The following is a 222,941-nucleotide window of genomic DNA, read 5'->3' on the forward strand; positions in this document are numbered from 1 at the left end:
ACTCCAAATATACAGGCGTCAGCGTCGGGATCGAACTCGTGACCTCCTGCATACCAGGCGAGGTTATCAAAATCTCCCCACCGTGGTGCCAACTGGCATTGGTCAAACATCCCAATGCTGAAATATCATCTGGAAGTTACTCAATTGGGATCACACTTAGGAACATCACGGCACTGCTGCCAAAATTGGCAAGACCCTCCTGAAAAAAGGAGTCTCAACACCCGGTGACGCTTTCCCGGGTGAACAAGTAGGCCTCAGCAAGGTAAGGTAATTTACCCTTTTTACTGGGTAAAAGGGTAAATGTAAAGGGTAAAGGTGTCGACCTGCCAAGGGGTAAGGTAAAGGGTATGGTAAAGGTAGCGCGAAGTATTACCCGGTAAATACGGTACCTTGGTTACCGATAAAAGCTCCGTGGCGCAGTCCGTGGCCTCCATTTTAAATTGCGATCATTGATGTCGGACCAGATGGAGACGGACCATGTTCTTGAGGTCAAGGATGAGGTCGAGGATGCCAGCAACGGCATTTTCGGGGTCGCTGCGAACAGCAATCGAAAGAGGCAGCGGCATGCGTTCCCGTGGGAGCACACACACGATTGGATGGAGGGTGATCCCATGTACAGCAAGGGAAGCGGCACTGCGTGCACTGCTGATAGTAGTTTTCCTCCCACACGAACGCGTCGGGGTGGAAAGCCCACCTCAAGAAGCACAACGTGCTCGCCCCTGGCAGCGAGATCGTCATCAACCAAGACGACTGAGACGAGGAGATTACGGAGGACGGTGTCGTCGACAGCCTCAACGCCCGATTCGAGAGTATTCTATATGAATGAAGTGTTCTACCTTATAGCATTTACCGTTATTAACCTTTTTTATGTGTAGTACCCCAGTAATTACCCTGTAAGCGGGTAATTTGTATGGGGTAAGGGTAAAAGGTAGGGTAAAGATAGGGTCGTTGCTTTTTACCTTTTACCTTACCTTGCCTAAGGGTAAAAGGTAAGGGTAGAGTGATTGTATTGTGGTAAGGTAAAAGGTAAGGTAAAGGTAGGCTCGTTGTTTTCCCTTTTACATTACCTTGCCGAGACCTATGAACAAGTGTAATACTTTTTCTTGGTTCTTTTGGTAAAGTAACGTAGAAGGGAAATAATAAAATAATAAAACTAAAACATTATAAAATAGAATTCTCACGACGTTTCGGCCACAACGCAAGCAGCCGTCCTCAGGTGAAGAACAGAGCTGTTGGAAAGACAGCGTCTGAATGAGACAGGTCTGTCTTTCCGACATACCTGTTCTTCACCTGAGGACGGCTGCTTGCGTTGTGGCCGAAACGTCGTGAGAATTGTATTGTATTATGTTTTATTTTTATTATTTTATTATTACCCTTCTACGTGACTTTACCGAAAGAACCAAGAAGATGAACCCCTGCAGTCACGAAAGCTTTAAATCGAAATTTAAGTGTAATACTAATAACGAGTATGCTACATTTAGATTCACTTTTCAATGATTTGATCACAGGTGAGAGTAAAGCAATACTTTACAAACAGCACCAGCAGCAGCGTGAAGTGGGTTACAAGAAAGTCCCACACTCAATGTGCTGGCAGTGATCATGATTATATATTTGTTTAGATCCTCTTTTGAGGTTTACAACATCTTTTGACATCTTTGGACGTGAAACTAGGTACTTTTTAAATATTTTTAGGCGGAATTTCCCCCCATACCAATGAAAACACTTAATAAGAAGAATTTATCTTCTTGGTTCTTTCGGTAAAGTCACGTAGAAGGGAAGTAAAAGAAGAATTTACAGCTCTTTGTCAATACACATCTAAATTAAAACTTCCCCTTACAAAACAGACATTCATGCAGAGGTTTTTTTTTACCATACTTCACCACACAGGTCAATACGAATTGGTGAATACGGGATATACCCAGTAGCTGGTCAGATATCACTCACACTGATGTTACGTTGTGGCCAGGAATAGAACTCAGGTCGCCAGATGCACTTGTGCCTCCACTCTATCCTCCACATGAAACACAAAGATTGACATTCGGATTCATGTATCCCGAGCTTATGAATACATTTTAAGTGATACATCGACCCATCACTACATGCTTGTAGTGGACAGTGGCTCGCCAATGGATATACTGGTCCCGGACAAATACTGTGGAATTCCTCTCCGATATTCCTCTCTGCTTTTTCGTGTGTTTAGTTTGTTGTCCTTCCCCCACATCTCGGATTAGCGCGGTTGGCTACGTACGGCGCGAAAGAAGTTCAACATACACACGTCTGTTTTTTTTTCAGGTTGTTGCTCGGCACTGTGTCGAATGTTTCGCTCCACTGTGTTGGGAGCGAATCGGGAGAATTCAGCTTCGAGCACGTGGACATCAACAACATTCGGTGCAGCTCGGACACACAACGGAGGGGACCCACAGCACAACCGCAAACGCCCACGCAGCGATGTGGAATTTCCACCAGTGGCTGAGGACCGCCAATGGAGATGAGGACAGTCCAACGCTCGCTGAAGCAAGGGGGCACACACACAGCAAGCGGTTCGTGTTCATCAAAAAACAAAACTACTTTTTTCGTAAATGAAAACCACAACATGGGAGTATATCGTTTAACACGTCGGCTTTCGCGACCGATAGCATCCATAATAAAGGTTTTTGTGGTTAGATTGCGTAAATTTATTAATGTGTCGTTAAACCTGTCACCACCCGACACAGCCAACTAGTAAGGGTTGTCACGTAAACAGAACGTGGCCAATTCGTCACTAGTACAGTATCACCGGTGTGTTGGAAAGCCAAGCCACAACATTTGGTGAAGCTAGTTGTAATTACTGGCGAAACGTCGTTCTCAGATTGTAAATGTTGTGGCTTGGCTCTCCAACACGCCGGTGTGCTGTACTAGTGACGAATTGGAATGTTGTTTACGTGACAACCCTTACTAGTTGGCTGTGTCGGGTGATGGCAGGTTTAACGACATATTTACGCGATATAACCCCGACAAAACCTCTATAGGAATAAATAACTCACCATCATTGGCATAATGGAAATGCAGCTTGCACGCTTGCCACTGTCGAATGGTAATTCGTCAATGGTTTCGGTTCGCCTGTTCCAGTCCTGCACGTGTTTCAACGAAAGAGGATCCTCAGCCAACGGATTGCATCACCGGGCTTGCAACCACTCGGTGCTCAGAATAAAAATGTCATCGTTGACCACGTGGCGGCACGTGGGCAACGTTTCTCGTGATTTGGAAGGAATTTGGCCGCACAATGCCACGCGTGCCCCTGCGGCCCCCTGCCAGCAGCTCGTATATACCCGCGTGCACGCCACTGTTACAGAGCACGCACTTTCCATTGCACCGTGGACAACGAGTGTTATCTAAATATGGGGTCAAAGTGGTGAGCAAACTGGGTGAAACCTGAACCCGGTCCTGGGCCCACCTACACTTCAACGACCTGCATGGGTGAAGTATGGTCAAACAACCCCCATGACTGATATAGTGTGGGAAGGCCTCCATCTAGCATTGAATCGGTAAAGGGCCGTACATTAGTATTATTGTATAGATTTGAAAAAAATGTCTTTAAGCTTGAAACATTCGTGAATATTTCTGTTTCAATTTAGTTTAATATGAAACAAAATGGCTGTTGAAAGGCATAATGTTTTTTGCTACGTGTCATTACGTTATATGTGCCAAGTGACACCCTGGACAGCCTTGCAAATGAGATGTTACATCTCAAGGGATTGTCCAGGTAAAAAAAAATCAACAAATAAATAGGAAGTGGGTACAATGAAATCAATTGCTTTATTCGCTCCCACCGTCGTGGAGTAAACGCAATATTCCACGGCTCTTGAACCAGCAAATATGACTCCACCGGCACATCTTCCACATTCGCCACTTCCGCGCCCCATCCATTGCTTGGACCCTCATCCATATCTTCATCGCATCGCGGCTGAAAGACCGCAACTCTCTCCTTCTGCCGCCCCCCCAAAATCCCTCGTCTCCAAACTGCAGGTGATGCAGAACACTGCTGCAAGACTCATCACCATTCACCCATAAAGGAGACCCGAATTCTGTACGGCGTACTCCAATCCCTCCACTGGCTCCCAGTTCAGCTGTGGAGCAACTACAACAGATCCTCCATGGATTCGCTCCCAACTCCCTATCCCCTCGCGTTCCGCTCTACTTCCCTCCGAATGCGCTCCGACTCTAGTAACCAAGTCCTCCTTGAAGAATCCTCCAGGCAACCTTCACTCGACAGATTCCTCATTTTCTCTAGCTGCCCCCTTGTTGTCTGATATTGTGTCATCCTACGTCACGTGTTGAAGCCTAGGCTCAAGGCCACCCTCGTCCCCACTGCCAATGACTTTCTCTTCTCGCTAATGCAACGTCTGCTTTACCTCCACCATCCCTTGTCTCCTTTCTCTCTCTGCCCTGTAGCTCCTCTTGCTACTGAGAGCCTCAAAATAAAAGCTAAAATGTATCATCGATCCCCTCAAACCAACATAATCCTCCACCTCCGATCAGCACCGGTTGGCTACCTATGGTGCGAAATAAGTTCAACATACGTATGTTGAATTTACGTGCGCAGAGATCTTGTGTTGTACATCAAATTTAGGCAGAAGCAGTGCAGCAAGTAGGTCGCTGTAGTGTTTCATGTGCTCCCTATGGCACATAGATTTCCTCCCATATACATAAATTGGGCAAAACATCCCGATAAAGGGGTTTTCAGGTAACGTGGTGACTTTATAGCTGATTTCATTAAATGCTGCTGTTGTCCATCGTATTGTCAGAGTGGTGGATCAAAATAGCTGTTTTATTGATATTTACCACAGAAAACACGGTGATTTTTAATATTGATCTCGGGCCCTATTTAAAAAGCTGGAAAATTATGGACTGTCCCCAGGCGTCCCCCGCCCCCTCCCCCCCATCCCTTGAAAAGTGCATAAGCTCTGGCCCTTGTTACTTTCAATGTTGCTGTTGCAGCTGATATTATTCCTGAAGATTATTTTATATTTTATATTAAGACCGTAACTGCTATGCTGTTGTCATTACTCGCATTCGTCTGTTTTAACGCGTGTATTATTGGTTATAATACCTGCAAATATTACCGATGTTAATACGGTGTGAGTAAAAATCACCAAGAAAAGCAGTGAATTGCATGAAACGTGTATTTAAAATGTGGGTGTTTCTGTGGAGCAGTTAGCGCGCTGCGCTAGGACCTGGTGACCCGGGTTCGATTCCCACTCACAGTCAACACTAGTAGCGGTTATCTGAACTGATCCTGGGCCTCCCCTAGATCGACTCAGCCTCAAATGAGTACCTCATGCGATTTGTAAACATCGCCACAAAGGAGACAAAGGCGGCCATGCGTGATGTTGGCTCCCCACCCGCTCGTGTGCCGTGCCAGCCTTCATAGGTGCTCGCTAACAGCACTTGCCTCAACAGTCTGTTAACGCTATACGGGCGATCTTTGTCTTTGCGATCACCTCCATGTTGAGTGTTTCTTTGGGAAACGTGTTTCTCTTTTCCAGAAACAACTTTTTTTTATTTACCAGGTCAAGCCCACTGAGCTATGAGCTCTTTTTCAGAGGCGACCTGGCCACACGTGATGACTCATCACAGTGGCTTATCATGTGAGGGAATTATAGGAGCCAAATAATCGAGACGCTTCCTTATAATCGTGGAGGGCAAAACCGGAGGACCCGGAGAGAAAAAAAAAAATCCATGCGACCACCACGGAGAGAGAATTCGTGGACTCCAAATATTTCTAGCCGTCAGAATTGGGATCGAACCCATGTCCACCTGCGTACCAGGTGAGAGAGATGTTTCCTCGCCACCCTCTACAAGCCGTGCACCCTCTGCTTACGCTCAGCCTAACAACCCATTGACCCTATCATTCCGTGCACTCACTTCATACCGTACCATCCACCTTCAACACTACTCCATTCTATCAGCATCGTCTACTATCATCCTCCACCCATTCCTCCTTCAACCCCCCCTTGCACCATCGCCTCATTCACCTGCTACCACGTGTCATTCATTGTACAAACCCGATTGATAACGGCCGTACTACGCCGAAGTCGGCAAGCATTGTCAAGCGCCTTGGCGAAAGGCGCGTTGTACATCCGAAATAGAATAAAATGTAATGACTCAACACTTTTGGATTGAAAGTTTTCGTGACTGCAGGGATTCATCTTCTTAGTTCTTTCGGTAAAGTCACGTAGTAGGAAAATAATAAAAATAAAACATAATAAAATACAATTCTCACGACGTTTCGGCTGTCTTTCCGACAGACCTGTTCTTCACCTGAGGACGGCTGCTTGCGTTGTGGCCGAAACGTCGTGAGAATTGTATTTTATTATGTGATATTTTTATTATTTTATTATTTCCCTTCTACGTGATTTTACCGAAAGAGCCAAGAAGATGAACACTTTTGGTTTAACACGTAGGCTTTCGCGACCAATCTAATCCGTAATCCAGTTTTTTGGGGGGGAGGGTTAAATGTGCGTAAATAAATAAGTGCTCACAAGTGACGCCATCACATCGACCCCTCTATTTAAGGAACGAAAGAGGAGGATTTCTCCGCAAATCTGGCTGTCGCCTGATGAAGCTAGTTGTAATTACTGGCGAAACGTCGTACTCAGATTGTAAATGTTGTGGCTTTGCTCTCCAACACACCGGTGTGCTGTACTAGTATCGAATTGGCATGTTCTGTTTACGTGACAAACCTTACTTATTGGTGGTGGCGGGTTTCACGACACATTTATAGGTTTACACGATCTAACCCAAAATAAACCCACCTGTATTATGAACACTTTTGTTCAGATTTGGCTGTGAAGGCCCAAAACATTGGACACTTTGAGGTGCACGCTTGAGTTTCCATGCACAAGCACACGCAGTGGGGGAAGCGTCTACGAGCGAAAGTGCCCTTCGAGAGCGCCCACTGGCGCAATCTGCGTCGTTTTTTGCTTTGCCGATCGCAGGGGGGAAGTTCGTAGTTTTGTTTTTCTTACGAAAGCATTTTACTTTCGCCTAACATCTTCGTCCAGATGGGAACGATAACCTTCTAAGTCCGAAATTCGAAGAAGTATCTACAACATCACCACAATATTATTATTCTACTCAGTTGAAGGAATGCTTTTATTTATTCAACAATATATCCTACAGGTTTAATAGATTCCATAATTAAGGTTTATTTTGGTCAAAGCCTCCGTGTTAAACTTCATGGAATCCCTAATGCTTCTTTTAATTTGCAAAAAATATTTTTCTCAAAATGTTTTTTAAATGTATCAAATTGTTCACAAGCGTCATCCACCAATCATGACGTGGATGTTGCCCCTATTGTTTTACCCAGTGATTGGTAATTGCTTAAAAGGGCATAAACGTCGTGTTTAATTTTATAAAGCACCTAAAATATACATTCGCTCTTTGAACATTTACAAAGAGTGCGAGCTTTAATTGTCTTTAAAACAAATTCTCAAACAAAACAACAATATCGCAGAGGCGTATTTTGCGGACAAATTCGTTTATTTTTCTACAGTACGTGGGACAAAAACACATGCGGTTGGAAATCTCCCTCCCAGTGTTTGGTAAATCCCACATAGAACCACGCGGATTCCGATGACACATTTCCTGCTACTGCGGAAGCCGGTCTATATAAAGGGGCCGGTCACATCCAACACGTTGCCAGTCGGTGAGTTACAGAGGGCAGTCGGCAAGCGACCCACGGAGGGCCACGCGCAAGCCAGCTTCACCAGCATGTTCATCAAGATGTTGAAACGCAGGACGTACTCGCTCATCAAAGGTATTGTGCCTCTCTAAATAACAATCACATTCACGGGTTTCAATGCCTGGCCACTAGCACGCAAGACGATTGGGGCAAGCTAGCAGGGAAGCCCACAACGCAGGACGAGAGAATGTTTGGCATTTTAATCGGAGACCGCGTGTGACAAGGCACGCAGTCGGTAAACAGTACGTGATTAATAGTTTAGTTAAACTAAAATTGTGATGTTAGGAGGCGTAAAGAGACCTTGTTGTAATTTGTGAAGTAGATTAATGCTATGCAGAAACTGTTGAACATTTGCATGCTGAAAGAGCGTAGAGTGTTATGCAAAACTACAGCTGTCTTTTAAAGTATTCAAGCGTGTCTTTGAATATACAGTAATCGTGCATTATGAAACTTGATTTTAAAAAATATATACATATTTTCCGGAATATAAAAAGTATATGTGCGGGCCTTTATTTTTTGTAAAATTATTTTAATGACCTTTTACAAATCACATTCTTATATTTATACAATGAATTGTGTTATATTTACCCCTCCCTCTTGTGCTGGTGTATGAGTATTATTTGGCTGTTTTACATTTTGTGAAATAATTGAAGTCTCTCTGAGCGGCGCGATAATAACCAGTTAATAAATAGCGTGCAGATTAAATGATTCATGATACGGTTGCTTGGCAGAGATGAGAAACAAACATTGTGCTTAGACGGCGTAATTTAAAGACCACAAAAACCAGATATGATTGTCTTCAAAATCTTATAAACACTTTCCCACTGATAAAACTAAAACCACTCACCACATTCACCATTAACACTACTTACAAACAGAAACGTAGATTAAAATACGGACACATTTATGCCTTGGTCAAATTTCAAACCATAACTTAGAAGATTAGCCTTTCTGTTTTTCGACGGCATTAATGATGAATGCGTTGAGTTTATTTTACGTGTGCTTGTGCACCACGGCTCACACAGTCCCTCAATTGTTTGTTTTTAAATTACAAAGACAAAGATCCCCCGTATAGCCTTAACAGACAGTTGGGGAAAGTTTTTGTTGCGTTTGCACCCGATTCAAGAGCCGAATGGCTCACAGGGCTATACCTAATAAATGAACTGAAACTGAACGGAAACTGAAAAGCGAGCACCAATGAAGGCCGGCACGGCACACGAGGGGGTGGGTGGACAACACTACGCCCGGCCGCCTTTGTCTCCCTCGTCGAAATGTTTACACATCGCACCAGTTACTCACTTGAGGCTGAGTCGACCTAGGGGACGCCCAGGACCGGTTCAGATAATCGTCACTGGTGTTAGCCGTGAGCGGGAATCGAACTCGGGTCGCCGGGTTCGTAGCGCAAGCGAGCAAACCGCTCCACTGCATTAACACATCTTCTTGGTTCTTTCGGTAAAGTCACGTAGAAGGGAAATAATAAAATAATAAAAATAAAACATAATAAAATAATTCTCACGTTTCGGCCACAACGCAAGCAGCCGTGCATTACCACAGTTATCACGTACATGTAAAACACCATTCTCAATCCACTGCTGCATCACAGCCTCCCCCTTTGCTGTACACTTTTCGCAAGGGTTTTAGTTATTTAACCTCATCCCACACTGGTCCATACGGGTGCAGAGACGCAGGGAGCATCGCAGTTGAGTTCAACGGATTTTCTTGCACTAATCTCCGTTGCCCACCATGTATCAATTTAGCCTATAACACCTGTTATACACGAGGGTTGTCCATCCATTTAAACACTATGCAGGCTTAAAACTGCTTAGCTTCCAAGATCGAATGAGATTGGGCACATTCCGAGTGATCTGGTTATACCCCCCCACCCACTTCCGCAGTTGTCATTTAAGCTCGACGTTAATTTATTTTCACGTTTCACCTGACATATGTACAACTCCTCGAGCCACGTGTGCAATGTCGTACTGCTGCCCGTAGCGGTGGTTTCAGCGATATACACCGTGTCCATCTGTATGGCTCCGAAGATCGGCACGTCGGTACTAACGCTCTCCTGTCCCGTGCGCAGACGAATCGGCGGACAAATTCAACAACGGCGTGAAGTTGACCAAATACAAGGCGATGAGCTACGTCCATTCGGCGTCGGGCGGCGCGAAGAACGCTCCTGCGCACCTCGGAAGGCCCGCCATGCCACGACACGAAGGAGCGGTGTGCGGTCGCGTGGCTCCGGCAGAAGACGCTGGGGACCGGTTGGAGGCCACGGCGTTGTCAACTCGACACCCAGAGGCCAGCAGCAGCAGCGTCGGCAACATCAGCGGCAATGGAGAGGCAGAAGCTTTTTCTGCCCAATCCATTGAAAACGCTGCGCTCGCCCAAGCTATCGAGCTCCTCTTAGACCACTGTGGGCCCCTCACCCAGGAGATAGAGGTCCCAGAAGGTCCGCACCAGGTGTTCGATAACCATCGTCGTGATCCATCTCAAGAGGAAGTTGAGCAAAAATGTAATGGCATGGATCACCGGATGAAAACTGTGTGCTCAGATGATGTGGAAGTGAGTGTACCAGTGGTTACATTGCAGTCCACGGACAGTTTAGAAGCACTGGTAGAAGATGTCGGGGATTTCACCGCTGCAGGAAAACCTGAATCTGCAGGTTGTAAGAACACACAACTGACGTTGAGTTGCCTGTCTGGCCAAACGCTGTGCTGTGTCAAAGACTGCGCTCATAACGTCGACGCATCTTCCTGCGCGGACACCGCCAGTCTCGATGCCTTGCACGACTCGGACAGCGAGCACTCCACCCTGGAGATGGTCCTGAGTCAAGAGAGGGAGCTGCCCGCCGCCATACCCCAGGACGGCGTTCCAACAGCATCTGGCAAGAAGGCGGTGGCCAGGCGACGCTTCTTCAGTGACACTCTCGTCGCAAGCGACGGGCACAGAGTCGGGAAGACGAAGTCAACGGTGGACGCCGAGCGCGCGCGGCGCGGCGGCACCGCACGCCCCGGCAGCGGCGACAGCCTTGGCCAGTTTCACCCAGGCCTCCTGCCGGAAGACGACGAGGAAGAGGTGTTTTTGAAGCATGAGCCCCTGGAGGTCGCCTGCCCGCCAAACTCGTGCCAGGGGAATTCGTCACCGGTGGAAGGAGGAGGACGGTCTTGGTTCGACGAGCATCGGGTCCTTGACGAGACGGTGGAAAGCCAAGAGGACCGCCCAGTCAAGGTACTGAATGTAAAGGTTTTTTTGGTAGCTTGTCATACTCCATGCATTGTCACACGTGAAGGATTTGTGCTTATCAGCCAGTCCTTGATAAACACAAATGCATAATTAATCAGTTATTGGCTGGATGTAGCTAAGGCAGGATAGAGGCTACGTTCTGCTTTGGCAGTTGAGTGGTTTACCAAAGATGGACAATTTAGGTACAACAACCACACAATCTCATTTTAATCTCTCGTGACAGTATTAGGCAATGTTCTAATTCTGTATTGTGGACAAGGCAACGGAGTCTTTAATAACCATTTAACAATTCATCAATAAATCTATTAAAATGTATGCATAACTTTTTCACTTAAATGTTATGCTAACGCCATCTTTAGTATAACTGAATTAAAAAAAGGACAGGAAAAACGAGATTGAACATCAACAAGAGGCAATACAAATCGGATAAGATGATTGAGATGAAAACAAATTATAGATCGTTAAATCATATCATGCAAAATCGTAACAATTCATTACATGTCGGTACAAGATAAATGAATGGTTACACGCACGGTCTTAACGTATACTTTATATAAAATGGATTGTACGAGTTAATAATGTCTACGCGAGTATTATGGGGCAGTGGTGAATAGGGCGTCACGGTGGCGAGATGTTAACTCCCTCGCCTGGTATACAGGAGGTCGTGGATTCGATCTTGACCCTGACGCCTGCTGTATATTTGGAGTTTGCGTGTCTCTCTCCCCGTGGTCGCCGAAGGATTTTTCTCCGGGTCCTCCGGTTTTTCCCTCCACATTTAGAAACACGCATTTAGAGTATTTGGCTCTTATAAATTTCCACAGGATAAGCCACTTTGTTGAGCTATCATTTGTGGCCACTTCTGAAAAAGAGCTATATAGCTCAGTGGGCTTTACCTGGTAAAATAAAAAATAGTTTAGTTCATAGTTTAATATCACTCTGTAAGCCACGTGCCAACTGACTCAGTTGCTAGTGCTGTGCCCACTGAGGCACCCATTCTCTTTGAAACAAAGACGGTATCGTGCAGCGCCAGTTCGAGGTCTCTGCTGGAACCGAGGGTGAGTAATAGGGCACTGCCAGTTTTTAGCTGGAGGTGGGATTAAGAGGAAAAGTTCAGATTTCCACGCTGATAGGAGCAAATTGTATTTACGGAAAAACCACATGAGCCTACACAAATAAACCATAGCTTAAAAAATTTAATCGGGCCAGAGAAATAAAAAAAAATTGCTCGGTCTACAAAAAAAAGTTTAAATACTTATTTAATGGATTAATCTCAATTCTCCTCTGTGGAAAAAAAACATAGTAATTAAACCGACTCCTTCGCCAAAACAATATAATCTCTACTGATTACCAACCCTATTATTGTTTTTTTCAATGTGGGTGAACGTGTATTATCTTTACCTGTATTGAATAACAATCGGAAGTGGTGTCTTGACACAGTGGTTAGCACGCACTGCACTAAAAAACACGGACGCCTGAATACGATTCCCGGCCACGGCTACCATCAGTGGCAAGTGATCTCTGAACTGACCCTGGCACCCACTAACCTCCCCCTCCACATTTACCAATCTACACTGACAAGCATGGTGGAGTATGGTCAAACAACCCCTCAACCCGCATAGATGGGTATACCTTGATCCAGCAGTGGATTGACAAAAGCCTATGGTTTTTTTCCTTCATAATATTTATTCATTTAGCATGGACATTTTAAGTTGGAAAGTTCAAGGGAAAACACAACCGAAAACAAATATCACGTGTAGTTTCAAAAATGTGTACACATTTTTTCTTCTAAAATAAACGTGAAATTAATAAATAAAAGTCCCAGTGAAGATGGTGCTTCGTATCTAATCTCCTGTGTTTGCAAAGCCCTCTTGTTTAACCTTTGCAATCAAACGGACTCGGACAACATCCAAATAAAATAAACATTTGCAATCTCGCCTAAAATTCCATCCGCTCGGAGGTGGATAACAGTGAGTACAACATTATAAATATACGTATTAAAAACGCTATATTTTTTGACTCTCAACACTAATCAGAAAGTGCCTGTTAAAGAAAGTGGTCGTTAAGTCAAAATGTCTCCCTGTTCAAATGAGCAATGGGGCAGCCAATCACCTCCGTGATTTTTCTGTCAGCAATATTTTTATACTTATTTTACCACCTCTACATTATCCCTGTTATATTATTATCAGTGCCACGCCTTGAGACGAATCATTCATCGCGGAGCAGTGCAACCACCCATTCCTCGTGTTGGAGAAAACGGGCCGCAGAAGCAAACATTACAGCGCTACCTCTAAAAAAATCCCTTCGGATGACCCTCCAGTCCACACAGTAGAATGGAGCACTTTGCAACTTGCATACGAGTCAAGCCGATCCATTCAATGTTCAGCGCCAGAATTTAAACAAATTAAGTGCGAAACCAAATTTTACGTCACGGTTGTTTGTGCAGTCATTGGTGACCAGCCAGAGACCATCAAATCAATTCACCTGAGAACCCAGTTTAAGCACTCTGACCTCTGAGACCTCCTGCCACCTTGCGACAACCACAGTTGAAACGGAGACGATGCAGAGTTTGCAAGATGAATAATAGCTCCACTGCTTTGTTTCTCGCCAGCCGTCCAGGCAGGCATCGACTCGCCGAGTTACGGGTTTGGATCACCTGGACCAGCTGTGCTGTCTCATGGAGAAGATGGGCCATCAAAAGGAGGCCAACAAGAGGCTTCAGCAGGAGAACCAGCAGCTTCAGACCGAGCTGCAGGCTCAGAAGCTCCAGCAGGTGAGGGCTCACATCCGGTTTTACAAAATGACTTAATTCAATTAATTAATTGAACACCGATATGATAATAGGGTTTTTCCCCTTTTTTCTGGCAACAAAACAGGTGTTAAGATATTATACACCAAACTGAAACCTTTTACAAGGAATCATGTCTGCATTAACCACAATGCTTGTGGTCAGAATGCAAAAAAAACATACTCTGATAAGATAGGCATTGTCCTTGAAACTGATTGGTCCACACCAGAGACAGCTTTCTTTTGAGCCTCGTCTCAAACGGTGTTAGACCAGAGGACGCCAAAAGGCGTACAGCCCAAAGACAATGAACTATCAGAGTAATGAGAGCTTGGGGTGAGCAGCTACATCATTGGACCTACTTTGCCAGTACCATCTTAACACCCGTTTTGTTGCCAGAAAAAAGGGGAAAACCCTATTATCATATTTTGGTACTGGCAAAGGAGGTCCCATGATGATGATTGAACACCGGGTTGTTACTGCACAGAATGCATCGTTGGGTTGATGTTTGACTTCGTATTAATGCAGAGATGGTGGATAATATCTCATGCCTGTAAATGCATGTGTATTGTGAAAGCTACTCAAGATTACACTTATGTTGATGATGATAAAAATGTACTGTTCTTCACAATAGCAAATATTCTATCAGCATCACTGCCCTAATTTAGATAAAGGACATCAAAGACTCAAATTACAAGTCCTGCAGTAAAACTGTACATGTCTCAGCAATCGTTATGCTCAGACTTATGAACAACCTTAAACCAATTGTCTCATTGTCCTCCCGTTGTCTTTCATGATATGGACACAATTTTGACTCCACGACCTACGGGTGAACAGGGGCTCGGTGCATCGTACCCACAGTGCCTTAATGTCCCTGGACATGCACGGCATGGTGTGAGGACTGAGCCATTGGACACGATGGCACTTTTTGCTGTTTGTAAATCAATATTTGCGTGACTCGTTAAATACTACGACTGTTCTAAGTGTACTTTTCCCAACTCGTTGGCAGGAGGCCATGAGGTCCCGCTGCACATGTGGAGCGGCCGTGTGGCAGAGGAAGGCATGGGGCTCTGCAATTCCAGGGCTTTCCTCGCCGGCCCGTCACTCCGTCCACCAGTCCACCACGACTGTCGCTCGCGTGAGGGTCAACTCCGAGGCGGCCGGGTGGCCGACACGGGAGGCACTCGGAGGTGAGCCGACGGAGAGAGCGCTCTTACCCGTTTTTATTTCATTTTGTTTTGGTTTTGGCATCTTCCTGAAGCGTAGTTCGGTTAAGGATTCACGTCTGGATGTGAGACAGGTTTTGCGCCTGCACATTAAAAGGAAACCCATCGTATTAGTATCGTTTTGGAGTGAGCCCAACGTCCAAATATAGGACCACAGAGGTTGGGCAATTGTGGTCTCTGGTTCTGGATGCCTTTCCACTTGTCTGTGGCTTCTCGTGCCTTTCATAGTTCTCTCTCTCGTTCTGAGATTGAACTAAATCTGTGCGCGTTACAAATTCTACATTACCGTTGTGTACAGGAAAATGTCCTTGCGCTTAATAACTATCTTATAACTGGGGACCAAGCAGGACCAACTGCTGGAACAAATTTAGCGGGCTTATTCAAGAAACGATTATGCACGACATTTTTTACTCCATCATTCTTAAAAGGGCGCTAGAGCTGAAATGAAACATTACCCTCTCATCTTTGTTGTAAAAATAAATATTAACTGCCAGTATATACTTTACATATACATTACATACATCCACACATCATGCTGGACATGTGCGGATGTTTCAATCAACATTCTGATACCTAACTGGATTGAAATGACTTCACTGATGAGTAGCAATGAAAAATGAACGATTGCCTCGCGTCCCGATGTTAGAGCATGTGCCGCGTGTGTTTTGCAGGGCTGCACCGGCGAATGGGCTCGCTGAGGGAGGAGCGTACGAGGCTGACACGCGCGCTCACTCTGAGATCCGACAAGCACGGCTAAGATAGAGCCCCCCCCACCCCATGCCTCCTACCAGTCTCCTGCCTGCACACAGGTCAGTCGCAAACGCATTGACTGACTCGCCCCCCCCCCCCCCCCCCGGGGCCTCACACACCCAGGGCCGGGATCAACCGATGGGCCAAATCAGGCCCTTGTGATTTTTTGGAGGCCCTCCTTTAGTGACGTCTCGAGCGAACGGTAGCCATGGGGAATGAAACAAAAAATGTTGTCTTTGAATTACGGTGATCCCGTCGCCACCTCTGTCGCGGCGCTGCGATGCAACAAACCGCACGGCACGGGCGCACGAGCTGCTCAGTCGATGTCCTCTTCACTTGCGTTCCATTCCTTGGCTGCCACTCACTGTATTTGACCACCGGCCATCAATCCTCTACGGGATGCATCCTGCCCGATCCCACTTCCTTTTTTTTACAGTTTGAATCATGTCTTTCACCTGCATTAGTTCTCGAATCCATGTTGTTCCTCTTTCCGTCTCTCGGTGTAATTCCAAGAATGCATCTCGCCACGCTTCTCTGTGCACTTTTCGGTTTCTGATCCATTTTCTTGTTAATGACCCCATGTCGTCTGAACCACCGCTGGGTCATTAGCAGGTACAGTAGTACTCCTCCGACTATAACAACGCAATTCTTTTACAGTGTGACATGGGGTGGAAATATTTGGTGACATATTGACAAATTTCCATCGTGGCCAGTTGTGGTTTCAGTGCTGGCCTCAGGGCACATGCCTTCGCAAGATAACAGTGACCTTGAAATCTGAAAAGACGTCAGACGAAAGAGGCATCGGTCAATAGTGTCAATGTCCCACCGGCTACCCGCCCACCCTCTCGGCCACTGGGTTGCGTTGACGACTGACCATCAGATAGCCAATAGCAGTCACTGTTATCTGTTTAGATTGTTGGATGTGGACTTCCAGGGACTGTGTTGGAACTGGTTTACAAGTACAAATAAAAACAAACCACATTCATTATATTACACTTGGTTATATAGTACTGCAGGTATGTTTGTGAGTTGTTAATCAGCGATGACTTAACTTTGGAACAATTTTGCCAAGTATTTGACAGTACATTAAAATTCAAGATATTTTAATGTGATCGTTTTTTTGTTTTCTGACTTGGCGGCATAATCATTGCAAATACACAAAAAACATCCTATTTGTAGATCGACTCAGCTCTGCATCTCTTCGAGGCATAGTAGCTATCGAGTGTGCTGTACTACACTGTACAATGCTACATACGGTGTCATTGACCCGGGACCCATGGACCGATGGGGCCCAGGCGCTAGGCTCTTTAAAATATTCCCTCGTTCTTGACGAACTTGCTATCTGTGATTTTGGCTATCCGCGAATCGCATCTGAAACTCTACATGACTGCTGCATCGAGAGAGAGAAAGTGATGAGATAATGTGATGGGAAATAAAGTGATTTATGATTTATCTACATTTATTTAAGGTAATTCATCGTATGCTATTATCATTATCCGCGAAATTTGCTATTCATGAGCATTTCCAGAATGTCCCGCTCGCGAATAATGAGGCAATACTGTAGAGGGGAGAAATGCAATTCCTTGAATCAAAGCCCATACGTTTCAAACAACACACAAAGACACGTTTCTGCATATCGTTTGAAACTGAAGGTTTTCTGGCCTGCACTGTTCTTCTCTTAAGGGTTTTTATCGTCATTTACAAAATGTGACCGGGCCCCACGATGCCAAACACGGTTTTGCCACCCCCACTTTGTCGTTAGTCACGGCAGCTGCCCGCTCTAAAAAGTGCTCGTCACTGCCGTAAAAATGTGGCTCTTTTCACGGCGGGCTCGAGAGCTTGTAAACAGGAGACGAGCGTGGACCCACACAGGAAACCAACTCCTGTCTGGAGCAGTTAAGATCGATCTGGCAGACATTGGATTTTGTCCTCGTATGGTGAACCCCCATCGCGGGCCAATCCAGTGCCGGAATAAGCTGGTAGCATATGTTATAAAGGGGCCCTAAATAAAATAAAAACACACACAAATATTAAACACACATTTTTTGCTTGCATAGTAAAGTATTTGTATTTTTTCGTTTGCTATATAGCCAGATAATACGACAAATCGCTAACCTTGAACACCCAGTCGTTCATAAAAGTTGAAGGCAGTATAGTACTATAGTAATTGAGCAAGTGCAGAATCACTGAATCCGAATTGACAGCTTGAATGCGTTTCGCCCTTGAAAGTGCGGGGCCCGTAGCATACGTGACTACATTTGCTACTGGGATAATCCGGCACTGGGCCAATCGGCGCACGTTACCCGCTCTCTACGCAAAACAAGAAAAGGGGGCGGCTGAGCAGAACCTGCGGTTAGCGCGAGTGGAAAAGACGGTGCGGGGCGGGGCGGGGGGGCTTTCCACGGTGGTCGGCTGAGCACATGACTGCACTTTCTGAATTACATCGGTGACGGTCACACGCCACACGCTCGTCATGTGCCGTTACAAACGGGTGGGCGGCCATTTACACGATGAGGCCATTTGTTCCATATTTATATTAGAGAGAGAGAAAAAAACCATCAGAATGCTGTGTTGGTAATTATGGAAAGCTAGTTGGTTAACGAGGAAACGATATTTATATTTACACATACTTGGACACGTTTCAAAATCCACCCGCCGCCCATCCCCCATGTATGTGCAGTTTAAAATTCAAATTGTCATTATAGATACAAGTTAGTTATTTAGCAATTGATGTCGTCTGATTGTTGAAGGTCTTTGTAACGCGACAGCTACTAAGAGATAACTATCACACGTGCCAATTTTAAACTGTTCATCAGGATATATTTGTAATAATGTAATTGAAATTCGGTCACATGGTGTAAGGTGCAGTCGCCAACCCTTACCATCTCCCTGGCCTTTGTATTTACGTGCTATAAAGAAGGACCATTGCCCGAAACGTTGTCTATTATATATTTACAGTGTTATTGACCGATATATGTTGCGGTTATTTTATTTGGAGACATACCGTACATCCAAGTATATTGTACAGTAACAACACTCTGATACTATGATAGAAATTCTTGCAATAACTTAATAATATGCATGAGGCTCTGTGTGAAAGGCTTGTTTGTTGAATATAATAACCAAAATATTGCATGTATTGTCCATATTTTACCAATATATTTTAAAGAAGTAATAGAAATATCATTACAGCACATTTTTTATCCACTGTAAAGTGAATACCCTCCCCATGTCAAATAATAAATAATCGTATTCAATCAAATAAACCTACTTATGTAAATAACCCAGCACATTAAATAATGGATCCCATTCGCATCAGTACACGAGGATACAAATGAAGAATCTCACTCTTTTTAAAGAAGAGCCATTACTTGAAACATTCGTCAATTACATATTTAGTTTGCTCTTATAAGGGGCAGTGTTAACGATGCACGTGTTGACTTTTAAATAAAATGCTGATTCTCACGCGGCACCTTGAACGAGGCACACTAGAGACGGCTCAGCGCAAAGGGCGCATGGCCTCGTCATGCAATTTACGCTTGCACCACTCTCGCTGTTGCCCAGCACAACTTTGTTCAGCTTCCGAAATCGGACCAACAGGATGCCGGGTGTGCAACTGCACATCATTTATGCGTTTTACTTTGTATCATTCCTAACCCTGAGATATGAAATGTCACGTATTTCCTACAGGGGTGACGAGCACCTGCCGAGGATCTCAACCGTGGAGTTGGTTTCTCTTTTGGGGGACTGAAGACGTCTACACGCAGCGGCGGTGCCACAGCGTCCCTCGACTCCAAGCGACATTTGACGCGTCGCTCGCAACCGCCCGCCCGCCCCCCTAAAAACAACCTCCGACGTGAAGTCGATATTAGAGGAAGGGGAGTGGAAAAGCCTGACTCGGCAGCAGCGGCGATTGTCTCGCGTATAGGTCCGCCTCCGTCGCGTAACTGGGACGACTTTGTCATGTTCAAGCTGGGCCGGTCATGGTGAAGTCTCATCTCTGTGTGCGGCAGATTGGGACGGGGGTGAAGGTTTTCTCCTTTGTGCGACGCGGCGCGGCCACGTGAGGTTTCGCGCGATTGTACAACCGACAGGCGTGCGATTTTTTTCCACGTGCACGTTCACAGAATGCGTGTTTGTGCTATCAAAACGAATGCTGCCTTTGAAACAATTGCAATTGCGCGCATTTGCGTGTTTGTTAAAACTGTGACTTTTCGCAACGACGTTGATGATGAAATATCCATCATAAGCTAACCTTAATAAGCTTAGTCGCAAAGTTGAGGTGAACGATTGGATGGTGGTGGCAGCCATCAGTGGTGGTCGTTCAGGGCCATTGATGTTAATGATATCGTCCGATGGCAAGAACCAGTCTCAATCATAAAGGACGACCGATGTTGATGGTGCAGCCTTGTCGGAAGGTGCACATTTTATCCAGCACGGAGGGATAAAAAGGAAATTTAACTCGGGCTTGTAACTTGAAGAAATACCCTCAACTGAGTGAGCTCGAACGTAGCTCAACGTAGCTAAGATGTTTCTTTGTTCATGTTTTTTGTTTGTTGCGGTTGTACCTGATTCAAGAGCCGAATGGCTCACAGGGCTATACCTAATAAATGAACTTGAACTTGAGCTCATTTCAAAGTGCTGTCCAAACGAGAATTTGGCATTGCTCAACTTCCTGCTAACAGCCTTGAAAGCTGGGTTGGGCATTTCACATTACCATGCCATTTCTAGGCCAACGACTGCCTGCTATAGGCCAACAACTGCCTTCACAGTGGTTCTCGTTTTTTTATCAACTCCAAACGGGACCACAGGATGTGCTGGGCTTCCCCCCACAGGGACTTGAATTTGCAATCGTCCGGTTGTGGGTTAAGCACTCTTAACTACCGTGTTAGTCGTAATAACCTCTCGTATCGCAGACCACGTACGATTTTACTACCATTTGCTGTATTCAAGAATCAGCCACTGGTTGATCTTTTTTTTACGTTCCAATTTGCACTAGGGATTAACTTGGACATTGTAACTTAACAATTTATGGGCAGCAAATGCCCATCATTTTATGTTGACGGCACTTGAAAATGTCCATTTATGACCATGGGGTATTGCAGTATTGTTATATTTTAAATGCACGGTACTGTTTTTTTGTTGTAAATAAAGAACTCGGTCAAACGTCACACTGTTCCGTCTGCATCACAAAACTCACGAAAAAAATATAAATCTTGTAATTGCTGTGACTGTGGTAAAGTATGCGTAACCTCCTACCAAACAACCCTACCTGGTCCGTGTTCAAGTCCAGCCAAGTTCATTGTGTTGAACCAGGCTAGGACTCAAGAGAATGGTGATCGCCTCATTTGCAAAAGTAACTAGGGAAAGAAAGGGTCTATGGTATTATTTGTCTAGACGGGAATATGCAATGATTTACTGTTTTGACATTGCATGATAAAGTCTTATTGAACACAATGGTAATGTCGTGGCTTTTGGTGTTTAAATTTACTGCCCGGTGAAGGGTTGTTATTCGTGGATAATGGGACCATAACAAAAACGTCTGCAGTGAGTTTAAGGCCTTACGATATACGGTAATGCCCTGGTATTATCGTATAATTTAAAAGTAAAACTCTGTAACACTGCGCACTTTTTGACATTCCTAAATCGTTCATGCGATATAAGGTAACGTTATACTGGTAGGAATCTCCTGGTTACACCAGCCCATAGGGGATTATTGTGTCCGTCCGTCCGTCGTGCATCCAAAAATGGGAGGGGTGGGGCTGGGTTGGGAGGGGAGGGTGGGGAGGGGCTGGGTGGGGAGGGTGGGGAGGGGCTGGGTGGGGAAGGTGGCACTAGGTGGGAGGGGTGGGGCTGGTCACTCCGTGGTGCCCTTATAAAACTCAACGTTTAACCTACTCACGCCGGCTTGTGCCCGCCCTCACAGTCTGCCATATTTGCGGAATACACCACGCCGCCGTTGACACTGGCCATTGACCGAGCAACCCAACGTTCCTACCAGCTCCCTCCGCAGGAATGTGTTAATAATACAGTCGTTGAAACTTGAGTATTCGCTCACCGTGAAAAAGAGGAAACGAATCGGGAAGTGCAGGGAGGAACGGCAGACGAGCGGGAAGGCAGTCACTCGATTCCCCCAAGCTCTGCAGTCCTCGACATACACACACATTAACGAGTGAGTGTTTACACGTGCGACGGAAAACCCGAGCACCCGAAGAAATAAAAAAACTCGCGCGCGCGAGGTGGCAACAGCTCTTCGGGGCTGTCCATAAATGACGTCACGCACCTAGGGGGGGGGGGGGTGTCAGACATTTGTGACGATGTGTGACGAGGGGGGGGGTCAAAAATAGTCCTAAATCGCGTGACGTCATTTATGGACGGCCCCTAGCACTGATTTCGGATTGATTGGTACCCCAGTCGCGGAGTTAGGCACACCCCTGGAAACAAATAGTGAAATAAAGTATTTAATTGCCTCGGCCATTATGTATTATTTGGTGTTCCTTGGGGTACCGCTTATTTTTTGTATTCTCATATATATAGTAGTTGTATTCACATTATTCACTTAATTGTATCATTCCCATACCATTTGCATCCATCGAAAATCCACTCGTCCTTGCTTCGAGTCAATGCACGTTATAGCCAGCCACTGGAGTCCACACGAGGCGATGCTGAGTTGCTTACTCCATACTCATGGGCTCCTGCTGCCACCTAGCGGGCTGTTAGTAACATTGCCTAAGACATTCATAATAGTCGAGAGAAAGGTCTCTTCAGTTGTTCAACATTATTGTCACTCGTGCCAGGAGCCTAATTTGTGACAAGTGGAAATATTTACAGGGTGGCTGAAGGGTTACTTGAGCCAATATTGGAAATATGGAATTTCGACTACCTCTCACTTTGGTTTAATAAAGGGTTTGACTAAATCATGCATCTCATTGGGATTTTAGATGGTTAAATATTGTAACACTTAAGGAATGAAGGACATGAAAGTAATTTAATTTGGCTCTCCGGTGTTTAAAGGACATTAATGCATCTCAATGAGCTCTCAGCTGGTTAGAGAACTTACAGAAATATATTTTTCATAATCAACGTTTTTGGGTTTAGATCGCGCTATTTATAAATGTGTCGTAACCCTCCACCACCCGACACGGCCAATCAGTAAAAAAGTGTCACGTTGACAAAAGACAAATAATTCACTGCTTTAGCCCACCGGTGTGTTGAAGCGTGAAACCACAACATTTACAATTTTTGAGTACGACGTTTCGCTGGTAATTGCATCCAGCATCATCGGGCAATTCGCCCGAAAATTGTAAATGTTGTGATTTCACGCTTCACCACACTGGTGGGCTAAAGCAGTGAACTATTTGTCTTTTGTCAACGTGACACTTTTTTACTGATTGGCCGTGTCGGGTGGTGGAGGGTTACGACACATTTATAAATAACGCGATCTAAACCCAAAAACGTTGATTATGAATAATATTGGTCGCGAAAGCCTACGTGTTAAACAGAACTATATTTTACTATTTTTATTTTACCAGGTAAGGCCCACTGAGCTATATAGCTCTTGTTCAGAAGCGACCTGACCACAAATGATAGCTCAACGAAGTGGCTCATCACGTGGAAGTTTATAGCAGCCAAATACAGTATTCTAAACGCGTGATGTTGATTCTAAATGTGGAGGAAAAACCAGAGGACCCGGAAAAAAATCCTCGCGACCACGGGGAGAGAGACACGCAAACTTCAAATATACAGCAGGCGTCAGGGTTGGGATTGAATCCACGACCTCCTATATACTAGGCGAGTAGTTAACATCTCGCCACCGTAGACTAAATAGAGGACATTAATTTCCATAATTTAATTTCACTGCGATCTTGCATTGTGAAATAAAATACACTAAATAATCTAAATGGGTTTCTCATATATTTACCGAAAGAACCAAAGAATATGAATAAGAAACAAACCATCGTAATGATCGTATATATTTTTAATGACTTGTCAGTGAGTGTAATTTAAAATACAACAAAATACCGAACTTAAAATACCAAGAAAGCCTTACCAAGTCTGATATTATGTGCCAATGCTCACAACAGAAGATGAATGGAGTAAATTATGTGGGCAATTTTTACATCTGTAAAGAAGCAAATGTATCCGTCATCGTACCAGGTCTCCCTTGGATTTATCTGCCGAATAGAATTACAACTTCTTGCTGTGTCCAGCAGGTGGCCTAACTGCATAAAAAAACAAACTTATTAAAACTTGTGTTTGTCCCACCCCATTGGGAAAGATTCAGGAACGGTGATACGCTACCAAAAGTTATTGGAAAGTCATAGCAAACATCGTGATATGGTTCAATACAGAACGAGTTGGATTTCCATTGTATCGAAACCAACATAACGAAAGAAAAGTGAGTGGTTTCCTTTCATTATGTTTAATGTTTTAATGTAAGTCACCCACTTTTGATAATAGGGGTTTCCCCTTTTTTCTGGCAACAAAACAGGTGTTAAGACGTTAAAACACCAAACTGAAACCTTTTAGAAGGAATCATGTCTGCATTAACCACAATACTTGTGGTCAGAATGCAAACCAAAAACACACTCTGATATTCTATGCATTGTCTTTGAAACGGATTGGTCCACACCAGAGACGGCTTTCTTTTGAGCCTCGTCTCAAACGGTGTTAGACCAGAGGACGCCAAAAGGCGTACAGCACAAAGACAATGCACTATCAGAGTAATGAGAGCTCGGGGTGAGCATTGACATCATGGGACCTCCTTTGCCAGTACCAAAATATGATAATAGGTTTTCCCCTTTTTTCTGGCAACACTTGTTTCCGGCACCAACTTTTATTCAGCAAATAAAATTTGATTAATTAAGGGGTCAAAATAATATATTTTCTACTTTTAAGTGCAAATAAAAGTGTGTGCATTGAAAACTAATTTTTTTACCTACTTTATTTTAATCTTGTAAAAAAACATTTGTATACGTACATATTCATTCTAAGATCTCAATCCAGACAATAATAGTGTATAATTGCCTGTATAATTCTAATATATTTGAAATTGTGAATAATTTTTTTTGTTAAAAAACACAAATAGGCCCAGGAAGGGCAGGAACTCGACCGGTTCTTTAAATTAAATCTTGAATTGTCACGTGGTAGACGAGTCTGTGTACAATATTTCAGCTCGTTAGGCTGCGTAGATCCCAAGATATTGATCGTCAAAGCTTTGAAAGAATATTAACAGACAACAGGGCAAGTTGAACAAAAGAAAGTGTGTAAAAAAACACAGATTTCCCCTGAATAACTCAACAGCGGTGACCACACACAGACCCACATTACTATTATCAATGGAATCGCTGCGGTTTTGTTTGACATACGTGTGGTGACATTGACTTGAGTGTATTACCGCAGGAGGGTCCCAGGAAAGCTCTAGAAAGCTCTAGAAAGCTCTAAAAGCGTTATTTCTGCATACAGAGGTGATGTTACATCAAGCGTCGATTTTTCAAAAAACAAAGTTACTGAAGGTGAAGTTGATTCTAACTAATCCCGGTGCGTTTTTAAACGATGCACGCGAACGATACAAATCAGAAAATGAGCAATGGCAATAGTCATGACAAATGTTGCAGACCACATCATCGCTTGTCTTGGAAATAGAGCGGTGCAATTTAGCGCGAAAATCTAATTGAAAAAGCAACCGTTTATGGTGAGATCTGCCGCGCTGAAAGAATTGAAGACCACACTTGACCCGAAGCATGTACATGTACAATACGGGAGTTATCCCCTCTTCAATCATTCAGGTCTTGCCATGATGTTCCCGCATCTCCAATTAGCACGGTTGGCTTCGTGCGGTGCGACAGGTCTACATACATCATACACGTTCCCGTTTTTGTACCTCCGACGTGGCGACTTTGAATGATTCATATTCTAATCAGAAATCCGAATCTTTAGCCTGGAGAAATCCGATGAGATATGAAGCTCTTTTTCCAAAGATGTCCAGAGGGGGGGGGGGGGAAGGGCAGAAAGTTACACCAGCAAAGTCATTTTTAAAAAATGATAGGAAATGGCATTTTATGATAATTTTACGCTTTTATTCATTGTTGTGTCCATGAGAGTGTTTTTACGTCTTTGCAAATATTTGTTTTATCTTCGCGAAGTTGCCTTGAACCTTGTGGTATAAAAGGCGCTCTATAAATAATTACTCCTTAATTTGGTTGGGTATATATGGTTTATCGTCTATAACATACATGGGCTACTAATTATAAAACATTAAAATAGGTTTGACTCTTTCAGTTCAATAAAACAGGTGTTAAGCTGTTCAAACACAAAATATATACCTATAACAAGGAATCAAGTTTGGATTGACCACACGCACTTGCGTGATAAAGTGTGCATCGTATTTGAAACCTACACCAGAGACAATCTTCTTTATGGCCCAGTCTCAATTTGAAAAACAGCCACTTTTTTCAAATTTTCTTTGTGGATTTCACACCTGATGATGATTGCTTGTGTTGCAGTCGAAACGTCGTGAGAATTTGTATTGTTTTATATTTCTATCATTTTATTATTTCCCTTCTACGTGACTTTACCGAAAGAACCAAGAATAAGAGGGTTGTTGTAGATAATTTGGCATCCTGTCGCGAAAACCGGGTGCGCTGGTGGCGTGTTGCGAGCCGGGCTGCAAGGCGCCCCACGTGATTTTTAAATCCTTCATATTAAGTTCACTTGCTTGCTTGCTTGCGACCGTGCAAATATTTCGGTCGTTTTTAACCCACTTCCCGTGATCCAATCGAGCTGACATTTTGCACACAGACTCGTTGTGCGTGACAATTTATTTTCGTGAAAAAAATATTTAGAAAATGTTCCACTTTTAGGGAAATTTTTTTTTCATATTTAATTTAAAATACCAATGTGATAAAAATGAAACTCTTACTCAAGAAAAACAAAAATGAATAATAAAATTAAACCGATGCCACGCATATAAAGGATTTATAGTGAAAAACTTTGCTTTTACGGGTTAATTTTTTGTTGTCTCCACGTGCGTTGCGGGTGCGGTCATTCGTGGTGGTCACGCGCTGGGCGTGAGTCATCCCTTGTGGCGGCGAACGGACGCCCCGTGGAGCGAGAATTGCATTTTGGCTGCAGGAAATGCATTGCAGGAGGAGACTTGCAGGATACAATTGTGGCGTGACATTGCCGGCTCGCTATTGGGTTAGGGGTAAAGAAGATAGGGGCGGTCATTTACACACCCACCCCTCATACCCCCCCCCCCGTCTCGTTGAAAAATGTAACCCGTGTTAGTCATCTTAGAGCCTGCGATCATAAAGTCACACTGAATGGGAGAGGGGGGGGGAGTTTAGGGGGTCGGCGAGCCACACTTAACAAAGAACGAGGAGAAGGCACGTAATGCAGCATTCGCACCGGGACATATTCGGCAATTACCTCTAATCGGTGATTACATTTTCAAATACAGTAAATAAAGGGCTGCGATGGCGTAAACACACCAACAACAGAACATTCACCGCACTCACTGGCTAACAATGGTAATAATATGCATGTAACAGGCTCCTTTGGGCAATTCCCCTTGATAAGACAGATTTGGCGAGGTTTTCAAAATGTTTTTTTTTGTATAGTCATTAGTACACGTCAGAGGTGTGGACTCGAGTCATGTGACTTGGACTCGAGTCAGACTCAAGTCATGAATTTGATGACTTGCGACTCGACTTGGACTTGCATAACAATGACTTTGTCCCACCTATGAGTTGTGGACTCGAGTCATGTGACTTGGACTCGAGTCAGACTCGAGTCATGAATTTGATGACTTGCGACTCGACTTGGACTTGCATAACAATGACTTTGTCCCACCTATGAGTTGTGGACTCGAGTCATGTGACTTGGACTCGAGTCAGACTCGAGTCATGAATTTGATGACTTGCGACTCGACTTGGACTTGCATAACAATGACTTTGTCCCACCTCTGGTACACGTTACTGTACATGCATACATGCGAAAGAAGTTCAACGTACATGCATACGGAGCCAACGGTGCTAATCGAAGGTGCGGGGGAAGGACGGTAAACTAGAGAAAGTACAATAGTAGAAACGACCAACATGCCTGCCACATAAGCCTCACTTTCCCATTACAGAACAGTACTCGAATTCACTCACACTATCCTAACAACAGGTTTCCACTTCTTCGTTGTGTTTGCAGCTGTTAACCATGTTTTACTTCAGACACTACGAAAACATTTTGTTGACTATCAAAAATATCGGTCTTGCCCAAAAATCTTGACAACTGTTCAAGGCAACGACGCCCTGTACAATCTACCCAGTTGCCTTCAATCATGTTTTTGAGTAAACCCCTTTGATACAAAAAAGCACACCAATACGAGCAAGCGGCACGAGTCACGGTGCTAAGGCAGCATTCTATATTATCTTGTGGGCATCTGTTTCACTTTCTGCAACCTTGACATTTATACCAAAGTGAGATGGTGGGCGAAGGCCAAAAAACGTTACGTGTTCTCGTATTTGATTTACAAGTTGTAAGCCAGAAGTAGTAAACTACGAACAACATTATGCATTCATACCTAATGCATCAGACATGCATTAGGTATGAATGTTAATATATTTTCTTAAACTGCCATTTAATTTTAAATTACATGATCATTATATTCTGTAAACAATATGGCACACTCATACGGTATTCACATAGTACACTTATGTTGTTTGTTTATTTCAAATAACTTGCAATCACGGTGAGCGAGAGCACTCTACATCTGGATATATGAGTTTGATTACCCGGCCATGGCTGCTAGCATTAGTGGTGAGTGATGTGTCATCTCGTCCTGACCGCCCTCTGCACTTTCACCAACCCGCACACAGCGGCGTGTTGTGAAGTGAGATTTCTTTCCACGTTGTATGACACAGCAATTTGGACGTCCTTCATCGGCCAGTTGACTGAATGGTGGTGTGTTCTGTGGTTTTAGTGGCAAGTCGATGTTTATTTGGGATTAGTTGGAATTGGAGCTTTCGTGGTGAACTGGACTGGATGTGACTTTCCTGGCGTGTATGTACCCCGTAAGACTCATACGCGTCATTATGCAGAATATAAATAACCCAATAACCAATAATTAAGCAGCTAGTATGCCACCTTCACATATCCGTCTCCACATAAAAACACGTTTTTACACATCCCATTATTTAGAGTATTGTATCGTTTCGTGTAAAACTAGGATCCATCTGTCACACCACATTGAAGGTCACCAGCATTGGCCGAAACAAGTCAGACTGCTGAATGAGATTCTGAATGGCGTCGAAACCGGTCCGGGGTGTTAAACCGATGCTGCTGAAATCATACACTCTCAAAAGGCCACGTGGTCGATGGGATGTGTAAAATACTCTTAGGTAAAAAATTAAATTAAAATGAATAAAAATACAATCACGACGTTTCGGAGGCAACACAAGTCTCCGTCATCAGGTGGGACCGTCACAGCCAGATTTGATGCAGCAAATCTGGCTGTGACGGTCCCACCTGATGACGGAGACTTGTGTTGCCTCCGAAACGTCGTGATTGTATTTTTATTTTTATTTTTTTTTATTTTTATTTCATTTTTTACCTACGTGACTTTACCGAAAGAACTAAGAGTATGAATCCTTGCAGTCACGAAAGCTTCAAATCTAGAATAAAATACTCTTCTAATTTGTGTGTGTGTGTTGTATGTGTGGAGGGACGGATATGGGAAGGATGCAAATGTTGTTTTTAAGTATGACACCGAAATATTTCTGACGCCCGTAGTAGTTATTTCTTCCCCGGGGCCCCCATCCCAAAAGAATTTCCTCATCAAAACTCTACACCATAGAGCTCGATGTATTTCTGACCATCACCACCTAGCCAGTGAACTGGAACACGTACACCAAGCCCTCAAGATGAATGGATATTCAGACTACACAATCCGTTAAGCGATCACCCCAACCGTTGGGAAATAACCATCTGAGGACCCAATCAAAACCATCACCTTGCCATACATAGCAGGGGTGACCAAAATATTTCAAAAATCATGAACAGATAGCTTATTTTGGAAATCTGCACTTGCACGGGCACCTGCACGGGCGCGTGCCCGTTCAGGTGCTCGCGCTGCCCGTTCAGGTGCTCGCGCTAAAAATATCCGTATGAATATGCACGCGTCCCCTCCCCACCTGCCGTTGGGTCGGCTTAAATCGGCTGTGCAAACACGCACGCAGGCACGGGCACGCGGGCAAAAACGACGGCCGGGGTTGACGATAATATTCGCACGTTCCACCGCTGAGTGCTATGGTCTCCACACACACTGTGTAGCGCGGCTGTCAATGTTTTTAGATTTAAAAAATAAGCATTCTCCGGGGGAGGACGGTGCTGAAAGTGGTTTGCTATTGGTCGGGGTGGCGCCGCTCGATCAAACGTTCCCGTTTTTAGACACGCCGCAGATCCAGTCACCTTCGTGGGCAAAGTGTTCACCGTGGAGTGAGAGCCTCCGCCGTACGAAAAACTATTAAACTATTTTTTTTTCGATTTAAAGCTTTCGTGACTGCAGGGATTCATCTTCTTGGTTCTTTCGGTAAAGTCACGTAGAATGGAAATAATAAAATAATAAAAATAAACCAATAAAATAATTCTCACGACGTTTCGGCCACAATGCAAGCAGCCGTCCTCGGGTGAAGAACAGGTCTGTCGAGAAGACAGACTATTTTACCAGATGAGGCCCACTTGGCTATACAGCTATTTTTCAGAAGCGACCTGACCACAAATGATAGCTCAACGAAGTGGCCTATCACCATGTGGAAATTGACAGCAGCCAAATGCTCCGAACGCACGTTTTTTCTAAATGTGGAGGGGGGGAAAAAACTGGAGGACCCGGAGAAAAATCAACGCGATTACGGGGAGAGAGACACGCAAACTACAAATATACACAAGGCGTCAGGGTCGGGATCGAACCCACTACCTGTGTACCAGGCGAGGTCGTTAACATCTATGAGCACTTTCGCCTCTCTTAGTTCTGCCCGCGTAACCCGAAACCGCACTGATCACAGAACAGTTAAGCGTCAACAAACTAGTTCAAGTACAGTAGTTCGTAAAAAAAAAAACGTCGGTACAGTATTTTAATTGAGAATTGTCCCTCTAACCCAAGGCAGTAGCCATAGAGTCAACATTGGGCTGGACCAAATCTTCGAGGCGGTCTGCGGATCCCCCCCCCCAGAAAAAAAAAATCGAAATTTGAAAACTAATTTCTTGTCATTTCCTGCCTAAAATATTAAACAATTCACTAACACGTAGGATGGACTTTTTATTTATTTTTTACAATGTCTAATAGTGTATTGTATTACATTGCTCTGTATTTTCTTTTTTACCTTTTCTTGTTTCATTGTATGTAATGGCAGAGATTAGGGATTAATAAAGTACAACCATAACCACAATAATATAAACAGAAATATATTTTATAGCAATATATTGAGGGGGACATTTTAAGTATATTTGAAACATTTTGAGCCATATTTGAGACACCCCCCCCCCCATATATACAGTATGTAGGACTCGTACTGACGCGACAGCTTCTTTGTCTTTCTTTATTCTTTTTTAACTCATATAGTTCCACAACTCTCCATCAACATCACTCAATGTCCCTCCGTACACTTCAACTCACAACTCCCCATCAACATCACTCAATGTCCCTCCGTACACTTCAACTCACAACTCCCCATCAACATCACTCAATGTCCCTCCGTACACTTCAACTCACAACTCCCCATCAACATCACTCAATGTCCCTCCGTACACTTCAACTCACAACTCCCCATCAACATCACTCAATGTTCCTCCGTACACTTCAACTCACAACTCCCCATCAACATCACTCAATGTCCCTCCGTACACTTCAACTCACAACTCCCCATCAACATCACTCAATGTCCCTCCGTACACTTCAACTCACAACTCCCCATCAACATCACTCAATGTCCCTCCGTACACTTCAACTCACAACTCCCCATCAACATCACTCAATGTCCCTCCGTACACTTCAACTCACAACTCCCCATCAACATCACTCAATGTTCCTCCGTACACTTCAACTCACAACTCCCCATCAACATCACTCAATGTCCCTCCGTGCTCTTCAACTCACAACTCCCCATCAACATCACTCAATGTCCCTCCGTACACTTCAACTCACAACTCCCCATCAACATCACTCAATGTCCCTCCGTGCACTTCAACTCACAACTCCCCATCAACATCACTCAATGTCCCTCCGTACACTTCAACTCACAACTCCCATCAACATCACTCAATTTTCCTCCGTACACTTCAACTCACAACTCCCCATCAACATCACTCAATGTCCCTCCGTACACTTCAACTCACAACTCCCCATCAACATCACTCAATGTCCCTCCGTACACTTCAACTCACAACTCCCATCAACATCACTCAATGTCCCTCCGTACACTTCAACTCACAACTCCCCATCAACATCACTCAATGTCCCTCCGCTCGCTCGCTCCGCGTGTCCGCCACGTGCACGCATACCAACCCCGCGCGTGGCGCGTGTTTCTCAAGCCCTACATATATTATAATTACGGTCTTGCTCTAACCTCAGTCCCACTGTTCAGTCGGGTTCCAAACCGGTCTAACGGGTTTCACGTAGTTAGTCCAAAAACCCCTCGGCCACTAATAATGAGCTTGACACGGTGAACGGTCGGTGACTCAACCCTTAAAACAGGTGCCCCCCCTCGCTCATGGGCCCTGGATATCTCCAAGGTGTGAAATGAAAAGAGCTGCTCGATGGTGTCTCGCGGGACTCTCTGAACCGCCCCAGAGACCGGCGGCGGCTCAGCTGACTTAACGAAACACGGCGGGGGCCGCTGTCCGAGGTGACTGCCCCGGCCAAACTCTACGACATATAACTTTCAGCGACCCCGTGTGACACGACGGACGAGGCTGTTGGTGGCGGTGGTGTCAAAAGTGTGGCTTTGCTGACTGCCCACGAGAGCCGGACATCCTTCATCAAGCCGGCGTGTCGCAGCAGTCGCACGGGTGAAGATGGTTCACCGGTGAACTGTAGAGACACACGCTGTAGGAGACTACAGAATAGGTCGAAGCTTGTGGCATCAAATGTGCTCTATAAATGATTATTATTATTATTATACATCACTTTTCTCGGGTGCATGTGTTTTTTTCGTCTATAATATACATGTGCTTCTCGCACTTGTTAGGAGGTGCCATCACCGTACGTCAGAGGTGTTGGCAGTTCGTGCTTCGTGATGCCCACGTGCATGGAATGCCTCAACCTCGTGACGGCGGACGGGTCCCTGTAATAGGGGCCGTCCATAAATGACGTCACGCACCTGGGGGTGGAGGGTCAGACATTTGTGACGATGTGTGACGAGGGGGGGGGGGTGATGAATGTGACGTCACATCAAAATGCGCAACTTAAAAAAATATACAACACGTTCTACTTAATTAAATAGACTTTTTGATGTTTTCACCTACAACATCAGAGTTCAGCGGCACATTAAATACGCACTACAATGACAATAGTTTAAAGCGATTTGAAGCATGTTTTATTTGGGGGGGGGGGGCATAACTTTGTGACGTCATATTTGAGGGGGGTCTGACTTTTTGTGACGCCGTGTAACGATGGGGGGGTCAATAATCGTCCAAAATCGTGCGACGTCATTTATGGACGGCCCCATACGATAAAAGCGGGCGTGAAATAAAAGCAATTCTGAGCGCCGCTTTTTATTTCAGTCCCCTATCGTCGTATAACAGCGCGGTGGCAGCGGGATACAGTTAATGCTGTCAGCGACCTAAGGGTGTGCCGGGTTGCGGCGACGCAAATCTGAAAGTGGCGTTAATAATATAATAAAGCGACGAAGTATTTGCAAAACTACGTGACAGGTGGAGGACATCATTGTACTTTATACCCCACCCCTCATTTCCCCGGTCTAGTTGAAAAATGTAACCTGAGCCATTCCTGTAACCTGTGTTCAGAATACCACGCTGAACTGTGGGGGAGGGGTGGACTTAGTGGGGCGGTGGAGCACATTCAAATAAGAACGAGGAGGGTAAGGCACAAAATGCAACATTCACACTTTTTTCGTGAGGCCGTCCTGACTGGTGTTTACATGGTTCCCTCGTTATTCGCGAGGGCTACGTTCCAGAGATACTCGTGACTAGATTATTTGCGGTTAATGACATTGGCCTCCGGTAATCTATCGTTTTAATGAATTACCTTAAATAACTACGTGAATAAGCTGTTGAATACATGCAAATTATCATGACACAAATATTAAAATTGGTTATAATATACATAAAGTAAATAAAAACATCGACGTATTAAATAACTGTTTATAAATGAACTAACCTTCAATTAAGATGATGGTTTGCATCATCACTTTCTCGGATCACATTCTCTCTGATCACTTTATCTCATCACTTTCTTTCTCTCTCTCCCTCTCTGTCTATGCAGCCGTCGTGTAGAGTTCCAGATGCAATTCGCGGTTTGCCAAAATCGCGGATGGCACGGTCGTGAATAACGAGGGAATACCGTGCTTCTAATTGGTGATTCCATTTTACAGATATTTATTTTCCACGCATGCCACCCCCAGATCTCTCCAGAAGGAAGTGTCGCGTTAAACCAACGCGCTTAGTTTTGTTCTCATATTTTATTAAATAACATATTTTTCATAGCGTAGATCTGTCAAGTTTTTTTTTCTTCCATTAAGTGATATAATCTTAAAGGAGTTACGTCACATTCGTTGTGGCCCATTCAACTCTGCTTCTGTTTCTGATATCTGCCAGGTACGGGTACATTCTGGGTTATTTGGTCAAAGGCAAGAAGTTCTTATTACTTTCTAATGATCCATAATAAACACAGTGTTTTAAATGTAGAACATTGTAAATGTAATGAGGCTTTTTCTCCTACAGTGAAGGAATTCAATTTCGCTGAGGGCTCATGTGGGATAATGCTACAGTAGGCAGTCAATGGAAAAATGTCCAGTTGAACACTGTGTTTTGTAACTGTTTCCAAGGTAATCAACACAAGTGGGTTTATTTTTAAACACAACTGTTAACGTTGCACTTTTTGCACTTCCACAATGGGAAAAATCATCTTGTATAACTTACAATTGTTGACACACAGAACCATGACCTGAATGAAATTCCCTGCTTCCGATGACATCGGACTTCTTGACGTACGGCTGATGCAAAGCAACAACTTCAATGTCACATTCAGGTGGTCCAGCGAGATAGCCGCATCAGCAGGAGCGGAGTGTATCATTGCTGTGATGTCTCCATCGTATTTGTGGATCGGACATTGCGTCGTTAGACGTTGTACTGTCTATTCTAGATTTGAAGTTTTCGTGACTGCAAGGATTCATACTCTTTGGTTTTTTCGGTAAAGTCACGTAGGTAAAAATATTATGTAATTTAAATCACGACGTTTCGGGCGCAACACAAGCATCCTTCTTCAGGTGGGAAAAACTTAGCGAACGCACACTTAAGCGGTGTACCCGAAACGTCGTGCTTTAATTTATATAATATTTTTACCTACGTGACTTTACCGAAAAAAACAAAGAGTATGTTGTACCGTCTGTTCAGGATGACCACAGTCGCACACGGCTAGAGAGTTTTTTTAAATCCTTTATATTAAGTTCACTTGCTTGCTTGCTTACGACCGTGCAAATCTTTCGGTCGTTTTTTAACCCACTTCCCGTGATCCAATCGAGCTGACATTTTCCACACAGACTCGTTGTGCGTGACAATTAATGTTCGTGAAATTTTTTTTTCCAAAATTTTACACTTTTAGGACAAAAATATTATATTTAATTACCAATTGCTTAATGCTGCCATGCAATCATCTGACCCATAGGTGGCAGCCATCTCAAGCCAGAGGACGAGAGGACTCTAGCCGCCACGCATATAAAGGATTTATAGTGAAAAACTTTGTTTTTACGGGTTATACTTGTTTAAAGTTTACATTTGTGTGTATCAGGTATGCGCATCTGCAATGGTTTGTGCAGCAGATGTGGTTTAGGGTGGACCATGAGCTTCGTGGAAGATCAAACCCCGGGATCTTCTGCGTTGGGTCTATCATAACCTCAGTGGCGAGTGATAACTGAACTGGTCCTGGGCCTCCACCATTCACCAACTAAAAGTACCGAAAAAACCTAAGAGTATGGTCAAACCCCTAATAACTAACTTGGAGCGGGAAGGCCTCCATCCAGCAGTGGATTGACAATGGGTGTGATGCATTTTTAGTATTAAAACACACCAAAGAGGTTGCAACAGAGCTGGGTTGGTGGGTTATTGAAGACCTTGTATGTATGTACCTGCGTGCTGAACTTCTTTCGCATCGTACGTAGCCAACCGTGACAATTGAGAGTGCTGGATGCCTGTCGTGCAATGCTGCATTTCATCTTTACGTTACCGAGTAGCCGGCAAGTCCTTTGGACGTAACCCACCGGCCCACAGGCCAGCTAACCAGCCGGCCAGCCGATTAAGTACGGAGTTTGAGTTCGATATTTGGTTGTAGAAGGGGTTCGCTTTGTCCCCTACATTAGGAATCGCGGGTGAATGTCATTCATTTGTTTTTAATTTTAATTGTAAACTACTGAAATTGAATTAATAAATGTGCCCGGTTTCGGCGGGGCATTGACCCCCACCCTCCCCCGTGCTCTGCCCCCCCCCCCGAAAATTATGCCCAAAGCCCCTACCTCTCCACGCCTGGGGCGTTACAATCCCCCAGGGCCCCCTCTCCCCCCACCTGCATATCCCCCCATGCCCCCCCATCCCCAACGTACCCCCCTCCCCCCGCGAGTGACATCAGAGCCAACTGCAGGTGTCTCGACAATGGGATCCTCCACAGGATGATGAATACGTTGAGCCACTCGCTGGCAATTGTGAATTTAAATGTGTTGGTGATTCGAAACGCAGCCCACTGCGGCATCTACTGCACGTGTAATGTGGCATTGACTCGTTGTCGTATGGAGCATAAATGACGTCACACGATTTTAGACGATTGTTGACCCCCCCCCCCTCGTCACACGGCGTCACAAAAAGTCAGACCCCCCCCCCTCAAATATGACGTCACAAAGCTCTGTCCCCCCCAAAACCATATTTCCATTTTGAAAACAAAACATGTTTCAAATCGCTTTAAACTATTGTCATTGTAGTGCGTATTTAATGTGGCGCTGCACTCTGATGTTGTAGGAGAAAACATTAAAACGTCTATTTAATTAAGTAGAACGTGTTGTCTATATTTATTTAAAGTTGCGCATTTTGATGTGACGTCACATTTCTCAACCTGCCCCCCCCCATCACACATCGTCACAAATGTCTGACCCCCCCCCCTAGGTGCGTGACGTCATTTATGGACGGCCCCAAAGCACTTGAGCCATTACAATTCATATGATGTATGCCAGGGCCTGCAGACAGCTCTGAAAGTTTTTAGAAAGCCACTGAAACTGTGCACTTTTAAATCCAAATTGAAAGCTCATTTCTTTACAATGTATTTTTTTGTGTGTTTAACCTACTCACGCCGGCTTGTGCGAGCCCTCACAGTCGAGCATATTTGCGGAATACACCACGCCGCCGTTGACCCTGGCCATTGACCGAGCAACCCAACGTTCCTGCCAGCTCCCTCTGCAGGAATGTGTTTTATTTATCTCTAACATTTGCAAAAGTTCAGTCGCCTTGCCGACGTCCAGGTTCGATGTATGCCGTGACAGGTGGGGTTTTTTTAATGCAGTAATTGGTGACTAAACTAGGATCATCCACTTACTCACTACACGTGAGAAGCTATTTTAATAACGTGGCTGCCTGGATTTAAAACCCAGAATCTCAGTGATTTTGGCTCAGCAACACAATCCTTTGAGTTACCTGGTCAACTCTGCCTTAAGACGTAATTTTCTACTTTTTTTTACCAAGTTAGGTTTTCAGCTAGTCTGGCATTCAATGCAAAAAAACATAATAACAATAATAAATTAAATAAGAGTGACGCACTTGGGAACAGGACAAGCAACATATTTTTTATTCAAAACAATGGTCGTAAGATGACTTGATAATTTTTGTGAGCATACTGTCTATCATCAGAACATTGTTCAGCTATTCTTGGCAGTTAATCTCCCCAGTGACATATATTTTATGAAATATGCTTTTTTTTATTACATCATTCCAAATAAATGCATCTACTGTATTGTGACAAAAAAAGTATATAAGCTAAGTTAAAAACTGATTTATTTTACTGTCACTGGCAGGATGTTTTTTATGTTTTCATTCTTAGTGACATTCCTTCGTTTCAGCCAGGAGCTAAACCCTGTTCTCTTCTTTCATCAGCCTGTTACCTACTGCTTGCATCACGGGATCGTGAGTGGGTGGTGGTGGCTGCGTGACGTCATTCCCCAGCAGTGCATTGACCACAGCTGGTAATGATGAGACACGTGACTCAGTCATGTTCATAGACCCCGAAGTCGGTGGTGGAAGTTTAATCTCTTTTTTATTGGGAGGCTAAACTAATTTTCGATTTGAAGTGTATCTTTTACCAACGTGACTTTACCGAAAAAACCAAAGAGTATAGGCTGAACTAAACTGCACGAAAATCACTGAGCCTTAAAACTTACTTTTGACATGCTTCTTCTTTATTGCATAAATTAACTGAAATAACTTTAACTCCGGCATACCTAACGGACAGGTTTGGCAGGCAGGTGTGCCACAAATACTATCTGGAATGCGGTGCTCAGGTGAGTGCAGTTTTTACGTCTTTACACTATCAACTATTTAAATAAACTATTATTTTTATTTTACCAGGTAAGGCCCACTGAGCTGTATAGCTTTTTTTTCAGAAGCGACCTGGTCACAAATGAGAGCTCAACGAAGTGGCTTATCACGTGGAAATGTATAGCGAACAAATACTCTTAAACCCACGTTGATTCTAAACCTGGAGGGGAAAACAGGAGGACCCAGAAAAAAAATGCACACGACCACAGGGAGAGAGAGAACATGCAAACTCCAAATATCCAGGCATCCAGGGTCGTGATTAAACCTACAACCTCCTGTATACCAGGCGAGGTATTTAACATCTCGCCACCGTGGCGCCCTTTAAAAACCACTCTGGAAATTAGAGTAAAAGCAACCAGCAATCTTCACCCCTAGTTGTGGGACACATTCACTGCTTCCTTTCATTTTTTATTTTAAAAAGAAAAACGTTGTCAGCACCATTGGAGCCTCATTTGCCAGTAGCAAAATATGATAATTAATTTTTTATCCTTTTATCTGGCAACAAAAAAAACTTTGTCAGTTCATGCCACGTCTGCCCACGTTGCCACAGTAAATCCGTTTCCGGTCAAGATTGGCATGATGGCACTTGAATCACGGAGTGTAATGCCGACTTGTGCACCTTGCAAGAGTGAGATGGATTGGTACCATACACTTGATCGTGAAGGGCATAGCGACGGCGTGGGGTAAAGCTTCGTCCAGCAGTGGATAGACAATGGCTGCCGATGAGTTTGATGGTCGTGGTTATATTCTTTGGGTCTTTCGGTAAAGTCACGTAGATAGGTTAAAAAAATAAAAAATAAAACTATAACGTTTCGATCGCAACACAAGCGACCGTCATCAGGTGAAAAAAAAGTAGTTATCTTGGAAGGTGTTCACTGCACATTTCGTCAATTGTTTCCACTTTTCCTCTGTCTTGTGCCAATATGCCCAAGTAGTTGCACATCTTTCTGGCACCAATCTGTTATTGTTGTCGCCAAGCCATTCTCTGTCAGGTCTTCCTTTCTTTCCGGTTACTTCTATTTTTCCAAACAAGACACATTTCATTTTCCTGTTGTTGTCCATCCTACATATGCGTCCAAATAGTGGCAGTTTTCTTCTCATCGTGATTGATAGCGTGTTGACTCTGTCTCCTCGACAGACCTGTTCTCCACCTGAGGACGTCTGCTTGCGTTGTGGCCAAAACGTCGTGAGAATTATTTTATTATGTTTTATTTTTATTATTTTATTATTTCCATTCTACGTGACTTTACCGAAAAAACCAAGAAGATGAATCCCTGCAGTCACGAAAGCTTTAAATCGAAATTTATAGCGTGTTCTTTCCCGCCCCCCACTCACACCCAGTCTACCCTTAGAATCCATAAAACAAGTTGTTGGGTTAGATTGCGTCAATATAAATGGCAGGTTTAACGACATGTTTACACGCTCTAACCCAACACATTTTTTCGTGCCGAATCTCCACCACCACCATTTCTGTTCCCCCTCCCCAGAAACCATCCGGTGACTGGAGCGTTGTACCTGGCTTGCGTGCACACCACAATGACAAAATAAAATAGAAAAGCAAAGAATGTCCCACCAGCTCCTTATTTTAAAAGGGCAGCAGGACCCTGAGTCCTGCATATAACTTCCACGAGCTAAGGCCTGTCATAGCTCGAATTCCACAAGGAGCTTCAGCTCAATAAAATATCATAAAGTTAACGGCAAACTCAGGGGTGTTTATGGCCATTCATACATCGATTGTGACAGTAAAAACAGATTTTTTTAAAGTCCCAGCATATACACACGTATTGTGTGCATTGGTGGCATGAGACACGAGCAAACTCACATGAAGCTTAGGGGCCCCAAGTCACTCAAGGGGTTCTGCATTCATTAGACGAAAACCAAATTAAACTTTTATTTTTACCAGGCAAGGCCCACTAAAGCTGTATAGTTATTTTTGAGAAGTGCCCTGGCTATCACAAATGATAGCTCAACGAAATGGCTTATCATGTGGACATTTATAGGAGCCGAATACTCTAAACCAGTGGTTCTTAACTGCACTATCAGAAAGGGCATCACACACTCCCTGGGGGTGCGTGGATCCCAGGTTAAGAACCACTGCTCTAAACGCAGAGAAAAATCCACGGGGAGACATGCAAACTCTAAATATACAGCAGCAGGCGTCAGAGTCGGGATCGATCCCACGACCTCCTGCATACCAGGCGAGGAAGTTAACATCTCGCCACAACGGCGCTCTAATGCACACAAAAGCTCATCATTCTAATACCACTACGAAAAATAATTGTATAGTCTATTGAACTAAAGTGATAAAATTTGGTTGTTAAGCTTGTCCCGTGTTTGTTTATAATTACGTGACACGCCCAAATAGTTTCTTTACACGCTCTTTATTAACTCACTATGTCTGTTGTTGTCGTTGTATCCTCAAATCTTGTAACTCTTTTTAACCCACTTCTCAATGTGATATTGACTGCAAACTTGGTATACTTATGTCATACTGATGATAATAATATATTCTATATATTAAACAAAAATTTAACAATCTTTTTTATATGTTATGTTTCGGCTTGTGTCTAATTGTCCACGCTCAACTTACGTTAGTTGTAAATCACCATGATAAGCTTTGGGACCACTTCCTGGAGTCGTGGAGTTCTGCCATTACGAGTAGGGTACATTTCATGTAAGCGTGTTTAAAAAAAAAATGTATATTACTTATTTTGCCAAAGGTTCTCCTGTGGCTGGCAGAGCACACCCACGCCCAAACGTATCACCCGCGTCTGAATGCGTGGGTTGAGGCTTGTGGGAAGCCACAGCCGACGGCTACTGGTGACAGTCACAAACAAACTCGTGGTCGCCAGCCTAAAGACTGCACGAGGGATCCGCATGGAGGGAAAATGCCGTCGTGGATGAACATGAACCTGCACCCACACAAATGCACACCAATTTTTTTAAAAAGTAACTCCACAATAATGTACTACACAGCATTGCAGTTCGTGAACGTGGGTCGTTAGATGACGGTATGTCACACTGGCACTTTCATATTTGTAAACTCCTTATCAGTGCCGCTACCTTATTACACACCAATTCACACCTTATTGGTAACCCTGTGCCCCTATAAATATCAAAGCTCATCCTAAAAAGTCCCATCACAAGGGAGAAACACAAACAAATAGACAAAAAAAAATTTCGCCCGGATTAAAACGGCTGTACACCGCATGAACATGAAAACTCAATTTCCCTGTACAAGAATACGGGGTAAACCGTATGGGTTGACAGCTATGGACTTTTCAGAACACCAAACAATGTGTACAGCAGAGGCATAGGCTTTACCGTTTCTGGAAATAAAACAGAGGTGTTAAGATGTTCAAACACCAAATCGTGACACGAGTGGTCACATTTTGTTTCAAAGCAATGAGAGAATCAGTGTGTATGTCATTATATTCATATACAGCCCCTTTGTTAATACACCGCTGGTTGAGGGCCTCTCCATGCAGGTCGTGAGAGTTCCTTTATGACGGTGCAACAGTTAGCGCGCTGCGCTATGAACCCGATCATCCGAGTTCGATTCCTGCTCAAGGCCAACACCAGTGACGATCAGCTTAACCAGTCCCGAGTACCTGGTGCGGTGTGTAAACATCGCCACTGGGGAGACAAAGGCGGCCGGGCGTCGTGTTGACCACCCACCCCTTCGTGTGCCGTGCCGGCCTTCATAGGTGCTCGCTAACAGCACTTGCCCCTACAGTCTGTTACAGGCTACACGGGGGGGGGGGGATCTTTGTCTTATGTTTACGACAAATTCGCCACGCAAGTCAAGTGTGAATCGCCAATAACGTCGCAATGATTTTGCGCGATAAATTACTCGCCTTTTGCAGTTCTCGCGTACCTCTTGCCACCCCTCAGGGTGCAGACAAGGCAACACGACAGCCGCAACAGCAGGAGGGTGAGAATCGCCAGTGCGGCAAACAGCCACGCCGATGGACAGCCGAGCCACTCATTCGCTGTCACGGCACGAGATCAAACCACAGACATCAGCAACGCCACGGGGCCTTTGCAAATGTTAATACATCAGCGTGAAATAGCGGAAACAGATATCGTTAAGAGTTAGGCACGGTGCAATTAATCATCATTTTATAATTCAAATGTATGATGCGCATTCCATCATGGGATCCCAATGCGCCACTAACCAGCTAGCGACGTGATGAGTTGCCAACATCGTGTGCCGCGATCTGATTCAAGACCCCAACTTTTTTCCTGTTCTGTTCTTTAACATTAGCCTTACACATTAGCGAAAGGGGGTTTTCGTTTAAACCCTTTTGTGCTTTTCCTGGAAGGAAATGCAATTGTCCAAAAACTGCTCTGACGCATTAAACGTTGAGCAAGTGCACTTTTGCACCACATTCCTATGCAGGTATATAATTGTATAAATAGAGCGTAGGAGTGGGACGATGGCAGCAGCCTTGACCCTGGTTACGCGAGACATCATCATCACGACTGTCATCAACGTGGCGACCGAACATCGATCAGTTTAACACGTGGGAGGCTTTCGCGCCCAATATAATCCATAATACAAGTTTTTTTTTGGTTTGGTTAGATCGCGTAAATACATAATAGTGTCGTTAAACCCGCCACCACCCGACACAGCCAACTAGTAAGGTTTGTCATGTAGAACAGAACATGCCAATTCGTTACTAGTACAGCAACACCGGTGTGTTGGATAGCAAAGCCACAACATTTACAATCTGAGTACGACGTTTGGCTGTGTCAGGTGGTGGCGTGTTTAAGACACATTTACGCGATCTAACAGGAAAAACCTGTATTATGGACCAACATTGATCGTCGGTCTCCCTTGGTAACAGCAACACAAGCGACATTCCAGTTGTTGCTCTGCATTGACATCAGGCGTTAAAGTTCAAGTTCATTTATTATGTATAGCCCTGTGAGCCATTCGGCTCTTGAATCGGGTGCAACCGCAACAAACAAAAAACATGAACAAAAAACATCTTAAAGTGAATATGTGACTAAGTGCAAACAGAAAATCCAAGAAAAGACAGCAAAATATTGCAGAAAATACACCGTACACCAACGCTGTGTGCAAAAATCCCAGTGGGATGCAAGTCAAACAACAACAACAACCACAAGACAGCTTAGATCAAGGTTTAACGCCATCAGTCTAACTCTGTACTACAACAAACAAACATGGCTAAACCAATACAGTTTTCGAAATCACCAAAAAAAAGCTATGAAAACAATGAAAAAGCAATCACAGGCGTGCGAGAGAGTGAGCGAGAGCTTTATTAGCGAGAGCTAATCGAGCGTAGTAGACACTGGCCACGGTTGGTGGAATTCACCTGAGGACGGCTGCTTGCGTTGTGGCCGAAACGTCGTGAGAATTATATTTTATTATGTTTTATTTTTATTATTTTATTATTTCCCTTCTACGTGACTTTACCGAAAGAACCAAGAACACGGTAGGTGGGTTGTGATGCAAAAGGCTTTGTAGCGCATACACTTACACGTGTTGTTGCCAAGGGCAGTGGCATTGCTGCCCTCCGCACGTGTAAATGTAACTTCAAGTCTGAAATTGATAGAGCTGTTATTAACAATGGCACAAATCCGTGGTGTGTTATGGATGTATGTACTGTATGTTGAACCTCTTTTGCACCGTACGTAGCCAACCGTGCTAATCGGAGGTGTGGGGGAAAAGTGGGAATTATGGGGATATCCCGGTAACGTTCTTGTTTGCTTGGTGACTGCTAAGTTAGCAACAACGCTAACAATTTTCATATATTCCCATTGTTACGGATACTACAACTTATATGTGTATAGTGTTTCTGTAGCTCACTCCACGTGAGAGCTGAGCATTTGTTAACGACTGATGATGCAGGATGTAATCTCCAGCGAAACGTCGTACAAAGTTGTCAACATTTAGCTTGTTTGTAAGCATTCCTGTTTGCTAATACTGTAAACCAAATAAACCAAATGGCATTTTTCTCCACGTGACAACTTGGTGTTATGGCTGTGTCGAGTGGTAGAAGGTTATGGTTAACCATGGACATCCCACCTGAACAATCTCATACAAAAGAAATGATCAGTCACTGTTCTCGTCTCTTGAGATGTCACCTGGTTAAATAAGATCAACAGTTGTGGTGGATAGGTGTGTGTGGGTGTGGGGGGGGGGTTATGTGGGGCACAGTAGGGGGCACAGGTGGTGCATCAGCCAGCCATCTCAGTCAGTCAACCTGTAGCACATGGGTCTGCCCCGTGACCTGCTGCCAGCGGGCGTTCGACACTTCACGTGGCCTCAAGGTGCACATAGCCTGGCACAAGCGTCGTGGTGACGTCACCGCCACTTAGTGGCGAATGGCGGTTGTCGTTGTTGTTATGTGTTCCCTGAGCTTACAGGAACCCTCAATATTCGTCCGGCTAGCCGAGGTGGTTTTATCGCACATGGGTCGAGGCATTCTCAGCAAGAGACTTATGGACAATGTGAAGTGACTTGCCTGCTAGAGTATGTGCTGCTTCTGTGACCATCAGTGTCCACGTCGGTTGGGAGAGGAGTACATTTGGTTGTATTCATCAAGTTGCCTGTACAAGGACATGACAACGCACGGCATTTGCATAGTCAGCAGGAGTATACGAAGCATTACACAAAGTGCAAGTTGTTACTAAAAACAAAATGTGCAGCTCTTTGCCAATACAACTGCTGGCACAAAGCCTCCCCACGCCATTCATATAGGTCATGAAAATGGTTTGACCATACTTCACCGCGCTGGTCAGTGTACTTTGCTGAAGGTGGGTAGGATTTGCTACCTCTGAGTTAAACCAAAAAGTTGAACGCGTCACGAGAAGGCTATTTTCACACACAAAAACCAACGTTGTGAATTAGTAAGCAACAGAGGTGTGGACTCGAGTCATGTGACTTGGACTCGAGTCATGTGACTTGGACTCGAGTCAGACTCGAGTCATGAATTTGATGACTTGCGACTCGACTTGGACTTGCATAACAATGACTTTGTCCCACCTATGAGATGTGGACTCGAGTCATGTGACTTGGACTCGAGTCAGACTCGAGTCATGAATTTGATGACTTGCGACTCGACTTGGACTTGCATAACAATGACTTTGTCCCACCTATGAGATGTGGACTCGAGTCATGTGACTTGGACTCGAGTCAGACTCGAGTCATGAATTTGATGACTTGCGACTCGACTTGGACTTGCATAACAATGACTTTGTCCCACCTATGAGATGTGGACTCGAGTCATGTGACTTGGACTCGAGTCAGACTCGAGTCATGAATTTGATGACTTGCGACTCGACTTGGACTTGCATAACAATGACTTTGTCCCACCTATGAGATGTGGACTCGAGTCATGTGACTTGGACTCGAGTCAGACTCGAGTCATGAATTTGATGACTTGCGACTCGACTTGGACTTGCATAACAATGACTTTGTCCCACCTATGAGATGTGGACTCGAGTCATGTGACTTGGACTCGAGTCAGACTCGAGTCATGAATTTGATGACTTGCGACTCGACTTGGACTTGCATAACAATGACTTTGTCCCACCTAAGAGATGTGGACTCGAGTCATGTGACTTGGACTCGAGTCAGACTCGAGTCATGAATTTGATGACTTGCGACTCGACTTGGACTTGCATAACAATGACTTTGTCCCACCTCTGGTAAGCAAACTGACGATGTCCTGGGAAGACTGGTGGATTTCAGCTACCTCAAAGGGAGGAACATTCCGGGAAAGACGAGGACATCCCTTCTAGCAATGTTTCTTTCCCAAGCAGACACAATAGTACGTGTCATTCACTGGCACATGTTCTTCTGATCCATGCTCGTCTTTCTGTCTCTCAGTAGAATTTTCGACCGTGCCTCTTCTCCATGATTATTTGTGCACATTTGACAATGTACTTGTCCCACTGTGTCTTTGTCAAATCTCCACGTGGATGTCACAGCAGATAGTAATGCGCATGTTTAAAGCGGACAAAACAGTGCGATTAGATACAAATGTTAAAGTGATGTGAAGATATAAAAGGTTGAAGTGGCAGGAAAGCTTGAAAAGATAACAAAACAAACATGTTCTGTCACTACATTTAACCACAAATCTTATTCAAACCCGAGGCTTGTTTACATAGGCGAGGAAGTGATGTACACCTTGAGTCAACAAACCCCGAGTCGATTTACTTACGCTCCCCCTTCATTCACACGCACACGTCTAAATAAGTTATTTAAAATCAAGTTAAACAATCAACAAGTAATTAGTCAAAGAATAAAATGTTTTCACCCCACGAGCCCTCGCGGTGTGATGACGATGCCGATGACACCCCCCCTCCCGCACATAACCTCCCGTCCAGCGGCACATGTGGGAACAGTGGTGATACTTTCCCACGCCCCCCACCTCGAAACAATGTTTTCATCCGATTACTCAAGTAATTGAACTGACCCATCGGTAGAGCAATCGATTACTACAATGCATAATCAGATATTCTAGCTCTAAAAATAAAAATTCCAGGTGCACGCGATATAAAAGCATTTCGTCAATGGTTAAAACGCCGAGTCTTAAAAAAAGAGATATTTTGTTGCGCGTGCAGTGTTGACGAGGCTAAAAGTTGGCAGTTTTCCACTACATTTCAGCCACAGTGTTCGTTAAAAGACTTCGTGCCAACATGCCAAATATGTGAAGAATCGAGAGCAAGCAAAATAATACGTCCACTTACGTTCGAAGTAATATTGAGATTCTTTTTGTGCCAAAGGGCTTCAGCAACTACCATCATCAACATTGATGTTATGTTGATTTTCTTTTTTTTTACTGCATAAAACGTTAAGATTCCTGAATTATGTGGACAAGATAAAAATTAAGCACACAAATGTTGCTCGGGGAAGTTACGGCACTTTACACTTAAGTTACGAAACAGAGGTGCGTCACTCACACGCTCGTTCAATCCTGTGACCTTGAGGGCAGCCTTTGCAACAAAGGAAGTTGGAGCAGTCATCTGTGAGGCAGTGGCGCACGTGAACTGCGGGAGCGCAGCCACAAACCCGGTCGTGCACAGCTGTGCATTTGTCCAACTCCTGATGAGACAGAGCTGAAAGCAATACAAAATTAGTAGTATAAAAGAAAACTTTTTTTTAAAACACACTTTAATGAAATGTACCGTACTTTTGGCGTCATCTGGTCCAACCCATGTGAGACTAGGCTCTAAGGAAAGCTGTCTCGCGTGTGGACCAATCAACTTCAAGGACAGTGCACATTATCAGAGTTATGTCTTTTGTTTGTATTATGACTGCAGGTATTGCGGTCTATGCAAACATGACTCCTTGTAAAAAGGTGTCAGTTTTGTTGCCAGATAGAAGGGTAAAAAAAAACAATTATCATATTTTTACTAGCAAATGAGGTTCCCATAGTGTACCGTACTAGTAATGAAATAACTCCACGACTCCAGGAAGTGGCCCCGAAGCTTGCCATAACGTAATGGACCGTCGACAATTAGACCCAAGCCGAAATATAACATATAAAAAATATTGTTTAAAAATGTATATATATTTTTATGATACAATATAGTATTGTCATCAGTATGACATAAGTATACCAAGTTTGCAGTCGATACCACATTGGGAAGTGGGTTAAAATTGAGTTACAAGATTTGAGGATACAACAACCACGACAACAACAACAGACAGAGTGAGTTAATAGAAAGCGTGTAATAGTAAAAACACCACACTCCCGTGCGCGGGCACACGAGTGTTAATCACCTTTTAAACGGCGGTGGTTACCCACCCGTGCACACATGTTTACGACGCAAATACACTTACTGCACCTTTAAAATTCAATAACAACCTACGTGATTTCAAGTATCGGAGTTTGAAATGTCACTGCCAATCTCATTGTTAAGCACAGTCCTGTATATAATGTGAATGGGAGCGGTGGCACAGTGGTTAGGACGCTGCGCAAAGAACCCGGAGACCCAAATCAATTCCCCAAAACGACTATAATTATCAGTGGTGTCCCCCACTTTACCAATCTGCATTGATCAGCACGGTGAAGAACATTCAAATGACATCCATGACTGGACATGACGTGGAGAAGGCCTTCATCCAGCAGTGGATTGACAAAGGGCTCTGAAGTGTAAATCTTCTTGCGCTGTGCGTACACATTTTGAGAACACTTCAGCACCTAAATGAACTCAATTGGGAGGGCTTGTACAGCAGCAACCATGTAAAGCTGCGCTCAGTAGTAAGTCGTTGCGTTTGAGTCATTACCCATGTTGCAGCGGGTGCACGGTTCGCAGTTCTGGCGCTTGTTCAGCTCCTTCTGGAATGTTCCAGACCTGCAAGGCGCACATCGAGTCTTGGAGCTGGCACCACACGGCAAAGACAAAAACGTGCCTGCATCCGACATAAAACATTAATGAAGCAGCTAATCGACTACGGGGCGATAAATAGCTTCCCCCCACCCCACCACCACCAAATCTTCCATGATGTCTGGTCAGCGTGGAAGAGTAGGCCATAATGCCCCCTCGAGGGCTTCTCTCGAGATACATATGGAGATGTATTGTCTGATTGTGTATTTTGTTGATTACATTCCCCGCAACGATGCCCATGATTATTTTGAGCTACGCATTTGGTAATTTTGCGTTAAACCCGGGGCCTTGTCTTAAAGAGGGGGCCCATGTCTGTAATACCTGGATGTTAACCAGCATTGAAACTAAACTAAAAACTACATTCTTGATTTGAAGCTTTCGTGGCTGCAGGAATCCATACTCTTCGGTTCTTTCGGTAAAGTCACGTAGTTAGAAATAAAATAAAACAAATCCCGACGTTTCGATCGCAACACAAGCGACCTTCACCTGGTGGGACAACAACAGCATTTTCTTGCTGAAAATCTTCAGCAAGAAACCAGTCCAGAGTTTGCTTATTATGTACAGTATGTACGTTGAACTTCTTTCGCACCGTACGTAGCCAACCGTGCTAATCGAATCAATGCTGCTGAAAATCTTCAGCAAGAAAATGCTGTGATTTTTACCTACGTGACTTTACCGAAAGAACCAAAGAGTATAAAACTACATTATTTTTATTTGACCAGGTTAAGGCCCACTTTTTCAGACGCGACCTGGCACAACGAAGTGGCTTACCATGCGGAAATTTATAGCAGCCAAATACTCGAAACGCACGTTCATTCTAAATGAGGAGGGAAAACCCGGAGGATCTGGAGACATTTCCACGCGACCACGGGCAGAACATGCAAACTCCAAATATACAGGTGTCGGGTCGAGATCGAACCCACGACCTCCTGTACAGCAAGCAAGGTAGTTAACAAGGCTGCCGGTGATACAAATATACTCTGTGTTTGAAATTAGTTCAGAGTTTGCTTATTACGTACAGTATGTACGTTGAACTTCTTTCACACCGTACGTAGCCAACCGTGCTAATCGAATCAATGCTGCTGAAATGATGCAATCCCAAAAAGTCGTGTTGCTGCTGGCTGTGGTAATAATACATGTGGAGACACAGCTATAAGCAGAAGTTGTGGTGTCTGTTCATCTCTTTTCTAAAGGTTAAGAGGTCATCATAAGTTCTGTCGTTAGGATAATCACATCTTCTTGGTTCTTTCGGTAAAGTCACATAGAAGGGAAATAATAAAATAATAAAAATAAAACATAATAAAATAAAAATTCTCACGACGTTTCGGCCACAACACAAGCAGCCGTCATCAGGTGAAGAAACAGAGCTTTCGGAAAGACAGCGTCGCAATTAACACCGCCAAGCTTGGCAGCGTATATTTAAGTTGTGGCCGAAACGTCGTGAGAATTTTTATTTTTATTATGTTTAATTTTTTTTATTTTATTATTTCCCTTCTACGTGCCTTTACCGAAAGAACCAAGAAGATGAATCCCTGCAGTCACGAAAGCTTTAAATCGAAGGATAATCACAATTTATGTCACTTCAAAAAAATGTGTTTAAAACCGAATGGGGCCTCTGGGTATGGTATGGCATTTGTAAACTTTGGGTGTGTCTGGACTTGAACGGTCGCCCGACCACAAGAACCATGAGTAGCTGTCACTTCCTTGACAATGGAAGTAACCTCGACTGACTGCATTTGCCAAATTGCCGTCAATGCACACACGCGCATTCGGATAAACAACAAAAACAAATGGAAAAAAACCTCCATCGTTCAATGACACGCCAATCTGTGGCAACAAGACACGTGCAGTAGTTGTTGCGTTCTGAGTGAGAAGAAACAAGAAATAGTGTAAGTCGTGAACTGTGGTCTGTTGACCTCGGTGAATGGACGTGTCTGATGAAATGCAATGTCGTCTTCTTATATTCCGTGTGAATACGACGTTGCTAGACAATGAGGCCTTCAAGGTATCAAAGACAAAGATGACCCGTATAGCCTTAACAGACTGTTGGGGTAAGTGCTGATAGCGAGCACCTATGAAGGAGGGGGTGGGTGGGTGGCCAGCACCACGCCCGACCGCCTTTGTCTCCCAAGTGGCGATGTTTTCAACACACCGCACTAGGTACTCATTTGAGGCTGAGTCGACCTTGGGGAGGCTAGGACCGGTTCAAATATTCGCCAATGTTGTTAGCCGTGAGCGGGAATCGAACTCGGGGTGGCTGCCGGGTTCGTAGCGGGGTGCGCTAACAGCTGCGCCATCGCTCCGCACAACCATTGTGCCTCAACGCTTCAAGGTATCTAACGCAGCACCCCGAACGTACTTCGTACACCAGGCACCCGATCACAGCTGTATCCATGAAGCGTGAAAGCATATACCGTACTGCACGAGGGGCAGGAACAGAGATTACGCACTGCCATGGTCAACGTTTATACACCACGTGCATACCGAATGCCATTTTGAAGGTACAGTGATGACATATGTAGGTTTCGATTTAAAGCTTTCGTGACTACAGGGATTCATATTCTTGGTTCTTTCGGTAAAGTCACGTAGAAGGGAAATAATAAAGTAATAATAATAAAGTAATATTTCCCTTCTACGTGACTATACCGAAAGAACCAAGAATATCTGTACGTTCATAAAATACCGCTGAACACAATGTCGTTTCGCAAGACGTTAACAGGACGTGGAGGGAAACGTCGCTCGCCAAATTATGGAGAGAGAAAAAGTCGATGGCTTGACATGAAGGTGTCACTGGATCTCAGTCGCAGCACGGTTGATGCTTGTTGGCCATACGACGGTACCCCTGAGTCGTTTGATGCTGTAATGCGGTGGTTCTTAAACCTGCGGTGCACGCACCCCCAGGGGGTGCGAGATGCCCTTTCTGGGGGTGCGAGAATTTTTTTGAAGTTTATCGAAAACACAAATTGAGCACGGGTACGTAAGTACAACTACTTTGTTTCATCAACCTCGATGTATTTATTAACATCGTAATTTGTTTTTGAATGACTGAGAACTAAAGGGGTTAAGAAGGCTGCGTTAAATATGAAGATGCACTGATGTAATGAAATGGTTATAGCCACGGATTTACAAGTGCGTAAGTGCACGCGAAATCAGTGGCGGAGCCAGTGGTGGGGGTGGGGTGGCACGTGCCCTAATTTCGATCGGATCATTGTGGTTTATTAGTGATGAATCAGGATTTTGCGACCTCCACTGCCACTGTGTAGCATATTATTACGTGCCAGGGACTCTGAGATGATAGGACAATAGTCTGAGTCCATAATTGGCAATAAGTAACGGCAAAGCGGTTATAAGTGACTCAGAATTGTGCGCAGTTGCGTCTCCAGTACACGACTTCCCTGAAGGCATTCACCTTCAGCGAGCGCGATGCCTTCAGCGAGCACACGCGTCGAATAACAGGCAATGGGCAAGTCCTTACTTACTAACAACTCTTCTATCATTTTGCATTGCTGGAGGGGTTTCCCCCCACTACCTGAAAATCCTGACTCCTCCGCCCGAAATAACTTGCAAGTCATGAGAGTTTCTCGATACATTTCAGTTGTCAAATCAAATTGTTGAGATATTGCTTTTACTTTACCTGGAGGACACTTTTCACAACAGATGTTGTCAAACAAGTAATGGGTCGTTTCGTTGCACGCGCGTGCATTCACCACAGCCAGAAGGACGATCTGAAACAATAGACCCCGGTTCACAGGCACAAATCAAAGACAAAGATCCCCCGTGTAGCCTTAACAGACTTGTCGGGACAAGTGCTGTTAGCGAGTAGCACCTATGAAGGCTGGCACGACATACGATGGGGTGGGTGGCCTGCACCACGCCCGGCCGTCTTTGTCTCCCCAGTGGCGATGTTTACACACCGCACCAGGTGCTCATTTGAGGCTCAGTCGCCCTAGGGGAAGCCCTGGACCGGTTCAGATAATCGTCACCGGTGTTGGCCGTGAGCGGGAATCGAACCGGTCGCCGGGTTCGTAGCGCAGCGGCGCTAACCGCTACACTACCGCTCCCCACTTTCAAGTTTAATCTATTAGGTATAGCCCAGTGAGCCATGCGGCTCTTGAGTCGGGTGCAATCGCAATAAACTAAATATGAACAGAGAACATCTTAAATAGACGACGCGCAACAGAAACATCCTGGATAAACCAGCAAATCTTCCAGAAAAAAACCCATGCAAAAATCCCAGTGTGATGCAAGTCAAACAATAACAACCATAGGATAATTTAGATTAAAGTTATCAGGCCAACTCCGCACTTCCGCAAGAAACATGGCTTAACCATTTCGATTTAAAGCTTTCGTGACTGCAGGGATTCATATTCTTGGTTCTTTCGGTAAAGTCACGTAGAAGGGAAATAATCAAATAATAAAATTAAACTACAAATTCTCACGACGTTTCGATTGCAACACAAGCAATTTACAGGTGTGAAAACCACAGCAAGAAATTCGTGAGAAATTAATTGTTTTATTTCTATTATTTTATTATTTCCCTTCTATGTGACTTTACCGAAATAACCAAGAATATGGCTTAACCATGTTTTCGAAATCACCAAAATAAAGCTATAAAAACAATGTAACAACAGTAATCATAGGAACTGTGATTCAAATTTAACAATAAAGATATACATAACATGCACGTAACGGTGAACCTAGTGAATTGAGTCCTTGAAACACACATTTACACACCCTGGCTACGTTGAATTTAAGGTGTAAAATGAATGTTTGTTATTTTCATGGGAAGGGGGGGGGTAAACGTAATTGAGTGTGTGCAGTGACTTGGCGGAGCAATTCTTAGAAGATTAACGTCATATGAGCAACGACATGCACAGTGCAAACTGTGCTGGAAGCAAACAAACACGTGGTTAGCGAAACAAAACAGCACGCTTTCCCCTCGCATGCTGCTGCTGCTGGTGCTCGCCCTTCGATCCACACGCACCACACGCACACAGGCGGAGAGATTGGACGGGAAGGGGTGGGTGGACGCGAGCGTTTTGTTTTTACACAACCTCGTCGGCCACACCACCTTCTGGGAGTGCATCATTTCAGCAGAAAGAGTCAATAGAATCTTCGACATTCGGTTTCTCATCAGCAGTTTGGCTTCCTTAAACCAATGCTGGTGAGCATTCGTGTATATATAGGCAGGAACTCTCTCTGTCTGTTAGACGTATTATACGCAAAAACATATTATAGTAATTCAATTATATTCTTGGATCTTTCGGTAAAGTCACGTAGAAGGGAAATAATGAAAATAAAACATAATAAAATTATCTCCTTGAGGACGGCTGCTTGTGTTGTGGCCGAAACGTCGTGAGAATTTTATTATGTTTTATTTTTTATTTTTTTATTATTTCACTTCTACGTGACTTTACCGAAAGATCCAAGAAGATGAATCCCTGCAGTCACGAAAGCTTTAAATCGAAAAGACATGTAAGTACGTGTACGTATGATAATTGTTTTTTTACCCTTTTATCTGGCAACAAAAGTGACACCTTTTTTACGAGGAATTTTTTTTTATTTCATTTATTATTTTATCTTTCTACGTGACTTTACCGAAAGAACCAAAGAGTAATTCCTGCAGTCACGAAAGCCCCATATCAAGTTTTTACACACAACTAAGTAAGCGTACAATACGCCTCAATTGTTTATTTATTTATTTCGTTGCTTATATTTGTTACTTAAACTTATGTTTATGTTACCTATATTCTTTACAAATATGTTAATGATTGTTTTGTGTTATGTATTAAACATGTCTTTATAAGATTTTCTTTTTTTTTAGGTTTCATACAAAGTTTTCTAAAACATCAAGATTTCCATAATATTTGTACACATTCATGGCCATTAGCCATTGTAACCAGGGCTTAATTTCTCACTAAATATATTCCTGAACTCAGCCCCGAACATATGGCTGAAGTTAAGCTCAGAACCAATCTCAAAGAAGGCCTAGGTTTTAACAAGTACCAACCACAGCAAATTACAAATATATACTCTAAGAAAACATGAACAACGTGAGTAAAATGTCAGCAACATTGTGTAAGCTTAACTCCTGCTGCCAGGGCTCAATTGAGTCGATAACGTCAAGCGCCAACCATGAAAGGCATCCACGTGCACGCGTACTGAGGGGATAACACCAACATATGAATTATGGGTGGACGACATGAAATGAGAAACGAATCGCCTTTACAAATGTACAAATACTCACAAACAAAGATTTCCACACGAGTCCACTGGCAGTATTCATCTCTGTTCTAACACTGAGGACTTGGTCAACTTGGTGAAAGCAAATAGTTGGAGGCTTTGTGCGGACAGCTCGCACGAAAATGATCTTATTTGGCAAATGGTGCCGCAGTTTATTTCCATAAATGCACACCAAAGCCACAGTGAGTTTTTGCGGTCGAGTCATTTTCCACATTGTAGGTATTTTTAAAGGGGTATGACTTTTGTTTTTCTTATTCTAAGGTATACAATACAATGCAATTTACATTTACATAGCGTCTAAATGCAATCAACGCACCCCCAGACACTTCACAGGGGAAGAGAGAGAAAAAAACACATTTGATTTGAAACCAAGGGCAGAATTCTCAACTCTACGCAGTTCAAGACGAAGAGAATTTAAGACTTTATAAGCGGAAGCTGAGATACAGAAACCTTCCATGGAACAAAGTTTGGACTGTGAGCGTTCTAATAAGGCGGCCTTTGTTGCTGGAGTGGAGACAACATGCCAGAGGGTACAGCGAGATGAGAGAGAGGAGAAGGTAGAGGCAGGGGCAAGACCATGAATAATCTCAGAAAACGATCACTGCAATCTTAAATTAAAGTGAATCCGAGACTTGACAGGACGCCAGTGGAGGTATCGTGGGTACTGGAGTGATGTGATCACGTGTTCATGTACACATACCTGTCAACCCCTTATCAGTGCCTACCTTATTAGAGACCAATTCAGACCTTATTGGTCACCCCGTGCCCTGTATAAATATCAACGTTCATCCTATAAAGTATCATCACAAGGGAGAAACACAAACAGACAAAAAACCGTTGCCCGTATTGAAACGGCTGTACACCGTATGGACCTCAAAACGCAACTACCATGTACAAGAATACGGGTGAACCATACGGGTTGACAGGTATGACGTACAGGTGAGGAGGAGCCTTGTAACGGTCATTCTGAATAATCTGTAACCATGAAACGAGGGAATGTGGGAGAGGTAATGAAGGCGTGAATTAGGCTCTCAGCAGCAGGTGGAGCCCAAAAAAATGCCGTGTTGCCGGCAGGTTTACGAATAAGGAGGTCTTATAGACGTGGGAGACATGAACGTTCAGGGGCTAAAATAACCTCACGGTTGCGCACCCTTTTTTTCCAATGTAACATTACAGTTCAGAAGGTGCAACACTTCACTTGAAGGCTCTTACTTTTTAACACTTTGAATTATCTCAGTTACGGCGGTATTGAAACGAAGCGATTTGGAGCCAATTCGGTCGGAAATAGCATCAAAGGCCGGACTTCAAGATTGGCGCATTACGGATGGTGGAAAGGAAATCCATCGCAATGGAATCTGGGTGTCACCAGCATAGAAATGATGTTCCATCTTACAACTGGATAATGATTTTACCCAGTGGAAGGAGATACGTGGAAGGGGAAAAGAAGCAATGCCCATGTCCTCCTCACACCGCTGCTGGTGGAAGAGCCTCCCACAAGATGCACCTCTCGAGGTTAGTTTTTGGCCTACTCTTCCACCTACACATGTTGCATTTGGAAGATGTGGGGAGTACCCCACACGTTAACCCCACCACATGCAACCTGCCATTCGTTGTGGTGCACCCATTCGTAGTCTTGGGTGGACAAATGTAGGGATGATTTAAGGAACTTGCACATTACTTCAACTACTGCACCGCGCCAGTGTGCTAACCATGACACCACGACAGCACTTAATCGCCAGATACATAGTGGACTTGTTTATTTTTTTATGGCGGATATACTCTTTCTGATAACTTCCTGCATTTTTCACCGAACAAGAAATATGAAAGAGCAATACCGTACATATGTAATTTCATGTATTCGTTTTTTGCCAGTAAACTTAAGACTCATGGGCCGATATACTGCAACTGAGATATATGGCTCATTAATTCGTGAAAGCATTTTCTACTTTATTTTAACAGGCCAAATGAGCAAGCAATGTCACAAACCTCTGGGTTGACCCACAGCGAACTACAAGTACTGTACATTGATACAAGAATTTGTAAACGCCTGTGTAGCTGACAGCTCATGTGTACCTGTGCTCGCTAAATATTGTGTCGTCATATTCAGCCCTTTATTGTTTATATCAAACCACTGCTACACCCCGATTTAATTCTCTAAAACTTTATATATTTTTAAAGTAAGGATTATTGAAAACAAAAATGAATATACACAGGGAAAAAAATATTAGGGGTGAATTAATTGGGAGTTACAAGACATCTGAACCATTGTGAAGGCTTTCCCACACTATGGCAATTATGGTGCTTGTTTTATTCATACATCTCCATGCTGGTCAGTGCAGTTTAATGAGTGGGGGCCCATGACCGTATTGAGATATCAGTCGCCACCGATATTAGCCGTTGCCAACATAGCCCAAATGAAATATATGGTGTGAAAAGGTGAACACTCAACACTTAATGGACCCTTTTCCATTTCGAGACGTCTGCAAGTTGCATCGTGGGTCCCATTCACCACTAAATCTCGGAACGTGCAAGCGATTCAGCGTTCATTTAATTCAGAAAGGCATAGCCTGAAAGACATTGTACTCACCGCAGAGAACCGTAGCGACATGACCGCACTCTATAATAGCTGGTGCCAAACTGTGCCACACGCCCTTCCGCATGGCCTTGTAAGAGCCTCGGTACGTCTTCTGACCTGAAGACTTCCCGATGAAGCGATTTTATTCGAGTTTTGATTCCGTTCTGATGGACAAACAACTGATGACGGACACGTATGTCATCGGATCGGGAAAGGGTTAAGCGGCAATGGAAGCACAAATGCAGACAGACATGAGTGGTGCTCGCTCTTCTTTGTGGTTGTGGATAAACATTCAAGGCTGGAAAACAATGGCGTTGGGACAATTGGTCAATAGTGTAGATAACTGACAAACAAATGATAACCAACACGTTTTTTGTTGGTCGTTAACACCCTCCCCTCCACACCCTTCCGCCTTAAAAAATAAATCCGTAACCACCGACCAGCCGTATCAGTGCTACCAGCAGACGGTACCAAACGGCGTCAGCAAGCCACACTCATTTCCTCCCTTGCAGCTTTTCCCAATATTTTTCCAATTACGGGCAGTCCTCGGTTTACGAACCTTATTCGTTCCTGAGACCCGTTCGTCAGTCGATACACAACAATACACATTACTTAAATGCCCATACGGACAAGGTTATGAAATGTGTTACGGTTCCACAAAAAGGGAAGCATTGTTAAACTCATAATTAAGATGAAAAATTCTACATTTATATGTAACACTGTAAAGAAATGCTGTATACTCTTTGGTTATTTCGGTAAAGTCACTTAGGTAGAAAAAAAATATCACGACGTTTCGATCGCAACACAAGCGGTCGTCCTCAGGCGGATAAAATAATCCAGCAGTGGAACTGCTGACCCAGCGAGAGAGCTGTTACAACAATAGGTTATATTGGTAGGAACCTCCTGGTTACACCAGCCCACAGGGGATTATTGTGTCCGTCCGTCGTGCATCCAAAAATGGGAGGGGTGGGGCTGGATGGAGAGGGGAGGGTGGGGAGGGGCTGGGTGGGGAGGGGAGGGTGGGGAGGGGCTGGCTGGGGAGGGTGGGGCTGGGTGGGGAGTGGGAGGGGTGGGGCTGGGTATGGAGGGGCTGGTCACCCCGTGGTGCCCTTATAAAACTCAACGTTTAACCTACTCACGCCGGCTTGTGCCCGCTCTCACAGTCGGGCATATTTGCGGAATACACCACGCCGCCGTTGACCCTGGCCATTGACCGAGCAACCCAACGTTCCTACCAGCTCCCTCCGCAGGAATGTGTTTTATGTGGCGATGGGCAAGCAAGCGGGGTCTGAGCTGGAAAGGAATTCCATCCACAGACGCAAGCGCGTCAGTTGTGTTAATAGGGGAGATTAGGGAGAGAGAGATTAGGGAACGTGTTGTTCATATTTATTTAAAGGTGCGCATTTTTATGTGACGTCACATTTCTCAACCCCCCACCCTCCCTCGTCACACATCGTCACAAATGTCTGACCCCCCCCAGGTGCATGACGTCGTTTATGGACGGCCCCTTGGTGACATACTGAGATAGTAACAGGCACGCGCTTATTGCCCGCGCTCCATCCAGTTACTGAGGGGTTGCGCAATCAGAGGGGAGGCTGAGCTCGTCGCTGCCTCACCTCTCGTCTCTCCCTGTATTTGCAGCGGAGCTCCGCAAATTTGGCGATTTTGACTATAAAAATGATTGGAATCGTACAGAAATGACATTTATAACCATCAAGAAAGATCCTGTTGAGGAGCCTTTCAAGACCATCACCTTACCCTACATTGCTGGGGTCACAAAAAAGATCTCCAAAATCCTGATTAAACACAAGATCCAGGTCCGATTCAACACAGTACATAAAATCCGTGATCTGGTACCATCTGTAAAAGATGTGATTCCAGACATACAGTACCCTGGCGTCTACAAACTAAGTTGCCTCTGTGGTAGCAGTTACATTGGGGAAACCAAACGACACGTCTCAGACCGCATTCGTGAACATAAAGCTGATCTAAAACACGGTAGGACAAACACCTCAGCCGTGGCAGACCACTGTTACAACTCAGTGGGCTCACATGACATTGACTTCTCCAAGACGGAGGTTCTCTGCAAGCCATCTGGCTATCATGAGAGATTCGTTCATGAGGCGATCCACATATACAAACACAGAGACAATTTTAACCGAGAAGATGGATTCAGGCTTAGCAATCATTGGAAGGACGTAATAAACCATTTCGATACACATTAGGGTGAGTTGAATAATACATAGTGTTATATTAAAATGTATAAAGTATAGGGTGGTTTACAGCAATACAGTATATAATTTAATGTTGGGTTTATCTATGGCAGTATATAGTACTGTATATGCTAAGAGAATAAAGTTTAGATGGAAGTATATTATATACTTCTTACGACGTAGAATTGTAATTTTATTATTTGTTGTTAGTAACTCAGCTTATTGTAGAGTATAGTAAGTATCAGTTTATATTTTAGTTTTTTATGTAGTTTTCACTTCGGTTTTCTACGTGGTTGTTTGGTAAATGCAGCTACATATCACTAACATTCCTTTCCTTTATTAACGCTGTTCCTTGCGCCCCCCCGTGGTGCTGTTGATCCTGCATAATGCATGGGCATAATGACACTTTGAAACCCCTCCGCCCACCCCCTACGCATTGTCCATTGGTATGCTAAATTCCTCTTCATATGCACATTCTTTTGTTAAGGCGCTCCTCCTCGCTACACCTATATAAGCTCCTAGCTTGATAATGTTCTCATTCTTCGCCTGAGGACGGCTGCTTGCGTTGTGGCCGAAACGTCGTGAGAATTGTTTTATTATGTTTTAATTTTATTATTTTATTACTTCCCTTCTACGTGACTTTACCGAAAGAACCAAGAAGATGACATTTATAACACAGATCAGTGGAAAAATCGTTATATTTATTTGATTTTTTTTTTCATAACAGCTATTTTTATTGGAGTATGTTGATTATTTTCAAGTGAATTTTATGCAAAATTTCAGCTTTCCAACGCCTCCATTTTAATAAATGTTTCTCCTACAACATCAGAGTGCAGCGTCACATTAAATACGCACTACAATAACAATAGTTTAAAGTGATTTGAAGCATGTTTTATTTTCAAAATGGAAATAGGTTTTTTTTTTGGGGGGGGGGGCAGAGCTTTATGACGTCATATTTGAGGGAGGTCTGACTTTTGTGACGCCGAGTCACGAGGTGGGGTGAGGGGGGTCAAAAATCGGCCAAAATCGCGTGATGTCATTTACGGACGGCCCCTGAGGCTCTGCTTCCCCTGCCTCCCCTGACCGCACATCCCTGGTCGGAAGAGAGGCATGAGTCACCAGAATTACACACACGGCGCACGGGCACACACACACACCGGAGCACGCAAACACAAAGACCCCCGTGTAGCCTTAGCAGGCTGTTGGGGCAAGTGCTGATAGCGAGCACCTATGAAGGAGGGGGTGGGTGGGTGGCCAGCACCATGCCCGACCGCCTTTGTCTCCCAAGTGGCGATGTTTTCAACACACCGCACTAGGTACTCATTTGAGGCTGAGTCGACCTCGGGGAGGCCCAGGACCGGTTCAAATATTCGCCAATGTTGTTGGCCGTGAGCGGAAATCGAACGGCACACGAGGGGGGGGGGGGTGGTCAGCACCCCTCCCGGCCTTCTTTGTCTCCCCAGTGGCGATGTTTACACACCGCACACCCAAACACTCACTCCCAGCGCGAGGCCGACTCATTCAGTCTCGTGGAGGATCGCTCCTCTGAACAAAATTGTTCCGAGGTTCAGTTTGCAATTGAGTTCGCGTTTGAAGTCATTGGGAGCTGGTTCGTAAGTCCGGGCTTTCGTAAGTCGAGGATTGTCTGTATCCGTTTAGCTACGTAATTGGACCGAAACATAGGTAACGATTACTTAAATGATCTAGTAAGCAAGTAGTGTAGACGGTCTGGAAGTGGTGATGCGATTGTGCAATGCCAGCTCAGACAGGTACCATGTCACGAACATGTTTTGCATCAAGTGCTCGGATAACACAAAAAGGGAAACTTTATTTGAATTCCTCGTTCAAGTAAACACATTTCAGATATTTCGATTTAAAGCTTTCGTGACTGCAGGGATTCACCTTCTTGGTTCTTTCGGTAAAGTTTGCGAGCAGCACTACGTGACTTTACCGAAAGAACCAAGAAGACATTTCAGATATTTAGCAAAACTGATTTCACGTGATACAGGTTTGTTGAATGTGCATTATTTTGCATGTGTTGGTATTTTTAAATCATTTATATTAAGTTCACTTGCTTGCGCGCTTACGACCGTGCAAATCTTTCGATCGTTTTTTAACCCACTTCCCGTGATCCAATCGAGCTGACATTTAGCGAAAGACTCGTTGTGCGTAACAATTTATTTTCGTGAAATTTTTTTCCAAAATTTTACACTTTTTAGCAAAAATGTTTTTATATTTAATTACCAATTGCTTAATCATCTGACACATAGGTGGCATCCATCTCAAGCCAGAGGACGAGAGGACTCTAGCCGCCACGCATATAAAGGATTTATAGTGAAAAACTTTGTTTTTACGGGTTAATTTTTTTATGGATGCACACACACCACATTTGTATTTTGTATGCGTGTGTAATGACGACTTGATATACTTCTCTTGAGATGGCACTTCATTGAAGACACGTTCACGTGTAATCACTGCAACAGCCCCGAGTCTCCCACACATATCTCCCTTATATGAACCTTATGGCGGTACCCCTTTGTACCATAGTACCCAGTCTTTCGCACAATGTCCGTGATGCAGTCATCTTTAGTCTGTTGATGGTCGGCGATGCGGCAATCGACTCATCTCGACGAGCTGTACACGATGCACCACCACGGCGCGTACCGCGAGCGTTCAGGGTTTCAGCGCAATCGTCCTCGCTGCGTTTCGACATCACGGAGTAGCACTGATTTCAGATTGATTGGTAGTCCCAGAGCAGAGGTAAGGGGCCGTCCATAAATGACGTCACGCGATTTTGGACGATTTTTGACCCCCTCCCCCTTCGTCACACGGCGTCACAAAAAGTCAGACCCCCCCCCATCAAATATGACGTCACAACGCTCTCCCCCCCCCCCCCCTAAATAAAACATGCTTCAAATCGCTTTAAACTATTGTCATTGTAGTGCGTATTTAATGTGGCGCTGCACTCTGATGTTGTAGGAGCAAACATTTAGTAAAAAGTCAATTTAATTAAGTAGAACGTGTTGTCTATATTTAAAGTTGCGCATTTTTACGTGACGTCACATTTTTCAACCCCCCCCCCCTCGTCACACATCGTCGAAAATGTCTGACCCCCCCCCCCCCAGGTGCGTGACGTCATTTATGGACGGTAGTTAAGTACACCCCTGGAAAAAATAGTGTCCCAGAAATAAAATATTTAATTGCCTCGTCATTTTGTATTATTTGGTACCCCGGGGTACCGCCATGAGGATCAATAATGAACACGAGGGCACGCCCCCCTTTTCGATCATTAATACAAATTAAACATAATAAAATAATTTTCACGACGTTTCGGCCACAACGCAAGCAGCCGTCCTCAGGTGAAGAACAGGTCTGTCGGGGAGACAGAAGACAGTCTGACTGTTTTCTCGACAGACCTGTTCTTCACCTGAGGACGGCTGCTTGCGTTGTGGCCGAAACGTCGTGAGAATTGTATTTTATTATGTTTTATTTTTATTATTTTATTATTTCCATTCTACGTGACTTTCCAGAAAGAACCAAGAAGATGAATCCCTGCAGTCACGAAAGCTTTAAATCATTCTCGCGGACTCTGGACGCTCGCTCTACCGGCAGCCTCAACCGTCCTCTTCAGTCACGTGATCACGCTCCCTTCTCGAACATTCCCGTAGCCACCATTCCCTTCGCACACACAACTGATACCTCTGTCATTACCTCCCGTGGCACTCGTGCATTCGTACTGTAGTTGACTTCCCTGTCATTACCTGCCGTGGCCACTAGTCCCCTCACACCGCATGCTGGCTCTATTGTCATTACACGTGTAACACTGCGTACACCACAACGAAGCACAGTCCTTGTTTCATTTGGCAAGCGTATGTTTATATGCATAAAATGGTACTTGACAGTGTCCTCTTAAAAAATATTAAATAATTTACTTTTGTCCAACTTTCTTATAAATATTAAAAAATATTAAATAATTTACTTTTGTCCAACTTTCTTATAAATACTATTCATGCATCGTCAAAAGAAATGTACACCTTGTCACATTCGAACTTATATAAGAGATGCAGCTATTGCGCTCAGAGGCATGCCTTATTCATGTTTAGCTTGAGTTTCATGTGTGTACAGTACCTCTCAATTTTACATCTCAGACTTCTCTGCCATCAGAGAAGGGCAGTTGATTTCCTTTCTGTTGAAATTGTGATTGTCTTAATTTCTTTAGTTTGACAACGGCGTGAATGAGCTCAGTATCGTGCAGATTCCTCAATAAGGATTCTATGAATGAAAATGGCCGAATGTTGATTTATTCTTGCATCACGTGATGTGGGAATGGATTTTAAGTAGAGGTCACAATGGTGGGTCTAGGGCAAAACGAAGAGTTTCAGACGAGGCTCGAAAGAAAGCTGTCTCTGGTGTGGACCAATCAGCTTCAAAGACAATGCATATATTATCAGAGTATGTTTTTTTTTGCATTCTGACCACAAGTATTGTGGTTAATGCAGACATGATTCCTTGTAAAAGGTTTCAGTTTGGTGTTTTAACATCTTAACACCTGTTTTGTTGCCAGAAAAAAGGGGGAAAACCCTATTCTCATATTTTGGAACTGGCGAAGAAGGTTCTGTGACGGGATTAGTCTGTTTAGCGTTTCATTCGGAGCCGATCTATAAGCAGTGGTACAGTCGTTAAAGAGTGGTAAATTGATAGCTTCAACAATTTGCAGGTAGAATCGAATGGGAAAAAATGTTTGCTTCTGTATGAAAACAATATTTTTGATTTGATTTCCGTTGAGATGTGATCAATGTGGTTGGAATGTAAGTTTGGAATAAATCAGTAAACCCAAGTATTTGAAGCACTCCGTTTGTTAAATGTTTCTGATATATTCGTAATAGGTGAAGGGTATTAAACTGGATTTGTTTGAACATTTTTGGAGATTTAGCAGCAGTTTTAATGACAATTGATATTGAATTAAGTCGAAATCGTTTTCTAAATTCTGTTTAACTTCGTTCGGAGAGTTACCCGATAGTCGTACGATAGTGTCATAAGCAAATAAATTTAGTTCTGAGTGATGCAAGTCTTTTTTTGTTATCCAAGATTGTTTAAATATATGGAGAACGCCCTTTTGATATTCCCACTGCATTCCAGGTTTGAGAAAGACAATAATGAAAAAATATAAGAACAGAATTGGACCTAGCATGGAACTTAGTGGAACACCCTTTGTTATTTTAATACTCGTCGACGAGGTGCTATCACTATGTACCTTTTGAAAACGGTTTGAGAGGCAACTCTGAAACCATTTTATTGTACCGCCTGAACAATTTTAGTTGACCAAGTCTTGTCAGTAGAATATCATGGCCAATGGTGGAAAAGGCTTTTGACAAGAGTGCATAGCAGTAGTGCCCTTTATCCAGGTTACTGAAAATAAAATGTAATACATCCATACTAGCTATGGTGGTGCAGTAATCCTCTCGAAAACCAGACCGTTTTACAGTGCTGGAGGTTATGGGTTTTTAGGGCGCAGTTTATTTGTGATTGAAGTATTTTTGTTCACTCGTGAAAGAATAGAGATTGGTCTTTAATTATCAGGATCTTCTGTGTCTCTATTTGCAAAACTGCACCATCGCACTGTGTGCCTCACACTCCGACGCCTCCACATACAGGTAGGCTCCTCTGATACGCGTACCTTTGTTGCTAACATGGCTTCCACAATGTGTAACGATTACCCCGTTTCTTGGAAATGATTTCTACTTGTGCATCCTATGACGTAGAAGCCACCAGCCACCCACGCACATACACAGTCTCAGTGGGCATGAGGATCCATAAAATTATCTGCGGCTACTCATGTGGGTCGTGAATTGGGAAAGTTAAGGGAACCCCTGCAATTTGCAATGAAACTCTCCCTAAGCCATTGTAATCCCCCCCAAAGGTCACGTGGAACAACAAATGCATCGACGAGCTCATAATGGTACGTCTTTTTAACGTATTAATCTTGTTGTTTAAACTGTCAGACACTTTTTAATGTCTTGCAAAGCACTTTGCATTGCATTTTATGCACAACTTAGTTCAGTTTGATTTTAAGGCTCCATGTCCACGACAGATGCTCTCCGGTATTTCACACCCATCTCTTTACTGCAGATCTCCGGCATTTCACTCTTTTTACAGCAGAACTGTAACAACAACAACACATGATTATGCAATATTCGTTTTGTGCAAGTACAACTTGGTAAAACCTCATTCGCGGATTTGTTTTTGTTTCACAAGATTCGATTATTCACGGTTATATTTTGTATACCGGTAAAAATTTCGCGCCTTTTTTTTCATTTAGACGATTCCCGGTTTGGCAACTTCGCAGCGTGGGAGGGAATTACTTGCGCAGTACAGTGGAGCCTTCAAGCGTCAAGTGAGTGGAGGACGTAAGGGTAAAAAAGGCATTAAAAAAGCGACGCGTTTAAGTCAAAAAGTCGAGTTGTTGGGATAGCCCTGGTCGTGGTGATTGTGCGTCCGCCAACCATCATCACCATCCAAGGTGAATACAACTTCCAAATTTTGTCGAATTTATCTTCTTGGTTCTTTCGGTAAAGTCACGTAGAAGGGAAGTAATAAAATGATAAAAAAACATAATAAAATAATTATCACGACGTTTCGGCCACAACGCAGGTGAAAACCAGGTCTGTCGAGGCGACAGCGTCTGAATTTATTGTATTACTTCCCTTCTACGTGACTTTACCGAAAGAACCAAGAAGATGAATCACTGCAGTCACGAAAGCTTCAAATCGAAATTTAGTCGAATTTGTTGACATTTTTATTTTCTCCATTCTATTTAGTTTATTATTTTTTTGTTTTATCTATTTGTATTATTGTACAATTTTATTAAGTATGCAGATGTTATTTATGTGTAGAGTACAGGATTAATGTTATGAAACCGTTTCGTTTTCTCTCGTATCTTCATTCGAACACTGGAACCTAACCCCCTTTTTTCCCTTATAAACATAGTATCTACATTCGCGAATTCTACTTTAGCGCAGATTCATCAAGTACCTAACCCTCGCGGATGTCAAGGCCTACCGTACCTTTAAACTAAACCTATTGTCACACCTGTGCTGATACCAAATGTGTACATTATTCAGTGCTATGGCTAAGCTCAGGCGTTAACAATACTGGACTTCAAGACTGATGAAAGAAATGTTCTGGAAACTGTAAACATGTATTAGAGTCTTATGGAGTTAATTATCCATTGGTGTTAAGAGATGTAGACATGGCGTAAGCACTGGAGCATAAATTAATAAGTGTACCCTTACCTTAGTGCTTACTATTGTCACAAGCACAACCAATACAATTGCCAATACAATTGCAACTGCAGTACCAGATACAGGTCCAATAACCCCGATTGGGGTTCCACGAGCAGCATCTGAGAAAACAAAAAGTTTTACTCAATAATTTGCAAGCACACACAAGTACGTACAATATATGCACCATCAGAACAAGCTTTTTAACTATGCTATTTGGAAAACATCTTTAAGGAGGTAGCTAAAGTGAGCCATCTGCGTTCAACTATTTTAAGGGCAAAGTAAAGCTAAATAAATAGGTTATTTCTTTACTTATAATTGCACAATACTTAAAGAAAGCTGTGTACAATATTGCACAGTGGATAGCTTCTCATCCCAAGTTTTAACTTGATTATCACATCTCAGCTCATCATCATCTTTCATGGTTAATCCACTGCTGGATGAATGCCTCCCTAAGCCGTCTACTGCCGCCACCTCCCACAATCCTGCAATGAAACAAATCCATCCCAAGAGGTGCACAAGAATCGATTGCATCACTCCTGTCTCTTTGGTGGGCGTCTTCTCGGACGCGTTCCATTTCGCGAGTGCCACCCCATTTTGTTATCCCTTTGCCCAACAGCCATCAAGCAGTGTTTTTGCCCAAGCCAATGCATGTTTCTGTGTGGTTTGGATGATGTCATTAACCCCTGAGCACATTCTCTAATCCACGTGCTCCTCATTCTCTCATTGTAATTTCCCAGTATGCATCTCACTCCACGTTTCTTTGTGCGCCCTTCATATTTTGTGCTATATTTGTCGCTAATGTCCTCGTTTCTTTACTAAACCTCTAGGAAGGTAGCACTCACTCAATAAACTTTAGTCTTTGTGGCACATGAGTGCTACTCTTCAGGTGCTGTTTTCCCAAAGCAATCCAACCCACTTTCATCTGCCTATGTTTTGTCTTCATTCCTGAGATTTTACATTATTGTGCTCAGTGCTCTGATAAGGGCACGTAACAGCTGTTACATGACAGTGTAAGGTTTTTGTTGTTGCAAAAACACGACATGCAACAATCGAGTTATAGACTATGGGATGAGAAGCCTTTCATTGTAGAAAATTAAACGAATTTTTATGATTCAAGTGCTGTGCAATACAAGTACATACATATATCTGGATAAGTGTAAAATTATATCCCTTATTTGCATTACATTGTTATTTAGATATAGCACTCATTTAAACTTGCAGGGAAATTCGGTTTTCTTTACACATCCCTATTGGCATACGTCTGCGATGTTTCTTTTCAATCGTGTGACAGTGTTAACAAAAATCACTTGCCTATATTTTTCGGCTCACACCTTCTGTCGTTTGTTTTCGTACAAGGCGATGTTTCATTTTCACTGGACTTGCATCTTCGCGCACACACAGATGTCCCGAGGTAAGCAAGCATTCATGTTCCTGACTGACTATAGTCTCTTTCACATGTACTCTATTAACTTATATACAGTAAAACCTCGTTAGTTCGGTATTTGATCATTCGTAACTGGGGCTGATTCGGCACGGCTGCGTTTTTGGCATATACAGTATTGGTAATTCGCCACGAGCTGAATTGCCATACCGAATGGTCTAATTTCGGCATACACGTGAAGCGACGCCACGCGCCACGACCAAAACAATTACTCTGTCTAGTGGCGGTGCGCGTGGTGAGCGTCAGTGCAGAACCGTTGATTTGGACTTTACCTTGTTTATGCACTCTGTGCAAGCCAAACCTCTCAGCAATGTCGTCTACACCCACATCAAGAAGTTATAGAAAGGGACTATTACTTCTTGAAGTTAATTTAACAAGTTACTTTAATAGAAAATCCCTTCGTCTGCGAGATAAGTCCAAAGGTTTGGATAGAATTGATGCAGGTGCAATACCCGGTTTACGTGTGCGAGGAAGACTAAGGGTGACATGGATAGATAACATCAAAGCAGAACACAGAAGTCAGTGACAAAGGATTGCCCACGGTGCAGCCAACCCTCGGATCGAGGATGACTGAAGACAAGACTGTAATTATGAAATCCTTCTAGCTTACCCACAATTCTGGCTTTTGAGAATGTTTTACAAAGTTATTATTATACTCGGATGCATAAATTGCGGTACCACAAAAGTGCAATGACCATAATTTACAGATCCGCTGTGCACCTCTCCGGCAAGACACTTACTTGGTGCATGGGATGCAGATGCCGCTCCCATTGCTGTAAGTCTCATCATCACACGGAGTACAATTTGTGCGCAGATCAACTCCACCTGTAGTCCACACGCAACGATTGTAAATAATTTTGATTAGTTTAGAGTTCAAGTGTACTATGCTTCCCAATGTTTAATAGCAATTATACATTAAGGAAACGTACATTCTAGATTTGAAGTTTTCGTGACTGCATGGATCCATACTCTTTGGTTCTTTCGGTAGGTACCTACGTGACTTTACCGAAAGAATATGAAACGTACATTCTTTTGAGATCTTTTCTCCAGGCGAGCAGTTATTGCAGCACCTCTTTATTTCTTCAGAGGTCACTTCGTGAGTGCCGTTCGGACACGCACAGACCACATTGCTTGTTATTGTGCAGGATTTCACCTCCACTTGCTCAATTACTGCAAAAATAAACAGCATGCATCGCAATGCAAACAAATCAGCACTCAAAGATTTCTAAAAGTGAAAACAAAAATGCTTGGACACGTTACTTTTTTTAAACAAATGCATTACTCGGTAAAAGTAACAAAAATGTGGACAACTCATCAAGTTTTACGGAAATTAAAAACAAACTTTATATTTTTTTAATTACCTTTTACGAATCATTCTACCGCTATCAAAATGCTACTTTTAAAAGTTACTCCGTTTTGCTAAGTGTCGCTAAGTGTCAGGCGACGACAATAAAAACAGTGCAATGCATTATCTATGCACGTTTTCTAAACCTGTAATCTTTCTAAACAAAATAGTTCTAGTACAATTATACGCCTTATATCTGTAGGAGACACTATTAAAGTGAAAGGTAAATAAAACTGAATCCAATTTTGGTACTGCAATTGGTACGTTCAGTTCGTGTCAAATAATTTACACACAAGACTACAATTCTGGGTGATTTTATGCACATTTCTTTTTAAAAGATGTGCGAAATGTGATTAATTTAAACGTAACTTTCTTTTTTAGCGTAAAATATCCACACGAGCGTCATGCACCTTGCGAACATTACTATCTCCAGCATAGCTGAAAGTGCCACGGCCCTACACTGTGAACCCAGAGGTTACTTAAAGGAATCTCAACATAAAGCTCTGTAAAATCTGTGTCCCATAGGCCCACTTTCACAGAGTTCCACAGCTTTGCGGGAGTTCCGTATTGATACTTAATCTTGGGATAACAATGGAGGGGGGGGGATAGTATTAAAACACATTTTTATTGAAAGGATGCACTATTTCACCTGAACAAGAATCACACGGTTCACATTGTTGAAAGTTGTTGTACTCGTGGGTGTAGTATTTATCTTCACATTTAGCACAGGATGAATTATTGGAACCTTCTCCGCATGTTTCTGTCATTGAGGAGCCTGCAAAGAATACCAAAAAAACAGTGAAATGAAGGGACTGTTGTAACAAACGCTAGCCACGTGAAGCATCGAAAAGATGATTTGCATTGAGAAGTGAATTTCTTACCGGGTGGACACTTGTTACAACATTTACCATCATATTTATATTGCGTCGTATCGTTGCACTTTTCTTTGGCGTGCACAGGCGGGATTAGCAGCCCCTAGTCACACGCGTATCCACACAACAAAGACAAGAGAACCCCCGTTTTAGCCTTACCATCGTGTCGGGGCAAATTGGTGCCGGCAAGTTGCACCTGTGAAAGCCGGCATGGCACACGAGGCGGTGGGTGGCCGCCTTTGTCTCCCCAGTGGCGATGTTTATACATCATGCCAGGTACTCACCGAGGCCGATTTCGCCTAGGGGAGACGCCAGAGGTTCGAATATTTGTCACAAAGCAAAGTTTGTGGGGATAACAGCCATGTTCTATACTTTTGAGGCATAAGCAATCAGAAAATAACATTTACTACCCAGGAACAAAAATCGTGTTACATAGTGTAATCGATCATCATCAGCCATTATCTATCTTCCTTTGTTTAGATTACTTTCTTGTTGTTTGTCCTTTTTGTTTTGATTCCATTTCTTGATTTGTTAATACATTTTTGGATTTTGCTTGGTAGTAGGGTTTAAAATTTATTGGTTTGTACGTGTGTGTGTCTGAGCAGGCAAGGCTGCGTTGGCTGGGTCAAGTAGCCCGCATGCCCAGCCACCGCATGCCTAAACAGGTTTTGTTCCACCGGATAGATGGGTGGCTAAATGGGTTCAGCACGGGCTGGAGAAGAGATGGAGTGATGTGATACAAGAGTGTGTGGAGCTGAGTGGATTTGCCAGTGACTGGTACCAGCGGTGTCAAGATCGGCCTCTGTGGAGGAGGCTCGTGAAGGACGCTACTGGGAAGTTGGAGGCAGTCGCCTTCCAACAACAACGGAGGGCGGAGGAGCGACGCTCACAACAACGAGCGGAGCGCCGGGTGGCTAAAGCACAGCAAGTTGGCACAGTAGGGGGCACAGGCGGTGCATCGGCCAGTCATCTCAGTCAGTCGACCCGTGGCACCTGCTGGGTCTACCCCGTGACCTCCTGCCAGCGGGCGTTTGACACTTCACGTGGCCTAAACGTGCACATAGCCTGGCACAAGCGTCGTGGTGACGTCACCGCCACTTAGTGGCGAATGGCGGTTGTTGTTATTGGGCTTCTTTTGCGCCGCGTGTAGTCAACCGCGTATTGGGACTTGGTCCTTATAGACAATACATGTACAGCGTTGTGGGATGCTGTTGCCATGAACGAGACTACTCTATATCGGCGTTCATCATTGCAAGGCCCCCGACAATACACAAATGTGGAAGCACCTCTTGCAGGCGGTGTGGCGGCCCTCACACTGACGATGTCTTATCGGGGAAAGTGTCCCCCCAATCCCCCCCCCCTCTGAAAATGAGTGACGAACACTGCACTATATAAAGTTAACAGTACTGTATTATTGTTACCATCATCAAGTCGATGCGGGCAATCCAATTAGCACCTGCACACGAGCTGATTTCAAACAGGAAAGGGCCCACTGAGCCATTTAGCTGTTTTTCAGAAGCGACCTAGCCACAAATGATAGCTCAACGAAGTGGCTTGTTACGTGGATATTTACAGCAGCCACACACTCGAAACGCGTGACCTTGATTCTAAATGTGGAGGGGAAAACCGGAGGACCCGGAGAAAAATCCACGCGACCACGCGGAGAGAGACATGCTAACGCCAAATAATACAACAGGCGTCAGGGTTGGGATCGGACCCACAAGCTCCTCTAGACCAGGCGAGGAAGTTAACATCTCGCCTCCACGGCATCCCGTGAAATAGGCGTGCAACAACAAATACTGTATCAACTCGAACTCCGATTCTAATCAACACCAAGCTCATCGTTCTCATAACACTACGAAAAATTACTGCGAGGTAGTTCACAGACCGCCTCGTGGTGCCACCAATCCCGACCACCGGCCATGACCCCTTCTAGTCATGATTTGTCCTGTCCAAGTCAACTTTACTTTTCTAAACAGTCAATAAATATACGGTCTCTAAAATGCAGTATTGTTGGGCGCCCAATGAAAATGACAATGAACTTTTATTAGCGCTGCAACTGTAATAGTGCACAACTTGAGGTGACATTTTTTTGCAGACCACTAATTATCAAGGGATCTTTGGAAAGTTCAACATGACATGTTTATATATTTTTTTGTAAACAGTACAGTTAAATTTATTACTCCACAGCATGATTTTTACCTTTTAAGTGTCAAAAAGAAAAAGTCACCAGAATATAGTTCGCCAATAATAATGGTTGATTGCATAAATACCGCAAGTCTTTGCTACAGTGATTGTTTCCTGATTTGCAGCACTAAAGTACGTATATGTAAAGTCGTTTGTCCATCCACTGCTAGATGAAGGCTTCCCTATGCCATGGGTGTTGAATAAGCATACACTTAAGAGTGGGAAGTGACCTATCCAATAATTCACAACAATCATTAGTGTCATTGGAGAATATATCGATATACTGTGTATAAAATGAAAATTTGGGAATGTGTCTGTTCTAAATGTTTAGCGTACTTCCCGACATGCAACAAACTTCAAATTTGGCATGTGGGTAGCTTCCAGACTGTACATAATGCAAAAAGTAAAAAGTCAGACCCCCCCCCCCCCCCCCAAAAATAAAAATGCTTCAAATCGCTATAAACTAGTCATTGTACTGCGTATTTAAAGTGGCGCTGCACTCTGATGTTGTAGGAAATAACATTTATTAAAAAGTCTATTTAATTAACCCATGTGAGACTAGGCTCTAAGGAAAGCTGTCTCGGGTGTGGACCAATCAACTTCAAGGACAGTGTATACATTATCAGAGTTATGTCTTTTGTTTGTATTATGACTGCAGGTATTGTGGTCTATGCAAACATGACTCCTTGTAAAAAGGTGTCAGTTTTGTTGCCATATAGAAGGGTAAAAAAACAATTATCATTTATTTCTAGTTTTGATATGTGCGGTCATGGATGGAGGGTGAAATAAAACATATCTAATGAATTTTGAGGTACAATCCAGTAGTATCTGCACACATGGGGGGAGGGGAAGGAGGACATCAGTGCCAAGAAGTCCTCTGCAGGAGTGATACAAATAAACAAGACAAATACTTATTCACACGTCTCTCCGCATAAAAATTCGATAAGTTATGATATCCCATCAACCAAGCGGCCTTCTGGGACTGCATCATGTCAACAACAATTATTGAGTACGGACTGTGGGCCGATTTCTCATCAGCAGACAAGCCTGAACCAGAGCTACTATTTAGTTTTTATAGACAAAGGACCCTCCGTTAATTATGGGTCTTAGTTCGTGACAAAACTATATAAGCACCCAACACAGGAGAATAATTAGCGTCGTTGTGGCGAATGCGGTGAAGAGCAGCCGGAGACTGATTAAGCACTTATTATTCAAATCACAGCTACACTCTGATTTAAAGCTTTCGTGACTGCAGGGATTCATCTTCTTGGTTCTTTCGGTAAAGTCACGTGACTTTACCGAAAGAACCAAGAAGTTGGAACCCTTATCCCCGTACTAGAGATTAGTCCACTTGCTGTACTGCCTTTGCCTGGCGAACCGAGCCAGGTGTTTTGACACATTGCATCAGCCACGCTTTATTTTTTTTTCGCAATAAAAATGAGCTCCCACGTGTTCCGGTGCGGTACACAAACAACACCGCAGCTTCCACGAGACGTCAGACGCTGACAATTTGACGGCTTATTGTCGAGTCATCTACCCACTATCAACTGAGTTTGGCCCGAAACATCCCACTTGTTAGTGTGTTACGCTGGATATACGAGTGCTAGGCTTGCGGGCATGAAAACGAATGCGTTTCTAGAATTTTCTTTGCGATCTTTAGCCACCGGCGAGCACTTGACGGCTGTTTGAATGTGGAATAACTCGTTGTGGTAACACAAAATAAAAAAAAACTGTAATTTAGTTGGTCACTGTAGGTGCGGGTCCCTCCGGGAGTTAAACTAAATAATGTTTTAATGAATGTGGAAATAGCGGTCACAATTTTCGCTGGACTTGACCGCGTATGAAATAACCGATAACCATATGTGAACAATCTGCAAACAATTGATAAACCCGCTACGCTACTGGAAAGCGCGTACATTATACACACACAAGCTGGACAATGTTACGATAACGCGGGATTTGTGACATACAAGATGTCACGGGGAGGCAGCGAGTCATTTGGTCTAACGATTCAAATGCTTTCACTTAAAACACGATCACATCGCAACTCTGACATCGTCACCAGTATCACCATTATCGATCTATCATGACGACTACCGCAGTGACAGGAGCCGCACAACAATAGGCTGCTGCCCAAGTAAACTTTCATTGAATAGGCACGAACAATGGAAGAGAACTCGAAAGTGGTGGTAACAGCAAAGACGTAGGATGAATCGTACAACTCGGGAAGAGGGTCTCTCAATGGAAACCAGCATTGACTATCCTGCTGTAGTACGAACAAACAACCCCCACGACTAGTAGTAGGTTTTTACCCTTTTAAACTGGTACAAAACTGACAGTTTTGTACCAGTTTAAAAGGGTAAAAACCTACTACTATATTTTGCCACTGGTAAAAGAGATCTCATAGTGTAAAACCCCCCACGCCTGTCAAAGCAATGAGAGATTTGCATCCGCGGTCGATGATTTTTACGGTAGAAACGACGTGAACAGACAGCCGCGTGAACGTGTGTGAGCGGATGATAAGAACAACGACGTTACTCACCAGAAACAGGACCATGGCAAGAATTCGTAGGTGCATTGCACCAGGCGGGACGTCTTCTTTTCTCTCGATTTGACTTGAGCAGCGACTTTAAACCAACGTTTTAAGTCTATTCAGCCGCTGTGAACCGCGTATGAGCAGCCGGTGAACTGAACACTTCCTTTAGAGTAGACACTTAGTTTTATACCAAGTCTCAGACCCAACCCCCACCCCACCTTCTAAGACCGCGCCCCCTACACGAACTCCACCGCTAACTCTTACCGTACGCTACAACAACAAACTATTTCAGCGAAGTAGCAGATCTCTGAAGGTCCGATACACTTTACACGTGGGTGGTCACGGCCACGACCGAGCGTTGTTGTCTGCCCAGTAGCGATGCTCACTCCACCGCATCAGACACTCATCTGAGGCTGAAGACCTTTGGCCACACCTATAACCCTGCGTCCACCCCTTAACACCCTCCACATTCATCCCGAGGGGTTGAACAGCAATTCTTGAGCAATGCATTACTGCCCCCTAGAGGATTATACAAGACCTCTTCCGATATTACGAAGGCGTTGGAGCTTGTGCACTAATACAATCTAGATTAAACACACACATTTCCTGAGAACTGCTTTTCGTGCTTAGTTTGTTGTACTTTTCCCCCACAACTCCGATTAGCACGGTTCGCTACGTACGGTGCGAAAGAAGTTCAACATATTGTACATACAAACAAGGCCGTAGCCATGGAGTCAACATTGAGGGGGGGGACCAAATCTTCCAGGGGGTCTGGGGTCCCCCCCCAGAAAAATAATCTAAATTTGAAAATAATTTCCTGCCTAAAATATTTTAAAATTCACTAACACATGGGATGGACTTTTCATTTATTTTTTACAATAATGTCTAATAGTGTAAACACACAGGCCTTGGTTTGTCGGGAGCGTGTCGGCGACCAACGTACGAATAATGAATTGTGTACAATCTGCTTGGGTAAGAAAGCCTCAATTCTGACAAGGTGTCGTGAAATCTACATCGGGCCCTGCTCAATCATAAAAACCATACTTGTCAAATGTGCACTATACGTGGCTAATTAATTAACCCCATTGTCAACCCGAGAGACCTACGACGTCCATATAATTGGCTTTTAACTATCCCAAGAACAAGCATTGGTATAGTTATTAATCTTAATTTTGGAGCTTTCGTGACTGCTGCTGCAGCAGCAGTACGTTGCCGTCCACTCATTGATATGCTAATTTTCTCTGCCCCCTCCCTCTCTCCGTCCCCGCCCCCCCCTCTCTATATTTAAGGGACCGTCACAGAAACGACCCCTCTCTTTGTGCCGATATGTGTCCTCTCTCTGTGTGCCCTTGTGATGTCTGTCTGCTTGTATGTCTGTCTATAGTTTTCTAGTTAGATTTTTGTTGCTATTTATTTTATGCCTGATGATGATTGCTTGTGTTGCAATCGAAACGTCGTAATATGCTATTATTTTAATTTATTATTTTATCTTTAGACGTGACTTAACCGAAAGAACCAAAGAAGGTATAGTTATTCTTGATTCTTTCGGTAAAGTCACGTAGAAGGGAAACAATAAAATAATAAAAATATAAGACAATTATTGTCTTATATGTTATTGTTGTCTTATATTTTGATTATTTTATTGTTTCAAAAGAACCAATAAAATGAATCCCTGCAGTCACGAAAGCTTTCAATCAAAAATTGGTATAGTTGTCAAAGCCTTTGCAGTTACCAACGTTTTGGAACAGCCTTGTAAGTCTTCATTCAGAAAATATGCTTAAGCACAAGATTAGTGCAAGCTACAGCCACTTTTTACGATGTGATTTGTAACTTTAAACCTTAGCCGTGTATCGAGTTACATTTGTATGTCAAATTTAATTGAGGGACTGTGTGTTGCCTTGGTGTGGTCTGGGACTGTTCTTGTTTTGCTGCCTTGCCCAAACTCCCATTTGGTGTTGACAAATCTGCAGGAATTTATGTATCTGTGCAATTTATACTTATTCTTAGGTTTTTTTTCCACCTGAAGACGAAAAGCTTGTGTTGCCTCCAAAACGTCGTGATTTTTTTTATTTTACTTTGATTAATTTTAATTTTTTACCTACGTGACTTTACCGGAAAAAACCCTAAGAATATGAATCCTTGCAGTCACGAAAGCTTCAAATCTAGAATCAATTTATACTTCTTAATTTTAGTGACTTGCTTACCTTATCTCGATCTTGATCTTACGTCGTTTGTTGTAGTAACTTGCTGACCTGTCCCTGCTAGTTATCTTCATAGCTCATAAGATTCCTCCAGCCCAAATAAAGATTCTGATTTAAGTCTTGCTCAATAAGAATGAAGGCATCGTTACACCCATAGTAAACTTACTGTAAACAAAGTCACAATCTGTAAATGAAAAATAAAACACCTTTAATTAACAGGAACTTTACAGAGAAATATTACCACGTGAAATAACCCTCTGTACCACACGAAATTCGAAATAGAACAAAAGCCTTCCAAAGCCACCACTGCCTCTAACGATCCCGCGGAAGAGTTCACCGCCACACGAGCTGACTGGGGGAGGCGTCCTCTTGGATGCATCCAAATAAAAGAAAATCAATGTCATGAAAACGTTTCCTTTTCTTTTTAAATCCTTTATATTAAGTTCACTTGCGCGCTTGCTTGCTTGCTTACGACCGTGCAAATCTTTCGGTCGTTTTTTAACCCACTTCCCGTGATCCAATCGAGCTGACATTTTGCACACAGACTCGTTGTGCGTGACAATTAATGTTGGTGGTCCTAAATTTTACACTTTTTAGGACAAAAATATTATATTTAATTACCAATTGCTTAATGGTGCCATGCAATCATCTGACCCATAGGTGGCAGCCATCTCAAGCCAGAGGACGAGAGGACTCTAGCCGCCACGCATATAAAGGATTTATAGTGAAAAACTTTGTTTTTACGAGTTAATTTTTTACCAATTGGGATGACAAAGACGAGAGCGGATATAACAAATGATAAAGTTTATGCACGGAATCATAACATCACTCAGATGACCAGTTTTGCGACAATGTGGGATTGTTACATAGCATACACTGATGTGTACCTAGTTATATGTTGATGGAATTAAATGCTTCATACGTGTTAATAGGCTGATCCACATTTATCTCACTTTCAATTATAGTTAATAAAACAAGAAAGACATTAACAAATCATGCTACAGAATAGTAATTGATACAAGTTATTTTTTTATCATGAGCCCTTGAAGCTCACAACTTAATGAAACATGATTTTCATTTCAACCTTTAAAAAATATATATATTACAGGACATAAAAACACATGTATAGCCAATTTTACAGCTAATGAAACCCAACTATTCTAACTACTTGCTGTATTTAAGAGAGGCATAATGTAAATATATCATATTGAACACTGTTTCATGTACATCAACAATCCTTATATTTCTGAAAAATACATTTTCAGATGCGCTTCTGCGGCCGTCTGGAACACTCTTCATTCCGATATTATGAAGCCACTGGAGCTATGCACTTTTAAATCTAGTTTGCTGTCCTTCCCATGCATCGCCGATTGCCACTGTTGGCTACGTATGGTGCGAAAGAAGTTCAACAAACATTCATACATGCATTGAACCTCAAGTCCCTTTCAGCTTTGCCTTCCACCATCCATTCCATACTGCCCCTCTCATTTCCATTCGGGCCGGTTTCAGGTTGGAATTGGTCCACAATTGCTCCATGAGCATCTTGTCTGCTTGCATACTTGCTCTGAATTGTCATTGCAAGAATTGTATTTTGTCGACGATCGATTCAACCCCTCACTCCTTGAACGGGGGATGCCACTTCGTATGTATTCAGGTCAATGCCTGGGTGCGCGTGTCTTTGCTGTTAATGTTGCTGCACGATCGGTAATCTGAACCGGCTCGCATGGAATTGAGTGGATAGCGTGGGAACCACCATTCCCAACGCGGCGTGCAGAAAATGTTGCGCTTTTGCACCGTTGTAACAGAGCTGCTGAATTCGCATGAGAGCGCTCGACGTGCACGACCGGACGCCACTCTGTGAAGATGTTGTTTGACGAGCATGAAGGCGGGCCGTCCACAGAACGCTACGACAGGAAAAGCCTGGGGGTGAGTGTTGTCTCGCCCTTGCGGGCCGGCAGAGATGGGGGCCTTGTCACTGCAGGCTTTTCCTGTCAGCGGGGCGGACGTGGGTGGCGGCGAGACTGGTGGCAGCAGAGCGCAGAGACGCAGAGTCCAGCTCGGAGCCTTGTAGGCTGAGGTGCATGATGGAGGCCGTCAATCCACTGTCACATATGCTGTCGGTGCTCTGCACTGCCCGCAGATCTGTGGATAGAAGGGATGCAACATGAGTTTTCTGCCACGACAAAGGCAGCTTCTAACATGTAAATGTACATACGGTAATATTATACCGTCGCAATGTGGATTTGCTAAGTGTCAGAGTAAAATTGCTGCTCGAGCAATATAATTGCTGAAGCAGATTTTAGAATGAAATGTAGTTATTTCACACTCTAAGGTTTTTTCGGTAAAGTCACGTAGGTAAAAAATAAAATTAAAAGTTAATAAAAGTAATAATGGAAATCAAATAAAATAATAAATCACGACGTTTCGGAGGCAACACAAGTCTCCGTCATCAGGTGGGACCGTCACAGCTAAAATTACTGCATCACCTGATGACGGAGACTTGTGTTGCCTCCGAAACGTCGTGATTTATTATTTTATTTGATTCCATTATTATTTTTATTAACTTTTAATTTTATTTTTTACCTACGTGACATTACGGAAAAAACCTAAGAGTATGAATCCTTGCAGTCACGAAAGCTTCAAATCTAGAATTAGTTATTTCACACTTTAATTCAACTCACTTTTGTTTGCCAATTGATTGCGGTGGATCAACTAATAACCTATGATGTTCAGCGGTGATGGTTTCTGACATTTGTTACATTTTAGTGTTGGGTAACAAAAAAGCAATCCACTTGTACAAGTTAACTCGTTAATTAGTCGACAGTTTAACGGAATTAATTTGTAAACAATTAATCACATCAATTATGTCAATAATCTACCCATTAACTGCTTATCTTTAACCCACTCCATAATAACAATTTAATTTCAGCAATATTTGAGCTTTACAAGGCAGGGTGTGCAAATAAAATACAAGTCATTTGGCTTGTACATAGTGCTCTTCAATCAAAGCATCCCAAGGGGGCTTTACAATAAAACTCTGTAATAAAATTGGAAGGAAACGGAAAGAGAAGAAGCCCTAACAGAAAATGACTTGACAACATAAGAGATTGGTGCCAGAAAGATGTTGCACTACTGGAACATATTGGCACAAGAAAGAGGTAAGTGGAAACAAATGACGAAATGTGCAGTGGACACCCATCTTCCCAATCAAGCCAGTTCAATGATAACCGAATGCAACCAAATGTGTTTGCATTTTAGACGTGAATTGTGTGATTGATGTTCAAAGGCAAGGAGCATGACTAAAAGACTATGAAACAATTTTTATTTTACCAGGTAAGGCCCACTGAGCTGTATAGCTCTTTTTCAGAAGTGACCTGTCCATAAATGATAGCTCAACGAAGTGGCTTATCACGTGGAAATGTATAGCAGCCAAATACTCTAAATGCATGTTTCTAAATGTGGAGGGAAAAACCGGAGGCCCCGGAGAAAAATCCACAGGACCACGTGGAGAACATGCAAACTCCAAATATACGACAGGCGTCGGGGTCGGGATCGAACCCACGACCTCCTGCATACCAGGCGACGGAGTTAACATCTCGGCACCGCAGCACCTCCTGACTTGAAACGGCTTCCGGGAATCACCAAAATGTTGACATTCGTTGCTCTCAGGGGACGTAAAGTGCGCGGGTGAGCAGTGCGATGCCGCGAGGAGAGCGTGCCGCTCGACTCACCTGCAGCCGGGACGATGGGCGGTTTTCTCGACTCGTACTGTTTTCCACACAAGATATCGTACACCTGAAATAAACAACAAAAAATGCGTACGTCTATTACAGGATAGCCACCGCACACTTTGTAAACTGTGAAACTTTGACGAGACGTGAAAGAATTAACTAGTTACCTCGGTTTTTAACCATCGAACAAAGAGGGTCACTGCATCGCATGCTTTCCGATGTGCTTCTGCGGCCGTCTGGAATGCTCTTCCAACCGATATTAGGAAGCCAATTGGAGCTTTGTACTTTGAAATCGATATTAAAAACCCATTTCTTTAGAACTGCTTTTTGTGTTAAATTAGTTGTCCTTTAGCCGCACCTCCGATGTACGGTGCGAAATAAGTTCAACATACAAACATATGCCTTGTAATTAAGAGAAATAATATGGATTTCATGGGCCCTTTCCTCTTTGAATAAACGTGAAACTAAATGTTGCAATTACAACATATTGATGCGATTCACAAAATAAAAAGATCATTATAAATACTTCCGATGACACCACCACACCTTACGATCCCTTCCTTCTGCTAGATCCCACAGCTGTGGCAACGCTGACATTCAAAGTCCGCATCGTACCAACTGGCCTTTTAAACTCTTCCCTTTGTTACAAGGCTATTCAACCCTCAACGTTCGACTTATGGTTTCATCACCACCATGACTTTAGCGATCACTCGGTGCCACCTCTCGTTTCAGTCACCAGTAACCCCTTGTTCCTGATTGCATCTACAATACTTTCACCATAATCAACATCATCCCACTCCGCGTGTCTCCCATACAGAACACAGGTCCCACGTATCGAAGCCTCCTCCCCTTCCCAATTTCATCTACAATGCCATCTTCTTTCCACGTGTCCGTTACCCAATAACCATGCGGGTCAATCACAACTGGTGGCAACGATCCCAACGCACGGGGGACTTTCGCCCGGCAGCAGCAGCAGCAGAAGCTCGAACACGCCCGGAGACCGTTACAGCCCACGCGCGACCGACGGTTACCTCCTTGTTGCCGGCGGCAAGATGGAGCGGGGTGGTGCCGCGTGCGATGCCCGAGTCGCTCTCCGCGCACTCGCTGTCGCCCTCCTCCTCGTCGTCGGAGACGTAGTCGAAGCCGTTAGCGTCCGTGGGCGCCTCGAAGTTCTCGGCGTGCACGTCGGCACCCGCTTGCACCAGCAGCGCCACCATGGCCGTCAATCTGCGCCCCGTCGCCAAGTGCAGCGGCGTGTTGCCGTCGTACGTCACCGTGTCCACCTCCGTCTGGTGCTGCGCGGACATTCACGGGGGGGGCGGCACGCGCGTGCGCGGGTGAGTCGTGGCGACTTCTCCCTGCTTTGTTTGATCTATTTTAATGACGGTTGCTGAGCACAGGCCCAGCAACAAACAGTTTTGTACATGAGCCCCTTTTGTCAATCCACTGCTTGATAGGACAAGTCCCCCCTGCCCCCAACGCCGTGTGGGTCGCGAGGGTTATTTGACCGCACTTTGCGACACTGGTCAGTGCTTGTTGGTGTGGGCAGCAAACACAGTTTATTCCGACACTGCCCTCTGCTGACGACTTCAATCGCAATGTTGCCGATGGCAACATGGATAGTGTGACAGTATTGATGTCGGTGGTGGTATCGAGGCCGATCGTTGTGGTAGGGTGGTAGCATTGAGATCGACGCTGCCGGTATCGGGCAGGATGCAGTTGCGCCAGCTCACCTGGTCGGCGAGGTAAGCGGCAAGACTCAGGTTATCTGCCTCCACGGCAATGTGAAGCGCCGTGCGTCCATACGTCTGCTCCGGCCGGTTGACATCCGCTCCAGCGTTCACCAGCATCTTGAGACACGCCAAACTGTTGGCCATCACAGCCACGTGCACGGGGTAGTAGCCTGGATATGCGCACGTACACACACACACACGTGTCTATATGAGCCACAAAGAGCCTGAGGATAAAGCCATTAACACTGGAATCGAAATGAAATATATAAAAGAGGATATTGTTCTGTTATATCAGCAGTATTGATCGTGGTGGTGGCAGTAATGATGTTGACAGTGTCAATGATGGTAGAGGTGTTTGGTGGTGTTGGCAGCGGTAGCAATGTGGTGGTGGTGGGGGCAGTAGCAGAGCTAATGTACGTATGTAGTGTTGAACTTCTTTCTCAGCGTACGTGGCCAACCGTGCTAATTAGACGTGCGGGATTGTGGTAGAGGTCGTGGTGGCAGTGGTGTTGACTGTGGTAGTGATAGTAATGGCATTAATCTTGATTTGAAGCTTTCGTGACTGCAGGAATCCATACTCTTCGGTTCTTTCGGTAAAGTCACGTAGTTAGAAATAAAATAAAATATTTTCATTTTAAAATATTTTAAGAGTATAGTAATGGCATTGACGGTTAACACCCCCTGTCGTGGTAGCGCGCAGGAAGCGGTGCAAGTAGGCCCGGCTGGGACATTGTTGGGGGAGGGGGGGCGGTTCGTATCGCGTGCGGCGAGCGCGACTGCCTGCAGGCACTAGCACCAGCGTCGCGTTGGCGTACGCCGCGGGCCCCCCACCTTCGTAGTTGACGCTGTCCACCAGCCTGTCGGCCGCTTCGCCACTCCACTCGATGAGGATGCGGAGCGTGTTCTCGTCGTTATTGGCCACGGCCGTGTGCACCACGAGATTCCCGTGGCGGTCGGGCACCATGGGGTCGGCGCCCGAGCGCAGCAGTATTTGGGTCACCTCGGACTGCCGCGTGATCACGGAGAGGTGCAGCGGAGTCTGCACGGCCGCAGCACGCACACGTAGTCACGCGCACACACACACGCGTCAGCCACCGTCCTTGCTGTTTGTACCGCCGAGTTTTACTTTCGTGTTTATTCCACGCGTATTATTCATAACCGTAGGAGCATATGCACGTGTATAGCTTTGTTGTCGATCCACTGCTGGATGATGAGGCCTCCCCACGCAGTGCGGGTCGTGGGGGGGGGGGGTTAATCTGAACACGCTAAACCATTGCTCGTCAGTGCGGGTTGGTGAATGCAGAAGGATATACATGTGGAAGCAACCAAGTGCGGTGCAACAGATTTTGCTGCACTGCTCACATGTAGTCTATAAAACCCATGATTCATGGTGATTGTCTGTAAAATCACTGTCCACACTCAACCCTGCAATCAGGGTGATTAAACAATGGGCTTTTCGGAAAGTTATTAATGGGGTCTCCTTGCATCTGGGATGACCATGAGAAGAGTTGTTAGACAATTGGTTGGTTGGCCTTAAAGTGTAGATTATCAAAAGCAAGTTTACCAACTTCAAAGACGACAACAGAGCAGTTGATGCCGACCAATATCACAATTCTAAATTAATGAGTGGACTCAAATTACCACTTGTTAGTGAGTTTTGTCCTCTGGGATGTCTTCCTTGCTTGCAGTGAATGGATTCAAAAGCCACTCGGTCAACGAGAATAATTTTTGTGAGGATGACGCTTAAAGACATTTGGCCGATTCCGTGAAATTTTTTGCACATGGCAGTAATCACGAGTGCCGGGATACAGTCCGCATGTACTAAGGTGCAACATCCTGGTGGATTTCAGACATTGGCAATCCGTCGATCGGTAAACATCTTGTCGATTTACCTGCTTGAGGTCATTGGGCAGGTTGACGATATTCTGGTGAGGGATGGTCACGATGACCTGCAGGAGCTGTTGCACCACGAGTTGTCTCTGGTGGATCACAGCCAGGTGTAGAGGTCTGCAACATCAGCACCGACACTTGTCATCATCATCATCATCCTCATAACGGCACAGCGACTCGGTCAAACCACCCATAACCAACCGATGCCCAAGTGTCAATTCAACCAAATTGATATTGGGCAAATTAAACAAAAAAACTAAACTATTTTAATTTTACTAGGCAAGGCCCATTGAGCTCTGTAGCTCCTTCTCAGAAGCGATCTGGCCGCAATTGATAGCTCAACGAAGTGGCTTACCGTGTAGAAATTTATTGCAGCCAAATGCTCTAAATGTGTGTTTCTAAATATGTAGGGAAAAATCATAGAACCCGGAGAAAAATCCATGCGACCACGGGGAGAGAGAACATGCAAACTCAAAATATACAGGCGTGAGAGGGTCTGGATCGAACCCACAACCTCCTACATACCAGGCAAGGGAGTTAACATTGAGCCACCGTGGTGAACTGTTGATGTCATCACCCACATTTATCGTATGTCATCAACCATCACGCAATAAAGAAGCACATTTTACTTCTGCAAATTATTTACTTGTTTTAAGACTAAGAGTGTTTGTTTTAACCAACGACTGCATAACTTTCATCGGTCGTTCAAATCCTTAAACATTTAATGTCTACCATAATCTTTTGATCTGCTAACCAATGGACACTTGGGCATTTGAAACTTCCCTTTGAGGTAAGGGCCATTGCAGAGGTCGCAAACGGGTTTTGATTCCTTATCCGTACCCGTACCCGGCCGCACCAGGGTCGCAAATGGGTACCCGTACCCGGCTGGGTACGGGTATCCGTTCTCTACCCGTACCCGTACCCTACCCGAAATGAGTGACAAACGGTTACTCACCAGTGACTCACGGCCTACCCGTACCCGTACCCTGCCGGGTACGGGTAGCCGATTATCGAGTAAGGTACGGGTATCGGGTACCCGGTTGCGACCTCTGGGCCATTGCCTGCTAACATTTATTTTCACTTGTTCATCAACGTGCACAGCCCCAGGAGTGAGGGGGGGGTGCAGGGGGAGGGGCGAAGGGCTAGGGCAGGGGTCAGCAACCTGTGACTCTGGAACAGCATGCGGCACTTGAAGGACTGCAGTGCGGCTCTTGAAAATAAAAATAATAATAAGAGCCCCCTCTTGTTTCGATTTAAAGCTTTCGTGACTGCAGGGATTCATCTTCTTGGTTCTTTCGGTAAAGTCACGTAGAAGGGAAATAATAAAAGAATACAAATAAAACATAATAAAATAAAAATCATTGTCATTTTGGTTGCTGACCCCCTGACCATAGAAGTCCAGTTCACCATGGAAGTCCAGTTTACCATGGACAGGGGTTGGTAACTTGGGGCTCAGGAGCCGGATGCAGCTCACTAAGGACTGCTTCGTGACATTATTTATGAAGGACCGCTGTCCCGTATTCACCACCTGCATTGCAGCTTTTGAAATATTTGTTGTTGTTTTAACCAAATTCTTGTTGTTTTGGTTGCCGACCCCTGGGTTAGCGGGGAGGAGGGTGAGCGTGGGAGGAACAGACAGAGAAGGAGCGAGCGAGCCAACCAGCGTGAAAGGAAGGAGCGGCAACTCACGCATCCCCGTTGTCGTCCTGCACACCCGTGAGGTGGCGCTGAGGGGCGAGCAGCATGCGCACGTCGGCCGTTATCGCAAAGTCCTTCTGCGCCTTCGCCGTGCGCTCGGCTAGAAGCAGCAGGGACGCTTCGAGATGCCTGCCTGCGCGGGGCACCCACACACGCACGCATGCACATAGGCTCAACGGGGCGTTCTTCAGGTCAAACTATTTTTTTTATTACTCTGATTAGGTTAATTACCCCTTCTTGGTTCTTTTGGTAAAGTAACGTAGAAGGGAAATAATAAAATAATAAATAAAAATAATAAAAGAATTCTCACCACGTTTCAGCCACAACGCAAGCAGATCTTTCCGACAGACCTGTTCTTCACCTGAGGACGGCTGCTTGCATTGTGGCCGAAACGTCGTGAGAATTATTTTATTGGCTTATTTTTAATATTTTATTATATCCCTTCTACGTGACTTTACCGAAGGAACCAAGAAGATGAATCCCTGCAGTCACGAAGCTTTAAATCGAAATTTAGGTTAATTACGTATGTATGTTGAAATTCTCTTTCGGTGACCGTACATAGCCAACCCGCGCTAATCGGAGGTGCGGGAGAAAGGACAATAAAATAACCCACCTCCTCACCCACTCACTCATCCACCCCCCTTCTATCTCTCAACCAATAGCTTTTACACCCACCCACTCGACCTTACACCCTCTAATTCACTCACTCATTCGTCCACTCTCCCTCCTACCCACTCACTTACCATGACTTTCCCACCCAACTACAACACCCACCCACCCAAGCACGGTGAAGTCACTCGCTCACAGCGCTATGCATCTTACCTCCAATGAGTATGGTTAGCTACGTACTGTGCAAAAGAGATTCAAGATACATATACGTACATCGTAAGCATGGAAAGTTTTACAAATAAAATGAGTGCAAAAAAAGCTAAAAAGTGCACAAAGATGCATGGAGAGGTGCATGCTTGGAATATGCCGAGAGGCAGAAAGATGAACAGGTGAATTAGAGAACATATATAAGCAGGTTAGTGGTATCATATTGACTGTTGAAAAAGTGAACTTTGGGCAGGGCAGGTCATGGAAAGAAGATGATGACCAGTGGCCAAGACAGAGTGGCAGCCAAAGTAGTGAATACATCCAAGAGGAAATGGAGTGATGACATCAGTTCTTCTGCAGAAACTGACTGTTACATCCCCAAGACAATGACAGATGGTGCCAGCTTGTGGGCAAGGCCTCCATCCAGCCAGTTGATAGATCCGTGGCTGATAATTATTTAAGTTTTAAGATTCCTACATGTTGAATGTATGCACCTTCCTGCCATAGTAAATTCCTTGTTTGTGCAAACTTTCATGGCGAATAAAACCCTTTCTGATTCTGATGATGATGATGACAATGTTAATCACACTGGACGCACCGGGGGTCTGCACGGCCGAGTCCTTGACCAGCTTCCCCACGGTGACCTTCGGTGTCTGAGCTTCCGCAGGCTTCCTCGTGGGCTGCGGGGACTCGCGGACGAAGGGGACCTTCTTGGGACTCTGGCCGACCACGTGAGCCGGCTTGAGCGGAACGAACCCGGGCCGCTCGCGTTCCTTGAGCAACGGCGACGCCACCGGGAAGGAGTGCACGGTCGGCCGCATCTCCTCCATCGCCGCGTCGGTCTCCAGGTGGTCGTCGTCGCTGTCGCTGTCGCTGTCCTCCTCGTCCGGGCGCTTGATAATCTCGAATGCTTCCATCCCTAATGCGAACACGACCGCAGACAGAAAAAAAAGAGATAAATGTCTCACGTTTAGCCTTGCAGATCTCGGCACACGGAGTGAGCGCGCTGCTATGCGCAAGCCACATTTGTCTCCTTCCCCTGTACCCATGTTCACATAGAGCGCCATGTGCTTGCTTAAAGGCGAGTCAACTTTGTTTTATATACAGTAGACTCTCGATAATTATCTGCGTGCGGTTTATCAGATTTGCGGATTAACCGCGCACCTGATATTTTGACATGAATTAATAACCTTCAAGCCCAAATTAATCATCTATAAACATTTATACATTGTTATTCTTGGAAATGTGTAGAACAAGTCACGTGCTTTAACCGAACAAAATCCATGTGATCGACCTCTACAGTAGTTGCATATCTTTACAACAGGGGGCGGCGTTTGATTTGATTAGCGTGGCTCTGCTATCCACTGAGTGAGCTGAGACTTCTGCGCGGGAGCAGGAAAGTGTTATCACTGAGCATACGCATCGATCGGTTGATTGTTAGTATTCGTTCAAAATCGAAAGAGTAACACTCAAAATCGTCAGTTGTGCTTCATTTTTAATTATTTATCCGATCATTTATTGTGACTTTAAATTTACGAAACTGTGCGATGGCAGATAAATGGAAGCGTGTGGTTTTAACCTTAACTTGGTTTTTTGGCATAGAGATATGCGGAAAATGTATATTTTTGGATTATCCGCAATTTGTATTATCCACGGCTGTCCTCCCCCATCATTAGCGCGGATAATCGAGTCTACTGTATATTCGCCACAACGACGCAAATTATTTAGTTTAAAGCAAGCCTGACTGCTGGTAAGACACTGAATGTTGAAACTGGTCAACAGTTTGTCTTAAAACAATGTTGCTGAAATTATGCACTGCCAGAAGGCAGTACGGCTGATGGGTTGTCTAACAAATATCGTTACATAAAGAGGTTTTGTGTCGAAATAGCTACGAGCATTTGTTTTGCATGGGATCGATAGGCCTATTACTGCTAATAGTGGAACACACAGCAAATACTTTACATGAATCAAAACTACACTGACACCGTTTCTGTAAAAGGTGGCATGATAACATTCTATCTTTTATTAACAATTGAATGCATAGTATAGAATATCAACTATGCAGAAGATTATACACATGTAAAATTATTAATAGGTTTAGTTGTATACAAGAAGATCTGTGACAGAGGTTGCCTAAATATTTTTTTTTTATTTAAAGTAACCTCAATATTACTGCCAATAATACTCTGTGAATGTATACAACCGCATTGCTAATATACTCAAACTAAAAGCAGAATTGCATTATATAAACGGCACAAAAAGGTTGATGCTTTCAAAATAAGTGCAGAATTAAGATCGTGTGCATCGTGCAACTGACGCTTATCATCGTGATGCCGTGCGCATGATCTACGCGACATCCAGGCGTGCGTTTCTGTCTGCAGACACTGGGGGTCGCTCGTCCACCAGGCTACGTCTGACACAACCCACACCCTCCCCGCCTATTCAAACAAGAGAAGCGTCGTTTCTGACATGAGTTGCCAGGAGCACGCACGCACTCACCGTCTGAACCTTGAACGCCACCGGAGCCTGCAGACAACAGCACCGAAGCAGCAGCAACAAAAAAAGCCGTGGTTAGCCGCACGCCTTTCTCCTTGCACGTTAAATTGTAATTACATTCGTGATCAAAACCCGTGAGTGTGCGCGCGTGAGTTTTTACCGCTTTGAAATGCTATTGCCACAAAATATTATTGAGTTGTCGCGTAACGAGATATTGTTTGATGTAACACGATCTATATATACATCCTACGCCTCCGCTTAGCACGCTTGGCTACGTACGGTGCTAAATAAGTTGAACATACATCCAAAATGTATTGTATTCAAATAACTTCCAGATAAATAGCATTTAAAGTCGTTTTTAAAATGCATGTTAAAGTGTATGGATGATCAAAACAGCCGAGGGTATGAGAATAGGAATCATAAAGGAATGGACAACGCTTACCGTCAAATTCAAGACCTGATAAAAAAAAGGGGGGAAAATATAAAACACAGTTATAATATTTATCTAATTTCAAGACAGCAATGTAGTAGGCAGTAATAAACTAATAATCGCCATGCTGTGTTGAAGCGCTATGTTGTTACGTGGAGACATTTTACAGTTTCATGTTTCCCGGGACCCATACAGGAAATGTACTTCTTCTAACCACACGTTTTCCCTTTACGTTACAACATTTTAATATAAAAGTAAAAAAAATGTACAGTTCAAAGAACATGAATGGCAAAATTACAATTAATCAGTAGTGTTCTTTCAAGTAAAAAACTAAAGAGTGTGTATATTTTTAACACATTTATAATATTATAATTTTAATAATAATTTACATAAAACATCTCGAACAAAACATATTCATTCTTTAAATTAAATTTAGATGCATAGATTAGAGAACATGTATATATCACTGAAACCATTACCAAAAAGTAATAAATGGACTTAGATTAAAATCTAAATAATTATTACACTGCAGCATAATGGTAAGAAGTGCAATGCACACAGCTAATGGTGATGATGATGATGGTGAATGATGACGATGAACAAAGCACAATGTATAGATAAAATGAATACTCACCCTGGTAAGCGTAGTTGATACCAGCAATATCTAGATGCCAAGAGAGATTTGAAAAAGATGGGGTAAGTTGAAAAGTTCGACTCAAACACTTGCTCTGTGATCCTCGGTCTCCGCTCACAAGAGCAACTGTGACTAGACCAGGAACAACCGCAGCAGCTTTAATACCAGACGACTGGGGGGGGATCTACCACCTTGTACCCACGGGTAACTCAGTAAGAGTTGAAGAATGCACACAGCATCAGACTAAAAGAGAATGTGACCTTTAATGTATTGTACGCACTGTGCCCGGTGCTTGCCGAATCTCTTAGGTACTTTCCAAAATTTTTGTTTAACTGTGATAAACACAGCATGGGACGTGACTAACTTTTAGTCATTGTGAGGTATTACTGCATCAACTCAAGCCATAGCCCCTCCGTTGGATTATCGCGGTAGCCGACAGCGTTAATCTGAGAAACAAAAGCCAACCTTGAACAAGTATAATAACCATTCCCACAAGTGCGCGAGTTAATGTCAAATAACGCACCGACAGGGGAACGAGTCACGACGCAATGTGCCGTCTACAGGGCAACCAGCTAACCACTCCTACCCGTCCTTTTGGAGTTGCCTAACGTAGAATGACAAACGATTCAGCACTGAAGAACATAGTCACTCGAAGCGATTAACCTGCTCGAATGAGCAATGAGGCGGGCGCTTAGTTCCTGTTTATGGCGGTGGAGATTCCACATTACTATGACGGGTGCGAGTCTCTCCATAGGACGACCACAGTTGACGTCCCCACAAAGCGATGCTCGTGTCACCGACCCGCAGAGGGATGAGTTCAACCCCCAAACAGGATTTGATCTCAGAACCTTACGATTGCGGGCCGCTCGCTCTACCGCTGAGCAATGTATGTGAAATTATGTTCATTTTATATGCTTGTTATTTTTATGGGCGCATTAACTCCAGCTTATTTCCTTAGGTGATGAAATACCTCGCCATTCGCAAACGACATGTACCATAAACAGTAATCGCCAGCGAAACGTCATACTCAATCATAAATGTTTTGAGTTTACTCGCCATCATACAGGTGTGTTGAAGTAATTGCTAATTGGCACGTTTTGTTCACGTGACAAACCTTACTTTGTTGGCTGTGTCGAGTGATGGTGGATTAACGACACACTTATATTTATACACCTCCCATAGGCATGGCTGGCTACGAACGGTGCCAAAGAAATTCAACATACATCCATATATCTAACCCAAAATAAACCTTCCTTATGAATATTAGTCGTGAAAGCCTATGTGTTCAATAAAAAACAGAAATAAAGGTGCTGTCCTGCAATTTGTTGCTCACAGAAACGCTGGCGGAAGGGACTTTACTCGGGGAAGCTCCAGACATCCCCTCTAGAGGGTATTTTTTCGCCTACTCTTCCTTGCTGGTCAGATGTCTGAGAAGAGGTGGAAGTACCCGAACTTTACAGTCTCACCAACTGCCCAATGACTAACTGTGGTGTACACCACTGACACCGCTGAGTAGGTGGTGGCGGGGGGTATTTAAAAAACTTACCCATAGTTTCAATTGCCACACTCGAGCATTGAACCGACGACCTCTGAACTGATAGTCCAGCAGCATCCAGATTGACAATGACGATGGCGTTTGTACCCAGATTAAGGCTCGTGAAGTGTCAAGATTATTTGATAAGATGGTCGTGCGCTGGCATGTTCTGTCAACTGCTGTCTAACGAGTGTGGGAGGAAACGGTCACATCCACTTTGCTGTACCACAAACTCCAACAGGTATGGGGGGGATTGACAGATTCACGTGATCCATTAACCCTTGCCTCCGACGTTCTAGATAACAGTCGTGCAGGACGAGATAGTCAGGTGAAAAACTCGAGGAGGGCTTCTGCAAGGGAGATCTCGATCACAGTTGAGTGTCTTTGGGCACCACACACCTTGCTGATGAGGAGGTGCCAGACCTGGCAGAGTGAGCTCAGAGAAGTTCATGTTCATGGCGTTTGTTTGAAAGTTGAATCCACCGCTAAAGTCTGCACGACCAGCACACACCACACAGCGCACAGTCATTTCGGCATCACGGAGGCTCGTATGTAAGTATGTTGAACTTATTTCACACCGTACGTAGCCAACCGTGCTAATCGGAGGCGCGAATCATGTTGAACACATTCATAGGGGACCTAGAAGTTGTTGTGAATGGTAGGTGGGTTAAGGCGACATCTTGGGAAGCCTTCATCCAGCAGTGGATTTACAGTGGCTTATGATGGTGACAAGAGTTAACCTTCAATAGCATACTGCTGTTTGTTTCTGGCCGTTCAGCATCTTTGGCCTTTGGGCCTTTGCTAAGCAGTGGTGATTAATATATAAGTGTGTGGTCAGTCGTACGTTATGTACAAACTGTGAATCATAACGATGACGACGACGAATGTAGCAATGGCATTGGCAATAACGTTGATGGAGACGATGATCAACGGTCAGGATCGATCTCCCCTCACAGCGCATCACAAATCCCCGCACCGCGACGAGCATACCGGAGTGGCTGCCGTGGCTCCACATACTGCCGCCACCGCCGCCGCCCAACGTGCTGTAGGAGCCTCCCGTCGGGCCCTCCATGCTCGGGCCACCGAAAAACTCGGTGGCGCCCCCGCCAGTGCCAGGAGCCATGGAGGTGGAGCCCATGCCACCGCCCATGCCACCACCCATGCCACCACCCATGCCGCCACCCATGCCGCCACCCATGCCACCACCCATGCCGCCGCCGCCCAAGTGGTCCGAGAAGTGCGGCAGCGTCTTCTGCCGCTTGCGGGCCACCTCCTCCTTGTCTGTAATGGAAGAAGGAACAGAGGACGTTTCAGAAAGAAAAAATAAAAAACAATTCTCCTCTCGCCCCCCCACCCCCAAAAATTTCATCCAGATCGTGCGAGCAAAATGCATTGAACGGCGTGAAGTGCGGTCAACGCTGCCCGAGACCGACATGACGTGGAGAGGTTTCTTCCAGCAGTGAACTGGCAAAAGCGTTGCGCGTGTACAAACACGATCGGTGTCACGTCATGCCATGAAGTAATCCAGGTGGAAATCTCCCAACCTTTCATATTAGGGAATAGCCCACGGAAGTAGATATCACAGAGCTACCTCAGAGATGCGTTTCTGAGTGACCTCTGTTCCATACAGCAGGGGGGCAGCACTGTCCCAACCCACAATCCATTGCGGCCAAACGGGAATAATCATTTCTCAAGCTGTAAATTTACCCGAAAAACAAGTGAAGAGCCAACACGCCTAAGAGCGAACCGCACCGAGCACGGCCGAGCGATGACTGGCCGTGCGACAATCGCGGGGACGTGCCTTGTTTCTGCGGGTAGTAGATGAACGGCTTCGCCTCGCTCGTCTCACTGTCCGACTTCCTCCTCAGCTGCACGAACACGGTGACCGACTTGCTGATGTCCACGTTGCAGTAACGCGGCGTCTTGAACACGATGGCGTACTGCGCGGGGAGAGAGGAGGAGGAGGTCGTTCGAATCGTCGTCGAATCCAAGCCCCTCGATGCCTGCTATTGTCTGCGATTCGTTAACGGTTTAGACTAAGCGAATATAGGTCTTTACATTCGTCAATTCTTCTTCGTACGTATGGCAGGATTGAAAACGACCGTTAACACTACAACGTGTTATAGTTGAATGCAAAGTTTGTTCAACCAATCCGAGGCGGCAGCAGTAGACGCTGCGTGGATCGCAGCGACACCGCCACAATATTGCATGGATGGAACATTCGTCGGTGACGTGTTTAATCGTTTGGACTTCGCCACAGCCGCAGTACGAAACGTTAAATAAATAAAAACACTCCCTTAACGAGGAGAAATGTATCACAGGCGACGTTTTCAGAAATAGAACTTCTCGGCTATGAACGGTTATTACCCAAAAACCTTGCCTATTATACATTTTCCTCATTAGAATAGCGTTTTGTTTTTACAAAAGTATTGAGTTGTCATTTGTACTTGTGCACTACTGTCAAAGGCCCAAATGCAAAGCAGGCGACAATGAAGAGCACGATTCAAGTTTCTAAAGATAAAATAGGAAACACGGTTTAGGTTTGGTAATGTGTTAAGCTAAGGAAACTTTTTTTTTCCCACGGCATTTGTCAGCTTTTTAGTCACCTGTTTGTGAACATCCGTCGGTCCGAAATTTCCCCAAGCTTCCCAATCGTCGTGAAAAAATCGCACCTGGATGTCCTCTGGGAACAATAGGGCAGACAACAACCAATCGATGAGTAAACACAACGCTCACACGCACACACACAGTTTTCACAGCGCACAACAGCGCCCGCCGACACACTCCGATCATCGATCGGCAAGACGACACACACATCGGGAAGCTTGGTTAAAGTCACAGCGGGAACGTGGAGCCACGGATGGAGGGGGGCAGGTGCGTGCATGTAAAAAAAATATTTATGGAAGCGGGTTCGTAAGTGCGGGTGTTCCTAAGTCGGGTGTTCGTAAGTGCAGGTGTTTGTAAGGGTGTTCATAAGTCGAGGACTGCCTGTACGTTGAACTTCCTTCGCACCATGAGGCCCGCATCCAGCAGTGGATTGACAAATGGTTGCTGGAAGTACACATGTACTTGAGAATCCAGTAATTGCCTGTTTTAAAATTTCTGCTAAGGCTATAGTAGGGTTTTGAATTGTGATGTTTGTCTATTTTTGTTACATTTTATTGAATTAAACAAAAGTAGAGAGGAAGATTAGGGGAGGGGATGACGGGGGATGGTGAAAGTCGTGACAATCATTAGAGCGTGATGTCATAATAAACTAATGAACAGAAGCACTCCAAAACATAAATAGGGGAGGGAATGCAGCAAGAGAGAAGACGACGTAAGATATATTTTGGCAAGTGTTCACGAGCTGATCATAATACATGAATGTACTATGTATAAATTCATTCCCACCATACGTAGCCAACCGTGGCCAATCGGAGGTTGCGGGGGAAGGACAAACTAAACACAACAAGCTATTTAAGGAAATCAGTTTCTAATCTATATTTGAAAGTGCACAGCTCCGGTGGTTTCCTAATATCGGAAGGAAGAGCGTTGGAGACAGCCGCAGAGAGCGGGCACAACACAGTGAAGAATGTTGCATGTACGCTGAACTTCTTTTGCAACGTACATAGCCAACCGTGCTAATCGTACGTTGCGGGGAGGGGGGGGGACAAACAAACTGAAATGGTTTCGCAGCGTCCGTTTGGATCGGCACACTGCGCGTGTGGCTCCCCACCTTCTTCTTGGTTCTTTCGGTAAAGTCACGTAGAAGGGAAATAATAAAAAAATAAAAATAAAACATCATAAAATACAATTCTCACGACGTTTCGGCCACAACGCAAGCAGCCGTCCTCAATTCTTACGACGTTTTGTGGCCGAAACGTCGTGAGAATTGTATTTTATTATGTTTGATTTTTATTATTTTATTATTTCCCTTCTACGTGACTTTGCCGAAAGAACCAAGAAGATGAATCCCTGCAGTCACGAAAGCTTTAAATCGAAAAGCTCCTCACCTTTTTGCACCTTGTCACAGAGCAGGTACACCTCGTCGCCTCCCGTCACGCAGCCCGACGTTTTGTCCATACGCACAATCTTCAGGTTGTTGGCATTGGGGGCCTCTGTGAAAAGGTCAACAGGGCGCAGGGTGGAAGAAGAAAATGGCGGCCCAGACAGGATTATTAGCATGGCGCTCAAATCATTGACAGCTAAAGCTTGCTGCTAATTACTTTTCATAAGAAATTAGGGAATCTTGACATTTAGCATAATGACTCAGCATCGCAGTGGTGAAAGAGCAACGGTGAATACCGATACCAGGGAAATCAGCCAGTTTGTTTAAGATTGTCGTGAACTTTGTAAAAATCTAAGCGTCAACGTTCGAGGTAAGTTACGTTGGGGGTGACGTGCACCCTGGAGACGAAAAGCGATAGGTAGTTGAGTACATGTAGGAGAGTGTTATGAGATGGGTGAAGAGGGGTAGGCAGTTACAAGTCCATCAAGGATCTTGAAGAAAGTGAGTGCTTTCTCAGAGAAATGTAGGCTTGGATTGGGTTTGGAGCCAGTGGGGGATGAAATGGGATTGGGGATGTCGTCTCATTTACGCAAACTCCAGCAAATTGCGCACCTCAGTTGGCGGTCGACGTTCGAAGCGGACTGCCACCCTCAAAAGAATGGTGGCGCCTGCCACCCCTGTGGTCACTACCCCCCCCTCCCCCCCACGTGATCCATGGATCAAACAGATCAATAGCGACGGCGGTGTACGGCGGTGGCAAGAGCAGTTGATGCGAACGCCGTCGCAAGAGGTCACACGTTTGGCACAACGGTCCTTCGCCGACTCCGCGGTGACGAACGAACGTCCCATTCGTGAGCGCGGCTCGGGAGTCGGCGATTCGAACCATAGCAACGTCAGTCCTCCACACGGAGCGACAGTGGCGGCGAAACGGGATCGGGACGCGCGTGAAGAAAACGTGGTGGCAAGGCAGGTGCCGATGACTTACTGCTGTCGTAGATAGGGTTGGAGAAGACGGGGGCAAGGCGGTGGGTGAAGACGCCATTGCTGTCGGGCAGGTAGGCGGTGAACATGAGGCGCGCCACGCTCAGGTCGATGGTCTTGGCACCCTGCTGCGCGTCGTTCTTGATCTGCCGCGCCTCCGTGTCTGTTGAGCGGAAAACGCGTCACACGGTCGAGGCCGTTACAGCAGCTGCATTGTCGGCGTGGTCGGGGCGAGTTTCTGTAGGTTTTTCTCGCGGTCGTGCAGTGTAGTTCTCCGGTGCAATTTCGGCGTTGTACGGACGTGAGAGAGCAAGCTCAAAGCACACGCGAAACAACCAGAAAACTAAACTAAAACTCAACTATGTTTTTATCAGGTAAGGCCCACTGAGCTATATAGCTCTTTTTCAGAAGCTACCTGGCCGCAAATGATAGCTGAACGAAGTGGCTTATCTCGTGGAAAATTAAAGCAGTCAATTACTCTAAACTTTTAGAGTATAAACGCATGCTTCAAAAAGCGTAGGACCTGGAGAAAAATCCACGCAACCACGGGGGGAACATGCAAACTCGAAATATATAGCGCGTCAGGATCGGGATCGAGCCCACGACTTCCTGCATACCAGGCGAGGTAGTTAACATGTCGCCACCGTGGCTATCAACACAGAGCTATGCAAGACGGCCACTCTCGTGTGCCGTTGCTCACAGTGAAAACGAAACACGGCAAACGGCAATAACAAAGCGCACGGTTTCATCTTCTTGGTTCTTTCGGTAAAGTCACGTAGAATGGAAATAATAAAAATAAAACATAATAAAATAATAAAATAATTCTCACGACGTTTCGCCCACAACACAAGCAGCCGTCCTCAGGTGAAGAACAGGTCTGTCGAGAAGCGCAGACGTCGTGAGAATTATTTTATTAAGTTTTATTTTTATTATTTTATTATTTCCATTCTACGTGACTTTACCGAAAGAACCAAGAAGATGAATCCCTGCAGTCACGAAAGCTTTAAATAGAAATTTAAAGCGCACGGTGGCTGTGGCTTTGTGGCACGTTACCCGTCAGGTCCCGCGCGTGGACGTTGTTGAAGCCGCTTTCGAGAACGATGTTGCCAATGTTGGCCAGCCCGGAGATCTGCGCATCCGACCACAACTTCTCCAGTACAGATGCCACGCTCTTCTTGGTGACGTGCAGCACACCGAGGCTGGGGAACCTATCCCGGGAGCGTGGTGCAAATGGCAAGGGCCAAAACAAAACAATGGCGCGACTTAGAAAGGAGGCAGCGATTTGCATGTGTGTAAGTGTACAGCGGAAGTGTAGCAGTTAGCGCACTGCGCTAGAAACCCGGCGGCCCGAGTTCGGTTCCCGCTCACAGGCCAACACCGGTGACGATTATCTGAACTGGTCCTGGGCCTCCCCTAGGTCGACTCAGCCTCAAATTAGTACCATGAGGGATGGCTGAGTGTAGAGGTGCCAGTCTAAGGTTGCATTATCACTCATGAACTGGCTGTAAACATCTTAATATATAATCGCAGAGCTTGGGCAATTTTTGGTGCCGGCTTACCCACTTGGCTGTCTTTCCGCTTGCTCGTGGTTCCTCAGCAATTGTGAGATGCAATTTGCACGAACGACGCGACATAAAACTAAACATTACAAAATAACATCATTGGAGCGATGGCGTCGGTGTCCGAATCAAGAAGCTCCAGAGATTCCAATTTTATACTCATACCGACCCAGCAGCTCCTCGTGCAATCCCCAGTTGAGCCTCCCAGAAATTTGGTCGCATCACATACGCACTCACGTATGTTGGCTACCATATGTACGTAGGCCCAACCACGTTAATCGCCGGGAGGTTAAACTCACATCGCCGTCATGTCGTGCGGGCCCACGGTGCAGCTGACGGCACCGTTCTCAGCATTCTTGCCCACCAAGCTGTGGGGGTGCAGGCGGTATGGTGCATTCTCGGTGACCAGCTGGACCACCACCTTCGCTAGGCCAAGGTGTTTGCAGATCTAAAACAAAGAAAATAGTGTGTTATAAAAAGGTCAGTTTTTTTTTAATGAGCATTGAGGTGGTGCTCAGCTCCTCTCTGCAACCCATAACGGGGGAGAAAGTCCCCTCCAGAGGACAAACACTGTTGACTTCACCTACAAAGTGGTTTCTATTTTATTAACCCCCAAAGAATGATGGGTGGACTTTACCGAAAGAACCAAAGAGTATGGATTCCTGCAGTCACGAAAGCTTCAAATCAAGATGATGGGTGGAGTCAGCCTCCAACCAGGATTTGAACTCACAAGCTTCCAGTTGTGAGCCGCTCACTCTAGCTTTGGCCGCCGCGGTGGTGAGATATTAACTTTATTTTTTACTATTATTTTACTATCTACGTGACTTTACCGAAAGAACCAAAGAATATTAATTCCTGCAGTCACGAAAGTTAAGTAAAAAAATTAACTGCCTCGCCTGGTATACAGGGAGGTCATGGATTAGATCCCAACCTTGACGACTGTATATTTGGAGTTTGCATGTGTCTCTCTCTCCAAGTGGTCCCATGTATTTTTCTCCAGGTCCTCCGGTTTTTCCCTCGACAATTAGAATCAACATACATTTATAGCTATAAACTTCCACGTGATAAGCACTTCATTGAGCTATCATTTGTGGCCAGTCCACTTCTGAAAAAGAGCTACATAGCTCAGTGGGGCCTTACCTGTAAAAATAAAAAGCGTATTAATAGTTTAGTAGTTTGAGCCACCTGGTCGGTGAACACGTTTTTTCTCTTTCAAAAACTGTGATTTTCAGGATGTGAAATTAAGACTAGCCGTGTGAGCCTGTGTGATAATGACACATTCAGAGACACAAATGCAATAACAACTTTTTTTATAGGCATTATCTCTAAGGCAGGCCAATGAAACACAAAATTACATAATGGTGTAGAGGATGTTCGGGACATCCTCACACACAAACACCACATAACCACGGGTTAAGGGCCACGGGAGCGCTGCCGTGTATGACACGCAATGCGATTATTGAGTGGAGGACACTGATCGGATAGGCCCCAGAAGGATTAATAAGAGTGGGGAAAACCCGAGAAGGATTGGCAAGGGGGAGAAAACCCCGGGAAGGTTAACAAGGGTGGAAAACCCGAGAAGGGAATGCGTGTTAAAAAAGAGGGGGAGATGGGCTATATGGAGGGAGAGGATTTTGAGGGTTCGGGGTTGGTTTCCGATGATTAGTGGAAGTACGGTGTGAGTTGCCTTAGAAATAAAGATCCTGCTTAACCATCTCAAGTCTCCTCTTCAATGGTAATGGTGCAAATTTGCAATTACTTATTACATTTTCTTGCTGTGGATTTCACACCTGATGATGATTGCTTGTGTTGCAGTCGAAACGTCGTGAGAATTTTTGTGTAATATTTTTATTATTTTATCATTTCCCTTCTACGTGACTTTACCGAAAAAACCAAGAATATGAATCCCTGCAGTCACGAAAGCTTTAAATCAAAATTTGCAATTACTTGTTCACACCACTGTTGGCAGAAAGGTCATACTATGTCTGTATCTGAACTTCTTTTGCACCGTACGTAGCCAACCGTGCTAATCGGAGCCCGAGAGACCTTATCAAGAAGAGGGTAATTTTTTCCTACTCATCCGTGCAGGCCAGACAACACTTTACCCCACCACACGTGACCTGTCGATTGATAACAAAAGTAAGGTGTTCATAATATTCTGGGAAACACTCTAGCCTATAATTTGTTTATATCGCACTGTACTCTGTGTTAGCAACAAACTTCCAGTAAGATTTCACAACCATAAGGTCAAACAGGTAATCAATTAAAAGGCTGTTCGAAACCGCCAGAATGCTTACGATGACGATAGACCCTTGCCCATCCTCCTCAATGTCTGTTCAATGGGTGCATGCGTTAGGCAAGATGATTGATGCACGATTCTGATCACTTACAGCGGTGGCTCCCATCAATTCTCGATATGCAGACCACCGTCAACCCTCAAAACATATTTTGCAGGCCACCATGCTCCAGAGGTCGCAACCGGGTACCCGATACCCGTACCCTACCCGATACCCGGCTACCCGTACCCGGCCAGGTACGGGTACCCGTGTGCGACCCTGGTGCGGCTGGATACGGGTAGGCCATGAGTCACTGGTGAGTAACCGTTTGTCACTCATTTCCCAACGTCTTGTCTCTTCTCACAATTCAAGTTCCTAGAATCAACCCACCCGCGCCTGCAACATGGCTTCATCCCAGAGGTTGCAATCGGGTACCCGTACCCTACCCGATACCCGGCTACCCGGCCGGGTACGGGTACGGGTACCCGTTTGCAACCCTGGTGCGGCCGGGTACGGGTAAGGAATCAAAACCCGTTTGCGACCTCTGCCATGCTCCACTAAAATATTTATCAAAAATTAACATCTACCCGAAAGCGTATTTATCTGCAATAGTGCCAACAGTTCCTCGGATCATATCCCACGGGCCTTTTGGGCGCCGGTGGTTGTGCGAACTACAGGCTGGGGAGGCACTGATATACAATACAGGGTCAAGACTCTCGACCGTTTCATGAGCACAACAATGTTCGACGCTCCAAAATTGTTTCCCAAAGAGATAAATCTCTTCACATAATCTCTCGTATACATGTTGAGCTCTGGTGAAATGGCTTGCGAAAAGGTTCCCCATATGCGTCTTGCGCAAACCCGTTAGACAATAAGAGTTATTTGTTAATTTCTTCTCATCCATATGATATTTCGCAAGTGTCAATCTTAAAAATACGCTAAGATTATTGCAGAAAATTACGTGGACACGGCCCGTGTGGCTTATGGAGACAATATAGTTGATGTATTCCCAATGACTCATCGGGTTAATTTTAATGTAGCACACACGTATGCCTTCTGGTATGAGTGAATGTAAATAGACAGCTGGCATTACCAAAATCCCCAAGGCCTACAATGTTTGAAGGACAGCCAATCAGTCCTGGCTCAATATGTTGATGTACAATTTCCTTATACCTGTTAACACACATTACACCTGCACATATGCTATACAGTACATACATACGTACAGCAAATTAATCTTTAACACATTTTATGCAACACGATTTGCACCACTATATTTTATGATATTATTGCTAATTCAGAAAAGCATCGCTGAGTCTCGAGACTCATATTCAAGAGACTCCTGCTTCAAGATGTTTCGCTGGCCAACTCCACTGCCGACGATTTTTCACAAAGCAGACGTAAAAAAAAACAGACTGCTCAGTGCGATCATCCAAATAGATACTCCGTCCCACGGCATTGCCGCCACCTCACCACCCCACCCGGATAACAGTCAGAATGAAATTGGGGAACCGTTCGATAAAAAAAAATCTACATTAACAAAAATCATCTTCTGTTGTAGCCACGATGTTGTCATTCATCTGTTGACCAGAATAAGTATGGTTAGCAAACCCGTATAGCGTGGGTTCCTCCGTATATACAACCGCAATAGCCCTCCCCACCGCGGCCCCCTTTTTGCGTTTCGTACCCTGACGGTGGGGAAGGTCTTCTTGTTGCGCTCGCTCGAGCAACCGGGCAGCCCTCCGTGCGACGGGCCTTCACAGGGGTAGCGAAAGCGGAAACCTCTCTGCAACGAGATACGCGTGCAACGTTCGCATTACCGTCACATCGACCGGGCGTTGACAAGTCAAAATTTAGTGGTGCCGTGTCCTGGAATGATAAGTGTGGTTTATTTAAAAAATTACACGTGAATCTTATTTTATTATGTTACACAGAGGGGGGCTCTCTCTCAATAGAGCTCCATCTTGTGGAGGCCCTTCTGCCGGCTGTGGTGTGAGCAAGAAATTGCAGGGCTGCACCTCTACCTATCTCAAACAGTGACTAGCACACTACACTATGAACTCGGCAAACTGAGTTGGGTTCCCGATCAAGGCTGATATCAGTGGCGAGTGATATCTGAGCTGGTCCTGCCACAATCTCTCTCTGCCAACCATTACCAACCAGCGCGGATAATTTTGGTCCAACAACCCCCAAGATTAATAGAGCAGGGAAGGCAATCATCCAGCAGTGGATTGACAGAAGGGTTGGTAAATTCTGAGATCTGAGCTGTTAGCCTGATGACAGTGAAACGTCGTACCTATTTGCATGCTGTGAGTTTACTCTCCAACACATCTGTGTGCTGAAGCAGTAATAAATATGACCGGTGGATGAGGGTTTATGGACGAATTCTTGCACGACCTCTATCCAAAAACCCAATGATGAATCAGTGTCGTTGTTTGCGTATACTGTGTACTGCATGAGCTTGCTTGGGAATGCGAGTGCGTCAATAAGGAGTGGATACAGCCATGGCAATTCTTATCTTATTAGACACCACAGCAATATGGATTACTTCTTGTGATATCACACATTCTATTCAACTGTTTATCTCCGTAATTAATGCAATATTAACCGCTGATGCATTTACTACGGAGATAAATTTAACGGCGCATTTATATTCACGCGATCAAACACCCAAAAATAAACTTTAATATGGCTCACTATGTAGACGTTAACCAAACATCTGATTGCGCTGAAAACCATGACCCCAAGAGAAGAAACTTAAGTCAACAAAAGTGGCCAGAACATCTTCTTCTTCTCTATATATACACACACACAACACAGAGCGTGATACAAATTACTGCTGAAATCCCGGGACTTTCCGTTGGACTGCTGCCATGGTGTGGGGGTTGGGTTACTGCGGGCTGGGACCACGTGACTGCTTCTCGCGTTTAGGGGCTTTCCAGAAGCGCACCAACCCACCTGTTTAGGCTCCTCTGTTATTTGCAGGTAAGGTCCAATCACTGAAATGCACAATGAGGCACATTTTGTTTTGAATACATATACAGTCCATTTTCCCCAACCAAAGCATTTCGGAATCTTTATTTCCTGGAGGAATGCGATGAGATATTAAGCTCTTTTTTCACAGATGTTACGTTGGGGTGGGTCAGAAAATTACAACGGCAATATAAAAACCCATAGGATTCCAAGGTATAGGAAAGGTAAGCAAGTCACAAAAACTTAATGCGTAAAAATAACGTACATAAGTACAAATTGCTAAAGTGTATCAAATCCTGCCGATTTTTCAACAGGAAATGCAATCTTGGGCAAGGCAGCAAAACAACAGTTTCAGACCACATCAAGTTACAAATCGCATTGGCAAATGTGGTTGTATGCAGCACGAATCGTCTGTATTTCATGTGTTGTTGAATACAAACCATCAATTCATGCTATATATCTCGATTTTAATGTATCAACTAAAATATTTAATCTGGATAATACCTTGACATGTGACCATCCCCGTTTACGAGGGTGCCAAAGGTGTTAATTGACATGTACACGGTCGACAGGAAATTACCTCTCATACAACCATTTTATTTCTACTGCAGTACTTACACCGCGTGCATTTGTGCAATGAATATCATCATAGGCCATTGTCTATCACGGTGCGGTGTGTTGCTACCACTGAAAAGGGATAGGCACCATTTCATAAGTATTTCGCAACATGTCCATTACTCTTGGTTAAGAGCATTGGGCAATCGGTTGTTGTAGGCACCCTCCATTAATGCCTGGAGGTGTACACTACAATGTGTGTGAACATTCCGTTGCTTGCTATTTTGACTTAAAACTTTCATTACTGCAGGAATTCATATTCTTTGGTTCTTTCGGTAAAGTCACGTAGATAGAAAAATAATAATAAATGAAGTGAAAAGTCATCAAATAAAAATAATAAAAAACAAAAAAACACTAATGTAGACTGTGGCCTGGTTCTAAATCGGAGTGAGTGTACTGGCAGTCTGTAATGTAGACTGTAGCAATGGTTATTAAGCTGGGCGAGTGTACTGGCAGTCGATACTGCCAGTACCATTGCTACAGTCTACATTGCTACAGTCTACATTATAGACTGCCAGTACACTCCGATTTAGAACCAGGCGAGTGTACATGAGTGTTTTTTATTTTATTTTGTATTCATTTTATTTTTCTAGAAACGGGACTTTACCGAAAGAATCAAACAATTATTACGTAATTCCGTTGCAAGTTAGGTTACACCAAACAGGCTGGACCAAAAGGGTGGAGATATATTTTTTATTTGCAGAGCCCTGCCTTTGAAGTGAATTGCAAATTCAACTGAAATGTCTACAAGTGTAAACAACCCTCTCCCGCCCCAAATCTTACCGACGGGTTGCGGAACCTCGAATTCGTGGAACGCACGAATGTCCACGGTGTTATACTGCTCCAGCATTTCCAAGTTCGACTGCGAAAAAAAAAACGATCGAGACAGATTATAGCACGAACACCCAGTTCCCCCCCACCACCTTGAACTCAACATTCAAGAGATAACAACGAATCAGCAATGTTAAATCAACGGGTGGTAAATAAGCTAAGTGAAAAAAATATATATGTTGCAGGATATTCTGCGATAGTCATAGTTTCTCGTAGGAACCGTTTAAAATAATTGTTACTCTTTACCTTTGGGACGAGCGACATGGGTCCCACCGGCCACACAACCCATCCTTTCATCAACGACTGCATCGAACTTTACGGTGCTGTGCGGTAGTTCCCCTTCCCTGAGCAAAGCCTTTGGTGAGCTGTTAGAGCTGAACTTATGACTTTGGGCATAGGGACTTAATAATGACCTCCGAAACATCTTGAGCTACCATGCCGTGTGGACAAGAACCATAACAAACCTCAATATTTCATAAGGTCACGAAGCAGTCCTGAAAGAGCCGCAGGTTGGTGACCCCTGCGCTCATGGGCCTCGAAATTCATTCACCACATTGTAAAAAAAAAAAACGGAGAATCGATTTTTGAATCTAATCGCGTCTATGAATCGGGGAAATCAATGAAATCGTCCACAAAGGGTGGGTGAATCGCCACACCTGTAATGGTAAACTTGGCCTTGACACGCGTTGTTGCAAGAACGCACCCCAGAGCCATGCACCTATACGAGATATCAGGATCTCCGAGTCTGTGGTTATTTGTAAAATACGCCTTAAAACCTATGTATACGCTTTCGCTGATTAAACTTTTAGTTCATTTCGTAAATGATTTTTAAAATGTATTTATGTTTTATGCCGAGTGTCTGCTGTTGCTCTGTCCTGTACAGCACTTTGAGATCCTTGATGAAAAGCCCTTTATAAGTGCAATTATTATAAAGTATGTTAATATAGAAGGAAGCCAATGAGCGGAAAGGGGCTACCTAATGTGGCCTTTTTCTATCCACAATACCGTCCCTTTATATCCATAAAATCAAGTGACAAGAGTCGCTTTAACGATTAAAATATTAGCATTCAAAATATCCCACGCTTGTGTTCGAACATGGATCAAGCATGGATCAAGCATGGATCAAGTATGAATGAAGCATGAATGAAGCATGGCATCGATTTAAAAAAAATCTGTCGCTCCCCATTCCAGTATTCCTTACATGGGCAAAGTCACACCCAATTCCTTCACATATGGGCCTAAAGCATGAACATAATTTATCATTCGTTCTGGAAGGACAACAAACTAAACAAAAGTGACAAATCTAAGTCATGGGGGGGTCAGTTTGTTGAGGGAGCTATTACAACGGATGGGGAGGAAGCAGAACACTTCAAAGTGAACAGGGCAAAAGGCGTGAGAGGTTTACGCTTCAGAAAAAAAAGAATTGCCGATGCCACTTCTTACGGGAATTAAAAAAAAATTTTCAAGGGAATTGCTCCCTCTGGCCGCAGTGTGCATGCATGCTTATTTGTCTTCTTGGTTCTTTCGGTAAAGTCACGTAGAAGGGAAATAATAAAATAATAAAAATAAAACATAATAAAATAATTCTCACGACGTTTCGGCCACAACGCAAGCAGCCGTCCTCAGGTGAAGAACAGGTCTGTCGGAAAGACAGCGTCTGAATGGGCACCACCAGGCTTGGCAGCGTATATTACCGAAAGAACCAAGAAGATGAATCCCTGCAGTCACAAAAGCTTTAAATCGAAAAAAAATCATGCTTATTTACTTGTTTATTTGCAATCAGCAGCGAAGTCTAAGGTACTGCACATTAAAACGAGCCCATTTAGGGCTATATGTGAGAACCATTTATTTTAGTTTAAGTTTTATTTGTATTCTTTTGGGTGATTTTTTTCCCCTCTCCTGTACTTTGCACCCCTACCAAGTTGTTTTTGTATTGTTTGTTGTAAGGTTCTTACCCGCCTCTCCTGGACATATGTGAAAAATAGCTTTATAGATCATCGTATTCCTCCAGTATAAATGGATATTCTGATTTAAAAATGTATCTATTTGTACTGTGTACATTTGAAAGTTTTTTTTTCTTATTCAAGTTACGTAGTTATTTCCATTTTTTTATTTCAGCAAGCACACAAAAAAGCCCAAAAGCTTTAAGGACTTCCATAATGCGCTTTTGTCCTGAGATAAGCAATTACAAGGGACACAGTACCACTAACCCGATAATCAACATTACCCTCATATGATGCCCTAATCAGAGAGACATTCATACATGTAACTTGCATTGGAGTAATTATGACACTTGTTAAACCAGCATGTGTTAAAAAAAAATTTCACACGTATTCGTGACTTTAATATATAATTGAAACGATTGATTTGGTTGTGCACATAGACCACACAATACCTTTTGCAGATTTAATGGTTGAATTGGTACGAATTTCATGTATTACCGATTAAATATAGTAGAACCCCTCTTAACGACGGTAGGTGGTTCCATGAAACCGGTCGTTAAGTGATTTGGTGCTTAAGCGAGTATAGGAAATACACATTAAAGCCTTAATTCGTTCTGATATCCAAAATTATCCTTTTTCACCCAAAAAACGTACTTTATCGTATTTAAACAATGGATATTACTATGAGCCAAGAATGTCTGTGTGTAACGCACGTGACGTCACTCCACATGCCGCACCACCCCGTCATTAATATTCATGAGCGGGTGGATTTTTACGAAGGTCGAGCGGAAATAATTTTTTTCGCAAATTCGCTTTAAGTTTGACGTTTCTTGACTGAAAGTGAATCTAATAAATAATTCTACGCAGCAATAAAGTGGATTTGGTGTCTTTATTTCTTCACCACTTGAGACAAAAGGTAAGTCTAATTTATGCTTCTACATTATGGTAAAATAGACATTTCTTGGTGATTTTCCAGATATTCTATCGAATTCCAATTAATTTCAACCCCAGCGACCGAAAGCAGAAGAGAAAGTATCAGAGCAGTGAATTTGAACAAATTGAAGGTCAGTTATATACAGTGCTACAGTGACATGAAGTGAGGTGTTTTATGACGTAGTTTCGTGCAAGATTCACTATTAATACAGTGCTACAGTGAACTGCAGTGAAGTGTTTGATGACATACTTTTGTGCAAGATTCACGGCCATTAAATTTACACAAGATACAATTATACTCTGCAAATTGTTTTCGTTAATATTACAGCTTCCATCTAGGACGGGTAAACAAACTAGTTAATACATAAAGAAACTAACAATACAGATACTATTAAAATAAACATGGTTAATCAATGCATTTATTCATATTTAATTTACCAAGAACAGACGATCATTAACAGGGGAAAGGTCGGTAACCAAACACATTGGGCTCTATGGAGTCTCGTCGTTAAACAATTAATCGTTAACAGGAGTGCTCGTTAAGAGGGGTTCTACTCTACACTACTATACATTATACTACTATACACTCCACTACTATACACTACATTATAAACTACACTACCATACACTGGGCTCTATGGAGGTCCGTCATTAAGCGATGCAGTGAACTATGTCTTTTGTCAACGTGACACTTTTTTGCTGATTGGCCGTGTGGGGTGGTGGAGGGTTACGACACATTTATAAATAACGCGATCTAACCCAAAAACGTTGATTATGAATAATATTGGTCGCGAAAGCCTTACGTGTTAAATTGAACAGGGGTGCTCGTTAAGAGGGGTTCTACTCTACACTACTATACATTACACTACTATACACTCCACTACTATACACTACATTATAAACTACACTACCATACACTGGGCTCTATGGAGGCTCGTCATTAAGTGATCAGTCTTTCACAGGGGTGCTCGTTAAGAGGGGTTCTACTCTACACTACGAGACATTACACTACTATACACTACATTATAAACTACACTACCATACACTGGGCTCTATGGAGGCCCGTCATTAAGTGATCAGTCTTTCACAGGGGTGCTCGTTAAGAGGGGTTCCCCTGCAATGGAACATTCTATAACTATCCAATACAGTGTGCACGTAAATGTATTGCCGCATTCCATTCACAATAGGGGTTAAAGCGGGCGCGGAGTTGAAGCGGGAGTTTTTTGGAAAGCCCCTACTAGCCAAACGGCCAAGCCTAATTACATGAAACGGGCTGGGTGGTAGGGCATTTGACGGGAACCGGTTTTGACAGTAAATCGGCAAAAACACTTTCACTTCCGGATCCAACCTCATAAGGACGCCTAAAAACTCGCACGCAAGCTGAAAGTTCTTTTTTACTTTGGAAGCTCTGTGATTGAAAATCCATACCTGGTCAACCCCTTATCAGTGCCTACCTTATTACAGGAAAATTCAGACCGTGTATGCAATATCTCACAACTGGCCACGATATAGTGAGAAAGATGAGCCAGTTCCAGAAACAAATGAAATAAACATAGCATTTATTTAGTTCTTTCTACAAGAAAAAAAACGCAATTTGTGAGTGAACGCAGTATTAGTTTAATTTTAAAAAAGCAACTAGCTTATCAAAGGACGAATGCATCAATAGAGCTCTTATCCAGGACTGATTCCATCAACGTGCGTGGAAAGCTGTCACGCAAGCACGCAATTTTTTTTAGTAAAGCACCTTTTGGGCAGCCTTGAACCACAGTTCTCCATTCGGCTGAATTATTTCAATACCATGGCTTACAATGATGATGATGATTACTCAGCAAGCCTCTCTTGTAAAAGATATGTAACTGTATATGGTCAAAGTGAGATTGTATAGTATCATAAACAAATGTTAACCCTTTACCAACCCATATTAACCAGCGTGGTGAAGTATAGTCAAACTCTCCATGAGCAACAAGGCATGGAGGACGGGCCTTAATGCAGTAGTCTAGTGGATTAACACTGGACTATGATCTATGTACACACATTTATACTTTTAAATTATCAACAAAGGTCAACAATTTAACATGGGGCGTTTTTAAGTGTGCACAAAATGAAGTTTTAAATTAGTCTAGTTAGCATTTTGTAGACCAAACTGATAAGTAAAAAACACACCCAATACTAAAATCTATCTGTAAAAATATAAGCGCAAAATTCAGCCCACATTTTTTCCCGTATCATATGGTCACAGGCAGACAGACATTCCATTCAACGTGGATTTGGATTAAGTCAGCGGAGTGTAAGAAACCCCAAAGCATCTGAAAATATGCCCCGCATACACACGCGGGACGCTATTCATTGTGAGATCATCCCCTAACCGCAAAGCGTAAACCCAAAATGTAAGGGGAAGCACCATACGATAAGGAAGAGCTTGAGCACAGGCTCAGAGTTTCGGTGTTAATTATCATTTAAATAGACAGAGTGGGCTTTTTTATTTCAAATAAACGATGACTATGAGCGGATGAAAACCATCAAACGTGACGTTGACTTTGACCGAATGCCAAAGTGTGACGGTATATGACGAGACTAAATTAACTCTGTCGCCCGAACGAAGAAGCAGACTGAAATAACGCAGCCACAATGAAGCCACGCTGCTGGAAACGCCGGAATGCACTGCGGAAGACTGCAAATGATACATTTTGGCTACGTGTGTAAGTAGGGTATATAATAGGGTCGTGGAGTTCACAAATTGACTGACCCTAATAATACTGGTGGAGGGGGAAAATGCACACCGATCACGCCAATTTTTCACAACTAAGAATGGCCTTGCATCGTCGACTCCACTGTGAGAATTACTAAATGAAATCCACAGATTAACAATTCACACAGGGGCGACTGGATTAAAACTATACGTTAGTTACTAAGTCACCAACTTCTCTAACAGTCGTCAATCAGCTCACAACGAGTGCTTTTATGATCTGCAGGTGAAGTAACGACAGAGGCCACAGCTATTTCAAACAAGGGGCTTTCCAGAGGCGGTGTCACGGAAATGAGTGACGAAACAGGATACGCTTATTGCACATGTGCAGTTTGACCACAATTCCCAATAAAGCACTATGCAAATACGGGACGCGGGCAGTATGAACGTCCCCCAATGCTTACAAAAAATCCCTGCCCCTCTTCCTACAAGAAACAACTGGTTGCTTATCAAACAAAAAACATATTTTCTTCCTGCAGGATACAATCTTTTTTGTATGCAAAGCTTACGGTTTATTTCGTGTTTGTGGAGTCATTCATAATCACACTCTTAGGTTTTTTCGGTAAAGTCACGTAGGTAAAAAAAAAATAAGAATAAAAAAATGAATGAAAATAACGAAATTAAATCACGACGTTTCGGAGGCAACACAAGTCTCCGTCTTCAGGTGGGACCGTCACAGCCAAATTTACTGTATCAGTATGACTGTATCAATTTACTGTATCAGTAAATTTGGCTGTGACGGTCCCACCTGTATGATTTAATTTAGTTATTTTCATTTATTATTATTTTATTTTATTACGACTTGTATGATGCTAAATATATTTCATAATCACGTGTCCTCTATTCACTTGCAGGGTTATTGTTTGAGCCCTTCTGCCCCCTCCCCCCTTATGGTAGAATGCAAAATACACTTTAAACTTTAAGGATGAATGGCACCAATTCTCTAAATAAAGTTGCAATTGCAAAACAATAAACTTCGTGCTTGTAAAGTGTTACAACGACATGAGTTTAAAGCTTGGTGAGGATTTTGAAAAAAAAATACTTTAAAATGTTACTGTCAGACACACCATCACGAACAGCAATAATATCTGGTTATCTGTGCCAGTGGACAAATACATCTTAATACCATGCCTATAACCAAGTCACTAGAGTACATTACTATAATGGAAAACTTCAAAAGTGCTCGTGTAAGACAGCCCAAGACACAAGCCTAGGTGCAAATTTACAAGATTACGTATTGGGCATTAAGTTTTATATTTTTACACAAAATTTTACTCTTTGAAAATACAGGCAACTCTAGGATGACAGCAGTTTAAATTCTTTCAAATGCTCCGCAGAATGGTGTGCTGTATACATCGTGTCCACGAGCACAAGTCAGATCTGAAACACGGCAGAACTGATTCTTCGGCCGTTGCCAATCATTGCTACAACTCTGTGGGCTCTCATGAAATTGTCTTTTCCGAGACCAAGGTGCTCTGCAAACCTCCTGGCTACCATCAAAGGTTTGTACACGAAGCCATACAAATATACAAACACAGACATAATTTCAACCGTGATGATGGGTACAAACTGAGTAATCATTGGAAAGATGTGATTAACCATGCAAAAAAGATTTAACTACACATATTTGGACCATCTTATTTGACAGACAACTATTCTTGAATTACTGTACAGTTTACTGATAGACAGCCAGTTTTGTTTTACCATGTTTAGCTTCTTTTTTCACACGCTGGTTTCCTGCTATAAGTTTTACCCACCAAGCAACATAGCAGGAGGCTGTTTCTTCCTGACCTGCTTTTGTGCTTTTACCATCTACATGGCAGAGGCTCGGTCTCATTAGCAGCAGTTGCACTTTAACAACTCTGGCACCCCCCCCCCCACTCAGCCAGTCTACATTACAAAGGCTCAGTCCTTTGTTATGTAGACTAGCCGTAGTCTCAAGCCGCACCAACCTTACCATAATAATAAAAAGGGGGCCTGTTCTGGCTCACCCCCCCCCCTCAACCAGTATATATACGGGGTAGTATCTCTTGGAATCTCTCATTTACTTGATACAGCAAGTGTGCTGTGACGGTTCCACCTGAAGACGGAAGCTTGTGTTGCCTCCTAAACGTCGTGATTTTTATTTTATTTGACTTTTATTAATTTTAATTTTTTACCTACGCGACTTTACCGAAAAAACCTAAGAATATGAATCCTTGCAGTCACGAAAGCTTCAAATCTAGAATGTATAAAACAGTCTATTAACCCAGCAATGCATGGCCTTAAACAACCTTAAATTTTTCATAATGTAACTATTTGTAAGACTGTCACAATACCTAACAGTCTTAACAATCGCCAAACTTTCGTAATAGCCATTGCACTTCGCATTCTGCTGTTTAAAAACAAATCACAATCCAAATTAATGCCAACTTCACATTCCGCTATCAATTCAAGGAATCTAAACACCTCGTGCATCGCGTACACCCGGGCACGTCAGCGACAATTAAATAAACAAAACTCCAGAGGCAAAGGTGCAGCCCTGCAATCGCTTGGTCACCGCACTGCTCGCAGAAGGTCCTCCCACTATGATGGGGCTCTACACTCGCAGTGGTTCTCTCAACATTTGCTGGCGACAACAGAGTAGCCCCCTTTGCTTGACCCAACGTGGTTCCGAGAAATAAATGTATGAATCAAGGCCGTAGCCATGGAGTCAACATTGGGGGGGACCAAATCTTCCAGGGGGTCTGGGGGTCCCCCCCCCCAGAAAAAAAAATCTAAATTTGAAAACTAATTTCCTGCTTAAAATATATTTTTTAAAAATCACTAACACATAGGATGGACTTTTTATTTATTTTTTACAATAATGTCTAAGTGTATTGTATTTATTACATTGCTCTGTTTTTTCTTTTTTTACCTTTTCTTGTTTCATTGTATGTAATGGCAGAGATTAGGGATTAATAAAGTACAAAAATAACCACAATCATATAAACAGAAATCTATTTTATAGCAATATATTTGGATGTGTCCCCCCCAATATATATTTTAATTACGACTTTGGTATGAATAATGAATATCAATATTTCAACTAATTGTCCATTTTGTGAGGTTATCCTTACTAGCCGGTAACCGCAAGCGAGTAAAAACAAAAATTCAACGGATGCTCTGCATGCGTGACGCCATTTGTTCTTTCTCGCTGGTTACTCTTGAAAACCGCATTGTTTACGACCAATGAGTTTAAAAAAGGTATTTTATATCAATCTTGATTTGAAGCTTTTGTGACTGCAGGAATCCATACTCTTTGGTTCTTTCGGTAAAGTCACGTAGGTAGAAAAAATAATAGATCACGATGTTTCGATCGAAAGAACCAAATAGTATTTTATATCGTTATAGGTTACCATAAGGATTTAAATGTTATCGTAGTTATTTTATATTGGCAGATTCATACACGATTATTCTTCATATGACTCTCATGTATGATATAATTTCACACATTTATAAATCATCTCACATACCGCCTGGGACATTGCCACGTACCCCCTGAGGACCACGTAACCCCCGGTTGAAAACCACTGCTCCAGACAGCACCTGTAGAGGGCATTTGATCTACTCCTCCACGTTGACTAGATGGCTTGGTGGAGGTACGAATGTCCACACTTTAGCCCACCACACGACCTGCCGATCGACTAAATGTGACGCATCCATTCATGGTGCCGAGTGGGGCTGATGCGGCAATTTTAATAAACTTGCACTGTTGTTTCAATTGCCGTGCCGAGAGATACGACCGGCGACCTCTGAATTGCAAGTCCGGTGCGATGACGTTCACAACTTTGACAGAATCCGCGTTGTATACAATACATGATTAAAATATATATAATTGATGTACAAAAAGTGCACACCACATAATTATGTGTTTACATATTATGAAAATAATATGCTGATGTACGAAAATAGAAGGAAGAAACAAAGCAAAATGAAAACACATAACAGCATTTCACTGAATCGCTGTATAAAAGAGCTCGTAATCTGCAACACGTTACTTTTAAACCAGAGAACAATAATATAGCGGTAATACAAATCCGTTGAGGTTCGCTCCCTTACCCAAGAGCTGAGCACTACAGCCGAATGTCACCGTGTATCGGCGTTCCACTCCGTACGATCGATTCAGTTTCACCGATGTGACTTGCAGTGCACTGCACTCCAACTGCACTTCTCTTGCAAATGGGACAGGAAGCAGCAGGCCAAAAAAAATTCCCCCGCTCCCTTATCGTACGTTTAAATATGTGCACGAGGGCTGGGGCTCAGTCACGCACACACGCCGCCCGTGCGTCATTATGGATGGCGGGAGTGCCTCCTACGTAGTTGAAAATAAAATGCCTGATTATTTCGGGATTTTTTCACACATTTCTTTTGGTGCGCAGAGCAACGTGGAAACTGACCAACTGCAATGTTCTCAAGACTAACAATAGCATCAGCCACACTTGTCACGACACCGTCTCTTCCATGATTGACTCGTGTGCTCGTGTATGTGTGTCACAACTGATTCATCGCAAAACGTACATTCCTGGTCATTGCCATTACATCGGCCAGCTTACAGCTTACATCAGACACCAGGAGCAGCCAGCAACGCTATATAACGGAGAGAGAATGCGAGTTGCTCAATTAACGTCTTGCCATGGTGGCGAGATGTTAACTAACCTTGCCTGGTATACAGGAGGTCATAGGTTCAATCCCGATCTTGAAGGCAGCGGCCGTTCCTCCCCTTCTACCAAGTGCAAGACAGCCTCATCAAGCCCCAAGACCGGGACCAGAATGCGGCCAGTGTGGGAGCAGGCGGTACAGTTAACCAATGCCGTCTAGGATGTGCAGTATTGCAAGGTCTGGCGAAGGACATGGTTGCCCACGAGCCCTGGATCATCACCTGCCACGTCCCCTGAGAATTTTTCCAATTTTGTAAATTAATAGTAGTTCTCTGTTTGTACTTTTTCCCCAAGTGTTTAGCACAATGCCTTAGAGAAGAGGGCATAGTGTGGTGGTTTGGGTGTGTGTGTTGTGACCTGCAGTGTGGTAGTTTAGTGTGTTTCAGGATGGTAACTACTTCGCCTGGTAAACAGGCCATGGGTTCGATCCCGACCCTGACGCCTATATATTTGGAGTTTCCATGTTCTCCCCATGGTCGTGTGGAGTTTTCTCCGGGTCCTCCGGTTTTTCCCTCCACATTTAGAATCAACGTGCATTTAGAGTATGTGGCTGCTATAAATTTCCACATGATAAGCCACTTCACCGAGATATCATTTGTGGCCGGGTCACTTCTAAAAAGAGCTAGATAGCTCAGTGGGCCTTACCTCGTAAAAATGAAAATAGTTTTTAGTTTATTCAGTCCCTGAAGCAGCTCGCCGACATGTGGAGCGAAACGTCAGACATCGTGCCGAAACAACACACGGTAGCAACCGGAAAACACGTTTGAGAGTTATCACTGGTATAGAATTAAAAGTTACCATATCTTGAATTCTTAAAAATTGTATCCTAATTAGACATGTGCAGATTTCACACGACAGGCAGTCCTTGACTTACGAAACATGTTACGTTCCTGAGACCCATTCACAAGTCGATTTGTTCGTATCTCGGTACTCGGTATTTAATTGTGAGTACGGTCAGTGTTATAAAATATGTTTATGGTTTAACAAAAAATGGAAGCATTGTTAAACGCATAAATAAGAAGAAATATTGTACATTTGCATGTAATAATGTAGTGAATACTGTATTAGCACGGTTAGCTACGTAGTGAATAAAACATAAAATAAAGTAACATGAAAGAAAGCAAATCAGTTTTATTTTCAATAACCTTGAGTCAAACGGTTCACTGTCGTTGTGCGTCACGTGGGACGCTGGGACTCATTACATCTCGCGGAGGATCACTCTGCCGAACAAAATAGTTCTGCGGTTCGGTTCGTAAGTTATGACTGAACGTTCGAAAGTCAGAAGGTTAAAAATAATAACATGTTTTTTCAGATTGTCCTGAATGGTATTGGAGAGAATTAAGAAGATCTGGCACAAAAGGTAAGCTATTTTAATGGGTGCACATGCAATGAGAATGTGAGATGCAAGATCTGCCATGTGATGTTTTGAAAATGACTTTGGCACCTCGGCTATAATGACAGAATGATTAAAAACGTTCATACTTGACCGTTATTAACAATGATCCCATTGAATTCCAAATGCACTATAATAGTGAAATAACACTCCATAAAGCAAGGAAAAAAGGGAGTGCTCATGCATTATGACCAAGTAGAGTCTACGAAATGTCAATTATCTGTTTAATATTTTAAACTGTTGGAGTTGCAAAGGGCTTATTAAACGGTAATGATGTAGGAAGCTGCTTTGTGAAATAAATGCATGTCAGCTTATTGGCTAACCAAGGGTGCATGCAAGTTATATTTCCTAGTTGTATGCTGGAGGGGTTTTCACAAGTTTCTACATTTGCCATTTATTCTTGGGGATATTTTTCACTTAAAAACCCCCCATAAAGTGGTTAAAGTGTTTGACATTGGTGGTTACGTAGGAAATCCATAAAAGCCAACTAATTATTTCCACTGCAGTTTAATAATTATAAGCATTACTATCATGAATATATTCATATTAACATAAAAACGTAAGGTATAACACAAATAAATAATGTACGATGCCTACGTTCAACATATAGTACATACATGAAAATGTGTATTTCTACTGGGCTAAGAAAGGGTGGCTGAGTGGTAGAGCTTGCAATCAGGAGGTCGCGAATTTCTAATTCTTGATGGTAGTTGAGTCGGCCGATCATCCCTCCAGGGTCAATAAAGTAAGTGCCACTTTACGTTAACTGTGATTAGTTTAACAAGTACACTTTCGCGACCAATGCTATCCATCATTGAGTTTTTTGGGTTAGATCGCGTAAATATAAATGTGTCGTTACACCTTCCACCACCCAACAGCCATTAAGTAAGGTTTGCCACGTAAACGTAATATGCCAATTAATTACTAGTTCAGCACACCGGTGTGTTTGAGAGTAAACCCATAACATTTCCAATTGGAGTACGGCCTTTCGCCGGTAATTATAACCAGCCTCATCAGGCGATAGCCAGAATTGTAGAGAACTCCTGTTTCGGTCTTAAATAGCGGGATAGATGTGATGTCATCATTTGTGAGCCAATCAGGTACGAAGACCAGAGAGGGGGGGGGGTTTAATGTGTTCATATAAATTACAATGGATATCTATTATTGGTTGGGTTATTCGTAGTAAATCAAAATACTTAATGTACGTATATTATGTATGCACATTATGCACGTATGTTATGCACGTATGTGCCAAATCACCATCGATGTATGGTCACCTGTCTACAGGCATGCAATTAAACAGTGTGTTGCTTGATAATACGCTCCCATTGTACTATGGTGTCCTCCAGAAGAGACTCGGAATTATCCACGAGTAACTTGGGGCTGTGAGGCAGACATGAGCACCGCCTCGATGCTCGCCGGTTGAGCCGGGGAATCACTTTTGAGCCTTTGCAACTTCAAAAGTGCCAAAAGTTACATTGAGGTGAGCCAATTTAAAATGAGGCCCCACGATTAATTATGAGCATGGCAATAAACAAGTTCTTGCTGAGACAAAAACTTCACTAGCAACAATTAAGATTACAGTAAAACCTTGGATTGCGAGTAACTTAGTCTGCGAGTGTTTTTCAAGACGAGCAATTTTTTTAAAGAAATATTAATTTCATAAACGAGCGAGGTCTTGTAATGAGTAGTGCGTGTATACGCTTTGTCTGCCGAGCGTCACGTGATCACAACTGATGTACGAGTGCTTTGTATTACAAACATGTTTCCGGAACGAATTATGCTCGCAATCCAAGGTTTTACTGTATATAAATCTGCAAACTAATTTTCCCTGTTTCACAAACCGTGAGTCTATTGCGGGTTTCCATATTAAGTGGAAAACGAATCTAAAAAGCAAAGGCACGAATTTTCACCCTGCCGTTGAAACACAGAGGTGCTGACCATGTGACAATGACCCACAATCCGTCACGATTTCAACAAAACAAATTATGTAAACTACAAAACGAGCTTTGGTGAGGCAGTTACTGGAAATATGACAGGAAATTACTCACGTCTAAGTGATACAGATCGTCTCCCATTGTAACCTGCAAAACAAAAGAACATAGACACATTGTACGTTAATACATGTGAAATAAAAAATATAATTTTCAGCAATTTGTCAATCCACTGTGGTGGTCGCACGGTATGTTTGACCAGACTTCACCACGGTGGTCAAGTTTACGTATGTACCGTATGTTAAACTTCTTTCGCACCGTACGTAGCCAACCGTGCTAATCGGAGGTGCGGGGAAGGACATTTTTCTAAGTCACTTATCATGCGGCTGATCCATCTATCAACAGCAGGTAATATGCACCGATTCAATATTTCCCTAAGCCACATTACAGTAGTACGCTGCTTTCATTATTACATTCAGAACTCTAAACGCACTCCACCCTTCTCCATTCTTCCTCTTTTTATTCCATCAGTTTGATGATACTGGGTTCGCCGTCCATAACCGCCACAAGTCTATAGACCTGATATGTTTAAGTAATGCACACTATATCCCTTATTTCGACCACTTGATTGTGAGGACACCACTGTATTTGTCGAGGGGATTTTGTTTTTTTTGGGGGTGTTTTCGAGTATTATTGTGCAGTGTGCACCAGACACACACTGCACTGCACGCGTCAGTAACGTGACGCCTTCCCGTCTCAGTGTCAATGACTCGTGCACAGGTGTAGATACATTCCAGTAGTGTACACAAGCTGGACTGGACATTGACACGGCGGGCTCGCCGTAGAGAAAAGAAAACCTACGTGGTGAACGCTCAGGGCACATGTCAACAATATTGTACGGCCATGGGAGAGGAGAGAACGTGTGTTGGTAATTATTAATTACGATTCTCCCCTCCGGGCATGACAAATCCAATTTGCCGTTTGTTCATGATCAGAAAAGTTGCTATGAATTGTCAAATGTTGGCCCTTCAAACTGACAGCACCGGTGGAGCAGGTTTCTGTTGTTTACTCGTTAGGCTGGATATGTGCTGCTCGTTGTGGATTTACAACCAAGCATAGATTTTTTGGAAATGTACAATAGAATTGTTGCTGCGATCACAAAGCTGCTAGATTGAAAACTCATTTATTTAGAACTGCTTTTTATGTTTAGTTTGATGTCCTTCCCCCGTGCCTACGATTATCACGGTTGGGCTACGTAGGGTGCAAAAGAAGTTTAACATGCATATGTACGTGATGGTGGTGGTGATGGTGATGATGCGGCCGTCTGGAACGCTCTTCCTTCCCATAAGGAAGCCACTGGATCGATGCGTTTTTAAATAATCTACATTGTAAACTCATTTCTTTAGAACTGCTTTCGTATTTAGTTCCTTGTCCTTCCCCCACACCTCCGATTGACACGATTGGGCTATGTACGGTGCGAAAGAAGTTCAACATACATAAGATACATGAACGCGGTGGTGGTTCTGAATGGAAATTAGAGGTTTCTACAACAACAACAAAACACGTCACTTACCACTCTTAAGAGGTGCAGTACTGATTTAACTGGGCTTAAAAAATAATAATAGAATATAGTATTGTCATCAGTATGACATACGTATACCAAGTTTGCAGTCGATACCACATTGGGAAAGTGGGTTAAAATTGAGTTACAAGATTTGAGGCTACAACAGACAGAGTGAGTTAAATAAAAGCGCGTAATAAAATTACATTGCGTTTAAATGGAACCTGGCTGCGTTAATAGCTCAAATAATGAGTGTGAATTATTGTATTTTGAAGATGGCATTCTTGCCAAGGGCTTCTAAACGAAAGTGCTGCCCTGCTTATTGCACCGGTTGGCGCGTGCAATGCCCGGCTCTGCCAGTCTGCTTAGTGTCAACATGTGTACTATGCTGGCATCTTAATATCTTTAAAATCTAAACTCTGTCTACTTACAATATTATGTTACGGACCGAACGTGAATTCTTTTGGGTAGTTCCCCTTAGTAGCAGCGCTCATCTTCGGAAAGTACCTTTCTTTAAAGTTGTTTACAGGTCCGTCAACTGAACAAAACAACTTTCAGATTTATGACGATAAGAGTTGGGCTTTTAAGGTTCTTGGAGAGGTGCCAACTTTGGTTTTACACGGAAGGTTAAGAGCTTACTTGATACTGCTACTTTATTATTGGGCACAAGACAATCTTGGGTTTACACAGTCACGTTTTTATAACTTTTATTTTCGTTTTTTTTAAAGAAATGCGGATGTAATCAAATAAGGTTCATGTAACTAAATCGTATATCTAATGCGTATATGCCTTGTTTGTCAATAATTGTATTGTACAGTTGTTTATCAACATTCACGGTTATTTTTATTAAATAGATTGAAGACTATTTTAAAAAGAATGTTGATTTAGCGGAACGTTGACCTTACCTCTATTTGGAAAATAGTTTAATTAGTTTATGTATACAATGCATATTAAATTTTCTTCTTGATCGTGCTAAAACTTGCCAATGCACACGTACAACCCACAAAATAGACAATAACCAAGCTTGCAATCTTTCACAATCACTCTTAAGCAAAGCAGCAGAGACTTAGTGCCGAGGATATGATGTGAAGCTGCAACGAAATTCAAATAAAGTTGACCACAAAGCTAAAACAACCAAAAAGCGAGAGCATTCACTTTAAAGGACCAACCCAAGATGGATGTGGAGTTATAAAACACATTCCTGCGGAGGGAGCTGGTAGTAACGTTGGGTTGCTCGGTCAATTCCGCAAATATGCCCGACTGTGAGGGCGGGCACAAGCCGGCGTGAGTAGGTTAAACGTTGAGTTTTATAAGGGCACCACGGGGTGACCAGCCCCTCCCCACCCAGCCCCTCCCCACCCAGCCCCTCCCCACCCAGCCCCTCCCCACCCAGCCCCTCCCCTCCCACCCCCCACCCAGCCCCACCCTCCCCACCCAGCCTCTCCCCTTCCTCCCCACCCAGCCCCTCCCTACACGACGGACGGATGGACACAATAATCCCCTGTGGGCTGGTGGAACCAGTTGGTTCCTACCAGTATGAAACACGTGTGGGAGTTTTGATTCCTTGCGGCTGTAACAGACTGCGTGCAATGTTAGCATACGATAATAGGCCTTCATCCAGTATATTTCTGTGGCTTTTCACTGCTGCTAATGATGATATATAGTAGTGTACGTGACTGGATTCAAGTTGTGTGTAAAAGTTTGTATAAGTCACCACGTATTCAACCGTCACGTGCCCTGACCACAGTGTTGTTGTAGTAGTACACCCCCACACACACACTCAGTTTCTAGAGACGTTCACATCAGATACGTGACGATGTTACTACTGGCTATTACTGCAGGACAACTTGTACAGTAACACAACGGGTTCACATTTTACGCAAGATTGGGTGTGGACCCCTTCTCAAATGGCATTTCTGCCTGTGCGTCACTCGGCAATGGTCGGGGAAGCACCTAAAGACGTAGTCGTGATGCGAATCGAGCGTGCGTTGCTACTCAAATAAAAACATTAAGAAATGCACCGTCGGAAACAAATATTAAACTTTTTTTTAATGCAGTACTTTCCCCTCCGGCTGATCTCACAGTTTCCAGCATTGAGATGACCTTTTGACATTAACGTGTTATGTTGATTGTCAACAACTGAAGAAACCCAGTGCCATGTTAAATATGACATTGCCACTTGAGATGGGGAATCGTATTGCGAGGGATATGGTTTGCCAAGTTTTTTTTTTGGGAGGCACAGAAAGAGAGGGGGGACACCAATTAAACCCTGTCCACTTTATTTTGTGTAGGTTTGGGGATGATTATGCTGGAGATATTTACCTTTAGGTTGACAAGAACATTATATTTATTTAAACACACGTAAAAACAGGACACTGTTTAACCGGTTTTACTATAAACTATATGGCTATTTTTCAGAAGCGACCTCACCACGAATGATAGCTCAACAAAGTGGATTCTGTAGAAATTGATAGCAACCAAATACTCTAAAACGCGTGTTGATTCTCAATGTGGACGGAAGATCTGGAGGCCCTGGAGAAAAATCCACGCCACCAAACTCCAAATAAACAGGCGATAGGGATCAAACCCACGACATCCTGTATACCAGGCAAAGTAGTTAACATCTTTCCGCCGTGGCGCCCTTACAAATATCAAACCTCGTGCTTTAAAACTCTTCCCAAGTGACCTTTAGAATGTGTCCCTGTGTTATATTACTCTAATGAAGTGTTGTATTCATTTTAGACTGAGGATTTACACTCTAAACTGTAAACGCCTTTCAGCGAGCCTCTTGAATAGCATGAAACTACCTGCGTTTGTGTTTAGAATATTACATAATTGACTTCGACTTACTGTGTGCATGGTGGTAAAGGAATGTTTGAAGAAGATTACGTAACGTACCTCGTACACAGGATAGGTGACAAGGTTGAACGACGACAAAACAGTCATTCAGTGTGTTTCGTGCTCACATCTCACCTATTCCTGTATCTCATGATAAAACAGAAAACTGGAGTAGCCAACGTTGAGCACCCGCGCATGCTACGTTACAAAAGGTCAAATCAATGTCAAGTGAAGGCGTGTTAACTAGTTCAAATATCTCATTGTTAAAACTTACTTAAACTCAAGTACTGTGCAAAGCATGTAGTGCACAGACACACATACACACACTGGACAATTTGTTTGTAAACTACGCTTTATTTGCAAAGGCTGTAGAAGAGGCCAAACATCGTGTTTGTACATTCGAATTGGAGTACGTGAGGATGCATTTGGAAAACGTCACTACCTCCATTTCCTGTGAGAGAAAAAAATCCCTCCTGCCTTCCTCATGGTCATCCCTTGCTGTTGCTACAGTACCACCACCTTTGGGTAGGATGGCAAACCCTTATAGCAGCATCAAATCTATAAATGGCAAGGTGTTAACTCCCTCGCCTGGTATGCAGGAGTTCGTGGGTTCGACCCTGACGCCTGCTGTATATTTGAACTTTGTGTGTCTATCTCTCTCCCCGTGGTCGAGTGGATTTTTCTCCGGGTCCTCCGATTTCTCCCTCCACATTTAGAATCATGCGTTTTAAGAATGTTTCGATGCTATACATTTCCACGTGATAAGCCACTCGTTGAGCTATTATGTGTGGCCAGGTCGCTTATGAAAAAGAACTGTTTAGCTCAGTGGTCATTACGTGGTAAAATAAAATTAGTTTAATAGTTTACATTTTCTTTGTGGGGTTCCTGTTGGTCTGAAGGGGGCCCCAGTGATGAATGACGAACATGGAAACTCAAATACTGTAATGTGCTGAGCAGTAATTTGTCAAAATGGTGTTGACCAACATAGTGAATTTCGCGCTCATCTCAAATTTCTTTCTCAAAACTGACCAAAGTGTTAACAAGATTATAATCATCCACACTCTTAAGTACTGTACTGTATTGCGGTGTGTCTCAAACATTTATACGACTGTCAATTATCCTTTATTTTTTATAATTATAGTAAATGCCATCACATCGAGGTCAGCTCCACTGTGTCTCAATACTTTTTTTATTCAGGTGGGCCCTGCATTTGGATTTTAAAAAAATAGCATGTCAGAGGAAACAAAGTAGCCCAAACAACCCCCATGAATACGAGGGCTCAATGCTAAAATGTGTGCACAGATGGAGGTCGCAAAATAATTTTCTGCACTGCCATCGGCATGCCACATTGCAGACGTTTTCTAGAAGTGACAGACCAGGATAACTCCAACTGTAGCCACTATTACCAATTTTGACCTTTAGTTTTGGACATGTTTTATTGGATTTATACACTTTACGTGTACTCTGTCATATTCCTCTGTACTCATTTTAAAAGTTGAAATACCGTCACATAACTCTCCGTCTGAAAGAGCAACATGAGGAATGCATTGATAGTCCACTACCTATTTTACTTCATACATACAGCCATCAAACATAGAACATAGCAGATGCCTAAACACTGCACACAATACTTATAACAGTAACATTATTTACTGTAATTACATAGACATGGGATGCAATTTAAAGCTATTTCCGTGGTTACAAATTTTAAAAATACAATGTAGGGTGTGCATATATTTATTCAAGCTTGACGTGTGTTCCTGCATTGCATTACACTACTGTACGTAGCTTTAGGCGAGCTCAGGAACAAGAGGGGATTTTTGGGGGTTCCCCTATTTCCTGATAACGCCTGCCATATACACAATGACACGGAACCAGCAGGGAGTTTATCGGCAAAGGTAGTTTTACTGGTAGGAACCACCTGGTTACACCAGCCCACAGGGGATTATTGTGTCCGTCCATCGTGCATCCAAAAATGGGAGGGGTCGGGCTGGGTGGAGAGGGGAGGGTGGAGAGGGGCTGGGTGGGGAGGGTGGGGAGGGGCTGGGAGGGGAGTGTTGGGAGGGGCTGGGTGGGGAGGGTGAGGAGGGGCTGGGTGGGGAGGGTGGGGCTGGGTGGGGGTGGGAAGGGTGGGGCTGGGTGGGGGGTGGGAGGGGTGGGGCTGGGTGGGGAGGGGCTGGTCACCCCGTGGTGCCCTTATAAAACTCAACGTTTAACCTACTCACGCCGGCTTGTGCTCGCCCTCACAGTCGGAATACACCACGCCGCCGTTGACCCTTGCCATTGACCGAGCAACCAAACGTTCCTACCAGCTCCCTCCGCAGGAATGTGCGCTAAAAGCATTCTAATCATCACGTCTTAACGGGGCAGAAACAATGAACCGTCTTGCAGGGTTAATTTCAATAACAGCTGCTATTAATGTCACACAAAAGTACATTTGGCATCTGAATCGTTTTTCACAATGCACATTTTGAATGATGGCCAAGCTTATTTGTATACATTCGATCTAAGGTTGCCCCAGGTACGCAGACTCGGTTCAACATACACACCTGCTTTTTGTCAATGTCTCGATGCTCAGAATATATAGTATATACTGTACACCTATCCGTTATTCGATACGCAAATCGCATGCATTCCGTATTGGTTCGCCATCTAAATCATCCAGCCCCAGCACCGCTCACTAAATAGGGGCCATCCATTTAGTACGCACGCATGGAGGGGAGTTAACCCAAATGCGTACGCTTGCGTTTGGGGGGGTTTATTGACAATGTACGAATAGGAAGGGGGGGTGAGGGTGAATCCTCGATAATAATGTGTCTACATTGGCCTTCAAATGAGCCACAGTTCGGTTACTTCAGCTGTAGACCAAGTACTACCGGGAGAAGTGGGACTGTGGGAGAGGTGTCACTTGTGTGCCACCGTGCCCCTGACTGCAGCTATCACACAAGCTCAGCAGTGAGTCTGACATCGTCTGACGGCCTGACCCACCATGGATGATGATCACACGTCCTTCAATCTGGCCTCACTGCAAGACTGCCACTGGCTCAAGGTTTTAGCTGCCGCGGTGCTCTGTTCGTGCTGCTGCCCGGTCGTCAGTACTAACACTCGTCTGTACATCGGACTACTGCTAGAGCAGATGTTCAGTCGACGCACTTAATATACAGACTAGTTCACCGAGATTTAATTGTGTTTTAAGATCATAATAGACGTGTTTTTGAATAACCAGTCAGCTTTGTACAAACAATTATACTTAACCGTGTTATCCATTCTGTGTGTAAAGCTAGGCCTGGCGTTTGAACCTAGGGGACACTTAGACAAACTTTTTAAAGGTACCGCAACTTAATTATTTAATGCAGCCGGCGGTGGACTATCTGTTTGCTTCAACACGTTCATATTATTAATTCTTGATCGTTTCTGCGTGGATTAAATATCGGCCGTTCTATAGGATTGGGTGGGGGGGTCAAGCGTACGTATGCTGGTGGGGGGGCTAGGGGTGTAAAAAGTCCACGTGCGTAAAGATGAAATGGGTGGAGGGGTCAAGTTTTGACATATTTTTTGCGTACCTACTAAATGAATGGGCCCATACCAGACAGATTTGCCGCACTATGATCAGACTTACTCTTAGTTTTTTCGGTAAAGTCACGTAGGTAAAAAATGAAATTAAAATTAAGAAAAATAAAATAAAAATCACGACGTTTCGGAGGCAACACAAGTCTCCGTCATCAGGTGGGACCGTCACAGCCAGATTTGCTGCATCAAGCTCACTTGATACAGCAATGTTTACTATTTGAATTTTATAAATTTTAATTCCATTTTTTACCTACGTGACTTTACCGAAAAAATTAAGAGTATGAATCCTTGCAGTCACGAAAGCTTCAAATCTAGAATGATCAGACTTGCCATAACCTCACCCCCTCCACAAGTATGATTTTAACACGGTACAATAATCCAAATCTTCATGCCCCGTTCCAAAAATACACAATAGGGTAAACTCCAGAACATCTATGTGGTTGCATTTGAGAGCAAAAAAAGCGAGAGGTAAGCTCCACAAACACGCCTAGGGAGGGGGCTATCCTCGAAGCCAATGCTTTGTTCCTAGGCTAAGAGTGTAATAATGGTATGTACTGTATCCCATTGCTCAGGTTTGGCTCCGTGCACCACAGAAAGAGCACAGGGTATATATATTCCTGTCTGAATGTGTTTTTTTTATAAAGCAGGGCAGCACAAGCTAGCACCTCTGACTAGCACGGTTGGCTACGTATGGTGCGAAATAAGTTCTACATCTATGAGCTGGTGAAAACTTGACAAATATATCTCTTATGTCATCATCTCCCTTCCCTATTTATGTGGAATGCCTCTGTTCATTCGTTTATCATGACATGACGCTCTAATGATTGTGATGACTTTCACCACCCCCTCCCCTAATCTTCCGTCTCTACTTTTGTTTACAAAATGGGACCTTTTTTTGCCAGTATCAAAGTATTCCTTGCAAAAAGGTTTATATTTGGTGTTTGACCATCTGAACACCTCTTTTATTACCAGAAAGGGTAAAACCTATTTTTATTTTTTTCATACTTTTGTTTCATTATAGTTAATTAAAACTAAAATAGATAAACGTCTCAATTCAAGCCCTTACTATATAGCCTTAAGTTGCATTTTGTAGCCGCTGTTTATTGATAAACGCCCTGCGCTGTCAGAGACAGTCAGAGACAGTCGGACGTTTAGGGAATTTCCAGAAATGACCGAACGTCAGAGTTGAGCTTCACACAACTACTACTACTGTACTCATCTTAAAAACACTCTAACCCGTTGCAATGTTACATTGTAGTTTCATCCAAACATCGACTCAGCAACATTGCAATATACATTGTAATGCGGTCCTGTATAGACTTGCGTCGTACGTACTGGATATTTAAAAACAAGTTTGAGGAATTAGTCCTCCAAAGCAGAGCACTTCTGCAATTTCTGATACCCAGGTAAGGGTCTTCCCGCTTAAGTGCAGTATTGGATAACATTTAAGTATTCATCTTATTGTACAGTACTTTAATTAAAGTATTTTTTTTAGATGCCTGCTTTGAACATGCCACTGTGAGTCTATAGCTGTCACCCTGCAAGAGGTTTGACGTTTTAAAACAAATCAACTTAACAGATTCATAATACTGCGATTTTTTTTGGGGTTAGAACGCGTAAATATAAATGTGTCGTTAAACCCACCACCACCCGACACAGCCAATTAGTAAGGTTTGTCTCATAAACAAAACGTGTCAATTCGTTACTATTACAGCACACCGGTGTGTTGGAAGAGTAAATACACAACATTTACAAGCTGAGTACGACGTTTCGCCAGTAATTACAAACGGCATCATCAGGCGACAGCAGATTGATCCGAATTTAAAACACGCACACAAAGACCCCCTTGTATAGCCCGAACAGACTGTAGGGGCAAGTGCTGTTAGCGAGTAGCAACCTATGAAGGCCGGCACGGCACACGAGGGGGTGGGTGGCCAGTACCACTCCCGGCCGCCTTTGTCTCCCTAGTGGCGATGTTTACACACCGCAACCAGTTACTCATTTGAGGCTGAGTCCACCTTAGGGGGAGGTCCAGGACCGGTTCAGATAATCGTCATCGGTGTTGACGGCTTCACACACACACACCCCCAGCCCCGTAAATAGTGTGTACATGTCCATCTATTTACAAACCCCCCACTAAAACGTTTTGATCAAAATCACCGATTGAAATGTTTAAAAAAATATAAAACGCGCAACATTTCAGAGCGAACCACGTCTCGCGTTAACCAGACGCGTTAAATTATAAACTTGTTACGAAACATGTTGTCCTCCCTCTGCCAAAAGACACGGGCGGGGAGAGCCACCTTCAATGTTCACAATTCACTCAGGAATCAAGAATATACTCGGTGTAGTCAGCACTTTGCTTCGTTCATCATTTAGTTTTTTTATGCTTTATGTAAAATATTTCACAATAGATTTCACGCTCTGCTCTCCTTACCCCATTCCCCTCTCTCTCTACCCCCTCTATCCCTACTCCACGTCTCTGTTCCCCCACTTCTCTCGCCTACTCACGCATCAAATATCATCTCGGCACAGGTAACTCACGAGGTAGGTGTGGGGGAGGGTGGCGGTGGTGGTGGCAGCCTCCTCCTTTGCGTTCACGTTATTGTAGGGATGGTGGTGTTGGTAGTGGTGGTGACACAGTCTTCCGTGCAAAAACCTCGATTTACCCTCCCCAAACGGCGAGGAAGCTCTTTTAAGTAACAAATGCGTCGGTTATTGCTCCCGCCCACTGCCACACACCTCCTCCTCCCTCCGTGTGCGTGGCTGGCACAAAGTGACAGAAGGCGAGACGGAAATCCCCTTTCCTCGTGGCCAATGGCAGCGATGGGTGGAGCAAAGTGAACCCCGAAAAGCACGGGCGGGGGAGCTCCGATTCGGACGTGAAGCCGAGGAAACAACAACAATGAAGGGCAATAAAGGACCCCCCGAAACAGAATTGTTGGGGAGAAGGGGGGGGGTGGCAAGTTTGCCGTGAGCGAGGAGCCAAGCCTATGAAGGCCGGCACGAGGGTTGGTAGGTGGGTGGGCAGCACCACGCCCGGCCGTATTTGTCTCTCTCAGCAGCCACCAAGGTACTCGTTTTAGGCTGAGTCGACCTTAGGGGGGGGGAGAGGCCCGGGTTACCGGTTCAGATAAGGTCGGGTTCGTGGCGCGGCGCGCTGACCAACACTAACACTGCCGCCCGTCATTCATAAACAATACAAACATTGGCCATTGTTCTATTCTCTAATTCTTGCGTACGGCAGCAATATGTTCTCTTGATCCTCTGTTGAAGGATCCCCAGACTGCAGTGCTTCACGATATGGTCCACAGTTTGGGTTAGCGTGGTCACCCATCGCACGCCTGTGGGCTTTTTTCCCATAACGGGTCTCTATGGGTCTCTGAATCTCTACAGAATCGGTCTCTGTGAGTGTGTCTCTCTCTATGGGTTTAGTATATGGGGAGCGGTAGTGTAGTCCCTGCGCTACGAACCCGGTGACCCGAGTTCGATTCCCCCTCACGGCCAACACCAGTGACGAGTATCTGAACCGGTCATGGGCTTCCCCTAGGTTGACTCAGCCTCAAATTAGTATCTGGTGCGGTGTGGTACATGTGGCCACTGGGGAGACAAAGGCGGCCGGGCGTGGCGCTGGCCACCCCTGTGTGCCGTTCAGGCCTTCATAGGTGCTCGCTAACAGCACTTGCCCCAACAGTCTGTTAAGGCTACACGGGGGATCTTTGTCTTTGTTTTTATAATGGTCCACAGTTTTGGCTGCATGTCAGAATCGCCCTACTGTGGCTTGACTGTAATACATCTCGATGGGTCTCTATGTATCTCTACGGGTATCTATGGGTTTACGATCTTGATAGGTGACCCATCGTTTGGGTTGCATGGCCGCAATCACACTGCTGTGGTTTTTGTTTTGGATTTTGCATTCATAAAAGATCTGGAAATATCTGATGGTACAATTGACACTCACAAGCGTGGTGAAGTATGATCAAGCAACTTCCAGACACGGCGTGGGGAGGCATTCATCCAGCAGTGGATTTGCAAAGGGCTACACTGTACATTAATTACGGTTGCAATTACACAACCCTGCTATGAATTTGTAAACATCGTATTAAATTATGTACCTGCGCCATCGGAATTATTATGGCACACTATAATGGAAAGTACCGTACGCTACTTATAAGACGCTCTCGAATGACCAACCCAACACGCGTGGCCCGTGCTTATAAACATATCACACATCAAGCAAAGATCCCCCCTCTAGATTGAACAGACTTTTGGGAAAAGTTGTGTGAGTGATCACCTATGAAGGCCGGCATCACGCCCGACCACCTTTGTCTCCCCAGTGGCGATGTTTACACACCGCACCGGGTACTCATTTGAGGCTGAGTCGACCTTGGGGAGGCCCAGGACCGGTTCAAGATAATCATTACCGGTGTTGGCCGTGAGCGGGTTCATAGTGCAATGCGCTAACCACTGCACTACAGCTCCAGACAATAATACGCAAACCCAACCATTGATTTTAAAATACAGGGGACACACAAAGTGCATCATTCAATCCGAAGAAAACGTTTGAACCAAAAGGGGTAGGTGGTTTCCCTATATTCCATGCATCACAAGCACACGGTACAATATATATTGCAGCAATACAGAATGCGCATGCAGTAAAAAAAATCCCCTTTCGTCTGTTTACCCTTGACACCTTTGGTGCATCCCCTGTCACTTGTTTTAGTCTGCATTAAACCATAAAACCAATGTTGTTTATTGTGAACTGAAATGGAGCTGAATTGGGGTTATTGTACATCAAGATAAACGAGAGTAATGATTAGTAGGGATCTTCTTTCTTCAATGAACATCATTCGCCACGTGTACAGGAGTAAAATGCATTACCATTGCTTGTTGCTTTATTTTTACGTAACATTTCAACGTCATGCACCTACAGAATGGTTGTAAAAAAAACTCACCCCCTAAACTCCCAATAAGTGATAGGACAGTTCAGTGAGTGAGTAGAATTTTCCAGAACTGGACAGTTCCAGTTTAGGAGCAGATGTACTGTATTACTCAGAATTAGTCTAGTGGCACTATATTTTCATTGCCTGTGTAACGCTGTGTGGAAGCTACCGAGTATGTCACTCCATTCGAAGCTCCAGGTCTTCTTGACCAGTTATGCCCTCCCTTCTCTCTGCTTGCAAACCCTGCACCCTTTGAAGGAATATCTCCACCGGTTTGAAACATTCAGGATGGCCTGCCTACATTCCGTCATGGGCTTAACCAGGCTGGCTTGTGTGCGGTCACATATCCTTGAAAGATCTTGGCACAGTCTCATCGGAGAGCTCCTTCGGCAGACAATGCTGCGTTTGGTGGGTCATGTAGCCCACAAGCACAACCCAACCATGCCAAAACAAATTATGTTTTGCCGGATAGAGGGGGCTAAACATGGGTGGCACGGGCAAGAGAAAAGATCAGCTGATGTGGTGCAGGAGGATGTGGAGCTGAGTGGAATTGCCGATGACTGGTACCAGCAATGTCAAGATCGGCCTCTATGGGAGAGGGCGAAGGGAACGATGCTGGCATCGAAATCCAAGTTGGCACACAGTCAACCGATGGCACCTGGATCTCCTGCCAGCGAGCCTTCGACACTTCACGTGACATTAAAGTGCACCTAGCCTGGCATAGGCGCTGTTGTGATGTCACCGCCACTTAGTGAATGTTGGCTGTGTTTGTGATAGTGTAGTGTGTCTGTGTGCGTGTCTGTGTGGGGAGCGGTGGCGCAGTGGTTAGCGCGCTGTTCTACGCACAATTATATCGGAACCGGTCCTGGGCCTCCCCTAGGTCGACTCAGCCTCAAATGAGTACCTGGTGCGGTGTGTAAACATCGCCACTGGGGAGACAAAGGCGGTCGGGCGTGGTGACCACCCACACCCCCTCGTGTGCCGTGCGGGCCTTAATAGGTGCTCGCTAACAGCACTTGCCCCAGTAGTCTGTTATATGCTATACGGGGGATCTTTGTCTTTCAGTATTTGTGAGTGCGCGGGTGTGGACGTGAATGATGTCGCACCTATGACTGCTCCGTATGCATGTTGAACTTCTTTTGCACCGTACGTAGCCAACCCTGCCATCCCACGGAGATGTGAACCCCACGTAAAACGATTGATTATAAGAACATCTGATGCTCGTAACATCCGTGGCACTACGGTATTCTAAGGGCCACATGGCATATACAGCCTCCTGTCAAACCTTGGTCCAAGCCATTTAAATAAATCCGTCAGCCTTTCGGTATTGGCGCCCCTGGTTGGTCTAATATACAGGGTGCTTCTAAACATGTTAACACTTGCATGGGACTATCGTTTTTAATGCAAAAAGAACGAATAATACACTGTAACATGATAACAAATGTATGTGAATAGCTTCAAAAACTCAAAGGGTCTCCACTTGTTCGACATCATTGTCAACACACGCCTGGAATCTTCTCAAGGTGGTCTCCAGAGCCCGGAGGCACCACATTTCTCGTGGCGTTGTTGCAAATTCTCAGAAGTGTGAACACTTTTTTAAGCACCCTATATTTACTCTGAATTACATCACGAACAATGTCAGTATTTTCCAGATGACGCACTTTTACAAAAAGGCTACGTTTTAAAACTCACACCACTGCCGGCGGAAGGGAGTTAGAGATAAGCCCTCTTAAGGGGGCATTTGGCCTACTCTTCCACGTTGACCGTACGTCGTGAAAGAAGTCGGGTGAGCCACAATTTAAGCCACATTTTAAGCCATCGGACACCAAAAAACATGAACAAGAAAATCCAGGAAAAAACAGCAAAGTCTTTCAGAAAAAAGCACCGTATATGAATTCTGTGTGCAAAAATCCCAGTGGGATGCAAGTAATCAATAACAACCACAAGACAATTTAGATTAAAGTTATCAGTCTAACTCTGTACTACAACAAACAAATATGGCTAAACCAAAACGTTTTCGAAATCACCAAAATTAAGCTAAAATCAATGTAGCGTAGCTGGGTGGACAGGGCGGATCGATGTATTTAACTTGCTAAAACAAATCAACTGCCGTATAGGAAGATTACAGACGGCAACATCTATACAAGTATCAATGATATGAATATTGCATTAAATTCACAACACAATAAACAATACTTACAGAGTATGAGTTCCTTATAGATTATTACATCAATTCCATTTAAAGAGTGACTCGAATCGATATCTGAATCGAAATAATATTTGATGCGCGTGGCGCACATACAATGTTTATACATTTGTGAGCTGTAAACTGCAATGTAACGATATATAAATGAAAACAAATCTAATCAGAATTTATTTTAAAACAAAATATCAGCTTATAGTATCTACGGTAATCGTTCTGTTCATAATCGAGGAATCGATGCACAGCCGATGGCCCTCAGAAGTGAAAGTACCCGGTACGTCACCACTGAGTCCGGAAGAAGAAGCAGAGTGGAGTGAACCAACTACGCAACACTTTTGTAATTTAACTTTAAATACCAAATTCGTAATTGTAGCAAATTAAATCAAATAAAAATTGGTGATTGAAGAGTGTATCTCTTGCTCGATATACAGCCGTGTGCCAATAAAAAAACTGTGCATCAGGAAATCTTTTAGTTTAAATGCAATTCTCATTAAAAGTTGCTTCAATAATCCCCCCCCCCCGTGTATTGGACTCGTCCGAGGGAGGAGGGGGAGGGGTCAGTCAGGGGTCAGGGGTCAGGCGAGTTGAACCACTTTCCCGCCAAATCTCACCCCGCCACCACCACAATCATCGCCTACCACCTCACCGATCAAACTCTCGTCGCACCACACGGCCCGCGTTCATTTGTCCAGCAGCAATCGCGATGGGGTTCCTGGAGGAGTGCGAGGCGGTGCTGGGAAGCCGCGACCTCTACGCGCTCCTCGGGGTGGCGCGCGGCGCCTCCGAGGGCGACGTGCGGCGCGGCTACCGCAGGAAGGCCCTCGACACCCACCCCGACCGCGCCGGGGCCGGGGCCACGCGCGCCTTCCAGGCAGGCCGCCGTCGTATTACACACACACACACACGTATTACACACACACCGTGTATACACACACACACACGTATTACACACACACCGTGTATACACACGTATTTACACACGTATTTACACACACGCGTATATACACACACACGTGTATATATATATACACACATGTAAATACACACACATACACAAACGTGTATACACACACACATATACACACACGTGTATACAACAACAACCGCCATTCGCCACTAAGTGGCGGTGACGTCACCACGACGCTTGTGCCAGGCCATGTGCACCTTGAGGCCACGTGAAGTGTCGAACGCCCGCTGGCAGGAGGTCACGGGGCAGACCCAGCAGGTGCCACGGGTCGACTGACCGAGATGACCGAGATGACTGGCTGATGCACCACCTGTGCCCCCTACTGTACCAACTTGCTGTGCTTTAGCCACCCGGAGCTCCGCTCGTTGTGGTGAGCGTCGCTCCTCCGCCCTCCGTTGTTGTTGGAGGGCGACTGCCTCCAACTGCCCAGTAGCGTCCTTCACGAGCCTCCTCCACTGAGGCCGATCTTGACACCGCTGGTACCAGTCATCGGCAAGTCCACTCAGCTCCACGTCCTCCTGTACCACATCACTCCATCTCTTCTCTAGCCCGTGCCGCGCCCGTTTAGCCCCCTCGATCCGGCCGAACAAAAGCTGTTTAGGCATGCGGTGGCTGGGCATGCGGGCTACATGACCCAGCCAACACGTATATACACACACATGAATGCACACACACATGTATATACACACATGTATATACACACAAATGTATATACACATGTATATACAGGTAGTCCCCGACTTACGATGGAGATGCGTTACGACGACCCCATCGTAAGTCGAAAATATCGTAAGTCGATAAAAACAGAGCAATTTATCGTGGTAACCTTAAAATTAAATCGCTAAAGCTACGTATCATACATGCATTGAACGTATCGTAACGTATCATATTGTACTGTACTCGCCAAGATTCTGTCCGTCGTCTGCACACTTAAACGATGTTAGGTTGTTGATGGCAAATTTTGTCGTGTCGCCATCGTAAGATCGAAATATCGTAAGTCGGACCATCGTAAGTCGGGGACTGCCTGTATACACACATGTGTAATAACCGTAATATTGTGGCGGTTGTCATGCTATATACAGGGAAAAACACGGCGAGCGAGAGATACTGGCACGGTTGTAATGTACTCTTTGATTTTTTCGGTAAAGTCACGTAGGTGAAAACTAAATAAAATTACTATTTTACTGGAGCAGTCACACCTGATGACGGATGCTTGTGTTGCTTCCGAATCGTCGTGATTTAATTTAGTTGTTTTTATTTTGTTTTCACCTACGTGATTTTACCGAAAAAACCAAAGAGTATGGATCTTTGCAGTCACGAAAACTTCAAATCTAGGGTTGTGATGATTGTTCAGAGACACTGCGCCCGAGATTTAGGGCTGCAAGCGCCTTCCAGGCACGTCCATAGTATCATAATAAGTAGTTGTAACGAGATGGAATAATATTATGACGATTATGATGCTATATGCATGGAAAACACGGGTGTTGGGGCCACACAGGCCGAAAATGTTGTAATCACAATTATAACGATGTTCCATACGGTTATAATGATATGTCAGTCAAATGTAATATGATACAGATAACGAAACGGTTAGAATGACACCCAGAATTATCACCTGGGTTGGGACCACACGAGCTTTCCAAATTAATACTATGCTATGATAGATTTATAATTCCATTTACTATCAGAACATATGACACTCGTAACATCTCTGGTACTATTACAAGGACACAGGTCATACACAGCCTCCTGTCAAGCCCCCCTGCTCGATGAATGCCGTGTTGGTCATGTTTGACCATACTTCACCACACTGGTCAGTACGGATTGGTTAGGGTGGAGGTAGGGGTGAGTGTCCTGGATCAGTTCAAATAATCGCCACTGAAGTTAACCAGCGGCTGGGAACCCAACTCTTGGTAGCCGGGTTCATGGTGCGTTGCGCCAAACACTGCGCCACCACTCTATAGATATGGTTGCCAACATCCAGCCTCTAACATAATTCTTTGTTGTTGTTGTTGTGTTATTATTGTTGTGGTGGTGGTAACAGCTGCTGGGCAAGGCATACACACTGCTCAAGGACAAAGATACCCGCGCTGCATACGACGAGCATGGCACTGTGGACGAGGAGTCGGACGTGCTGAACCAGGACCGCGACTGGGAGCAGTACTTCCGCATGCTTTTCAAGAAGGTGACACGCCGCTTATCTGGTCATCCTCGCAGCAGCGGCTTTTGACTAGACATCAAACAAAGACAGTCACTGCGTCGCGCACTTTCAGATGCTCTTCTGCAGCCGTCTGGAACGCTCTTCTTTCTGATATTGGGAAGCCACTGGAGCTATGCACTTTTAAATCCGGATTGAAAACTCATTTCTTTAGAACTGCTTTTTGTGTTTCGTTTGATGTCCTGCCTGCCCCTGCACCTCCAATTAGCATGGTGGGCTACGTATGGTGCGAAATAAGTTCAACATACATATACACACAGGTGTTATTGGAAACATGTCTCATCCTCCCAAGACGCACAGGGACGCAGACAGCTAGCAACCGCACCTGGGAATCAGCTTGGCAGAAACCTGTGAATCAACATACATATTTGCCAACAGAAAAAGGCCGAGGATCAGTTTCTTAGCTCAAGTTTTTTCTTTCCTATCCAGTCTTGCGCCTCCCTTTTCATTTAGCTCTCCATTCTTCAAGTTCTCAAGCAGTTTTCCTTTCTACATCTTTGGCTTAATTTTCTTAACATAGCCCTTTTCGATAGAGCTTTCTCCAGAAAGCCTTCAACTTTGACAAATGCTCAATCCAGATCTTTTTTTTAAAGAGCCCTAGGTAAAGTGACTTCAGCATTCCTTAGCACTTTGGCCTCATCTTCCAAGTATATTCTGACACAGCAGTGCACTGCTAGTCGTGAGAATTATGAATGGAAATGTATTAATCTCATGACAACATCAATAGGACTATTGGTATGATCTTAGACTTTGGTCCTTCCCGTCCTGTTCAGCACATCTGGCAACACAGTTTTTCTGGTGTTCAGTCAGCTGAGCCACATCACCCAACGTTATTCCAATGACCTTTAAATCGCTGTCCATCATGCCTCTCCAATTCTTTTTTGGCCTTCCTATTTTCCATGCTCCTTTCTATATATTCCAGTTCACAGTCTGCCTTGCAATGTGGTCTCATCCATATGACACAGATGGTTTAACCATCTTAATCATCTCCAGGGAGTTCTCATGATGTCCTCCATCTCTGAAAATAAAAATAGAAATTCTGAAGAAAAAAAAACATTCAAAGAGACTATAATCTTGCAGTCCCGTCTGTTGCTTGGCAGATCACAGTGGAGGACGTGCGAAAGTTTGAGAAGACTTACAAGGAGTCGGAGGAGGAGCTGGCGGACCTGAAGCAGGCGTACGTGAGCTGCGAGGGCGACATGGACGGCATCCTGGAGATGGTGCTGTGCGCCGCCATCGAGGACGAGCCGCGCTTCCGTGCCACGCTGCAGGCGGCCGTTGACGCACAGGAGCTCCCCGACTTCCCCGCGTTCAGCCAGGAGAGCAAGCAGAAGCGGCAGAAGCGCCGACGCAAGGTGCACGCTTCCTCACATCGCCGCGGGTCGCAATGCCAAGTGCATGAGAGCCGACGTTGCCGAGAACAGGGGTCACACAACTTGTACATTTGGCTCACTGAAGTGGTAATTTTCACGCAACTTGTGGGTGTGTCTATATAATTGGGATGTAAAGATTAATAAAAATATGATTTTTTTTCGTAATTATTTTCCTTAAATTGTATCGCGATTGTGACATGAGTTGAAGAATCCATTCAGATCTCTCACTGAGCGGTGCAAACCTTCATGTCAGAATGAAAGAGGATAATGCAGAGCTACCTCTGAGATTCAGTCAAGTGACCTGATCCACACGGATGGGGCAGCACTTTCCCACCCATCCTCGTCATCGCGTGATTGTTAACTCAATATATTGTAATCTTATAGCTGAAATGTTGCCAGATTAAGTGCAGAACCAAATTTAATGTGTTTATATTTTGTACAGTCGTTGGTGACTGGAATGAAACCATCAAATCATGACACATGAGCACATTGTTTAATCACAGGGGGCTGCTCAGATTCAAACTCAGCATTTCAATAGTGCTAGCTCAGTGCTCTGATTTCTGATCCATCCACTAACCATGATTTTAAATGTTCTAATTATCATTTCATCATGCATGTAAGAAATATGTTTTTATCTAGTATGCTCACATGACATCTCCATATATATAAAAGGCAAGTTGTGAATATGTGTGTCTGTTCAAAATGTTTAGCGTACTTCCCGACATGCAACAAACTGCAAATTTGCCATGTGGGTACTTTCCAGTCTGTACACCATGTAAAAATGATAAAAATACACTTTTTTGGGGGTGGAGCTCAACAATGCAAATATTTATTGCATGGCAAGTGAGCTGTGACGTCAAATCTGACACGTGATCCGCGCATGTGGAAGCGTAACGCATTGTAGTGTAGCGGTTAGCGCGCTGCGCTACGAACCCGGCGACCCGAGTTCGATTCCCGCTCACGGCCACCACCGGTGACGATTATTTAAACTGGTCCTGGGCCTCCCCTAGGTCGACTCAGCCTCAAACGAATAACTGTTGTGGTGTGAACATCGCCACTGGGGAGACAAAGGCGGCCGGGTGTGGTGAATCCAAGTCCCGGGTGAAGCCGGGTAGTACAGCTAGTACATTGATATGTGTCACAAGGGCAAAAAAAAAAGCATTTCAGATCCTGAATGGTGACTGTTAATTCAATTGTGGGAGGGGTAAATTTGCACCTCAATGGCATGTGCCAACTTGCAAGCAATCCATGGCCATGTAAATACATGTAGTGCAGCTCACTGACCCAGTTCAATGTCATGCTTAAAAGAAACAGCTTTCAAAATGCGGAACATCAGCATTTCTTCACGGTGGCAGCTGACAAACAAAGTTGGCGAAAGTGCCATGCAGATACAAAGATCTTTTATTCTCTCATTGGGTTTTTCCATGATAGTGTTGCCTCATCATGATGTAGTAATCCTTATATTGTGCATAAAACGAACTCCTCAAAATAAAGTGTGACATACGATACTAAAAGTTGGCGTTTGTCTGCAGTACACAGCCGAAGCGAAGGAAGCGGAGGCTCACGCGAAGGAACTTGGGCTTGATGGATCCGATGACACTCTCCAAGCACTCATCCTGGTGAGGAGTAGAGCATTCTCTACACGAGCCTGTGGCCTGCAAACACACAAGGAGTTCTTGTCTAATAACACAAGATTAAATTCCTGAAGTGTTAATTGTATGAGCGCTCGTGTGACAGGTTGTTAAGTTATTTATGATGGTACTATAATACATGCAGAGCCCTGTGAAGGCCTCCCAATGTCATGCGGGCCGAGGGGATTAGTTTACTATCATTCACCATGCTGGTCAGTACGGGTTTGTGATTGCAGGGAGCATAGGTGTATCCAACGATAGGACTCTTATTTTAAAGACTCAATTGGCAAACAATAATTGCATTCCCATTTGGGTAGATCCATTAGGAGGGGTGTAACACTACACGAGCTTCACGGTTGTTCATTGGATTCCAATTTTGAATGTATTTTACTGGTAGGAACCTACTGGTAGGAACCTACTGGTTACACCAGCCCACGGAATTATTGCGTCCGTCGTGCAGGGAGGGGCTGGGTGGGGAGGGGCTGGGTGGGGAGGGGCTGGTCACCCCGTGGTGCCCTTATAAAACTCAACGTTTAACCTACTCACGCCGGCTTGTGCCCGCCCTCACAGTCGGGCATATTTGCGGAATACACCACGCCGCCGTTAACCCTGGCCATTGACCGAGCAACCCAACGTTCCTACCAGCTCCCTCCGCAGGAATGTGTTAAGTCACATTAATTTCACGTTGTCCCCTATTTACCACACTGTCTATATTTGAATAATTGTAGCTGTTTGCGAAAGTCCGTTCTCTCGCAACTGCCATAAACAGAATTACATTACTGAAATTAAATTTGAAGATTGTCGGCGTTGATATACGCGCATGTGTTTTAACAGAAACGTCAAGAAAACAATAAGAATCAGATGGACTCGTTTCTGGCTGATCTGGAATCTAAATACTGCAAGAAAGGGAAGAATGCAGGGCCTGCGACGAAGAAAGGCAAAGGGAAGAAGTGAATCTGCATGATTTCACAAATTCGGCATCGACACAGCTGACATTACGTTCGCAGCACCAAGCAAGACGTCAGTGTTACGATGAGTTGCTGCAGCTGAGCAAGTAGGCAAACTCGTGGCTGGGGTGAAGCCAGTGGTTTTGAAATGTGGGGACAGTAGAGTTTGAAATTCTATCGCCATGTGGTTAAATAATTTAAATACACAATGTGCAGGTTTGCACGAGTGCTTATTGTTTTGGTGTATATGAATACATACTCTGTTACGCGTGTATTTAGATGCTATTGAGAGGGGAAAAAATGGATGTGTAAAATAAATGTGATTAAATGATACTGAAAATGTGCTCCCAAGGCACTTACAACGATACATGGATTTGTCCCTTGTGATGTCATTGTGAACTCGATGTAGCAGCAGCTCTGCAAGCAGTTTCGTTTCAGTGCAGCACGTGAGGAGGTTAGAGCGATTACAGATACAGCGTGACTTTCTAAAGTGAAGGGGTTTTTCATTTTAGTTTATCACATGTAAAAATGTAATTGAATACACTTGTGCAAAACTATTGCGTCAATTCATTGATGATAACTTTTCACATACAGCTATGAACATGATGTAGCTATAGACATGCTCTATCTTGTATACTATAAAGCACTCCTTGCGGGCATCTGCACAGCACTATTAATCTCAGAACGTTGCATCCTGCAACTCAAAAATCTGTTAAATTACTAAGCCAAGCACCCAAACGTGACTTGAAAAACAATGCTCATGCCCTAAAGCAAAGCACACCTAACCAGTATCCACTGAGAATAAACGGCAAATTGGAGCCAACTTTCAAGAGGGACTGAAGCCCCATCATTGCTAAATTCACTCCATAATCACTGTATATTTTTGACACCTACATAAAAAATGTTGTTAGATGTAAATGTATTTGTTGCCCTTCCCCCGCACCTCTGAAGATAAGCACCATTGGCTACGTACGGTTTGAAATAAGTTCTACATACATACCCTAACAAATTCATGTTCCTGAATCTATTCGTATTAATCTATGTCCAATCAATGACCTCAGGAGGGTGTTTGACTTGTTGTTTTTGGTAATTGGCAGGGATATGTATGCCAGAGACATGTAAGATTTGGCCAAGTTTCACGGACCGAGGCAGAAAAGGTTTAATATGAAGTCACAAAATATTTTACATGAAATGGCTTCCGGATGACACCAATGACATAAGGGTGCCAATAACTTAAAAATGTGTAAAGCTATGGCAAAATGTACACTTCTGCTGGAAAGATGTTCGTGCTCTACGTATCTGGGACTTTCCCTATATTTGCAGAACACATGAGCACAATACATAGTATTGATTTTGTAAGATTCCGGTAGTGCATTGAAATGGTATTTCTTTGTAACATTTTCACCAATAACAAGCACTTCAGGCAAATTAAGAAAATCCATATTCCTGAAAATTGTCATTTCAAACATCAGCATATCACAAAAATGTTACACACCATTTACAGTTAACTTGAATGTTTTAATGTGTGTAGTGGTTAGTGTGCTTTGCTACAAACCCAGTGACCCGAGTTCGATTCCCGCTCATGGCCAACACCAGTGATGATGATCTGAACCGGTCTTGGGCCTCCCCTAGGTCGACTCGGCCTCAATTGAGTACCTAGTACGATGAGAAAACGTTGCCACGAGGGAGAAAAAGGCGGCCGGGCGTGGTGCTAGCCACCTACCCCCTCGTGTGCCATTCTGGCTATCATAGGTGCTTGCTCGCAGCACTTGCCCCAACAGTTTCTTAAGGCTATACCAATTCCAGACTACATTGGAAGACCCCTGCCAGCATATACAGGAAATGCGTATTATTGTATGCAACTCCTCCCTACATTTTTGGAGCAGGAAGTCTTGCCAGCAGCGTTGACCATCTTTCCAGAGAGAGGCTATTGATGCCTTCTCTGGTCTTGCTCTTGGTGGCCAGATGTAGAATTGGGAGTTGGAAATTGCAGCTGGCGTCACTCGGGGCAGAGGTCTCACACAGCAGAGCCCAACAATCCCACCTTCAATTTGTTGCAACTAATACCATTGTTCAGGTGATGCAAGTCTAGCTTGAACTGTCACCACAAGAAACTGTCGGGAAGTCCCCTGACTTATGAGAATCTGGAACTTTTGGGAAAGTCCCTATACACAAACGTTACCCATGCAGGTTACACTCGATGCAGGATGCGGGACACTTGTTCATGCAAAACATCGTGCTTGAGCATCGCTCCATTTTAAGTCGCGTGCTGCAGTGAAAATCCCCACGTGCCCTTTGTAAAAAAAAATATTTTGAAATGTATTTGGTCAGAATCAACACAATGTGTGTGTTCACATTGTTTTCTAACAAATTGGACATCCTGTGAAAGAACGTATGCAAAAAACACTGCCTGAAGGACCTAACTAAAGTGAAACGGTAGCAGCACAAACATTCTCTGGACAATGAAACTCTGATATCAAACAGATTCCTGGGTGATTACATGCGATTGGAGGCCACTGTATTGTGCTGATGACCTTGGAGAGCAGAAGCTTCCGTGTTTATGTTTTCAAGTGTGCTGGTGGAGTTAAGAAGTGATTCTGTATTTGCTGGAGCGTGTTGATGGCTGATAAGTAAAAAACTGGCATTTGTTGAGTACACATTTTTTGATAAACGGATCCACTAAACTTGTTCGTCTGGCACCATTCACATTGCTCATTTAAATGTGGGCATATATAGCCCTGTGTTCCCTTGTGGCTTTTCATTCATTAGGTACAATAACAAGATCATAATGCTGACATTCAGCTTATAAACCAAGCTTGTCTTTCAACGAGTTTTATTGAATCACTGAATACTAAGCAAGGTTTTAGTGCCTAAGCTGTTTGGTTTTCTGAGCCAGCCAATGATACATTCCCTGACTAGAACTATTTTCAATGTTTGCCCTGACGTCAATTTGTAAACGGAGACTGCTGTCACTTTCTATGTGTAACATCGAGTAGTGCAGTCGAGAACTCTGATGATACGTTTATTTGGGTGGTTTCCCAGGGTTTCATTGGGGGAAGAAAAATGAAAGTGCCTTTTTGAAACCATCAACACAAATATGCGCTGCTAAAGCAGATCATGCACTCAAAGGGCACCAGTATTGTGGTTATGGTACGATACATTTTCTTGAAAAATACAAATACATTAAATATATTTTGCGAAGTTCCAAACTAAGGCAATATAATTGACACTTCAATTATATTAATACATCAGAATGCTCTTAGTAAACTTCCAGATTCTGCTTTTTATTGCAGTATAACGAAACAAACAACTTTGGATCCATTCCAAAAAGAGGTGATGTTGGACGAAGTGATCAGGATACATATGTAGTGTTTTACTGGTAGGAACCTAGTTACACCAGCCCACAGGGGATTATTGTGTCCGTCTGTGCAGGGAGGGGCTGGGTGGGGAGGGTGGGGCTGGGTGGGGGGTGGGAGGGGCTGGTCACCCCGTGGTGCCCTTATAAAACTCAACGTTTAACCTAATCACGCCGGCTTGTGTCCGCCCTCACAGTCGGGCATATTTGCGGAATACACCACGCCGCCGTTGACCCTGGCCATTGACCGAGCAACCCAACGTTCCTATCAGCTCCCTCCGCAGGAATGTGTTTGAATGGAGACCCAGTCTTCACTTGGAGGCAACACGGTTTATTATTAACTAGAACAGAACTCCCCTTAACTCCCACTATCTAGGGAGGTACAGCCTCTGGGCTAACGTGCCCTCACACTGGGTAACCTGGCTCTCAGCCCTCCGGCTATCTGTGCCCTAGGGGAGGCTACCTGACCCGACCCAGCCAAGGTACGGGTCCTGACCACTGGTCCACGCTCAGCCCCGACCCTTACAAGGACGTCTGGTCTCGGGGTCCCAGGGTCCGAGCCTAGCTGGTCTTCGGTTCTTCGTCTTCAGAGCACTGCCCCGAGCTGTCCCAGAGGTGTCCCTTTTATACTCCTCTCGGGGGCTCTCTGCCCCCGATACCGCCCCATTTCTGGAACCTTCCAGGGGGCTCTGGAAGAACCCCCCAACCCCTCACCTGGGGGGGTGGGGGGGAGAACCCGGCCCCTCAAGGGTCCGGCTCCCTCTGTCCTTCCCCAGCTCAGGGTGGCACCCCCTATGGGCGGGTAAGTATACACCGACGGTATGAGATGTGCATTTCCGACGCTACACGTATAAAGAACATTGGATTTGTGACTTGATGCAAATATTGCAGTTACATCGGTATTTTTTTTTATAAATTACGGTTGACATAGCCCATGGTTGAATTAGGGGCAGCAAAACATGAAATTGGCACTAAAGACATGCTTCATGGAAGCCATAAACACAGCACGGTTGGCTACGTACGGTACAAAATAAGACCAACATACAAATACAACACAAATATGCGCCGAAATGTGTGTGAAGAGGCGATGCATGAAAGCCAGTGGAGGTGCCCGTCTGTAATTAAACTAAACTCTATTTTATATTTATCAGGTAGGGCCCAGTGAGCTCTTTTTCAGAAGCGACCTGGGCAAAAATGATAGATAATGCAAACTCCAAATATACAAGCATCAGGATCGAACCCACGACCTCCTGTATACCAGGCGAGGTAGTTAACATCTGAACCTTATGGCGGGACCCCGGGGTCCAATAAGCCCCCGGCTGTCGCATAAACATTATAATGTAAACAAAAACTTTGCTCTTTTTCACCAACGGGTTTGAAGGATGGTGGCAAGTGTTGTCTTGTCAAACTATGCCTTTAAAACTTAAAACTACTTACCTGCAGTACCTCTATTTAAATACACTATTCAACAAATAATTTACACCCCTCTTTCAATCGTCGTGTTTCTCAGTGTGGATTTGTGAACACTTTGTAAATAGTACGTAAAATAGTACGCTTTTTCAATGCGCTGTTCATTTTGTATCAAGCGTTTATACCAATGTGACTACAAAGGAGTGGGTGGCCCCTCCTCTTATCCACATTGATACGAGTGGTATGTGGGGACTATGGCTTAACCGCAAAAAAAACCCTATTTACCCAGATGCATACGGACAAGAGAAGTATTATAATCAAACAGGAGGAATTAACGGTGCGACGCATCTCATCTGTTAAATATCTGCAGGTTAATAAGATTATCATCGATTGATCCTGGCTGCAGACATTGGTAGGTCACAAATAATAATGAAGATAAGAGAGCAGTTTCACTGTATTATGCATCCCGTGATGACAAAAAAAATTAATACATTTTAATTGCGGAATGAAACACTTCGCTCGAGGCTGATGACAACTCAAATGTACACACCTTGCAAAATGGTAACCTCGCAATTTGTATTGTGATTGGAGTGTGCGTGTTCCCCCTTTTGCCTTGCAGCAGTAAGTCTGATGAGGTGTCAAGGAAATAATGTAACTCTTTCTTTTGACTAAACTGCTGCTGCTTACAGTGTTTGCCTTGTAATGACATTTTACACTTAACACGGGAAACCATTTCCAGTTGCCACGCACTAAATAATCAGTACGGTAGTCATTAATATAATTTACATTCCTGAGTATTGTGAAAATAATCTGACTGGATAGGCTAATGTGCGAATAGGAGGCTTGGGCCATCCTATTATGCACAACATTAACTCCACTTATCTGTAAAATTAATAGCGGACAGTCGAAATAATTGGCCGTACGACTCCTCTTACTCACGGGAAGTCGCATCTGTTGGTGCAATCGCAGTGTTCAGTCACAACATCGGACCCGTAGCCGACAGCCGACTCACCAACCTCGACATCAACAAATCAAGTTGCTGATCACCCTGCCATACGAGAGAAGAAACGTGGACCAATGATGCCACTATCAGCTCGTGTGCAGGTTGTCTGGAGTATCACGTCGCAGGATTGTGCATTTTTGAGGCCTTCATCCAGCAGTGGATTGACCATGGCTGATGATGATGGAACTACCACAAGATAATAGCAGGAATGATCATGTCTCTGTACCTCCGATGAGCACGGTTGACTACCGACATGTGTTCAACATTCAATCATAGATACGTCACGAGACAATTGACCAATTAATTACATTATTAAACAAGGTGTTACTGTCATCTTCTTGGTTCTTTCGGTAAAGTCACGTAGAAGGGAAATAATAAAATAATACAAATAAAACAATAAAATAATTCTCACGACGTTTCGGCCACAACGCAAGCAGCCTTCCTCAGGTGAAGAACAGGTCTGTCGGAAAGACAGTGTCGGAAAGACAGACAGCGTCTTTCCGACAGAACTGGTCTTCACCTGAGGACGGCTGCTTGCGTTGTGGCCGAAACGTCGTGAGAATTATTTTATTATGTTTTATTTGTATTATTTTATTATTTCCCTTCTACGTGACTTTACCGAAAGAACCAAGAAGATGAATCCCTGCAGTCACGAAAGCTTTAAATCGATATTTAAGGGGTTACTGATAAGAGAGGATCCTGAACACAAACCTGGTTTCGCCCCCAAGTCTGTATCATGTACTCGTCCCAGAAAATTATCTATATTCGTCGCTTTGGCAAGACGTTGTTGCTCAAAACGCCGCTCGATGCACAGAGTGGCAACAGAAAAGTTGTCCAACATTGACTTTTCTCTCGTCACGTGCGTGCGACTTTTGCTTTCCGCCTCATGCAAATTGAAGTGAGAGGTCGCCACCTAGCGTCTACTGTGTGACACGTGCCCTGTCAGTGCAATTTGTGTTCGGTTGAATATCAGTAGTGCGTTACTACCCCTGTTACGTGGACTGCTACATTTTTTATTTGACCAGGTAAGGCCCACTGAGCCACGTAGCTCTTTTTGAGAAGGGACTTGACTCACAAATGATAGCTCAACGAAGTGGCTGATAGTGTGAAAATTTAGAGCTGCAAAATACTCGAAAAGCGTGATATTGATTCTAAATGTGGAGAGAAAAACAGGAGGGGCCGGAGAAGAATCCACGCAACCACGGGGAGAACATGCAAACTCCAAATATACAGGATCGAACACCACGTCCTCCTCTATACCAGACAAGGGAGTTAACATCTCGCCACCACGTGCGAAATATGGTTCAGAAATGCAGTCATCATGAATATAAATATAGAACACAAACTGTATGCACCCTTGGAGTTACATTGAGACATGAAGAACACGTATATTTAAGAACGTACTCGGGTTAATACTACCCTTTAACGGTTTAACCCGTAGGGTTTCGCAACCAATATCATTCATAATACATTTGTTTTAGTTAGATCGCGTAAATATGTGTCGTTAAATCACCCCGCACAGAAATACGCTCTCATCAAGACTCTCAGACATCGGGCTAAGATAGTGTCGATGGCGAGAGTCTGAGAAGTGAAATTAAACATGTTAAAGAAGCGCTGCAATTGAACGGTTACAATGATGCGCAAATCAACAGGGCATTGAATGCCAAAACCAAATCAAATAACACGAGTATTGAAACTGACGAAGTGATTAAAACTATTAAAATACCCGACATTGCGGGAGTAACTGATAAATTAGGCAAATGTTTGTAAAAACAAAACATCCGAGTCAGATTTGGCACGGTACATAAAATACAGAAATTAATATCTGGTACAAAAGATGAATTACCGAAGCTATTAACAGAAGGTGTGTACCGGATTAATTACGCTTGTGGCAAATGCTATGTTCGGCAAACAGGACGATGATCAACACGAGACGAAAAGAACACCAAAGAAATATTAAATACTCCCAAATACAACTATCAGCAGTGGCGGAACACGCGTGCCAACAAGGACACTCAATTGATTTTGATAATGTTGAAGTTCTGTGCGAAACTAGTGACTGCTGCCCAAGACTAATTAGACAATCTATCGAAATTGAGAGAAATAAAAATACATTTAACCGCCGGATATCTACAGATTTAGCGCCGCTTGGAAGCGAATCATTAAATAATAAATTTGTAGCGACATAAATGATGTCACTACTGCTGTGTTGAGCCAGTACCAGGTGATGACGGTGACTGGAGATGGGGTGCCTCTCTTTGGCATCCACGTGAGCAAGGCCCGGCATGACTCACGAGAGAGCAGGGCCCGGGGGTCACTGAGGTCACGTCAGGCCGTGACACCCTGCATGGTGAACCCGATAGAGCACGTGACCGGGGGTCACGTGGTAAGGGACCCGGTCCTTCCCGAAGGATCTAGAAGGATGCGTGGCCGAGGGCAGAGCCGGCCAAGTCGCAGCAGTGAAAATCCTCGTCCCGAGAGAGAGAGCGCGGGGCTGTTCAACTCCGGGAATGAAGACGCGGGCCGTCCATAAATGACGTCACGCACCTGGGGGGAGGGGGAGGGGTTCAGACATTTGGGACGATGTGTGACGAGGGGGGGGGGTTGAGAAATGTGACGTCACATAGAAATGCGCAACTTTAAATAAATATAGACAACACGTTCTACTTAATTAAATTGACTTTTTAATAAATGTTTTCTCCTACAACATCAGAGTGCAGCGCCACATTAAATACGCACTACAATGATAATAGTTTAAAGCGATTTGAAGCATGTTTTATTTGGGGGGGGCAGAGCTTTGTGACGTCATATTTGAGGGGGGGTCTGACTTTTTGTGACGCCGTGTGACGGGGTGGGGGGTGTCAAAAATCGCGTGACGTCATTTATGGACGGCCCCACGGTTCTCGGTCTCCGATCTCCGCTTGTGGACCAGGCAGCCTGTTAAACTGTCCTGGTCCCGTTGTGTAGTTATCCCTTCAAGTGTTAGTTAAGTTAGGAAGGGTAGTCACCACCTTATTTAGTTGTCCTGTTAACATCCCAGTTATCTATTGCGTTGGTTAATAAAGTGTTGCCTCCAAGTTTAAGTGTGCGCCTGAATTTGAACCCATTACACATTGTTTAAATGCATGCCTATACAGGTCACCATCGTTCAATCGGGATTACCGTTGCTACGGCTATTTTAGTGCACACAATCGACAGGAAGTACAAGAACAATGAACTCCCATAATGCGCATGCATAACGTGCGTTGATTGCCATAAAAATAACCCAAAAGGCAACGGGTACCCATCGTCTTTTATATGCATCCATGACCCCCCCCCCACACTTGTCACAAGACAGGCTCACAAGTGTTGTCATCACAGCTACCCTCTATTTAAGGAACTAAACAGGTGGACTTCTCCACAAATCTGTCTGTCGCCTGATGAAGCTAGTTGTAATTACTGGCGAAACGTACTCAGATTGTAAATGTTGTGGCTTGGCTCTCCAACACACTGGTTAGTGCTGTACTAATGATGAATTGGCACGTTCTGTTTACGTGACAACCCTTACTAGTTGGCTGTGTCGGGTGGTTGCGGGTTTAACGACACATTTATATATTTACGCTATCTAGCCCAAAAAAAACATGTATTATGGATAATGCTACCCTGTTATGTATTGTGACATGGCTCACAAATGCGGTCATTTACGAAAACGTAGAACAAAAATAGCATGCACGCTTGGCGTAGCATTGACAGGTAGAACCAACCACACGTGGTTAATTGAGAACGGACTCGGGTTAATGACATCAACCAAAAGGTTAAGAAAATAAAGTGGGCTTGGAAAGGACACGACACTTGAAGGGGTGATGGGACAACGGTTTCAATGCAGTGGTTCTTCACCTTTACTGCAGCCTTGCACCCCTTTGCTTCTCAATGGGTTAAACATTTTATTGTGCTAATAGGTTTGATTAAACAAAGTGGGTTGTACTTAAGTGCCGTGCAAAATTTGTGTTTCGATTATTTACCTTCAAACTAAAAATATGTCCGTGTCTCGCACCCCGAGAAAGGGCATCTCGCATCCCCGGGTTAAGAACAACTCGGTTAAGAAGAACAGCAGGTTGTCAGCCAAGGAATGACACGCAAGGGAGAGCACGTCGACCAAGCGAGAGAGGGCAATGAGATAATTTGTTGTGCAGGTACTGGATGGATCATGGTCTCGCAGCATCATGAAAAATGTCGACGGCTCGGGGAGGCCTTTATTCAGCAGTGGATTGATCATGGCTGACGAGGAAGTCCAGTTTCACCAGAAACAGCATTCGAGTTAAAGACAGGGCTTAATTGCTCACTCGATATTTTTTGGCTTGCTACTCGGCTTGGCTTGCGGTCGGGGGTTATAGCCGCAGTAGGATCATCCCAGCTCCGAATCGTAGTGAACTCGTTCCACAGTGTCACCACAGAACCCAGGCACTCTCACTAATGTTTATTGCACAGGCAGACCTCGCCGAACGCGGGGGTTACGTTCCTGGAAAATCGCCATGTTGGGCAAAACCGCATTCAACAAATAAGAGCTTATGGGAAAACTAGGGTTGCGTTCCTGAGTCCGAAATTATCATCCCTCCCTCTTTATCTGAAAATAATACGAGATTTCTGCCCTTGTTATTGTATCAAAGGATGCTGGTTCACTCTGCATTACTTGTGTGTGTACATTCTTTATTTTTCACCTGCACCGCGGCACTCACGACAAACGCTCACCCCTGACACTGTCACTTGACCGTCAACGATTCGCCATCGAGACGTCCCTATGCCTAAACGTCCTCAACGATTGGACGGCGAGATGCCATGTGGCCATTTTGCGAACGAGCCGTTGTGCGTGTTGTGTGTGTTACATAAAACACGCAACAAAAAGAACCGTACGTGCTAAATAAAATCGTTCTCGCGGTCGGTGCAGTGACACCTTCCAACAGACTTAGCACTCTCGCAGGGGAATACTTGTCGACGAAACACGGTGTATGGAGCTGAAACACACGCGTTAGATCAAGCCGCGTTGGGGCAAAGATTGTTGCCGCAATTTTTTTGTTGTTATCCAAAATCACAAAGTGAACGGCGGATAGGACAAAAATCTATAACTCACTTCGTTAAAACTGCTTCTTGCGTGTTTAGTTTGTGGTCCTTCCCCCGCACCTCCGATTAGCACGGTTGGCTACGTACGGTGCGAAAGAAGTTCAACTATACACACGACCCACACGAAGTCATATGAGAGAAAAAAAACCCCTCCAAATATCAATCAAGGCAACCAATATATACATGACAATACAATTAGGGAAAACAAATTGCACCCCGTCATTGGTCCAAGTGCTCCCAAGTGAGTCGTGACTTTAAAACATCGACAGCGCCCCCGAGTCGCGGATGCGGCTGGAGGGGGGGGGGGCACGTGGTGGTGAGAAGACAGCCACGCAGCAGAAGCCTCCCTCCTCCCCCGGGGTCGCCCCTTAGAGCGACGTCTCCCATCCTCAAGATGCAGATGACCCGGATCCATGGAAGGCAGACTGCAAGGTGGAACACAGGGATGCGATAGGGCCCAAAAGTAGGTTTGGTAGAACGCACTTTGAGTAGGTTAGCAACAATGTGAAGAGGAGGCTTTAGCTGGTCAAAGAAGGGTCTCTATTTTCGACGCCGACTCACACCACACTTCCACTCGTTATCCAAAACCAACCCCGAATTCTCCAAACTCCGTTCCCTTTAATAGCCCGTCTCCGCCAGTCACCTTCTTGGGGTTTCCCCGCCTTTTTAGAATCTTTCTTCGCACCAATCCGATCAGTGTCCTCCACTCAACCATCGGATTGCGTGTCGTGCACGGCAGTGTCCCCGTGACCCTTGACCCGTGGTTGTGTGGTGTTTGTGCGCGAGAATGTCCCGAACATCCTCGACAGATCTATGTTGAACCTACGTAGGCAACCGTGCTAAATTGGAGATGCGAGAAAAAAGGTTACACTGAACACACAACGCAGTTCTAAAGAAATGGGGTTTCAATTTAGATTTAAAAGCTCAGTTCCAGTGGCTTCCAATATCGGAGAGAAGAGCGTTCCAGACGGCCGCAGAAGCGCATCTCAAAGCGCCGGATTGAGTGACCGTCTTTGTTCGATGGTTACCCAAACAATATCTTAAAGTCGATTCTAAGCTTCGCCCGGATCCAACCTCGAGATGCCAGAACATGTGACATGTTCAGTCTTTCGTGACTGCAGGGATTCATATTCTTGGTTCTTTCGGTAAAGTCACGTAGAAGGGAAGTAATAGAATAAAAATAAAACATAATAAAATAATTCTCACGACGTTTCGGCCACAACGCAAGCAGCCGTCCTCAGGTGGAGAACAGATCTGTCGCAAGCAGCTGAGGACGGCTGCTTGCGTTGTGGCCGAAACGTCGTGAGAATTATTTTATTATGTTTTATTTTTATTATTTTATTACTTCCCTTCTACGTGACTTTACCGAAAGAACCAAGAAGATGTTCACAGTGGTCTTCTCCACAGTGAAGTGAGAGCTGTGGAGTCCCCCCCCCCGCCCTGTTGAGGTGCGAACCTGTTGGAAAGCCTCGAGCCGGATGAGCTTGCAGGCCTCCTCCTGATGAAGGCCCGCATGACAATTCCGGTGGCGGCAGAAGAGAAATAACGAGGCGATATAATCGACGAGTGTCCACAAGGTCCAATGAGTAAATTTTGTTTAGATCTCGAAAATGTATTCCTTGTAAGCGTCCAAGGAATATCTTTCCGAGATGATCTAAGCCTCTAAAAAATCCACTTGTTAGTGACGAGGGCTCATTTCACCTTGAAAGTTCCATCTCTCCACAAGGGGAAGCACATTACTTAAAAAGTCTCAATCCGGGACTCGCAGTGTGGCTAGTTGGACTCTCATCCCCAGTGTTCGAATTTAAATTCACGATTTGCTGTCAAGGCGTGGAGCTGCCAGTAGCAGTGTACATGGTCGTGTCTGTGGTCATGTCGACACACTTAGGCTGGATTTTTTCTCAGGGTCCTCCGTTTTTTCCCTCCACATTTAGAAACATGCGTTTAGACTATTTTGCTGCTATAAATGTCTAAATGATTTGCCACTTTGTTGAGCGGTCACTCGTGGCCAGGTCGCGTTTGAACAAGTTAATACCTCAGTGGGCTTTGTTTGGTAGGATAGGGATGGTTTATATTTATTTGTATATGTTTGGGTGATTTGTTTACCTTTCTTGTACTTTGCACCCGCCCCGACTAAACATCTGTGAAAAAGAGCTTTATAGCTCAACGAATTCCTCCAGGAGAAGTATTAATTCTGTTTGAGGATTTAAATAGTTTGAGATAAAAGCCTTTAAATGTAAAATTCAACATGCCGCCATAGCACCCGAGTGATGGATGTCACCACAGTTGTTGATCTTTAAAAAAACGAGAGCACGTGATGCCACAAATGTGACCAGTGTTCCAGACCTTAGCTTGAAATTTATATCGTTTTTCATTCAAAGCTTTAAAATGACATCAGAAGGCTTAAAAACAAAGGTGCTTATCGTCCGAGTTGAGCCTTTTGTTTGATTAGAAACTGCAGGGCCACCGCTGTGATCTGCAGTTTAAGATCACACACCACGCAGTTTATTGTTGACGTTATTTATTTACACACACCAATCACAGTGCACGTAGCACAAACACAGAGCTCGTCGGTTTTTTTGCAATTCCTTAATTTGTCCACACACACACACTTAAACGTTAATAGGGAATGATTTTCTTGGTAAAACACATGCCTTTTTGCTTTTTTACGGGTTTTTTTCCTCACAAACAGAAATAAATTTTCATCCACAGCTGTACACAACACGGTATCATCTTCACTCATACTAAAAACTGCCTGCAGTATGTACAATATAGTACACAACATCTTTGTTGTAGTGTTTATAACAGACATTCCTCGAAAAAAGAGGACAAGTAAAAACAACCGGGTGCTTCGAAGATGCCTGTACGGCCTTCACCCAATTGCATAGGAAGTGATGTGGATTTTTCCACTGGAAGTCCATTTTCTCCACAGTCCTCACGTGTGACAGTGATCTGCTTGAATGCCCTTTCACACTGGAATAGCGTCTATATGGTCTAAGAAAAAAAACACGTTTTAAAGGATTGTCATGCGTATATTACGGAAATAAAATTGAAGTAAAACCAAATGACAAGATTGACTATTGAAAGGGTGTCGCAATCGCAGCGTTCATGGATGCAGATGGCAAATCGGCGTTGGACGCTCCAATGTATTTGTTCAACGCTTAAAAGGCGAGCGTTCTTGGCCCTAATCTTGGCGGGGGAGACTCCAGACTCTCCCGGCGAAGCCCAGACGGGGTTCGTCAAAAGCAGGGGCCTCCGCAGAAAATGTTAAGACCCTAGTTAACGCAACTGAGATAGCCACTAGAAATCACCTCCCCTGCATACGGCCCCTTACGATGGATGGACGGGAGTCAAGGCGTTTGACAGAGTCGAGTGGACCTTCCTCTACCGGGGTAAAATGGACCAATTCGGATTCCCCTCGCCAATTCACAGACACGTGCTGACTTCTCTAAGCGAGCCCCACCGGCTTCGGTCGCCGTAGCGAACAGATTGACGTCCCGTAGCGTTTCACGAGGCAGAGAAAGGAGGAGACGGGGTGCCCGGCCTCCCCCACTGTTGTTTACATTAGCAATGGGAAGCACTGGCTGAAAACGTCAGGGAGAAAGAACGAACCCTTATATTGACACGGCAGAGAACAAAGTACATCTCAACGCAGATGGACCATATCTCAAGGGAAAGGAATTCGAGGTCAGATGGTCCTCACCCCTTGTGCAAGTGAGCTCGACCACAGTGGGGGGGGAGCTGGGAGAGGACAGGGATCGAAAAGAGGGGTTATATCAACCCCTCAGAGACTTGAGCGGGAATTCACGGAGGGAAAGTACTATCGCACAATGGCCACATGGATGTTTTTTTATTTTAGGGTTATCCCCAGCCCCCTTCCCCCCCTCCTCTCTCCTTTACTTGCCTGGGATATCCCTCCAGTTGGTTTTACCCCCCCACCACACTTCCCCAATTCCCCCCACTCATCTAAAAGTCCATCTTCCCGGCGTCGTGGTGTTCCACTTGACTGGAGTAGCGGACCCCGATCCTCATCTTTTATCACCCCCCCCCTCCGTCTTCTCTTAAATGGTTCAGTCGCGTTGGTATTGTCGTCCGTGAACGACGTTGAGTAAGCTATGCAACATGCTGCAACGGGCATGCATTTTATTACAATAACAATGGGAGAGGGGGAAAAAAGTGAACGGTATGTTTCTAGCTTCTTTTCCAAAACGTTTGTCAGGCTGTGTCCTTGTGCTCAACACAGTTGCTGCATTTGACAATGGATTCAGATGCTGCAATATGAACCGAGTAGCGCTGTCACATACTTGGATCCTGGCTTTTAACCACGATGAATAAGCATGTCTTTTTGGAACGGTTCTTGCAATGTCCAGTGTACAAATAAACCAAGAAGCCGACACGCAGAATCTCAGCCGTATTTTCAGGCTCGTTTTGTATGTATATATAAACATACAATGCAGCAAATGGATCACAGGTTGTGACTTGGTTTCATCCTCTGTCACGATCCTCCGTCATCTTCCGTTTAAACGCTCCGGGTCCTAGTATCGGTATGGCCGAGCTATCGGACAACGAAATTCGGGCGCGCCTGGTTGGAGGCTTGGCTTGAAGGTGATGCCCATCGAGACATCCACCCTTGTTGTGGAATAAAATTCATTCCACTGAAGCGAAGTCCGTCAAGCTATCCTACCGCCAAACCTGGCCGCGCCTTCCAGAGCCTTCCCGAACTTTCAATAGCTGCAGCACTGTGGGCCGGTCAGTCGCAACCTCAGACACGGACTGTGACTGCTACTCGTCCTTCTTAAAGAATAACCAAGATCCGACTGTGGTCGCTACTCCCGCTGTGAGCACGAAAGACCGACAGACCAAGGTACATCCGCTACCCTCACGTCTCCTCTTGGGCTATGCAGACGCGTCCAGCAAGTTGCTGTCCAACTGGCTATCGTGTCACTCTGCCTCCACGTTGAGACAACGTAGAGGCGGAGTGATGGCCAAGAAAACGACAACGGCAGTCAGCGGTAAGATGGTGGACTCGTTCGACTAGAGTCAAATACTACCTGCTGTGCATGGGCCTGAGCATGCTCATCGTGTGGATGGCCATCTACCTGCTGACGCGCGATCAATTGTCTCCTTTACAAACGACGAGATCTGCGGAAAGATCCGTTCCTTGTTCGCCATTCGAGCAGGTGACTATGCGGGATATTTGAAGGGGGCAGCAAGCCGAATTAGCTATGGAAAAGGTGAAAGAGCAACAATCAAGCTGTGTTTTATAAAGCACTAGAGGCAATCGTTCTGGTTTTGGAGTAAAAGTGCGCGGGCTCCATCTGAACCTGAAGGCAGTGAACACATTAGATGTGATGTTCCTGGAACCTATTCACCTTCAGCGGTCCTTTGCATGCCGCCTACGCCGGACCATCGTCCTTCCGCTCATCTGCTTCGCGATCACCATCCCTTCTGGGGGCTGCTTGTCTATGGAAAGTTGTGGTCGAAACAAAACGAAGAAAGAGGAAGAAGCAGGTGTCCGAGCTTGTGGAAAAGATCTTGGAGCCGCTTCAGCAGACCAAGTGGAAGGCAGCGGCCGTTCCTCCCCATCTACCAAGTGCAAGACAGCCTCATCAAGCCCCGAGACCGGGACCGGAATGCGGCCTGTGTGGGAGCAGGCGGTACAGTTAACCAATGCCGTCTAGGATGTGCAGTATTGCAAGGTCTGGCGAAGGGCATGGTTGCCCACGAGCCCTGGATCATCATCTGCCACGTCCCCTGAGAATTTTTCCAATTTTGTAAATTAATAGTAGCTCTCTGTTTGTACTTTTTCCCCAAGTGTTTTGCACAATGCCTTAAAGAGGAGGGAGCACAGTGTGGTGGTTTGGTGCGTGTGTTGTGACCTGCAGTGTGGTAGTTTAGTGTGTTTCGAGATGTTAACTACCTCGCCTGGTAAACAGGTCATGGGTTCGATCCCGACCCTGACGCCTGTATATTTGGAGTTTGCATGTTCTTCCCGTGGTTACGTGGATATTTCTCCAGGTCCTTCGGTTTTTCCCTACACATTTAGAAACATGTTTTTAGATTATTTGGCTGTTATAAATATACACACGATAAGCCACTTCGTTGACCAATCATTTGTGGTAGCTCAGTGGGCCTTACCTGGTAAAATAAAATAGTTCCTAAAACTTGACATGGTTATTTATGGTATACCTACAGTGTTATGTCGTATGAAAACAAGAGTTATTGTAATCTTTGCATTTCTTAACAAAAACTAGATTTTAAAAGTGCTTTTAGAAGTAAATGTGTGGCTTTACAATGGATTGGCTTTAGTCATGTCCACAACTAAGCAAGTGCAAATCAAAGTACAATGGGTAACAGGTGTTCTGGATTCTCAAAAGCCCACACAAATCTGCCAAGACCGTTAGGCACTCCCAAAAGCAACTTCAGAATTTGTCATAGCGTGCCAGCTGAAAATTTGTGCAAACCAAGGACGGTATCTTTTTGCTGAAGATCCAAAAGCGTAGCGTTTGTTTGAACAGTCACGGAGGTCTTCTGAGTTGCAAGACTACACAGCAATCTTGCACACAGATCTTGTTTTGTTCATAACAATTGTTCCGCAAGGCCCCGTTCTTTGTGCTAAAAATAAAGGCAGTCAATCAAACCCTGCTACTAAATCTTGAGGCTGCTCCAATGAACGTCCTTGCGAGTCCACCTCGTGCATTTGTGAGAACGGGAAAAGCCCCCCGGGGCGTTCCGAAAACCTCGAACGTCAGCAAGCAATCCGTTGGAGGACGCTGGAAGTTCTGGTGGACGCAGCAAAAACAACTGCCGCACATCAACTTGCAGCTGGGTTTCTCAGCATGCAGAACACGCTGGGGCCATTCTGGAACGGGAATGGCAGTGCCCTGTTTGGGGCTCGAGACGCGGCTTGGGAGACCGGCGGTGCTCACAGCAAGATTTGGGCCACATGCGGCGAGTGCGTGCTGGCGATGGCGGCAAGCAGTGGCAAGTCGTTCGCTTCAATCCTGAGGAGAACAATATTCACAGCAAATTAAGCATTTGTGTTGTGCAAATTTCTCGTTCGCGGTTCATGTTGAAATCGCATTTTCGACTGATAATTTAAAAAAAACTGTTCGCAGGAGTTTTGTTTACCGCTCTGTTGATAGTGTTAATGTTAACGCTGCGGGCAATGTAAAATGAAACATCTTATGCACATCAATTCATTACACGATTTCATGCCAATAAAAAAAACTTAAATATTCATCAATAACTGATGGAAATAAATGCATAACGGAGAGTAGCAGCAAACACCAGATTGGACTAGAAATAGAGTTTAGTATGAAGGCACTGATTACATCAGACATGGCAACATTATTCTGTGTGCACAGGTGTCCGTGATGCACAGGAGCAGTAATGCAGCGGTTAGTGCGCTGCGTTATGAATCTGGCGACACAGGTTCGATTACCGCTCACGGTCAACACGAGGGAAGATTATCTGAACCGGTCCTGGGCCTCCGCTAGGTCGACTCGGCCTCAAATGAGTACATGGTACGTTGTGTAAACATTGCTACTGGGAAGACAAAGGCGATCGGGCGTGCTGTTGGTCACCCACCGCCTCATGTACCATTCCGGTGCTAGCTAACAGCACTTGTCCCAACAGTCTGTTAAGGCTATAATACGGGGGATCTTTGTCTTTGTGATGCACGATGAGGGGATAAACACACATGACGTAGGACTCACCCCAGCACAGCACTCAGCTCCTTGACGTGGACTCGTGTCTGCCCACGCAGATACTCCGCCAGAACCTTGCTCTTGGAGTACAGCTCCTGCAGCCGGTCTTCCAAGTGCATTACACACTGCACATGTGTACGTACACACACACACATTTTCAACACCATTAGACAAAGCACGTTTCACTGTCACGCCTGCTAAATGCATGTAATCCACACGCTGCCGAACAACGCTGCGTACAACCCAAGAGCGCATCGGGAAGAGCCACAAAACTGCCCATGTGGACGATGCGGCACTCACGAAGTCGGCCGGCATGTGCAAGCGCCACAGCTGCAGCGTGGAGCTCAGGATCTGCGCAACTAGGCTCGACACGAGCGCTTCCGTGGGGGGGCGGCCCCCCTCGTTGGTCGATCCCACTCCGCCGCCACCGCGTCGCGGCTGCTGCGAGCTGGAGAGGAGCTGGACCGACCAGCGCTCCGTGTCGGCCAAGATGCAAACGGCCTCGGCTATTGGCTCGTCCAACACCGGGTGCTGCAACGCATGCGGGGAGAAAAAGGGGATTATGGACAGAAAGCACGAGACCACAGTGCCATGTGCACCGCTCGGTCTGGACACGTGGACAGTTGCATTAAACATCTTGAGTACTGCGTTTGACAAAGGAGATTTCCATCGGTCTGTAAGTGGGTCTGGGTGCTTCCATGCATTTTGCAGAATTCCAGGGCCTTAGAAGGTGGTACATTTTCAGACAAACCATGGATCTCAGACTCAAAGGCCCTTATTGATATCCTACTTAAAAACTATTAGTGCTTCGAAGGGGATCCGTTTGACATTTGAGTGTAAAATTACACAGCTCGTGTGCCTGTTCAGTATGTGACAACAACACAGCAAGTATTTGATCAGGTGTGGCAATTGTATCATCTGTCTTATTGTGCAGCTTGCCCATGTTCCTTGCTCGTGGCAACCACCAGCTGTAAGAAGCATACCGCCCACCTACGTGCGTGGCACGCTATCGCTCGCGCACCGTTCCATCGTCACCCACGTGCCATTCCGCTGTTCCCCGTGCCGTGCGTTCAACCCGCGCGTGCTCACCTGTGCGGTGTGCGCCAGGTCGTCGGCGATGCGGTCCCGCAGGCCCTCGTCCCCGGGGATGCCGTGCAGCACGAGGTCGGGCACGTAGCGCGGGCAGTAGCCGCCCACCAGCGAGCGCCCATAGTTGCTCATGCCGCGTCCGCACGGGGCCACCTCCACCAAGTCCGATCTGAAAATGGCACCCCGAACGCACCACACGAGCGGCTGTTTAGCGGAGCCTCGTTCCCCCCCCAACCCCCGTGTTACGTGTCGACACGGTAATCACGTCCAATGGAAAGCTTTAATTATTTCCAAGGACCGAGGAGAAATATATATGCTGAGAATAAACCAAACGTGCTCGTGGGGGTTATGCTCACTGGCCATGCTGTGCTAAGAACATGGCAACCCCCAGTTTTTTCCCTGGCCACGGATTACATCAGCAGCAAGTTAAATAAGAACTGTTCCCTTCCTCCTACAACCCCACTAACACACACTGACCAGCATAGTGAAGTATGGTCAGAATGTCCCCATTTACTGAAACAGAGTGTGGAAGCCTTCAGCCTCCGAGTGGATTGAGAATGGATAGAATGTATTTAGTTTCACCTCTATTTTGTTTAAACTTCGATAAGCACAGTTGGCCACGTACAGTGTGAAAGAAGTTCAACGTACGTACACACGACCATTATCTCCAATTTAAACACAATTGAAAAAAAGAATCCTGCTCGTGGACATGGGTGTCTGCTGGCGTTGGCCCGGTGTGATGGCTGCGAGTGCCAACCTGGGCATGGGGAGCTCCACCTCCTCCGGGCAGGTGCGGAGCCGGCGCGGCTCCGGGCAGCCCTCCTCGCTGTCGCTGTCGCCCAGTGCGCTGTCCGAGCTCTCGTTGCGTGGGATGTCCCCCTCCTCGCGGAATGCCGCCGCCTTCTTCTTGCCCTTGCGGCCAGGTTGCCCGGCGGCGGCGGCGCGGCCGTTTGCCACCGAGTCCGGCACGCAGCAGTCCGAGAGCTGGGGGCTCCCAATGGTGAACACCGACGGGCGCCGGACGCGCGCAGCGTCCTGGCGTGACGACCCGCCTACGGACCCGCCAACGGAGGCAGGACGAACCGCCTCCCCCTCGCACTCCTCATCTTCTTCCTCCTCTTTCTCCTCCTCCGCCTCCTCCTCCTCCTCTTCGGGGATGTTTTGCCTCGTGGAGAGGGCTGAGATTTCACCAGCGCCTTCTGTGGGGCTTCCCGCCCGCGCCATGGCGACCGGAGAAGAAAGCGCCGGGTGCCCACTACTCCGGAAGCGCATCTCGGCGGGGATGTCGTCGATGGTTTTGGTCTCGATCACGTTCTTTTCGTCGAAGTATTCATCGAAGAGGCTGCTGCTGCTGCTCCCGCAGGACGGCAGCCTGCGCAGGGCGCGGCCCTTGGGGGGGCCGAGCGGCCGGCCCGGCTTCACCTCCGCACGCTCCGCTTGACTCGGAGCCGCCAGCTGAGTCCGAGGTGCCGGCTTGGGCTCAGAAACTGGAGTCCCGCGCGGGCTCGGGGCACGCCCGTCGCCCTCAAACGTCCTGAAGGTTTTGGAGAACTGCTTGCCGCGTGCCTCCGTGTCCGAGTCCGGCGAGAAGGAACAGCCGATGAGAAACTTGACCTTGCGACTGCCCTGCGGGCTGACGCCGGCTGGGAAGGCGATGGCGTCCGTGTGCAGCTTGTCAGAGCAGGACGTGCGCCGCAGCGCCGACTCTGCGCGCTCCTCGCCCTTCTCGCCCTGCGGCACGGCGAAGCCGAATCGCTCAAGTTCCGCCTCCGCCATCTCCTTGGCGGGAAGAATCAGCTCCCCGGAGGCCGAGCGAGTCACGCACATCAGAACCTCACGACGCGTGTCTATGCGGACGTCCCCGACGTCGCGGCACAGCTGCACGGCGCCCGCGCCGCTTGCGCTGCCCGGAGACGCCGGCTGCTGCTGCTGCGGCGGCGGCGGCGGCTCGGGTGATACAGGGGCGGCAGCGGTGGCGGGAACGCTGGGGGCCTCCTCGGCATCCACCGCAGCGCCGAGTTCAAAGCTGCAGCTGTCCACGTCGCCGCTCGGGCAACCGGTGTCTGGAAAAGTTCTCTCCTCCGTGCCAGCGGATGGTGACGCTGCCCCGTCGGCTCCAGACGTCTTAGACAAAGGTTTCTTGGTCGCGGCAGCAGGAGCGGCGGAAAGGGAAGCGGCGCCGACGGGAGCAGAGGACCGCGACGAGGAGGAGGAGGGCTGCAGCGTGACGACGACGTACTCGGAGTCCTCCACCTCCCCCCGCTCTAGGCTGGTGGTGATGCAGGCGGTGCCGCCGCCCTCCCACTCGAGGAGGCTCTCCTGAATCTCGGAGCAGCGCACGAAGTAGGTGAGCACGTAGAGCAGGCGCTGCACCAGCTCCTCGCAGCGGCCCACCACCACCGTGCGCGTCAGCTTCACGGGGCTACCCAGCGCACCGTACAGATCGCCTGATCACACACGTGGGTCGGGAGAGGAGGGAAGGGGAACGGAACGTTTTTTAGGTGCTGTCCAGCTTTCGCCACGCACTTCGACACGCACTTCTGCGGGGTGGGAATCTTCGGGAGTTGAAGATTTAATTCAATGATTCATTAATCCTATATCTTCATTGAATTAAGATGTGTACGTATAGTTCAACATTTCTATCGCACGTGGCATGGATGCAACAATTCACCCCAACTCCACGATGAACTGTAACGATATCATTCAGTAACCACAGTTATGATTCAATTCAATGTTGTTTTCCTTGTAGTTCACGTAGAATTCTAAGAAACAAAAAACCCTTCACCATAAGCGTACAAATCTATTTCAATCTTGATTCGAGGCTTTGGTGACTGCTGGAATCCATACTCTTTGGTTCTTTCGGTAAAGTCACGTAGGTAAAAAATGAAATAAAAATAAATAATAAATAAAAACAACAAAATCACGACATTTCGGAGGCAACAGATTTTTTGCTGTGACAGTTTCACCTGAAGACGGAAGCTTGTGTTGCCTCCGAAACGTCGTGATTTTATTGTTTTTATTTTTTACTAATTTTAATTTCATTTTTTACCTACGTGACTTTACCGAAAGAACTAAGAGTAAGAATGCAGGATGCCACTGTACGCGTTTGGTTTGTGGCCCCGTTTGTGATCGCGCGATGACCGAAGCCGGCGGTGCGGCCTCACCGAGCTGCGCCCACAGCGGGTTGTAAGGGTGCGATCGCGCCAGCATGTCCAGGCTCGTGGACGAGTGCTTCTGCGCGAACGTGTGCAGCGGAGGGTGCCCGCTGGGGATCACCGTGGGCACCCACGCCAGGTGGTGCGTCAGCACAGCCGACAGCAGCGCTGGCAAGAACCTGTGTGTACACCAAAGACAAAGATCCCCACCACCCATTATAGCCTTAAAAGACTCGTGGGGAAAGTGAGTAGCACCGATGAAGGCCGGCACGGCACACGAGGCGGGTGGGTGGCAAACATCAGAACTGACCGCCTTTGTTTCCCCAGTGCCGATGTTTACACACGACACCAGGCACTCATTTGAGGCTGACTCAACCTAGGGGAGGCACAGGACCGGTTCAGATATTCGTCACTGGTGTTGGCCCCGAGTGGGAATCGCACTCGGGCTGCCAGGATCGTAGCGCAGCGGCACGCTAACCGCTACACTCGTGCTCCGTGCGTGTGGTGTATGCACCACATACACCGCACTCGTGGAGAGAGATGGTGTGACGGGGGTCGTTCGGTCAACATGAGATGTGTATGCGCAGCGCCGGATTCAGTGACTCTTTGTGCTTGGTTGTGCGTGTTTAGGCAGGGGGTTCGAAATCCAGATGTCTTTAAACTCCTCTAGGACATTTAACATTGATCCTTGGATGCAACCCTGATACATTCTACACATTTTTAGTGGGTTGGGTCTAAAAAGTATTTTTGTTAGTGTGGTAGAATTAAATGTTTATATTAAATGCATTTTTGATGCATAAGTGTAAGCATCGATTTTAATCCATGGGGTGATGCATTGTTTAAGGCCGAGTATTTACACACAACAGGGCCACCTTCAGACCTTGACAAACAGTGGAAACATACGGTCTTGGCCATTGGCCACATTTGTATTGTAGACAAGAGGCATGTTTACGACTACAATTAAACTAAAAGCAACATCTGCCAACACGTGAATCATGTTCTTATAGTACACAAACCACTAACAATCACGCAAGTTACAGCGCTAGAAAAGATAACAGCTCCTTCGTATACTGCACAGTTTACATGAAAGCAAGCGGTAGCGTGCAAGGACCATCCTTTTTTTAAAACAGCTTCTTGTGTATTCTTATTCTTAGGTTTTTTCGGTAAAGTCACGTAGGTAAAACATTAAAATTAATAAAAGTAAAATAAAATAAAAATCACGACGTTTCGGAGGCAACACAAGCTTCCGTCTTCAGGTGGAACCGTCACAGCCACGACAGCTATATCAAGTAAATGAGAGATTGCAGGAGCTACCACTCCGTTTATATAATGGTTGGAGAGGGGGGAAGGGCCAAGTACAGCACACTTTTTATTCATATGGTAAGGTGAGGCTTAAGAGGGTGAGCCTTTGTTATGGAGAGGTACGGTTTGTGACTCAACCTGTGACAAGGAGAAAACAACTGAACATGGTAAACCTGTAGTAGTTGTCTGTCAAATAAGATTGGCTTCTTGTGTGTAGTCTGTTGTCCTTCCCCCACACCTCCGATCGGTACGGTTGGCCACGTACGGTGCGAAAGAAGTTCAACATACATACATACAGATATACATCCTCCGTCACGCCTGGACGTGCTCTCACTGTATCTGCACACGCGTGTCACGTACTGGTTCTTGCTGGCTTGCTCAGAGAGGGCGGCCAGTTCGCGCATAAATCGGCGACACAGCTGCGGCTTGTCAGATGTGGGCAGCGTCATGGTGAGCCACACGGGCTCCGGGATGCGGGGCAGCGTGTAGAGATCGCTCACCGCCATCCTGGAGGCGCGTTGGTGGGAGGTGGTTAGGGGGTGGCAGAGAGGGTGGCAAATGCCGTGGCACGAGCATCCACAGTAAGTCATGACGCACCATTGCTGAGCTGCTGTGCTATGAACGACATGGGCAGCACCTATCCCAGCAGCAAGGAGCGCATATACTATACAGCGGCGGTTCCCAACCTTTTTGGCATCAAGGACAGGTTTCGTGGAAGACAATTTTTTCACGGACCGCGAGGGGGTTCATCATTGGGTCTTTCTCCCCTGTCAAAGAAGCTCTCCAGCAACGTTTGTTTTTGACTCATTCTGACTAGGGGTTAGCAGCTTGTGGGCTTACCAACACTGTGACTGAGACAAGTGCGCAATGCGGGAAAGAGGCGCGGATGAAAGTGGTAAATAAAATATTGGGCGGGCCACGCGCGGACTCACCGCTCACCTCCTGCTGCTGTGCGGCTCGGTTTCTAACAGGCCACGGACCGGTACCGGTCCGTGGCCCGGGGACCCCTGCTATACAGCACAGGGTGATGTCCTTATTTAGCTTGTGGATGTATGCTCACTCTTAGGCTATTTATACTCGGCTCCACTATTGTGCTATTATGTATATAGATAAATTACGATGCGTGGACTGTGTGTACAGCCCTTTATTTAATTCACTTCTGGATGTGAGCCTGTCTCTGGTGTAGGCCAATCAGTTTCAAAGACAATGCAAATATTATTAGAGCATGTTTCTTTGCATTTTTGCTACAAGGATGGGTGATTAATGCAGACTTGATGCCTTGCAACAGGCATCTATTTGGTGTTTGAACATCTTAACAGCTGTGTTATTGCCACAAAGGGTAAAGCCTATTCTTCTTATTTCATTGTTTTGATACTGGCAAAAAAATAAGTTCCCACAGATGTTTTTCTTGCACTGACCTCTGCTACCCAACTTAGTGACAAGCATGGTGGTCACCCATCAAAGCAGGCTCAAGGCCTGCTTAGCTTCCCAAACCTTCTCCTCGAGTTGGTCATGGCCTTATGATAGGGGCTGTCAGCAAAGTGGTTGGCCGAAGTGACCCAGGCGTGAATCACCTGAAGCGGCTCAGAGCATCCATGATTCTTTGCACGTACACCTGGGATCTCTGCATTGGGTCCTGGATCTTCCTGCAGGTAATCATCGCCTACAGAAAACAAGACACAAATAAATTATATTTGAGTAGAAAAGCTCTCGGCTTGGTTACGGTCAAACAACACCAAACAGTGTGGGCAGGCCCTCATTCAGCAGTGTACTGAATAAGGGCTGTGGTGGGATAAGACACATAGAACAGCCATGTCAGTACTTATGTCAGGCTCTGAGTGGATGGGCAGGAGGCTCAACTAAGTTTGGGTCACGTGTGTTGCCATGTCTTCCTGCTGCCTTATACTGCGCGTGTGTACAATTTGTTGGGCATGTGACTATGATTTGACTCGTCGATTAAAGTAGTTTTTTTACGTGCACGAAACCTGCTTCAAATCCTGCATGTTGGAATCAATTGCTTGTGGTCCAAGCTAATGGTAGTAAAGTGTAGTTGGCTCGCGCACTATACTATGAGCCCAGATGGCATCACTGCCGAGTTTGGAAACACATGTTTACAGTATTTGGCTGCTATAAATTTCCAATGTGATAAGCCACTTTGTTGAGCTATCATGTGGCCAGGTCACTTCTGAAAAAGAGCTATATAGCTCAATGGGCCTTACCTGGTAAAATAAAAGTATTTAGTTAAAATAGTGGTAGCGTGTGAATGAAGATGAAGATTCACAAGCCGAGCATGCAGTAATAGCTACATTATCACGAGAAAATGTCTTAAGTTAGATTAATAAATGAATGGGAGAGCAATGGAAGCACATGTGACCTCGCACTGGGGATCGTCGTCACCTGCTCTATGGCCGTCTTGAGTCGGTCCATGTGACTCTCGAAGAGGGGGAAGTGAGAGAAAAAGAACTCCTGGAAGCGCGCCTCCTCCTCCTCAGCGCACGGCGACAGGCAGAAGATGATGCCGATGGCGATTTTCCTGCGCCGCACGGACGACGGGTTGGAGCTGCAGCAGCCTTCCGCCAAGCTGAAGCCTTCCTCGCCAGACCTAGGCGAGACCAGGGAGGGGGAAGAAGCGTCAATGAGTCTCCTATGGCAAAGGGAGACGTGGCACTTGTGAAGAGCAACCAGTGCGTAGATCAGATAGGAGATGAAGTGAAATATGGCCCCACACCTTGGGCAGTGTCGGAGAGTTTTTAAACTGAGCAGGCAACGATGAGATTGAACAAGAGAATTTGAGTCTGTGTAGAGGACCCTTAGGCCGAGTAACGAGCTTGTATAACAAGCAAGGGTTTTCAGGTAGGCTGATTAATACACTACAGGGTGTATTAACCATAAATACTGCTTCTATGTGGATGTTAAATATCCCGTGACATAAGTCGGCCTTGCGTGCCGCATCATTGTACAAATTCGAAAAGCAACGGAGACATTTCCCAATTGAGTAAACCCACGTATCTAACATCACCCCTTGCAGGCATACTACACTTATTCGTGAAACGTCGCGCATCTGTGATAGCCTTGCACTATACGCCCGGCACGAATACCGAACTATAATAAAAATTCTCGACGACTATTATTCTTATTGCGGGCGTCACCGGCGCGGGAAGACGCCGTGGTCCAGACTGGTGTTCTGGCTGCGCTGGAATCGCCGGCTCAGGCTGTTGGAGCTGCCGCCAGTGGGCAGGGAGGAGCTGGGAGATGGCATGGCTGCCAGCAGGAGGCTGGTGAGAGACGCTGCGGGCACAAGACACGCAACATTTGTTTTTTTGTTTCTATAAAATCGAGGAAGTGTCGGTCATTAGCCAAGCGGCAGGGAGTTATTGGCAGTCGCTTCAAGTGCCGCCCGGGAATTGGACAATAGCTGTGCGAAGCTGTGAAGATTAGCTTGTAATAGCTTGCAATTTCTTAGATCTATAAAAAAAGCTCATTATTTTCTTATTTAGCCTTTTGTGCTACAAGTAAACAAATATGATGACGTGTTGAAATTCACCACATTTTTCGAAATTTTCTTACATTAAACAATTCGTTAATAGTATTCGGGAAATTGTATTTGTACATTTTGTAACCCTCTTCTCAATCCACAGCTGGATGAGGGTCTCCCCACGGCCGTGTGGGTCACGGAGGTTTATTTTGGAGCATAGTGCAGTACAAAAAAACGATGGATTTTGCTGCATTGCCCACTGCTGCCCACAACATCGTCTCATTTATAAATACCATTTAGAAATATCTCATCTCTGTGTCCTATATTGGGGCATTTTTACGTTTGCTGAATTTGATCAGGGTGACACCGCTCATATCGAGAGATGTTGAGAGACATCAATTGCGGCAAAAATAAGTACACAAAAAATACCCCGAGGGATTGTGGTTCCCCTTCTTGAAACTCACCAGAGCGGGCGATGCCACTGTCACTGTCCTCGTTCTTGCCGCGGCTCGGCATGTCGAGAGGAGAGCTGTACGCTGCACGGCACAATCAGGAGTATTGGGACGGTGCGGGGGGAGACCATCAAGAACGAGCCAACACCGCACTTCCCTCCTCAGCACGCCCCCTTGGCGTGATTGGTGCCAATTACGTCAAATTGAAAATCACTTTTCTTGGCACAAAGTTGTGACTTTAAATTTCACATTGCACACGAGCTCAGTTTTGGATTTCAGGCTTTGCATAGACAGCCTGAGGTTAGTTTAGGAGACTGAATTTTGCATAAACTGGATTTCTTAGGACTTGTCAATATAAATTGTCATTCCCAGCCGTGAATTTACTGCTCAAGCTGCACTAGTATCGCAATAAACCACCATAATCCCAACAAAACAATTATTTAAAGAGCCAAAGGGCTACATCTCCTGAAGATAACTTAGTTACAAATGAATACACATCCATTTTTACGTTATCAAACACTACCTTGGGATAGTGTAGGCTGTCATAACAGCTTTCGTGTCCATATGGTAATATATGGTCAACACATGGACTATATCTCACGTAAAAATCACTGTCACCTCGATAACAGTTATCTGGCAAGTTACAAGACGGCTGTTTAACATCTTTCAAACAAAGCTCTCTACAGCTCAAAGTTCCAGATAAGTTGACAGCATTGTCTAATATCTCTCTCACGCACGGCTGGATTTATTACACGTGATAACGGCTAAGGAGACATTCACTTTGGTTCTTTCGGTAAAGCCACGTACCGAAAGAACCGAAGAGTATGGATTCCTGCAGTCACGAAAGCTTCAAATCAAGATTAAGGAGACATTGAAGATTTTAGAGCAGACACCCATAACCTTATCTAACCTAGACTGATTCTCCCCTTCAGTAAACCACCCATCCATGATGCTGTCAAATTCCACATTGTAAAAGGGCAGGACTTGTCTGTTAAGATAGGACGGATCAGAGCGCAGCTTTCAATAACCAGCCAAGCCATCGTATGCATACAACGCTGTCAAATTATTTGGAACAAAGTGCTTTATTAGCACTTCAACGGCTGGCAAAAAATCAAGACAATTTCAAACAAACGCTGAAAATATAAGCATTTATGTTTGTCATTATTTCAGCCAAATGTTTATATTGCCAGGAGTATTTTCAGCGTCTCTTTAATTGCCTTGTACTTTCCCCCCCCCCCCCCGTGCACATATCAGACAGTTGCTCTAGACAGCTGCATTCATTACTAAATCGGTGCACGTACACAAAACCGAGTTGATTCACACAAATCCTGTGTTACGTCAATCGTTATCACCACAATCAACAGCACACCAAATACGCAGAATGATTTCATACAAAAGGACATCTGAGGGGTTAAACGTACAGACAGCAGATTTCATCTACGAAAACATATTATTGCTGTTACTTTGTTCAAGATTTGTAAAAACCCATTAAAATCATAGTCCGCTTCACGACTTCAGCCTCATTTCCCCACCAAGATGTAAAGTGCTCAGTTAGGTTTCCAGTGGCACAACTTTTCCGGTGATCGCACAAACAAAACCCAGTGTGAACCAAACGGTGAGATCGACACGCCACCTCAGTGCAAGTTCGACACCAGGGTGAGGGGGGCAAGAGGCCCTTGGGTTTTAGGCAGAGCAGTGGAAGTTAATCAGATACATCAAAAACATTAGTAAGCGCTGTGGTTGTTAGCACAATGGAACCCAGAGGGAGAGGAGTGGATGATCCTGCCTATGTGTCATCATACACTCCGGTAGAAACTAATTACTCATAAAAAACTAATTATTGAGAATAAATGTGAAAATACTGGCGATTTATATTGAGATCGGCTACTCGTGTAAATGTGTTTAAATAGAGCACTCAACAGTGGCGACTATAGAATTGGTTATGTGTGGAGGTTGAGTGAATGTTTACCAACAAAGAGGACTTCCAAATCTAAATGGTGCTTATTTGTGCAACATGAATATATGCCTATGTACATAAATACCAATTGGCATTAAGTACTCAAGTCAGCCAATCGCCATAAAGCGGACACTGGGAAGCCGTAAATTTAATGCTCACAATTCCATGATGACCACTTACATTTTTGAAATGGCTACCAATTGATTTGACTGATGATTCATTCGGACAAAGGGCCCTATAGGGGCATAATGGTCATTTGGACGTGACAAGGCTCCCGCTTGCACTGAGAGAGACTGTTTCGTGCTCCTGGCGTGCGGAAAAAATTGGAATTAAAGGGGTCACTGTAGCCTGGCCCCTCTTTTACACAATAGGCAGTTGTGTAACCGAATTGCCCCACATTTGCCACTTACTATGAGGTCAATATGGGGAGGGAGGGAAAAAAAGGCAGCAGAGCCGTAACACAGAGGCATCCGCAGCAGAAAGGGTTTAATACCAAATAACGTTTGGTGCTCGGCTCAGATTGTCGCATCCAATTTTTAGAGCAGCAAGCATCAATTAAGATGTACAGTCAATTCTGTCTAATAGTAACTAATCATACCCAGATATTATTTACTGATCATGGGACTAACCCCAAAAGTTGTGTAAATGAAACCGGTTACAACCTATGACACTATAATTGGGTGAAAGGAATAGGTTGGGGAAATTGTGGCAGAAACATCTTCACAACAGAGCCCTGAGACAACAGAGACCACTCCACACTGCGATGCAAGCTACCTTGATAAACCAGGGCCTGATGATTGCCCCTTGTGAATAGAAGTCGTACATCCAAAAATATAGACCTTGCTGCTCTCTTCCTGATTATAATTTATTGATATGCCACTCAAACAAACAGAAGAGGGAAGCATGATCAAGGATGGGGGGGGGGTGTTAGTGTTTTTTTTAAATGCAGCAGGATGCAAACTAACAGGTGGACATCACGACAGACAAACCTGCGAAGAAAGAGGCACTCCGCACTAAGCCGAACGGCATAGCGTCCAGCCCTTGCATTGAACCAGCCTGCCTACGGCAGCACAAGGAGAGGAGTCCTACTGGAGGAAAGGAGATGGGACCCAATGGTTAGAGAAGAGGGCAGCGGAAGGTGAAGAGTGCACGCAACACTGAAGACGGAGTAAATGAGACAAATATAGCCGACGGACAGACGACAGAACGCACTTACGTTAGACGCTAACTGAAATGGGAAATTAGAGACAAACAGGAGACAACGGAGGCAAAAGAACGGCGCACAAATATAGTAGAGTCTTGAGATGGCACAAATATACGGAGTGTAAACTAACACGTAAACCTGTCTTGTGAAAATGATGTGCTATCAAAACCTGGAAACAGAAAACATGTTAATGAAAAACAATTGTCACACATCACTCAGATTTAATCATTGTAAATGTGTGCACCTTTCCGAGCTTACAATAAACATCAAAAGCTGTTCCCTGAGCTGCAGTCAGTGTACCTCATGGATGAGTGAATTGTTGGCAATGCATGTAACGTCATTCCAATCATTACCCGTCTTACATATGCCGCTTGAGTGGTGGGACACTTGAAAGAGACCAATATGAGCCCCGAAATAATAAATAAATTTGCCCAAAATATTCCCTTGTCTTTCGTGTTGTTTGCCGCTTGTTTTCCCGGTTGCGTGTGCCAACGCAAACTCTTGTAGAAGTTATCATCAACCTGCTGTGCCACGTCAAACAGTGTGCACTTACCTAATATAAACCACATGCATCTCAATAAATGTAGTTACTCACTCCTGAATAAACACTTAATTAAATATTAAGCGAAACCGCATTGCTTGCACAAGTTATTACGAACACAGCTGGTTCGTCGAGATAGCAAGGCCTGTGGCAGCATATAGACAGATGCAACCCCAAAAAACAAACATATCTCGTCGTCGTTAGGCACAAAGGCTATATTTTCCTACAATTTGGACACACGAGTGAAGCTGCGACAAGAAACCACATTTCATGATCACGTTCACAACCACTTAATCGCACTTCAGTGAACATCACAGCAGCAACTACGGAGGAGATTTTCATCACGATGTCACTGCAAGTGCCATCACTGGAGGGCGCTAGGGCAGTGCCCATGAAAGTACTTCAATACCCTTTTCCTCGCCTGCGTTGGAGAGCCCACAACTCACAGCCGAGGTCGGTACCTAGAAGACAAATGCTACGCGTTTTGACCAGGCGCTCGCCTGCTCCATATGGGCCATCCGCGAGCGTGGAGTTGTGTGCACGTGCACGGGGCGTGCGTGCGTACCTCGGGTTTTTTCCCGTATGACGGCACTGGAGTTCAGCACCGGGAAGGAGCGGGAGGAGGTGAGTCCCGCGTGGGTGTACTCGAAGCTGTCGGTCAGCCTGCAAACGAACAGCATAGCATGTCACCGCGTGCATAGCTGCCACAAATCTTTTAATAACGCATCATTTCCGAGGCTGACAGAACACTCAACCTAAGCGGCCTTTCACTGCACGCCTGTTAGCTTATGCGCTGTTTACATAAGGCTGAACGGCGTACTGAAATCGACAGAGGCAACAGGCGTATCTATTACGTATGTACGGTATTACGTATTGCAGGCAACTATGGTGAGAATTCACGGAAAAATGCATACCCACCAATTAGAAATAGATCCGTGAAATATACATATAGCAATGATATCTGTATATATACCCACCAATTATGGATGCAACAGGTGTGTAACCTTGGCTAAAGAATTCCCAACATGAAGCCTTACTCCTGAGAAATATCACGGGAATCTTTAAGATCTATAAGTGGATAAGACAGCTGTCTTAATGTCTCCAAGTGAAAAGAAAAAAAACCCGCGAGACATCTAGAAATACTGTGCTAGCCAAGTGGAGATGAACAGCCGAGGCAGTGCGTGGAGACGTGCGGCTAGTTTATGCGAGCGAGGTGGCACAGATACTCACAGGCTGCTGCTGCTGCCACTGAGGCTGCCCGTGCCTCCCATGTTCACCGTGAACACCTTACTCAGCATGATCTGGGGAGGACTCCTGCAACCGAGAGACAAGGATATACGCGCAAAGACACACACACAAAGATTTCCTGTTTAGCTTTACAGACATGCGATTTACCCTTTACCATTCCAAGACGTCTGCAAGTTGCAGGGTGGGTCCGGTTTACCACCGAACCTCGGAACGTGTAAGCCGTTCAGCGTTAATTTTTATTTAGAGATGCATAGCGCCGTTTTTAAAGACATTTTACTCGCCGCAGAGAACTGTAGTGACACGACCGCACTCTATGATAGCTGGCACATGCCCTCCCGCATGGCCCTTGTGGCAGCCTTGGTGCCGAAAAAGAAATTTTATTTAGTTTTTTTTCTCGAGTCCATTCTGATTATGTACACGTACATCATGTACACGTACATAACCGGAACGAGAAAGGGTTAAGGCCGGAACGGCGCACTACTTGGTGGTGTGGAGATACACCATGCCCGGACACCTTTGTCTCTCCGCGCTCACCGCATGTGGTGGATCTTGAGCGTCGATCCCTTGTAGCTCATGGCCACGGAGCCGAACATCATCTCTCCTAGCATCTTCACGTCGGGGCCCATGCGCACATACTGGTCCAGGGAAGAGGGAAAGATAGAAACGCACGCGCGCAAAATAACATTAAAATACGCTATTATACAACCGTCAAATGAATATACAGTAAAACCTTGGATTGTGAGCATAATTCGTTCCGGAAACGTGTTTGTAATACAAAGCACTCATATATCCAGTTGTGATCACGTGACGCTCGGCAGACAAAGCGTACACGTACTACTCGTATTGCAAGACCTCGCTGGTTCAAATTAATATTTATTTTAAATTTTTGCTCGTCTTGCAAAACACTCACAGACCAAGTTACTCGCAATGCAAGGTTTTACTGTATGCAATACACAATAACGACGTTTGTCAATCCACTGCTGGATGAGGGCCTCGTCACACCGTGCGGGTTGTGTGGGATATTTGACCATACTTCACTCTGCTCATCAGTGCTGGTTGAAGGAGGGGTCAGCATAAGATGCAGGAGCATAGAAGCACAGTACAAGAATACATTTTGTTTCACTCCATCCTGCTGCTTAAAATGGAGCTCTAGAGCAGCCAATAACACCTGTTGTGAATAGCAGTCACCCATCAAAGCCCTATTCCTGGGTCAATCCTTGCTTAGCTTTTGAGAGCTGGAGAGATTGGGCACAGGCTGATTTGTCATAGGCACATGTATATCCATCACTTTAAAATGAAAAAATGTCCACACGAAACATTATCTGTATTCTGGGTTTTAAATAAAATCTTACGCTCCATATAATCGCATAACAGTTATGCAAATATAAGTTAACACATCTTCTAAGCTGATAGAATGAATACAGAAACAAAACAAACACGAGACAGACACATTTAGTAACAATAAAGACATCCATGATCTTACATGGCACAATGGATCTACAATATGACAATTAAACGATTTGTTAGCGAGGGAAAAACGTAAACAAGCACATGCAAATTTCGATTTAAAGCTTTCGTGACTGCAGGGATTCATATTCTTAGTTCTTTCGGTAAAGTCACGTAGAAGGAAAATAAAAAAATATAAATAATAAAAAAATAACAATAAACACATGCAAGTGACGCGTGAGACTTTTAAAGTCCGATACAGTCACCTAAGAGGAGGCATGACTGCTCGCCTGAAGCCCAGTGTGCCACACTTAAGCGCCAGGTTTGCCCAGTCTGTCATCCTGAACCGACAATTGCTTCGGTTCCCAAAATTAGGAAACTAATAATAGCCACTTTTCAAGCATTGAGCATGTTAACTTCACTTTCAACATCGCAACTTCAACCCAAAAGAATTGTGATAAAAGTCTGTATCGAGTTACTGCCAACCAGGGCACATTCCTGCCCTCGGCTCATGTGTTCATTTCAGAAGATGATTCGAGCTTCTGTTTTCATTCTCCTAGCCGATGACCTTAGACTAGATGGCACGGGAATGAGGGCAGGCATACAAATTTGTGGGCACGCTCTGCCACAAAGAGAGGCTTTGTTAAATTTAGCCAGGGGTCACACTGGGATGAGGACAACGTGTTTGATTTCTATCCTGCCAGACACAAGATTGGGTTACCACATGGAAAGTGTTATCTAAGAAGTTGTCTACATGGAAATCGGTCCTTCAGGAGTTTGGTTAGAACCTCACGGAATGGGCCTAAAGCACTGGGCCGGGAAAGCTTTAGGAGCGCATACGCTTCGTATCGACATAAAACAACAGTGTCAGATTGTATGACATTGAATTATAGTTGCCCAATGACAACAGTGGATTCTGCAACCATAGCCATTGAAGCATCGCATGACATCAACGCGATTATTAACGCAAAGGTAATTGTGTACAAGTGGAACTATTTAATTAAAAATTACAGTTCGCTCAAACCAACCTGTAAAAGCGTGACTAGCCACAATCCAGCCCAGCCTGGATTTGGCCTCACCACATACAATTCAGCCAAAGCTGGTTTAATCCTAGCCCCACCTGATCCAAACCTGACCCAATCTAGAGCAGCTGGCCTTAGGCTAGCTCAACGCGGGCTACCCATAGTTCACCTAACCAGAAGTTGTTTTTATCCCAAACATGCCCCAGCCCTACCTGGTACTTGGGCTGAGCATCCCCGCCAGACGGAGTCTGCGAGGAGGAGGAATTGGAGTTGAGGCTCCCCGAGCTCCCGCCGTTTGAGCGGCACTTGCCCAAGCCTCTCGGCGACTCATCGCTCTTCTGCAGCACACAAAACAAAGACACGAACAGCACGCGCTGTTAACAATGTGGTGCAAGCATGAGGTGGCTGGGTATGTATGTACGTTCATTGAACTTCTTTCGCACCGTAGCCAACCATGCTTATCTGAGGTGCGGGGGAAGGAAAACGAACTAAACACAAAAAGCAGTTCTAAAGGAATGAGTTTTCAATCTAGATTCAAAAGTGCATAGCTCCAGATTTGAAGTTCTCATGACTGCAAGGATTCACTCTGTTTTTTTAGGTAAAGTCACGTATGTAAAAAATTAAAATTAATTAAATCACGACGTTTCGGAGGCAACACAAGCTTCCGTCTTCAGGTGGAACCGTCACAGCAAAATTACTGTATCAAGTGAGCTGCAGTTTATTCCTGATATCGAAGAAAAGACGGACACAAAAGCGCATCAAAAAGCGCGAAGGCAGTGACCATCTTTGTTCGATGGTTAACCAAAAGCCGCTGCTAGGATGACCGTAGTTGGTGGGGTTGTTTATGCTCCTTGACGAAATCAGCAAGATATTGTTGTTCATTCATGGCAAGCAGAGGTCGGAGCTGCCCCTGAGACCCTGGGTTCGAATCCAGGCAGCCGCATGCGATTGAACAGGGTTCTCAGGAGAAGTAAGTTAAAGCAACGAGTGACTGACAGACCCCACAGCCTCATAGACAATTAAACACTCACATCAAGACCTATAAATTCACATAGAGATCTACAAACTCACATATACTGAATTGTGAATAATGAGAGTTTTCAAGGGTAGTGAGTTACCGGTCTCGGCTAGGTCACCAACGAGTGACTGACAGAGACCCCACACAGCCTCATAGACAACTAAACACTCACATCAAGACCTATAGATTCACACGGAGATCTACAAACTCACATATACTGAATTGTGAATAAATAGAGTTTAAGGGTAGTGAGTTACCGGTTTCGGTTAGGTCACCAACGAGTGACTGACAAACCCCACAGCCTCATAGACAACTAAACACTCACATCAAGACCTATATATTCACACGGAGATCTGCAAACTCACATATACTGAATTGTGAATAAATAGAGTTTAAGGGTAGTGAGTTACCGGTCTCGGTTAGGTCACCAACGAGTGACTGACAAACCCCACAGCCTCATAGACAACTAAATACTCACATCAAGACCTATAGATTCACACGGAGATCTACAAACTCACATATACTGAATTGTGAATAATGAGAGTTTTCAAGGGTAGGGAGTTACCGGTCTCGGGCTAGGTCACCAATGAATGCACACACAACCATCTTATTAAAGTTAATAGATAAGGCAAGTGATGTTTAAAAAAAAATACGCTCTTGGAGCTCAGTACAACACAAAAATCACGTATATACAATGGACACATTACAAACACACACGTGAGCAGATTCAGATATTAAAATGCTTTGGGCTATGACTCACTAGAGCACATTCTCTAGCTCTCGTCCAAATGTAACACGTGCCACCCCCTTTTTGCCAAAGGCTCGCCATGAGCTTCAGCTTGCCGAGACACGAAAACAAATAAACAAACCACCACCAGGCAAACACACACGAGTCATACAAGGCTGCTGAACGAACGAACACAAAGACGACATCGGTGTCTTTTCAGTTTCAACAGAAGGTGGGCGTAAATACAACAACGAGGGAAGCCGCCAGGTGCAGATGTGGGGGTTAGCGAGCGAGATGAGTAAAGCCCCACGGTGAGAGCAGCCTTGGCAACGGCTCTCAACCACAACACAACACCGCCACCGTCACGCCCGGTGAAGGTGTGCGGGCGAAGCAGCGCGTGATTGTCCCGTTGCGACAATGACCTCGGCAGAGGTTAGTCACCATGTCAATCATTAGAGAGACGCGTCGGTCGAATTTCATCTGCATTTGTGCAGCGACGTACAGCTTTGCAGGACAGCAGGCGACAAACAGATGTGTTACGGCCTTTAACAGACTGATGGGGCAGGTGTTGTTCGCGAGGGCCAATTAAGACCTGCAAGGCAAACGAGAGTGGTTGGTGCACTCACACAACACCACGTCTGGCCAGCTTTGTCTCCCTAGTGCTGTTTTATTTACTTACACACATAACAGGATTTAATTTAAGGCTGCAATGACCTAGGGCAGGCCCCAGGACCAGTTCAGATATCGCTCACCACTTCTGTTAGCGGTGGCCAGGAATCGACCTCAGTTTGCGATATTCGTAGCGGAGTTCACTAACCATTGCGACGGTTCTCCACAAATATTATCTATCCCCCTTCAAGGTCACCGAAGGCTATCGAGAAAAGTTACTGTCAGCGAGCGTCTATCATGGCCACCGTGGGTCACGAAAAGCAAGGCGAGCTCATCGCCACATCAGGCCACCTGAGGAGCCCAGCAATTACGTACAATGCATGACGTTCTCATTTTTGAACGGCCGACTGCTACGTTCAGTTTACGTTAAAAAAAAAATGACTGGCTTCCTGGGGCGTAATTTACGACAGGAGACACGCGCGTTCACCATCGTGTTTCATTAGGGCGTCGTAAAAGAATGGCATGGAATGGGGCAAGTGTGCCAGTTGTGTCCTATCGCTTTGAGTGGAGTCCTAACACCAACGTAAAAAAAATATCCTCATCACATCTTGTACGTCCAGCGTTGAGGTGAAGTAAATTACATATTAATTGAAGATAACATATTAACTTAAAGAATAAACAATTAAAATGTTTTAATGCCAGTGTTAAAATAAATGAAATAACCCTGTGTGTCCTGACTTTTGTATAGACACGTGTGTAGAGTCACAGATGGCATGGTGGAGTAAGCCAAATACCTTCTGTAGGGGCTCAATACAGCTCTTTCTACCAACGCTCCTCTGCCAGCAGTGGCATGAGCAAGCAATTGCAGGGCTGCACCTTTAAATATATAAACGTGTTTACATGAATGATACACAATGCAGCGGTGGCCACAGTTTGGATATGAATATTTTAGTTTTTAATTCATTGAGGGCTAAGAGGTTTTACTTACATACAACACAATAATATGCAAAAAGAAAGTGAAGTCGTATAACAGCCTATAAGCAGTGACATTACCATCCACTCAAGGATACATATTTTGAATGTTAAAATCGCAAATCTGGTTTTCAGTTTACATTTTGAAACCCATAGCAGTCTTGAAAAATCTGGACGTGAGCCAGTAAGTTGCAGGCGGGCGCAGCAACAAAAAACAAACATAAGGAATCCTCATGGTAGCTTCGGAGGAGGAAAGCACGTGAGCCGTGTGTGTTTATTCTTGGGGAGTGAACTTTTTACATTCAAGTTTTGCGCGAGCTGTGCAGAGCGAGTTGGGGGTGGGGTGGGTGCCGTGCAGAGCAGCCGTGGAGAGAGTAGATGTGCCACGGTGCGTGTGGAGGAATTGCAAAGGGACTGCAGATGTCACAGGAAAGGAGCCGTCATGCAGAGAGTGGGTTGGTAGTAAAAATACACAGGCTGCGTGTCAAATGGTCCACCGGCCAAAACATCCATTCCTTCCAAAGAGCGCACGTGATGACTTTTTTTAGATTTATCCTACCGCAAAAGTTTGGGGGCTGAACACATTGCACGCTAGCCCCAATGGATTTCAAGACCTCAGGTTCGAGTCTGACCAAAAGCCCCATGACAAAGGACGCTAAGCACACAATTAAAAACAAGCGTTTTAAGTGTGCAGTATTTGTACCAAAAGGTGTAAATAAAATAAAAATCGTCATTGATATGCTGACTGGTGTATCTGTGTAGGCCAAACATGGAAAATGTATGTATGCGTGTATAAATATATGCGCACACACACCCACACAAACGGATATAACAGAGGCAGCAGGCAGCATGTGATGCGGCGTGGGTGGAACTATATTTATGGTCACATACCCCGTATAGTGTGCAAGAGGCCGTATTTTATTTCGCTCCCCGAAAGGGCCTGGCGTACTTGCGATAACAGCTTTGGCCCCCGATGGTGCCAACACTTTGTTTATCGGAATATTTGTTTACACTTACAGACTACACGCTTGGCTTGTGTCCACATTCAAGCCCTCGCACAACAGAAGAGGGGGTTGGTTCGGGTGGAGGGATCTGTCCTTCCCTCGGCCAACTCGGGGGAAACTTTTAGTAGGAGACCGACTTTCAATGCGTTCACTCGGGCACAAGTTCTCTCACCAATTGAAATGCAAGTGCGCTCCAGGTCAACGCACATGCTTGCACACCAATGCAATTACAGCTTTAGATTTTTCGCAATTTCAAAATAGGTATTGGATACATGGTCAAGATCACTCAGAGTAAGTGGTGGATGTCATACCCCTTTCCAGACTTTTATGGATAAAACATCAGACTCTGCATTCATTGGATGTTAACGAGATCCCATGACGCTGTCTAAATGTGAGTCATTGGTACGCATGGTGTCATGGCCAAATTAAACACCCAGCAATAAGGTAAACGTCATGCCAATGATCTCACGAATGGCGCTATTATCTCTCCAGCAACGTTTACACCACATGCAAAACACACGATGTACTAAATTTTTATTTAAAGCTTTCGTGACTGCAGAGATTCATATTCTTGGTTCTTTCGGTAAAGTCACGTAGAAGGGAAATAATAAAATAATATAAATATAAAACAATTAAAATTCTCACGACGTTTCGACTGCAACACAAGCAATCATCATCACCTGATGATGATTGCTTGTGTTGCAGTCGAACCAAGAACACACGATGTACGTTATGTTGAACTTCTTTCGCACCGTACACAGCCAACCGTGCTAATCGGAAGTGCCTGCAGCATCACCAAGAGGCCCCAAAGGGATCACTGATCCCCCCAACATGAGCAAAGCTGGTACACAGCTGCAAGTTACCAAGGCACGACAAATCTACGGCCGTGACCCCGGATGCAAGAGGTATTTGACCCTACAAGACCACGTGTTAACACCATGAAATCCCACAATCTCCAGCGGGCATCACGCTCTTTTGCATATGGATGCAAGTTAAAAACTTCCATATTTTACACACTGTCCTCAAAATCCCCTTTTCAGGGATATTATGAATATACATCCAAAAATACTACTTGTAATGATTCCGGTATACAGTGTTGGAATACAAGTTAAGTGTTTTGAAGTCGTTGTTCTTGCATTTCTACGGTTGATATCGAACATGTGGCAAGGCGCTTGCTCAAGGAAATACTGCAGGCGTGAAAAGAAATCACAACCACACGTGCGGCAGGTATGAAAACAAAATGCGCCCATTTGCCAATGTGAACGTTCAGCGCAAGTCCTGCGGTCCGAACGAAAACACTCGCACCTCAGGGCTGTTTGAAAGTTAAATAATTAACCACGGGTTTGCGTCAAATGAAATAGCAGGGAGGTACAAGCACTAGAAATAGCACACTTTCCCTAAGGTGATCCAAGAGTGCCAAGGTCGTGCCCGCTACCATGCTGGCGAACATCTCTATCGTGAGCTGTTGCTGGGTGTATGAGAGAGGATCTTTGTTTAGGAGAGGGGCCAATTCATGCTATGCACCTAATGGGAGGCTGAACTCCTCAATCTCTCAGGGCACCTGCGATCGCGTACTAGGCACGTGCAGATTTATCAATTAAAACGCTCAAATCAATTGTTGTGCTCACTAAAGATGCATCAAATTGTGGCAAGTAATAATTGATAGTGTAAGATAAGTTCAGGTTAAGAGAGCAAATAAAACCACAAACGAGTCAATGAGAATACAAATGAGACTGTCAACATTTGATCTTAAAAAAAAAAGTAAATTATTGAATCGATTTGCAGCCCTGAATCACGACAATTCATCGACTCGCAAGCAGGGTGGGTGTGGATCATTCCATGGCTCTCCACGTAGCCGTCCACACTGGTCAACATTGAGATGAGCAGAATCACAATTTGCTCCACTCGAAGAAAAGAAAACCTAAACATCTCACTGTAGTGTGATCACATCATCCCTAGTTGATCAGAGGAGATCACCTCTAACCAAACATGGGAGTTCGATACCATAACGCTGAACAGGAAATGAAACCATCACCTTTGAACGGCCAACCCTGTGCTCTGACCTCCACATCATGGCTTCACAAGGCAAGTGTGCTTAACTGTCAGCTATAAAGGAGTCCAGGTGGTTTCCTAGCGTGAGGGCGATTACCTCTGGGCACAAGGGTTGGTGGCAGTTGTCAGGGCAGTGTTGTGGAAACGTAGTCACCGCGGCCTGGTATTCGTTGAGGCGGCAGGTCACAGATGCTGCTCAGGTTGCTTTTATCTGACGTAAAGCCCTCCTTGCTATCCTGATTATTGACTAACGTGGCTCGTAAACACGATGGGCCTTCCTTATAGATTTGCTTCAGACATTAATTGGCCCGTCTGTACAAAACAGTAGAAATATTTTATTCAGAGTAGTAAACACTATTTGAAGATATACTTATAACGATATCATTGGATAGCTAGAGAACAAAAGAGCTAATATTAAATACAAAAGCTCCCAACTGCACAACGAACAAGTCCTGTAGACACATTGAAGAGTGCAGTTTTTCCAGTCAAATTCGCATTTGGTCCTTCATTTAGCCCCTATCATTTATTCAGCATCTAGTTCGCTGTGGTTTTTAAAACGGGCTATTTAAGTGAAGTGGGCGACTAGGAAAGCCTGCGTTCACCCTCGACGCCACCTCAATTGACCAGTCCTTGGAGATATATGGTGACAGGTGCGGACACATTGTTCCTTTCTCAAAGCTCTCTTCAACGATTCCCGGATCCAAAGGGAATCATCGCTCACATCATGCACAGGAAGAGTCCCGCGGGTGCAGACACCCGACGTATAAAAAACCACATTCACTTCGAAGCCAATCCAGTTGGGCAAACGTTCCAGGCAGAGTTTTCCAAAGTGTCAGCAGTCACCTGCGATTCACGTTGCCAACCATGGCAGAGGTCATGCAAGTGTAGTACAACATTGACCCTGGGGGATTGTACTTTTCCCGACTTGCGCATGACCACTGTGCATGGTTCAAGGCAACAACAACAGCAGCAGCAGCGGTGACGGTGCTGCATAGATCGCGGCACCACCGTTAAAAATAGTCGTCCGCTTTCTGTAATTGGGACACAGCAATGCTTTCTGAATTGTAACAGGACATGATAAGCACAAGAAGTGGCTAGTGGGCATACAGGGTACGAAACGCAAGGTTTTTTTTTTGGTTCAATAATTAGGATTGTTCCAATATTGTTGAAAAAAATTTTTCCAATGAACTTCATTTACAAAAGACAAGAATGCCACCGTCTGGTGCCATGCAGGGATGGAGTGAGAGGATGGTGTCGTGGTGACAATTGTGCTTCGCAGTAAAAAAGACTCTGGGTTTGATTTGCAACAGGCATCTTTCTCTGTGGACTATGTATGTTCTCCCCCCTGTTCTGTATGGGGCTCCTCAGAGTTCTCCAGTTTCCTCCCAAAAAAAAACTGGTTTGTTAGTTTGTTGTGCAATATTACTAAGGACCTTGTACTCATTACCTGCACTATTGTTCTTTTTCGTCTTAAGTGTTTTTGTTGTTGCTGCTGCACTCATGTACCAAGGATTTCCCTTGCAAAATAGTTGGGTGATTGGCTAAAACGGGATTATGTGTAACAAATAAAATAAACTCAAACTAAAAATACATAGAATTAACTGGTATTGGCCCAAACATCCCAATTGCCTGCAAATTACCCAGTTGGGATACACAAAGCAACATTAACCCCGACTCTGAAAACTTGTCTTGAGACTCGGTGAGGCTTTGCTAGGAAGACAAACATAATAAAAGAAATAAATGCTCAGAACACTGTGATCCATGCTCTAGATTGGCCCACGTGTTTAAGACCGTTCTACGCATAACTGTGCTATGTTCATCCATGCTCAGTCAGGCATCATGCGGCAGGGTCAGTGAAAAACGTATTGTTAGTTTTTCTCGCTGTGAGCCACAACCCAAGATTGTGCTTGTAAAAAGCATCTTGCTCTGATGTTGCAATCTAACTGAACAAACCGCTGAGTTACGCAAAATGCAGTCTTGTGACATGCATTTACATGATTACTGGCAAGGCTGGTTGGGTTAATAAAGCCACACATCAACAAAAGCCCTTGCGAATGCCGAATCACATGCAAAATCACGATGCCTTGGCATGCTGCACTGCTGCCCCTCATATTTGCTCTCAGCCCTGCTACTTTTGATTTAATAAGCATGCCAAGCCACTCCCCAGTACCAACATCGTGAACATTCTACAACTGCCTCCAATGTGGTCAGCCATCAGAAATGGCAATAATGGCAAATTATGATATTTTTCTATTTAAAATTTCATTAAAAAATTGCCATTCGGAAAAATTTGTAACAAATAAACATCTACTCCAGTTATACAAATCACATAAATTAAAATGTAATACTCATTTGAAAAGGCTCGATTAAAGCTAATAAACAAACCTTATTCAACACAGGTTATATGTAATAAGTATTCTAAAAAAGTTTTATATATTTGGGTGATTATGTGGTAAATAACTTACAAATCAATGCTGGTGAATTAAACAGTGATAAAATTGGCCATTTTATGAATCGCATGAATCTGCTCTGTATACAACATTTAGACAATATTAAAGCATCAAATGATGCTAATGTAATTTTTTTTTATTATTATCAGGTTCTGAATCTCATGCTGCAATTCCATTGCACATAATTGTCCACTTACAGCAATGAATAAATCTGCTGGATATCACGATGATTCGAGGGCACGATCACCATAGAAAGGTTGAGAGTTAAAATCCTGGTCCAGTATCAGTTGAGTATACCACCTCTCTCAGCGTCAACAAAATAATTTCGACTTTGTGGGAAGTCCATGATGGCCATCCTATGGACAGACTGGCCCTCACCATGGGAATGTGGAACTTCCACAGAGCTGGATCAGTGCCACCCCCCATCCATTGGTAATTTGTAGAGGAAGACTTTGAATTTAATAACGTTCTAACAACAGTATTATAATACAATGCTGATATGTTCTTAAACCATTGACGTTCAGTGCAAATGGTAATGTTTCCATTATTAAATTTTAAATCAGATGTTCTGAAGTTTGTCCAGAAAACCTACAAGCAGTTATCGTTATCATAGTTCAGCTGCTACATTGGCTTACCCACCCGTGCTTTCGTAAGTAAAGTAGTCGAACAGTCGAGCACCGACTCTGCATCACGTGGTCACATGCCTGCACAGGTTCACCAAGTGCATCTTATCAGCACAGCAGATAATATGGGGAAAACGTGGCCGTATGTGCACAGCGGTGGTGGGTTCAATGAACTGCTATAACTTGCTCAATCAGTGTGGTGCTGTTCTGCTTAACTCAACTCCCCCTGCATCACCATAGCTTTTCATCCACATATATGGTGTAGAGTAGGGCCCATCGATCCAGGAGAATCCACAGCAACAATGCATCAAGGATAATAGCTGTGATGATGAGGTACGTTTGTTGAACTTCTTTTGCACCGTACATAGCCAACTGTGCTAATCATAGGTGCGGTGGAAGGACAACAAATTCATGATGAACAAAAGACTGGACCCAAATCCGGCAGATACCACCCCCCCCCCCCCATCAGTGCCAATTAATGCAACAGCTAAGGCAGACTGTAGAACCCAGAAAGTTAATGAAGGCAAGATCCAAGGCCTTGGGAGGAATCCAAACAATACGATCCAGCATGACCATCATCCGTGGAGGAAAGTTTTTCTTAAGCCACCCAACAGCCTTCACTGTTCCATTCTCTCAGCTCGTCTTCAGTCTCATATTTCATATCCTCGGATCATCTTTCCATCCTCTCATCCTCTTTTCAGTTGTCCTATTCCACATGCTGCGAACCATCTGGAAAGCATGCCCGAGTGCCGTTGACTCATCACGGGAAAGAGAGCAGGCTATTTCCATTGTGCGCTATTAAGCGTTACTGCTGCCCCCTATCAATTCCCGCTGTCTCTCGCAGATCTACATTTTATCTTGACAATTACACTGCTTATCCCTTGTCTATCTTCAGACAATATCATCCTACATTTTTCACAGTGGCTGGGTGATTCGATAGCAGACACTGAACAAAATAATTTGTGGATTTTGGTTGAAGTCTTCTGCAGACATTGATAAACTACCATATGTCATTAGCAAGTGAATGGTTCTGGGATATAATTAATGTTAGATAAATCGCCGAGGTGACACAATGGCGCAGTGGTTAGCACACCTTGCTCCGACCCTGGTCTCAGAAGTTTGATTCCCAGCTACAGCTAACATATCTAAACATGCTCTGGGCACCCCTTATTTCACCGACCCGCACTGATCAGTGTAGTAATAAAAAAAACCCTCATGGCTGGCACGACGCGGCAACGCTGTACATTTAAAAAAAAAATGTATCGGTGAAAGACAGTTCAAAATAAGAATATCTCCTTACATTTAAACTTACAATTGTTCATCTTTAAAAATAAAATCATCATCATCAGCGAAAAAAGCAACACCTCTTTCCAGAGCTTAAGAATCCATTCCCATGCGGTAACTGACAAAAGCCAAAGAATAAGCCACCAGGAAGAGTCTCTCTCAATGTCTTCCAGCGAGGTGTGCTGCGAGTGAGCATTTCAATGGTGGAGGTTTATCACTTGCATCAAACCGGGTTTTCCGACGGGGCCATTCCTCTCAAAAGTCAAGCCAGCAGTTGATTAGCAAGAATTAAAGAGAGGGACGGGGTGGCGTGAGGTCTCGTGTCCTGCCCTTGTGTCTCCCGCCCCGCATTGCGCGGTACGAAGATGTTGTATGCGAGCTGATGGCGGTGACACGGAAACGCGACACCAATCAGCTGAGGGGGGGCCTCGCGTGGGACTACACGCAGGGCTACGGGGAGTCGAGGTGAAAAGGGGGGCTGATAAACATAGTTAAGAGTAGCGGCAGCGATAAATACCCCCCCCCCACCCCCGCAGAATGTCTAGTTAAGTGGCGCTAAATGTAGAGGGGCCATTTAACCTGTGGATAGCAGCACATTCCAGGTGACCTGCGAATGTGTTGAACTAAGTGAGAGTTCAAAAACAAGTTTTTTTATGCGAATGCATAAGGTGTGTATGTACATGTGAACGTACAGCAATTTCTTCAATATACTGCTGGACGATGGGTTCCCCATACTGTACAGGTCGTGAGGTTAATTTAACCATACTTCACCAAGCCAGTCAGTTTGGATTGGTGAAGGCATAGGAGTATATCAATATAGCGCAACAATTGATAAAGCTCTAATTTCCACCATACAGCCCGCAGCCTTTTAACAATCTTCTGAAATATCGAAGCAATATCCAGGCTCACCCCTGCTTGGCTTGTGATATCCATTGAGATCCGGTGAATTTTGGGTAACTTGGTCATAGGTGAGATATTTAGGTATATTACGTAAACCCGTAAAGAGCTTCGGCAAAAAAGAATGTGCATTTCCTCGTAGCAGTGAAGAAACTTGGTTGTGTGATGTGTAACTGGTACCTATGATTTTTATTGCGCTGGTCCTAAATTTATAGAATATGCTACGAATGATATACTCTGTCCTCAATCATGTATTCTTGGCAATGAGGATGGAACACCCTAAATTCTAATAATGAGGACTCTTTCAAGCGGTGATATGAATGGACTTGGCAGAGGGAACGACATACTGTTTATCTTGCAAAGACGGGACTATCTTTGTATGTTGTGCGCGTGCAATTGTGGGGGACAGAGGGTAGAGGCATAACAGACTGCGCTATGAACCCACATACCCGAGTTCAATTCCTGGCCATGGCAGAGTAATATTTGAACAGGTCCTGAGGCCTCAAATTCGACTGACTGTAGCCTTTTATTGGTATACTTAGTAGGGTGTGTGTAGGCATCAGAAAGGGGGGAGACGAAAAGTGGCCATGCATGGTGCTGGTCACACCACACCTTCAGGAGCAGTTCCGGCCTCACCAAAGTATAATGCTCACTCGCTTGCCACACTGCACGCTTGTTTGGTGCCATGGCGGCCGCAACATTCTCTCGAGCAACATACGGTCTTTTTGAACCGGGTGCTCGCAAACATCACTTATTGGAGATTGTCTTAAGTGTGGCCACACACGTCAATCCAATGATTACCTGAGGGGCTTCATCAACGATGCGCACGGAGTCGGAGTCGAACAGATGCTGCCGGCCACGGCGGTCGCAGTCCTGGTAAATCACGAGCCGGATCTGGCTCCCATCAAATTCGCACGTGGGCCATCTGCTCGGCACAAGCACAAGAAAGCACATGATGAAAACACGTCATCATCATCATCAACCAGCAGCAGCACTACAAAAATTACTCCTTCCCAGCATTATTCCCCATTCACGTGGCGGGGGGAGGGGGGGGAATCTGCCTTTCCTGGTTTTCTCATCTACCCATTCCTGTCCTTGGCCCTCTTCTCCAAGACCACTCCACAGTCCTGGTTTACAAATGACTATTTTACGGCGATTCATCCCATAGTAGTGACCCACCAGCTCCACACGCAGACACGTGCGAATTAAAATGGAAAAGCTAATGGCAAAACGTACACTCAAATTATAAAACATGCCAAGACGACAAAAATGAGCGCTCAACAGTTTTGTTTGTTGGGTTTAACTTGCACTCGTACCCCAAACCTAATTGCAGCTCTCAATGGAACAATATCACGCAGGGTGGGTAGTACTGGTTCACATTTATTTATGAAAAAATACAACAGTTTACGTGCAGTTCATCAACACTAAAAAAACACGACGGAAGACAAGTTTACCGAACAAAGTACCACGGAGTCGCACAAGGTTATCAACGCTAGCAAGTCACACGCCAAGCACCCTTGAGTTTTACAAGGTGAAACCGATACCGAGATGCGAGGGCCTGTATTAATTTTATGACGGGCAGCGGGGGAACTCATGTGACCACCCACCTCATTAGGCCATAGGTTCGCACCCGGGGTTTTTTCCCACCACGTTCATCAAACCCAAAACTGGTCGCAATCGATGCACCCTCTAGAAATCCCAAACACTTTCGTGGAGCTAATACCCGAACCCCGACTCCGAAAAGCGACCATTAAACAACCCTCCCGTTCAGTCCGGCGTCATAAAAAGAGCGTAGGTTTACGTTGAAATGAACGAAGTGTCGATGGCAACTGTAAGGAAACTTTTGTTTCATCCTTAAACAAACCAGGGACTTGTGTTGTTTAACCTTCCTGTAATCATCTCAACAATTCAAGGCACATCGCAGACACCCGTAAAATACAAATCTTGCAAGGTGACAATGACACGTAAATATGTATTAAGACAATGCCTGAAGGGTATTATAAACCAAAATGAGTTCAGGAGTTGTAAACTCTACCTCGTTTTAGAGGAAGCGTTTCTCAAATGTATCATTTAACTATCCTGACAGATGCATATAGTGTACAATAATTACTTACATCACACTGACAAAATGAAATAAAAAAACAAGGGTCTATTAACTACACACGAATAAATTCACATTTCAATCCATCAGCCGATGGGCCACTTACCAAACATGCTAGCCAATGTACTCATGTGTACCAACACACCATCTGCACAAACTTAAAGCCCATTCTAAAACACATTTTAGAATGTTAACATGATGATGAGACGGATCCTTGTCTTCGCTTCATGCCAACAATCCACTAAAAAAAGTACACGATACATTTCGTCTAATAAACACTTAAATCGCATACTCTTTGGTTCTTTCGGTAAAGTCACGTAGGTACAAAATAAACATTTTATTTTGTTTTGTACCTACGTGACTTTACCGAAAGAACCAAACATTTATTTTATTTTGTACCTATGTGACTTTACCGAAAGAACCAAAGAGTATGGATCCCTGCAGTCACGAAAACTTCAAATCTAGACTTAAATTGCAATCTAATGTTCAATGAAAAAGGAAGATGAGGGCAAAAGCTAGATGAAAGTTGTCCCAAAGAACTGATGATTAATGACAGGCTATAACCTACACAACAACGTTTGATTTAATCAGCATCCTAATTCACAACCCAGCTTGTAATGAATAGAACACCACACATTATTGCATTCAACACAGATATAAATTGTTTCACAAGTCCAGAAGCTTAAACCTGGGTATCCCTTCAAAGTAGCTTAATTCAGTGCCTGACAATTTTGCAAGCATAATCACTCCGGCCAACTGTATCAGCCTACCCTGAAGTCTTCCACATTGCTGGTGATACATTCACCACGAGGCTGGGACGCAACAACGATGTAAAAGGAGCATCGAATAACAATAATAATTCACGGGCCCTTCAAGAGTACTGTGATGAACAATAAAGCGTAGGGAAACACTGCTGCTTTTACACGCGAAACACACTCTTGCTCGGGTTAATGTTCCACTACGGCCAGGTTTAAAAGTTAACAATGCAGCAGCAGCAGCCTTCGAAAATAAAAGCATTTAGTCAGCAACGATAAAAATTCTTACCGATTAGACAGTCGGGGAGGCCGGGTCACGTCACTGCCACACGGGCACATTTCTCCCGCTTTCAAAGTCGTTTCCCATTTAGTGGAGCAAAGACACATCTCCTGATGAACGGCACGAGGGAGAGGAACTGCGCAGTGCCTACGAGCAGCGAGCAGGCGAACGAGGGAGCAAACGAGCGCGCTGGCTTACGTGCGTGTGCGCGCGTGTGCACACAGCACATTCTGTGCCGTGACGCCGCTTGTCGATTGCGGAGTCATTCGCATGCAGGGTCACAGGGCCAGCGCATGCGCTTGGAAAGCCTCCCCCACGAGAAGGAGGGAGCTGGGGGTGGAACCAGAAAGAAAAGAACGAGCTAATTATAGCCTGTGCACACCAACGCAGGCAGGCTTGGCAGCACAGGGCTGTCATATGACCGAGGGGCGGGGAGACGCAAGGGGAGGGGTGGAGGTATCCTGGGCCCGGTGTGATAGGAGGGAGCTCAACATCAGTCGGGGGTTAAGGAATGAGGGAGGTGCTACGGAGAAAGAAGGGGTAGGGGGGGACAGGGGGAAAGCAGCAGGGAGGTCACCGAGTGGGAGGGAGATGATGGGATCCAGAGAATACTAAATGGGTTCATCAGTCTCGCTCAGGGGTTGACAACCTGCAGCTCCGGTGCCTCGTGCGGCTCTAAGGACTGCTTCGTGACCTTATTGATTATGGACCACCGTCTTTGTATTCATATTGCATTGCGGCTCTTGAAATAATTTTTTTCCCCGAATTGGAAAAAAAAATACTGTCCTCATCTTTTTATTTTGGTTGCCGACCAGTGGTCAAGCTAACATGAATACACGCCGCTGCGTTACACACTGCCGTCATAATGTGAAGCGGTTTACCCAGGAAAGGCTCAAGTCTCAAGACCCTTTGACTGGAGGCTCCTGCTTGGAATGTTTGGACAATACTCATTGAAATATTTGTACATGTGGGTGAAAACTGTCGAGACTGATCTTTGCAGACACAATCTGGCAGCCTCCTTCCTGTACTGCCTCCAAAATGCTCCTATATTCTCTGCATGAGTCACCAACCAACCCTCCCTTCATGCCTCTTGATTAAAGCGGTTTACCACCATACTTGGAAGAAATAATATTAATCTTTACATTATCTCTACCAATCACGTTTGGTTGAAATTATGTATAGTACCACGTTATATTTTTTTCCCCATTCAGACGTAAAATTCATGAAAACTCATGGAATATTTTGGTCACGCCATTAGCAGAGAAACTGACAATATCCAAAGTTCACACCACTCACCGAGTAAGCAACCCTCACCTAAACACTACACTCAGTCTAAGTGCCTGCCCACATAAACTTCGTAAATAAGAGCGAGTGTGAGCGTATTACAGGATCACAAGGCAGCTCAGACTTTAACACGTGGCTAAAGACTCGGACACATGCACCACTGGTAGCCCTAAACTACTGTGAATTTGAAGATGCTTTACATGTCCACAATTGATGTGAACAGGCTGCTTATTTCTAGGACTACAAGTGCGCAGAGCAAAATAATTTTGGGACGGCATTCTTCGGCGATTTTTGCCCAGCGGCAGAGTCATTTGCACTCGATGCGTTTGCGTGTTCATTTATCCGTACGCAGGTATGAACGCGTCATCTCCACAACCACTTGGCTGATGAGCGTCTTTGCGGTAGACAATGAGGCCTAATTGTAACTACTATAAAGCTTCACCCCTTCTAAGACGCCGTAATCCACATCGTCAGCACAGAGAAGTGGAAGGGAAATTAATTGTTAGACTCTACTCCGGCATCTATGCCGCCCACCTTCGACAACCAGCACTCACCAGCATGACGTAAAACCAAATAACCCTCACGACCTACATGGCGCAGGGAGGCCCTCATCCAGCAATGGCTTGACGCGTACAAAGCGACCCTTCGCGCATGTCACTTCCACAAAACATGGCCAAGTTCATAGCCGTATAATTAGTAAGCAAGTACACTAATTTCTTAGAAGTGGCAACCCACATATAGCCGGAAAGGCATGCGAAACCTTTCTGGGCTCTCTACTGGGAGTAACCGATGTCAGCTGCCTGAACACCCACGTGTTTATTGTTGACAATTCAAACCCATCCCCTAATTGAGTGCCATGCAATAAGGTGACACTCTCTGTACATGTCGATTTGTAAACAGCAGAGCTCGGAATGAATGGATACGAGAGGGCTGTATTATTAATGGTATTACGAGGCAATTTATGCTGCAATTTGGGTCAAGTTAATATACGAAGAAATGCATCGAATAGGTCGCCCACAGTTCTGTGTTTGCTGATGTTTTAACACAGGAGGACTTGGACTAAAAGGTGGTAACTTAATCTGGAGGTTGGTACACTTACTGCTGAGTCAAATCGCAGGAGTTTGCAGTTTGAGTGCAAGTAACACCATAGGACATAACCGAAGCATGGCCTGTTATGTATTATGCGTTATATATGAACTGAAGCACATTTATAGTGCCATATAAAGATTTTAATTGAACATGAGAGTACGTGCGAGTACGTTCATATATAAATACAGCTATTTTGCACATTTGTGCCATGCTGTACATATGGAAGCTCTGTTCCGGCAATGTGAAACGGATGACTGTATTCATATGTTTACAGCACCGAAGCGCACCACCAGAGCACGCGCCAAAATAGAACGCCTCCATGACTTGCTGCATTGTCAAAGTCACGTTGTCGTGATCAACATTCTTTCGCAGTGCTGCATTTGTGCGTTGGCCGCGTCACGCGCCTAACCCCCCCCTTTCCCCGGGGGTTAATCTGCCTTGGTCTACTCACCCCCCCACTGCCAGGACTGCCACGGGAGGGGGGTGGTGGCGGCGACTATGACGTTATACTGTCCCACTCTGCCTGCTTTGTTTACCTTTAAAACAGAGGCGGATAGGAAGCAAACGTGGAATCAGCGAAGGGCCAATTTTCCATAGGTGACCAAAAATCCTTGAAGGAAAACAGGTGAGGCGGTCGTGATGCAAATCGGTGGATGATGCAGTCGCCAACACTGTGAGCTCGAGTGACAGGATACATTTCAGTGAAATAAAAACACAACGGACTGGCTTAGTAGTGCTGCATGAGCACACAAAATAGCTCATCACATTAATCACGAGTGTGCTATCTTACTCGCCATTCGTCATTAAAAACACTCGCACATAATTTGTAAATGTAGACCATTGTGGTGTCTGTGATCACATTACCCTGAATACGTCCAATTCCAGGACACGAAGAAAGCTAAGCAGGTTTGAGCCTGTGCACAAGCGCAGGCGTAGTTGGGCATTGTGAGCAGTCGAAGGCAGTGCCGCTAAATCAATTATTGTACTGTTCGAACCGCTACCTTCTCAGACCTCACCATCTGCATGGTGTGGGGGTAGCCCTCCTCCCGAAGTAGACTAATAAAAGATCTGTACAATGTACCTGTACATGCAGCTCACTGTGTGCTTCAATATAAAGTAACAAAACTAGCCACGGCGATCATTAACACTGTCTTATAGGAGAACTATAGGATTTCTACTCTAGTTTTGCTTCCAGCCATCACCCCCTTTTTTGTAAAAAAAAATGCTACCCATTCTTCAGAGAAAGGTCATTGCCCCAAATTGTATATCATCGTTGCAAAGCAGTGTTAAATGCTGAGGATGCTGATGTGTTTTTTGACTCGCTTTTTTTAGCTCGTTTCCTTGTTGGGCAGCTTTTGGTGACCGATTTCCTGCATCCACAAAGCAAAGGGGCTTACTCTCATGTCGTCTCAGGCCGTGTCCCACACATGCTGAACAGCAAGCAAACAAAGTGGCCGGGGTCGGAATGACCGTACTCGGAAAGCCACTGTGACATCCCGTTTTGTAGCAAGCCCGGGGTGAAGTGCACATCGAAGCAAGCGCGCACTTCTTGGTTGTGACCAAAGGGTGTGTTTTTTAAAGAGTAGGAATAATTTAGGTTACATTATGTATGTATGTATGTAAAGCTTCTTTCGTACCGTACATAGCCAACCGTGCCAATCGGAGGTGCGTGCTAATTATAACGTGGAGAGAAGCAAATAAACGTGCACTGACGGTGTAGGTGGTGAGGCTCTTGGGCCCGAATCTCTGCTACTTCCTGGCCAAAGCAATGGTGACGAGAGATAAAGGGAGTTTCGCTATTTAAATCTTGAGCGAAGAAGCACCTGAGAGCTCAAACTGAATATTGCAAAAGGCATTCAAAGACCATATTAAGGTACCACGGGGATACCTGCAAAGGAAACAGAGGCCTTAATCATCTCACAGCCTTCAACAGACACTTGAGTCGTGCCGACACACTGGGGAAACCCATTGACCTCAGTGTGAAAGGACGAAAAGGCCATCGACTCTTATCCAGGAACTTTTGCCAAATTCTTCCACTGCAAATTAATTTGGTGAAAACTCACCAAATTCGTATTACAGACCTTACACGTCAACCTTCTTATCTCCCTCCAACAGGATGTCCCAGATCCGTGCTTAAGAGTCCAACCCGGGGTTGAACATGTAGCTGCACATTTCCAGGTCGCTAGAGCTTTGGTACCAGAACCTCCTCTGGCAGAGCAGAGCGCAGCAATTTGGGAGACGCTAATGTGTTCTTGATGTTGTGAGTAAAATAAGGCAGCTTTTCTGACAGGACTACCCAGGCCTTAAGCAATACAGCTTGGCATTTAAGCCTGTTCATTTAATTATTTTGCAACAAAAGTTGCTAGGGCACATGGGGGAATCAAATGGAAAACAATGCCCTCTAAAAGTTTACAATGCACTGCCCCTCTGCGTATGGAAACCTATACATCATTACACTAACTGCATTGAATACACTTGGCAAGTTTGTTATGGAAAACCTGGGCAGGGGAAGCTCGGTCACTGGATTGGAATCATTGCCACAATACCCTGGGGCAAATGCAGGACAAGTGGTAAAAGTTTAGCGAAGTGGCTAATTGGCTCAACACGTTCACTCCACATACAAGTGAGTCTGCAAAGTAGAAATCCTCAGAGACCTGATATGCAGAGAAACACATCAAATCACACTGCTCCATCGCTGCAAGTAAAATTGGTATTTGGAAATTATGACATAAACCAAGAGTTAAATGGCAATTACAAGCGATATCTTCACGCTAAGTGTTCACACGTACATGGAGACTGTTCAATTAACGAACCAGATAGTTTGAACACAACAGCTATTCTTACTTGTAGCTGAATAAAGCCTATCGAATTCCTTGTAAAACACGCTCATTTAAGTGTGATCACAGCCCCGCATTCTGTTACAGAAGACCAGTGTGCGAGTGGATTATTATTCATTACTGTGAGAAGGCATATTCTGATCAAGCTTACCAATGCATAAATTTATTCATTAGCTACATTAATTCGACATTACATTCCCAACTGCGAGGTTTTCATTTACGGAAACCAAGTGTGGCTTTCCAACTGCAGGTGTATGTCCTCATGTCTGTCGTTGCCACAAACTTTTGGCAAGGCGGTGTCTCTGCAGTCTAAAGAAATGTCACTGTGTGGATGCAATCTAAAACCCACTGTGCAATTTCCTTCATTTAAATCGCCCGCAAACTCACGATAAAACGAAATATGCCCAAAGTCATCCGATCTGGAAACGTTGCAGGGCCGAGCCTGTAGTTTTTTCTTGGCTGGTTGATCGCAGTGCAACGCCAGGTTGTCAAGGGTGGCTGCGGACAATGCAGCAGAATTCAACATTGGGCTGTACATCTATGCACCCTGCCTTCACAAACCTGCACTGACATACGTGAAATATCGTCAAATAACTCCCACAACCCGAACGGTATGGTGAGACCCTCATCCAGCAGTGCATTGACAAATGGGCAGTACTTGTACAAATCACGATGTGCTTTTCAAACAAAGCATGTTCATGTAGTCATATTATCATTAAGTGGGGTGGCTGGGTATTTTAAAGTACACTTACCTCCATTTCGGAAGCTTACTTGTTACAGAAGCCATCTTCTCGGCTTTTAAAGTCTCGCAAGCTCTGACAGAAGTGACTCTGGATGTACGCTCAGACAGGGTGAACATACTAGTGTTCTTCACAAATGTGTATCCTAGTCTGGCAGTGTCATGGCCAAACCACTGCTCCGACAACATAAAGATAAAATGTATTGAAACTCAATTTATGGATATTTATAGAAAACCCATACTGCACAGTCTCAAACAGCTTCCAAATGTAAAGGTTTTAAATCACGAAGATTTATCTCTGCCAGCCATGTTACAGACTTTGAAAAGCATCGTAGTCAAACAGCACTTGGCTAAACACTGCCTCCAACATCCTCCACTCTGCACCCGCGAACGCCGATTGCAATGAACACGCATCCCTGACAAAACAAGTAAAGCCTTTGGAGCGCTCTCCATATTATCGTTGGGGAGGGGGTGTTAGCAAGTACCAAGTATCAATGCAGATGTCTGGGGTAAAACTGAAGGCAGCCGCACGCATACAAGAAAACCTGTATGGGCACAGGCATTTTTCGAGTTGCATTTATAAGGCACCGATGCATGGTAACCCAAGGCAGGCTTGGCACCCACAACGTGCAGTATTTGCACGTGATTGGACGCCTGACCAGCTGAGCTCAGAATACAGATGCACAACCTGAGCTCATTGGCCGTTGAGGGTGGGTGAGAGAGGGGGGCGGGAAGAAGATCAGGGACTACCAGGAGAGCGCATTGCTGGCTCGCTGTGCCCGTGTATTGAATATCCACCATAAACAGGGCACAGCACTGTTTACGACTGCAGTGCTTGTTTATTTTACAAGCTATTGTTTAGTTCAGTTATTTCGTTAGGTCATGTATGGTCATAAAAAAACTATGTTTACCTTTCACCTGGCTTGTCATCACGGGACCTTTAAGTATTCTTAAGTAGGTAAATTCAACAAATCAGCTTCACATTTCCCTGCAATGGACAATGTGCCCCAGGATGATTTGCTTTCAGAGCACTCTTGATGGGTGTAGGTCACATTTCAAATTCATTGGCAGTCCCCGTCTCCTGCTGCCTGATCCTGCGCCCACATGACCTCTGCACTGACACGAACCCTTATGCCCAGCTTGCAAAGAATTCGGCAGACGAAGAAGCCAATAATTCGAATCGACAACACCACGTGTAGATCAAAAACTCAACTGCTAGACTGCTATAATCATGACCTAGATATCATTGCAACTGGACCTAAGTGCCATATGCTGGTCAAGAGTGTCACGGTGATGATTTCGCACATGCCAGAAACACTAGCAGGGGGGAGCACATTTAACTATAATTGGAAGATTCCAGGCGTGCTCCGATCGAAAGAGCGCACGTAGGTGCATGGTGCAAATAAGGAAGGCACGTAGATGGACATCTGTGCCAGCCAATGGAAATGCATTAGTTTTAGAACAAACTAAAATTGATGTTGTCCAATGTTAGAGCTCAAGGACATAAAAAGTCGCAAACAACTCAAAGGCTTCGAATCAGTCACCAGGCATCTGAGAAGTTTTATACAGAGGAGTCCAATGGTTTTGTGGGTCAGCGCACACACTCAGTTGCTGAAGAATGATTTAGTGCTTTTTGCTTTACAAATGACTAAACACCATCTTGCTTTACTGAAGATAAATTCGGAAAATCGATCAAGGCCCTTAAACTTTAAAATCAACCAAAGCTGTTTTCCGCCCGCGTCCCGTGTCCCCATTCCAGTGCAGCAGTGGAGAGTGCAAAAAATGTAGCCCTGGCAGGTGCTCTCCGTAATAGAGGGTGCTTAAAAAAACATTTTACTTCTGAGAATTTGCAAAAATACCACAAGAAATGTGCCTCCGGGCTCTGGAGACCACCTGGAGAAAATTCTAGGCATGTGTTTGACAATGATGGCGATAAAGTGGAGATTCTTTGACTTTTTGAAGCAATGAACATACATTTGTTATCATGTTACGGTGTATTATCCGCTATTTTTTACCATTAAAAACGATAGTCCCATATAAGTGTAAAAACCTATTCTGAAGCACTGTATTTTAAACCAGGGCACTGCTCTTGACTTTATAGACCGTTATTAATCAGCAGCCAGTTTAAAGACCATGTAATAGTTTATTATTAATGTACCTTCTGTAGATCATTCCAGAGTGATACAACCATTCCTCACCACAGTCTCATGCCACCCACTAGCCAATATGAAGTGCTCAGCAACCACCAAGTGGCAGATTTTGAGACCTCCAATATCTCTCTCGCGCTGCCACTGGTTGTACAAGTGTGCCAGACTTTGCGCTTCTGTTCGCTCACAGCTAACAAAAGTAAAACAAGTTCCATAGAATATACATGCCTGCACTTTCGGGTACTCTGCAAATTAAACTAAGCAATGCTAATTATCCCAATATCACCGAGTTTTTTTCATGAATAAGAAGCTTTTATTCATTCCACTATTTGCCTCCGAGATACAATTTCCAGAATACTGGAGATGTCTTACAAGTAAAGATGTCAATTACGGTCGTGCCGGATTGAGACGTTTCACGCAATGATTTACGTGGAAAATACAACTCGGGTGTGAAATGTGCGACCATGATGAGATTTCTTTCGCTGAACTACAATAAATGCAACTGACACATGAATTATTATTCTCAAACAATCATAGTGAACGGAGAGATGGGCTGTGAAGACCATGACTAAGACTTGAATTTACAGGTGACTCAGATATTTATATACATTAAAAAAGTCACTATATCTTACTGAATTGTCATCACTATCACCATCAATCATCATCTAGCTTTTTCGTAATGAAAATAGTTTTGGTGCCAAATAAAAGGGTAAAAACCTATTACTATATCTTGCTACTGGCAAAGGAGGTCTCATAATGTTAATGCTTACCCCGAGCTCTCAATACTCTGATAGTGCGCTGTTTTTGAGTTGTACGCCTTTTGGCGTCATCTGATCCAACACCAGTGGAGACTAGGCTTTAAGAAAAGCTGTCTCGGGTGTGGACCAATCAATTTCAAGGACAATGCATATCATTATCAGAGTTGTCTCTTTTTGTTTGCATTTTGACTGCTTGTGTTGTGGTTATTGCAAATATGATCCCTTGTATAAAGGTGTCAGTTTTGGTGCCAGATAAAAGGGTAAAACCTATTACTAAGAAAATAGTTTTGTTTTTACTATATGCACAAGGCAGCATTACACATTTTAGTGAGCCACACGTTTTCAACTAAACATTCAGCTGATAAAATGTAATCAACTGCTGACATTCAGCGAGATCAACTTTGGTTTGGTGGGCCCCATTTTTTATAGTCACAGAGGCCATTAATCTGTCTACAGCAAGAGTCACATGACGTGATTGTTTACGTGCAATGAGAGCCATCAACACTACCACGGTCCAAGTCTGCAAATGGGTCAAAGTGGCCATTAGATTGTGTTTTTGCAGCTTGATAATGAAAATCAGCATGTCAATGCAAGTTAAAGGAAAAATATTTCAACGTGCGTATATTATCCGCGAGAACATTTTGAGACAAAACACGGACACTGGCAAGAAAAGATGCAAAGGCTGACAGTGCACGAAGAAGCGTGGAGAATATCTTTAGAAATTCATGAGGAGACAGAAATAGGAACACTTGATTCAGAAAACCAACACACGTTCAAGAGATTGTTTTGACAAAAAAAAAACAAATGGGCTTCAGCAGGATACGTTACGAGAATGGATGATGGCCGCTGGTTGAGACTGACAATACAGTTACAGCCAAAGGAGAGATTTCAGCGTGGAGATGGAGAGACGATATCAGTTCATGTGCAAGAGCTAGAATGATAGTTTAATCTTGAAACCATGAGAGATGGCGACGACTTTGCGAGGTGGATGATATTTCACGGCTGCTGATTGCCACCCTGGCAATTATTTTAATTAATTTTCTTTTAGTGCCTGCACGAGGAATACTCTTGGACCAAGTTGCCGATGTAGCTCGTTGGTTCACATAAGCAGTGGCTTTAATCTACCTCAAAGGGATTTTATAGATAAGTTAGATTTGTGATGGGTGAGAAATGAAGAAGTGAACCTTATGGTGGTACCCCAGGGTACCATAGTACCCCGGCTCTCGCATGTCTGCGATGCAGTCCTTTTTAGTCTGATGGTCGGTGATGCGGCGATCGACTCATCTCGACGAGCTGTACACGATGCACCACCACGGTGCGTAAGAGCGTTCAGGGTTTCAGCGCAATCGTCCTCGCTGCGTTTCGACATTGTGGAGTAGCACTGATTTCAGATTGATTGGTACCCCAGTCGCGGAGTAAAGAACACCCCTGGAAAAAATAGTGTCCCAGAAATAAAATATTTAATTGCCTTGGCCATTTTGTATTGTTTGGTACCCCGGGGTACCGCTATAAGGTTCAAGTGAGAGGAAGACTCAAGGTGGTAGAAATCACAGAGAAGATGAGAGAGAAAAGGCTGGTGTGGTTCCGTCATGTTGAGAGACCACAGGAAAATTATGGGACAAAAAGGTGCAAGTGATGCAAGTGGAAGGTAAGAGATCAAGAGGAAGGCAGAAGCAGGGGGGGAGGGGGGCGATGTGGTGCCATCGGATATGGTGGCCTGAGGAGCGGGAAAGAGAAATGGCACAGCGTGGAGAAGGTTGACAAGGACAGCGGACCCCACATTAGTGGGACAAACGCGTGAAAGAAGTAGTATGCTCAATTTAAATCGTCCGAGACCATGCTTGAGAAGAGGCATTTAGGTTAATAGTTTGTATAGGGGGCGGGGGGAAGAAAAACGAAACACCAAATGGTCATCGAAGTAATCATGATGTGCATGGCTCCAGACAGTGTTATTTTATATCTTTTGATGGTAAAACGAGACTTTAAACGTGCACCTGAATTTGCACGATAATGTAAACAGCACCCTCCGCTGGGTGTGAAGGAATATGCAGGGAGCACTATGTACGATGGGTCCCCAAACGCAGACGTACCATTCACAGCCCTTTCGTGCGGGTCGTAGCAGGGATGATTTTAACAAACTTCACACCCGCATAGATGTGCGAACGTAGATATACACGAACAGATTTTGCAGCACTGCCCACCACATAGCCTCGAAAGCCCTACGATAACTTGGTCTGTGCAATGTGGTCGCAACAGAGCACTAACCAGGGCTCTATTCCTGCTTGGCTTTCAAGAGCTGATGAGCTGGGGGGGGGGCAGCATTTCCGGCCAATTCGATTATTGGAGAACACAGGTACCAGTCCAAAAATAGGCTGACTTAGCGAGACGGAGATGCAATCGTTGACGACAATGCTCTTGTCAATGAGGCAGACACCAGCTTGAAGCAGTGACATTAATTAAGGTATGTCAGCATTACCACCCAATACTCGGAACTAGTCCAATATGATCCAACTGCTAAGCATGAACCTCCGTGCTCTCTTTAGGTCAGCTTGACATAACGCGCTGCATAATTAAAATTGTTGAGTGGGAGCAAGATTGAATGATTTCGCGAATTGAATACACCATGCTTGCAAGTGCATTAAAATTATTAAATGTTATATATTTACAAGCTGTGAGACTCAAACATCCTTATGGCATCAGCACGGTTGGTTACGTACGTTGCAAAAGAAGTTCAAGAAGTTCAATCCCAGTATGGATGAAGGCCTCCCCCATGCCTTGAGAGATAATTTGACCACATATTGCTATGTTGGATACTGCAGGTTGACGAAATTAGGGGTAGGTGGTGACCCCAAAACCAGATCAGATGACAGCAATGATCTTAGTTGTGGCAAGGAACTGAACTCCTGAGTCGGCAGGTTCACAGCTCAGTGTGCTAAGCACTTGCACCACCACTCTTACTCGCAGCTGATTCACCAAGCCCTCATTCTTTCACCGCCGCTTGGTGCTGGTTGACATGCATATATTTTACAGCCAGTTGTCCTATGCAATTTGTGGCTGAGTGATCAGCACACACATGAAGTTTTACACCGCCTGCACCAATACTGCATAATTGATGCATTGCTGCTGCGTGTCGAAGAAGATCCATCGTCGAAAAAGAAAACAATTAGTTTATCATAGGCAGTGCAGGGTAAACAAGTCCCCCCCCCACCGCTCAAGGTATCATGTGACAAATCGTCATCTTATTTTAAACCATTCAGCATTGGCAGTGACTTCAACACCACTCGGTCAGCGCATGACCACACGACCGTTCCAACGTTACGGGGCGTCTCATTTACCAAGCATGCCCTCGACTCGTACGTTATTGGGGGATCAAACCATGGCTTATTTCCAGCAAGCCAAATGTTCCTGTCCACCTTTTCCAGAGGGTCCAATCAAAGAGATCCCCCCCACAGAGATAAGAGCACGACAGGTACCGATAACATTTCAACGGCAATACAGATTCCAGATGGGAAATGTGTAGTCTGATAAATAACTTGAATAGGCAACACCTTTGTGTGCCAATGTTGTACATAGTCAGAATTCACACTCTTTGGCATTAATGCTGTCTAATTGCAGAACAATAACGTCTAATAAATATGTCACCTAAATATGGAAAGGCCACAGGTATAATATTGATGTGAGCTGTGATCAAGAAACAAACACGAGTCGCTGGGTTGAGAACGCAGCGTGCTAACAACTCCATCACTACCCCGAACTCCCCCCAGCAAAAATGAAATGGTTACATGACTCAATTGTTATAACATTGTGATTCATTGCCTGCTGAGTAGTACCTAGCAGCACTATCTGGATATTCTCTAGACAAGCCGACTCAACCGGGAATGAAACGGGCATTACCCATGGGGATTTTCCCTTGCTGGGCTGGCTCATCATAGGAGCCGCGGTGGTAAATAATTCCATTCGTAGTCTAGCTGGGGAGCCTGTACTTTGGGAGATCTAACGAGTAAGTCCAAATAACACTTTTTTTCCCGGTTGAGAGGAAAAAAATGCAAGCACGAACCAAGTCAAATTCTTTTGTGTTGACAGCAAAGAGCACACACGGACCTCAGCCACACCCCTCGCACTCCCTGGCACGACTTGGTCGATAAGGAAGTCACGTGCACGACTCTGTACAAACACATTTGCCTACAATTGCTTCACACACACACCCGTGCACATTCGTATTTTACCAACGCATTCATTTCTTCTGAAATGAAGCACAGATGACCTTCTTGATAATTATTTGCAATGTACGAAATAGAAACCTTCACCGATTCGTAGAGACCAGCATGGTGATGTGTGGTACAAAAAAGACAAAGATCCCACGTATAGCTTAAACAGACTGTTGGGGCAAGTGCTGTTAGCGAGCACCTATGAAGGCCGACACACGGCACACGATGGGGTGGGTGACCAACAACACGCCCGGCCGCCTTTGTCTCCCCAGTGACGATGGTTACACACCGCACCAGGTCCTCCCGAGGAGAGGCCCGGGATCGGTTAAAATAATCGTCACTGGTGTTGGCATTGAGCGGGAATCGAACCTGGGTCGCCAGGTTCGTATTGCAGCACGCTAACCGCTACACTACCTCTCCCCCATGAGCCACACGGCATCGGGAGGACCTCATTCAGCAGTGGATTGATAAAAGGGTTGTACATGCACACTCATTCACAAACAAGTGCATTTGCAAAATACATCACTGCTACATTTAACGTATTAAATTATGACACTAAATATACAGGACACATTAGTTTAAGTCGGAATCCCAACCCAGGCGAATGTTGAAATATTTACAGTCATAAAAGCTTCATTCCGAAATGACTACTCGTATTTTGCTTCCTATTTTGGTATTTGTTTCGGTATCCGCAAAATTTCAGTTTACGATGACGCGCGCATCATTCCCTTTCAGTCCTTCGTAATTCCCAGAACCTGTCAGTAAACCTGGGAAACTTTCGGTAACGTCTTTCATTCTTTAAAAAAGAAATGTGTAACTCTACAGACAGTGGCGATTGCATTATCTGCGTGTAAACAGCCTCGGAAAGAGACGTTAAACAACCAATTGATCCCTCATTCCACGTCTGACAAAATACATCTCACCGCTAAGCAGGACTACTTTATGAACACCATGGTAAGTTAAAGTACTCTCCTCCTCCCCTACCGAACCACCACCAGCTGTGTTGTTCTCTTATCCGAGAAAAAAACTGGAAGGGTGAGCGGATGGAGTCACGCGGTGTCTGTGTGTGTGGACATCATGTGACTGCAACAACGGGCAAAACAAACACCCTCCCCTCACCCTTTCCCCAGCCAACCCTCCCCCCATTGGGCTCGCAACGCGAGCGAGATGCTAACCACAGCAAGACTGACTTGCTTGGGTTGTGACCGACTCCCTTATCTGTTCAACTTTGCCAGTTCATGCAAGGGGTGCCAGGGTACAACGTTGTAAACAAAACGGCTGTCCCCGTCTGCGGTGCAAAGACTCGACAATGAATGGCGAAGCCTATATCACGTACGACTATTAAAATTAATAATTCAACGCCTCGAGTTTTCTGGCTGGCTGCTAGCTGGGCTACTTTCCACCCCAGCAATAACTCGTTTGCTATCGGCTCCGGGCCGTTGCCACCGAAACTAGCTGGGTAACTAGCTAAACGGGATTTCCCATGTAACAAATTAGCAATCAAATAAATTGAAATGGAAAGAGGTTTGAAAGACATAACAGGCACCGAGTAACTAATTCAGAGTACTAACCACGGTTCATTAAAATTGCTCTGTTTCAATATGCGCTCCTTTGAATGCATTTTTTTTGCCAGAATGTTCTTTACATCCTAGAGAATTCTGTTAAACCCATCACAATGCATATTATCTCGGCATTTTACTACGTGAAAAGGCAGATTACTTTCAGTGCTCCGACTCCCGGATTGTGAGAAGAGTATGGAAATAACAGCCGTCTCTTCTTATTACGCACTTTTATGTTCTGTTGCAGAGCAACTGGTTCTCTCCTCGTGACAATAATGCCCTTTATTCAACCAGGGAAGCATCAATGGAGTCTCAAAGACTTTTCTGAGAGGCTCCTGCATTTTAATGCTTAACCAATTGTAAATAGGAGTGATTTGCATGTGGGAGAAATAAAATGTTGTGTCGGCCCAGGAGGCAGTTTTGGTGTTTAGCTGTAAGATAACATAAATGTATCTTCCTTTTAAATGCTATAATATACCAATTGCATGTGCCTCGTTATCCTCAATTAGTGTAAGTTATATATGTTATACATTCGCTTTTCTGTCGTGCACTTAAGAACGACATAACACGAAAACCATTGCATGGCAAATTCTGAAATACTACCCAGCATAAAGTTGTTGCAATGCAAAGTGATAAACGCAGAACATTGTTTTGCTTTCACAATGCAATTAATTGTAACGGACAGCGCATGTAGAGCAGGGCTACGATTGTGACGGAGGTCGCGAGTTAGTGACGCGAGGAATCGTGTTCGCAAACTGGGAATGGATTGACGCACTTGTTCGACCATGGCAGCTTTACGAGTGTTGGCGTTCATCCTAAGCGATCACAAGGCAGTTAATGTTCCAAAGTAGCAGTGGATTGAGGTTTTTTTGTTGTTCTATAAATCGTGGCTCTAACAGTGCTCGGGGTTCCACCTCGGGAATGGAAAATAACGTGGATCAGACTCCCAGGGCTCAACCCTCCAATATTTTTTTTTAAACATATAAAACCTTCAACGCAAGGAGAATAAAGGAGTACATGTCCCTTTTAAATTCGCATCGGTGGGAAATTGCTGGCAGACAAAAATAGATTGTTTGATTACCTATGGAAAGGAGTAGACTGTGCCACATTTGGCACCGCACCATCACTCGGACAAATCATGCGACGTGTTTATTAACCGGGTTCAGTATTGCAAGCGCTTATTTTGGCCACGTGGTGTTACACAAAGACTTGCTCTCGGGAACAGAGCCAGCACTTGATAGTGTGCACATCTACCAAAAGTAAGGATGTAAACACCATTCAACCTCACAAGCCAGACAGAAAAATTAATAGCCAAATTTTCAGCACCTGTTTCCACCGCTTTTAAATATTTGTAAAACATCAGTTGCACCCAGTAACCTTCATAACGCATTATGTTTTCAAAGAGGAAACCCGCGGCGTAAGATCACTGACGCTGGAAATGTAACCCAGCCCAGTAATCTTCCAATAGCTAATCGATCACAACGCTTGTAAATCATGCATTGATACCGTAGATAGAGATTCATAGTCCATTCACTCGACACACGTACTGCCAATTTAATTGTAGATACAATTCAGCCACATCAGCACAAAGCCATAAACACGTTGACTCACACATACAATGCACATTATGTTCTTGGCTTAAGGGGCCATCCATTTAGTACGCAAGCAAAAATCTGACCCCTCCCCCGCTCCCTGTACGCACGCGTACTTTTTACACCCCGCCCCCACCTGCGTGCGTACGCTTGACGCACCCCCCCCCCCCCCAAATCCTATAGAACAGCCGATATTTAATCCACGCAGAAACGATCAAGGATTGATAATATGAACGTGTTGAAGCAAACAGAGAGTCCACCGCCGGAATATGTAACTCATTTGTAGGCCAATGTAGACTAATTATTATCGAGGCTTCACCCCTGCCCCCCGTTTCCTATGCGTACATTGTCAGTAGACCGCCCATACGCAAGCGTACGCATTTGGGTTAACCCCCCACCTCCCCCCTCCATGCGTACGTACTAAATGGATGGGCTCCTAAGTGTACAATTACAGTACACGGATGCACCTTTGTCGAGTTGATATCATCAATAGCCTCCCAAGTCACTGCCCAAGCACTGGGGTAACCCAACATGCCACTTTAACAGCAGCCGAGGGCACCTCCGATCAGCACGGTGGGCTACGTACGGTGAAAAAGAAATTCGAGGCACATACACACAACAGGCTCTCATGGGAAGAAACATCTAAGATTACATACATCGCTAAAACCTGGGGATTATCTCTTCCAACAGAGAAATCTCATCATTAATCCAATCTTGAAAGGCACGCGCGACATATAGGCCTGACAAGGCACTGATTTAGGTACGTAGGTAACACAATAAAGGTTGAATTTGTGTGCTGGAAAATGTTTATTTTCGTCAGAATTTCTGGTGACAATGTGCCAACAACAATGTTGGTACATTCCTGCTGCTTCGTCAGCATATTATTCCGTCCCTAAATAACTTGCTTCTTGGTGAGATATTTACAATTTACCTACAAACCATTTAGCAAAAGCAGATAATGTTTTTAAAAGTTAAAATGTTGGGTGACATGGGATCAGATGGAGAAGTATGTTTATGATTTCAAATCTCACAACTACTTACCTGCAAGAAAATCAGGGATCGAAACTTAAACGGGAACCTTTTCAAGACAGCCCATACTTTGGAAAGGAATACATCAACCACGCAAGCTGCCGAAGAAGTTGGTATGTCACATTCATACCGATCAAGGCGGCGTACCTTTCTTAGGTGCACATTACTTCTGACTATGGACTACTGCCTTCATGCCACAAGGATTCCTTGTAAGTGTAGGTCAACATTGATGTGTTCTTCAAATGCACAACGCCGCACAGTGCATTCTGATCGGAGGACTCCGCATTACAGCCACAAATAATCGTATCACACAATTAGGGCACTGTTCAAAGGCGCCACCAGTTACTCAAGACAGCCATCATAAGACCCAGGTTTATTAATAAAGCTTGTCTTGTGTGCCACGTGTGTATATATAGAGCCACCTCAATCAGCAGCAGGCGGCGGCTAAGTGCTGATGCGGTGGAAATCTCATCGGTGGAACGGAGCCGCGCGCCCGCACGCTCACGGCAGGCAGCAGCCACACCTCCACCAGGGCCATGCCGGGGACACCACCAAACTGGTTAAAACGTTCGACCGCTCCCAAAACACCCCCCCTCACTCAAAAAACTCTGTCAAAGCGCACACACACGCAACCCGAAAGAGATACACCGTCCAAACGAGGCAACCAGTCGTGAGGCACTATATTAGCGCCACATTCATTTTCATCATCATCACAAGTCACTCTGTAACCACGGCGGCTTGATGAAGGCTGCCACATTGTAACCACTGCCAATTATAAGCAGCTGCAATCCACTGGAGCCATGACATGGCCCAACGGTAGCATGTTTACTGCTTGCTGCAGAGGGTTCGCGGTTCGAAGCCGGCAGGACGCCTTCGCAGTGGACGTTAACGATTCTGCGACGTCATTCATTTTGTGCTCGTATCATGGGGTCCAAATTTGCCTAGAAAAAAATTATTCCCTGAAAAATAATCAATTGGGATTATACATTTCAATATCACCCTCCTGTGAAAATACTGTGGAATTTGTGTCTGTGAAACATTGCTGCTTTGTGATAGCCTTACGCAATAAATAAGAATGGCATGAATACCAAATGTAATACATAAAAAATGAGTTTATTCCACAGGCTGCGTTACTATCATGTGCCTATTACCTCTGCTGACCCAGTTGTCATCGATCCCATAAACACTATGCCCAGGTCAGCAGAAATAAAAAAAGCAACCAGAAGCAGGTGTAGAACACAGTACTTTTATCCTTCCGCACTGTCTATGGACATATTTTAAATTCCTGAAACACATCATGTGGAAATGTGAAACAGTAAATCATATTTCATCCCATTTTAGATCCCAATGAATGCATGCATGAAATAAGAGGATCTGCGCTTCTTTTGGAAGAATGTGAATGTCCAGCAAGTGAGCCCCTTGAGTGGAAAAAGTTCCATTCGATCCTCCCGCTCACTGGAATGAACGTCATGACCCTCAGCGGTGACGATAAATAGCGACCCCAACGCAGGGGGGTCAACTCTTGAGTGATCAACAACACATCCGCTGTCGTTTTAAAAATGACCCCCCCACTTGCAAGCGCCGCAACGACAGGTGGGCCTGCAAAGAAGCAGCTTGCCAAGCGATTAACCCCGGAGCATTTATTACAAGCGCTCACTCTGAGCTCGTGTCGCCTCTCGGCTCACCTCGACATTCTAGCGTTACCACTGTTTACGGCCAGCGAGAAAATTACACGCAAAGCGATCCATTGAAGCCGACAAGCGATGCTTTTGCAGCCTAAGCGGCTGCGTATTCTGGGGATAAACACGCGAAGCGACGCTTGAAAGTTGATTAGTTGCACGGACGGAAAATTGCACGGAGCTCTGGGAGGACACGAGTTAATCTCAAGCAGTTCGGAGTGAAACATGGCACGACGAAACCGGCTGCTTCTGGTAGATTTTCAAGTTACAAAATAAAAAATAAACTGCCTAGCAATTAAATCAAGGAGATGAACCCTTATGTTGGCAAGAAAACACCACAAAAAATATGCCCCATTGCACTTTGTTAAGACTGTATTTTTAATTGTTTTCCAAATAAGGTGGAAAACAATAATTAACCCTGTCCATCTGTCTGTAACATGGGGTCACAATAACTCTCAAAGACGGTCCAAAAAGAACACAACTGTAGGAATTTACCCTATAGGAAACTGGCAAAATTGAATCGAAGGGTTGCCCAAAACTTGGAAACCCAAACCAGAGAATAAAGAATGTATTTGCAAATATGAAAACATTTTCCCTGACAGCTTCCCTGTCGTCGGTTAGCCTACAGCAGATTAAATACTTTCAAAGACACACGCATATGGGAACGCATGTGACAGAATCAATGCGTATATAAATGACGTTTCCTCACGTGTTTAGTTCACCATTTCTCTTTGGGATGGCTTGCAGCACACGCATGCCAAAAGCGGAATTACAGGCCCTGCGGTCTCGAGTCACGCGCCCATCGCAATGTCCGTTTTTTACAAAGCGGCATTATATATGTATTTCTAATTAATCTCGTTCTGGATTCTGGAAGGCGAGAGAGAAACAAACAAGACGTGTGAATGCAGGAAACCAGTGGCAACTTTGTCGCACCGAAGCAACCGCGTTTGCCTCCAGTAGGCAGCTCTCACCACCACAAGGAGCTTGCGGAATTACACCCGCGTTGTGACGTTTTCTGAGAAACAGTCATGCTTTCCGACAACAGTCGGGGGGGTGGAAATTATTTGGCAGCATGTAAAAAGAGGTACAATGTGCAGCTTACGCATGTCTATATAAATACATGAAGTGGCACGAGTAGGCAGTGGCAGGTCGCGCATGGCTTTCACATTCAATGTCACACTCCGTAATGTGGGAGACACATTACTTGGTTAACTAATGATGCAATTGGTACAATTTTAGGTTTAGTAAATTATAAATTCAAGCTTAGCCTGCCCTCCAAGTGAAACAAATATACCCGTGGGTCGTATTTTTACTGATGTCTTAAACCAAAATGGCTGCGATTAGAATGTTCGTTAAAACTAGGCTCAACAATATTTTTGCCAATTTTGACCTCTCTACCAATTTAAGAAGACGATTAGAATATACATCGGTTGTAAATCTGTATGTATTTGATAGAAAATAACTTATACATGGGATGCTTAATAAAATCGGTGAACTTTGATGAGTCGATGATTAATAACAAGTAACATGTTGTTGCATGCCCCTATGAATTGCATTAGCACACACACACACACATCGACTTAGACACACACAGACATCGACTCACACGCACAAACACATCGACTTACACACACACATCGACTTACACACATGTAAGACAGGCTTTATGCACTCGTATCAAATAATTTTGCTATGTTTGTTCATTAATTAATTTCGGACAAGCTGATTTCTTTGACTTACATAGACTAATTAAAGAGCAAAAGTATCGCCTTTTTATGTTGGTGTTTAAAGAAAACCACATTCAGATATGTACTTGTAATTAACAGTACGTTGCTTTTAAATATGACTTTCCATTTTTCAGCTTTCTAAATAATCTATACATTCCCAATGGTATTCAAACAGATCATCTAATTAGGATGCTAGGACACAAAACAAATATAAACAAAAGCCACTGCAAGACAAAACTCTCCTAAAGCACATGAAATGTCTGCGAAACCAGATCTTGCATAACCGAGCAAGTGCGTGCGAGCGAGCGAGCGTTTGCACTCGCGTGCGTCACTTGCAATCGACTGAGCAACTCCGCAAGGAACACTAAAAACCACTCCAAGGAATGCTCTGGGATAGCAGCAAGATTGAGCACAATAGTTATAAAAAATTAACCCGTAAAAACAAAGTTTTTCACTATAAATCCTTTATATGCGTGGCAGCTAGAGTCCTCTCGTCATCTGGCTTGAGATGGCTGCCATCTATGGGTCAGATGATTGCCTGCCACCATTAAGCAATTGGTAATTAAATATAATTTATTTTTTCCTAAAAAGTGTAAAATTTTCGAAAAAAAATTTCACGAAAATAAATTGTCATGCACAACGAGTCTGTGTGCAAAATGTCAGCTCGATTGGATCACGGGAAGTGGGTTAAAAAACGACCGAAAGATTTGCACGGTCGTAAGCGCGCAAGCAAGCAAGTGAACTTAATATAAAGGATTTAAAAAGGCAGAAAGCTTAAATAACTAAATGTTGAATATACGACCACAGCAATTGCAGCTCAGAAGCTTAGTCTATTAAGACTAAAACGTGTAGTGATCTACTTGTTTGGTGGTCGATTACTCCGACCACTTTGAGTGGTGGCCCACGCCCACAGCCTGCCTCCAAAAGGTGGGAAACCCTTACAAGCCACGCCCAGCATGACACATAATGCCGACACAATTACCATGCCCCACCCTCTACTTCTTATACAGCGGCACACAAGGGAACAGAGGTGAGACTTTTCCCCCACTAGCGTCATGTAATCCGATTAGTCCGCAATTAAAAGTATAACTGGTAGTCATTGATTACTTTAAAATGTATCAAACAAGTTCTAAAGCCAAGTACTGCCTTATGACAACAGCATCGCCACCACCCGAGCACACAGCCCACAGAGCACAGTGGTGAGAAATGCCTTGCTGAAGTGTCAGATACAAGTGTGACATTTTCTTCACATTGCTGTGCTCCTTTGGTTTCAAAGTGCAAATTGTTCTGGGCACTCAAAAATGGTATTTGTGCTCAGCTAGAGGCAATATGATTGTTGATTAAAACTGAGTTAAACTCGTGCACGTTTTGAGCAAGGGGATAAAATTACTCCAGTGGGACAAATGAATTACCAATTAGATTCTCGAGCCAGGCACAATCCATGCACCAGGGCTCTTTGGGCAAACTGCAACTGGATATGCTAGCAAGGCTGCATAATACCCAGCAGCTTAATTCTGACAGTCCCTCTGCTTGTTCAATCATTAAGGGGTATCATTTTGAAAATACAATTTGGTGGATTTTTCAACATGCGTTAAGCTTATAGAAGATATATGTTTTTGTACCTCATATATCACACACAAAATGCAGATATATTATCAAAATGTAATATCAACTTTCATATGTCTCCCCTGCTAAAATGAGCATTGGTGGTCTTCAGCCAGTAGTGGAATTCCACATTTCAAATAACTTAAACATAACACACATTAAAAAATTATCATGTAAAATGTTGTTCCATGTAAAGGAATTATTGTAATAAAAAAATAAACTTGATCTTTAGAAATGCAATACTCTCAACACACAAAACTCAAATGAGCAGATGGAAGACATTACATTTAAGATATGGATCATTCCGTTTTCAAAGGACCTGAAGAAATTTATAAAGCAAATAAAGGTAATCACTATTACCCCCTCTTAGAAGACACCCTCAAATACAACGTTTGCTGAGAGTTTTCGATGGTAACATGCGCGTTTGCATGTGTACTTGCTAAATGAGCACACTCGTACCCAGACTCGCACAAGCAACACATTGTCTTCCTTTGTGTTGTCACTGACCAAAAACGACTGGAAAGAAAATGTCCCGATTTTGTGGCTTAAAGAAGAGACAGGGCTGTGAAAGAATGCAGACACTTTTGGCACAAGATAGAGCACTCACTGTGACATCAGCGAACAGCCAAGAGTCAAGACAGCCACGATTACTCATCCAGGCAAGGCACTCGGGCGATACGACCACCCTTAAGACCCTATTCCTTGTGACAAGCGGACTGGCCAACATAACGTCAGCACCGGCAATCCCAAGCACAGAGTCTGGTCGCTTAAATTGTTAGCCACGGACTGACATTGTGATTTCACCCAAGCCCCTTTGAACGAACGCCCAAACATGTGACAGGCAAAAAAAACGCCAAATATTTTCTTCTTGAAAGATTTGAGCCGATCAAAGGGTAGCTTGGGCAAAAAAAAATGGGTCATACTGATTATGCAATAGCTTTTCTGCTCAATTTTCAAAGCGAACAAATAAAGCAATTACCAGCATGTAAAGTCACTCCTCGCTTAACGTCGGTCTGTTTAACATCGTTTCACGACAAATTCGTTGATGAAGCACTACCCATGTGTGCATTTCAAATCGCAGGTTGAAGGTGTGGAGCATAAATGTGGGATCGTAGATGTACATTGATACATTGGATTTTGCTACACTGCCCTCAACAGACTATAACAGTCAAGCAACCAGTGGCGGCTCCTGCAAAATCTCAGGGGGGGCAAATGTCTGGATGATTGATAAGGATAAGGTCCACCCATGCAATGGATAAATTAACAGCTTAAGCATGTAAAGGCAACTTCACTTCTTTAATATTAATGAAAAATAAAGTGACTCTTACAATACATCTTGTTTGTTTCTATACTCACTATTAAAAGAAACCACTCAAGTTAATTTTATTAAAGATTCCACTAGGTGGCGATAAATTATATTGTTGGATGAAACGTGCTTACGTATGATGACGTTAGCACGTATGATGACGTAAGCACGTTAGTGCAAGCCCTCCCGGAAGCCATAGAGAATGCATTGGAGCACCCGCCGTTCGAAAAAAAACATCTTTGAATGTAAGTCTATGGGGCCACTCGGGGCGATTCTCAGCCGGAGTGAAATCGCCCAAAAAGAGGCGGTACTCCACAGAACGTGACATGACGCTGATTGGACTATATCCAGAGGCACAGTGACAGCTAGCGTAGCTCTGTGGTTGAATGACATTGGTGGTGCGTCGCCCAATCGCCCTAATGAAGAAACCGCCCCTGCAAGCAACAGCCAATAACAGCCTATCACACCTATTTTTTGTGAATACATATACCAGAGGTTGTGATGACGACCGCTTGTGTTGCGATCCAAACGTTGTAGTTTGTTTATTGAATTTTTATCAATTTGAACCTATCTACGTGACTTTACCGAAAGACCCAATGAATATACAATGTATTGGTATTTGTATGTATAAGTAAATATTTTAATGCAATATTCTGATTTTAACAACACAAGATATTCCAATGAAATTAAGAATTAAATTACGTTCATGCATTTGCTCAACCTGCCTTCATGATGTGTTTATTTCTGTGTGGCCCAAAATACAGGTTTGCTAAGGGTCTCCCAGCTGCAATGGTAAGGTTAGCTATGCCAATGTATTAGTAATCAGGGAACATGCACTTTTCAACCCAGTGCAGAATATTGGAAATATTGATGTGGCACAATGGATGTAATATGGGGAGTAGAAATTACTGAACATCAAGAGTATTAACAAGAAATACAAAAAAGTTACACAAATAAAATAACTGTGAGTGATAATCTTATTTGTCATACTTATGTGCTTTGTCACAAATAACACGGAGTCATTCTATCTACAGGAAAGTAACCCATATTGACGCCTACCTAATACCTGATTCCCACCACCATCCATCCCAGAAGAAACCCTCATCAAAACGCTACACCACAAAGCTTAATGCATCTCCAACCAATGAACTCAAACACGTACACCGAGCACTCAAGGCGAATAGATATTCTGACGACACAATCCGCAAAGGCATCACCCCAACCGTGAGGAAGGAGTCGTCTGAGGATACAATCAAAACCATCACCCTGCCATACACGACAGTGGTAACCAAACAGATTTCCAAAATCATGAACAAACACAAGATCCAGGTCCGATTTAACACAGTACATAAAATTCGTGATCTGATCCCATCTGTGAAGGACAAGATACCTGACATGCAATATTCCGGTGTCGACAAACTAAGCTGTATCTGCGGCAGCAGTTACATTGGGGAAACTAAGCGACATGTCTCGGACCGTGTTCGTGAACATAAGGAAGATTTGAAACATGGTAGGACCAATACTTCTGCGTGGCTGATCATTATTTTAATGCGGCTGGCTCACGTGAAATTGATTTCTCTAAAACAATGGTACCTTGCAAGCCTACTGGCTATCAAAAAAGATTCGTTCATGAAACCATCCATATATACAGACAGAGACAATTTCAACCGAAAGGAGGGTTATAGACTCAGCAATCATTGGAAGGATGTCATCAACCACTTTGGGTCATGACTTGACTTGTGTTTTCTTGTCAATCAACCTCCACCATCAGCCGTGTGGTGTGTGGAGCAGGGTGCAGGGATTTCTTGGCAGCCCTTTGTTGCATTGGCATTGCTGCTGCATTGGCATTGCTGCACCACCCATGCTCCTGGTGCTGCCTATACACGTGGGCTATGCCCATCCCCAAAACTTTATAAACAATTTGCCTTTAGAGGCTACCTCCTTTGCCTGATGACGACCGCTTGTGTTGCGATTGAAACGTCGTGATATTTGTATTCACTTTGTTAATTTTTTCTATCTACGTGACTTTACCGAAAGAACCAAAGAATACGATAACAACAGCAGATCGTTTTCCCACCTTTTTAGTTAAGGTATGGTATAGTTACGGTATTATCAGTGAAACACACACACAAACATCCAACACATTTGTGGCGATCTAAATTTAACGTTTATATCTTTATTGGGCTTCATAAATGCAATGTTAACTCGTGACAAATATCACATCCAATAAGTCGAAATAAATTTAAACATTGATAACGTCTTCAAATGTGTTCACAATTGTGGTATTTAAAGACTTTGTACAAAAGACAAAAAAAAGACCAAAAGACTAACAGTGCAATATTTGCCTTTCATCTTACAATATATGCCTGCTTTTTGAATGCACCAAATACATCGAAGGATTAAGATTTTTTTTAAACGTCACTGCAGTCCCTCAACAATTCAAGTAGTATTCTGTGATGCATGGAAAAACGTACATTCTACTTAGTACCGTATGTGTTATGAAAAAACAGAGGGGATAAAACGAGAAAGTAAATGTTTGAAACTTCACAGACTGACAAATAGGAAGATAAATTATGTTCCAAATCGGCCTTGTGTAAACACAAAAATCGATGGTAAAATATTTTGAGATTTTGCTCCACTATCTATATATGCACATAACGCACATACAAATGACATTTGTGCCTGGGTGGGTCAGGGGTCAGAGCACTGAATCTGCACTGTAGAGACCCTGGGTTCGAATCCGGGTGGCCACCCTTCACTAAATTTGGTTTCTTATGTGTAGTGAGCTAATGGTCTTAGCCAAGTCACCAAATACAATGCAAATAAACATAATAGCATTTGTTTACTTAATTGTGCAATCATGGCAGTTCTGCAAAAAATGATATTCGATTGTCACACTACAAGTATGTCCAAAGCAATGCATGTGGGAAATTTCAGTGCATTTGATGGGATCTCAGATGCAGTTCTGAACGGATAGTCTCCTGCCATGCCATTGATAGCACAATTACGCTTACAATAGGGAAACGGCAAAAACATCGAAGACCTACTTTACCAAGTACCTAATACAGTATAAACATTATATTCTTGTGTAAGGTAATATGTTGAGGAGACGAATGCCAGTGGAGATCTGCTAGCCACGAGGGCTTCAGGAGAGAGTTTGTGTAGTTTTGCTATTAGTCCGTTGAAGGAGCACAGGCTACAGTGGTTTACCATATGGTCCATAGTTTAGGTTGCATTGCTGCATTCGTAATGTGGCTTCATAAAGTGAAATTAACCGAGTAAACACCAAATATACACACCAATTAATTTTTAATTATGAGAATTTTCTCTGCCATTTTGTACACGACACTGCCTTCTACAACAAACTGTACTAAACCAGCAGGTAGCATGGTTAAATAATCCCCAAGACCTGCAGCAATTGATTTAGACGGCAAAGACTGTACATGGTTATGTGAAATAAATTATAAAATTCATATTTTTCAAGCCACGCTACACAAATATCACGTTCTTCATTTCCTCGTAAGAAGTGACAGAAACATACATATTGGTTTTACTTTTACCTGAACAATTGGTGGCTGACATGTAAATTGAGTACTGCACACAAAAGTGTATCTGTGCTCAAACAGCATTGGGCAGCAGACCTGATGAGCCAGAAGTAAAAACATTCTACATTTCTCAGATGAAAAACCAGCTTATACAGGCGGCAATGAATCAACTGTGGTCACATTAACGGTGACATTAAGAGGTGCTAGAGCAATAGCATCGTCAGCCAATATTGATGTAACCAACATAGCATATTTCAGAATCAGAAACTTTATTTATACTGGAGGAATCCGATGAGCTATAAAGTTCCTTTCCACAGATGTGTGCAGGGGCACACGTTGCTAAGCAGGTATATGATTCACTGTTACATTGCTTTTATGGCTTTATTTTGGTGATTTCGAAAACGTTTTTTGGTTTGGCCATGTTAGTTTGTTGTAGTACAGAGTTAGACTGATGGCTTTAATCTAAGTTGTCTTGTGGTTGTTGTTGTTTTACTTGCATCTCACTGGGATGTTTGCACACAGCGTTGATGTACGGTGCCTTTTTATGGATGATTTTGCTGTTTTTCCTGGATTTTTCTGTTTGCGCATAGTCACTTTAAGATGTTTTTCTTGTTCATGTTTTTTGTTTGTTGCGGTTGCACCCGATTCAGGAACCGAATGGCTCACATGGCTACACCCAATAAATGAAACTTTAAAAAAAATGATGGCCAGAGGTCAAGAATGACGTCGGGAGTGGCAGAAGAAGAAGAGGGCACACGCCCAAGAGGACATCCCAACCGTGGCCATCGAGAGATAAAAACTCGCGTGCAGGTTGCTTGCTCGGTGAATTGTTGTTGCACTGCAGGGCCGCGACGGATGACGACGTAGGGAGGCCCTTCATCCATTAATTCTAGATTTGAAGCTTTCGTGACTGCAATGATTCATATTCTCAGGTTTTTTCGGTAAAGTCACGTAGGTAAAACATTAAAAGTAATGAAAGTAAAATAAAACAAAACAAAAATAAAAATAAAATTCACGACGTTTCGGAGGCAACACAAGTCTCCGTCATCAGGTGGGACCGTCACAGCCAGATTAGCTGCATCAAGTGAAGCAATGATTCAAGATGTAATCCCTTATAAGCAAGTTGAAGGGGGGAGGAGAGGGGGGGGGGAGTTCATCAGAATGTGGTAGCCAATGAATGGAACGTATCGGGAGGGAGGGGGGTGGGAGGGGGAGGGAGCCAACAAAACATTTGGCGACGGCTTGGACGCGGCTGCTGCGCACGCCAACACAATGGGCAGAGAGGGGGGAGGGGAGGTCTGATACACATGATAGAACAAAGGAACGAAAATGCCCATGTTTATACCAATGCAGGCTGAAAAATGAAGAGAGTACTGTTAAAAATAACTGGGGATGTTAACACTCGGTGAAGTAAATTAAAATAGTGCCTGTCAGATAAGATGGTCCAAAAAGTGTAATTAAGTCTTTTTTGCGTGGTTAATAACATCTTTCCAGTGATTACTGAGTTTGTACCCATCATCACGGTTGAAATTATGTCTGTGTTTGTATATTTGTATGGCTTCGTGTACAAACCTTTGATGGTAGCCAGGAGGCTTGCAGAGAACCTTGGTCTCGGAAAAGACAATTTCATGAGAGCCCGCCGAGTTGTAGCAATGATCGGCAACGGCCGAAGAATCAGTTCTGCCGTGTTTCAGATCTGACTTGTGCTCACGGACACGATCAGCAACATGACGTTTTGTTTCTCCAATGTAGCAATCACCACAAATGCAACTCAATTTGTAGACTCCAGGATACTGCCCTTCATCCAGCAGTGGATTGATCATGGCTGATGACTATGCTGACGATGCTTATGACTGATTTGAGCGTGGCCAGGATTGTAACTACTAAGTCTAATTACTCCTGACAAGACAACACAACGGTCCACCCTCATGTATCCCATCGCAGCTAGTGTATTTAACAAGGCAATTCGCTTATAACAAGTGAAATACATTGTATCATACAGTAATATAGCATGCATGTCTGTCATATATAGACCAAAAAAGCCATAAAAATCATACAAAAAAACTACTAAAATCCTTGCCCAATTTATCCAAAAAAACCTTACCTCACAAAATGTAAGTACTCTAAATGAAAAAATAAACGGAACGTAGAGTACGGTGCCATTCATACGAATTATAGAAATCCCAACTAAAAATTTAGTTTTTTAAAAAATAGTTAAAACGATCACAAATCTGTCAAACCCTTATCATTGCCTTGCTTATTACAGACCAATGCAGACCTTATTGGCCACCCCGTGGCTTTAAACATCTCAACGTTCATCCTAAAACAAAGCCCCATCACAAGGACAGAAACACAGACAGACCCAAAAAAAACCTTGCCCGTGTTGAAACGACTACACGCCCTATGGGCCCGAAAACTAAAATGTCCCTCTTCAAGAACACGGATTAAACCGCATGGGTCGACACGGCACGATCATAAATTGTCTCACAAAAGTGCGAACTCCAAGAATCCTCAGATTGTGGCTCACCACCACCCCTTCTCCCCGCCACCACCACCGCCGCCGCCGCCAATGTTGACAAAACAAGGGGGAGAAGCCCGCCTTGCCCACCCACAACATCCCGCAACGCTGGGGGTGATGGGGGGGGGGTTGGCTCGCCTTACCCGACAACCGCGTCGCCAACGCCGCGCCACCGGGGCGCCCTGGGCTGGTGGCTCGCCGCCTTCCTGTGGAACAGCTTGTGGAAGAGAGTAGGACCCATGGTCAACGCGAGTCAGACTCCTCTACCCGCGTCGTCGCCGTCAAAGCCGCCGCTGATGCAGCCGCCGCCTCTGCGCGCTCCATCCCCGCGCGCGTGACCCGCGCCGTCTCCTCGCGCTCCCATTGGTCGCCGGCGCGCCCGGACGTTAGCACGTACGAAGCGGACGCGGCCTTCCCATTGGTTAAGAGCCGCCCCCACCGCCCCCCCTCCACGTCCCCCCTCCACGTCCCCCCTCCACGTCCCCCCTCCACGTCCCCCCTCCACGTCCCCCCTCCACGTCCCCCCTCCACGTCCCCCCTCCACGTCCCCCCTCCACGTCCCCCCTCCACGTCCCTCTCCCACAAAGCTTACCGCACGCGCGCGCTCTGAGTCTCATTGGTTGAGAGGGGGCGGGCCAGCTTTCTTCCCGGCCACGCCCATCACCATCATGGCCCCGCCCCCAACAGCTCACAGCGACCCCCTCTCATTGGTTGCTTGGGTTCGTCTCGCGCTCGTCCCCCCCTCGCTTCCTGGCTGTTGCCACGCTCGCGCCCTCTGATTGGTTGGTTTTCAGACTCATCAGCATACAGTATTTATAAGTGGAGTGGAGGTGGAGGAATCCGATGAGCTATAAAGCTTTTTGTTCACAGATGCTCCAGTAGGGGCACGGGGTCAGAACGTTACAAAAAACAATACAAAAACACGAATGCAAAGTGTAGGAAAAGTAAACAAAGCCCTTAAGAAAACAAATTAAATTAAACTTTTTTTTTAAATCTTACCAAATAAAGCCCACTGAGCTTTTAACTTATTTTTCAGAAGCGACATAGCCACAATTGATTGCTCAACAAAGTGGCTTATCACGTGAAAATATATAGCAGCAAAATAATGATCTAAATCAGTGGTTCTTAACCTTTACTAGAACAATGCACCCCTTGGGTTTTCAATCGTAAAAAAATGTCTGTTAATAGATACATCATAATAATTACATTTATATAGCGCTTTTATTCAAA

At 44.5% G+C, this 222,941-nt stretch overlaps 4 protein-coding genes and 1 long non-coding RNA gene across 10 annotated transcripts; 2 read left to right on the top strand and 3 right to left on the bottom strand.

Annotated features, from left to right (window-relative positions):
* Positions 1 to 7,614: 7,614 nt before the first annotated feature.
* LOC144946576 (uncharacterized) lies at positions 7,615 to 20,006 on the top strand. The gene is made up of 6 exons (XM_078875591.1): positions 7,615 to 7,798; positions 9,804 to 10,951; positions 13,575 to 13,736; positions 14,758 to 14,938; positions 15,646 to 15,783; positions 19,415 to 20,006. The coding sequence occupies exons 1-5, from the start codon at positions 7,615 to 7,617 to the stop codon at positions 15,729 to 15,731; spliced, it is 1,761 nt and encodes a 586-aa protein (XP_078731717.1). The 3' UTR covers positions 15,732 to 15,783; positions 19,415 to 20,006.
* A 48,493-nt stretch (positions 20,007 to 68,499) lies between these two features.
* LOC144946600 (uncharacterized) lies at positions 68,500 to 70,754 on the bottom strand. Its single transcript, XR_013639911.1, has 4 exons — positions 70,639 to 70,754; positions 69,671 to 69,814; positions 69,385 to 69,469; positions 68,500 to 68,588 (listed from the first exon to the last, which is right to left on the bottom strand). It is a non-coding gene; the product is annotated as an uncharacterized LOC144946600 (long non-coding RNA).
* Positions 70,755 to 77,970: 7,216 nt separating this feature from the next.
* Positions 77,971 to 134,732, bottom strand: NFKB1 (nuclear factor kappa B subunit 1). Of its 4 annotated transcripts, XM_078875428.1 has the most exons (24): positions 130,115 to 130,336; positions 119,719 to 119,751; positions 105,926 to 106,004; positions 104,513 to 104,553; positions 103,242 to 103,340; positions 99,578 to 99,726; positions 98,773 to 98,927; positions 97,724 to 97,882; positions 96,743 to 96,847; positions 95,354 to 95,430; positions 94,549 to 94,687; positions 93,738 to 94,028; positions 93,147 to 93,239; positions 91,214 to 91,243; positions 90,592 to 90,606; positions 90,153 to 90,179; positions 88,252 to 88,572; positions 86,829 to 86,970; positions 85,142 to 85,256; positions 84,081 to 84,288; positions 83,250 to 83,419; positions 82,548 to 82,811; positions 81,517 to 81,580; positions 77,971 to 79,927 (listed from the first exon to the last, which is right to left on the bottom strand). In XM_078875428.1, the coding sequence occupies exons 2-24, from the start codon at positions 119,743 to 119,745 to the stop codon at positions 79,758 to 79,760; spliced, it is 2,940 nt and encodes a 979-aa protein (XP_078731554.1). In that variant the 5' UTR covers positions 119,746 to 119,751; positions 130,115 to 130,336; the 3' UTR covers positions 77,971 to 79,757. The 4 variants fall into 4 exon arrangements, with proteins under 4 accessions (XP_078731554.1, XP_078731556.1, XP_078731555.1 ...); XM_078875430.1 differs by lacking the exons at positions 119,719 to 119,751; positions 130,115 to 130,336 and adding an exon at positions 134,714 to 134,732; XM_078875429.1 differs by lacking the exons at positions 119,719 to 119,751; positions 130,115 to 130,336 and adding an exon at positions 115,676 to 115,743.
* Positions 134,733 to 135,282: 550 nt separating this feature from the next.
* On the top strand, positions 135,283 to 144,594 carry DNAJC9 (DnaJ heat shock protein family (Hsp40) member C9). Its single transcript, XM_078875431.1, has 5 exons — positions 135,283 to 135,587; positions 137,728 to 137,868; positions 139,002 to 139,256; positions 140,807 to 140,893; positions 141,740 to 144,594. The coding sequence occupies exons 1-5, from the start codon at positions 135,420 to 135,422 to the stop codon at positions 141,857 to 141,859; spliced, it is 771 nt and encodes a 256-aa protein (XP_078731557.1). The 5' UTR covers positions 135,283 to 135,419; the 3' UTR covers positions 141,860 to 144,594.
* A 12,076-nt stretch (positions 144,595 to 156,670) lies between these two features.
* Positions 156,671 to 222,067, bottom strand: FNIP2 (folliculin interacting protein 2). 3 transcript variants are annotated; one of them, XM_078875458.1, is made up of 18 exons: positions 221,855 to 222,067; positions 189,755 to 189,878; positions 177,530 to 177,655; positions 175,384 to 175,484; positions 174,832 to 174,915; positions 174,167 to 174,264; positions 172,846 to 172,941; positions 169,912 to 169,983; positions 169,122 to 169,260; positions 168,370 to 168,574; positions 167,547 to 167,635; positions 166,333 to 166,479; positions 164,680 to 164,849; positions 162,273 to 163,962; positions 161,516 to 161,684; positions 160,727 to 160,957; positions 160,436 to 160,551; positions 156,671 to 159,721 (listed from the first exon to the last, which is right to left on the bottom strand). In XM_078875458.1, the coding sequence occupies exons 1-18, from the start codon at positions 221,950 to 221,952 to the stop codon at positions 159,643 to 159,645; spliced, it is 3,834 nt and encodes a 1,277-aa protein (XP_078731584.1). In that variant the 5' UTR covers positions 221,953 to 222,067; the 3' UTR covers positions 156,671 to 159,642. The 3 variants fall into 3 exon arrangements, with proteins under 3 accessions (XP_078731584.1, XP_078731586.1, XP_078731585.1); XM_078875460.1 differs by lacking the exon at positions 221,855 to 222,067 and adding an exon at positions 192,288 to 192,414; XM_078875459.1 differs by lacking the exon at positions 221,855 to 222,067 and adding an exon at positions 192,099 to 192,264.
* Positions 222,068 to 222,941: the final 874 nt, after the last annotated feature.

This window comes from Lampetra fluviatilis, chromosome 41 (genome assembly GCF_964198595.1).
Source record: "Lampetra fluviatilis chromosome 41, kcLamFluv1.1, whole genome shotgun sequence".
Lineage (NCBI taxonomy): Eukaryota > Metazoa > Chordata > Hyperoartia > Petromyzontiformes > Petromyzontidae > Lampetra > Lampetra fluviatilis.

Excerpts from the sequence above, each read along its gene's own strand:
- DNAJC9 (XM_078875431.1), top strand. The coding sequence starts at position 135,420 with ATGGGGTTCCTGGAGGAGTGCGAGGCGGTGCTGGGAAGCCGCGACCTC. Across the intron at positions 137,869-139,001 it reads TCCGCATGCTTTTCAAGAAG|ATCACAGTGGAGGACGTGCG; the intron begins GTGACACGCCGC and ends GTTGCTTGGCAG. Across the intron at positions 139,257-140,806 it reads GGCAGAAGCGCCGACGCAAG|TACACAGCCGAAGCGAAGGA; the intron begins GTGCACGCTTCC and ends GTTTGTCTGCAG.
- NFKB1 (XM_078875427.1), bottom strand. The coding sequence starts at position 106,270 with ATGAAAGGATGGGTTGTGTGGCCGGTGGGACCCATGTCGCTCGTCCCA. Across the intron at positions 106,005-106,219 it reads CCATGTCGCTCGTCCCAAAG|TCGAACTTGGAAATGCTGGA; the intron begins GTAAAGAGTAAC and ends TTTTTTTCGCAG. Across the intron at positions 83,420-84,080 it reads GGACAGCGTCAACTACGAAG|GCTACTACCCCGTGCACGTG; the intron begins GTGGGGGGCCCG and ends GCGCATATCCAG.
- LOC144946576 (XM_078875591.1), top strand. The coding sequence starts at position 7,615 with ATGACACATTTCCTGCTACTGCGGAAGCCGGTCTATATAAAGGGGCCG. Across the intron at positions 10,952-13,574 it reads AAGAGGACCGCCCAGTCAAG|CCGTCCAGGCAGGCATCGAC; the intron begins GTACTGAATGTA and ends GTTTCTCGCCAG. Across the intron at positions 14,939-15,645 it reads GACACGGGAGGCACTCGGAG|GGCTGCACCGGCGAATGGGC; the intron begins GTGAGCCGACGG and ends TGTGTTTTGCAG.
- FNIP2 (XM_078875458.1), bottom strand. The coding sequence starts at position 221,952 with ATGGGTCCTACTCTCTTCCACAAGCTGTTCCACAGGAAGGCGGCGAGC. Across the intron at positions 174,265-174,831 it reads AGTGGCAGCAGCAGCAGCCT|GCTGACCGACAGCTTCGAGT; the intron begins GTGAGTATCTGT and ends GTTCGTTTGCAG. Across the intron at positions 163,963-164,679 it reads CCCGCTGTGGGCGCAGCTCG|GCGATCTGTACGGTGCGCTG; the intron begins GTGAGGCCGCAC and ends GTGTGTGATCAG.